The following is a 243,793-nucleotide window of genomic DNA, read 5'->3' on the forward strand; positions in this document are numbered from 1 at the left end:
CATATGAATCGTCTGCTGAATTTAAAGCCAGTTAAAAAAATGGATGATATTAAAACATTACGTAACTTATATGATAGCTTAGAAATTGAAATTAGAAGCCTTGATTCCCTTAACGTTACTTGGAATTCTTACAGCTATTTGTTATGCCCACTGTTAATGAGGATACTTCCTAGCGAATTGGTTTTAGAGTTTAATCGATCTTTAACCCCTGACACAGAAACCACAGTAACTAACATTTTGGAATTTCTGAAGAAGGAAGTTGAAAGCAGAGAGCGTACGTTTTTCCAAACATCGCCAAACTATTCCGAGTTTAACATTAGAACCGAACAACATAAACATCAATCGCGAGACCTTATTAAAAGTGAGAAATATCATACTGCCTTCAAAAACAAACATTTTGTTCCAGCAGTTGCGTCGTTGAATATGAATACATCAACAGCCGATTGTATATTTTGTGGGAAGATAGAAAATGAATCTTTGAAACATTCTACTTCAAATTGCGCAATTCCAATTGAGGAAAAAAGAAAAAATCTAAAATTGGCTAACAGATGCTATTTATGCTTTCGTAAGTCTCATACATCTGCCCGTTGCAGCTCGAATATACGCTGTGATTTATGTTCATTAAGGCATAATACTATTTTACATGATAATAAATTTGAAAATAAACGGGAAAGTAAAGGTGAGCTTAAAACAGACACAGTGGTGGCGTCAATTTCGGAAAGAGATAACAAAAATAGGGTTTATTTACAAACTGCAAATGCAATAGCTTTAGGTCAGAACAGAAGAAAAAATGTAAGACTCATTTTCGATTCTGCCTCTCATAAATATTTCATCCTGACAGAAGTATCAAAACAATTAAAATTAAGTGTTGTGGGGGAAGAAGAACTTCAGATTTACATCTTCGGCTCTACTGAGCCTACAGTTAAAAGGCTAAAAAAGGTTAAGGTTTATTCTTAAAGATATATGTGGACCTGGGAAAATAATAATTGAAGCTCTTGAAACTCCAGAAATTAATCGAGCTCTTATTGGTACACCAGGAAAGGAAATACTTAATTATTGTAAGGAAAATTCGATAAGACTTGTTGATGCTACAGATATAGGTGTCCATAACTCTCAAATATCAGTATTAATTGGTAATGATTATTACTGGAAAATAGTCACTGGGAAGGTTAAAAGATTATCAAAGGGTCTTGTTGCCTCTGAAACCTTATTTGGTTACACTATAAGCGGAACTGAAGCATTAAGTGATGTTTCTACACTTCATTCCGGAATTACGGTAATGAATGTTGTTGAGAATACTTCACATCCACATGATTTGGAAATTAGTGCAGCTCTAAAAAGGCTATGGGATTTAGATGCAATTGGAATACATGACTATTCAGCAAATGAAAATGACACTGAAGTTATGCGTAGATTTGAAGAAACTATTGAATATAAAACCAATCGTTATGAAGTTTCATTACCTTGGAAGGACAATATGAACAAAATGGGTAGTAATTATAACATCGCCTTAAACAGATGGAACAGTTTACTTAGAAGGTTTAAGAAAAATCCTGAAATTTATGACAAGTATTCAAGGGTAATTGAAGATTATCTAAATAAAGGAATAGCTGAAAAGGCTCCGAAGAATTCTGAAGAAAACATCTATTATTTGCCACACCATTGTGTAATCAGAGAAGATCACGATTCTACGAAATTAAGGGTCGTATTTGATGCTTCCTCGCATACTCATGACAGTCTATCTTTAAATGATTGCTTACATTCAGGACCAAATTTAAACCCTGAATTATTAGATTTGCTAATTAAATTTCGTCAACACAAAATAGCATTTGCTGCAGATATCGAAGCTGCTTTTCTACAAATTCTGTTGAAGCCTGAGGACAGAAATGCAGTAAGATTTCTTTGGACTTCAAAGGAAAAGGAGCAACCGACGAGTTTAAGAATGGCGCGTGTAATATTCGGAGCAACCTGTAGCCCCTTTTTACTAGCAGCAACTATAAAGCATCACGCAAGAAAGTTGAAAGCACAATATTCGAAGATCTGTCAGCTTCTTGAAGAAAGTTTTTACGTAGATGATTTGATTCATGGTACAGATGATGAAGAAGAAGCTGCAGAAATTTATGAAGACGTGAAAAGAATTATGATGCTTGCTAGTTTCAATATGAGAAAGTGGAGGAGCAATAACGCCCAATTACATGCGATTTGGAATGCAGCTGAAAATACGAAGTTTAATGGAGACGGAATGAATAGCACTTTGTTAGGATATATTTGGAATCATGAAGCAGATAAACTGAAATTTCGAATCAAAGATGAATTACTCAAGGATCCGACTGAGGAAATAACAAAACGGAAGATTCTTCAAGTTGCGGGCGAACTATACGATCCTATCGGTTTCATATCTCCCTTTGTTGTTGCAGCTAAAATGATGATGCAAGAATGTTGGCAAAGAGGTTACCAATGGGATGCACCACTTGATCAAGAATTTCAGAATCGATTAAAAACCTGGTATAATGAAATTCCTAAATTAAAAAATGTTGAAATTCCAAGACATTATTTCAACAATCTGTCAAAGGAAAATCTGTCGAATATTCAATTGCACTGTTTTACAGATAGTAGCCAAAAGGGATATGGTGCCGTTGTATATTTGAGATACAATGAAAATGAGTTAACAAAAACATCATTTGTTATGTCCAAAGCAAGAGTTGCTCCCATAAAAAGGGTTACGTTACCTCGACTGGAGCTTTTAGGAGCAGTCATAGGAGCTCGACTCATCACATACATCCGACATTCGTTGAAAAACATAGAAATGAAGATTTATATGTGGACAGATTCAGAAATTGTATTACATTGGGTCAAGGCTGATCCGACAAAATGGAAACAATTTGTACGAAATAGGTGTCTAGAAATACAAGAGAAAACTGATCCAGATTGGTGGAATTATTGTCCCAGCCATGAGAATCCTTCGGACTTATTGACGAGAGGACAGAAGGTAGAAACCCTTTCAAAAAATGAGCCGTGGTGGTATGGCCCACCTTGGCTTGTCAAAGATAACAGCGTTTGGCCCAGATCTTCGAGAAATTTTAAGGAAGATGATAAAATAACAAATTCTGAGAAACGAAAAGGAAAGAAGCAAGAAATTTTAACAGCAAACTGTATTGTTGAAAATATCATTCCTATCGAGAACTTTAGTGACATAATAAAGGTATATAGAATAACATCTTATGTTTTCAGATTTATCAATAATTTGAAAAACCCAAAACTAAGAAGAATTGGACCTGTTAAGGCTGAAGAGATGAATGAAGCAGAGAATTTCTGGATCAAGAAAACTCAGGAAGAAAATTTTAGAGAAGAAATAAGGAAATTAAAGATGAAACAAAGCATACATAGTTCGAAAATATTTACATTAAATCCATTTGTAGACTCAAATGGAATACTCAGAGTAGGAGGAAGGCTTCAAAATGCTGGGTTAAGCTATAATCAAACATACCCAGCAATACTACCTGAGAAGTCTCATTTCACAGATCATATCATTAAAGATTGTCACGAAATGCAAGCACACGCTGGTGTAGCTGAAACTTTAACTCAAATTAGGGAAAATTTTTGGATACTTAAGGGTCGACAGCGTGTAAAGAGTAATATTAACAAATGTGTGATTTGCTACAGATTTAAAGCTAAGCCACTAAGTCAGGATATCGCTCCTTTACCAATCGAAAGAATAACAGAGGCAAATCCCTTCGAAGTTGTAGGACTTGATTTTGCTGGCCCTATGAGTACAAAGGATGAAGAGCTGGAAACAGTTTTAATTGAAATTGAGGCGATATTGAATTCGCGTCCACTGACTTATGTTTATAGTGAAGTTAGAGAACCAGAACCGCTGACGCCAGCTCATTTTCTAGTTGGACGAAGACTGACATCCTTACCATCTGGCAAAATTCTTGAACCTGATTCAACTAAAGAAAATTTAACGAGGCGCTATAACTACCGGCTAAGGTTATTAGAAGAGTTTTGGAAAAGATGGAAAAGAGAATACTTACTTGAAATTAGAAACGTAAAACAAATTCAGAGAGGTAATGCCGTAACATATCTTTTGAAAGGCTCTGTAGTTCTAGTACATGAAGAAAAATTACCAAGATTATTATGGAAGATGGGAGTTGTACAGGAGTGTCATCCAGGATGAGATGGGAAAATAAGGGCTTGCACTGTCCGTTTAGCTAATGGAACTCATCTTCGTCGTCCTGTGCAGTTATTGTACCCATTAGAAATGACTTGAACTCTTTGAACTGAATACAATGAACTTAAATTGCGAACACTGCATCTATGAACATTTAAACTTGTAGAACATTAAAAACATTTAGTGTTTAAGATAACTTCAGAATCCAATCCTTTGATGAACCAAGAGTTCATCGAGGGGGAGGATGTTACAGTTTATGTAGCTGGCCACGAGAGGGCGCAGTGTTTTTTACTTTTAGCTTGTTATATTTTTCTTACCGCATTGCGGATTTTTGAGATAGATGTAGTGGCAACCAGAAAACCATGATGAATGTTCTAATGTAAGCATACAATTCTTGTACATAGCTGTAAATAAAGCTTCTGTGTGATAAAAATGAAAAGGAATTTCAAGCGTTCCTGTGGATATTTATTAAGAAAGGTAAGCAAAATTTCACTTATCGATGTTGTTAAAATGTAAATAATAAGAATAAGAAAAAAGATCATAAGTTGCAACAGCACACTTACAGATATATAGACGATTTTATTACATTTAATAATTTTAATAAGATTGAAAACTTCGAGATTTAACCAGAATGCCTTATACTTAATAAAACTAATCATTCGCAAAATAACATTGACTATCTTGATCTTCAAATAATTAAGTACAAAAAATTTTACTGCTTGACAAAACAAGAAACTTCAATTTCAGTACTAACAAATTAATAAATTGGCTTTCAAACATCTTCAAAAAAGTTATTAGTAATACAATATTAAATGAAATACAACGTATTAAAAATATTTGCACAGATACGATAGATCTACAACGCGAAATTATGCTCCTTATTAAAATTCTCACAAATAATCTAATACCTAATCGATTTATTAACCAATGTCTTAAAAGGGCAAGCGTTAAATAATCACTCTTAATCATTTAACTGATAGGGATATGATAATTTGTTCCTAAACCTGAAAAGGCGGTATAAGTTGCATGACTATCAGTTGGAGGATTTGTACATAGCGGAATTACAAAATTGTATATAATGTGAAAAATCATTGTTTTCAGACTTTTCTTATGCTGTTACTAAAAAAAATGGGCCTATTTCATAATCTTTAGTCTATCAAATAGCTCGTTGACAATAAAAATTACTTTTTTTTTTCTTCTTTTCTTGCTCGTTCCGACACGGCAATTAGTCAGAAATTAATTAATTTCCATTCACTAGTTAGTATATTCAAATTTTTAACACACGTTTTCACTCACATAAGAACTCCGCAACAAACCCCCCTCAAACATTCCTAGTTCCCCCACGTACCAAAAGTAGCTTCTCAAAGGTTCACCGCCTGTAATAATTCAAAGTATCCCCACTGCCGATAACGAGATTTCGGACACACACCCCTTCTAAGTAAGACACAGAACAAAACACTATACCGACATCCCACTAGAAAGAACTTAAGTTAATTAATGCATTTTCTGGCCTTTCATATTTCATGTACATTTCACATTTTACATTTCATTATTTCTAATTATATACATTTCAATTTTTCAACTTTTATTTGATTTGTTTTTGCAAAGATAACATAGTTATGTTTCTTATGTTTCTCATGTTTATTTGAATTACTCTGAGTTCTATTTCATAATTCCAGTTAAGATTACTACTGTTTATTATGTTTATTTTATAAAAATAGTCTTGAATTAACATGCATAAAACCGAAGGTGTCGGGAGACATTTACTCAAGTATCTTGTAAATTTTACTATATAAATTGGCTTTTCACTAAAAATTTCTAAACTTGTATTAGCGAAAATGCTTCATCCAGAATGAGTTCTTTGTTACTCTACCTTGGTTATAAATCCCATCACTTCATGGAACTACAATTTTGGCCTAACTTAATTTGCCAGATTGGCATCAACATTCCTACTTGAATAAAAGACGAAACACCTTTGCATTTATTAATTATTGTTCATTGAACGGGAGTTGATTTGTTCCCCTTGAAAAGTCAACTAATTTCCAATCATTAGCTATAATTACTTGTTTTTTTTTTTTTTTTAATTTTTTAATTTCTTTTTCAAAGTTTGAAATTTTGTTATTCATGATTTAACTTCAAGTCCCCTTAAAATGATTTTTCATGATTTACATTCAAGTTCCTTTAAAAAACAATTTTCGGAATTAAACTTCCTACTTATAGGTTTCCTCATTTTGCTACATTCTACTAAATTTATATTATTTCTTAATATAAATTTAGTAGATTTATAAATTTAGTATTTCCATTGAAATATAATACCCAAAATGTTTCCGATTACAATACTTCCTTTACTTCGGACAAGGAAATAAAAAATAAAATAAAGATTTATGTTATTTATAAATGCATTTCTTATTTCTAAATCACTTACTTTGTTAATCAATAGCAGACCAATTAAATTTGAAAGATATACTATTACAGTTTGCCGAATAGTAACATTTTGAAAAACGGACATTGCATAAGGTCACGTGAGAGATAAATTAAAGGTTTTAAATTTCGTACAGTTGCAATGTTGCAACTCATAAATAGTTAGAAATTCCCCACCCTGGAACGCAGTCAATGTCAAAGTCAGTGGCAGTATACTGACAAATTTTCTGAATAAAATAACAAAAATTCCTTTGAAATACACCGAAGCATTTATTCCAATCTTTTTAAAATCTTTGATGCTTCTATTTCTGGTAACTCATTCGCATTCAGGTAATTTGTTTAGTATAAATGAAATGCTAAAAGGTACTTCACAGTCGTCACTTACGAGCAATGTACAATTATCACCATACACTGCGATCACCTATTTACATCGCAAATACGCATTTGCTTCTAAAGTGCGTGAAAACTGTGGCAAGACCGCTGAATACTGGCATTCGATCCTGGTTCAAATTTCGGCGAATGGGCTAATGCATAGGAGTTTTCATGGTTTTTCCCGAGTACCGCGTGAATGCAAGCCAGTTTTCTTTAAAAATATCACAAAGGCATCCATCCCCATAAACAGATAGCCTTCGCGTGACTTGCCATAAACTAAGTTACCTAATTCACAAGAGGCATCCCTCCCTTTAGGCAGATAGCCCTCGTGTGCTTTGCCATAATTAAATACACCAACACCAACACCTAATTCACAAGTGTGAGTCGGGAGTAATCATTTTTGGTGGATCGCAAAAAAATTTTGAAATACTCTTTTTCTTATAACATGATTATACTCACATATATCTTTAAATACGAATTAAGGTATAATAATGAATTAATTGTCAATATTTGTATATGATTATTAATTATTACTTCATTATTTCATCTCGGATTTTCGTCTAGAATTCATTATTATATTTCGACTCCTTTTTCCCTCTCCCCATCATTTTTTGAGAGTAACTATATGCATGTGAGTCACAAGGCTAAAAAGTTGTGAAAATATTCCTCTAAAGAATCAAATTTAAAGTAAGGTCAGATGTATCATAAATGCCGGGGGCAAAGTAATAGCCGAATGTATAAAAACATTGAATATTGGTAGTTCGGCTATAAAATCAACTGCGGAGACTTTTCTTATTTCTCCTAATGTATAACAAAAATACGAAATAGATTACTTTGATAACTGAAAGTACGCAAGAACTATTTGTCTAAAGAGAAAAATATTTGTTGGAGGACTGTCTAAGGGAAACTGACTCATATTCATGTTATACATGAGCACGACGGCGAAAAATGGGAGACGTCAAAAAGGTCCAGCCTACCAGCGTGTTTGCCGGGTTTTGAATCCAGGTTGAGCGAGCTACCATTGTTAAGCGATCTTATTCACTCCGCCGCTGTTGGGCCACATGAATATGAACCAGGTTCGTTTGCGGACTTTACGGCTAAGGCCGTATCGTCCGCATAGCACCCAAGAAAGTGATTTCTGTCAATGTGAGCCCATGAACGTAAAATAAATACAGGACAGGCCCTAAAATGAACCCCTGTGGGACGCCTGCGTTCATGGTGCGTAAACTGGAGAAGTCCTTTCCAATAGCCACCGTGAATTTCCTATTAGTGATGAAAGACATAGTTAGCTGAATCAGCTCTCTATCCATAGGGAGATTTATAAGTTTATAAATAAAGCCCCTCATGTCAGACGCGGTCGAATGCCTTCGCCTCGTCTAGCATGAGTAAGGCGACATTTTGTTTCTTGTGGAGCGCATCCCCACAAAACTCGACGAGTCGAACCAGCTGCTTCGTAGTTGAAACTTTCTCCGGAAACCAAATTGTTCCAGAAGCAGTAATTCCACATAGTTCTTCAATCTGCTGTAGATTATTCTCTCAAAGATCTTTCCTAGTCCCGGAAGCAAGCTAATGGGTCTGTACCCATCTGGCTTAGTGTTGTCCTTGCCGAGCTTAGGCAATAAAATAACTTTTGCGATTTTCCACTTTGTGGGAAAACAGCATTGACTAAGACACGCTTTGATAATGCTCGTGAATTTTGTCAAAACATTGCAGAGCAGATTTCTAAGTGCGTGATTATTAATACCGTCTATGCCAGGGGCCTTTTTAACTTTAATCTTCTTTGTGATTTCTTTGATCTCACTGGGAGTAGCAGTGACCATGTATCTCTTAGCATTGTGGGCATTAAGCCAATCCTTAACAAAGTAGCATGCGTCATAGACAAAATTCATGTCCCTGGGCGTCATGTTAGGTCTGAACTGCTCTTTTAAATGGTCCGCAAGGACCGTCGATTTGTCTTTATTATTGAGAGCAACAGTGTTTTCAGTACAAATTGGCTTGTTGCTTGTACGCTGCCTTTTCAAACGTGTCTAGATGCATTTTCATTGGCATTATTGATTGAATCAGTGAGGGTATCAACCGTATCATCTATATCTTTCCGCGAGTTCAGAATATCGAAGATGGGCGGATTCTCACTGAGAAACTTCTAGATCATTTCATTTTCGGCCTCTTTAATAGTGCCTAGGTAAGCAATGACCGGTATATGGTCATAGCTCAATTCGTGCTTTACTTCAGTATAAATAGGGATTGAAGGATTTGTCAGAAGAATATCAAAAAGGTCTGCATTTCTTGGGTTCTGGGGTCTATACGTATACTCCTCAGTAACATGCAGGGCAACTGGGTGATTGTTTTTAAATTAATAGAGCATCTTACCATTTTGGTTAGTTTTACGGCACCTCCACTCGGAGAGCTTTGCGTTAAGATCACCCGTTACGACATACTTATTGGTGTCAGATAGAACTTTGAAAAGAATCCTTTCCGTCAGTAGGTTCCTGGGCGGATTATAAAATGAAATGAAATTCAAATTACCATAATGCGGTAAGTGCACTGAATGTGCGGTAATTAGGCGAATTTATACGCACGCATGGCGTGGCAAAAGTCTCTGTGACAAGGGCAATGTCAATATTTTGATTGTTAATAAACAGCTTGTTTATTCTGAATTTCTTTTATTTCTGAAGCATGAGAAAACGGTGTTTCTTTTAAGAAGCAGAACCAAACCAAAATACTTTGAAATAGTCGATGAAGTGCCAAACTTGGCAACCATTCCCAACAATGTTTTCGCGCCTCTTCGTTGCCGTTTCTTTGCTTATGATGACGTCATACGCGGAAGGAAGACGCCCTAGGCAGGAGAAACCAATGATCAAATAGAAGATACTAATAATCTGTTTCATTAGTTCTGTTTACTCGTATCCTTATTTTACTTTAAGGAACGGAATAAAACGTTTCGTAAAACAGCTGAATTTTTCCCTCGTTTGTGCAGCATTAGGTCCGAAATTTCTAAAGACTTATATATATCTATTCTAAAAGTCTCTCGCATATCTAATACCTTCAAATACATTTTATTTTATTGATTCATGACTGACTTATTCTTTCTCAAAAGCGAAGCAATCGTGAAATTCAAGCTATATGATAGTCATAATTTTTAAGTACGAGTATAATAGAAAAAGCCAAATGGAGCGCATATTATCAATTACTTTAATTAATATTTTACGCACAAGAAATTACGCTGAATGCTTAAAAATTCATTGAAATAATACAAACTAGTCTGTGTTTTTCGTTTGTAAAAGAGTAAAAAAAAAAAATCATATTTTATAAGATACGGAAAAATAAATTAAACGGCTTAGAAACATGAATAATAGAAATGTATTTTTCCATCTCAATAATAATCCAATTTCTTGAGAAATTACTAGATGTAGATTTCGCACTGCAAAAGGTTCAGTACATCTAAGTATACTAACTGAATTTGGTTCATCAACACAAAAGATTAGGCAATTGAACAGTTACAGAAGTATATTACATGCGAGCGTTTTCGTTAGTTTTTATCTCCTGTTAAAAGCTTATTTGCTTCTTAGAAATTTTCCCTAGTGAAATAAATTAGGTTTTTTCTTTGTTGTCGTTATTTTGTTCTGTCTTAATTATGTAAGAAAAGTATGGTATTTTGCACCAATAAAATTCACTAAAAATGTAAGTAAATAACAAATTTCTTTCCCTGTACTCTTCTTTCTTAAAAATGAATAAGTCACAAAAACTGAGATTTTGAATTAATTTCCTGAAAGTGTGTTAATAACGTGCATTTTTCTGCGATACGTTCTAGAATAGCGGTCGCCAACCGATGGCCCACGGACCACTAGTGGTTCGTGAAAACATTTTGATGGTCTGCAGAAAAATTGGGACATTATTTAATATTTTTATGAAGATTCAGTTTAAAAAATGACGAGTAACAGAACCTAATATGGAATATGCATTACACTTTTTTATTTTAATTTTAGCGATGTTTTTTAAGTTTTAGCGAAATTCCTTCTGAATTTAGCGACGTTTTAGCTACTTTTGCAGGTGTATCTAGCGACATTTGAAAGTGAGAGTTGGCATCCATAGATATGCTACTGTTATCAATAATAACGCGAACTGGAATTCTCTTTCCTTTTGAATTACAAACATATGCTATTGTAGTCGTTAATAACACAGTTTTTCTCCCTGTCAATAGGCAACTTAATAGATTTTTATGAGAATCTTGTTTGCATTCTTGTTTATAATTGTATCACTGGAAGTTTTTGTTTTGTCTAACTGTTGATCGATGGCACCATTGCTGGGTAAGCGATGATTATTATGTTTACAATAATTAAAATTGGCGGCATAACACTGTCAGTTTATTGAATTTGCTTTGCGTTTGCCGGTTTCTTCTTGCTTTTCGCGAAGTTCCTTTTCAGTGATAAGGAAATGTGAAGCATTCTGTACAAGAAGGTAAGATTTTTGTACCTGTCATATATTTTTTCAATGCGAACGAAATATGTGTATCAGTGAGATGTTAATAGTGTTTTAATTGTCACTCATAATCAGAGGCGTAGCCTGATTTAATTGTTACTCATAATCCGGCATGGTGCTGAACACCAAATGTTTCGAAAATTATATTAAAAAATTAAAATTAGAGTTACATGTATTGGAACGTTGAATATTGTTTTTGCATATTAATATGTTGTTTTTAAGGTCTGATTTAAGGTTTTTTTTTTCTTCATATCAGTGGTCTGCCAAATATAAAATTATATATGTAGTGGTCCATGAAGTTCTAAGGGTTGACGACCGCTGTTCTAGAATACATGCTGTTTTTAAGTCGAAAATGTACTTAATTACCTAGTAATACAAAATATTTTTTATATAATGATCGTTGGTTTTCTTGCAGTGAGTTTTACTTGTCGTCTCATTCTTTCCCAATTTGTTAATGTTCGATATACCGCAATCTATTTTACTATTACTAATATATAATAACTCGTATGTTACATACATGAATGGTTACTGTACACAATACATCGGTGAAGCAAATTCTTCCAGAGATTTTAAATAGTTTGCGGTAGGATGGGAAAGGTAATGCATAGTCTATGTAAAATTTTGTACGAGGACAGGCTATAACAGGATTTACAGGACAGGATAATACAATATATAGGATTTTTAACCAGCGCAAGATAAGCGAAATGTAATTGTGTAAGATGAAGGACTGCTCAAGAACTGAAAAGTAGCGCAAAATTATTTTTTAAACTTCAGACTTTATGGAACTAATGTTAAAAATCCTCAGTCTGCGTTTTCAACTGCGGGTGTTAGAGAATGAAATAAAATTTTGTTACTGTAAAACTTTCAGTGCGATTACGGAATATATTCAGCTTCTTTTCTCCACCGGCAGAAGAGTTACAGCTTTAAAAAAAGGGATGGAGGGGGAGAAAGAAGGAAAATTCTGCTGCATGTCATCCAAATATAATTCACTTTGGTAGCCTGAGTAACTTCTCTTTTTTCAGTCTCTGGAGAACTCAAAGCATACGTTGAAGCATTTAAAAATAATATATTCCGAAATGCTATACAGCAGAAATGAGTTGGTGCCCGTAAGTCGGATTTTCCGGCTGTTTACGGGAAGCCTGTCATGTTAACTAATCCAGTCTAAATGTGGAGGAACTGTTTTCCATCAATTTTAATAGCGTAAGTATGAAGCACAAAAGATGTGCTATCCCTGGCATTTTTAACCCGACTTTTTTTTAATATAGGAGATAGCTAATTTGCTTCTGTATTAACTTGTTCCACGTCTTTTGATTGTTTTCATAATAACATTAAATATTATGTATATGTATTTACAATGTTGCATATTTAGTGTACATGTTGTATATATTGAGCATAGGTTTCTACTGTATTACAATTTTTCCCGCCTGTATCACCCAAAAATGTTTTGTATGCTCATATTTTTGTGTACATTACCAAGCAAAAATGCTACTTTGTAAAAGAATTTCAATATTCAGAAAACGCCCGTTTGGCTTGTCAACCCCAGCATTTTCTCCGGGGTTGCTAGTTAGTGGATTAGCGTAGAATGGCAATTTTGGCTGAAAGTGCAAACAGATGAGCTGTTATTCTTATGGAATTTATATTATATATAGAATAGTCATAAAACTTCCCTTTATATGAACCTTGGCGGCCTCTCCGTTCAACTAAACGAAGTGAAATTTCAGATATTGTTATTTGTTGATATGCTCTCGAGATTGTGATGATTTAACCCTTTGACCACTAACGGGACGTATATGTCCCACTAAAAGTTTAAAAATTAATGCTGGGTTAAAAAGTACTTCGAATTTCCTGAATGTTAGGGATCATCTTCCACGAGTTGGAAAATCAAGACGCCCCTATGCTCGTTGTACTATTCATTGAAATAATGCAAACGAGTCTGTGTTTTTCGTTTGTAATAAAGTAAAAAAAATCATATTGTACACAAATGAACGCAGAGAAAAGAACATAAATGAGGTGCCCAATGTGTAATGTTGGATTATGAAAAGAATGCTTTACCTTGTACCATCCGATGTAAAATCTTTTTCATACAGTAAAATTTTCCAGAATGATAGGTGTGCTTTTAGTAAATCGATCGTTACGTGTGGGACATTTGTATCTCACCATTAACTACGTCTGGGACATATGTATCCCAGTATTTGGCTTGAAAAACTGTTTGCCAAAAAAATCCCAAATAATTTACCTTATTTTATGACATATTTTGTTCACTTGGATAGAAAACGGGTAATTTTTTTTAAAATTCGTAGCCAAAGTTTAAAGTAGGGCTCGACAAACTACGACCCGAGCGCCAAATACGGCCCGCCTTTTATTTTAATCCTGCCCGAGGGATGATATTGTCATTTACATGAAAAATAAATCAAATTACTCACTAATGCAACGCCGGAGAATAATGACCATAAATGGCGTTACTGTGGCATTCTGTCTTTTGTCATTGTTTTTCAGAGCACTCCCAACAAGCGAATGTTTGTGCACTGTGCGTAGTAGCATGAGCGTGATGGCAGTTTCGCTATAGCGGTGCGCGTGGCGTCTGTGAAGGTATTCTGCGATATTTTGTTCTTTTTATTTTATTTTATTCATTATCTACCGTTACCATGTCACTCTCATACTCAAATTAGAAGAGAAAAGTAGACCTCAAATGTTGTGCTTTTAAAGCAGAATAGAGAGCCAATTATTTTGTCAAAGAAACCAAAGTTTTATGATTAATATACAGTGACATAATAGCTATGTGAAAAGAATGCAATATATATCGTCATTACCAAACTGAGCACGCGACACGGTATTCAAGCCTCACAGAAAATGAACAATCATTGAAACTGGAAAGTTTAAAACAGAATGCGTCCATCACAACGCAATTTATTCAAAAAAATAAAATATGATAATGAAGTAGGAACTAAAATTAGCTTTCGAATAGTTCATTTATTAGCCATCATAGGAAAAACCATTTATCGATAGTAAACTAATTAAATCATGTTTTCTTGTGGCAGCCGAAGAAATGTGCCCAGAAAAAATACATATGTTTCGATCTGTCAGTCTTTCGGCAAGAACAACCATTAAAAAACTTGAGGACATCAAGAGTCAATAATTAAAAGATAAGGCAAAAAAATTCAAGTGATTTTCGTTGGCTCTTTGATGAGTCGAAAGATATTACAGATACTGCCCGATTGCTGGTGTTTATTTGAGGGATCAATGCTGAATTTGAGGTGACTGATAAGTTAGTTTTTATGAATATTCTGCGTGCAACAACTACAGGTGAAGATACCTTCAAGAAAATCAAGAAAACGCTAACACATCCATTGCAAATTGTATTCCATCACATCCGACACATTTTAGTGTGATGGTTTAACAATGTGTGTTTTTTCGGCGGGCTGATCAATGTGCGCAGTAAAACCGTGAGTGTTGCCATTCGGAAAATTTTGAAATGTTTTCACTGAAACTATAACCGTGTGAGATCTATTGTTTTAAATATTCATAATCTCCAGCGCATACTTTCAAATTACAATATCTGAAATTTCATTTAGAACGGATAGCTCGATAGGATATCTCTATCTCGAAAGTGGTGTTTTTTTTTTTTTTATTTTTTTAAATGACCGCTTTTTGTATATATGTAATATGATAACTTGTAAGCTGCAACGGACCGATATGATGTGATATGAGAGGAGCAGCCCGACCTTCCTGGCAGACTTTACGTCACCTTATGGCCTTTTTGCGGGCTGCGCCAAAGCAAGCCAGAAACTACAACAGCTTCAACAAAACATAAGATATGAAGATAGTTAATAAAAGGAAACGGTACTTTTCCGTTTTGCCGGCGCAAACGATAAAGTCGCCAATAATGGTTTAACTGATGCCAGACGGAATATCTTCGCTGGTAACCTTTTACGCCTCAGTTTCAAAACAGGTTGAAGCCATTTCTTATCAGATTGTTTCTTTCAATACTGGCATACAATAATATAGAATTTTTACACGATATTTAAATTTTATCCCCTAAGACAATTCACGGTAATTAAGTCAATTAGAACGCAATTACACCGCTCATCCGAAGGCGAAATCAAGCGTTAAATTCATCAATTCTAATGAGAATGCACTAGTCAAGTCAAGCACTGCGGTTTTACATAATTTCTGAGTAAGCTATTCGTACGAATTGAAATAATTCTTGCATTTAAACTTGTATTCCAAATTAAGATTTAACTTGAAATTAATGTAGATAATTACTGAGCGAATTAGATTTTAGTAGCGTAGTTTACGTGAGATGAGATCACTTGGGGTCACGTGATACGAACCGGCGAATCAGGATTTTGAACCATGAAATCATAGTAAATTCTTAAATTAATGTCTTTTTACAAATTTATTGTCTTTATTTATTGGATTTTTACAAAATTTTAAACCATATTAAAATGTTTATGCCTTCAAAATAAAAAAAAATTCTTAGAATTAACATTTTTTATGTGTATACTGTATGTTGTCGCCAACAAAGTCTGCTTGGCGAGATTTGCGCCGGCGAAACGGAAAAGTACCAAGGAAGGTAACCAAACAAAATAATGCAAATACATTCGGCAATATATACTATAATAATCTTTTCTTATTTTCCGAATTAACAGCGCAGCAGGAAAGAGAAGAGAAAATAAAAAGAACCAAGGCTAAAAATAACGAAGATAAATTATAAACCAACTCAAGAAAAGAAAAGTTACGTAAAACTACCACCATGCAACATACACTGACATACATACGCAAAAGAAAAAAATTAATTAAAATCCCCACTGCAAGCTTATCATGATTAATCTCCATTATTTTCCTGGCAAATTTTTTCAGTCTTTTAAAATCATTTAAAACATCATATATATATTAAACACACCATTTTTCTTGAACTCATCCTAATATCAGTAAAATATTTACATTTTTATACATAATGATCCGCAGTGCTCGGTTCTTTACAGATATCACAGAGATCAGGCTCTTGTAATTTAAACCTTTTAAAATAGAGAGGAAAACGGCCATGACCTGTTATGATTTGATTAACGTGGATGTCTGAAAAAAATAAACCTTTTCTAAGTTTAACAAATTTCATGTAACCTTTATTTTTATCAGACCTTTCCCACTTTTCTCTCCATTCACCATAAATAGGATTTTTCATAATAGTCACAGCTTTCCTTGTTGATCCCCGTACATTAATATCACGCGCATTAACATCGGTAGTTGCCTCCTTGGCCAGTGCGTCCGTCCTCTCATTTCCAAAATGTCCAACGTGTGCCTTCACCCAATAAATGTTGTCATTGCTCGCTTTGAAATCCTTGAGTTTGTTAATCAAAAATTCGTTAAAGTTTTAGAAAATATGAAATCGATAATAAGATAAAACAAATTCCAAATTTCAAATTTGGTCTTCCACATGCCCATATTCGTAGGAGGATTACGTCATTCAAAATTCGATAGCTCTATGTACCGTTGTTTGCGAGAAATATGCATACATTTATGCAGATATTTCATTATTTAATTTCTTCAAATATATTGCAGGACTCTAACATTTGGTGACAACAGTTTGAAAAGTGAAACGGACGGTCTAAAAAAAAATATACAATCTGAAATTCTGTTTTGCATTCCTTTTACACATAGTTATAAAAACTAAAACTGCGAAGAGTCACTGTCGGCCCACCGTACCGTATTTAATGCCCTGAAATAGAACCTTTCAAATGACATTTTAAAGGCGCATAAATGATGTCCGAATGTCATGAAAATTAATTGAATGGAATGTTTTAAATGTTCGATGCTTATGCGCCCTCAGAATTTAGAAATGTTTCACACAGTCCAAGCGGCTGAAAAATTGTACATAAATATGACAGCAGGATGTAATAGGCAAGTAAATTTAAATTCATAAGTTTTTGCTTGATTATTGTTTGGAAATAATGTAAATATGCAAATATAATCATTATTACCAATTTTGCATTCTAACTTACTTTTAAATTTCATTGAAATTTTAAACATGATAATTTTATCTTTATATTATGAAAACTAAAGTTTAATTAATATATTAATTCAGCTGAATTTTATGTATACATAAAAATCATAATATTTCACCAAAAATTACATTTTATAATAATTATTTTTCCATGTTAGCATCAACTGCAACAACGCGCTCGGACGGGAGCGAAGAGGTTGACTGTGATGAAGACGATGAATATGGGCGACGACTTGCAAGATGTAGCAGACGAACGCAGACAGCAATTCCAGCAGCACTGAGTGATGTGAGATCTAGAAAGTAGCAGTGGACAATAAACAAGAATGAGCAAGATTCACCTTACAAAGAAGTACACAGAAGAAGAAGAAATGAAGACACCTTCTTAGACACTGTAATGTTAATATTACTTTTCTTACGAATTTTGTATGTGTAACGTGTATACAAGCCAGTTTCCCGTAGAAAGTCCTCCACGAAGGCATCCCTCCCTTTAGGCAGATAGCCCTCGTGTGCTTTGCCATGATTGAATAATCCGGTCCAATTTTACGAATTTTGTACTTAGATAAGTAAAATTGTTATATTTTTCTGTCTAATATAGTGCGAGACAAATTTTAAGAGAAAGGTATGTCATAAAAGTATGAGTACAGGGGTAAGTGCATTTAACACTGAGTAAATGGGTACCTCGGTAATGTGGCGAAATATCACCAAGCTGACAACGGTCGTGGTGACTTATATTGCCGCCAAATTTGGCGACATTTTGGTCCGGGCCTGTGTCACCGTAAAATGTACTGAAATTGAATAAATGTAATTGACCGATATGTTATCTGTAACCGTAATTCCACTCTCGTATTCCTTTCCAGTAATTTCGAGAATCAGAAAGTACTAGAAATATCTCGCGGCTGAGTAAAAACTATTTAAAGCCCAAGAGAGAGCATCTACTTCTCAGTTGCTTAGTTACTGTTGTTGAGAGTTGTTTAGTTCCGCGTAAACTGAGATATGCGAGTTAATTCCTTTTTAGATGCGCTTTGCATTGCGTTTTTGCATAATGTTGTATGTAATTGCATAACGTTCTTAGTAGTTTGAAGTGTAACTACTGATTATACTGTGTGATATTGAGTACATTTGTAGGAATATTTCTGTGAAAAATTCCAGAGTTCTGAAATATTCCTTTTGTTAAAAATATTTATTAACCCGTTATCGGACTTGTGCATTCAATCTATTACAATCCCGTGCAAACGTAACACTATGTATTTTTATTGGAATGTAGGTTTCTTTTAAGGAAATAATATTGTGATAGTTACCAGTAATTTCAAAGACTACTTTTAATTTGATATGTTCTTTCTATAATCAAGTGCTTTGGAACATATAATACTCGCATAATTTTCCCTTATTTTCGGAAAAATACACGAGGAAACATACGGTAATTTATATCATTAAAATTGTTTTGAGCTTTTTAAAATTGCTGACATAAGATTGTTTTTTAATGTGAAGTTGTGCTTAAGAATTCGAAAACATTCAACATCTCCAGGATATGGGCGATGAAGGATACGGTAATGAAAAGATTATGAGCGGAAGGAAATTAACTTCGAAATTCGTATTGAAATGTAAATCCTTTAATATTTTTATCCTGTGTTCTGCTTATATTTTAAATTTATTAACAAATGACGCACCAAAAGTCCATGGAGACCCAATTCTTTTTTTTTTTTTTTTTTTTAAATCGATGTTTTAGACACTTCTTTTGCAGTTTATATTAAATTTAATATTGCGTCAGCCACTAGATTTGGGAAAATAAAATGCAAGCAGTTTCACATCGATGGTATCATGTGAGAGAAAATTATGATACACTGTATGAAGTTATAGATTATGGCAATCTCGGTAAATATCATATAGATCATGAAGAAAAACAAATTGCATTAAAATAACAGATTTTATATTTACATATTATTCGGTAATTTAATTATTTATTTATATCATAATGGATAAGATAAAGATAAATTATGAATATTAAACTTGTTTTGCAATCTATTGAAATGTAAAAACATTTTATTAGAATGCAAAATAGACTCAAACTACGAAATGTGTTTGAAATTAGAGTATAAAAATAAATAGCGAGGAAGAATCAAAATCTAAGCCTGCAGCTGAAATTCGATGAAGAATAAACCAATATAATTTCAATAAAAGCAAAATGAAAAATTACCATAAATGGTGTGGATGAGCTTAGACAACTCAAATCAAACTAATCTGTCTCATGGGTGAAATTCTGAACATCTAGAAAAATTCATGAACAAAAGCAATATTGTCGAAAAATTCACATAACTTTTTTAATTTAATTTGTTAACAAAACATACAACTGTAAAATAAGTCATTCAAACTATTTAGAAATATTTTATACTACAGCCGATAAATGTGCTCTTAGCATGTGATACATTTTCAAACAAGCCTTTTTAAATAAATATAAAATACTACGGCAAGTTCGATAATCCGGAATTTAATGGTTCGACACATCCGATAAATTTATAATACAGCCATTTAATGTTGGATTATCCACACTCACATACATATACCGGGAATACCTCTGAAGTATTATTTTAAATGTGATTTTTTTTGGCAAATAAATGGACCAAGCAGTGTAAACATTTATTAATACTTGTTTCATCGCATCACATATGATGTAGGATCACAGAAAAAATAAACTCATTGCAGTAATGTTGTGCAGAATAATGGATCCAATACTGTATTTTCTGGAACTTAACCACTGTAGGAATCACAAAAGTCTTTGACTAGGATAATCATAAGAGATCCTGCTGTAGCAGTATCATCATCATTGGATATCAATCATACTCGGATCCGATAGTGATACTCAGGTCATTTCCAATGATTAATGTTTTGTGGTACCAACGATTGGTATCCAGGACAACTGAAAGATAAAATAAAGATACAATACAATGCAATAAAGGAAACACTGTTTTATATTTTAGATATAGACAATTTACATTTGCACTGAGAACCTTCTCTAAGACAACCATCAACGATTCCAGATCAGTTTGGTCTCTACGGAGGTGATCGTCTTAGAAAAGCAATGTTCAGTACTGATATTTATTTATGTTACAGAAATAACGATCACTTTTAGAGATGTCTGAAAGAGGCACTCCATTATTTGTATAACAATTAAAACTTTAATCTGTTGGTATTTACGCATTATCGTAACCACCTTAGTATTAGAAATCTTCAAAGTTTCAGAATACACCAAACTGTAGTAAACAATATTATTCAGGCAATCAATGTGCATGACAAATATTCAGTTTCCAACTTTGTCATTTTCGTGTACGTTCTTTTTGTTGTGTTCCAAATTCCAACAGCTTTTGTAGAAAAAATAATGATTACCTTTTTTTTTTTTCTGTCTTTGATTTTAAAATTTATGCTTGTAGGATTTTCCTATAATAGAAGAAAGACTTCTGCAGGAATTGAATTATTTTGCCGAAAAATCGCTAAAGCTTCGAATTCTTTCTCAAAGCGATCGCTGCGAAATTTTCAACAACACAACAAAAACTAAAGCCCGTTTGTAACTAGGTTTGCTATTGTCTTTTTGAATAAATATATATTTGAAACATAGAATATTTACGCAATAATATGTATATATGTAATATAATTTTTTATAATAAAAGTAATTGATTTTTTTCTTTCCGTAAAATTCGCCAAACTGCGCCAAGGTGGTTGCGATAGTACGTAAGTACTAATCTATACTACATTAAAAAACGACAACACAAGTTTATTGTAGGTATTATATTTCTCCCTTTCATTTATTTTTCCAGCCAGTGAAATTACATGTATTTTCAGAATGTCTTAAAAAATATATATGTCAGCAAGAATAAGGCGTTATTAAAACTTACAAAACTATATAATAAGATATTAGAGCTCTATTGCCTATTAAAGATAATTTTATTAGCATGGACTGCTTGTAAAATACACTTTTAATTTGCTGATAATTAGGCCTATGAAACCTAATATTTCCCCTCGATTCAGCAGGAGTTACAAAAGTTGTGTAAATGAAACCAAGAATATATTAAGCTCGACACCTCCAAAAGGATTATGACTTTTATGCTGTCAGCTAATTTTCGTTAAGCTCAAACATGTTATCACTGTTGCTAAGAAATCAAATTAAAAGCCTTTAACATTTTTAAGTAATTGCAGTGTTTAATTAACAGAAGTCAATTTAACTGGTAAGACAAATTAAAAAAAAATTTTAATCTTCTATGAACGAATAGGGAATCTGTTTTATCATAAACAGCTTTTATTGAATTTATTTCATAATTTAAAATTTAGCTCTTAATTTTTTCCAGAACTGTAAGAAAATTAAATTTCAAGAATTACTAAAAGATTCGTGAATTATTAAAGTAAATACAGGAATTACTTTAAAAAAATTAATAATAGAATCCTAACTTTCTTCCATTCTTAATCATTTAGTTGATAATAATTAACAAAAGAGTTAAGGAATAAAATATTAGTAAATAGACAGATCTCGGCATCTCGCGTTTTATGGAAAAAGTGATGGTAAAATTATTTGAAGGACACTTACTGACTTCTCCTGGTCTGACTTCCGTCTCTATTGTTCTGCACTCATTGTAACATTCTGGAACGGGCTCAAGAGTCCATAACTTGGTACCTTTAATCTGAGCTTGCCATGAAGGATTATTAACGTGATCAATCTGCAACGTAAAACTCATTACTGTATCATTTTTAATATTGTTTTTAAATATCAGTGAGATCATCATCTTATATTATTACCATTATAATTATAATTATTATCACTAGATATATTTTTGTAAGTGTTGCATGTAGAATAGCACAACAATATGCCGATGAAAAAATGTGGCAGCTTTCTCGTAAAAATCAGCGATTTTACATTAAAGAATGCAGTGAAAATACAGTCGAACTTGAGTGAAACGTACATTTAGAGAAAGAAATTATGTCTATAAGACCAAACAGTGTGTATCGATTTCGATTGGAATCAAAGAAAATAGTAATTATATCTCTAAAAAGCCTATGTATCCTTATATTCCATACTCTCAGTAAAGGCTTCGTATCTCTTTCCAAGTGACCTCCGGGTCTCGGAGAGATTAGCAGAGGGTTTTTGCCAGATTTGACGGGGTCTCGGAAGTAACAGCCAATCGTACAGCTTCAGAGTTTTCATTTTCATCTTGGCATTATCATCATAAGTGTCAACTTCTAGGGATTCAAACGGGTTATTTGTTGAAGTTTTAGGAACAAGTAGCCTGGACTGAAGTCTCTTGGCAAATTTTGTGAGAGTAATCCAATCTTTGTCTAAGATAGTTTGCCGTTGAGCAGTTTTAGAGTAATTTTTGCTAGTGATAGGCAATTTAACCTATTTCTTCAATATACCCCATTTCTTGAATTTTTTATTTTACTTCACGGATTTGGGAAGGATCAGCTTCCAGTGCCGTCTTCTTGAAACTATTTGGTTTGTTAGGATCTCTAAAATCATTATAGCGTCAATAACTTCAGCTTGTATAAACTTTAGAAAGTCCATTCCTAGCTTTCGTAGTATTGCAGTGACAGGGTTTCCAGTACACTTCTTTTATTGTGAGTCCTATCCTTACGCAAAGATAAGGTTTTAGCATTTCTTTCAGCTTCATTATCATCTTCACCATAACCCATATGATTAAGAACATTTTTCGCATGGGCGATATTAATAGGAAAGAGAATAGCATTCTTAATCCAGAAAAGAGAACATGTGAAAACACGATCCATAAACTTCACAAATAACATTGGCAGTATGCTCAGCAAATCTAAAAACACACTAAGCAATTTAATGCAGGCGATCGTATTTGAAACGGGAGCAAGACAGTGCATTCACCGTCGACGCCCTCTCCAAGCTGTCTTTTTATTTATTCAATCAATCAATACATGTATTGCCGGGCTATCGCTAATATGTGCGATTTTGCCGGCTCAGTGATAAATTTGCCATATAGGCACATGACATAACAGTCAGACGGAGTAAGAGAAGGTCTGAGGTGAAGATTTATTTACTTTTATTTCCACAAAAATTTATCTCATACGGAATTAAAAACCGTAGTAGTTATTAGAGAAATCTTTGTGTTGTGAATATTTTTTCCAAGTGTGTTGGATATTGCATTCTGTTTTGTATAATTTATTAGGAGTGAAGTTAAAAAAAAAGTTCTGATACATGCGCATTAATTTCTGTGAAGAAACTCGAACAGCGCAGACGTTTTAAAAATTAAGAAATTTTGTTTAGTATTGTTGCAATGGCGTTTACGCACCTGAACCTAACAGCTTGTGAAAATTGTTTGGGAAAAGTAGTATTGCCATCTAGTAACCTTTTTCACAACTAATACGGGCTATACGAAAAAGGTCTTGAAGAAATTAGTGCTGCCATCTAGTGACTCTTTTCAGAACCATATGCAGTGAGCAAGATATAAAAATGCAATTTTAAGAGAATAGTGCTACCATGTAACAGCACAGTTTGTATGTAAGCAAAGTGAAATGAATATTCTAGTTTTAAGCACATTATTTAAACATAAACAATCCAATTTTTGTGTATTTCGTAAAGTTATATCCATTTTGGTATTCAGACAAACAGAACGTTAAACACTAAGTGCTGTGTTTTTTGGTATGGGTTTTATTTTGCTTCCATTAAGAATGGCAGCATTGATTTTTAAATCTAAGTGTGCTTCAAGAAAAAAGTGTTCTTTAAAAATGCATAAACTGCAACGAAACAGAATTAATTTTAAGTTTTAATTTAATTCAGCAAATATAAACTATTTCAGAAATATGTATATTTATATACATTTTCGAGTTTAAAGACAGCACCAGGTTTTGTTATTCGATTACAGAAAACCACGGGATAACTGCTTAAGAGGAGGAATGATTTCATGGAGGGCTTTCTAAGAGGAACTGGCTCTTATCGACGTTACACCAAGAAAACGTTTATGCAGCCAGCCCGTTCGCATGGAATTGAACCCGAGACGGACACCCAGTATGTAGCGACATTATCGCTCGGCCATTCAATGCCCAAGAAGGAACTCTTCGCAAATGAATACAGTTAAGATGGACAATTAATTATGGGAAAATAAGACTGAGAAACTTAAATAGAAAGTATTTCAAAGACCAACTATTTTGTATATTTATGTTGCAATTAAAGAAGACCGAAAAAATATCGTCTGAGCCACTATTTCTCCTGTGAAACGAATTTAGCACTACTGAAATTAAATCATTTCATTCTTATAGGTTGCTCTAGTTATATCAACCCCATATCTTAATTCATTTACATTTAAAAATGCTCATAAAATTTTATCGTAAAAATAGAAGTAGCCTTTGTTTTAAGTAAACTTATAAATAATATAAATTAAAATTTGTTATTTACAGTACAATACAGCTTCACCATTTATGCATTAAACCAACGGCTGTCATATTTTTGTGTAAGAACATAAAAATGTGTAATTTAAAATCTGTGGAAAAATTCGACGTTAAATGAAAATTACTTAGGTATTGGAATTCAGCATTAAAAGTTCCGTTTCATCAGGGAACGTTTAATAAGGAGGGCGTTTGGGGACGTTGGTGAGGGGGAGGACGTTTAATTTCCTTTCTCAATATTGTCTAAAGGATTTAATATAATTATTAATTGTTCATGTAGGAGTACTATTATATAATTTATACTTGATTAGTTACAACATTTTATTACACAAGAATAGAAGGTACTTTTCCGTTTTGCCGGCGCAAGCGATAAAGTCGCCAATAATGGTACAACCGATGCCAAACGGAATATTCTCGCTGGTAACCTTTTACGCCTCATTCAGATAGTTCAGTTTTATGTCTAAGGCCATTTTCGGCAATTAAATCAATTAGGATGCAATCAGAGCGCTTACCCGGAGCCGAAAATATAGAAAAGGTAAAGTCAAGGGTTAAATTCATCAATTCTAATGAAAATGCATTAGCGAAGTAAAGCACTGCAGTTTTACATAATTTCTGAGTAAGTTATTCGTACGAATTGAAGTATTTCTTGCATTTAAACTTGTGTTCCAAATTAAGATTTAACTTGAAATTAATGTAGATAATTACTGAGAGCATTATATTTTTGTAGAGTAGTATACGTGAGATGAGATCGCTTGGGGTCACGTGATATGAACCGGCGAAACAGGATGTTGAACCATGAAAGCATAGTAAATTCTTAAATTGATGTCTTTTTATACATTTATTGTCTTTATTTATTGGCTTTTTATAAAATTTTAAGAGATATTAAAATGTTTATGCCTTCAAAAAAAAAAGAATTCTTAGGACTAACATTTTTTAAATATTTTTTGTGTGTATAATGTATGTTGTCGCCAATAAAGTCTGCTTGGCGAGATTTGCGCCGGCGAAAGGGAAAAGTACCGAATAGGTATAGTAAATTGCAGTTCAATAAATTGCAGTTCCTTAAATTCTCAGTTAATATTCCTGAAAATGCAAAAACATACTGGTTTCGCATTACTTACAGAAAATAAATAAAAAACTGGTATCTTTAGGAAATATTAAGATTACCGTAAAAAATGTTTTATTAACAATTGACATTGTAACAGACGATTTTTTTTCCAGCCTATGAACACACTGAAGATAAAAGTGAAATATGCTGAAGTTCTAAGACAGGAGCAGATATCCCTAAAAGGGGAAACAAAATATAGCGAACAATTTCTAAGAAGATTCCAAGCGGTTTTGTCTTACGTAATATGGTCATCTTAGAGAAAAGTTCGATAGAGATTTTATATAAAAGCTATGCAAAAATAAGTTCCCTTCTCCCTCTATTTTACGGCCAACCAGCGGCCGAGCGGTAAAATCGCTGAACACTGGTAGTTCGGTCCAAGTTTCGAATTCCGCGAACGGGCTGGCTGCATGGCCGTTTTCGTGGTTTTACCCATGTGTGTATACGAGCCAGTTTCCCTTAGAAAGTCCTCCACTAAGGCATCCCTCCCTTTAGACAAATAGCCCTCGAGGCTTTGCTATAATCACATACACACCCTCTATTTTACATTTCATACTAGCTTTGTCTGTTCCATATTCTTTGAATTTTCTCAAACCTCTACGCATGGTTCTAGTCAGATTTTAGACTTCCATGGAGACAATCGCCTTAGAGAGATAAAATTCACTACTGATGTCTTTTTATGTTTTATGAAAAACAGAGGCAGGTGGACTATATTATCGGATTCGTCATAAATATACGCTTATACAATACTTACGTGCATATGCGCGCCATAGCCTGGTGTGCCCATAAATATCCAATCAATATTCGTACTTTCTGACTGCAGAGGAAGAAAATAAGGTCTACGATAATGTTTCCTCAGTATGCTTCCGATTTTGCTATCACAGTTACTCCTGTGAAAAAGAAACAGATAAATGTTTTTTTAATTCCAAAATAAATAGTATAGTTATATGAAAATAATAATTTGGTAGTGAAAGAAATATGTTGTGACCTATTTGCAAAGACAGCGTTGGTAATTCAAGCTCTCAACAAAATTAAAGTTGGTAATTCAAGCTCTCAACTTCTAAATTCACAGTTTAAGATATTATTCTAACTTTTAACAATTACTTTTAGTTTTTAATATTATGATTTTTGACTATCATTTACATTTTATCATTAATTTCAGACGGGAATGATATCACAAGATTTTTTATTCTAATTTTTTATAGACAATTTTACTTTTCAAAATTCTGTAGCATACTGTAACATCATGAATGTGAGAAGACATTCTTACTTCCATGATAAACATTAACTGAGATACAAAAAACGATTCTGCAAAAGAACAAACGAGAGAAAGGAAAATGTATATTGATGGTGCTGCCATCTATCTGTTGTTCTCAACATAATTTAATACGACTTTCCCAAGAGATAAATTTTATTTAAAATATTCATATGTGCATCCCTAAATATTATTACAAAATAATAATAATAAATATGTTATGGTGTTTATTTTGCGATATAGTCCATTTTTATTTAGGGAAAATATTGCAGTTTAGAATAAATGGCCTCCCCCCCGTGAGTAAGTAAGCAGCATTGTTTGCCCAAAAAATTACTCTTAAGTAAAATACTAATATTTCAGCAAAATCAGTTAAACCTAGTTAAATCACTGATTTAACTACTGTTAACAAAACACTGATTTTTTCTATTAATTTTTTCATAATTTTTCGTTAGTTGCATTAACTGTAAAATGCATCGAGCATTGATTTAAAACATTGATAACATATTTAGCATTCCTCGCAACATAAAAAACTGGTAAATTAATGGGAAAAAAATAATGTAATTATTATGCATCAATAATTTTAAAAGAATTCATTACATTCAATAATTTTAAAATCACATAATTTTAAAAGAATTCATTACATTCAGAAAACGAATAAATTGTTCTGAATGATTATTAGCATATATTCAAATGTTCTTTACAAAACTTACAAAAGTAAAAATATTTAGAATTTGGTTCATTTCTGACCAAACACTGATTAAAGTAATTTCTTAATTTATATTACTTAAATTTATGATATTAAATATGATTAAAGGAAATTACTGCTTGTTATCATTGAAAGAATTCTCTCAATGATTATCTGATTACAGCAAAACACCAGTAAGGCTATGTGGATAAATTACAGGGTATCTTCTTAGACGACTTTCTAAAGGAATCTCGCGCGCATTGAAGTTACGCACGAAAGAAAACCACAAAACCCTCTTCATAGCCAACCCGTTCATTAAAGATCTGAACCCGGGTTGAACTACCAATGTTTTAATCCACTTTTACTTGTAAACTGCCATGTCCTCATTCTGTCAAAGGAAAAACGTTTCCATACAGTATTAGAGGAGGAAACGATACTATGAACAAATTGCTGACATTACGTACGTTGAAAAAAAGTCATTCGTAAAAACTTTAAAAAATGTGCTTATTAAGGTCATTTACAACTTAAACCAGCATCAAAATGCGCGTTGATTTCGCTTTTGAGGAGCACTCTGCATGCTGCTTTTACATTTCTTTCAAACTATTTGGTAAAGGATTTTATTTTATTTTTTTGCAGCAGAAGAAAATTCTGCACTGATGTTTAAAACAGCCAAGAATATATTAACAGTTTTATTTCATGATATTTTTCCCAAAAACTTTAATCGCGAAAACTATAACTCTACCTTCATCGGTACATGATGCTCAGTTCAACCATCACTTGATGAGTCTCAACTAGTGTTGGACCATCTGCTCCGGAACTGATTCAAAGAATAGATTTCACTTTACTGAGTGAAATTTGCTTCAATTCGAGAAAATGGAGTTGCAGCTATTTTACAGTTCACGAAGTATTCTTGTTGGATGAGTACCGGAAATAGAAATTTGCTATTCGTTCACAAACTGATTCACTTTACTGAGCAAGCTTACGCCTGATTGGCGAAAAATGGATAGAACTCTTGTTAGAGTGTCCCAGAAATGTTCGAATTCCGTTTTAGAGGAGAAAAGAATATTTATTCAAAAGAATATTATTTCAAATGTGAATTTAATTTTATAATTTTCCAACATTAAAAAAAAATGTTGTAGAGGTTTTTGTTAGTTTTGTGTAAAAAGAAGGTTTATAGGGACTCTGAAACTATAGCTTAAAGAAATCAGTTGAAGAAGTTAGCGTTTCATTGAGTCAATTCTTCCAGTCACACTTCGTTCGCTTTTTATCGCTCTTCGTTCCAACCTCGCTAATCGATCTCGATCCTACTGCTTATTCGATTCTTTGCGCTCTTCATTCCATCATCACTAACCGCTCTTGATTCACTCGTTGTTCCGGCTCTTTTTCATCAAAGTTATTGTTAGTGAGTGGTGAGTCGTAAAAAAAGAATTAATTTCTATCAGTGAGTGAACCATCCTGATCCCATAAAAGAGAGGTTTTGCCCATTTCAACCAGTTCCACTCTAACGCCAATAAAGTCATATTCAGCTTTGCTGTAGAAGAAGACTAGTTTTATATCAATTACGGTTTACCGTCGCATGCAATATCAAATAATGATTAAATTATTATTTATGATTTTATGTTAAATTAATACTTTGTATTAATTTTAAAATGAAAAAATTTGTATTAACATGATTTAATTAAGTAAAAGTTATATATTTTTGGATATATGGAACGTAAATATTCATTCATTTCATTATATAATGGCTTCGTTTTGCCTTGATTTGATTTATGTAGGTACTACAGGAACGCTAAACTAACATAACATTTACTTACGTTTTTATGCCAGGCAAAAATTGAGTACATGACTATTGTTTATCAAAACATTTCTCAGTCATAAATAGGAAGACCTGAGCAAAATACGTATTAATTGCATATGTGAGGAAGAAAATTTTAGCATTTCGGCTGTTCTGGTTTACTTTAACAAAGAATATACAGTTAAAAAGAATAAAATAAAGTGATCCTCACTCATTATTTCTGATTATTTGAGTCTACATATGAGATGGTCTTCCGAGAAAGATAATGTTCAATACCTATATTTATTTATGTTCTCAGCAATGAAAGTCACCTTTGGTGGTAGTCCTTTTCGTCAAAAGATCACTACGAAAGTGTTCATTGTATTTTTATTTTCTTTAACCAAAGTGAAAAACACACTTATTTAGACAAAACTGAATCATGGAATTATTTTTATTAGTCTACATTAGTTCTTATTAGTCAGTCTAGATGAAAAATAAGACAGTGAAATTAACTTTTACTTACATAGACCCTGAAACTAAACTCAAAATTAATTTTTCTCCAACAGAAAAATGATAGAGATATGATATGTATTTGGTCATATGATATTTGGTCTATTTTTTTAATTATTTCTATTTTTTATTTTCTATAACTAGTGCTTATTATAGTGAAATATTAATAATTGCAAAGGAAAAACGGATTGCGTGCTCATTTTCCAAATCTTACAAGCTATGCATTTACCAACTAATATGTGATAGCATGTTAATAATTTATTGTGATGATAGAATATTGAATTAAATTAGAGAGATATGCATGATTTCTTATATGTATAATTTATTAATCTTATGGTGTAATAATTTATATGTATTACACCGAAAGCTCCTTGTGAAGATAGTCATCATAGAAAATGTCCTGTTTAATACGATTATTTGACTATTTTCTTAGACGAACTGGTCGTAGTCTTAGGAGGTCAACCAGCAGCCGAACAGTAAAGTCGCTGAACACCGGTAGTTCTGTCCGAGGTTCGAATTACACGAACGGGCTGGCTGCATGGACGTTTTCGTAGTTTTCCTCATGTGTAACGTGTATACGAGCCAGTTTCCTTCAGAAAATCCTCCACGAAAGCATTCCTCCCTTTAGGCAGATAGCCCTAGTGTGCTTTGTTATAATTAAATAAACTAAAGCAAACTATATTCTTAGGAATGAGAGATTTTACTGGATTTCTTATTGCAAACCAATAAATACACAAACATCTGAACTAATTTTATAAGCAATAAATATGTCATAAGTATTCATTTCAATTATGTTGATAACTAATTAAAATTATATACATTCTGTTGTTTCATGTTTTTACATTATTTAAATCAGTAATGATCAGTTTCTGGATATATAAGGCCAGCTTAAGATGAGTGTTGTCTCTGCAGCCCACACAATATATTTCCGCTTACAAATATTTAGAATTAAAGCTTGAAAAGATATTTATTACACACATATTATTTATACGTATAAAAACCGACTCTCTCTACGTAAAACTACCCGGCAATTTTTTTTTTTTTTTTTTTTCCCGGCAGGGAAAGAAACAAAAATGAAATGGCATTATCAGAAATCGTCGGTAAACATTAAATTGCCAACCATAGGGTAACCTTAAATACAGTGAAACTTCACATAGCAACCAATTCCTATGATAACTGTCTCTAAAAATGAACGATATTTCTGAGGACATAAAAACATTAAAAAAAAAAAAAAAAAAATCTGAAAGGTTTCAGATTTTAAATTACGTCGAAAGGGGCGTTTTTTAAACATTTTGTCTGTTACCTTTATTTATTAAATATCACGTTCACGAATTTTATTGTTTTTAAACAATAAAATTCAGTTCAACAGCAATTTCGTAAAACAGTTTTAAATTGAGCCTATCTTTAGAATTTCCGATACAGAGTCTCGTGCGCTGGAGATAAAAACGTTTATTTCTGTACAATGTTGCCACTGCTCGCTTTAAAATCGTTGAGTTTGTTAATCAAAAATTCGTTAAAGTTTTACAAAATATGACATCGATAATAAAACAAATTCCAAATTTCAAATTTGGGCTTCCACATGCCCATATTCGCAGGAGGATTACGTCATTCAAAATTCGATGGCTCTATGTACCGTTGTTTTATCACAATGCGAGAAATATACACACACTTATGCAGATTTTTCATTATTTCATTTCTTCAAATATAATGCAGGACTCTAACATTTGGTGGCAACAGTTTGAAAAGTGAAACGGACATTTATAGTAAACCAACGCAAAATCGCAAAACGAAAGCAATAGTCCTTCAGGGACAAAGACCCTTTGGATTATTAAACTCTGGCGTTCAATGTCACCACTCCACAGAAGGCCAATATCATGTGAAACCGTAGGTGGTCATCTTGAAGAGAATTTATTATATTTCAAAGTAATAATAAAACATTTAATATTGGATTGGCGAGAAAGTGATTTCATTTTGCACAAATAGAAAATGATATGTTCGTTTGCTCTTCTTCTGTCAATCATATATATTTTTTTTCTTTTGAGATTTGGCAGCTGGCACTTTTAGGTTTGGAAATTGATTCCGTGTAGTTTTTTTTTACAACTGTTAGTTTACTTTCAGTTTTAACATATAGTGCAAAATTAAACATTTTCGACACATTTTACTTTTTTATTTTCATAAAGACAAGAAAGCAGCTGAGCCTCGTAAAGAGATATGTGAAGTTTATGGTGTTGATTGCTTAACACCATAAACATGTGTCAGAACTGATTTAAAAAATTTCGTTCTTCTTATAACGAATCGTAATATAAAACTGTGCGAGAGACTGTAAAAACGTTAAAAGCATTACACACAGCAATTGAAAATCACGTAAGATATCTTGAACTCGTAAAGAAGCTCAATGTTTCGTTATAGAAAGAAATTCACTTAACACTACCTATCAATTCTTGTGATACGCATTTCATACGTAATGCAGTCGACCCTTTTTTTAAACGAATCATCGCTGATGATGAAAAATGGATCATCTACTACAATAACATGAATCGAAAGAGATCTTGTCCAAGCATGATAATCAGCGCAAATCAAATCAAAAGCTCAATTGCATCAGAGAAAGATTATGCTGTCAATTTGGTGGTATTATAAAGGAGTTGTGTGTTTTAAGCTGCTTCCAAGTAACCAAACGATGAACTCAGATGTTTATTGCCGACAACTTATGAAATTGGTGGAAGCTATAAAAAAGAAAAGGACAAAAGGACAGAATTGACAAATCGCAAAGGAATCGTGTTCCACCACGACAATGCGAAAGGCCTCACACATCTTTAGCAACACGTAGAAATCACTGGAGCTTGGTTGGGAAATGATGTCGTATCACCATATAGCTCCGACCTTGAACCATTGGATAATCATTTATATCAAAACTTCTTAAATGGTAAAAATTTCAGTAATAACCATGACCTCTTATCGCACTTGGTTGAGTTTTTTGCTGATAAAAACCAGAAGTTTCACAAGCGCGGAATCATGAAGTTACTAGAAAGATAGCTAAAAGTAACCGAACAGAATGGAAGAATTTTGAAAAATTAAGTTCCATTTTATATGGAAACAAAATGAGTTTTATTTCTCACTGAGGAACTGAAGTTACTTTCTTGCCAAACCGATTATAATATGAGATATTTACTAATAATGCTTGGATAATTTTTCATGGTAAAAAGAATATTAATAAAGAGTGAATAGCTTAACAATAGTTTCATTTTAATTTATAAACATGAATATAGTATTTCTTCTGGTTTCTCAGAGAAGTTTCGTATAAAAATAAAGGTAGAAACGCTATGAAGGAACAGATTTGCTTGCTCAGAAAATTATTATTACTTATAACACAAACATTCATTAATTACTTCAAAGAGAAATGATGGAGATCTACTTATCAGATATTATATGTTTGCTTCTCCCGTAACAAACGTATTTCAAAACGATAATCACTTTCATGCCACGCATGTTGTAACTGCAGAAGAGTTTTGGAATGCACTATTCCGACAATTAGAAGTGAAATTACTTACAAAGTAGCGAGTTACGGTAACATTAATACGGATAGTCAATTTTGTTATTCTTGCTGTGTCCTGTAAAAAAATAACATCGCAAACTACTCTTTGGCCGCTAGTGATTTAAATCAATGAAAATTTGAAAATGCGTAAATAACCATTTCAATAAATAATTTAAATTCGAAAGCACATAAAAAGCTTAGAAAAATTTCCATTTCAACCTTTAGGTGCTTTTAAGTTCAAAAATCCACTACTGGATAAGCGTTCAGCAGAGAAACTTATAACTCTACCAATACCCTGAGTAACTGCAAATCCCTTATGAAAATTTAGAGAAATGGGTAATTTGATCAACAAGAAACTTCCGATAACAGTTAAAGCAGCTTAACAGTTGTCGCGCAAATCCGAAACACAAACGTATTTACTGAGGCATGCACAACCACTGATAACAAACGCCACATTTCTCCGTAGAATTCAACGGGAATTGTTTCGCTAAGTTATAAGCTTCTTACAGGACTGTTACTTCTGGAGATTAAACTCTCAATACTGTACTTTGCGGTCCGTCGAAAGAATAAATATTTTTCGTCTGGATACGGCATTCAGAACGGGCATTTAATAGTTGAGTAGATTAGCACAGCTAAATCGTAATACAATAGAATCGAGAAGTTGGAATTTATGTGTCCTTTGCGCCATTAATCGATACTGGTAAGGAATTCTCTAGATAAACTGTATAAGTATCATATGAAATCAAACAATTTGCTCCGAATAAATATAATGCCCCTCTCTGAGACGACCTCCCACGGTTCTAGACAAAATTGGCCCGCTGTATCAGAGATCATCAAACACCGATGCTAAACCGACTTTTAAAACTGAAGTTTATTTACGTTCTCAGAAATACTGGTAATTTTAATCGGTGATCGCCTTAATGAGGGAAATTCCAGGACAGAGTCAGTGTATTTCTTTTTATGGCTTTTTCCGGTCTTAAAATCACGTTTCTTGCGCGACTTAGTAATTGGAAATTTCTAAAATTTGTGTATTGATATGTTCTATTTATGTAATTACATATTATATTAATTTGTTTCTGACTACTCTGCTTTTGAAACTGTTTATCTTTTTAGTCACCTTAAAATTCCAAAAATGTCTCTTATAGCATTTTTATTTATTTTATCACAGTGTTAATCATTTATACTTTTTATTCCACAACCTAAACCTAAATAAAAACTCCACATAAAAAGTGAGTTTTTCTTCACAGTGCATTTACTCATATTACCTTTATTTACTGACCGTCTCCTTCTGCAGTTTTCCTTGTAGAATCGATTTATTATTATCCTGATATAGAATCTTGAACACTGGTAGTTAGTCCCATGATTGGTGAACAAGCTAGTTGCAGAGGCTCTTTCGTAGTTTTCGTTCATGTGTAATGTCACCAAGATTCATATCAGATTTCTCCACGAATTCCTTCCTTCCCTTACCCAAAAGTCACGGTTTTCTTTGTCATAATTAAATAAATCCAAATCTCTTCTTTTACGCATCTTCAACTGTAGAATTATTATTATTATTATTATTTTATTATTATTTGAAATGGAAACCGGAAAAATTACCCTTGCTAAGAAACTGAACCCAAGACACTGAAACTTTTAAATGGACCCGCTGACCGCTACACTAACAACCATATATAAGAAATAAATACTTTTAATAGTTTATACCCTAGGTCTTTTTTTTATTTGAGGTATCGATTCTTCATAAAATAGGCCTAGAAATGAAATTTTATCTTCATCCAGTCGAAAGTTTTACTTCAAAGAGCTGTAAAATTTATGAAAATTACCTTAATAAAAATTACGATTGTTTGCTATGTTGCTCATTAATGAAAATTTATTTTTATGACGTACGTTGACAAGTTTCTCAATTTTAGATAGATATTTGGAAGCCAGAGGCCTAGTGGGCAAATAATTTTACTTTTTAAATTTAAAAAATTTATTTGTGCTAATTTTTCCATTGAATGTCTACATTTGTTTACTAGCTCTACAGTTGTTCAGGCTAGAGTATTACAATTTCCTTCTATACTCTTTATCTTTGTATGCGATAACTTAACTGCTATTAAAATAATACAAATAATAAAATTGTACATTTATTGTTTAAATAAAATTTATACATTTCTTATTTATTATTTAAATAAATTCCTGTTTTATGTATTATTTAAATAAAACTTGCAGAAATGTTAGCTATTTTTGGATCAGAAAACATTAGAAATCAATAATACTGCGCTGAGATTTGAGCCACAGATCTTATTTTTCGTTAGCCAAAAGTACTACCATTTACAGCACGCAAGGGGAAAGGTAACAGTTTCTTATATTCTTTCCCATTTAAGGAAGTGAGGAACAAGACCCAGTAGCTCAAATCCAGATGGCAACGAATTATCGTCCACAACATTTTAGGCGAGTGGCCACTGTAGAGATATTAGGTATGTTCACAACAATAAACATGAGAAATGAATTATACCTTCGCAACGATTCGAACCATGGATCTTTGGAATTCTAGTCCATTGTGCTATCAATTGCAATATTATAGCAAGCACGGGGAAAGGCAGTAATTTCTCATAAACTGAAATATTGTTTAAATAATCTTTAAAATTTCTTTAAACAAAATTTCATAATAAAATAAAATTTGTAACTGCTTATTTAAATAAAAATATAATAAAAATAATTCTTATTTATTTGCTCATATTTCTCCTCTAAAATAAGCCACATATAATTTTACAATTAAGCTGTTCAGAATTCAGATATACTCACCCATAATACACAAACGTAAAAGAACTAAAAGTATTTAAAATTTTTTTAAACAGTGAGACTAATATTCCCGTTTTTAATGCTTGCGTTGGAGAAAAATGAAATTAGAAAATCTAGCATAGTTTAATACCTACAAAAATGAAAAGCAAATTTTTCATCTTTTTTAGAAAATTCATGTTTCCTAATTTTATAGGTCTCCTCTTTATGATCCCAGATAAATTAAGATACTATTCTTTAGGAGCCTGTATGACTGCTGAGAAATTATAAAGTGCTTCATTTAAAGATAGATAGCTTTTACAGAAGCCTTTTTCAAAGAAACTAATCTATCAGCGACCGACCGTAAGACTGCTAAACACTGGTCGTTCGATCCAGGTTCAAATCCCTGCAAACGGCTGGCTGCGTGGGAGTTTGGTTTTTTTTTTTCAAGTGGAACATAAAATTGGCAAGTTTCTCATAAAAAACCCTCTACGACATGCTTCCTCCTTACTTAGGCAAACCTCGTGTACTATAGTTCAAATAATCCAATCCAAAGACAATTAATTTTAATTTAAGTATGAATATGGCGATAAAAAACAGCCTGCATTTAATCGAACGCGGAAAACCATGAACGAGTTGTCTGCTTAAGAGAAGGTTATTTCCATGAAGGACTTTCTAAGGAATACTAACCCGTTTTTAGGTTATACATGGGGAAAACTACGGAAAAGCTATGCAGCCATTTTTCTTGAGGTATTCGAACCAGTCTCAAAATGCTTCTGTTTAAGGTATTAACCACTCGCTTATTAATGGATCTAGTTTTGCTGTTAACCTTATCATAGTTCACAGTATAAGTTTTAGCTGTTAACTGGGCTTGACTATTTTGCTGCTCTTTCATCAAAAGTAGGCAGGAGACTTTCACTAATTATCAGCTGACATATTATACTCATAGACACAAAATTGAAAGAATAAACACTTAAAATTCGAAAACTTAAAATATCAATTTTTATTTCTTGCAACGTTTAAATAATAAAAGCCGAATGCATTTTGCGAAACAATACCCCCAACAGGCCTGGCACCATTACTTTCGCATTCTAGGCGATTGATGCCTTTGGCATCAACCATAACATACTTCTGTTTATTTGATTAAAAACAATATTTTTAATATTTAGCATCTCTTATTTCCTATTATAAATCTATATGTCTTTTGTAAAGTGATGAGTCAAAAAACTTTCCCACTTTTTTTTTTTTTTTTTTTTTAAATCGAACTGACTACAAGATTTCAGTGAGAATATTCAAAACTTTTGTCCATGGATCCCATGTTTAACGAAATAATACATTATTTTAGAGTTTTAAACTTGTCACTTCAACGTGGGATCATCCCCCTTGATAGCAATTTGGCTGCGCCCTCCGAAAATCAGCGTTTTAGGGGGTTTTCGAAGTCGCCTATGCTTGGAACCGGGCCTGAGTGTGAAATTCATTTGCCACGAGAAAAAATTCTGCTCACTGACATTAAGTTGAAACTAAATTTTCTCGTAAGATAAATAGAAGCTTAATCTATAGGGACATTAAAAAATAACTAACTGGATTTTAGATGAATATCATTTATTTTATGTTAGAAATGCAGTCGTATCCTCGTATGCGATGATTCATTAACGGAGCTTATATTATTAGTAGTTTATCACACTTTAATTATTTTTTTCCTTTTGAAAATTAAAGAATGAAATCTTTATACACTTTAAAATTCACACCGAGTGTTTGTTTATTTGAACAACACAAGCGGCTGACCACAGAAAGCAGATGAGATCTATCTGACTGTCGGCTTGATGGTATAGATACCTTTACCTTCCTTCTTCCGATGCCTGCAGTACGTTTTAGGGAAAACTGTTTCATATTTGCATTACACATAAGAAAAAACATGCAATTACACAAGGAGCAAGTTTTACCCATCCTGCCATCGGTGTGCCCCAATGGTAAGTTAAGTACAGCCCCAATGGTAAGTTAAGTACAGCCCCAATAGTAAGAAAGTGAAATCTAATATAGCATACGTTCCCAGATTGTTCTCTATCAGCAATCAACACAAATACACGAGCGCGATTCAGACTATAAAAGTATATGATACTATATATATAACAATAACTGCATTTTTCTTCGTTTTATCATCTTTTGATGAAAAGGATAGAACATTTCCTGATTAACAGAGAAAGAGAATGGATCGTATTGGCATAATATAGCTCGCAGTAAACATTTTTGTTACTTTATTTAATTTTTGTAATTTTACTCCGCAAAATTTATTAATGAAATTTTACTGCATTTGTATGTTACACAGTTATCGCGTTATGTTGAACGTTCGCTTTTATTGCCGACATACTCTCCACGAATACTGCATATTAATTGAATATAAATCAAATGAAAAGGAAGTTTTAGAAGGTCACCAAAATATTACGGTAGAACGTTACTTTTATTTTACGAAACACATGTTTAGTCCTTTGATCACGCTAGATGAGTTGTATATCCAATGAACTTGTGTTCTTCAGCTGTCCTTCTAGGTCAGCGGATCTTCTACACCGTATAAATTTTCCTTCGGGGTATGTTAAAGATGCTGTGTTTGTGCGACCTTTGCCCCCAAATATACGTAATCTCAAAAGCGGCATTGGTATTTCTATAGTGACAGTAACAAAGAGATACACTGAAGAAAGTACGATAGAATTTGAATACCACATTAATTCGCGTTCTCCTCCTCCATGTCATTTTAAGCGTATGATTTAGAAAGTTTTAGTCGAATAATCAGCCGCACAATTTCTGAAATCTCTCCGACTGGTATTGCATTTAGAGTGCGTTCATTCAATTTTCAGGTTCCGAAACGAGATTATTATTTTCCTCCCAATGGTGATAAAATGATAAATGGAGCTTTAAACGGTAGTATTTTGCGAAATGAACATCTGAGCAAAAATAAGTCCTAACCGTCTAGTGGATTAGACGGCAAACAAACAACAGTATAATACTGCATTCTGTAGAACGACTGGAAAAATAAATCATTCGGTCGGAATTAAAAAGGGAATTGATATAAAAATCAAGAACATTACTCTTTAGAGATTCAGTCTTCAGGATGCGTTCATAAAGACGGAATTAAAAAATGGATTTTATATTCCGTTGGAGTAGACACATCTTTCCGAAAAGGCAAGACAGTTGCAAAAGAGAAATGCTACTTCAATTGCCTTTTCCCTGAAGTTCATTTCTTCCTTCTAGATATACTCTACAGTTACTTCGGCATTCACGTCTCAAGTGTACATTTGCCAAAATATTACTGTCACTTCAAGTGCGTCAGTTTAATTTCAAACCTTTTGAAACCATGCAATACAAGAGTATAGGGCGTAATTATATCACAGAATTTAAATTGCTAAATGCTAAAATATGCTAGAATGAATGGTATTAATGTCAAGGAAAGAGAGTATTGAATTGAATCAAATCTTAACTAAGCAGAGAAAAAAAAATTACAAGCAACAATGATTTTAAAAAAGATAAATTTTAGGGAACCCGAAACGGGAAATAATACAAAAATTCTTCACGAAATGTTTAATTATGTAACATTGTAAAATATAAGAAATAAAAAAATAGCATAAAACTACTTTTTAAGAACAATAATTAATAATAAAACTGTTAATACACAATCTTAATTATATAAATTTTCTTTTCCCGTCACTAGTAAAACTATATGCACCTTGTAATTTTCACCTTCCAATTTTCAGGCTGCGAAATCAATATATTAAAGGGGCAATACTGGAGTAAATACGATACATTCGAAAAGTACTTCCTGTGACTAGGAAATCAAGCATGAACATTCTTTAGCAAAATATTTTTAAACAATTTTCTTCTTACTTCATGTATTACCGGTCACGTTCTGTTTCTATATTTAAATAAATAAACTACTTTTAAATCCTATTAATCATTTTTAGTGCCCTGAATCTAAATTTATAATAATTTTTGGATACAGAGAAATCTCTCATGGCGATTATCACTGTAGACTGCCGTCTCTTAAATTGACCAGTTTTTCCAAAAACATTATTAAGTATTGGTATTGAACATCATTTCTTGAACATGATTCCCTCTATTGATCAAAATAGTCTGGAACCGGATTGTCATCTTGCACAGTCATCTTGTATTAGCAGTATTAAAATATGAAATCTAGCAAATGCAGTTATCACTCTCACTTTAATACTAATTTATAATATATAAACAACTAGCCGTTGAGAAATACATGTGCAAACAAAATTCAACGATCTCCCTCTAACAAAAATCTTAGAAATACCGATAACGTTCATAAATGGTCGTGTTAGAGAGATGATCATCACGAAAAGTTTAAGCATATTTACTTTATTTCCCTAAGTATTGAATACTTCTGTCTACCTAATTCGAAGTAAGGTTTCCGAAGATGCACAAATTAATATTAGGAATTAAAATTACGCTTTATAATGAAACATTACAGAATATCTTTTTTTTTTTTTTTTTTTTTTTTAAATCGAGGTGCAAACTGCAGTAAATATCCAGTGACCTACTTATGGAAACATTTGCTGTCAATGCAACTACGAAGAGATGACTGTAATATTCCAGCGTGCTATGCTTCAGCCGAGGCCAAGGACTTGTCAATCTGCAGACAGCAGTTTCTCCATGCACGTGCTTCTCATTCTGAAGTCAAAGAGTAGCTTTCATTGTTATATCTTCCTTTCAAATCAACAGAATAGGAAATAAGGACTCAACTTCAAAACACTCTTGAAGTATACGTTTCTGTATTGTGATCACGTTTCCTGCATAACATCAGAAATCAAGTCAGCAATCTTTTTCTGAGGTGACATAGACTTCAACCTTTGAATTCCATAAAATTTTATTTACATGATAAGAACTTTTACCTCACAATAAAAAATAATGCAATTCCTGAGCCAGGTAATAATCACGTCATTATTTTATTTTATTTCAATGTATTGAAATTTTCAAGATAAAAGCCCAGAATCAATTAATAATCTTCGGCTTGATGTAACTTTTAAAAATAGAACAAATATTTTTCTAGCAATGAAACGTTTACAGTGTCTGAGTCCGAAGATTTCATACCAATGAAAGTTTTAACGTCCCTTACAGGCATATAAATCTGTACAGTAAAACCTTCTAAATACACGGACTCTATGGAAATACAGCCATGATGGGTGTTCATGAAATCCAAACAAATGATAGATCGCTTTTCTTCTGTAGGTCAAAAATATTCTTTTATGCATTTTACGGAATTTTACGGAATTTCGTTCATTGCACTTTATTTTAGCAAACATCAAATTTTTTTTTTATTTTCCTGAATGGAAATACTAAACACTCTTTCTTCAATAAAATGAAAATTAAAAAATGAAGTTATTTTTATTTGAATGTAGACAACACACTTCTATTTAAACTGAAAATAATGAAATTGTTATTTACGTAAACCCAGAAACGTAACACATAATATCGTTTTGATTTTTAGCCGAAAAAGGCTATTAGTCTCGAAATGGGATTTTGTGCCGAATCATTATAAATGCATCGCTTTACTTTTCATTCGAGTCTGTTGCCATTCGGCAAAATGTAAGATATTTATCTTTCAAAATGAATCTGTCTATTGTGGATTAACAAACTAAGTTATTTGAAAGCAATAGATGCAGTTTTTAAGAATATTTGTTTCTTGCTTTTAAATCGGATTAATTTAAATAATAAAAACGCATTTAATTCATTATCTATCCAATTAAAATAGTAATTACTTTGACAGAATGTCGTTATATATCTTCTTCGTTATTTCTGTATTTCATATTTTATAAAATTTGAATGAATTTTTGATTAACATACTCAACGATTTGAATCGAGCGATGGCAAAGCTACACAGAAGACCACATTTTTATATTTAGTGCGCGACAGTGTTTATTGCAAATTCTAAAGATATGCTATTTTTAAATACTTTGGGATTTTCCTGAATTGAATTGAATTTTATGTGGCGTAAATGCAAAGAACAACATATTTAATAAATAAAGTTAACACACGTAACGTTAATAACAAAAAGGAAAAAAAAGCGTTTTATAACTTACTAAAAGAACTGGACATCGATATGATTAACTTAGGAAAGACTGAAAAAAATAGAGAAATGTATGCCAACACTTTAACCCTGGATCGAGAAGTCAAAGTATATGCTGCTGTTAAAATTTTTGTGATTTTACTATTGAAGGGCGTTAAGTGCATAGAAAACTACTTTAACAATAAAAGTAAAAAAAAGGGTGTTGAGCAGGAGTGAGTGCAATAGCAGACTGGTAGACTGCGAGCTCAGCGAAAGCATAAAAAATCTTTTTGGGCGACCTTTAAAATCTGAAACCATGTAGAATGGCCATGACACGGTAAGAATACATGATGAAACTGTTTTAATATTTTACAAGCTTATCATTTGTTTCGTCTCGTACCATGATGTAGAACGCCTACAATTAGCGCATGAAAAGGTTTTACTAGGCTAAAATATGTAATTAAGCCAAACACATGAGAGTTTATATATTTTGACTAAGGTCTTTATACAGGGTTTTTGAAATACGCCTGAATGAATACATGAAACTCTTATGACACTGATCTTTTTATGTGATATCGAAACAACGTAAGCATCTTAATGGCTCAGTCTACTTTGGCTTTGGTAGGCACATTAACGTAAAAAAAGAACATTTAACACATATCTTATTTAACACATGAAATATAAGATTTATTTTACTCATAGAATGGAATAATAATGCCATTCTCTTACCATCCAATATACCACGGTTTACTAGCTCTTTCCGTGCTCATCGAAAGGACTTCAGCCAAACTGTCGAATTCTGTTTGATAGGGAAAAAACTGACATTCTCTCTCAGTTTCCCAATAAATTTCCTCTTCATCCTTTCCTAGGTATAGGTTTCGAAAGAATTCAAAGCTGAATACGTCCAGCGCGGTCCAGTTCTTTGTTCCGTCGCTTACAATCACAGGAACAGCTGAATAAGCGAATCTAAAAAATGAATAAGATTACTGATTCAAAATATTTCCATAAAACCAATTAACAAACTGAAAAATAAGATTGCAACTTTTCGTTCATTTTCTGGTAAAATCAACAGGAATGCGGCCCAAAATCACAATATTTAGAATCAATAGCTTCTGTAGTCAGCACATAACCAAGACAGCAACTCATAAGCTGTTTTCCGTTCCACACAAGTAATCTAAAAACAATAATTTAATCAAATTGCTAGCTCTTAATTATGAGTTGCTTATAATTATAAATCATGTCTACGATATCCTAATGCCAGTTACATGCCATTGTCGATCGCTGTCTATTGCAATTGTTGATAATATGCAGTGTTTGTCTTACACACCAATAATGATTCTATGAGGTGTCACTTTACGGGTTTAGGACCTACGAGGAGTCGATCTAATGCATATGACGACTCTGGGCAGGCGACAAATGGGTGTTAATACTTTTCTTATTATTACAATAATATTCAAAATTCTTTGTTATCGTCTCCGTTGCGTGCCATGTCGACTGTACGCCTTGTCAACGTTATGCTGCGGCACTCCTACGCAGTATTAATCCAATGAACATAAGCTGCATCAATGAGCTCTAATAATGCGGGTTGGGATCGCCTGCTTTAGAGAATATCCAACAATATTTTTGAAATATTAGGCATCTTCTACGAGAAAGATATGGATGAAATAAGATACCTATTTGTACTGATAATACCGGCAACAGAAATCAGAAGTCAATGCCTAAAATAGTAACAACGCCTGTGTTTTATGTATATCGAATTTTTATTATGCCGCAGAAGGGCTAAATTTTTTCTAGTATTACGAATATCAATGGCTTCAAAAATGAACGTTACACCCATGTAAAGCACATTTTTGTCGCCCTTTTTCGAAGGCTTACTTAAAAAATATACTATTAAAAATAATGAACTTAAAAAACGGAAATATTAAAATAAAAAGCTGCAAGGACTAAATAAAAGCTTCAAGTTTTGAATTGTTACGCTTTGTTTCTATTGTCTCGACACACCCATTACACAATAGGGTGTGTTCGGTAATTTGCAAAGAATTCTAGATCAGAAATGAAAAATGTTAAGATCAATATATTGAAGTAGTTATGAAGTCCTGAAATACAACGTGCAGGCATGCCTAGCCGCGCCCTGTCTACAGTTATTCCAAGAAAGTTCGGCCACACAAGTTCCAGATCACCCCACCATTAAAAGGACATCAACCGTAGACAATTCATGGAAATCATATATATCAGACTGTGAGCATGTGAAATATAGAGTAAAAAATCAAATATTTTTGTTTACGAGAGTGTTTAAAGTAGTAATTTAAATCTAACTTCAGCATCGAATAATCTGGAATTTTCGCATTGAAGACTGGTTTATCTTTTGGTTTTCTTTCTACAAAATAGTTTTAGGAATTTATAAGTGGGAATAGAAATCCTTTCTTGCTCTTTTTTGGTGAAAAAAATTCTTGTTTTAAACAAAGAAAAAGGTTTTGTTATTATCAACTTGAGTATATTACAAATTAAATGTATTTTAAATTATATTAGTTAGATGTAATACTATAAAAATACAATTTTTTTTAATTATATGTTAAGAACTTCGTTATTTCTTTTTCAATTGCTTAGTTTATTAAGCCGTTATAAACTCAAAGATTACCTTGCTTTCTTCAAATGTCAGCCCCCTGAAATATGACTTCTTGAATGGCCGAAGATTTTATGACTTTCCCAGTGCCAACTTTGCCAAGCTGTATATCTGATAAACGTATTATAGCGCAAAGTAACGTAAGAGACAAAAAAATTTGAAAAGACTTTTTTAAAGCCATTTAAGTTAAAAAATAATCTGGTTACAGAAATGATATGTTGTTTCATATTGAGTGCGCACACAAATATTCTGGCAAAACTCATCGAAATTCTGAAATTCATCCGATTGCAGAAAGATACTTAAGATACTAATTTGAGAATTATAACGAAACTGAAGTACGCATATCAAATGAAAATCAACTCTAATGATAGTTTGTTTTTGTAAAAATATATATAAGTAATAATAAGCAAAGATTAATCCAAATAAAGTGTAAACTACTTGATGATTTCTCTCGAAAGTGTATATTGCAAATTTAGTGATATGTTAAGTACATTTTCAATAAAGCAGCGAAATTATTTGAAATTATTAGGATATTATAAATTGCATCAATAATCAAGCAAAGCAAGGGAAAAACTGCAATCCATTCTGTTCATTTAGAAGTATACAATGTTAAAAAAAATTCTGAAAAACCTGTGTAAACTGATTGCTAAAATTTTGTAATAAATTTAACTATATTTGACGATGACGTTTAAAAACTTCTGAAATCACAAAATGCTGCCAAATTTCGTCTTCAAATTTCAAAAACTTCATATTTAATGAATTTTTTGTATTACCTATAGATATTCAACAGGTAATGTAAATTAATATCGTTTCTTTTTTAATAATAACAATCAATGGCATGTTTTTCAAACCACCATGGTTTGCAAACGTGCCTTATGAAAAAACTACATCGATATTTGCGTTAAAAATCATGATAATTCCAATATTCTTATACAAACTATATACAGTGTTTATTTTATGCTGTCAATAGGTAATTTTATGGTGTCAAAAGTGATATGTTTAATTTGTGCTATGATGAAGAAACCTTCACTTGCGAGTATCTTTCTGATTTAGTCTTTTCATTACATTATATATAAAATTCAAAATATTCATTACATTATATATAAAATCATTATTAGTTGAATAATTTTATCTTTTTTGTAGCTCTTGAAGTTCTCTGCACTCTAAAGTTTTTTCTTTTCATTCGTCGGAATTCTTCCAGATGACTTACCCTTTTGCTGTGTAATATAAGCGGTTATCCTGATGTTTTAGGTTTAACTGTTTTGAATTTTGTTCAAGATGAGGTACAAGTTAGCCTTCAAAATTCTCATAATAAAGTCCTCTTGACTATTAAATTGAGAATCTCAACATCTTGTGAAAGTTTAAACACTTTTCTCATTTATATTTTATCATTTCAGAACCATTAGTAAAACGAGGCGCACAAACCACAGAACAACTGGGTTCTTTGATGGGGACTGAATAGGCTAACTATAGGTTTCCATGGTTTTCTTCCTGTTAACCTAAAACACAAGACCAGTTAAAGGGAAACTTATCCGTATTCTTAAATTAAATTACCAAAAAGCATTTCACTCCATAGGTTTCCAAGAGTATCGCAGGTGTCTCAAGCGTGTTCAGTTATGAATGAATAAGTCTGTTTACTTCACTGATTCAGTATTTGTCTTGCTTTTGAACTACTGAATTTTTGATTCTTTGTGGATCTCGATTTCAAACATATTTTTAATAAAAATATTTGAAATTGCGTGAATATAAGGGAAAGAAAGTACTGCAAATCTGTTGAAAACACGATAAAGTTGCTATTGATTTACAAACATTTTGTTCTTAAATAAAACATCTGCATGTATACCGTATATAAATTTGATTGAACATGGATCATATGCACTATAATATCGACTCGCATTACTACAGTCTTTCAGAATAATATGCAAAAGCTTCAGACTCACCAGCGGCCAAGCGAAAAAGTCGCTAAACAGTGTCAGGAACGAACCGGCTGGCTATATGATGTGGAGGTAGGAAAGTAAGTCCTTTCTTACTCCAGTGATAAATAGACTACCGCTTTTCCATGGAGGTAAGAAAGTCGTCGCTTTCCTCATATCATTATACAAGCTAGCTCCTCGTAGAAAGTCCTCTGACGGCATCCCTTCCTTTAGGCAGATAGCTCTTAATGTGCTCTGCCGTATCAAATAGCCTAACTTAATCTAAGAGGTAAAAGCTTCACGATGCGATTTAGATGCATGCTTCATTATCGCAGGTATTCCTTAAAGGCTTTTATCTAAAGGGCAAACAATTTATAAGAAACCTACATTCCAGACAGAGGAACCCACATACCTTTGTAAACTTACCTACTAAGAGAAGCAAATTATTTTAGCATCAAAATGGGAAGTTATAATATTAAATTTTAAAATAATTAAGTTCAGAAAGAGGCAATTATGCTTCGAAGATATGTTAGACATGTTATGATATGTTAGACTTATCCAAAGCCTTCAGAAATTCTATTTTTGTTATTTTCAGATTAAAGAGAGTTACATTCCTTTGTTTACTATTTCTTTGATTTTTCTAATCAGTTCTTCCCATTCTTCAGCAACAAGGAGAAAAAAAAAAAGAAAAAAAAAAAAAATATTAGCATAATGAGCATGACTTCAACGAACTTTTAATGCACTTTTCATCGCAGATGACTGAAATATTTATCAGAATGAAAATACTGTGCATACTGCTGCACAAGTGGAAGATATGATTGGAAGATTTAAAAAAAAATCATTCGAAAATAATACGCATCATTTAAGGACTGAAATGCCCTAAAATACGCGATTTTTATCGAAATTATTAAAACTTATATATCGGAGAAAGTAGAAAAAAGCAATAGCTAAAGTAAAATACTGATAAGACAATTTTTCAGACATTGAGGTCTCATCATTTATTTAGATTACACGTTTAGATACGAACAGACAAAGTAAGAATGGCAATAATAGCAAGTTTTTAACTTATGTTTTCATTACCAAAAATTGTTTAAAGAGAAGCCGATTTGTTGGCCTACAAAATTGAATTTCGCTGATTAGTAGTTTAGTTGCCCTTGGAAAATATAAGCAGATTTCAAAATATTTACACAAAAATTAAACATTTTTATTTTCAGATTAAAGAATTGAATGATTCTGGAATGATGTAACGGGTCAACAAGTCGTAGGCGCTTTCACGTTTTTGTGATTCAGTGGCAACAGTGTACTTCCTTGTACGAAGTAAAAAGAAAGTATTGTAATCGCGAAAAGTTCCAGGCAGCATATTTCAACGAAAATATCCATTTTGACCGCTATCGAATGCAATTTAACGATGTTTTTGCGTGATATATGTACGTAAGGACATAATAAAATACTCTTTTCCTTCAAAAAAATTATATAACTGCTTTAAAATTAATTTTGAAGAGAATTTTTCGTGGCGTCTGTACGAACGTATGTACGTACGTGCGTACGTACGTATCTCGCATAACTCAAAAGCGAGTAGCCTCAGAACATTGAAATTTTGTATATAGGACTGCTATAACATTTAGATGTGCACCTCGTATTTTGGTTGCAATCGGCCGCACCAAACGCATATAAATATATTTATATATATATCCACTCTGTTACCCGGCTCAGTGATCTCAGTTTCTTTACTCATTCATGTTTGTAAATTGTACATTTTTTGCCTTAAAAATGATTGAATTATATTGTTCTTATCTTCCGGTTAAGGTTTTTATGCCTTTAGTAAATCTATATGCAATAACTTTAAAGTTGTTTAAGTTGTTTAAGTGCCGCTAAGCCTAATAATTTTTTTTGATGGCGGCCATTGCTTGTTTACATTTGAAACAGCAAGATAGTGGATTTGTTGCCAATCTAGAGAAACTCAGCTTCGCAACAACAAAGATAACGCCTTCATTTATTATTGCCAATCAAATCATGCTTAATCCTTTCTGGAATTTTTCCGAGGAAACAAGTGTTTAAGATTTACTTCGTAATTTTTAATACAGATATTTTCAGTTTTTATGTATTTTTGCCTTGTCGCGAAGTGAGAACTGAATTAATTGAATGAGAAATACTCAATCGTCTGTGAAAAACTGTTTCTTTTTTTTTTGTTTGCTTAATTTCTTTTATACATCGTTCTATATTTATTATAGTATTTGAATAGAACATGTGGCAACGATTAGATAATTCTTTAAATGATATAAATTTTGTGCATTCTGAGTTATAATATGACTTCCTGAAAACTCAGGAATACAACTCCTAACATCCGTCAACGCCCAAAACATCCGTCAAAATGCCACTAATACAGTATCATATGAAACTAATTCTGACCAGCATATTCAATAAGTCAGATTCGCTTAAACTTTGTTATTGGAATGCTGCTGGCATTGTTAACAAAATTGATGAACTTTCAGACTTTTTTTATAGAATATAACATAGATATTAGCATGATTTCTGAAATCTATCTTATCCGCAATAAACTTTTAAATAAAGATTTAAAACTTGAGACGATTCCAGATTACATCAGAAGATCTAATGAAAAATTCTTCAGCAAATCTGTGTGATGTGACTTTGTTAATTACTCCCAAGTCTTTAATTATGAAATAATCGAATACAATCGATATCGAATATAATCGAATATAATCGATGAATATAATCGAATAATAATCGATTTAATTATATCTTCGAAGATAGAAGCGTCAGACCACTTGCAGCTCACACCTTCATGGGAGGAGACGACAACTTTTTCACTTAGCTCCTCAATTGGTAGCTGTTTATACTTCCAATGCATCTGATTTTGATTGAATTTTTTCTGTAGCTTGAATATTATTCTTGGAGATTTATAAAACTAATGCTGTGAGATTTTTCGCATTGTGATGTAGTAGTGTTGTAAATAGGTTGCTTAGGTTGTTGTTGAGTTGTTGTAGTGTATTGCGTTGACTAGTTGTATTAAAATTGTGTTGTGTAGTTGTATTGTATTGCGTTGTATTTAGCACTATTGATTGAGGTTGTTTAGTTGTATTTGAATTTGCCATTGGAACTATTGCTGTAGTGTATCTTCTCATATTGTTGTCATTGATTTGCATTGCCTTGGGTCCTCCTTGAAAGCTATGATCACTCGTCACGTTTTGCGAACTCGTCCGATTGGATTGTCTTGCTGCTTTTGGTACTTCTCTTCTTCCCCTTTTCTCCGTTTTCTCATCTGAGATTTTCTCCATGTCCGGATTTCTTTATGTGAAGTGCCCTTGGGCTTTATTTCTGGAACCGGCAACATTGCTCTTCGCAATAGCTCGGTCAATTATAGAGTCCTAAGTCTTATAATATGAACGAAATATAATACTGTTAAGTGAACCTAGCGCCAGAGTGTCGCTATGGTAAACAAATAGAGTGAATTTTAAAGAATGCATTTATTCTATTGTGGTTTATGCGTTGTCGGCGAAGTAGATTTAATTCAATCCAATAAGTTTAAATGAAATGCAAGAAAAAATGCGTATAATTTAATATTCCGTACAAGGAAGTCATGTGGTGTACACATCAGATTTTTTTCTTAAGACTTAAAGTATTTAATCAACTAACTAGTCAAGGAGCCAGTTTGGGGGATTTTGGATAATTGATGGTGATGGAATGTTGTATGATGATGCTTAATTGAATGTTATTGTTTTGTATATCTGTTGCAATGTTTTCTTAAAAGTAATACTCCCTATGTTCCATAATATTAGTAACAGCTGATTAATTTAATTTGTCCCATAATGATATTAGCCCAAAAAAAATACATATAGAACGCAACATTTAGTATAAAAATTAGATTAAATTAAACAATAAAAATATTACTGGTATTTTATTTTGAATGTTCAGACAGTTTCTGAATTTTTCAATAATTTCATTACTGCATTTTAAACTTGTAGGAAGGATACCCTGGAAGCAAAACTTTGTTTTCTTATATGTGTGAGCTTAAAATTATTAAAGCGATCATTGTTCATTGCTTCCAGTATTAGTTGTTGAAGTGACAGAAATATATTATTCAATGTTTGGGGAGAAATATTATCAAAGGCTATGTGGTGCTTCTTCTGCTAAAAGAAAATGCCTAATGTTTTTAAGTTTTCCTTCTAAATCTTTGCATTTACTTCCACAGTTTTGCTTTTGTAAGAATCAACTTTAACCTAAGATGCATCTTGACAATTATTTTCGAAAGCACGTTAATGTAACATAGGAACGAGAAGGTAGGTTAGATGTAAAGAACCATCTGATGAATAGAGCTAAGAATGCTAGAGGTAAAGAACCATCTAATGCTGTGTTTTACAGAATAGGTCGCCTTGTTTTAATGCTGTTCTTAAACACGTTTCCAGATTCTTGATATGGTATTCTATTGCATGTAAATTGATTTGCAGCTAACGTAATTGCACCTTTCTGCAACTTTTCGTTTTTCTTTTGATGATGCATCTGGACAATTGAGACTCGATCTTCGCTTGAAAACTGTTTGTCTTTTCTTTTTCATCTTTTACAATGGGTTGATATTCAACTGAAGCAAAACAAAACAAAAGATTTCGATCAGCGAATGAAATCAGAGAAATAGTTAGAAGTCATAATAATTAGATTAACCTAAAATTGAAAGATGTGCCAAAACAAATGACAGATATCATGAAACATTGATTTGGATTGAAGGCTTCACAATTTTGCGCTACAACATATAGCTGTATTCGCCAATAATTCCCATTTTAATATACACTTGCTACTATTATTATGCGGCCAGAGGGAGTAATTTTTATGCTCTCTTTTTTTTCCTTCTCTTTTCTTTCAAAATAAAAAGTCTTTTGTTTTATAATGCTGTCATATCTTTGGAGTAATAACGCAGCAAAATAAAAATTCAGAATATAGTTTGTCTCTAATATCCGAAGTATGTGTGATTCATCTTCATATAAATCCATTCAAATTTGCAATTTACACGACCTCTGCCTCTTCTTGTCTGTTGGAATCTCTAACGCCGTAGTATAGAAGATAATAAGGTGTTTCCCCCGCCTTCTTAGCATGTCTCCGTGGTGTAGTGGTCAGCACACTCGGCGCATGTTCGAGAGGTCTATGGTTCGAGTCCCGGCATGGTCATTGCTCATTTATCATCTCTCCTGCTTTCGAAAAAATATCTAATGACTCTACAGTGGCGCCCAACAAATAAAGGTGGTGGATGATGTTTCTTCACCACCAGGATTTAGCGATTAAGTCCCCTAATCCCCAGTCGCCTTTTAAAGGGGGGGAATATAAAAGGCATTTCTCCCACCTTCTTAGCATATCTTCGTGATGCAGTAGTCAGCACACTCGGCGCGTATTCAGAGAGGTCCGTCGTTCGAGTCCCGGCGAGGGTATTGTTCATTTTTCATTACTTCTGCTTTTCAAAAAATACCTAATGTCCCTACAAAGTACTCGATTTTTGTTCGGTTTAAATATAAAGACATACCACATTAGCGTAAGTTTATTTATTTATTATTTTATTATTTTTAGGGGGTATGAGGTACTTTTGTGATTAAATTTTCATCAACAAATATCACTGCACTATTAATAAGCGAAAATCTGCAAATTTAAATCCCTTAAGAGAAGCGTTTTTCAGAGCTGAGAGCTCATGGCTGGACAGCAATTTACCCTCTGTTGCAAGCAAACAAATGCAGTATAATCTTAATTTTCTCATTCTGTTGTTATTGTGTGATATTAAAAGTGTCACCTATCCTTGAAATTTTGAACTAAAACGAACTCGACCTCTGTGATAAATGCAAACTGCACTTCGATGCAGCAAACTGCTGATTTTACACGATTGAAAATGTGATGAGATTTAAGGAACACCCGTATATTTTGTAAAGACTTCAGTTCATGTTCAACGATTAAAAAAAAAAAAAAAAATGCATGTCTGGCGGCCAAGATTCCCTTTATTCATTGGCACGTTTCAAATGATGCGAGTAGGAAAAATACATTTATGTCTGTTTAGCTTTCTTACTGCCCTTTTCCAGCTTTAATTGACTTATAATTAAATTTTAAATCTGACCACCCTGACTGTTATTACTATAACTGCAAGCTGAATGACCCTTAGAAATAAATTACTGAACTCCCAGTATGAGACTATCCACCTTCAAAGTAGAACTCAACGAATTGCTTAGTTGTAAAGATGACGTTCCAAAGTCACGCTTTCCTTTCATCAAAATATGCACATTTATCTTAATATATTAACGAAAAGGGTGGTAATACGAGAAAAAGAGAACTAAAACTAACAGGAACTCTTAACTTTCCAACAGACCACATCCTCATTATTGTTGACATGAAATGAATGTAGAACACGAGAGACACAAAAGTGCTTAAAATCATTTCGGGCGTAATCCCAAATCAAGGAACTTTTAAGAAATATTCGAACTGGACGATTACAAAAGAATCCGTTCTGGGGTCAACTTCAACAATGCGTGACTCAGTCTTAATGTGTGGGCAGGGGCGTTCGGTCGCCTCGTCTGACTCTCTGCGAGCAAGAAATAACTTCTAGAAGAGCTTCAGCGTTTAGTTATTTTTTATTAATCGCAGATCCTCGTTTATTTCTTTCCTCTTCACGGGTATGCCATCAAAATCGTGTTTCTAAGATCCCATCTCGAAACAATGGAGAATTGTAGACCCTTAACTTGAGGAAGTCGAGAGATATGGAACATTTTATTGTGGTCTGATCCATTCCATGTACTTAGCGATGGTGCGGATTTTATTCTTTTAGAGTTGATCTTATCCGCACTGTTCGTATTATGGGATGTAGATTAAAATACTTTTGAGTTTGTGCTGACGGCAACAAAGCGATTTTCGAATAGCTGATGTAACGATTACATTAATCGTAATATTAAAAAAAAATCATTTATTTTCTTTGAAAAATGAAGCGATCATTTCGGTTATTTCAAAGTATTGACGACATCTAGTGTAATGTTCATGGTACCTGCAAATAAGGAACTTTATTTTCTTATGCCAGGGTACTAATATTTTTTTTTTTAATGTACAAAATTCTGTAGATACTTTTATGTTACTACTGTTAATACTTTAATGTTTATACATTGATTTCGGTTATTAATCTAGATGACTTATTATATAAATGCCAGACACAGAATTAAAACAGTTGAACATTGACTTCGGAAAACATGCATTGTTTCTTATTGACTATTTCTAAGACTATTGTTTCTTAGGATTCTCTTGCGTGTCAGCAGGGAAATTACAGAGATCTCATAATTTAATTTAACTACGAGATTTAATATAAGTTTTGTAGAGACATTAGGTTATTTTGGAAGCAGATGAGATGAAAAATGAGCAACGCCTTCGCCGGAAATCGAACCGCGGACCTCTGGAATACGCGCCCAGCGTGCAGACCACCACACCACGAAGGCATGCTAAGAAGGTGGGAGAAATTTACCTTATAGTTTTTCCAATCGTATTGAAATCATAAAACATCAAAATCATTTACTGAAAAACTGTAATTCATTTGTATTCAGGTATGAACAGGCATTGATCAGTTGCACATTACTTATTGATTGCAATGAGAATACCTTAAGCGTTTTTTTTTTTTTTTTTTTTTTTTTTTTGTGTGTGTGTGTGTGTGTGTGTGTGTGTGTGTGTGTTATCACCTGCCATGTAATATGCTTATTCCAGTGCCCAAGAAGCTTCTTAATTTTAAAAGAATGAAGGTCATTTGACTGCCTGTTGGCACTGCTTGCATAGCTCCAATAACCTGCTCAACAGAATTGCGGTTCATTTTCAGTTCTCATCCGGGTTTCTTTAAAAGACTTACACTAATTACGCACTCTAGACGAGGGATAGACAAAAGCCGGCTCGCGTGCCAAATGTGGTTTTGTAATTGCTTACAGAAGTTACGAGGGCGCACCTATTGTTAGAATGTATGTGTGCATATATACGCATGATTATACTAGCGATTAACTTAAGCTGAGAAAGCTACACTGTGTTAGAAATATGCATCCGCCAAAGAATATATCCTTCTAACAGTTTTAATTTAGAATTTAAGGAATTAAATATGAATATTGTTGAGATAAAATGATTGATCGGAAGCGCAGTTCAGGAAAAGAATTTTTTTTTTTTAAATTAAAAACACTAAGGATTCCCCGCGCACCACAAAGTGTCCCATGGGGCTTTCAGCACAATACACAAGAATAAACAGTAAAGGAAATTTTTTTTAACAAATTATGAAGGGTTACAATAATTTACAAAAATATCAAAGGCACTTCTGTCAGACATAAATTGATGGAAATCTGGAGAAGAGTTAATATTAATATTTTTAAGGGGCATTTAAAATCTTTCTTTCACTGTCAAATTTGGAACGCAGAAGAAGCATATGTCCAACTTAAATATGCTCAGATAACTTTTAAAGTTTCCATGGCCAGGAAGGAATTGGGTCATTTTATAACTTGTAAGAAAATGACGACATGATAATCTCATTTTGATGGAAGCGAAAAATCTCTTAGCTAAGCTCCTTTCAAACTAATGTATTCTTGATTTCATACCCCTACATACTTTCATTCATAACCTTCTTATAAAAGGAATATGGGCATTGACAAAAATGCCAGTCTCGAGCTTGGTGGCAATCTTTGCAAGAAAATCGGCCCGCTCAGTTCCCAGCGACACCCGTATGTCCACGAACAAATGCAAAAGAAAAAAAAAATTCTGTCTTTTAGGTTTCTAAGTTATTTGAATCTCGCCGATTATGAGATTAGAAGAAGAAATACATTTTAGGGTTTGATGAAAGGGGATCGTTATGAATGAGATACTCTGAAACAGCACTATCTTGTTCAGTGATCCATTTGATGGCAAAGTTCAAACACAAAAGTTCAGCTATAAAAATTGTGCATTCGTCTCGAATTCTGAATTGAAAGTGCTCGAATTCAAGACTATTTCTGAACACAAAAATGCGAAAAAAACTTTGCCATCAATTTTACTCCAATCAGAATAGCAAGTCACACGGAAATCATCTGAGATTTTATTGGTAAATTTAATAATATTAACAGTATTTCTTTCTGACGGGTGAGCAAGGACAGATGGATGCAAAAAGCAGTCAACTAGACATAGAAGAAACAAAGAGATTTTTTCCTATATTATGAAGAATGGCACTGTAGATTGGAGGAAAACCAGAAATTGTATAAACAGACATATAACTTATGGTACGATATCCACAAATGACCGGCTGAAGAATCCGCCTTTGAATGCGTCGCAGATATTTAAAATTTATCTTCCTGTTAAGCGCTATAACCCAAATTCTAGAGCCATGCATTATGAAGGGTTCAGTTCCTTGCTTAACATCTAACCCTTAAACTTTTATTTAAAAAATATTAAACAATACACAAGTCAATCATTTATTTATGGCATATTTGTAATTAAAAATAAAAAAAATAAAAAAAAATTGTAATTTTTTTTAATTTCTGAGAATTTTTGAAAAGGGGGTGTTCCTTCCAAAATCGCGTTCTGCAAACATTAAAGGCATCACAAAAAGATCGACATGGACTTTCCAGCATAGTTATGCCAAAATCTCAGAAGAAATAACACTTTCGTTAATCAAAAATCTGATCATGGTTAGATGAGGAACATTGCTGTGAACCTCCTGCTCTGATATATTGATTATAAATTGGAAAGAGGAACAAGCACTCCTGAAAAGTTCAAGCATACATGTATTGCTCAATGAGTCACAGTTACGGTAAAATCTTTAAAGAATAGAGCATGAAAAGTCCTATTAATATTTGATCGCCTTTCCTGTTTTTCTAAAATGAATTAAATAACATGCGAAGTTTTGCAACTTAGAAGCTATACAGAACATCTGTTTCTTTATGAATTTTGTAAAATTGTAAAGGATGTAGCCGCCAGCTAATGAAACTTTTTTCTCTTACCTTGCGTAAAACAAATTAATTTTATTTAAAATGCCATTTAGCGATTTAGATTAGCAAAATAAACAGTACGATCAGAAAATCAACTACTCGCATGCAAATCAAACACTACAAATCTAATCGTTTGAGCTGATAGCATTAATTAAAAAAAATAATTAATAGAATAATATTACCTGGTTAGTACGTTATATTTCTCAAAACGTTTCTCTGTGTGCTACGCAGTTTGCGTTTTTAGGTCTCATAGAAAAAAATATTTGTTTTAATTTTCGCATGATTCTCTTTGGAAAGCAAACACATTTGGCATTATCTTAGATACATAATGCACGCTTGTAGCGGAAATCAATGTTTGATTTTGATGTTTCCTTTAGGTGAGCTAACAAGGGACGTTACTCATTTTCCTCTAAACAACTAACTGCTTTTTTACGTGAAACCCACATGCTGCTGAAATCTCCCGAATGAAACATAAAGGCATATTTGTCATTTTGGTAATTCTTATTCAAGATAGATAAACCTCTCGCGAACAAATAACATTTTTAAGATCGGAAAAGTACCCATAGAAGCAAACGATATTTCCTATTTTCACCTCTAAAAGAGACAAGTTTTCCTATTTTTACTGTGAAAACTCCCTCTATGCTGACGAGATTCGAATATCAGTGCTTAGTCTACTTCGCATACTAAAAGAAATCAGTTAGTTATAAAGAGACGGTGTGCTATTACAATGCAAATGCTCTTCCTTGTCTGTAAATAGACGGTCATATATAATGTAGTGTTGAAACAAATAAGAAAATTAAACACTATTACTCTGTCAAAAATACATAATGTTAAAGAATTAAGCGGATGTATGACAGCGTTGAGCCGATAGTATTGACAGATAAAGTCAAAAACAGTAAACTCTTTGCCATTTTATGTTGACGAGAACACAGTTATTACTTATTCTATTCTTCTGTTGGCTGTAGCGAATACCTAATGAAGTTGAAACGACCTATTCTTCCCTCATTCTCTGCCACGAAGCATAAGAGGGTGGTGATAAATTTAACGATATTATTTCCGATACACAACCATTGCTTAATCCTCTGTTTTGTTAGCTGTTTCGAAATGCTTGATAGGTAATGAAGCTCAAAGTGACCTTTTGCTTTGTCATTCTCTCCCAAAGCGCACAAGAGATGAGGGTACCTTAATGATGTTTATTATTGTTTCAAAGAAAGCGACATTAATTAGTCAAATTTTTATGGACTGTCAACCGATAGGGGCAAATCTGTATCAAGATTTTTCCCAGTCATGTCATGACAAAAATCCCCAGTACCGCATGCAGAGGTAAAAATTAATATCCAACTACCATCTTGGTGATTAAATACGATTCTTAGTGAAGTTGTGAAGCTGGTGAATTTTTTAATGCCTTCAAGATGGAGAATTTCAAAGGAAATACATATGTATAAAGAGACTGGAAGTTTTATTCCATTTTCCACTTTCATATAGAAGCAAGAAACTCGCTGGTTGTAAAATGTTTACTAGTCTATCAAACTTGGTCCAAGTTTTGATGGAGAAATATTTCTAAACTTTCTAGGCCTTTGTGTTTTAATAAACCATCGTCCAAAGGCAATCACTTTCTCAAAACACTACTGAATATATCCTCTCTTTACCACCTCCACAGAAAACCAAAATCATTTTGAAACGTCGGTTGCTAGAGAGTATTCACATTATTTTTCATTCATGCGATTTGGCAAGTATTACTAGCGTATGATAAGTAGGATCTATAATTTAGTCCAGCGGCATTGAAAACAGCCGGTTTCCAGATTATTTGCTTTTGATGTGACAAAAGATTTTCAATTTATCACTCAGATTATAATTATTAACAACTGAATTTAGTGATTTAAAAGAAATAAGAAGGCTTTTTTGTAATTTAAATGTTTATTTTATTTTTTAATAACCTTTCTAGTATAATTTTGAAAATATTTCATGCATAATAATGCAAACTGATAATCAAGAATATCTGAAGTATTATCACAGACAATAAAAATGCTTTTAACGCCATATAGTACAAACCTCTATATAAACTCAATCCCTCACAAAAACTATTATTTACAATATTTTTATACTACTTACTACTAGATCTAAGTATTTATAAACTTACTAAATATTTTTTTAGAAACGACTAACTTAAATCTGGCCCATCAGAATGATTCCTAAACCATCTTCAAAATTTCAAACAAAACTGAACAGCTGATTAAAAAAATATAAGTTTGGGAAACGTACATTAGAAAATTTTATGCAACTATTGAAGCTTTGAACTTTTGTATTTGAAACTTTATGAAAATTTTCAGTCTGAGAACAAGTTACAGCTGTCTCAGGTGATCAGTGAGAAAATAACTTTAAGTTCGAAAGCGTTAAAATCATCTTCTCATAAATAATTCTAGAGACTTGGAGAAAAGAAACACCCCACCGCACATCCTTTCAAGAAAAAACTTATAGTTGCTAAATTATAAATCAAATTAAAGCAGAAATTTTATAGAACTTTAGAGGAATATTCTCACAAAAGCCGAATTCGAGAAGACTGCCTTATTAATTTTTGGACAAATATTAAGTAATAGAGCTTTCTGATAAGGCTTTGAATTCTACCTTTATTCTCAACCAATGCGGAACTAGTAGAAACAGCTTTTTTTTCTTTTTTTTTTATTAGAAATAAATACCGCAGCAAGCTAAATGCAGTTCCAGAATCAAACCTGTATATCTCATATCAGATGAACCTAATTTTCCAAAGAAATTTGTGTTTCAAGACAACTTCAAGCAGTTCACGTTTACTGTGCATAAAATATTTATTGCGTGTTTCGTAAACGCTATTTAAAAATAATTTTTCAACGACTTTCAGCATTTTAAATTTTCCATTCCAGTTTATAATTTCAAAAATATATTAAACATTTTAAGTTATTGACTATACATTGTCCCAGATGAGTTTGAATCTCTGTGGAGGCGGTCATCCTAAAAAGGTGATGGTTAATATCGAGGGTTACTCACGTTCTTAAAAATACTAGTCTTTTTCAAAGATGGCCTCTTAAAAAGATAGTTGTTTCGTGGTAGTTCTCTCCAAGAAGACTATCTGCGGTTTTAAATGGTTTTGGTCTTCTGTGGTCATCTTAGATCGATGATGTTTAATATGGGCATTTACTTGAGGTGTCAGAAAAACTAATCATTTTCTCAAATGGTCTCCTTGCAGAAACGCTCATCACAACAGGGTTTTCAGTATAATGTAATGCTTAATGTAATGAAGATTTTTATGTGATCTATAATGCATTTTCTTCAAACTATTTTATCTTTTCATTTTTAAATGAAAAGTGCATATACGGTATATTCATCTTATTATTTCACTCCCATTTTACATTCCATTTTAAAAATATATATTTGCTACTATAAAATATAAATCTGAAATAACAGTAACTGTATTAATTACAAACATAAGTTTAATATGAGTATTGTAGTCTATTCAAGAGTTTCCCAAAAGTTGAAAAGTTTTTGAGGCAGATTTCGACGTATTAGATTGTGGCAAAGCACACTACAGCTATCAATCTACAAACAGAGATGCCTTATTGGAGCATTTTCTATGGAAAGCTGGCTCGTGCTCTTGTTACACATGGTGAGAACTCCGAAATGCTCATGCAACCTGTTCGTTCTCCAAGAATCGAAACCGAGTCGAACTACCAGTTCTCCGCTCGGCCGCTGAAAAACGTTTGGGAGCTACCAATGTAAAATGGCCTTTCCTTGAAAAAATACTTAAACCAACGTGCCAATGCTTATCTGAATATTCATTTAAAAATATTTAAGAATCTCATTAACTTCATAGACAAATCTTTCTATTAATCATTTTCTAGTTAGCAGTAATTTGCCCTGTAATAAAACCGCGCCGTGATGAATCTAAGAATAAAACAATCTGATGTGGACCCCACATGATTTCCTTGTATGCGAATTAAACTACGAATATTATTTCATTTGGTTACAGCCGAAAACATCACGGACGAAAACGTCGCGGAGAAAACAACGCAAGGCGAAAACGTCGTGCTACAAAACATCGTGGGAGAAAACATCGCAAAGAGAAAATATCGCACTCCTAAAACATCGTCTTCGAAAATAAAGCGGTTCAAAAACTTCGCAGTTTAAAAACATCGTCGTCGAAAATAAAGTATCTAAAAATAAAGTATCTGCAAATCATCACATGACGATAACATCACAGACATGCTTTTTTCAGACGTGCTTTTCGCAGACATGCTTTAATAACTGTAAATGAGTATTCCCATAATGATTTGTGAGTGCAAGATGGAAAGAAGGATAATTTTTACTTCCATATTTTTTATTAACTAATAAATTTTTGCTGAGAAAATAAGAAGGAAACTTAAGCATAGAAAATTAATGCAACTTATAGCACTTAATAGAATTTTAAAATGACATAGTTAACTAACAAAGGCCATTAATAAATAATTTTTTATAAAGTTTTTACTGGAAATTTTTCATGAAAAGTATAATCTATAAGTTGCATTTAATTTTCTATGCTTAAGTTTCCTTCTTACTTTTTCAGCAAATATTTATTAGTTAATAAAAAATGTGAAAGTAAAAATTATCCTTCTTTACATCTTGCACTCACAAATCATTATGGTGTAAGGATCTTAAGTTTTACTAACGTTTATTTTATGTTAAATCTTTACTATCACTTCTTATTTTCTACTTCCGGCCAGAATTAAAAGCTTTTAACTTATTTATGCAAATTTGTCTTGCTAACGCCAAGTACTTAAGTTGTGGCTTTTTGCCAAGCAAGAGAGAGGAAGGAGCTATTAGAAGCAGGCCGCTTGCCATAGTAGTTTTACTCGGTTGCTGGTTGCCTTCAAGGCCAGAGGTTTAATCCTCTTGATAATTTTAAACGTATCGTAGTGTTAGCAGTTCTCTGTACTACATACGACTTTTTGTTAATATACGGCCAATCTTGGAGTTAGGCACTTGTTTGATTAATCCAAAGTTAGTTTAGTTAGAGTTTAGTTAATATTTTTATATTCTTACGTTCAGACCACAAATGGTTGGTCTCTGTATTCCGAAGTCCGGAAATCATTGTAAAGAGAGAAAAATAAAGGGTTTCGTATACCCTTCCTGTGTGTATTGTCTACTTCCCAAATTTATTGAACATAGCTTTAGTAAGCTCCCTGTTCCGAGTCAGGACATTTAATGTTTCCAAAGCAAGTAAGGGGGAACACAGAACCTGATAATGGGAATATCCATTTACAATTAATAAAACCTGAAAAAAGCATGTCTGCGATGTTACCGTCATGTGATGATTTGTAGATACTTTATTTTTTACCACGATATTTTCGACGACGATGTTTTTAAACTGCGAAGTTTTTGAACCGCTTTATTTTCGACGACGATGTTTTGTACCACGATGTCTTAGAACTGCGATGTTTTCTCCCACGATGTTTGTAGCACGACGTTTTCGCCTTGCGTTGTTTTCTCCGCGACGTTTTCGTCCGCGATGTTTTTGTCGCGATGTTATCGGCGGACACCATTTCATTTAAACTTATTTTCTCGAATTATTTTAACTTAATTAACCGATCTCTCGAGGCAAGTCGAAAATGACATCAAAAACTCCAAATTTTGAATTAAATTACCCCGCTCAATTTTTGTTGTACGGGAATAAAACTTCTACTTTTATTTTTCCATAGCGAGTATAAAACTTTCCCATATATAAGTATCGGGAAACCACATTAAAAAATAGATTTCGCTATTTGTCCAAAATTATTTTTTTTTTAATTTGACATTTTTTGATTTGACATAATTTGACTTTTTTTAAATTTGACATTGACAGAATGTTTCCGTCATTTAAAAAAACTTATATGACTACGACCAACGATTTCGAAAATAAAAGGCCGGTTAAGAGGGGTAGGTATGTATGTATACATTCCTGTTCAAAAATGGCAAAACGCAGAATAAAAAAAAATTATTTAATAAGAATATGCGCGAAATTGATGTAAGAGTTTGGTGTGGCATGATTAGACCATATAGAAAACAATGGAGCAAAGGCATTAAAAAAACACATGTATTACGACATCACAATGCGAAAGACCAAATGGGTAAGAAGAATGTGCAATGGAAACATCGCGCTTAATGTAAGCACTCTTGTAATGTGACACGGAATGTAATCTGGTATAAAAGGTCTTTACTGAGCAATCTCGCTCTCTTTTTCTTCCGACTCTACTTCCTTTTTAATCACCTTGTTCGCTGTTTTTGGTCGATTTCCTTTTCCGCTAGCCACCCAGAATTTTCTTTCCGCTTCGTCCATTGTCTAAAGATATACGCTGTACAAAATTGTGGGGTGCATGACGCACCCATAAATGATGCTTACGAATCTATTTATGCGTATAAGGGCTTGTACTATTATTAAATTAAAATCATGTGTTGAAATCATCTGCCACGTCTGAAAGCTTTTCTTTCCCGTTCTCTTAAGTATCCATGCAACTGCTTTTCGAATCCTTAAGCAATTTATCTAAATCATTACACACGCACATGCATATGTATATACTTTACTGCGTTTGTTGGAAACTGCGTAATTTAACATCCGATACTTTTAATTTCCGATAGTCATAATGGATGAGTGGAAAGGCAGAAAGAAGACGTTGACAAAACCAAGTTCGGGGAATCACCATCTTTATTTCTAGCACATCTAAATCATTTCTGTATAGGCAATACACTTTTTGATCATAATCAATTACAATAATTTTTATAGCATAGCATTTTTATAGCATAGCATTTTTATAGCATAGCAGTGCATAAATGATTACAGAAATGTAAGGAAAGCGTAAGCGATAAGTGTGGCAGCAATGCAGAGGAAGAAGAGGAGGGAGTCAAAAGTTTCAGTTTCGGGTTAAAAAAGTTTTGGTTTATAATTATTTGATTGGGCAAGAGGTAGCTCTACATTAAGCGTTACGTAGGATCGCATGATTAATTTGAATGACGCAGTTTAGACTTATGGCGTTATTTTTACGACAGAGAGAGTAAGTTCCCAAATTACATAAAATATAAAAGAGGTCAAAGCCACTTAAAATTAGAAGTCTTCTCTCATATCTTTTTTATCTTACACATCCCCCTCTCCTTTAAAGCGAAAAAGGCGAAGCGATAAAGAAGTCTTTTTGAGAGAAAAAGCATTACAGCAGCAAAATTAGAGATATAATTTTGAAAATACAAAACATAAAATTAACATTTGAACAATTAAAACATATAAGTCGTAAAATTTTGAATTCAAGTATAGTTTTAAGCACTATGTTCTTTTAAAATAATTGCACATTTTTAGAGTCTTATTAAGATTTGAGTCCAATCTGTAAACGATTTTTGTTTCTGGAGTATTCACATCACAATTTTGATACTTCAAAAAAGGATTTCCAAAAGTTTTTACCCCAATATCACAATTATAAAAATTTTATATAACCCATTAATTATTACGAATAATCATAAGTTTTAAATTTTACACCGTACTAATTTTCACATTTATAAGTAATATTTTATCATTTGTAATAGCATTATTGAAATTATGCTTTTTACTTTTATTATTACATTTTACATTTTTTTTATTTTACACAAACTGGAAGACCCTACATTAAATAAAAAATAAAAGAGGTCATAGCCACTTAAAACTAGAATTCTACTTTCATATCTATTTTATCTTACATATAGACTCATGTCCATAAATTAAGGATAATTCGGATTTGCGCGGAAATCGAACTCTAAAATAAATATATCACCTGTAAAATCACTACACACATCTTCAAGAACCATATGCAAATTTCAGGAAGTAACCAGATGACACCGATGGTACGTCACAATGACGAGCGTGTAAGAGAGTGATATATAAGGAATACAGGCAAAGAAGTAAAATTGTTCGCAGATGCTTTATAAGCATTTCAATGCAATAACCGAATAGTTATGATCCAAAGGACGCATTTGGATGATTTTTCACGTGGTAGAATTATCGGCCGTCTGGAATGTGGGCGTACCCAACTGGAAGTATCAGACGAACTTGGAATTACCCAGAGTGTCATCTCCAGGCTTTGGCAACGATTCCAAGATAATGGTAATGCGAGTAGACGTTACAGCACAGGTAGCCCCAGAGTTACAACGCCGAATTCAAGGCAGACCGTGTACAGACGCTTAGGGCAGATTGGTCTATATCCCCGTAGACCTATCAGATGCGTTCCACTTACTGCAACTTACTATCGCCTGCGGTTAGCCAGGAGTAGAGAGCATGCATTGTGGACACCGCAACAGAGATGGAGAGCTCCAGATACCCGTTACCACCAAGAAAACATCATTGAACGACACCGTTACGGTGGTGCAGGAATGCTCGTTTGGAGTGGAATTATTCTGGGTTCCAGAACTGACCTGCTTGTTCAAATTGGAATCATGAGAAGCCAAATCCATCGGGACGTCATTCTGGAACAACATGTACGTTTGTTTCGGGGCGCCATGGGCGCACAATTTGTGTTTATGGATGACAACGCCCGTCCTCACCGTGTAAACATCGTAAGCGAATGCCTTCAATCGGAGGATATCACCCGTATGGACTGACCAGCATTCTCACCGGACTTGAATCCAGTAGAGCACGTGTGGGACATGCTTGGCCGACGAGTTGCAGCCCGTCAACCTCCTCCTACATGTCTACCGGAACTTTGGAGAGCATTGCTTTTTGAGTGGTGTAATATCCCCCAAGATGAGATCGATAATTTGATACTCAGCATGCCTAGGCGTTGTACGGACTGTCTTGCATCGTCTGGGAGACATACAATGTATTAACAATCATACCAAACATGTAATATTGGTTTTTTTCTAAATAGGTTTTTTTTTTAATTTGCTCCAGGGAGAAAAAATCGCTAATGTTTTTAATAATATCAAACATATAGCATTTTTTTTTTTTTTTTTTTTGCTCTTTATCTTTTGTTTAATAAATAAGCTTTACAAATAAGTCAAATTTGTTTTGCTTCTAACTCTTCCTTTGCCTAATTTTGCATTATCCTTAATTTATGGACATAAGTGTTTATGTATATATACTTTTGGTAGTGCTGTTTTCAACAAAAACGGGAGCTGCACAACTAGATGTTATAATAGTTCCAAACATACACAAACTTTCAACATTCTATGACTTATCGTTTTTGAGTTATGTCAAATACATACATGACGTCACGAAAAAAATCCATTTTGAATCCATTTTACAATTCTGTTTGGAGTAAAGAGTCCTTTATTCTGCCTGTACGTACAGATGTCACGTAAAAAAATTTCAAAACCGATGTTTCCGTTGACATCTGAAATCCAAAACTTTTCGCCGTTACAATGTTTCCTTTACTTCAAGGAAACAAAAACGTTAAATGTAAATATTGGAAACAGTTAAATCTTTTATCAAGTGATGTTAAATATTGTTACTTCTTAAATCCCAATTTATAACAAAATTATAATTTTATCCTTCTCGCGTTAAAGGGCACGTATAAGAGACAAAACTCGAAACAACACATGACGTTCACAACTCTGGCATGCGGTAAGAATTAAAGCCTGCATAAGTTAAAACACTTTTTTTTTTCTTTAATAAAATTTCCGTTGCTTGAATATGAATTGATAAAGCTGGAGGAGGGGCGAAACTTTTCTTATGAAAGCAGTTGTAGAATGAATAACAAATGATATCACAGCATGAGTCCAAACATTTAAATTTCGTCCAGTTTTCATCCAAGGACATAATCCGGATTGAAAATGGGTCAGTTAAAAGTGAAGAGGTTATTCGACAAACAAAAGTCTCCTCTTTTGATAAACTTTCATTTGAATTTCGTTACTATAACACAATTACCGCTTTGCTTTCACGGAAAAGCCATGGTAGCACTTACAAACAACATATTATAATTGCGGATGACATAAGTGCAACTTGTTAGTTTTGTTCCTTTTAAACTGCGAGATTGCATTTATTTAATGCAGAAAAGGATATTTTGATTACAGTATTTTAAATTAAGTTTCAGTTCCGCAAAACGGGGCAAAATAGGTCAAAATTTAAAACTCAATTGCACAAGCAATAGAATTCCAAGGACCCGTATTCTAAGGAACCAATAAAGATCACAGTCAATCAGCATGTTTAAAAAATCCAGACATTTGAGTTGATTGGTTATCTGCATGAGAAAGAGATTACCTCTGTACACGAATTTCATATTTATGTTACACAATGGGCTAGCTCAATAGCCGAGATTTGAATTTAGTTCGAATCACCAATGTTTAGCGGTCTTGTTCATTCAGTTATGAACCACTGGCCAGCGGTAGGCTGATAATTGAATTGTCTTTCGTCTGTAGGCCAAATATGTATTTACAAAAATAGAAGGAATTAATTTTTATCGTATTTTATCCGATTAAGATTATGTGCTGAAAAAAAATTTACTTTTTTATTGGGTACTTTTATAATTTTCTTTTATTATTAAGAAACAAAATCATGCCTAAAAATATGCATGATATCTGCCAAAATTACATTAAATAGGGTAAAACAAAAATTTATCGTATGGAGAGGTGACTGATGTAATGTCACCGCATTTGCTTAGTCTGCTTTTGAAAGTACACTTATTACGGGTGAACCGCAACAAATGCAACTTTTTTAAAAATATAGAGCAATTGAAAAACCAGTTGGCTTATTTACAGCGGGTAAATTGTTTTCGATTTACTGTTTACAGTCCCTAGATTTCCGAAAACTGTAGGCCGATCTACATTTTCAGAAAATGTTTATAATAGCTTTTCAAAGAACACGTATACTGTATGATATGATATGATATGAGGGACGCAGCCCGACCCTCCTGGCAGACTTTACGTCGCCCTATGGCCTTTTAGCGGGCTGCGCCAGAGCAAGCCAGAAGCAGCACCTTCAACAGACATAAAGAACATAACTAAAAAACAAAATTCAGATTAAAATCCCTACTGCAACGTATACTGTATTTGTAATTTAAATTAAAGAGAAAATTAATTATACGCAAATAAATTAAAAACAAGCTTAATTTTATTTAGCGTAGAAAGAAGTAAAGCGAACCAATTGGTTGGATTGCAGAATAACGTGTCAAGATATCTGATTTCTATTGTGTATAACAAATGAAGCCATTAGAAAGATCCACGCTGTTTATAGCATAGCAATAATGTTTTTGAAGAATAGAGGCACTCAAAATTTGCCAATTCCAAAGTAAGCATGACGGTGTGTTTGTTCTGGAATCCCTGTCCAGGTCGTTCTGGATCAAATCTGGAATGGAATTTATGTAATCTGCATGTGCTGTTTCGGAATTCAGTAATGTAATTCAATTGAATAAGTAAAAAAAAAAAACATTTTTATTAAATTTTTATCATTTATCATTTCATCCATATACGTATCCTTCTAAGAGTTTTTAATTTTACATATTGTTTTAACATTCAAGTGCAGAATTTTCATAATGCAGCTGATTTCTACCTTATATATATACAAAATATTAAAAAATGTAATAAAATAAAATAACGGAAATTTACTCCTGTTAAATTAAATAATAGTTGAATTTATATTCAAAAGATCAACAAAGAACGTTGAGCAAAGCAATAATTAATATATTACAAAAATAAAGGAATGATCATTAACATTTTTTTCAAGGAAAGCTTAATAAAAAAAAAGATTAAAAAGATGCAAGCGAGTTGCAGTGTGATATAATATATATGTAAATTTTTCAGTATTGTGAAGCTCTGAACATTTCCCTTTACATATGCTATATTGCAAAGTTAGTGAGTGAATACTTATTTGTAAAATCTCGAAATTAGTCAAGATCTTAACTACATAATAAAATGCATAATGCTAACGCCTCAGAACATAGCACAAAATACAAAACTAAGAGCGATACGGGAAAACCTTTCATTTCCTTAAAATACTCTTTATTTAAATACACCCTAGAAAGATCATTTTTGCATAAGGTTGAAGAAATTAATACCTTATGCAAAAATCCTACTTAATCTTACTTATAGATCCTACTTCTTTCGAATCCAAAACAATGAAAAACTATTCAAGGAAGTTCATATACTCTCATTAAGATCTTTATTATCAGAATTCTCATTAACATTCAACTTTTAATTTCCCTGACTTTCCCTGTTTTTCCGTGAGCAAACGAAAAAATTTCCCTTATCAAACATAATGAAGTAATTATCAAATTAAGTATGAATAACTGAATAATTTTATACGTTTATGAACTAAAAATATTATGAATAAATAACTAAAAATATTATGGAAATATAATTAATGCTACTTATTATGAGTCAACAAATGAAAGAAATGTACACGGGAAATATGCTTTTAAACCAGAGATTATCAATACACCAGATGTTTTCCCATTTCCTTACAATGACCTCTTTTAAAAGAAAAGTTTTCTTCATCGACCCCCTTACATTTTTCTCAATAATTCACAGCATGCAACATAATCATAATATAAGTACTTGCACATAAATAAATTAAAGACAACAATTAAACTAAATATGAACAAAAGCTCTGAAAAAAAGGTTTTAAAATATTTATGTTTTATTATTTTTTTGTATTATTATTATCTTCAATTTTACAAATACAAATAAGATTTCAGAAAAAAATCACAAATCTTAATTGCGCAAAAAATTGATTTTAATTAACAAGAGGGCTACGCTTGATGTACGATTGATAAGTATTTTAGTATTCGGGAAAAAAAAAATTGCTTAACTTAATTTTCAAATCCCCGTTCAAAAGTATTCAACCCCTTTCTAGTTTTCCGCAGTAAATTATTGACTTAAAAGCCTGTTTCTAATAGGTAAGAAAAGGAAACTGTCAATAATATTAGTTCGGTAACAACTTTTATAATGGGATATTTCTCTGGGACGAATTTTAAATGGTGCATTTAATTATGGCAAAGCACACTAGGGCTATCTGCTTAAGGGGAGGGATGCCGTCGTGGAGGACTTTCTAAGGAAAACTGGCTCGTATGCACGTTACACATGGGGAAAACCACGAAAACGCCCATGCAGCCAGCCCGTTCGCGGGATTCGAACCTCGGACCGAACTACCAGTGTTCAGCGACTTTACCGCTCGGCCGCTGGTGGGCGACGAATTTTAAAATCCGAAACTTAAAGAGTACCCACGTATTTTAACTAAGGCATGTGGCTGAATATCTTCATCCAATGGATTTAACTCTTCTTTTATCATAATATAAAGATAACTGCATTGCAGTTCAACAGTTGTATGAGCCATGCTGGTGCATTCAAATTTTCAATGTCTTGGAAACAAACATTAAAATCTTCTTTTAAATTTTGCAAGGGGCTTCAGCATAATGGTATATCTTCTGAAGAAGTTTTGCGTTCTTCGTATTTTCCCCCTTTTGTTGTGGGTCTTTTCTTGTTTTCCTGCATTTTACTTTTTTATATTTTATTTATTGCATAAAAATTTATACATAAAAAAATATTATTGATTTTTAAATTATATTAAAAAAACCTGTGTGTATATTTTTCCTTTACATTTATTTTATACGATTTTTCCTTACTACGTCATGTAGCCTTATATTAATAATTATCATTTTGACTACTAATTTTTTATAATCAATGGGATATTAATTACGCTGATCAATAGCCAGTCCATATTCAGCTATCTATCCTCACTCAACCTCTTAATTATCATTGACCGTCGATAAAATATTCGTCGAAGCCCAAGGGGTCAATATCGACCCCGTTGGGAGCCCCTGATTTAAACTATTCAAAAAATAGCTAGACCTTTAGGGAAAGAAAATTAAATTCTGGAAGAAATTGCTCCTTTTGAAGAAAAATTACAGCATAGCACAATTCATAATAAATACTACTCCTTTGGTGTATTAAAATAAAACGTATTTTAACGTAAGCCACACAATGTATACACTCTTCGCCATTAAAAAATTGTTGTTATTTATACTTCTGTAGAGAAAGAACAGTTGCATATTTAAAGCGAAAAGAGAACATCTTACTAACAGGTAAGAAAGAGCATTATGTGTTGATAAAATTAAATCACATTAAGATAGGTAAGACAGTTTTGGCTCATTGTTTGCTATTTATTTATAATTTGAACATTTTATTGTATGGCAGGATTGTTCCACACATTTTAGCTTCCCCAACTGTTAGGAAAAGTTTCTATTTTCTTTATATTCCTGACTAAAATTTACCCTGACTTCCCATGACCCTTTTTCATTTCTCTGACTTCGCATAATTTTCTAGGGTTTTCTATGCGAGTAGGGTCCAGTGGCCGAGGGGTAGGATTGCCTGATACTAGCAGTAAGGCCCGGTTTCAAGTTCCGATGAACAGACTGGCTGCACTAGCGTTTTTATTGCTGCCCCATATGTTGCGTCAGTATGAGTCTATTTTCCTTCAATAACCTTCCCGAATTCATCCCTTTCCTTAGGCAGACAGCATTAGTGTGCTTCGAAATCAAATGATCCAACTGAATCAAATCCAACTGAATGGGAATCATAATTAAGATCGTGATCAATAAGCTTTTTCATATACGTAAATGAAAATCGCATTGTCTTTATAGGACTTTCACAGATCATTAAATCAAATAGATCCAAGAATTATTAACAAATATTTCAACAACAAACCAAAAAAAAAAAAAAAAAAAAAAAAAAAGAGAGAGAGAGAGAAAAGAAAGGGGTATGATTATGGATATCACGAATTTCCAGTCCTTTTTTTTTAGCCCTACATCACGTTTTGAAAATGAAACTCTACTGAGGTTAGAATATTGTTGTTTCTTACGATACGCACTGGAAACTTCAGCTTTCAATATGGAACACGTTAATGATGCCATTACCAAAAAAAATAAAACTTCAATTATTGATGTTCTTTTTTATTCACACCTGCATAGGAATGAAAGCAAAAGGGTGGGGAGAACCATACTGAAAGTTTTCTAATCAATAAAAACAGAAACTGTTACGATGTGAAACCTACTACGGAAACTATTAAAGGACCTGTGAAATCAATGAACATCAAAAAACACTTTGCATACTACATCATAGAAAGAACGAGCAATGGCCTGCTATTTCTCGTTAAAAAATTGCTTAAGTACGTTTACGATATTAAATACAATTTTAAGATATTTTATAAACATTAAGAAAAACATTGAGAAAATTTCAAAAATCCGTTTTCTCATTCATTCTTATCTGTTATTTTGTCCTGAACTGAGTAAGTATATGTCTGAAACGAGCTGACGAAATAAGAATGCATATTTTTCAGATCAGAGAGATAGTATTATGTAGATTTTGAGCTTGCATAAATGATCTCTTCGCAATTCGAAAAGTTATGCGTTTGGGAAATCCTGCAGATATGTTTAAGACTTTCATACTTTCTCCCAAATTCTGAGGAAAGAGGATTTTTTTATTTTATTTTTGATAGATTTTTGTAAAACATGAACTTAAATGTGATAATTTGTATTTAAAAATCAGTTATAAACATAATTTAAACATTTAAAGACATAATTTAAAAATTACCAAACTCATTGTTTACGGAATTAAATATCTGACATTCTCTTCTTATGCCCTAAAATCATATCCATTTATATTATCTCCTATTCTAGGACACATCTTTTGCTTATATAAAAGTCGCTGAAGGTGGTGCATCTTAAAACTGCAGATTTTTTCCGACTTCTCATGTTCTAGAATCAAAACCATATAACCGCATTTCTTCTTCTCTATGACTTATTTTTTTCACAAACGTAGCCGAAAGTGCTTCTTAAAATGGAAGGCATCTTAAAAACTCAGATTTTTCCAAATTACTAATTATTCTGAAGCGATTACATTTTTCTTAATTGCTATTTTAAATACATATATTACTGTTGTTAAAATTAAAATCCATTCAAAAATTATTTGCGTGACCTCTTTTAGAGTTGAATTGTATTATATTTTATTTTCTTAGAATTAAAGGCCTTTTCTCCTGTTGGTTGTACCGAATTTAAAGGAAGAGTCCTAAACTACCAGACCGGGCAATACTTTCCCTTAGCATCCCGTCGAAAGCCATTTTTTTTCAAAATCTTTGCTTTTGAGGGGAATTTTAAGTAGGTACGTTAGGTCGTTACATCGTGTGATTCTTCTTTCCATCCGACTGGTCATCTCCGTGAAACAGTGCATCGAATGGAATCTTTACGCCCTCATCTTCGTGGCTAGAAACCTGCCATTCAAATAAATTCTGCGGGAACATGTTTCTTGAGAAAATTGCTTATTGGGTTTCATGTTTGTAAACATGATAACATTTTTACTATCGAAAAAGTATCATAGTGATGCGTTTTTATAATATTTATAATTCATTTCTAAAGGTTCCAGAACATAAAGAGAGTGAAAAAGGTTTTAGCTATATATAACCTTTCTACTTGGAATTTAAGCAAAAAACCTGCAAACGTATTCCAATAAAAATAACACTATCCAGCCCTAAATGACAGTTTGAATAACCTTTAAAGAAGATCAAAAACTCATTTTGTACTTCAATCAAATACTAGCATAGCAATAGAAAGCATAGAAACTGCATACTGCTAGCCTTTACACTCGCTATGTAGTACTCCAGACACCCAGCTTTAACTGGAACCGCAGCCAAAGCGTTATTAAAGAAATTCAGACAGCTAAGAGAAGACGGATAATAAAAGAATTTCGGAAGCCAAAATGCTATTATTTCCTTCTGTTAGCAAATATTACTTAATGCAATGAAAATTAGGAAATTTTATTTTTTCTTGTTAATTATATTTTATTACATTACAATTACACGTTTAAAAAGTAAAACATTTTTATGTCGGGAAACATTGTAAAAAAAGTGTTTTAAACGAACTTTAAATAACGAAGTTATTTTTTTTATTTGCATAAACACATAACCTGTTGCCATTTCAATTAAAATATAATAATGCAATTAATTTTTATTTAAAGGACTCAAAGCTAATACATATTACTTAGAAAACACAGAAATCACACTTTATTTGGAAGAAATAAAAAGTATTACTAAATTTCTGTCTAACTAAATAATTTTTGGGTGTAAAATAGTAAAATCAAAAATATATTCGCATTATTGAGTTTTTGTCTTATATTATTTTGAATATTCAAAGAATATCGTCTGTATTGTTCGAGAAGTTTGTAATCTTATTCGCCAATTTACACATTGTGCACATTAATCTTAATTCAACGATCTTTTTCAAATATTCGAATAGTACTGCATTATCATTTCATATTAATTACAACAAAGAAAATTTAAGAGCAATTAAGAAAATTATCAACAAATTTTATTTGGATTAAAAACAAATTATCTATGTCACTGAAATTCCGAATATTTGAAATTCGTACGGTTAGTGCTCTAATATAAGAATTGCACACAATGTGTATGCCTATAAAACGAAGTATATATTTACAGCAATGAGTTAATGTAGTAAAATTTCTCATCAGGCATGAGAAGAATGGAATCCAAATTCTTAAAGTGTTGATGTAGGTGTATAGAGAATCTATGACGCAACAATCAGCATCATTAATTGGATTAAACATTTTCAAGAGTAGTGAGAAAACGTCATTGACGACGTGAGAGGATGAAAGACTTCAATTTCGCTCGTCGACAAAAACATCGCTCATGTATTTGTCTCGTATTCAAAATGGTCGATGATTAACGTATTCAGAATGGTCTCTTCTCCTATTCATAATGATTCTTGTATTCAGTATGATTCTCGTATTCAAAGTGGTCTCTTCTCCTATTCAGAATGATTCTCGTATTCAGCAAGATTCTCGTATTCAAAATGGTCGATGATTCTCGTATTCAAAATGGTCGATGATTCTTGTATTCAAAATGGTCGATGATTAACGTATTCATAATGGTCTCTTCTCCTATTCATAATGATTCTTGTATTCAGTATAATTCTCATATTCAAAGTGGTCGATGAAGATGATAAGTGGTCTCTTCTGCTATTCAGAATGATTCTCGTATTCAGCAAGATTCTCGTATTCAAAATTTTTGATGATTCTCGTATTCAAAATGGTCGATGATTAACGTATTCAGTATGGTCTCTTCTCCTATTCAGAATGATTCTCGCATTCTGTATGATTCTCTTATTCAGAATGATCTCTTCTCCTATTCAGAATGAATCTCGTATTCAATATGATTCTCGTATTCAAAATGATAATGATTAACGTATTCAGAATAGTCTCTTCTCCTATTCAGAATGATTCTCGTATTAAGAATGGTCAATGAATAACTATTAAAGTTTTAAATTTAGGGAAAGGCACTGTTCATACGAGTTTAATCGAAAAACTGGGAATAAGAAATTTATATATGAATTTTGTACGAAATTTATCCCCAAAACTTCTAAGCCAAAATAAACCTGAAACAAAAGGAATACAATATTGTTTGGCCAAATCATGATTTTCATTGATTAGAAGATTAAAGGTGATAAATGTAAATACGAATTAGCATCGATATCGCAGAATGGAAGACGAAAGAACTCCGAACAAAAAATTCTCAAAGAAGCAAATCCCAAATCAGAATCATGTCCCTAGTTTATTCCAACATTTATAGAATTTGCCCTAGAAAGGCAACACATAAACTGAAATTTATAATTACTTACAGCAAGAATACCTCGAGGTGCATGCGAAATCGTTTATGAAGTGTGCGACCACAGTTTTTGGAAAGAAGCAGATGGATTTTTCATCACAACAATGTACAATTTTAGCTTTTCAGAGTGTTAACTATTCGTATCTAATTAAATAACTAATTAACCCATAATTCAGCTACCATGCTCAAATATGTTCTCCATTCCGATGAATTGGTGCTCAGTGTTTTCTTTTTTCTATTTCTAAAAATCAAATGGGAAGTGTGAAAAGCATTAGGACCTAAGTAAAGAAGCAGTGAAGAATCTATCAGAAATAAACTAGCAGACTAGCTTCGAATAATGGAGAAGGGACTATTTTGAAAGTGTCTATGCTGATAATACCTCAGTAAAGTCAAATACCAGTTTTACGTTTTTTATCCAAGAGCTCTCTTGACGCACTACGTATATTTTGGTTCCTTGTGCTGCCCATTCGTGAAAGTCTTGAATTCAGTATTTAAAGCTTCTTATGTCTAGAAGAAGAATTTTTTTAAATTGCTAATACAAAATTCAGTACATGTAATTTTAATTAGGCGACCTCAAGACACACAGGGTATTTACACGTTTCTAGAATAATTTCAGAGCCGTTTAATTAACATTTAAAATGCAAAAAAAAAAAGAATTTTTTTAAATTGTTCGATCTGATAGCCTTTTCCTTGGACTATAGTATGCACCATTATTTCTCGATCGAAGGGCTTTTCATAAAATGTCCAGGGTTACCGATTTCCATTTCTCTTCCACTACTTTCCAGAGTCCATCAGTCGTGGTAAGTTTGCGTTTAGAAAGAGCTCTTTTCGAGCGACCAGATGTACAATAGTCCATGGGTGAAACGTCAGAAGACTTCGAAGGAATATTTAAAAAAGTTTATATGCAATACCTGTATCACTCCTCATTTTTTCAAGGAATGCAGTAGTACTTTTCGAAGTATGACTTGCTGTTTTGTTTTGCTGTTAAGTTTTACTCTTTGAAAGTGACTGAGATAATATCCTCTTGATAGAACGATAAACATTTTTTCCCGCTGTTCTTATTTTTAATTTCCCATTGAGACTTTTGCGACAAATATAGAATCCGTACTGAAAAGTTCTTAGCATTGACAATAGCAGATTTGTACATTTTTTTTCTCGATAATAAATAGACCTTTTTCTGTTGCAGTCATTTATGTAAACCCATGCTTCATCAAGAGTCTCAATAAATTTCCATTTTTCTCCTGCTAAACAGTTTTGATACAGGTTTTAGAAATTGTTCTACGTTCAGCCAGATGCCTCGATAAAAGCTGGTAAAATTATGTTTTTAGCTTTTCTAAGATGTAAATCTTGGTTTATTATTTTATTTATTGTTTCTAGAGATGCATTAAAAATTCTGCAACTAATTTTTCCGTTGGGGGATTTTCTTTTGTAAATATCAGTTTAACATTAGAAATATTAGAAAGAGTATGTACCTTTTCCATGTATTCGTTTGGAGTCTTCTTTTCGTGTAGAAGTAATGATTGACGGTTTTTCCCTTTCCAGTTAATAATGTTGCTTATTCTTTTCTTAGAAATTTTAATACCATGCATTTTACAATGTTTTCTATTATGGAATAGAAATATTTCTCTTTGAAAACCCAAAAATATACAGGTACAGCTTGTTTACATACGACATTTTGAATGAAGAATAAGTAAATATTACAAAAAAAGACAATAAAAAAAATCTGAAAGCCTTCAGATTATACATTACGTCCAAAGGGGCGTTTTTTTCATGTTTTGTGTGTTACCTTTATTTATTAAATATCATGTTCTTCGCACTTGGATCATAAAATTCAACTGCAAAAGCGCAAAAAAATTTTAAAGATGAGCCTACCTTTATCATTTCCGATACACAGTTTCGCGCGCTGGAGATAAAAATGTTTTTCTTTTTCATACAGTGTTGCCATTGCTCACTTTGAAATTGTTGATATTGTTAATAAAAAATTCGTTAAAGTGTTACAAAATATGAAATCGATAATAAAACAAATTTCAGATTCCAAATTCGGGTTTCCAGATGCCCATATTCGGGTCTGGACGTACGTTATTCAAAATTTGATGGCTCTAGATACCGTTGTTTTATCACAGTGCGAGAAACATACATACATTTATGCAGATTCTTCATTATTTAATTTCTTTAAATATAACACAGGGCTCTAATATTTGGTGGCAACAGTTTGAAAAGTGAACCGACATTTAGAGTGAACTAATGTAAAATGCTAAAACGAAATTAATACGCCCTTCTGGAGTAACGCCCCTTGGGATAAAAATTATATGGATTCCTTAAATATCCGGAAAGGCTGCACTCCCATTTAGTCAGACTATTTAAAATGCTATTGTTATTAAAATTTTTGTAATGTTGTTATATGTTTTAAGGCTGTTTATCTCTTATCTGCTGTCTTCAGTTTTAGGCCGCATATTGTGGAAAAAACAATATTTAAAGATGTAGAAGAAGCAGGTCAACTTAGACTTTAAAACTGGGCAAAACCTAATTTAAATTGATTTCAATTTTAGGCAAGTGCATTTCGAGAGAATTTGACATAGGTTTCTCTTCTTCAAAAGTCTAAGATTAACACCAATCTAATTTTGTCTAATTAAAAAAAAATCTTGAAATTATCTGATCAGAAAAATATATTTATCTGCAACATCTTATTATTTCCATTCATATCTTTAAAATTCTCAAGAATCAAAAGCCTATATTGTTAAGAATTTCGTATTTAGTTAGACATTTCTACTAGAATTATAATTAAAATTGTTTTATTTCCCCGTGCAATGCAGAGTGTGACAAATTTTAAGAGAAACGCCGGAAAAGTAAAAATACGAGAACACGTGCATTTAACATTGAATAAAAGTTTATCCCTGTAACTGATTTTAATTTGAATAAATGTAATTGACTACTATGTTGGCTTAAACCGTAATTCTACTCTTTTTGCTTTCCAGAAATTGCTAGAACTGTCTCGAGCGGCCGATTTAAAAAAGCTATAAAAGCCGGAGAGAAACATCTCAGCTTCAGTTGTTTAGATCAGCGGTTCCCAACCGCTGTTCCGCGGCACACCAGTGTGCCGTCTGAAGCACCGTGGTGTGCCGCCGGGTCTGGGTGTCACGGTGCTGTTCGCCCGCTATAACTCCTCCCGTCACTCCCCCCGCCAGTGTCATAGGTGGTCACGGCGCTGTGCAGTGCTATAACTCCTCCCCCTGCCAATCTTGACAAGTGTCCGCCGTGTCCCCGCCCCCATGAGACGCAGGCAGACGCCTCACACAGTGTCAGAGAGACAACGGCTGCTGTGAGGAGAGAGACACTGATACTGCAGTGATGGACAAGTTTTTGAAAAGGAAAGAACTGGACTCTGAACAAAATCTGGAGCCAGATGAGAGCCCGAGTATGAGTGGGGGTCAAAAGAAAGCAAAGATGGTTAAATTCTCTGGCGCAAGGCAATATAGCGTTGTTGTTGGCATGGGTTTTTCTATTTTTTTTTCCCCAGGTTTTTCTCAGTTCATCCTAGCAGTGTTCAGTTTTCTTAGTAAAGTGGCTAACAAAACACATTTTTGTCTTTTTATTATTAACGTTTTATTAAGCAAATAATTTTAACTTTATTTATTAAATATCCCGTTCTTCTCACTTGCGCCATATAAAATTCAATTCAACAGGAAAATCACAAAATATTAAAAAAGATCATAACTTTAGAATTCCCAATACCCAATTCCTCGCGTGCGGGAGATAATGTTTTTTCCTGTGCAGTGTTGTCACTGCTCGCTTTCAAATCGTTCAGTTCGCAAATAAAAAAATTCATTAAAGTTTTATAAAACACCAAAAAAAAAAAAAAAAAAAAAAAAAAAACTGAAAGCTTTCAGATTTTATATTACGCTCAAAGAGGAGTTTTTTCCCCTTTACAACCACATACGCGTTTCGAGAACATTTAGGCCAATGTCCCTTTGGTCTAAAAATATTTAAAATTAGCACATCTTTCGAATTTCCGATAGACAGTCTCGCGGCTGGAGATAATTCCACCCCCCGGACAGTGTTGCCATTGCTCGCTTTGAATTCGTTGAGTCTGTTAATCAAAAATTAGTTATTTTATAAAATATGAAATAGACAATAAAACAAATTCTAAATTCAAAATTCGGGCTTCTAGGTATCCATATTTGGGTGGAGGACTATGCTCTTCCAAATTTAATGGTTCTAGATACCTTTGTTTTTTTCCACAATGCGAGAAACATACATACACACATTCATGCAGATTCTTCATTATTTAATTTCTTTAAATATAATACAGGGCGATAATATTTGGTGGCAACAATCTGAAAAGTGTAACGAGCATTTATAATGAACCGACCCAAAAAGACGTTTCCAGGCTAATAACATCTTCTGGGTTAATGGCTCTTTGGAATAATAAATAATAAAAAATATATAACGCCATTTTATGAAAATGTTGAGTATTTTTAATTAGATAGATAATGAATTAAATGCATTTTTATTACTTAGAAGAAGTTTTAATTAAAAACTTATTTAAAACAATCCGATTCAAAAGTAAGAAATGAATATTCTTACTAACTATTGCTTCATCTATTGCTTTCAAACAGCTTAGTTTGTTAATCCACAACAGACAGCTTTAATTTAAAAGATAAATATTGTACATTTTACCGAATGCTAGACTCGAATTCAAAAGTAAAACAACGCATTTATAGAGATTCGGCGCAAAATCTCATTACGAGACTAATAGCCTCTTTTGGGCTAAAAATATGTAATTTTTAATTATTTTATTTTTGTATATTTCACTAATGGTGTTAGTTTTAAAATATTAATTCATTGAATGCAATAGTACTTAAAGAGTTTTAGCAAATAATGTTATTATTAAAATACTTCTTACAGAAAATAAAGATACATTCAAAAATAAAACTGTAAGGTTTGAATAATAAAACAATAATAAACCCAGAAATAAAACATCGGATAAATCGAGATAGATTTAACAGTAGAGTACGTGGTATTTTGACATATTTAAAGCGTAAAAGTACAAGAACTGGACTTAACATTTAATGAATTAAGTGTATAAAATCTGATATAAATGAGGTGATATTAAAAAGAAAAATATGATGCCTACAATTTATCTATTCATTAAGATAGATTACGTGTTAGAGACCAAGCATACAAAACTAAACATGACATCATGTTTATTAATTTTTATTTCCTTGTAAGAAGTAAAAAGGCAGTATTGTAATCGCGAAAAGTTTCAGGCAGCATATTTTAACGAAAATATACATTTTGACCGCTTTTGAATGCAATTTAACGATGTATCTGCGTGATATCTGTACGTAAGGACAGAATAAAAGACTCTTTTCCTCCAAAAAAATTATAAAACTGCTTTAAAATGAGTTCTGAAGAGAATTTTTCGTGGCGTCTGTACTAACGCATGTACGTATGTATCTCGCATAACTCAAAAAAAGAGTAGCCTCAGAACGATGAAATTTTGCATATAGGACTACTACAACATGTAGATGTGCACCTCGTATTTTGGTTGCAATCGGCTGCACCAAAAAGCCTATAAATATATTTATATATATATCCAATCTGTTACCCGGCTCAGTGATCTCAGTTTCTTTACTCTTATATGTTTGTAAATTGTACATTTTTTGCTCTAAAAATGATTGAATTATGTTGTTCTTATCTTCCAGTTAAGGTTTTTATGCGTTTAGTAAATCTGTATACAATATTTTTAGAATTATCAACAATTTTAAAGTTGTTTAAGTGTCGCTAAGTCTAATAATTTTTTTGATGGCGGCCATTGCTTGTTTACATTTGAAACAGCAGAGTAGTGGATTTGTTGCCAATCTAGAGAAACGTAGCTTCGCAACAACAAAGATAACGCCTTCATTTATTATTGCGAATTAAATCATGCTTAATCCTTTCTGGAATTTTTTCGAGGAAATAAGTGTTCAAGATTTACTTAATTTTTAATAATTAGTAATTTAATTTTTAATAATTAGTTATTTTTAATACAGATATTTTGAGTTTTTATGCCTTTTTGCCTTGTCGCGAAGTGAGAACGGAATTAATTGAATGAGAAATACTCAATCGTCTGTGAAAAAAGTTTCGTTTTTGTTTTGTTTGCTTAATTTCTTTTATACATCGTTCTAGCTTTATTATAGTATTTGAATAGAACATGTGGCAACGATTAGATAATTCTTTAAATGATATAAATTTTATATCGATTTTCTTCTCTAGCAATTAGAGTTGTGTTTCAATATGCAAAAACCAATGCTCTTGCTAGATTCTGCGTGCTTTATCTCCTAACTTGTCAACATCTCCACAGTGTACCTATAAGGGTTTATTTGATCTGGTAAAAATTAATTGGTCCAAACCCCTCGACAGACGTGAAGCATATTATCGTTATGTCTGAAAGTAACTGCAATATCAGACAAAGGTTTAAAAAAGCCTCTTATTTAAAAAGAACAAAATCAAATACAGCTCATGGTGACATAATTAAACAAGAAGAGTCAAATTCAAACTAAAAATGTGGTCTAGTGGTCAAAGATTATACAATTTGGCCCTCTAAGCGGCAAGGCCGTATATATACGGCCTAGAATATTTTTTGCGACATCTGTAAGAATGTATATATACGTGCATATTAAAATATGTCAAAGAAATTGAGGCAATATATCACAAAAATCCAGATATGTACACAAATCCAGATATGTAATACCAGGAGAATTTTTGCATTAAAATCAAAAACATAATTTGTTCTCATAGTAGTTTTGGGAAATTTGTGCTTTCTTAGCGAAAACCTGACCGCTCAGAGGGTTGGCTCAGTAACTCTATCATATGAGGAAATAGAAATGGGAAATTATAGTAAAGGCTGAAATCATAAATAATTGGGTAATTTATATAAATTGCACATATCTTTGAAGAATAATTTTCTTTATGTATTTAGTTTCTTTCTTCAACACGTTTCCTTTTCATTTTAGAATTTTTTGATTTAATTAAGGATTTCGGTTATTCTAAGAAAACATTAAATGCATTTAGAATGTACAGAAAAAGCGGCTAATTTTATTTCTTTAGTAATAAGAATATTCAGAAGAAATATGAAATATATATGGTAAAGGCCAGTTACAGAGCTGATGTGGCCGAATTTTTAAAATTGAATGACACACCGACAACAAAATCTATAAATGGCAAAACTTTTAGAATTTAGAGCTGGCATTGGATGCATTTAGAAAGGCACTAGGCAACAGAATTTATGATCCACAGATATTGCATCAAGTGGGAAAATGCCTAGTGCCAATGGGTATGAGTATGGTGCATTAAGACATATTAATCTTTTAAATTGTAAGTCTTCAATTTCTTTATTAATAAAAAAATTCCGTTCTATAATGCCTGCCCATGTGATAAGGTTACAAGCATTTTTGATATTCTCCATGCTTGTGTCTAGTGAAAAGTAGAGAAAATAAAGGGAAGATAAACATGATAAGATTCTAGTATCAGAAGTAAAACATTCAAATATTATGTTTTCATTGTTCTTCCAGGCGTTCTCCAAAAAGTAAGAAATTCATTGCAAACTTTCTGTAAAATACATCAATTACGTGTTGATACCATGGAGACATTTTTCATTTTGTCACATATTTCTCGAATCTACTAGAATCGTGGCTCTATAAATCTTGCTTTCAAATCTTTCTAAACTTTCCAAGCTGCAATGTCTAAAATCCTAAAAAAAAAAAATATTCCCTACCAATTTTGTAACAGCAAAAGGCCAGAAATAGTTTGGAAAAAAAAGGGAGGGAAAAAGTGTAAAATTAATTTTATAGAGAAAAACTGATGCATATTCTAAGAATTCTAAATACTACGAGACAATTACATGGAAAAAAACACTTACTATGAAAAAATTAAAAAGAAGACATTTTTAATTAATTACATAGCTAATTTTGTTTTTGCTGAGAGCTGTTTCGTAAATTGTGCTTTATAGTATCATACCTTGTTTATTTTCAGATTCAAAATATTGTATAATAAGTTGTCAAAATTAAACTTTATAATATGACAGCGAAAAAATAAAAATATTTTTCTTAATGTTATTTTTTAAATATAATTTCAATATATTACCATTATTTTAATGAAATTTCTCAATGTTACGATGTTTTAAAAAAAGTCGTCGAAAAATTCTCAGATCTCGGAATTAAAAATTTTCTATAGAAGCTGATCTTAAAATCGCCAAAATGTTGATAAGTCGCCAAATTTAGAACCGTTTAATAAAATAATTCACATCCCCAAAAGCGAAAAGTCGTTTAAGGGCTCTTTATTAGGAAAAAACGAATTTTGCTATGCTTATGTTTCAGTTCTTGCTTAGAAACTCGAGTATCCCATCACTTATATTAGAAATAGAAAAAAATTATAACCCATGAACCCATTCAAAAGATACGTCAGTGAATCGCCAAAAATATTCCTCCAAAATGCTAATTCACACTCAAAATGGCAGTCGTAAAAACAGACAGAAATTTCAGATGATTAAAATTAAGGACCGTCTGCTGATTTTGGCAAAAATTAAGGATTTTTAAGTACCAAAAATCGATTCCAAAAAATCTAAGGACTTTTAAGGACTCTTAAGGACCGTACGAACCCTGTAATTCTGTTAAGTGAACCTATGCCAGAGTGTCGCTATGGTAAACAAATAGAGTGAATTTTAAAGAATGCATTTACTCTATAGTGGTTTATGCGCTGTCGGCGAAGTAGGTTTAATTTAATCCAATAAGTTTAAACGAAATGCAAGAAAAAATGCGCATAATTTAATATTCCGTACAATGTCATGTGGTGTACACATCAGATTTTTATTATTATACTTTTAGAAACAAAACTCTAAAACAATTGTGAGAGATCTGAACGTCAATGATTTAAAATAAAACTAATTTAATTATTTCTGAAACAGAATCATTTTTCGGGAAAATGACCTAAAAGAAGAAACATTTCAAAGAATTCTTACACATTACACAAGAAAATTATGTTTAAGTTAGACTGGAGTCAAAGACTGGAGTACTGTTACTGCATACTGGAGACTTGTATACTCTAAACTAGAGCATCTTAAACTGTGGGTCGCGAACCCAATTGGGGTCGCGGGACCTGTAACAAGGGTCGCCAAAAATTGTAGTATAATTTTGTTATTTCTTTAACTTATTATAATAATTTTACAATTGCCAAATATTTTTATATAATGTATCTGAAAATAGATAAAGATAAGACCATGTAGAGTCATTAGATTATTTTGAAAGCAGGAAATGCGAAAAATGAGCAACGCCCTCGCCGGGACTCGAACCACGGGCCTCTCGAATACGCGCCGAGCGTGCTAACAACTACACTACGAAGGCATGCTAAGATGGAGGAAGAAATACCTTATAACCATACAGACAAAGAAAAAACGAAAACATTTCGACGCATTTTTTTATAATAGAAACGTTTACTTTACTTTAAAAATTATAGTTACTGACCTAAAACTGCAATAGTATATATATTACAGTAGAAGAGAAGAAACTGACAGTTTCACTCCCGTGTGCGTCGGATTTGCGCAATGCTTATGGAATTCCATAAAATTTTCGTAAATATTATGGGGTCCTCACACCAAAAAGTTTAAGAAATCCTGCTCTAAACAATTAAAATGCTCTGCACTCTTTCTAAAGTGACAACCCACGGTCGCTTTGGGTCTTCTGTTGACGTGGTCGTTTTAGAGTGGTCGTGCATAATGCCGATATTTATTTATGTTCTCCAAAATAATGTTCATCTTCGAAAGTGGTTATTCCAAGGGTTTTCTCGGTAATTAATTCGCCATTTAATTTACATTAATTTTTTATCAAGCTGTTATACTTTTTATTTTAGTACAGTAAAAATAACAAATTATTTGATTCCGACAAAACTTAGGGCAATCTTTCTCGGGAAAATTGGTTGCCTAAGCGCAAAACACATGAGAATTATGAACCTAAGAGAAGGGATGCCATCATGGAGGATTTACTGCAAGTTGACATCACATATGGGCAAAATCATGGTAACCCTTATTGTTATTTCATTCAGCTGATAACAGATCTAAAAAAATAAGAATTTTTTGCGAAACTTTCGATATTGTAACATTTTACTTACATTTATGGGAATTCTCGAATCTCAAATTTTGATAGAAATCGCTAAAACAAAACGGAAGCAACACTAACTAGATTGACTGAATTATTGCATGAATTTCTGAAGCATGTCACGCTTTGTATTTTTAATATTTAATCAAATATTATCGCGCAACTGAAAATGGAAAAATTTATAAAGGAGAATAAGTATAAAAATATGCTTTAAAAAGTAACCATTTCCTTCATTTATATATTTATTTAAATCGATCTTTCTCATTGATTTTCATTCGGCATATGCTCATTATTAAATCGTCGAACGAACTGATGGGCGAATTAAAATGAGCATAAAGTTGCAGCTAACAATGGTGCACGTACAGTCCTTGAAAGGACACAACTGAGAGTTAATGCATTTCGCATATTATAATGTTCTTGCGCAAGTTGCGAAAGATGTTAACGATTTCAGACTATCTCAAATTCCACCTAGACAAAAAAAAAAAAAAAAAAAAAAATCAGGCGATGTGGCCTGAATTCTACTGGGAATTTATTTTATTTTAATTTTTAAATCGTTGTTCTCTTTTCGCTGCTCCTTTTGTTCATTTTTATTGTATCATTTTTCACCAGGCGCTGGACCTGTTTAATCAAAATGCAGTTTTCGCAGGCTGTGGTTTTCTTTGCATCGTTCACTCAGTTAAAATGCTTGTGGAAGCCCAAGCAATATGTGCAATTCTCATTCTCACTTCTTATTAAGTCCAAAAATGATTATTAACACCCGAGCTGATCCCCACGAGTGCGTTTTTATTGAAACACTATCCCGTTCATTCATATCTGCTTCAGTTATTTCTGGAAATAGCTCCTAAACAATAGCTACAATGTGCGGGTCACTGAGGTCTCCTAGATATGCAATCTAAATATATTCAGTCGTGAATTTCCGCTCTAAACTTTTATTCAAACCTTATCAGCTATTCAACAGTCTTGTGTGTAAATGAATTTCTAAAGCATCTCAATGCTCATTAGTATGGTAATACCTACTGGAAATTTTTGATTAAAAGTTCGTTGATCTGACATCTGATTAACAGCTCCAGTTTTCTTTTTTTTTTTTTCCCTAACTATCACAGAAATGAATTTTGTTGGAAAGATTTTCTATCTTTTTAATATTTACATTTCCACTGAATATGAACGCCAAATCACTTTCATGTCACTATCAAGGAATGCGCCAGTCACTAACATGTTCGGTTCTAGGACCGATTTCGTCAAAACCGCTCATTCATTTTGTTTGACCTTTCTTTTATCAAAATCGTTCATCAGATTTCCGATCATGTGTTCCAGTTCAGCCGGCTTCTGCGAGACTCCAGCATTGTAATTAACCTTTACCGCAACATAAGAATCAAATTTCTTATTAATCCCATTGTCATGTCTCCCACACGCTTTAGCTCTGGGAAAAAATTTTATTCGTAATTAAAATTTGTTTTCCTTTAATTGAAAACATAACATAATAAATGGTATTCGACATAAATTATATCCAAGTGTTCTTTAAAGCCTAGAATTTCAGAAATTATTTGCCATCACTCAATTTATTAGAACAGATTAATTTTAGACATTAGTATGTTCACTAAACAAAGAATTTTAGAATATAAAAGACTAAAGGTATTGATTTTGACAGAAACATTAATACAGAAAGTTATACCAATGTTCTTGAAGCATTAATCATTAGTTAAAAGAGAGGCAACAGTTATAAATGTACATTAAAATGTTCTGCAAAAAATCATTTAATTTAAATCGCCGGAAGTACAGAATTAGGATATAAGATTAGGATGAAGGATAATTAAACTGTACGGGCATTATTAGTTTATTAGAATTGATATATTTTTATCGCCTAGTTTAAGCAAAGAATATCTAGAAGATATGTATAAATTAGATGTTTTTAAAGAATAATTTACAGACTTTAGTTACTAAAATAAACAATTCAGTATACGCATTACGTAACAAATCTTTTACGCAATTTTGTTTTCTTTGCTTCAGATTAAAAATGAAAATATATTTTGATCAGCAACATTTTTATATGAATATTAAATATCGACTACTTACATTAGTTTGCAAATAATATTTTTAATTACATCTAGACATAACAAGCAAATCAGAAGCAGGAAAAAGGGAAACAAATTCTCATTTTTATCCGAGTTATTTATTCTCATTTTGTTCAGACGAATGCAGCGAAACTAATTCTAAGAACATATTATAAGGTATTTCTCCTGCCTTCATAGCGTGCCTTCGTGGTAGAACTTATTTCTTCTGCATGTATTTCATTGGTCCGTGGTTCGATTCCCGATGAAGGCATTGTTAATTTTTCATCTTGCCTGCTTCCAAAAATAACTAATGTCACTACAGTGGCGCCCGAACTAAAAGGATGGTGGATGATGATTCTCCACACCCAGGATTTGGCGACTGGGTCCCCTAAAAACTCCAGTCACCCTTTAAAAGGGGGAGTATATAAGGTATTTCGCCCGTCTTTTTAGTGTGCCTTCGTGGTGTGTGGGGGGGGTCTGCACGCTGGGCGCCTATCCAGAGGTCGGTGGTTCGACTCCCGGCGAAGGCATTGCTCATTTTTCATGACTCCTGCTTCCAAATAACCTAATGTCTTATCATTATCATAAGAAATAGGCATATAAATCGTTATTTTTGTACTGAGACTGAGGATTAGTGCCGTTCTGCAAGTAAAATTCGACATAATGCAGAATCGGGAAACTATTCCGGATATCCATGGCCAGGTATGTTTTGTTTTAAAATATATCCATAAATTCTTTCATTATACGATTTTAGTTATAAAAAATTTAAAAAAATACATTTTTGAGCTGTCGTAATTTTCTTGGTCATATATAACTAAAAATAAAATTCTGGCGTTGCCGTTAGAACATTAATAAAATTTCAAAGAAAAATAAAAAAGAAATACTCTCTCTCTCACTACTTTTGAAATTTTTCTGATGAATTACATATGGCGTAAAGACGAAGAAAACGATGCTTAATAATAACACTAAACACACACACACAAAGAAAAAAATGTGAGGAGGGGGTTAGCTGAAGGGACGTAAGAGCAAACTGCTAGGCTGCGAGCTCAACAAGAGCGTAAAAAATCCTAACAACCGTTTTGGGAACTTTTAAAATCTGAAATCTTTCAGATATGTTTTGCTTATTTTTTAGATAATTGCATATATAACAATTATAACAATATATATAACAATTCTTTTGAAAAAAAAAAAAACACAAACATGCCTAGATTTTCGCGCATTAAGCTGCAAATAAATTATCATTAAAGCCATAAAGTAAGAAATTTAGAACTAATATTTTACAAAGACCAGAAATTGAAATTCATAATTAATATATATATATCATATATTGATTACATTCATATCACTTAAATTCTATTTGAGAATTTTAATTTTAAATCTGTCATAGCTGCCTGAATATCGACACTTTCATTACCGATTAAAAAAGAACTTTTAGATAACATGATTTATTTCATGCAGGAAAAATTAAAAAGCAATTTTAACTATAATAATATTCTTGGTTACGTGACTAAAAACAAAAGCGTGCAGTTTCTAACAACAGAAAATTTTAAATTAAAATTTTCAAAGAAAATTTTAAGTAAACTGAACCGAATCATTCTTCATAATTCGCTTTCTTATATTATTACTAAAATTATTCCTTGGAGTTCTGTTAATTTATAAACACGTGGATTGGATTTCCACGATTTGTTTTTAATCAAATATTACGGAAAATTTTGTGAGTGTTAAAATTATTTTCGATATGTTTAATTAAATAAAAATCAAAATATTTAGATGATAGATTTCACCTTAATAAGGATTTGAGAGAAAATTTTAAAATAAATTTAAAAAAATATCTGCGCCAACTTTAAAAAACAATTATTGTAGAATATTGTTAGTCATCCTAAACGCATAAATGTGCGAAATTTCAAGGAAACTGGTTTGGTAGGAAGGAGCCAAAAATTTATTTCAAGATTGCACTGAAACAAACAAACCGAGAAATCAAGTTAATAGCCTTAAAAAATGAAACAGTTCGTTTCTGCATGCATTATTTTAAACAATAACGCTATTTTTAAATGCATTTTGCATAAAATTCAGTCATTTTTTTTTCAAATGTATCCAAAATATTTCCTTTTTTATTTTCATTTAAATTTTATGATGAAAATAATATGCATCTCTAGCATCGATTATTATCACTCTCCTTAAAAAGATCTTAGCTTTTATTTGCTAGTATCGCTTTTAAGATATTAAATAAACGTTCCAGAACGCTCCAGTTGAAAAAATACATGATGAAATTCTATAACATTGGTAGATCAAATGTATGAACGTTTACCACTATCACATAAGAAATGGCGCTTTTGACATAAAAAAATTTCTGAATAATTTTTCATGTTTCAGAAATCTTCTGGAATAGTCTCACTAACAGTGGTAGTTTACTTCCCGATTCCCTCATAAAGGGCAAAAATTTTGCTTGGGACATACTGCAAAATTTAATTAATTTATTGAAATTGCTGACTTTCTCGTTTTTATTAGTTTATTCAGTTTAAGGAAACTGCTTTATGTGATTATGGCAAACCCACCAGGGCAATCTGCCTAAGAGCAGGAATGCCTTCGTGGAGGGTTCTTTAAGGAAAATTGGATCGTACAGACGTTACACATGCGGAAAACCACGAAAACGCCCATGCAGCCAGTCCGTTCGCGGGATTTCGAAGCTCGAACCGAACTATTAGTGTTCAGCGACTTTGGCCGTTACGCTCGGCCGTTGGTGGGCCCTCAATTTCAGGAAGCTCTTTAAAAAACAATTTAAACATTAATTACTTGAAAGTCATCATTTCTTAGACAGAGATTTCACTACGCGATTTTTATATAAAATACACTGAGATTTTTATTCGTTACAAAACATGCAGTTATATCTAAATAAAAAAAGTGATTTGAAATGTTAAAGATAGTTGTTTTCAGATTTGGTGATTCAATTTTTTTTCCTAGCATTATCTCAATTTAAAGTTAAAAGAAGCTTTGCAATACTGCGATTAGGTCTTTTTTCAGCTTTACTGTAGCTATGCTTGTTCAATGAATAAAGGAATACAGTTCCCCATCCCCCGCTTTTCGAAAGCGCAGCATTCCTATAAAACTTCTCGAAGCCAAAATAGCGTAGAAACAAATAGATATTTATTTATTTGGAAAATTGTTTCTAGCTTTCTAAGCCAACAAAATAACATGATAGATCATACTAAATAATACTTATATGTAGTAAAAAGAGCAAATAACATAAATATAACTCATATAAAGTACTGCTTATATAAATTATACGAGGAGAGAAAGATGATCACTTATTAATATCATCGTTGTCTGAACAGCAAGTAACCAACTTCTAAAATTTTTTTATACCTGTCCAAGAATCGAGTTTTGTCACCTCTTGGGGTAACATGAAAATCTTCAATTTCGGCAGCATGCTTGATTTGTGAAAATTAATTTCAGATGTTAATTATTCTTTAAATTATTCATTCACTTTTCGTTAAGAATTTTCTTTTGAGTAAGTCAAATAATTTCTTCTTCGAGAAAAAATACAAACTTTATTTACAGAGGTCAAAACGAATTATAAAATAGGCAAAATATTTAACAGGCATCATCTTTTTCTTCCTTAAAGATAATCATCATTATCATAATTTATCTTCATTCATACTTTGCCAAAGCGTAATCGAGATATTATCGTAAAACGATTCTGAAATCTCCATAGTTGCCAGTTATTCTAAGTAAAATCATAAAATAATTTTCATAAACGTTGAATAAATATTCATCGCATTTCTTCCATCATTAACTCAGAACATGACTGCTTAAACATTTTCTGCATTTCTTGTTATAATTTATTTCTACGCGCAGACGCAGCACCCTAAAAATTTAATTAATTTAATATAATTTTAAGTATGGTTTGAAAATTGATGTCAAATTTTACTGCAGTAATTTCACAAAACAAAAGTTGAAAGTTTTTTCAGAGGCAGTGATAAAAAATGAAAATTCTCATATTATCTTTGGAACCCTTACGGTCAGCGAAAATAGGTATTAATTCATATCTTTCCTAAAAAAGTGGGAAAAGCAGACTTTTCTCAAAGTTCGCTATAGTTGTCTTTGATCTCGAGCCAACAGCTTTCTTTGGTTAATCGAGTATCGTTAATGTCATACATATTATTTTCAAAGAAGAGTAAATCGAAAAGAATTTATTTTTTGAATTTAGACTTTTAATGATCAGGCAGTAAATCACTAATATCAACAAATTTATGTTCAATTACCTAATATTTAAGTTGTTTTCAAATTCTCTTTCTAAGTTACGGTAATTCAACTCATTCATGGATTTGATCATACATTTCTCAATCAGACAGCAACAATTTTCAACTTCATAATAGAAATTTTTTTCTCAACTATTTAAGGCGGCATTCCTATTAAGTTTTTGTAAATATGTTTTTAATCAGAGTTATCCTAAAATTTTCACTTGATCTTCGGATGTCTTACATCTAAAATTTCTTCTTTTATCAGCATTTTCAGTCAAATGTTTAGTCTATGGAAGCTTTCTAATTATTCTTTTTCTCCTACAGAACTTTAGGGTTCATAACGCACCTCTACTTGGCAAAATAGTCCCTTCTACAAATGAAGCACTTTCTTTCTGTACTGAAAATGCATTCTTAGCCAATTGGACATTTATTTATTGGATAAATTTTTCTAGCTTTCCAAAGCATTCAAAATAACAAGGCAAATCATACTAAATAATACTTAACTGTAGTAAAAGAGCAAATGATATGATGCTCATTTAAAGCACAGCTTACATAAAGTTATATTTTAGTTAAATTTCATTTCCCAGAACCGAAAAGATAGTGAGTTCCAAGTGCCTTACTGTAAGCTATTATATATGATATTTACAGTGATAATATGTGGATGAAATTCTCTACGCATCTTACTGTTTACAACTGGATGACCATTTATATTGAAAACTGGTCTGGGACTTTTTTAAGTGTAAATGATTCTGCATACACTCATAGATACATCAATCACATCATGGGATTGATAACACTGTCTGTGGATGTGCTAAAATTTCCCACAAATTCACTCTGCTCTTTTAGGTAAGAATCGGCTTTAATATTTTCTTGTTCTTGTATCGGATAAATTTTGCATCTTCAAAGTAATTTCTACAATATTTTCGTTGATTTCTTTCTCTCTGACATTTATAATCTTAATCTGTTTGCAGTCAATACGTAAAAATATGGAATTCTTATCTGTTTCCAGCTACTTTTCGGTAATTATTGGATGTTTTCAGATGAATACGATCTTCATGCATCGGCCTTCACCTTAGCTTCGCGCTTTTCTTCATAAGCCTTTTTAGAATTCAGACCTCAAATGAAGGTCAGTTGACCTCAGTATTCAAAATCATCACGAGTAATTTTCTTTCCTTCTTCCTTTTCAATAAAGGCAGCATGCAATCGTTTAATTCTTCATTAAAAAAAAAAAAAGGAAAAGAAAAGAAAAGAAAAAGAAGAAGAAGAAAAAAAAAAAAAAGAAAAAAGAAAAAAAAGAGGAAAAATTCATCATCTTTTATTTTACCACTAAAAGTTCTTATTAACTGTTCGGACGTCTTATTTCAAAGATGCTCAAATGCATTAATCTTTATTCAATTTTGGCTAAATTCCCCCCCCCCCCTTAGCTTTATCAACCCAAAAAGAGTATTAGTATCAAAATATAATTTTGAGTTAAATCATTATAAATAAGCCATTTCACGTCTCATTCGAATCTGTTGCCATTTGGCAAAATGCAAGATATTTATCTTCCAGACTGAATCTGTCCGTTGTGGATTAACAAACTAAGCTATATGAAAGGAATGTAGTCCATTAGAATATTCGTTTCTTACTTTTGAATCGGATTGATTTAAAGAATAAAAATGCATTTAATTCATGATCTATATAATTAAAAATATTCAGTATTTTCATAGAATGACGTTGTATATTTTTAGCCCAAAAGGGATGTTAGTTCAGAATGTGATATTAGTCTCGAAACTGCATTTTGCGTTGAATCACTGTAAACGGTGCTTCACTTTTCACGTTGTTGCCACCAAATATATCGCCCTATATCATGTTTAAAGAAATTAAATAATGAATAATTTGCCGGAATATATACCTGTTTTTCGCTTTGTGAAAAAAGAACGGTATCTAGAGCCATCGAATTTTGAATAACGCAGTCCTTTACCCGAATATGGGCACCTGAAATCCAGAATGTTAAATTTCGAATTTGTTTTATTACCTATTTTATATTTTGTAAAACTTTAAGAAATTTTTGATTAACAAACTCAACTTCAGAACGAGCAGTGGCAACATTGTTAAAAAAAAAAAAAAGAGAGAGAGAGAGAGAGAGAAAGAAAGAAAAAAAAAATATTCCTATCTCCAGCGCGCCAGACAATCTATCGGAAATTCTTAATACATGCTGTTTTTAAATATAGTTTGTGATTTTGCTGTTGAATCGAATTTTATGTGGCTTAAGCAAGGTGGTTAGAATAGATGAAGTAAGCATGACGTCACAAAAGTGAAGCCAAGATGTCAACAAACTGATGTCACGAGTTATCAAGACCGCCATACAACATACAGATAAGACTTTGAAACATATTGTTAAATAAAAGTACACTGACTTTGAGAGCAAAATATGTTCGTAGGCTCAGAAAAGTGTCTTTAGGCCTAATTTGCACAAAATACCTTTGAAACTTTCTTGGTTTTCCAGACTTTACCATTTGCAACAAAAAAAAAAAAAAAAAAAAAAAAAAAAAAAGATAATTTTCCCGCCTTTGTTACTGGTTTTATATTTTGCGAATTGCGCACTAGAAATGCGCGCTATGATCGCAATACCTGTTCATTTGCCTTGAAACTTTGATCATTTGCATGTTCGATCAAGATGTTTTCGCATACCAAATTTCGTCACGATCGCAAAAGCCCTTCTTGGTGCTTCGATTTTTTTGCAAAAGAGTGTATTTTTATTTTAACAAAGATTGTGTAGTTAATAAAGTGTTCTAAACGAAGCAATAAAAACTGTCTCATTTTCATTCAAATACTCACAATGAATCCTCTCCTGACGACTAACTTATCAAGATGGCCATCTCTAAAAGTGACCACTACTTCTAAAATCATAAGTTAAGACTGACATTGAGCATCACCCACTTAAGATGAGCCAAATCTTCTGGACTCCTGGGTGATCATCTTAGAAAGGGCTCACTATATTTAGTTTAAGAAGAAAAAACAAGTGATATATCGAGATTTTTTGAATATCAAATGAAATATGATCTTAACTGATGTGAATCAGTACTGATTTGTTATTATGATAACACAAAAAAATGCACAAACTTTCTCCATAAATAAATATACATAAACACTCTGTAAATAATATTACAAGTAAATCGCCTGTAGTTCAACCTACCGTGGAAGTAAAAGAAGAAATGCAAATTAAAAAGGTGTAAAATCTGATTTATATTTCGAGACAACATATTCGCTATGTTCAAGGTCTAAACACCTAACATCACTCTGAGCGTGGGGCGTTCTTTTTGGGGCGTTGGCTCATTTTCCTTCAGAATAATCGTGATTTTTGCTAAGTTCTGCAACTGAGCAGAATAATAAGACAATGAATACTCTAGGAGTCTGCTACGGAACATTTTTTTTTAAATACTAATGAGTTATTGTAGCTGAAGAAAAGTTAATAGCCATGTTTTGAACATTATACTTCATTAACTCGGCGACGAACAGCAACCTAGAAAGCATTCATATAGATGGTTGGTTTAATAATTATGTGACTTAATAAATGCAATTTACGACTGGTCAACCATCGCTAAACCTTCACATTTTGTTGTCACCGGTCTGGCGGGACACAAGACGGAGTTAAAAAAACCCAAAAAGACAGAAACAGTTTTAGTAAAAGCCTGCAGTTGAGTATACATTACTTAAAACACGATTTAATATACATTTCTAAGCTAAACGGAACGAAGAAAAGTAGCAAATTAATTTTTTGTCAAACGTAGTTGCTTTTAAACAGTGGAGAAAGTAACACCGAATCTATGAATCCGAAATCTAGCCATTTTCGATATTTTTTCTCTTTTAAATCAGACTTCTTAATTGCTTCATTCTTTAGAGGTAAATAAATATATATCCATAATGAAAACAAGATCCCCCAGAATATCCTATGAAAAGACACTAGACTGTGATATCTCTGCCCAAGTGATACTATCTACTTCATTAATGGGTTCTCTCCAGTTTCCTTTGTAAAAAGAATTCATTGAAAGTCAAAAAATTACCGTAAACCAAAAGGTTACTTAAGTAACTAGTGTTAAAGTAAAAGAGCAAAAATTACCAAAGTAAAATGTGTTATAGTAAAAGAGCATTATTTAAATATTTAAATTATTAAATAATAACCAATATTAAAATACTTTAAACTTAAAATTAAATAAAATTTAAATATTTTAATTTATAAACTATCTGTAAATTTTTCAATCATCTGAAAAAAAAATTCTGTAGTGTAAGAATGAAAGGAGGTTTATTGCTATTTTATCGAAAAAGTAACTAAATGTAAAGAAAAGCGCTTTACAGAATGCTGAAAGTGTTATAGTAATATTTCATCTGAATTTTAACCACAACATATTTTAAAATTACAATGAAATCTCTTGTATTGACCGACTACCTAAGACCTCTACGAAAGTAACTATTTTTCATGATTTATTTTGACGATAAACATTTGCACTGAACATCATTTTTCTGAGTAATCACTTCCACGTAAGATAAAAGGTCATTCATATAAAACCATTGGTGGTGGTCTTAGAGATGTTTCCCGGTACTTTTAAATTCTAACACATCAAATATATTATCATGTGTGAATTCCGTGAAACGTTCTAAAGCAGTTCAGATATCTCACATCAAAATCCTATCAGGGAGACATCAAATGCTCATTGAAGAAATTTAAATTAAGTAACCTTATTGTAACTTTATTTAAATTAAAAGTGAGCTTACCAACTACGATTCCAGATGGTTTAGAACTTCTGTGTTTGTTTAAGAAAAAACAGTATTCACTTCCAAAATTTGTTGCTATTATCAGAATTACTATTAACTTTCAGATGTTCATTAGAAAGTTCACTGAATGTGTTTACAATTGAAGCTAAAATTTAATTCATTTCATTACTACTACAGTATTAGCAGTTAGTATAATCAATTTTATATTACGCAATTTCAGTTTTATCTTAATCATTATGAAGCACAAATGAATTATACCTCCACATCTAAAAATCTTTGGGTGAAAAAAAAATCAGAATCCTGAAGAGTAACTGCAGTTGTTCCGATGAAAACAATCATTGTATATATAAGGGATTTCTCCCTTCTTTCTGCATGTCTTCGTCGTGTAACTAGAAGCACAATCAACGCGTATTCGGGAGGTCCGGCGTTCCTTCCCGGCGAGAGCATTGCACATTTTTCAACGTTTCAGCGTTGATTTAACCTAATGACTCTACAAAGGGAAAGTAAATATTTTTGAATTTCTTCAACATCATAGACAGGTTTGCTGAGTAGACAACTCAATAATTTTATCCATTATTTTCATCCTGTTTAGTAAAATGACTTTGTTTACAATACTTACGCAAGTATGGAACTTTGCAAAAGAATTTCAAATAATAATAAATCCTGTAGTCTGGAAGATGAGATGCAGTAAGTCGATGATACGAATACACTAAGCTAGAACTGTTTCAAGTTCTAGTTTAGATCATCAAAGGTGCCTTAAATTGCTGCATGGCAGTTCATCAAATAATCGAAACCGAACTCGTATTTGGTAGTCATAAATACTCTCGCGCATAATATGTAAACTTAATAGGAGTTGAAAAGATCCCGAATTCTTCTAAATGAACTCTATTGAAATAAGAGCCATCGAGAAATCATACAATATTTCACTTATTGCAATTCAATAAAAACGAGTTTTACCGTTTAAATAAAATTTTAAGTTGAATGGGATGAATGAACTATACGACTGAAATATATATCTCGTTATAGAAGTTTATTTTTATAATTAAGCTTTAGCAAATACAAATAACTTATATGGGCTCATAGTTTTCAGACACTCGTATTTTTGAAATTTTTTTGGCACAGATTTTGTACAAAATATTGAAACATAGACTCCAAATGTTTTTAAGTCTATTATTTTTCTCTATTTTAAGATTTGCTTGTTAAGAAAAAATATCCTCAAAATATTCCTTATGGCAGAATTATTTATTCAAAACGTATTAATCGGTAACTCACATAATAATTCGGACACCTGCAACTTCTATTGAAATGTTTCGGCAGCTGAAGATTATTGTCATAATTTTTTGTTTTAAATGAAAGTACATCACAATTATCGTCTGCATTTGGAAATTACTACTTCTTTAACAAAAAATATTAAGAGTTTCATATCTGAAGTGAACATGGCATGCCGCTACAGCCTAACAACAAGTTTTTTTAGAAATTTAATTGTTCTTCACTTTAAAGATGATAAAAGCATTTTAAAAATCCAAAACATTCTTGAGCAACTATCTTTTATGTTAAAAAATGATGGAAATTATGTGAAACTGTTGAAAATGCACTGAAGTCTGGACCACATTCCAAGCTAATACTTAGAAGTCAGAGATTTATACTACGAAAAAATATCAAACAAAACCCACACATTAATGCTATAAAACTTACAGAAGATTCATCTTCTAAATCGACTTCGTGCAGTTTGCAATAAAAGTTAATCCTGAATTTGCTAGTACAAGATACAGTGCGTGATCAGCAAGAAGGAAATTCTTCGTCAACAAAAAAACAAGATAAGTACTTCTGGCGTTCGCAAAATCTTAAGCAAAGATATATAATATTAAAACAATGTTATATTTTCAAACAGGTCACAGTTTAGGTTCGATGGACGAATTGCTGTGGACTGAAAGCGGAATAAACAATTGAATCCAAACAAAATTATTACCTACTGTTAAAAATGAGTGAAGGCATAACGGTTTGGGAATGTTTCTGCGCCTTTCGGGTGGGAAAGATAGTTTTTTATAGAAAATAATGTGGATAAGTATAAATATGTTAATATTCTTAGTGAAAATCTGAAAGTAAATACAAGAAAACTCGGAATGGAAAATACATTCAAGTTCTATCAGGCTAAAGACCTTAAACACACAGCCATAACTTACAGATTATCATACGACTGCTCTAAAATTGTCTCTTCGGACTTAAATCCTATACGGTGTAATTTGTAGAAAGAATAGGAAAATATGATTTCTCCGAAAACTCTATTTTAAGCAATTCTCACAGGGAGAATAGCACAAAATAGAACATCTTTATACGAAAAAATTAATCGAATCTCTGCCGAAGTACTTCAAAAGTGTAATTTTAGTTAAAGGCTATCCAAAAAGATATTGAATGTCCCGTTATTTTCCTGCTTTTATCAAACATAAATTGTTTGTTCAAAGCGTCCGAATAAGTACGCGAGTTCATTTTCAGAATTTTTTAAACTAAAACCCCTTTGAATAACTATGTTCCAAAACAAGCAGGCTTTAAGAAATGTGAATAAAAACGTACGTGAAAATATTTTATATTTAAGTTATGTCACTGGTATTTAGCAGCTGATACTTGCAAATAAAAATAGAAGACAGAAGTGTCCAAAAACAAATGCGAGCCACTCTAAACAGAATTTTTATGGTGGAAAATAGTCATAATATATGATATTAAAAATGTCCTCTATTAATCACATTAATGTTTCCATTAATTAAATAAATGTTAATTTAATTTGTTGCTATTCATTAACATTAAATTAATAGTAAGAAGTTTAGAATAGCTTAAAATTGTCTCTTTTTTGACAACGAGAAACAGTGCTCATTCATAATTTAGAAGATAAAAGAAAGATCACAGCATAGCAAAAGAACTAGAATAACTTAAACCTTCTTTTTTCGCACGTGGTTTGATCAAAGTAAAAACAATTAAAAAATTTTGTCGAAGATTAATAAAAGTAAACTTGAATAAAATATGAAACTAATATTTAAAAACTATTTTCGCGTTTTAAAATTATTACATAATTCTTACCTGTTCTCGAAATCTTCCGGTGATATATTCGTCACTCTTTCTACTTCTGTTAGATTTCGGCACATAGAGCAATCAACAGGCGGCATGAACATATTCTGAACTTCGGGTGGCATGTTTAGAACGCATAACTCATTTTCTATATCGAAACCGCGGAAGTAAAACCATGCTTTTGCGATGACAATCGCAATCGGTTCGGATCCAAACGAAACTACAAACGCAGCGACGAGAACTAACGCCGCAACAAGCCAAAATGCGACTTGTTTTGCCCAACATGCTTTTTTAGCCCTCAACTTTTTGACAGAAGGTAATTTTGAAAATTCCTCCGGGGTAATGCCAAGTTTTTCGCACTTACAGAAAATTTCTCGAAATAAGTCTTCCGGCTGCTTTCCCTTCAGTTTCTCTGCCATGCCTCACAAACCGGAAAAGCGAACGCGACTCTCTTTCCTCCATATTTGAAAGATCCGGCTTTTTTAAAGTTACTTCGATTTTCTGATTGCGGCGCCACCTATCGAATACCTTCCCAATTAAACAATGCGCGAGCTTTACGTACTTCAACATAAATCGCCATTTATTGGTTATACAGAAATTTGCCAATTTTCTTAACTTCCTCTAAAGAATGAAAATTATTTGGAATTGGGATTCAACCGAACTGAGTGCAAATTCTCAAGCGTTTCTTTTTCTATTCTTTCTTTAATCATAATTTCACTTTTTCATTATGTTATAAGTTAGAGGTGCTTAATTAATTCGCAATAAAAAGTCCAAATAAATCGTGCTTTTAACATATTTTAAAACAAATACTGACAAAAATGATTCATTTTATTCGTGGTTCTAATTGGTATGGATAAGTTATTTTTCTTTAAAAGTTACCAATAATTTGTATTTTTTGTAGTATTTGAATAGCAAATGAATAATTCAAATTTCCATTCCTTAAATACTTACTTAAATTTTAAATTTGTTAAGTTTGTACTTATTTAATAGTAAGGCAACAGGAATAGAAAACCGAACTGTTACTTCCTAGATTGCGACAATTGTAGCATTTTTCATATTTCACTAGCATAGGTTTGTCAAACAAACTCGAAACCCATGCAGATAGTTGAGAAAGGAAAGGAAGCTGCGCAAATAATAAGGCAAGAGAGAAACTTGTCATATGGCGAAGGAGTCTTACAAGAAAGAGAACAAAATTTAAAAAAAAAAAAAAAAAAACCGAGAAAATCTGAAAGGTTTCAGATTTTAAATTACGTCCAAAGGGGCGTTTTTTTTTTTAACATTTTGTGTGTTACCTTTATTTATTAAATATCATGTTCTTCGCACCTAAGCCATAAAATTCAGTTCAATATCGCAAAATAATTTTAAATTGAGCATATCTTTAGAATTTCCCATGCACTATCTCACGCGCTGGAGATAAAAATGTTTTTTCTGTACAACGTTGGGCAACAGTTTGAAAAGTGATTACAGCCTTTTAAATATTTCAACGCAAAATGCCAAAACGAAAACAATAGCCCCTCAGGGACAAAGCCACTTTGGACTAATAAATTAATGATTTTATAATCATTAACGAACAAAATATTAAAAAACACAATACAGAGGCTCGATTTTGAGACTTATGACTCAGGTATTAAAGTTTGCCAATAAGGCAATGGTTCGGACAAATCAAACTGGAATTAACCCGTTCCGGCACGCTGCCTTTTAAAGTCGGAGTTTTGATTTAAAAAAAAAAAAAAAAAAAGATAGGCAGTCTAGTTAGATGCAGCTTGATCTGGGCACACCTAGGGTTCGCCGTTTGATTTTAGACAAGGTTTCAAGGTAAAAATTTAAAACTAATATAGAATAAGAAGATTAGCATACAGCCAAAAAAATAACAGAAATTTCTTTTCAAACAATTCCTTTTATACCCTAAAAAAATCTGGAAGATTTCTTTGAAAAATGAGGGTCTTAAAAAACTAAACATGGCTAAAATATATGGACTGGTTTGTGTTGAGCTGCCATCTATTATAAATAAAGAAGTTTCAGAGTAACCTATAAATCCTTTTTCATTCAATTTTTCTGTGCGTACAGAAGGAAATTTTTAGGTGTGTCCAGACCGGACACATTGTGCCGCAAAGGGTTAATGAGTTAACGTTGTATAAGGAATTTATATGTGAACATATTTTATTTATTTTTTTTTTTCCTTAACTAAAACATACTTTGAAGTGATTTTCGTGGACGGCATTGGTTAGTGGAGGCTGACTGCTTGCTTAAAACCAAGCATAAAGTTTCCACTCCCGCGTAAGGCTCGTCTATGTGTGCCTTCTTTTCGGTGTAATATCGGTGCCCCTCAGTAGTCAAACAGCTGAATAACCGATGAATTCATCCATTTCTGATGATGTTTAAGATGCTGGTTGTTCAAGAAAATTAGGGAATCAAACGTTTTACGACCTAATACTTCAATTTCAAATTACAGAACTTAAGTAGGAACATTTCCCACTCATTGAATAATTTAGTACCAAAGCACTGCTGGACATCGGAAATGGTTATAAATGCAAATCCATTTTCTTACCATTATTAGCCGATTGCGCAGCTTTCCGCTTTAAACAGGTATAAAAATTCTGATTTGGCCAGCACATGACTTCCTTGTACGGCCTATTAAATTATATACATTTCTGTTGTACTGCATTTGAACTTACTTCTTCGAATTATTGTAACTTAATGGAACCGATCCGGCAAGGCAAGTTGAAAATGACATAAAAAATTGCAAATTTTGAAATTTATTATGCTCGTCAGTTTTTGTCTTACGGGAGTCAAATTTCTTATAATTTTATTTTTTCATAACGAGTATAAAACTTTCCCAAATACAAATACAGGAACCGGGATACTGCATCAAAAGTTAGATTTCGTTATTTGGCGAAAATAACTTTTTTTTAAAATTTCACATTTCCAAAACATGAATATTTTCGTCATTTAAAACACTTCTGTAACTAGAAACATGCAGCTACGACCAGCGAAAATAAAGGCCGGGTAAGGGAATGGGCATATATATATTTCCCCCTTCACCATCTTCTATCCTGTTCACCTGGACTTAACTGTGCTGCGCTCATTCTACTTGAAGGACCTTTCTATGGGATACGAAGTTCTGACAGCCGGAACACAGCACGAACTTTTCATGCTAATTTCGGCATACAGCGGAAGTTGGAATTAACTTGTTGCAATCGTTTGCGAGGTTGAGACCTTGCGAACTAAAGATTTGCAGTTGAGTGTTTACCAAGTCTGATCTCGAATTAACACTCGAACGCCAAGTTTTCGGTTTTATCCGTTTTGTGCACTCTCTGTAAGTTTTTCACTAAACTGAAACTTTTAGTCTCAATCATTCGCTCTCCCAACACCGTTTTAAATTCAGATTGGAATTCTAATATTCCTATTTTCTGCCTCTCAGAGTGGAAAACGACTCTATGTTTTATGGTAATTATTGCTCATTTGGATGGGTACTATCAACCCTCTTAATTTGTAAAAACAATTTAGAATCACCCTGTATATTGTCATATATACCGGGTGAGCCAAAGTTCGTTAAAACTTTAAAAATTCATAAATAGGAAGAAATTAAGATAAAAAAGAGTGAGGTTTGCCAAAAAAAAAAAAAAAAAAAAAAAAAAAAAAAAAAAAAAAGGATCACGAGGAAGTCTGATTATTTTTAGCAGCAGAAAAAAAAATTGTTTCAAATGTCACCGGTAAAGGGCGCTGACGACCCGAGATACAATGAACAGGACAACAGGTATAGGTAGAAGCTAGGTCAGCACCTCTGTAGTACCACAGGTAATTGAGGTATTGCTGAACCTAGCTAACTGTTAAGCTTTCCACCTCAATTTTGAGGAAGAACACCCCGGGGGGTGGTCTGAGGTTCTCCCGCCCCTCCTTTTTTTTTTTCCGTCAACCACTTGAAAGGACTTCCTGAGATAACTGACTTCTGGTATTAATAGTGTACACAAATCATACTGAGAAAAGTCTGTCCTTGAAAAGTTCAACAACTGATGCTTCCAATAGTCTAAATGTTTGAACAAATGTCTTTTCTAAGGCGGAAGATGTAATAAGCAAGTCTTTGGAGCTTCCGTCCATCAGCATTGCGTAGAAAAATGAAATTGTTGGAACATTAAAATAAAAAAATAGACAAATATATTTTAGTAACATATGGAGATGAATAAGCATTAGATATGACAAATATCCAGTCCGAGTCTTTGGATATGTATAAGAAAGTCTCTAATTTTGGCCCTAAGGTGTCTGTCCTTTATTGCGTACTTCTTAAATGGTATTTGATTGTTGTTAGGCTTAATCAGATGTTTGCCGTCTGTTAGATTACAGTCAAAAATGTAAAGATCAGGGTCACCCCTTTCGCCCACATATGCAGAGATCTATGGGGCACATGTCTCTGTCATGGAAGTAGGTGGGGAAAGGACCGTGCCCTGTGATATACTGATTCAGAACATGGTCATAGTGTAGTGCCTCTTTGTCAGTTTTTGAGAAAAAAATGTGGACTCTTCTGCCTTGCAAAGATGAATTCCACTCTTCTTGCCACTTTGAGTCGACAATTGCATTTAGTGTAAATTTTAAATGGGACTTGGGCCACGGGACATGAATTACCTCACTGTTGATGTTAGTCGTTGCATCCTTTGCAAGAAGGTCAGCTGCCTCGTTGCCGTCGTTTCCATTGTGGGCTTTCACCCCATTGAGGAAAAACTGGATTTCTGGGTGGGCACTGACTGCATTTTGAATACCTTGAACCAGTTGGTTCTTATTGTTTCTGTCCTTCAGGGCATATAATGCAGATTGACTGTCTGAATAAATAGCTATTGTCCTGAAATTATTTGATATAGCTTTATTTACTGCATATTTATTTACTATTTGAATTGCTGACAGCTCAGCTTGATAAACAGAATTTTCCTGGAGATAATTTTCCTTGCTATATTGTTGGAATAGAGGAAGATGAACATTGACACTGAGCCCACTTCTCCATGAATTTTAGAGCCGTCTATAAATGCTCTTGGACATTTTTCTTGACTATTGATTTTTGATGCGTCCGTATTGATTATTAAATTACAATACTTTGCAGGATGGTAAGTCAATGGTATGGCTGGAGACTCATACTTTGAGGCATAAAAGGTGGTGCCGTTCAGGTAAGCATCTTCTTTCAACTGGAGTACTTTAACTTTTATTACACTCATTTCCATAAATTAAGGATAATTCGGAGTCACGCGGAAATCGAACTCTAAAATAAATATATCACCTGTAAAATCACTACACACATCTTCAAGAATCATATGCAAATTTCAGAAAGTAACCAGATGACACCGATAGTACGTCACAATGACGAGAGTGTAAGAGAGTGATATATAAGGAATACAGGCAAAGAAGTAAAATTGTTCGCAGGCGCTTTATAAGCATTTCAGTGCAATAACTGAATAGTTATGACACAAGTTATGACAAAGGACGCATTTGGATAACGTTTTACGTGGTAGAATTATCGGCCGTCTGTAATGTGGTGTGGTGTGGTGTATTTAATTATGGCAAAGCACACGAGGGCTATCTGCCTAAGGGGAGGAATGCCTTCGTGGAGGACTTTCTAAGGGAAACTGGCTCGTATACACGTTACAAATGGGGAAAACCACGAAAACACCCATGCAGCCAGCCCGTTCGCGGGATTCGAACCTCGGACCGAACTACCAGTGTTCAGCGACTTTACCGCTCGGCCGCTGGTTGGGCCGTCTGGAATGTGGGCGTACCCAACTGGAAGTATCAGACGAACTTGGAATTGCCCAGAGTTTCATCTCCAGGCTTTGGCATTTTTTGATTCCAAGATGATGGTAATGTGAGTAGACGTTACAGCACAGGTTGCCCCAGAGTTACAACGCCGAATGAGAATCGGTATTTGGCAGTTACTGCCGAAAGAAACAGGCGGAGCACAGCCTCAGACCTATCTCGTCAGCTCTCTTCAGCCACTGGTACGACAATTTCAAGGCAGACCGTGCACAGACGCTTAGGGTAGATTGGTCTATATGCCTGTAGACCTGTCAGATGCGTTCCACTTACTGCAACTCACTGTCGCCTGCTGTTAGCCTGGAGTAGAGAGCATGCATTGTGAACACCGCAACAGTGGGCTTGTATGATGTTTTCCGACGAGTCCAGGTTTAGCTTGCAGTCTGATTCTCGCCGGACATTCACATGGAGAGTTCCAGGTACCCGTTACCACCAAGAAAACATCATTGAACGACACCGTTACGGTGGTGCAGGAGTACTCGTTTGGGGTGGAATTATTCTGGGTTCCAGAACTGACCTGCATGTTCAAATTGGAACCATGACAAGTCAAATCTATCGGGACGTCATTCTGGAACAACATGTACGTTTGTTTCGGTGCGCCATGGACGCACAATTTGTGTTTATGGATGACAACGCCCGTCCTCACCGTGCAAACATCGTAAGAGAATGCCTTCAATCGGAGGATATCACCCGCATGCACTGGCCAGCATTCTCACCCGACTTGAATCCAGTAGAGCACGCGTGGGACATGCTTGCCCGACGAGTTGCAGCCAGTCAACCTCCTCCTACATATCTACAGGAACTTCGGAGAGCATTGATTTTTGAGTGGTCTAATATCCCTCAAGATCAGATCGATAATTTGATACTCAGCATGCCTAGGCGTTGTACGGCGGACTGTATTGCATCGTCTGGGAGACATACAATGTATTAAAAATCATGCCAACCATGTAATATTGGTTTTTTGTAAATAGGTTTTTTTTTTTTGCAATTTGCTCCAGGGAGAAAAAATCGCTAATTTTTTTAATAATATCAAACATATAGCATCTTTTTTGCTCTTTTCCTTTTGTTTAATAAATAAGCTTTACAAATAAGTCAAATTTGTTTTGCTTCTAACTCTTCCTTTGCCTGAGTTTGCATTATCCTTAATTTATGGACATGAGTGTAAAACCTTCGTCGCAATTAAATGAAGGTTAGGAATCCCAGTGAGAATGCATAGAGAATATAGGCTTTGCAGATGCTCAGGAGAAAAGGTCTCTGTATGGCGAAAAGTTTCCTTTTCTGTCATAGTCTCCGCCCAGATTGCAGCCCCATAATTAACTATACTTGAAATTACTGTTGTAAATAAAATTTTTTGAATGTGAGGACGAAGTCCCTAGTTACTGCCTTGCATTTTTTTGAAATTATTAGCGATTTCATTTGTCTTTTTCTGAGTCTCCGTGAGATGGTACATAAAATTAAGTTGGTTATCTTCAGAACTTTGGTAATCTTACAGGATGAAGGTGGGCTTTCTTAAGAGCTTTTGGCCTTAACACAACTAAGGCGATTCACAGCGCTTTTATAGCGGAATGCAACATGCTCAAATAAATTGCGAAAACCTTACGACAGACAGAATTTTTGAGTTTGGTCGATGTTGAAGAAGATGAACGATACACAAGTGATTTCAAATAGCCCCACAACTAGAAGACAACCGGAGTGGTCGGGTGAGCGTGGAAGTCATACGACCTCGACTGATCACTCTGTTTTCACAAAAGGTACTTAATAGGAATAGTTTTATTGGATTGGCAAAGTGTGGCGGTGCGCCATACTGCATAAAGCTTGTTACAGATAGCATGCCTCTTTGATTTAATGAGAAAACTATTATGTCACGCAAAAGAGTGAGATAATGCTCAGCAGTTTCCAAATATGGGACACGGTTCACCAAAAAAGATTGGTCTGACAATGAAAGATGAGGTGAAGCCACACCAGACTGTCAACTTGGCTGGATGTAGGGACTTCGTGGTGTATTCACGAGGATTTGACGTCGCCCATATACGACTGTCCAGGGTACTGACATCCCCGTGTAGTGTGAAGTGCGTCTCATCCATTCAGAAAACGTTGAACAACCACTAAGGGTCGCTTTCAATTCTTGCCATAGCCCACTAGGCAAATGGATCATAGCTGTGTCTCCCAGTTGTAACTTGATTGCAATTAATAGGAATAGAGATGCAATATTCCATAGAGGATACGCCGAATCGATGAGTGAGGCAGGTCCAGTATCCTACTCATCCTACTGCGAGAACTGCTACTTCTTAATTCGCTAATTCATTCATAGTGGTTTAAAAAGCAGTAATTTGGCCCTTCGCCAACGAGGGTCTTTCACTTCGTGGCCGATCCTCCAAAGGGCCAGTTTTTTCGAACCGTTTGACTAGCTTTAGTATTCCAGAACACGGTATGGGGCCATTCTTTGTCTTTAGTCGTTCCGCCGTGAGAAAATTTCGCAACGCAATAACTGCTGACTCTCCGTTCAAATAGAACAACTTCACCAACAACGCCCGTTTGGGTGATGATAATATTCTCAAAGCAAATGAGAAATCCTCGTGTATCACGGTTTTTTATTGCAAGATTAATCTGCATATTTCTACTGACTCTCTCGCATGTCAGCGCACTCTCTCTACCTGCGACATTTTTAACTAAAAAAAATTTTTTTTTTTTTTTTTTTTCTTTTAAAACAAATCCGACTTCCTTGTGAGTCCTTTTTTGCAAACGACATTTCTTTATCATAATTTCTACATTTTTATGAATTTTTAAAGTTTCAACGAACTTTGGCTAACCCTGTATATATAAGAATGTGTATGTATATGTTAATAGTTTTGTTCGTACGTCGTTTGTCGATCGAAATTGGTAAAGAGCTGGTTAGCTGGCTAGAGAAGATGAAATCAATCACTTTTTTAGTCACATATAGCTTGAAGCTACTGCGTAGTAGATGAAATGATAGAGCTGCAGACAGATGTGCAGAATTTAACATATAATTTATTTCTGGATACGCTTGAAATATCTTTTCAATTACATCTTAACTTCTTGTGAATATCCTTGATTGGTACGGCATAATGAATGCAAACTGCACTCCACAGTTTATAAAAATGCGTTTACATTTTTGAATAATGGAGAAGTACAGCGAAGCGAAAGACATGACATTGTTAAGGTAGCATGCAGGCAAAAAACTGAAACGTATTAAGCAGTTGGAGTTATTTATAATCTTGGTTCCTTTGTTTGAGTTCTGTACAGCGACTGGGCAAAAGTTTACACCAATGTAGAGAAACTGCAGGGAAAGAGTGACGTATATGATGGAGTATAGATCGCTAAAGGGACTTGCATTACGATTAAAGTTAGGACTTAAAAGAAGACTATTACCCGTTTGTTCCGATTAAGTTTAATTTGTTAATAAATTTATGTCATAATTTTATGACATACATACATATATAGTATATATGTGTGTAATAATGACTTTGAGTAAGCTGCAACGATTGACGATGGTTCTCAGTATTATAACTTGGAGAGACTGCTGCATAATTAGAAATATGACACTCGGTTAGGTTAGGTTAGGTTATTTAATTACGGCAAAGCCTCGAGGGCTATCTGCCTAAGGGGAGGGATGCCTTCGCGGAGGACTTTCTAAGGGAAACTGGCTCGTATACACGTTACACATGGGGAAAACCATGAAAACACCCATGCAGCCAGCCCGTTCGCGGGATTCGAACCTCAGACCGAACTACCAGTGTTCAGCGACTTTACCGCTCGGCCGCTGGTGGGCCCTAAATATGACACTCGAAGGAGAGACTTGTAGACAGTAGCGACTTGTAGACGAACTGAACATAATCTTTAATGCTGGACACGAACTAATTATAGACACTATTTTTTTATCACACATGACCATGAACGCAATACCCACACCACAATTTTATATTGAGTATCATATTTTAAATAACGAAGTAGTTAGCAGCGCGTCAAAGCACAGCGAAAATGAAATAGTGTTCAAGAGGCAACACAGCTGCAAGCTAACTGTGCATTTATCCAATCTAGCAGTCTGTTAGAGAAATGTTTTGATTTAAATTCGAAAGGTTTCAGTTCTCAGAGTTTAGGTTCCGAGATAACTACGTCATCAGCGTTGCGCAGGCCATGCAAGGTGGATTGATCTAGAAATGACGCAATCTAGAGAAGCTATTACGATTTTTAGATAGAGAGGGAGAATTAAAGGGTTACCGTTAGTTTAAATTATAATTTTCATTTACACAGTTTTATACATATACTTTTGGTACTGCCGATTGAGTTATGTCAGTTAAAACACACGCTAGAAAAAAAATCGATTTTTAAACCTATTTTACAATCCATTTTGAGGAAAAAAGTCCTTTATTTTGTTCATATGTACAGATATCACGAGAAAAAAAAAGTTCAAAGTCCAAGTGGACATTTCTGTTGAAATATAATATACGAAACGTTCTTCGATAACACTTCCTTTACTTCGTACAGAAAAATGAAAAGAAACAAAAAAGGTATAGTGATTTTAATGAGTGCGGTTAGTGTAATTTCACGGATGCATCTAACATTTCGCAGGTCCAATTAGAATTAACAATAAGAGAAATGAAATACTATGCTTATTGCTCTTAAATCACTTTGCTTTTTAATCAACAACAAGCAGATTAAACGCTTTGCCGGATGCCAACACACTCCCGTGTGAGAGATAAAAATATTTCATTTTGAGCAGAGACAATACAAAATGGAAATGCACAAATTCGTAGAGCACATGTTCGGGAAGACAACTATGTCTGTTCAAAATCTAATGGTACTAGGTGTTGCTGTTTTTCCGTTATGTAAGAATGATACATACATACATCCAGATTCTTCATTATTTAATGACACAGGTGACTATTATTATTTTCAGATGCAATTTGATAGTCAAGAAGTGTAAATAATACAGCTTATATTATTTGTAAATGCTTGTAGTACGTAAACAATACACAAAACATAAAAACAAAAGCCTGGCTTTTAAGTTATAAAACATGATGAAACACTTGGAAAAGATTCAAGGCTTAGGCGACGGGGTCGCTTAGAAGCACGTAACTAGACAGATAGTCTCATCCGGTGTATAAAAAGTAAGCAGTTACGTAGCGTTTAAATGTCCATATCATCAATGTTAAGATGAGGCATGAAAAAAATATTTTTCTCAAGTTGCCGTGAGAAGCCTTTACATTTTCAAACGAGTTAGTTATACCGAAAAATATACAATCTGTGTAGCTGGCGAACTGCTGTCAGAAACGGAGCTACTAGCTGCTGCTGCGGAGGAGAAGATGAAACGTCAGGAATAGGTGAGTGGAGCGGTGGAGCGTTGTAATTGTTTTCCAGTTAATCCTTGAATGTTAATTGGAATACAGAAAAAAAAAAAAAAAAAAAAAAAAAAAAAAAACAAGGCACATAACCAAATTTAGAGGTGGAGGAATACTTTTAGAAAGATAGAGTCACATATGTAGGGAAGGGAAGCAAGATACTAGGAGCAGAAAACGGGTAAATATTAGATTAGCACATTTAAAAAAATGAACTTCAGTACGTGAAAATACAAATGAAACAATATATTAACTGAAAATGTGAGAGAAAAGTAAGATTAAGAAAATTTAAACATACGTGTTAAGATTTAAATTGTACATATCACTTGCTAACATCGTTAATTTCGTTCATGATTTCTGAAAAATTTATCGTAAAAATTATCGCATTCATTTAGCTTGGAAAAAAATATTTTAGCTTTGAATAGTTTTTAAACATATGTGGAGTCATTAGGTTATATCGATTGTCAGGACTAAAACTAGTGTAAACAGTCGTCCGTCTGCGTATGCATTTCTCCCATTGACGCTACGCGCTAATGGAAACGGGGCTTTACACATCAAATAATTTCCTTTAGCGGCCAGCAGTTTGAATTTGGTTATTTCGCGTTCTTTTTCTTCTCGCTTAATTATATCCTGCCTTTCTTCTTCTTCCATCCTAATTCAATCCTATCTCTCTTCTTCTTCCCTTCTAATTCTAATCCTGCCTCTAATCTTCTCTCCTATTTCTAACCTTCCTCTCTTCTTCTTCCCTCCTAATTCTATCCTGTTTCTAATCTTCTTCCTTCCTAATTATATTCTTCTTCTCGTTTCTCCTCAAGCCTCAGTCAAGTGACATAAAAATGTTTTTTCTGTACAACTTTGCCATTGCTCGCTTTGAAATCGTAGAGATTTTCTGCTTCATAAGACCTGTAATCAGCTGTCTTAGATCTATTATTCTAACCCCGACCTTTTGCCCTATTTTTATTTCAGAAGGATTGGTATTGGTATTATTCAATTATGCCAAAGCACACGAGGGCTATCTGCCTAAAGGGAGGGATGCCTTCGTGGAGGACTTTCTAAGGGAAACTGGCTCGTATACACGTTACACATGGGGAAAACCACGAAAACGCCCATGCAGCCAGCCCTTTCGCAGGATTCGAACTTCGGACAGAACTACCAGCGTTAACCGTCTTTACCACTGAGCCGCTGGTAGGCTTATTGCAGAAGAAAATCATCTCTACAGACGCACGAATGCGTCTTTCCATTTAGGCCTCTCAAAGCATTCTAATTTAGCTTCTTTAACGAGTAATAGAAACACAGCAAGGAACAAGTCCAATCTCCTTTCTTTTTCCTTCCGCTCAGACAAACTGCCCCACCGAGAACGAAAAAAGAGCTTTGTCCCTGAAAGGACTGTTGTTTTCGTTTTGCGATTTTACGTTGAATCACTATAAATGTCTGTTTCACTTTTCAAATTGTTGCCACCAAATGTTAAGAGTACTGCCTTATATTTTAAGAAATTAAATAATGAAAAGTCTGCATAAATGTATGTATATTTCTCGCATTGTGATAAAAAAACGGTACATAGGCCATCGAATTTTGAATGACGTAATCCTACTGAAAATATGGGCATGTGGAAGCCCAAATTTGGAATTTGTTTATTATGGATTTCCTATTTTGTAAATCTTTAACGAATTTCTTAAAATCAAGGATTTCAAAGCGAGCCATGGCAACGTTGTACAGAAAAAATATTTTTATCTCCAGCGCATGAGACTGCGTATCGGAAATTCAAAAGATAGGCTCAATTTAAAACTATTTTGCGATATTGCTGTTGAACTGAATTTTATGGTTTAAGTGCGAAGAACATGATATTTAATAAATAAAGGTAAAAGACAAAATGTTAAAAAAATGCCTCTTTGGGGGTAATTTAAAATTTGGAACCTTTCAGATTTTATTTATTATTATTATTATTATTATTATTATTATTTTGTAGTAATTTTTTTCTCCTTATGAGAATACGAAGATGTTGTTAGCACTTATCACAACACTGAAACTGCAGAAATGTTCGACTGTAATGGTTCACAAAACTTAAAGCTGCCGCTGATCTTTTTTCGCACTGAAAGTTGAAACCCTGATAAAAAAAAAAAAAAAAAAAAAAAGTACTATTATCCTTAATCCATTTATTTTTCTAAAAGACTGCACAAAATTGCTAACCAGCTGTCCCATCTCAATTGCCGTGCTGTATAAAAATTCTACAAGGGTTATGATGGAACAGGGATAAAGGAGTAAGACACTTAAGCGATATACTATTAGTAATTTTAAATAACACTATGCTTTCCATGTGTTGAATTTTAATTTTTTTTTAAAGCTTGGATTTGAAAGACTCGACAAAAACACCTGAAGATTTGAATATTCGAAACTTGAATATTTTTGTTAAGATTCGCGAGATTCGAGAATTTCAGTTTCTCATCCCTAATTATTATTCCAATGTTATTAATTTCACTCATTAGTTTTACTAGCGATATTGCTTACTTTTGGTTAAAAAAATTATACATTTTGAACTGATATTTTTTATAGTTTTAATTTTAGATTTATAATAACGCTATGTGTTAATTTTGAAGTAGATTTTCATGGAACAATTGTTTTAAGCAGGGAAGACGTTTACAGGACTTTAGCCTAATCTTTTAATGGATTAGCATAATCTAGCGATTGATGTAATCAGATTAACGTAATATTCCAATCATAATTAATTAATAACTAACTACTATTAGTTACAAAAATTATTTTCATCATTATTTATTCTAAATATTTTTTATTAAATTATAACGAATATGTAACATAAGAAGTAAGCTTATATTTTAATTTTTTTTTACTAAAAAAAGCACTCGCTGATGTAGAAATTAAATAAATTATTGATTAAAATTATTATACTGTGTAAGCAACAGTCAGCAATCATTCTTTTAAAAATTTCAAAAAATTATTAATTTGCAGCAGAGAAAAAAAATTAAAAACATTGTAGAGGGAACTAGCGTTCCTAGTTCTTCCCTCTAGTCAACTGATCAGTGCGCGCAAAATTTTGCTATTGCACGCTTCGGCAAAATACCTAGGGCTGGTTGTGATTATGGCAAAACAGGTGAAGGCATTGTATAGTCATTGTTTAAATGTTTGTTTAAAAAAAATAGCTAGCTTTGCTATAAAAAAGTAGTTTATTGGACAAGGTATATTAATATTATATTATGAAGATTACGAACATAGAATATTACAGCATAAAAAAATTTCATAATAAAAATCTGCAGATTTTAAAAATAATCAATCACATAACGATTTTGACGCAATTAGGTACTTGAATGTTTTTACATAATGTCGTATCATTGATTCATAAAAGTCGTTCGTAAAATCTTCACTTCATTATAAAACTTCATTCAACTGTCGTTTCACTTCCAAATAGGGTTTGTATGCATTTAATTCCACTGAGAAACGCATATAAATGTATCCATGTACACGTACACATATTCTAATTTTCCAGTGCCACTAAACGTATCTCATTCCGTCTGCATCCACTCTCAGTAGAGCACCATTTTTATCATCGTGTAGAAGCTGAAGCATAGCTTTGGCAACTTCTTCTGGCCTGTAACAATAACGATATACTTTAAAAAGCAAAATTGATAATCGAAACAAGACTACATTTGCTCGTTCATTTTCATAAGATAGTAAAATGTATATTATGGAATTTGTATCAAACAGAGTCATCTTGCCTGTAACAATGATGATACACTTTAGAAAGCGAGATTAATAATCAAAACAAGACATTTTTTCATTCATTTGCATAAAGATAATAAAAGAAACTTATATGAAATAGAAAGTCATTAGGCCTGTAACAACGATCATGTACTTTAGAAAGCAAGACTGATAATCGGAACAAGACAGCATTTATTCATTCATTTGCATAAAGATAACAAAAGATACTGTATGGAATTTGCATCAAACAGAAAGTCGTTCAGTTCACTGGTCAAAAAATGTACAAATGCAAATGAAATCATTCCTAAGTACATAGAATGGCTATATAGATTGCACTACTAAGATAAACCAGATCTATGACCTGAATTGAAGATATACTGCAATTTTGTAAGACAGCCGGCATCGGCCAAAACCATGAGTATGCGGTTTCGCTGTTTTTCATTATATAAATAATTTTACGTCGGTTTTCGATGTTTTAAACTACGTTAAGAAAGGTAGATGCATAATTATGCAAAAGCTATAAGCAGATTTTTCTGAAAACTGAATATGTTCTTGTCAAAACAAGGGCTTAAATTCAGAGGAACCCACCAAAACCTGGTTCCCGAAATTCTTAATTTTTAAATGAAAACTTTATTCAATCGGAAGCCTTGTATTTTAATTTATTATATAATTATTTGTCATTAATTCAATTCAATTCATTAAATTTTATCTTGTTATTCAATTCTAAAAACTCACTATTCTAATAAAATATTTTTAGACGGCCTTCTGTAGAGCTCTGGCATTTCTGATTTTAGAAGTTAGTCCCTGAAAACTAAGATTTTATAGATAAGTAATTTTGGCACAATGTCGATAATATATATGACAGTAATATTTTTTTTCCTTTGAGAACATACAGACTCCCCGTGCACCACATATGTACAACACGGGGCTTGCAGAAGTAAGTTAACTAGAACATTAAAGGTTACATGTATAAATAAACATTAAAATTTTACATGCATAAATAAAGCGAACAAAAGCAGAGAACAGCAGTCTGGACTTCACGAAAACAGATAAGTTCACTGGCCAAGTCACTCGGAACATTTTCAAATCGCTCTGTAAGCATAATCTAGGGCCATCAAATGTAGGGCACGAGAAAATCAAATGTTCCACATCCTGAGGAACTCTTTTTGAACATTCACATAAATTGTTTGATCGTAGATTAAAACGAAACAGATAACTTGCAAATTTACCGTGACCAGATAAAAACTGAGACACTTTAAAATTTAACGAGAGGAAAGACTCGGAATTCAGTCTATGGTAAATAGAAGGAAGGAACTTTTTGGTGACTTCCGCATTACAAGATGAAATGTATTCCTCATTCCACATAGCTAAAAGCTTTTTATAATGAAAGGACTTCCAATAACTCTTCGGAATGCTAATGTTAATATCAATGGGTAAATTTAAGGCATCTTTAGCTAAGAAATCAGCTCTTTCATTTCCGTAGAAACCATGATGAGCACGCACATAAGCAAAGCAGATATCAATACCTCTAATTCTAAGTGAACTAACAGTTACTAGGGTTTCGATAACTAATTTATCGCAGCTGGTAATACTGTTCAAAAGTCTTGATGTAATAAAATAACCTTAATGACATAAATTTTTGTTTTAGTAGAAGCACTTTCAGAGACTCAACACTATCGCTTTTTTCAGCTGCAACTTAATGATTTTAGTTGCGTATCATTCTTTCCCATTTTACACAATAAAATTTAATTAAAAACCTGATGATATTTAGATTTTGAGCAGAAATTTTGATCAGATAGCAGATTTTTCAAATCGTCCCCTCAGCGATTTTCGAATCTTTAAAACAAATATGTAAAGACACGATCGCGTAGCTATGCATTCATGACATAATCATTGGGGGGAGGGGTAATGTATTCTCCTACAGAGTAACCATATTGAGAAACGATAGGTACAAGTATAAGTGGAGTGGGACAGTGCGCCACGAACTGAACTTCCGACCTAAGGATTCCTATCAGAATAATATTCAGCCCGCGGAGAAATCTACTACCAGCAATCCACCGCCTCAGGAGAGGCCAGCAGATCATGCGAAAGGGATTTAGTTTAGCTACGAGAAAAGCTCAGTTTAGAGTATTAATTGCAAACATTTTAGGAGTAACGATTGTAAACAATTAGCAAGTTTTTTCAATCTAACATAAACTTTTATATAACAGACATTTGTAACTTTAATTCAGTTTTCACTATAGCATACATATTTATGTAAAGTATAATGCTCTTACTTTATTGGCTTCACACGCTTATTGTGTTCTTCTGCAACTTCTTCGTCCACACTCATTGCAGGAAACTCATGAAATAATTCGGTATCAACAGGTCCAGGACACACAGAACTTACAGTAACTCCAGTCTTTTTAAAATGATAATCGGTCTATGAAAGAATATAAGAATGCATACAAAATTTTCTGAACATATTCAATATATTGCAGTTCCCATCTAAAAGTGAAATAATCATAAAATTATTTTGCCTGGCCATGGAAGAATTTGATAACTTTTCTCGTACAAAAATAATAATAAAAGTTATCTTTCCTAACTTTAGCCCTTATTCTTATTTTTAGCACGTTAAAGCTTTGGATAGTAAACCAAAGGCACAAACTTTTAAAGCTAAGGCAAGTTGCATTTATTTTAAACTTCAGCTGAGTTTTACAGACTAAAAGAAAACAAAATTTACAGCATGTAATCAAACAATAAATTGTAAATTTTCAACTAAATCTAACTGCAAATATCAATTAATAATTAATAAGCAATGCACTCCTTGCTACCTGGTTTTATTTTAAGTGGCCGTATTCAACAAGCACTTTTCTAAGCAAGCAAATTTACTATCCTTTTCTAAGAAAACGTATAGTGCGAAGCCTCAGGCCATGTGTTATTTCGTCAAGAAAGTGAAGTTGTATAAAATCACGGCTGATCCTAGTTCAAAAGGGTCTTGAGCTTACGCTTGTTATTGTTATTATCTGCGTTTTTTTAAATCTTAATTGCTTTGATAGTCAGTTCAGTTAATCAGTTCAGAGTCGTGCGTGCGAGTTATGGAGAATATTTAACCTACCATATGAACCGTTATTAATTTCAGTACTGTATTTACTGTATGGACTGTCATTAATTCCTTTCTGTTCGCATGGAGCAGTTATTAAAAATATCTCCATGAAACTGCAGCATGCAGCACTATTCAAAGTCATTGATTACTGACTGGAAGACAACGGGCTGTACGTGGCCATTGAGATCCCTTCCTGTGGCATGTAGCAAGGTCAGCAAAATTTGTTATTATTATTAACCTTCCTCATGTATATATGTTTTTCTGAGAATGTACATTGAGCGTGCAGAATAATATTTAAAAACAGACTGTTGAAGTTTTTACTTTTCATGAGTGAACAGAGTATTCTCATTAACTTGCATTATTTTTTAATTTTCAGCAACTTATGTTGTCTTAAATATTAATATGTTGCATATTTTAATGTTCTCAATAAATTGTATAATCATTAAATTTTAAGGTCATCATCACTTTACTAGAAAATGTATTTCAAACTGCGTTTTTAATTATGTAAATTTACATTTGGGCTCGGCTATTTATCTGAAAATCGCTTACAGAGGTAACTCGAAGCAAATGTAAATATTAAATATGAAATAGCTGTTATGCAAAAATTGGTTGCTAAATAAATATTGATTGTATAAAACACAATGTGTGCGGCCTGCTGCCCCATTACACATCTGAAGATCCTGACCTAGAAACAAACTTTGCTGATCACTTGCCCCCCCCCCCGAAAAAAAAAAGAGCGGGGTGATTTAAAAGAAGTTCTTTTTACTGAATGACACTGTGATGCATTTTCGATTGACAGAATTTTTCGGAAAGTAATATTTTTTTATCATGTGCTCCATCATTACGCACTACACGGAAAGGAAGGGATTCACCGTGGAGGTCTTCTTAAGGGAGCCGGCTGTATCCGGCTGCTACAAGCGCAAAAGGACGCAGTATTAAATATAGTGTGTCAGTAAAGTCATGGTGCACTTTTGATCGGTCACAGGAAGGCAATAAAAGAAGATAGAAATGTGAAATCTTCACCAAACAAAAGGAAAACTCTCCAAGTTTCCGTAGTATGATGTACAAGCATGTGCGCACACAAGTGATGACGCAACACCGCAAACTATGAAGCAGTAGATCTGCCCATGCCAATCAAGATGTGGACCGTACAGAGGAAAGTTCAGGGTGTTCAGTTGCTTCTCAAATTCGAATCAGTGACCAAAGTGTAACTTGAATATCGTCGCGTGTACAACGAACCGCCACCGCATAGGAATAACATTAATCTGTGGGATAAGCAGTTGAAGGATACCACCAGTTTGTTGAACAAACCCCGTTTTGGCAGGCCATCGGTCAGTGACGAGTTTGTACAGGCTATATGGCAGAGTTACCTAAGAAGCCCTTACAAACTGCAGCTGTTGTACGCTATCAAACCGACGGATAGACCTAAACGATTCACGTTTGCTACAGATATGCTTCATGAGATCGACAATGATAACCGATTTCTGCAGAAGATTGTGTTTAGCGATGAGGCGAAATTCCACGTTAGTGGACATGTTCATCGCCATAACATCCGAATATGGGCTGAAGAAAATCCTCATGCCAACGTAGAGTACGAACGTGACAGCCCTAAAGTGAACGTGTAATGTGGCCTGATGCATGATAAAGAGATAGGACCATTTTGCTTTGAAGAGTAGACTGTGACGGCATGTATGGAGACCACATCGAACTGCACTGAATAGGTATGAAAGTGGTTTAAGAGAGTTTGGTGAAGATTTCACATTTCTATCTTATTTTGTTGCTTTCCTGTGACCGATCAAAAGTGCACCATGACTTTACGGACGCAATGTATAAATGTCAAGGTTTTTTAAAAGAAAGGGGGGGGGAGAAAGAATGAATAAAGCAAGCATCGTATTTCCTTCCGTTACTTCTTGTTGTAAGCGTAAATTATAAACTATGTATAATTAAACTAAATTGAAAGTTATACAGACTTATCGAATAAGGTGAGCCTGATTTAAAGTCACTATATCATATTATGCTTATTCTTAAATCAATATTCTTAACTTTCACACTAAATAATTAGAAAACGCCCAGATTTTGACTTTAAAGCCATATCAAGTAACCTTCACATATATAAGAGCTTTGTTCAGTAGTAAATTATCACTTTAACCAATCAGTTCGCATGACGACCATGCAACAAAAAGGCATAGCGTTGTGGTACCCAGAACTTTTATTATCATTGTTGAAACGTCGTGCCTCATTAACCAATAGACAACTAAAGCAAATGTATAGGGGCCGTAATTCGAAGGTGGACTGGCTTCAGCACAAATAATAATAAGAATAAATAAATAAAAAGTTTTAAACAATCAATTTTAAAGATTTTTACAGAATATAAAAGTTATTATTTTTAAATAATACAAAGAAATGTCATCATAATAATTGATAAAAATCATATTCGGTGCTACATAGTACACATGGGTGATCTATGCGTACATGATAATTCAAAATTGTATGTGTATATTCACTATTCTTCCGTTTTCAATTATAGTTGCAAATTAAAAACAATGAAAATATTAATTCTACACTTTATTAGGCCAAAGGGGCGGTAGCCCAGAAGGGCTATTAGTTTCGAACCAGTATTTGCGTTGTTTCACTGCAAATGTCCGTTTCACTTTTTCAAATTGTTACCACCAAATATTATCGCCCTGTATTATATTTAGAAAAGATAAATAAAGAAGAATCTGCATGAATGTATGTATGTTTCTCCACTATGAAAAAACGACAGTACCTAGAGCCATCAAATTATAAATAACGTAATTTGATGGCTCTAGGTACCGTCGTTTCCTCCACCCGAACATGAGCACCTGGACGCCCGAATTTTGAATCCCGACTTTGTTTTATTATCTACTTCATATTTTGTAAAACTCTAACAAATTTCTGATTAATAAAGTCTCAAAGCGAGCAATAGCAACACAGTACGGCAAATAACATTTTTATCTCCAGCGAGCGAGACTGTCTATCGGAAATTCTAAAGATGTGCTGATTTTAAATATTTTGTGATATTGCGGTTGAACTGAATTTTATGAGTTTTAAGTGCGAAGAACATGATATTTAGTAAGTAAAGGTAAAGCCCAAAACGTTAAAGAATATAAAATCCGAAAGCTTTCAGAATGCCTCAAATACTCTTCCTAATAGAACTGTTTAAAATCAGGTCCATCTTTTTCAACGATCTTATATTATCCGTCATGAAGTGACAAAAAAAAAAGTTAGTTTAAAAAATTTACTTACGCCATAGTTTCTTGTTAAACCAATAACGCCATGCTTACATCCACTGTAAACAGGTGCCAAAGGAATAGGTTCAAATGCTATAATGAAAAACGGTACAGGATTTTAAAATCGTCCTACAGGGCATCAGATACCAACATTAAATTAAAGAATTACTTTAACGATTACTTTAAACCTTTTATTGTAAGAACAGAATTACATTGTTCTACTTGAACCCAAGATTCAAGAACATTGTACTGTCGAACCCAAGACTCAGAAGCCTTCAAATTAGAATTATATTGCTAATTTATTACTTAAATATTATTGCAAGTCATGCAAATAAACTTTGCTTGTATTAAATATTTAAAACATATTTATTTTACTAACATAAATAGTACAACATATACCACAAATACCTCCCCTTAATAATATCTAAAATGCTATACCTCATAGGTTTTAAAGAAAAATTAGAATGATAAAAAAGATGTCCATCTGGAATAAGGAAAATTTAATTTAAATTAGATTAAATTTAATATTAACCATTAATTAATGTTAACATTAACCACCGAACATCAAAAACAGTCCTTTATTCTGTTCGTACGTACAGATGTCACGCAAAAACTGCGTTCAAATGGATTCGAGAACGGTCAAAATGGATATTTTCGTTGAATTATGATATACGAAATTTTTCGCGTTTACAATACTTCCTTTACTTTACAAGGAAGTAAAAAATCCCTTTTGAATCCGTTTTGGAAAAACGAGACATTTATTATGTTCTTCCGTACAGACTTCAAGAAAAAATTCGTCCAAATCGATTCGAAACGGTTAAAATGGATATTTCTGTTGAAATATGATACCCGAAATTTTTCATGATTACAATGTTTCCTTTGCTTCGTACAAGGAAGTAAAAAATTAAGCACGATATAAGCAGATACGAATTTTTCATGTAATTTTACCAGAGTCGTACGAAGTGGGGTGGACGTCATAGAGGAAGTTGTCTTTCATGAAAAATATCGGGTAATTGTCTTTTTAAGATATTTTCTTATATCTTTTGGTAGTCATCGTTTAGTCACATTGCTTAGTGGTCACTCGACTCCTTTGAAATTTGCTAGTTTCCGTTTCACTTGAAATTTGTCAAATGTGATTTGTAGCTGCCTACATTTTAAAATGTTTCTAAAGTAAGAACATCACATGATCATTATAAATGATAATGCTACAGTTTGCTCCTGCTTTGTCAGGTACCCTTACGTGAAACTTTTCATCTTGCCCCATTTTCACAAATTTCGCAGATCAGAGAAGTAGATCTTTTCTTCTTTCCTCTTCCCATGGAAGGACTTTCTCCACAATCATCCTTTTTTGGGGGAGGGAGGGAGGCTGCTCCTGAAATTATTGAGTTCTTTTCTACTGAACTCATTTTATGGTCCTCTAGTAACTCTTCTGTGTCTCCATTTGCTATCTTTCAGAAACAAAATATCATAAATAACAAAAAAGGCTTTCAGTATCAAAGTCTTCAAAATTCCTACCTGCAACATAATCTGGTCGTAATTTCCTCCAGGATGAATTCTGTTCCTGTAAGTCACTTGCTACCACAGATAAACAACAGAAAATGTTAAAATAATATTTCTAGAAGACTCTGAGGGTTAATTCAGCGTTCGAGACTGCTTCGGAATACCTTTAAAAATCATTTATTGCCGACTTGAGTGTTCGTAATTCGACATACCATTCGTAATCTGAGGCGTTTTTTATTTTTTGTCAACTGATGCTCGTGATGACAGGCGTTCGTGATCCTAAGTTCTACTTTGTATTAACCTATGTTCATATTAAATTTCATTAAAATCTGTTCACCTGTTCTGGATATAATAGGTCAAATGTGAAAATTCTCTTAATTTTAAACGTGGAATTAATAACGTGGAATAATTAGTAACGTAGAATTGCAGTGTAGAAAAGTCGGTCTGCAGTTAGTCAAAACATTTTAAAATGCATGAAACACTGCATGCCACTGTGCTGTGTTTCGTTCCACACGGAAATGTGACCGTGGTAAACGGCATTTATAATCGGATACAAGGGAGGTTGTTCAAGTGAAGCAGTTGTCTGCCACCTTTCGTTCGGAAACCCGAGAGAAAGAAGGCAAAACTTTTCTTCGGGTATTCTTGTTCTTTAATAATAAATTATCAAAATAAAATTTATCTTAATGGGTCTCATTAATTACATTATTGAAACAAAAATTCCACAAGTTTCTAACCGTATCTTAGAAGTGAATAAACAAACAATTTTATTTCCATTAGAAATTAGGTATTACCTGCATTGGATCCAGTATTAATGACGGTACCGCCAGATCCTCCCTTATCGATGCCCATATATTCAAAAGCTAAATAAATACCATTAATAACTCCTACCTATATAACAGAAAGAAAAACAAATATGTAGTTATATAAAATAAAGAAAAACAAATATGACTCATAAATTTAGTCAACTCAAGAATGTTAGTTGCTTGTATTATGTATTCGAGGAGAACTTCAACAAGTGCGAACAAAAGAGATCCACATTTTGTTAAGCTTTTTATGTGAAAAAATTCTTTTACTTTCGAACAAATTATGGCAGTTGATGTTAAAGATGATATAAGATTTTTAAAAATGATCGTAGAAATGTTTCTGACATAATAAAGATACGCTGAAGTAGTTAGCAAACAGTCAGCTACGGAAGAGAGTTTCGTAATAATAAAAATAAACTGAAAACATAAAAGTTGGTTTGAGAAACGAAATATTTATTAAGCTGTTCTGTTTAAAAACAGAAGAAAACTTAAAAACTATTATAGGTGTGCCAGACTGCAATTCCTATGTTAAAGTCATTAAGAAAATTAACTGTCATTATTTTATGGCTGAGATGGAAAATTAATAAAGATCTATGTAGATGCCTAGGTCAGCCTTAATGATACTAAAAAATGTCATAATGGCATTAAACTATTATTTACTGTTAGTTGAAAAGGAAGTTGAATTAATTGAAAAAGGAGTTAATGGAGACGGAAGCGATGTAAAATCCACTTTCGATGAGGAGTTGCGTATAATTAACAAAGAAATTTTAAAATTATAGCAGATAACAGCAAATCAAAGTGTTGGCAGGTCACTTATTAAACAAGCCCAGGCCTCTTTTCCTAACCACCAATAAAACTGTTACCATACAACTTAAGATCATCTGGGATATCACAGTATGCCAACCTAAAATTTGATCTCTGAATGAAAGGCATACATTTATCAAAGCATCTCAGATGACAAGCAAAGGGAATCTGACTACATTCTTCGGATCAAGCGACAGTACGTTAGTACGTTGCAGTCAGGTACCCGCGCGTGAAGCGCTACCCTAGTATATCTGACTAAACGATTTTCGATCAAATACAGTTCCTAATTTGGAGCAGGTATGATCATACGTGAAGATGGCATAATCTGGTGAAGATCCCAAGAGACTGGCCACCGCGGTGGCTAACACGCCCCATCGGGCGAGGGCAAGTGCGGAGTAAGAAAAAGAGACGCCTTTTGCAACCAAGTCCAGAGAGTTCAGTGTGACACACATATTTTACAACACACAAAATTATAAGCATAGCGAGAAATTGAGTACATACAGGCAGAAATGAAAAAAAAAATAGTATAATATAATAAACATGGTGGTAATTTGTGAATTTAAATATTTACAATTACAAATCAGAAATATTGTACATAAAGAAAACATTAGTTGGAAACAACAGGTTATATAAGATGTCTCAGTACGGCCCGAGGGCCTTTTTTTGAAGGCCTGGCTGTTATAATTATAATTCAATACAGGGATGGTGGGATTACAGACAGTGGGTTTTTTTGATAAAATCTGACGGCCAGAGTGGCCATATATTCTTTTACATAAGGTATGTTAAATTCGCGGTGGATTGCCGCGTTTCTAATAAACCACGGACAACCCGCCGCTTGTCTTAGCACAATATTCTGTAACACTTGCAGTTTTTGTATATGAGTGTCATATGTATACCCCCAGACAGGGCAGGCATAAGTGATGATGGAACGTCACATGGCTTTATAAATGAGTTATTTGTTATCAATAGAGAGAACGCTGTTCCGGGCAATTAAGGGGGCAAGTGTAGCTTTACGAACCCGGAACTTTGCAAGAAGTTTTGTAATGTGAGGGGTCCATGTGAGAGTTTGGTCTAATGTGACACCTAGGTATTGGGCCAGCTTGGTCCAGGGGATGGGCGTGCCATACATTTTAATGTGGATGTCATAATCTATGTTTTTTTTTCCTCGTGAAGAGGATGGCATCTGACTTTTCCACATTGATACTAATTTTCCATGCCGTTAGCCAGGACTCCAGTGTGTGAATGTGGTTTTGTAGCTGTTGTATGACTGAGCCGTGAGATGCGTTTTGTGATAGAATTGCCGTATTGCTAGGGTGGTGTGAGTGGGATATCGTTCGTGTAAATATTGAAGTAGAGCGGGCCCAAAATGGACCCCTGTGGGACCCCAGCCCTGATAGGCCTGGGGGTAGAGATGGTGTTGTTAACACGAACGACAAAGTGTCGACCCATAAGGTAAGTGTGTGATGTGTGTGATGTAATCTGGGAAGCCCAGGTTAATGATTTTGTATATGAGGCCCTCCAGCCAGACTCTGTCAAAGGCCTTGGAAACATCAAGAAAAATAGCTCCTGTGATCGACTTGTCCTGCAGGCCTTGAGACACCAGTTCAGTAACTCTGTAGAGTTGGTGTGTCGTAGAGTGCAGCTTCCTGAAGCCATGCTGTTCATTGATGATTAGATTATTTTCATTTAGGTGCTGTAGCAACCGTTGCTGGATGAAGAATTCAGCAACTTTGCTTGTAGATGATAACAAACTGATGGACCTGTATGACACAGGGTCTGTGACAGGTTTTCCAGACTTATGAATTGGTGATATGACAGCAGTCTTCCATGGCGAAGGAAAGTGCCCCAGGTGTAACATGCTGTTGATGATTTTGGTCAGTTTGAGGATCATTAGGGTGCCCATATTTTTTAGCATCTTGTTGCTCACAGAGTCGAGTCCAGGACTTTTCTTGGTCTTGAGTTTTGTGATGTATTCAAAGACCTCTGAAGGCCTGACAGGAGGAGTGTTGGTTGTGCGTGGTTTTGAGAGGAACTTTGTTAGTGTTTGTGATACAAGGTGTTCTGTTTGAGAGTGGGATATGTTGTTAGTGCAGAACTGAGTAGCATAGTGATCAGCGAGTGACTCAGCTTTCTCAGTATCGGTGTAGGCAATTCCTTGAGGGCCAGTAAGGGGCGGAATGTTTGTGTGGCATCTCAGAAGCTGGTTGGTAGCTTTCCAAATATTATCTTCATCCGGGGAGAGTGAAGGAAGGTAAACGGCCCAGTCGTGGTCTGTTTGTTTACGTGTAAGGGCCCTGACCTGGCGGTTAAGCTGGTTGAGTAGTGCTCTATCGGGAGGGTATCTTGATCGCTGCCACTCTCTCCTTGCAGCATTCCTTCTTTGAATAAGTCGTTTGATTTCGTTGTTTGGTTTGATTTTATTACTATCACATATAGGTTTGCTATTGTCTTTCAGGGCATTCTGAAGCTGAGTGGTGAAGTCACTGACTATAGCATCTAACTCATCGCCTGTTTGTGCTGTTGGAATGTGTATTGTGGTGTTGTTTAAGGCTTTGGTATATCCAGACCAATTAGTAATAAAGGCCTTTTTGTGTGGTGTGTTACAGACGGTAAGGTCAAGATCGATTAGAACTGGATTATGGTCCGATGACAATTCATTCAAACTGTCAACGGATTTAAAAGTACAGCCCTTGAGCAAAAAAAAGTCAAGGATCGAGGCAGACCTTTCGTCGTAACGTGTTGGGGTTTGTGGAGCTGCAATAGTGATACCGGCCTTAGTAGCGAAGCGGTGTATCACGTTTCCAAGGAATGTGTTGTGAGTGCAGTTCCACGCACGGTGTTTTGCATTAAAATCTCCACCTATGATGACTTTACTGTTGAGTTTAGTAAGTGCGTCAAAATCTTGCACAATGTTTACATGTGATCTTTTGTTAGAAGGGACATAGGCAGAGATAAAAGTGACTGGTCGTGTGGTGAGTGGTGTGACTGTGCTAGCTAGGGCTTCCAGGCCTGAAAGCTGTGGCAGTGTTGTTTGGTAGTGGGCAATGGAGCGCTTAATTAGGATAATTAACCCCCCTCCAGGGTGACGGTTGATTCTCCTGCGATCAAGACGATAGAGCACATAGTTGACAATTTCAAATTCTTCAGACAATTCCAGGGCAGAAGAGAGAAAGCTAAAGCAAAGAAGCTCCTTGAACAGAGATTCACTTGAGGTATTTCCTTATGAAGAAAGTATAAGCTCGGAAGTCATAGCAAATTCCGGCGAGTGAATCTTGACGAAAACACTGTATAACAGTAACAGTTCTAGAGGAATTAGGTAGAAAATTTGAATCTTCAGTCGGAAGTGTAATCATTCGAATGCGTAAAAACAATTGAATACAAAGCTGGAGTTGTGACAAAGTGGATTATCACAAGTTTAGGGTCTTGTAACTCAAGAACAAATACACATAAAAACCATCATTAACATACACACACACACACACTATAGATAACTTGCAGAAGTGGCTGAAACAACCAAATAAAGTGCTGAGATTGAGGCCCAGAGGATAATTTGAAAACTGAGTGTCCGCTAGTTATTAAAAAGAACGTGAAAAATCACAGATTTCAACCTGGAAATGAAATACAGATGTAGGGATTGTACCTGCAACTAAGTGTAACATGTGGCAAATCCTTAAATAGACGTGTAGGCGACTTTCGCTATATCTAAGATGAAACAAGACTTAAGAAGGGTTTAAAAGACCCTTTTATTAAGAACTCAAAAGAATTCAACAGATGGCACTTCTTGTGCTTTCAAAACCAGCCAGCATCTATGGCGTAACTCAAAAAGTAACGAATTCAGATTTAAAACTAAATCTTAAGTTAGCCAAAGGCTACATAGAAATGAATAACAAGCAAATTGGTTCAAATCTATATATCGGTAAGACAAGCACTAGAAGAATCACGCAAAGCCAAAAGTAGAATTGTAGTAATGTGGCCTTCAGCAGGCGGAACACGTTCTGACTAAACAATCTAAATCCTTCCTTTAAATACTATCTCTTTCTACCTCATTTGAATACACGCAAACTAAAAATTAGCATTCTGGCATAAAAACGGTAAGGGAGAACGGCAGTAAAGATACTTAACATAAACTGACTGTTAAATAAAAATAAATAAATCTTTACACAGAATATGGTTTATCAAAGAAATACTGCACATAAATCCCAGGCGCTTTCAAAAACAGGAAACGTGCATAACTAACCTTGTTGAAGAAATAATAATAATAATAAAAAAAAAAAAAAAAAACATTTTTAATGGTTAGTTTCTACTAAAACTTTTCCAGGTCAAGAAGCTCACTTGCTCACTCACAATTATTTGTATGATAGGTGAACCATTAAAAAAAAAAAAATAAAAATAAAACAAAAGGAAGATAACTAAAAACTCAATTTTGAAATCGATAAGGGATGATGGGAAAAAGATAATGAAAAGAAGCAGGCAAGTGGAAGTTAGAGTCACTACCAAGACCAAGTCCCCAAGTATTCTTAAAACATTTTACAATAGTTCTGTTTATGGTCATTTATTGCAAAAATGGCCCATCATAAAGTAAAGATTTTATCTTTTGTAAGATAAGACCATAGCAGTGAAATCGAAAAGTGATACAAATTCTGTGTAAGGATGAAGAGGAAGCGAACACATTATTGAAGCATCCTGCGAAAGAATTACTTCCTTTGTTATCGACCAGTATTTTTTGATTATTGATAGCAAGAATTTTTTTCCGGTTGTAATGAATTATTTGTTGTTGAGAATTAGTAAATGGTCAAGAGATAAACCCATTCCTCATCAAAAAATTTCGCTATCACCTAATATGCATGAACAAATATTTTCAAATATTAATTGTTTTCCATACATAAATATAAAAGTTCTATGAGAATACTTTGCCTGATTAAATAACAAAAAAAAAAAAAAAAAGGCTCACTGTTGTTTTGTATCTAATTTTAAATTTAAAGAAATAACTAAAGTCACATATCCCCCGAAAAAAAAACTGCATTGCATTGTACTTATTTAAAATTCTTTTACCACCCAAATGAGCCTTGGATATAATAAACATACTATATTAATTTAGAATTCAGACAACAAAAATCAGCGTTATATTTGCAAATTTTCACAGGACTAGTTTCGATGGTTTTACCGAACCATCATCCTCAGCTGTCAAAGCGCAATCTAACGAGATAAGCTATACTGATTATATTTGCTTTACTTCAAGTTTGCTCCTCCAAATTGGATCTTCATCATGAGCTAAATTACTTAAAAGCAGTAGTTATTGACAAGAGCTTTTCCCCCAACATTATTAATCAAGCAGTTAAAAAATTATCATCTCAACACACCAAAAGACACACTCTTGTTTTAGAAGATTATAAGAATTATGTTGTCATTCCTTTCTTTCCATCAATTAGCTATAAAATTGCACGTATTTTACAGAAATTTAACTTTCCGGTCGTTTATTCTCTTATCAATAAATTTCCGAGTTCCATACTCAAGGACCCCATTCCGGATATGAATTCCTGGGGTATTTACAGGATTCATTGCCAGTATGATTTAATTTACATTGTCCAGACTAAGAGAGCTTTAAAATTTTGCGTTAAGGAACATGAGGCATATGTTAGAAAAAAGAAAACACGAAAGTCCTCTGTTGCCCAGCATTGTTGGTCCGAAAATCACACTTTCAATTTTTCAATGGCCAAAATTATTCAAAAAACATCTTCCATTGGTAAATTAGATTTTCTGGAGGCGTTTCACATTCAAAAAAAATCTTTCTGTTCTAGTTAACGACCCTAATTCCAATCAATCTTTGCCTTCAGCCCTTAAGGAAATTATGTTTTAGTTCTCGTTTCATCAATAAATGGCGCCAGTAGCTTAACTCCTCTCTAGCCATTCTTATCTTATCTTATATAATCAGTATATTTTATCTCATTCATTTGCGCTTTGGCAGCGGAGGATGATGGTTCGGTAAAACCAACGAAACGAGTCCTGTGAAAATTTGCAAATATAACGCTGATTTTTGTTGTTTGAATTCTAAATTAATACTTGTTCGGCGTGTTATTTTATCTAATACTAAATTAAGACATATTCGTCACAACTAATAAAAATATACGCATAGAAAAACTAAATACCTCTTTCGACGCGGTATTCTATATAAACTGAGCTTGAATACAAAATTTCAAAGCTATTCCACAGCATATTAAATAAAACTGAATGCATATATTAATACCTGCCCGCAGATGGCTAGCATATACCAGATATTGATTATGATACATTATAAATTCATTAGTTTGCGATTTACACTAATACTGCATCATACTGTAATCGATCTGTGCTTGGCATAAATTCCCAGCTTACAAATCAATAGCTTACATTAGGGGTCTTCAACCTTTCCCGCCCGAGAGCCACATCATAAATTGACAAAGATCCTCGGGCCATGTCTGTCAAAAAATAGTGTAATCAAGAAATTTATATAAAAAAGGGAGAGTTGTTTTGAAAGACTACAACTGATTCTAAGCGAGGCGGTTGTGTTACAGATTTGTATATATATGGGTTGGTTCCAAAAGTCAAATTGAAATCGAATTAAAATGTTTTGCAACTTTTTTTAACTATGAAAAAAAGTATAAAGATGATTGTACAGAACGTTATTATAAATGCATTTACAATAAAATAAAATTAAATTAAAAAAAAAAAAAAACTTACATTACTGGCGGAAGATAGTAGTTACTTTAGTTTTAATGTGAAATTGGACATTGTTTTTTGCTTGATTAAAGCTTTAATATCCGGTTTAATCCGTTTTATTGCAATTCGCAAAGTTTCCTCCAAATGTCTGTCTGTCAGCCGTGTTTTTGTTTATGATTTTAGGATTTTCATTTTACTAAAAAGCTGTTCACATATGTAATTACTGCCAAAGATAGAAGACATGAAGAGTGCATGTTTACAAATTCCTGGATACTTGTCTTCGGTCACGTACTTGGAATAAAAATCAATTAATGCAGGATTTTCAAGAAACTAGCATTTTACTGCAGAGTCACACTGTAAACTATAAATTTTAATTGAAGTTCACGTGGAACACTTCGAACGTCTACTGAAAATGGCGAGGAGAACGTTCTCATAAAAATTTCATTTTCACGAAATCTGCTGCTTTTGAATTCATCTTTCAAATTTGAAATGCATAGTACATAATTATTTGAATTCCATGTTTGAGTTCTTCACACCATCAATTTTGGAAAAATGAGTGGAATTCTTATTTAGCAACTGACTTTACCAAAGGATTAATTTTGTCTCAAAAGCTTTCACCAAATAATAAAGATTATGAACAAGTAGATCTTTTCTCAGTAAGCGGTAGTTCAAATCATGGAGATGACCTGTAATATCGACAAGAAATGCACTTTCTACCATTTCTCTTCACTGAACACGTGAATAGATTTATCTTTAGATTCCATGAATTGTTGAACTTCGCTCTTTAAAGAAAACAGGGGCTGAAAGCATCTTTCCTCGTCTCAACCAACGTACTTCCGCGTAATACACAACACCACCATATTCAGCTTCCAAATCGCTCAAGAACTGTTGAAATTGCCTGTGATTGGACCGAATGAAATTAAACAATTTTACAACAACATTCATCATATGTTCAAAGTTTGAGAAGGACTTCTTGCACAAATTTTCTTGGTGGATGATGCAAGAAAGTTATCATAGTATTATTTCCACTTGCCTTCACATCAAATTTGAGTAATGTTGTTACTCCTATTTTCTCTCCAGTCATAGATTTAGCACCATCCATAGTTACAGCAGATATATTGCTGAAGTCTAACTCAAATTTATCCAAAGTTTGTGTCAGACTCGAATACAAATCTGTTCCTCGTGTTGTACCTTTAAGTGCAACGACACTGGCTAATTCCTTTATAATTGTGAAGTCTCTATCAACGCCACGAATAAAAATGGCTACTTGTGCAGTACCTGTTGCATTTGTTGATTCATCCATCGTTACAGAATAAAATTTTTTGCATTTGGATTTTAATTTACTGAATATATCTGTTGCGAGATCCACTATGCACCTCGCTACTGTCACACCAGATACGTTAATATTCGATATGACTAGAGCCTGTGATGGAAAAAGCACATCAACTGCCCTCTGAAGACATTCTTTTGCAAATTCTCCAAAAGCAAGTGTATTCTGAGCAAAGTGTTTTCCCTGCTTAGCAATTTTTTTCTGCTATTATGTATCTAACACGAACACTATTTTCAAATTTTTTATTCGCTGTGGTGAAGAAAGACTGCTGAAAATTCAGTTTTGATTTTAATTCACTCACCTTATCACTTCGAAAATGAACTTCAAATACACAATATTTCTCACTATGCTTAGTATCATAATGTCTCTTAATGTTGTATTCCTTCATCACAGATACACTGTCGTTGCAAATAAGGCAAAATGCCTTACCCTTATGCACAACAAAAAATAAAGATCTGACCCTTTTTCTTGAAATAATTGCACTTTTTCTTCAACTTTTCTTTACTTACTATCACGGCTTGCCATTGTGTACTCATTCAAAAACCATAAACGCTTCTGAATTTTAGAATGTGGGATGAGCGTGAGTAACCTAGTTTAAAATCAACTGTAGAAAATCTACTCATCATCAAATCAAATAGGATGTTTACGATCACCGTTTCCTTTCACAACTGACTACAACATTAGGAGAAATAGAATTCTGTTAATTTATTCCTGCTCCTCTAAAATAGCTACACGCTTCACCTTCGGCGAGGTATTGACCAAAGATGGACATCTGTTGCAAACCTGTTAGAAATAAGAATCTAACTTCTTTTATTGAATTGAGATTTTGTGCGTCGTCAACTTTTTTTATTTTTAAAACTACATAAGAAAAAGTGAAGTTTTTGAAAAATTCATCATTTTCAGAAAATTTTATCTCAAATAATATCAGGCATGTCAATAAAATGTTTTAAATATCCCGAATAAGAGGAAAAAAAGTTTTTTTTTTTTTTACGACATAAAGCTGATAAGGCAATTTTTATTGAAATCAAAATTTCTTAAAAATTCTTCAATTTTTCTTCAATTTCAAATGTGGCGCCACTAAAATGCCTTCAGCAGGCCACGGGTTGAAGACCTCTAGCTTACATGAATGATAGAAGCTAAAAAAAAATGGATTTCTGGTACCTTCGTTGATTAACGGTTGTAAAACTGAATGACTGCAAGATTATATATTTGTTTTTGTCAAGTAATGGGCAAATAAAGGCCGATTTCCATAGAAAATCTTAAAACGGTAGTCCTAAAGCTGAGTCGTTAGTATTCTCGAAGCAGGAAATATGGAATATCAGCAATACCATCGCCGAGATTCGAATTGCGAACCTCCTGTTTATTAATCGGACATGCTTCCAGTTACATCTTAAAGGCACACAGTAAAGGAGGAGAATATTTCTGACATCCTCCCCCATACTTAAAGGGCTATAAGGCAGAACAAGATTCAGTCTTGAAATCCGAGTGAAAACAATTAACGTCTCCTGCATTATAGTTCGCGCACAACCTTTGGAGTCAATAGGTTTTTCCAAGCAGGAAAATAAAAAATCAGCAATTCTAACCCCCCACGTCCTGATTATCAGTTAGATGTGCTTCCAATTACATCAAGGCCCGCTACAAGTATGGAGAAGATTTCTTACTCGGTTAACTAATTAATAAATTCAGAGCCTATTTGATCATTAAAAGTACAGAAACTTTACAGGCAGCCAGAAACACTGATTTCAGATATAATGAAAAGTGAATAATACTGTGTTTATTACGATTGCGTGTATCGACAACAGTATTGTGTTTCCTAAGAATTCCTTCTTTATGAAAGTTATAAGTTCCTTCTTTATAAAAGCGAAAAGATAAATAAGCGCTAGTATTAAATAGTACCTCTCTAAGATAACCACGAATGCAAATCAAAATTAGCTGGAGCGATGGGCTGTCGTCTTCCAGAGGATACGTCGCATATTAAATACTGTGTTCCTCCAGAAATAAAACCTAATGGAAAATAAGTCCTACGATGATATTTCAAGATGCTTGTAATATAAGTTCTACCTCAATAAGAACGAGTTAAGAGATCGTTAGCCTTACGGACGCCAGATTTATTACCGAATAATCAATCGGACTGCACACACAACACACGTGCGCACTTGATTAAGAACAGAAGTGATTGTTTGACTACTGAGATTTCCATAATTGTCGTGTGTTGCAACGGACGCTCTTAATCAGTGCGCTCGTGTGAAATAAAGAAGCTTTTTCTGATGTAATTTTTTCGTCACTTATTAAATGATTATTAATAATTAAAAATTATTAATAAATATGAAGAGATGAACACAAGTAACCAGTAGTAATTAATTCAATAATATCTACATTCAATAAAAAAATCCGAAAACCTTCAGATTTTATATAACGTCCAAAGGGGCATATTTTTAAAAATATTTTGTGTACTACTTTTATTTGTTAAATATCATGTTCTTCGCAATTACCATAAAATTAAATTCAACAGCAATATCACAAAATATTTAAAAGAGCATATCTTTAGAATTTCCGATAACACAGTCTCACGCGCTGAAGATAATTTTTTTTCATACAGTGTTGCCATTGCTCGCTTTGAAATCGTTGAATTTTTTAATCAAAATCACATAAATGCTTTACGAAATATGAAATACATAATAAAACAAATTCCAAATTTGGGCTTCCAGACGCCCATATTTGGGTGGAGACGTACGTTATTCAAAATTGGATGAGTCTAGGTACCGTTGTTTTATCACAATGCGAGAAACATACATACATTTATGCAGATTCTTCATTATTTATTTGCTTTAAATATAATGCAGAGCTCTAATATTTGGTGGCAACAGTTTAAAAAGTGATTCGCCGTTTATAGTGAAACAACGCAAAATGCCAAAGCGAAATTAATAGCTCTTCTGGGCTAACGCCCTTTGTGCTAATAAGAAAACAAATTCCAAATCCGGGTTTCCAGATGCCCATATTCGAGTGGAGGACTACGTTATTCAAAATTTGATATATCTAGGTATCGCTGCTTTTCACAATGCGAGAAACATACATACATTCATGCAGATTCTTTAATTATAATGCATGGCTCTAATATTTGGTGGCCACAATTCGAAAAGTGAAACGCCGTTTATAGTATATCATTGCAAAATGCCAAAACAAAATTTTAATAGCCCATCTTCGTAAATTGCCCTTTTGGGCTAATAATTGAATGATATCACGAAGTAATTAATTCAATAATATCTTGCATATTTTAATATAATGCAACAAAAAGTATATGCCTTCCAAATTATCAACTATTCATATTCAAAATAAAAAAATTTATATTTTATTCATTGCCCCATTATAATAGCGTCATAAGTTTTATACTAACGTTATTAAAGCTCCGTTGGTATCATCATCTCTACAGTTGAGACCAGGGGCGTAGCTAGAGGGGGCATCTGTCCCCGGCGCAGAATCCAAGGGGCGCCAAACTGATGTTACGACATTTTAGAATTAAATGTTTTCCGTCCTTGGCAAGCAGTAAGGGGCACGAAATCTTCAGTTGTCCCTGGGCGCTGAAAACCCTAGCTACGAGTCTGGTTGAGATGATGGCTCTTATTCTCTGTCCCAAGACTTTGCTATCTGTCCAAGTTTTTGGTTGCTATGATCACCAACAGAGGGCGCCACCTCTATGATCAGACCATTCTTTCTAATTTTCAGGCCACAAATATTGGGCTTTTATTTTATTTTACTGCTTGTGAAAACCTCTCGCTTCTGAATTCAGTTAGGGAAGATTTCAACACAAGATCTAATGTGAAAGTACATCAGGTTACTCGCAGGTACTACCGTAGGCAGTACAAACTCTGTACAACAGGTCCGCAAGGAAATTTCTACCATCGCTCTTAGTCACTAGATGGCGGAACATGCTTCCGTGTTTCTGATTTCTGTTTAGATTTGAAAAGCGCTCGCGTTTTTTTTTTTTTTTTTTTTTTTTCCAATTACTGCCTAAAGGCCTTCGCTCATACTATTTTACAAGTAAAAACCCTAGAGGTTGTACGTATGTCCTACCATCAAATAACAGTTAAGATATTCTCCATTTTAGGTTTTTCGGTGCTAGTAACAGGGCAAAAATATTTTTCACTAATGAATGAAAGTATCGTAGTTTATATCGTTATAACGAAAGTATCGTAGTTATCGTATAATATCTTTACATTATCAAAGAACTAAATCCTACGATAATATTTGATGTGTAAAATTTGTTCAAAAATTCATGGAAAACAAATTTACCAGGAGGAAAAAATGTGATTTAATGTGAAATGCAAGCAATTACTACTGCTATGTAATTCAAACATTTTAAATTTTCTAATTAAGTTTAAATTATTTTCAGTTCTTTGATTTAAAGTTAAACAATAATACTTCCTATTTCTTCTCAACGTTTAGAGAAAGAAATAAAAGACTTCTTGGTTCAGGTTTATAGCGGTAGGTTTGGTTTGGTTTATTGAGATAACAGCAATAGCGCTATCTGCCTAAGAGGAGGAATGCCTTCCTGGAGGACTTACTAAATGAAACTAGCTCGCTTACACGTTACACATGGAGAAAATCACAAAAACGCCCATGCAGCTAGACCGTGCGTCTGAAATCGAACCCACGTCGGAACTACCTGTGTCAACTACTTACCGCAGTAACACCGAATGTTTTGAGCTACCATAAAAACACCATTTTAAGACAGTCAATTTACAAAGATTATTTAAAATTTGAAAATATTACGGGAAATACAGAAAAAACTATTTCTATTTAGTGCAATCATTGAGGTAATTAGAAATACACAATACATCTTATTTACCGAAATATGGCGCCACCATGCCATGGTTAAACTAAAGATCGGAACGGATTATAAATATAAATATTTTAATTTAAAATAACACCTGAGAAATGTAAAAAAAAAAAAAAAAAAAAAAAAAAAAATCTGATGTGTACACCACATGACTTTCTTGTACGGAATATTAAATTATACGCAATTTTTCTTGCATTTCATTTAAACTTATTGGATTGAATTAAATCTACTTCGCCGACAGCGCATAAACCACAATAGAATAAATGCATTCTTTAAAATTCACTCTAGTATTTGTTTACCATAGCGACACTCTGGCGCTAGATTCACTTAACAATATTAATAATTATATAACAGTTAACTTATATAATAATTTTATAACGGAAACTAAGTTAACTGTTATATAATCCAATAATTATATAACAGTTAACTTATATATTTCGTTCATATTATAACTCATAATGCACAAAATTTATATCATTTAAAGAATAGAATTATCTAATCGTTGCCACATGTTCTATTCAAATACTATAATAAAGCTAGAATAATGTATAAAAGAAATTAAGCAAACAAAACAAAAAAGAAACAGTTTTTCACAGACGATTGAGTATTTCTCATTTAATTAATTCAGTTCTCCCTTCGCGAGAAGGCAAAAATACATAAAAACTTAAAATATCTGTTTTAAAAATTACGAAGTAAATCTTAAACGCTTATTTCCTCGAAATATTCCAGAAAGGATTAAGCATGATTTAAATAATAAATGAAGGCGTTATCCTTGTTGTTGCGAAGCTAAGTTTCTCTAGATTGGCAACAAATCCACTAGTCTCCTGTTTCAAATGTAAACATCAATGGCCGCCATTAAAAAAGGCTTAGCGGCAATTAAACAACTTTAAAATTGCTGATAATTCTAAAAATATTGCACACTGATTTACTAAAGGCATAAAGTCCTTAACCGGAAGATAAAAACAACATAATTCAAACATCTTTAAAGTCAGCAATGAATCCGAAGGATCACCCGCCGCTTCCTCCGCCCGAGGTTGTGAACGTTATTAAGAAAATCTCTCTGGTTTACCCGAGGAGATATGTGCGTATGCAGACAAGGTGTTAGGAAAAGGATGGAGTCAGCTATTAAACAAGGATTTTTACGATGCGAAGGATTATCAACTCGTGCTTCAGCAAGTTCTGCTTCTGAATGTTCCAGTTCCTGTAGATGAGCAGTTAACGGAAGATGATCTCAATACATTATCCAGTGAGGAGGATAAGCAAAAACGACTGGATATACACCAAAAAAGGAGTGGAATAGCCAAAAGACTGGCTTTGTTATTTCAGGGTAAGTGCGACGTTTTTAGTGCCCAAAATCCTAGTATTGTAAATTTATCACGTGATAAGTTGAATGTGAATGTTGTTAAGCATGTCCCTAAGATGCAGGTTATATCTACTGTTAATTCTGTTAACTGTAATGATACTGTATCAAGTGTAAAAAATGTTAGTGATAAATCTGGTGTAATTGCACAAACTCCTAGCGGAGAAAAAACAAAAATTTTGCTTAAACGGCCTTCGAAAATAGGAAAAAGATGTGTGAGCGAAATTCAGGATTCAGAAGGCTTTACACAGCCGCGTAATACGGCTCGGCCTACTAAATTAGTCAAAGCTAATGCAGAAATTAATGTTAGGAATAAATTTGATAAGCTAGGGGAAAATGCTAATGCCGATAATACTGCCACTAATAATGATATGGAAGTTAGTGAAGAGATTGAGGCTATTGAAATGCAACAACCGAAGGTGAAACCGATAATGGTGAAGCCTCCAATTAAATTTTTGTATTTCTTTAAAAAATTGAGGGCTGAAACTAATTTAGACTTTGCAGCTAAAGTTACTGGCGAGTTTTTAAAAGTTTTTCCGAAAACGCAAAATGATCACCGTCAGGTAACAAAATATTTGGATGAAAAAAGTGTAGATCATTATTTAATTACCAGGAAGATGGATATGCCCATCAAAATAGTTATAAGAGGTTTACCTATCGATTGCCCCTCAGATGACATTTTTGAGGAGCTGGTTGATTTAAAGTATAAACCTCGAAAAGTTAGCCAAATGCACAGAACCAAATCTAAGGCTCCTATGCCTTTGTTTCAGTTTCACTTAAAGAATGTACCAGGGGTGCAATCTATTTATGATGTTAAAAAACTGCTATGTTTCTTTGTTGAAATACATCCTTATAAAGTGCGCGGAAATGTTATGCAGTGTCACAACTGCCAACACTTTCACCACAGTAGTGAAAATTGCAAATTACAACCAAGATGTGTGAAATGTGCGGGTGCACATCGTACTGATAAATGTAATGTTAAAAAATTAGACTCTCCTATTTGTCGTAATTGCCTGCAAGAAGGACACACCGCCAATTATCGCGGATGTCCGAAATTCCCCCGACGCATAGTCGGAAATAAAACTGTGAATAAGAGTGCAAACTCAGAAAATGTAAATAATAATGTAAATAATGGTGTTAAAATGCCTAGTACTTCTAATGCAAATTTGAGTTATTCTGCTGTTGCCTCCGGGCGCAGTTATGCTAGTGTAGCCAAGGGTGACGTTCAAAGATCCTAAGAGAGCCTTAAAATTTCGCGTCAAAGAACATGAGGCATATGTTAGAAAAAAGGAAACACAGAGGTCTTCTGTTGCTCAACATTGTTGGTCCGAAAATCACACTTTCAATTTTTCTGCTGCCAAAATTATTCAAAAAACATCTTCCATTGGAGAACTGGATTTTCTAGAGGCATTTCACATTCATAAAAGTCTTTCTGTTCTAGTTAACGATCCTAATTCCAATCCAAATTTGCCTTCGGCTTTTAGAGAAATTATGTTTTAGTTCTGGTTTCGCCAACAGATGGCGCCACTTGCTTATTCTTGTCCAGGCTTTCTTATCTTATCTAATCATTATTTCCTATCTTGTTCATTTGCGGTTTTGCAGCTGAAGATGATGGTTCGGTAAAACCATCGAAACTAGTCCTGTGAAAATTTTGTAGGTATAACGCTGATTTTTGTTGTTTGACTTCTGAATTAGTATTTATTCGGCGTGTTATTGTGTCTTAATCTGTAAATACTGTTAATAATTTTAATGTTGATATGCATAAACAGACTGTCAGCAGTGGTGGTGCTGCTAGTGCTACTGTTGGTTCGGGTATGTTTATGGACTTTCTCAAAATAATCAAAGAGGTGTGTGATGTTTTTAAAGGCACCACAGTTATGAATGTTTTTCAAAAAATCTCGGCAGCCATGCCTGAATTGCGGGCTGCGGAGCACTCAATCGATAAGTTGTTTATATTATTTAATGTTTTTGACAGTGTTTTTTCTAGTGTTGAATAATTATGTATAGTGCAAACAATAGGTACTTATGTATTATTACTTGGAACGCAAATGGTTTGTTCCGTAAGATTAATGAATTACGGGATTTTGCAAGTGAGCACAGTCCTGACTTATTTTTCCTACAAGAACACAAGCTTGACCCTAAAATATCATTGTGTGTGGCAAATTACTATACCTACAAGTCGCACAGAAGTACTACTGCTCCTCGCCCACGTGGAGGTGGCACTGCACTTCTTGTCAAACGCTGCATTCCCCATTATCACGTGAACATTCCACAGTTCTCAGCCGTAGAGGCCAAAGCTATCTGCATCACAACAGACACTAACACTCAATACACTTTTGTCTCCACCAACATTCCTCCCATGAGACCTGTGGCTGTCGTTCAGGCAGACCTTGAAATTCTACTCACACTTGGTACACATGTTATTATTGGTGGAGACTTGAACGCAAGACACCGCGCATGGAACTGCTACACTTCTAATGCAACAGGAACTGATTTATTCCTTGGCCGCGTCGGCACGGTTTAAATTGGCAGTTCCAAGTACCCCAACACGGTATGCTGCTGGGTCCACCGCAATTATTGATTTTTTCCTGTTGCGGAACACCAGTTCTCCACTGGATATTTCTGTACTGGACGAACTTTCAAGTGATCACAATCCTGTTAGGATTATTCTGGACCTCAACAGATATACTACATCAGACACCAGGGCCTTTCGTACAGACTGGCAGGTCTTTGCCAAAGCCCTCTCTAACACACAGTACACTTTACCCACGATACACAAGGGGAGTGACATTGATAGTTTGTCAAGGACCTCACAGAAAATATACAAAATGCTTATGAGAAAGCACAAATTGAAGTTAAACCTGGTATGAAACACAAGCCTCAAGAGCTCAGATTATTGATTAAAGAGAGAAATGCTGCAAGACGATCGTATCAACGTACTAGACACCGTGATGATAAAAGGAACTTCAATCACCTGTGCGAAGCGGTCAAGTTTCTTACAAGTAAACTCTCACAAGATCGCTGAACTAACTACCTCAGATCTCTTTCTGCAGAGGATAACTCCTTGTGGAAAGCAGTGAAGAGGTACAAAAAATGCTATAACGCCATTCCGCCCCTTCACGGCCCTCAACGGATCCATTACACCGGAACTGAGGAAGCAGAACTTTTAGCTCAGCATCTGGAATCTCAGTTCTGCATTAACAACATTTCAGACTCAGACACTGAACAGCTTATTGCTGACCTTCCACTCCAATTTTACAACACAGCCATGCACAGACAACATTATCTCAGCCATGCCATCGGAGGTCTGTCTCTATATCATGCGAATTACAAAAAGGAAGAGCCCTGGAGTAGACGGGGTCACAAATGAGATGATCAAGCACTTCCCTGTCAAGATAATACTCTACTTCACCAAGTTAGTGAATATCATACTACGATGGCAATACTTCCCAACCTGTTGGAAAACTGCCAAGATTGTCCCTCTGCTAAAGCCTAACAAGCCTGCGACTGCTCCTGAGAGTTACCGACCAATCAGTTTGCTAAGCTCAATTAGCAAAATTGTGGAAGCAGTTATTCTCCATAGACTAAACATCTTCCTGGAAGAGCAGAAGATCCTCATACCCTATCAGTTTGGGTTCAGGCGGAAGCACTCGACAACGCATCAACTCTACAGTGTTGTTGAGTTAATAAGCAGTGGGATGCAACAACATTGTGTCACTGGTGGACTTTTCTTAGATGTCGCCAAGGCCTTCGATACAGTATGGCTGGATGCCCTCATATACAAATTACACAACCTGGGACTCCCAGGCTACATCACAAATATAATTAAATCCTACCTAACCGGTAGACACTTTGTCGTTCATGTTTCTGGTTCATTATCCACAAACCGGCCTATACGGGCTGGTGTTCCACAGGGATCCCTTCTGAGCCCTACCCTATTCAATATTTACGTGAACGACATCCCCACTACACACAACACAACACTAGCCATGTATGCAGACGACACAGCGATCCTTACGCATTTGTTAGTTCAGCAATACAACAGCTACAACACCACATCCACTCGCTAGAGACTTGGCTGACCAAATGGAAAGTCAAAGTGAATGTCGACATGACACATGCCATACTGTTTACTACTAAGAAGAATTTCCCGACTCACCTGCAAATGTATGGTGTGGACATTCCCTGGGTCAAGCAGGTCCCTTATCTTGGGGTTATCCTCAGTAAATCTCTTACATGGAACCCACACGTTACACATATTCTCAGGAAGTTTCGAGCTAGTAAATCTTCACTCTTCCCCTTAATTACTCGAAACAGTGTTCTCTCTATTGATAATAAGTTGCTCATTTACAAAACCATGTTGCGTCCAATTTTTAGTTATGCATGCCCCGTCTGGGCATACTCGTGCAAAAGTTTGAGAAGGTAGTTACAAGCTGCCCAAAACGGGGTATAGAGTATGATATGTAATGCCCCCTGGTACATTCGGAATAGCCAAATTCGTAAAGAGTTAAGAATAGAGGATCTTTGTGATTTTTATTGCAGCCTATCTAGGGCATTTTATGATAAACAGGAACTTCTGGACAATCCTGTGGTTGTTAACTATTGTTATGATACTAGGTACCCCAATTTCAGTAAACGCCCAAGGGCGATCCTACATGTTAGTAATATGTAATTTTGTATATGTGTTATGCAAATTGTTGCTCAGATTCTTTATTGTATATTGTTCTTTTTTCCTCCTGATTGCATTTTGTTTTTACTAGTGGCACTAAGGCGTCGCACTTCGTATTTTGTTTCTCTTGTGTGTACATGTATTCTTCTGTGAAATAGTTGTTAAAAAAAATAGTTAATTATGTATGGATTAGTAATTAGGTACTTAAGGAAAAAATATTTATTTAAGTATTAGCAATTATGAATTTAAACTCTTACTCATTTAATTATTTAGCACTTTCAGTTATATTTCTCATAATTTGAAACTTTTATCATGTTATTCGATGAGGGGTAGGGCTATGGCGCCCAGGCACCCTGGTGGTTAAGCACCGCAGTTCAATATATGTTGAAACGTTGCACACGTTAAAAAACTTGTAATTCCAATAAAAGCGTTTCCCTCCTTCTTGTGTTGTCACTGGTCCTTTGAAATGCTCGTCTTTATAAATGCTTTACGCCGGCAAATTTCGTCATACGTGTATCGTTCCAGCGCCATTCAAGGTTTTTCAATGCGCTGATCAATTTGCGCAGGGAAAAAGTGAGTACTGCTATTCGAAATTATTTCAATGTAATCGTATTTCACTGTACTCGTAACCGTGAGAGCTCGATTGTTTTAAATTATCACAATCTCAATCGCATGCTTTCAAATAATAATACCTGAAATTTCATTTCGATTGGTTAAGCAGATAAGCCGCTAGGGGTTCATATATTAAAGAAGACCTTTTTATGATCACTCTCTTTCTATATATATATACATATATATGCATATAAAATAAGCCGCTAGGTTGTCTGTTGCTCAGTGCAATATCTGCGGTTACTAAATTCTGCACACGGATATTTTTTTATACGGCAGAAATTTTGCCGCGTAGTTCGAAGCGGACATTTCAGCCCCACACTTCGATTCCGCCATTTCACCCATTAAGTACAATGAAACCTCGGTTCGCGAAATTCATTCGTTTTTAATTCGCCACCCGAAATGTTCATAGACAGAAATTTTCCCCATAGAATTTAATGAAAAATGGGTTTATCTGTTTTGTTTCTGGGTACATGATCACTTATTTAAAATTTACAACAGTACTTGGTAAACACAATATTAAACAGATAAATTAGATGAACTTTTCATTTAATTCTACTGTACAATTACGAAAGAGACTGGACAGCATACATGGAAAGTGATGAGAAAAAGATTGTTTGATTGAAATGTCCTCTTCCATAAAGATGTCAGACAATAATTAAGACACAATAACACGCCGAACAATTCAGAACTAATTCAGAAGTCAAACAACAAAAATCAGCGTTATATTTTCAAATTTTCACATTCTGAATTAGTACGTCAGACAATAGTATTTCTGAGGCAAAACGCACTGGGCTTCTACAGGGTGCGGCAAGGAAACTATCTTATTTTTAAAATGAATAACACAAATAGTATAAGCGATATTAGTTTATTTATTTTTTTCCCAAAATATAGAGACACACTTAAAGTTTTTTTTATTATTATTATTACGGTTTAAAAATAATATCATTAAGGTGGTCTCCATTCTGGTCAGTGCATTGAGATAGTCGAGTTTTGAAGTTTCTTTCCACTTTTACAGCATATCAACGGGTATGTTGTCGATAGCAACTTGAATATTGTTCTTCAGTTGAGCCAGGGTCTTTGGACGTTAGAGATTTCAGATAGCCCCACAAAAAGAAATCACACGGGGCTAAATCAGGCGAGCGCGCTGGCCACTGGCAATCGCCTCGTAAGGAGATAAGGCATCCACGGAAATGTTCTCCGAAAAATCATGGCCCAATGATGCCTATTCTGGACACCAAACAGTCACACATCGAAAAACATAATTACACGCAAATTCATTATCAGCCCCATGAGAAAATATCTGCAGTTTTTTTACTGTACTGAACCCACACCTAGAAAATGCAGAAAGACCGGATTAAGCCTTTTTAATTTGCGGTGTCGAAATGTCATGAACCGCACATCGGTTGCACTGGTTCTGGAAAGAAATAAAAGATTTGAATCTACTTAGCATAATATGATTAGAAAATTCTTGTCCTTTTTTTTAATGCCTTGACGACTTTTAAGATGTTTACCCTTTTCAGTTCACGGGTTTCCGTGCCCTAGCAAACAAAAAGTATCATTACCACTTGACGAAAGTATTTGTTTCTACTTTGTGCGCAAACGATTCACAATAATGAATCCACAGCTACGTTTTCAATAATTAAATCTTTTCTTCATTAAATAAGTACACATATATCTTCAAGCGGCGTTTTTACAAGTGAAATAATACTAGAGCAATTTCTTTTACTAGGATTTCGCCATTGTAGGCACTGACACTGAAGCGCTTTTCATTAGGGTTTCGTCATTCTATGTCGCTCATTTTAAATACTATAAAACATTTTTTTTTAAATTTCTATGGAGTTAATTATTAAATGAGTTGTCTATGTCACTGTTTCCCTAAAATTATTTCACGTGTTAAAAATCTGCATTGGAAGATCAGATCGCAGCTTCTTTTTTTAATTTTATGAGTTTATTAGATTTAAATTTTTTAAACACTAAAAGAAGGCAGAAGCAAGAAATCTAGTAGAAAAAAACGCACAGTTACATACACACACAGTGAATAATTCAAATTTTTCTTTATATAATAAATGCACAAGTCACCAAACGCTTTTGATGTATGATGGAATAATACGACGGCAAGTATCTTTCTCCTCCTATATCGTTAGACGTTGCTATTTTCAACAGCTCATTCTTAACACTTCAAATCTTTATTTCCCCTCTGTTTTAAATAACGTATAAGAATTAACGCATTCCCCGTGAGTTCTTGTTGATGCCAGTGGTACACATCCAGCTACCACAGGTAAATACGTGGTTAAATCCCGGCGAGGAGAGAGATAATGGTACCATTTTTGTGCTTTCTGCACTGAAAACAACTAATGTCTTTATAATGATGCAAAAAATAAAGTATGGTGGACTATATTTCGTTATCACCTAGATCTGGTTGATTGGGTTGCCCTTTCAGTGCGGAAGAATATAAAGAATTATACGCACTTTTTTTATGTAAGTGATAGCAACAGAAGATGCGTGGTTTGAATCTCGGCGAAGTCTCCCGTTTCTCACCTAATTGTATCTGGAAACTGATAACCAGACTTAACTCTATTTCGAAATGTATGTAGCCGACACAAATTAAAATACATTTAACTTATGCAACATCTAACTGATAATTTTTTATAATTAATAAAAGATACTTCTAACGCCATACGTTATGTAACTGGTACAGAACTTCATTTTAAAGTAATGCTTTATATTTTTAAAATTTGTAGAGACCATAGGTTATTTTTTTGGGGGGAAGGGAAGCAGCCAAGATGAAAAATATGCAACGTCTTCGCCGGGAATCGAACCGCGAACCTCTCAATTACTCTCTGAGCATGCAGACCACTACACCACAAAGGCTCGCTAAGAAGGCGGGAGAAATGCCTTATATACTCCCCCTTTAAAAGGGCGACTGGGACTTTTAGGGTACCCAGTCGCCAAATCCTGGGTGAGGAGAATCTTCATCCAACACCCTTTTTTTTAGTTCGGGCGTCACTGTAGAGACAATAGGTATTTTTTGGAAGCAGGCAAGATGAAAAATTAGCAACGCCTTCGCCGGGAATCGAACCAAGGACTTCTTAATTACGCGCTGAGCGCGCAGACCACTACAACACGAAAGCTCGCTAAGAAGGCGGAATAAATACCTTGTAAGTTTTTTAAACTTATAAGTTTGAAATTTTCATAGTAAACTTTTTAGGTGTTGCAACAGAAATCTGAAATTTTCGTGAAGTTTGGAACTTTTTGTTCCCCCTCTTCCCATAAGAGAAAAATCCTCCTGAAGTTTCTTTGATTTAAAATAATAATAATAATAAACGAGAGTGGCTGTACTCAATTTCGAATCAAGATGGATAGCTGCACTCATTTTCGAAATTAAAATAATTTAGTAAGTATGTTAATCTATCACACTGCTTTTAAAAAAGTGATAGACTAACATGATATTTAGTAATTTCGAATTATTTAATTTCTTCATTAATAACTACTTATTATTATCCGACGTATTCGATAATTACATCAAGTAATACATAGATGTAACAATAAAATAAATAAGTATGCATTAAATATCTGAAAGTGCATTACTGAAATTCCTAAAAGCTAGTTTATAGCAAATACATCAAGCTTCACGATATAATTTGCCTCACAATTCAATTTCCGTCATCTCAAAATGTTAATAAACTTGAGTTTGGTAACATTCTTTCGTCACCTGGTATCTGCTTTCACTTATCCGAAATTTCTTCATCGGATATAAATCCACACTTATCCCAGAATTAAAACGGCTCAACGAAGCCATAAATTCTGCTTGATTGAGAACACATGTTTTTTTCTTAACAACAGCTAAATGTTTATACGACGTTGATTGACGCATTAAAAGCATGTTCTGTTTAAACGAAATAAAAAGTTAATGCTATCACGACCTTATTTGGTTTGTCAGTTTCCTCCGCATTTATTTCACCTAAGTATGTCGCTATTTGATAAATATAGTGAATCCCATGGGTGAATCCTAATTAGACGACCACTTACATTCCAGACAATTTTGTGTTGTGATGAGATGTGATGTTGAATGGCGATATTTGTTTATAGAGATACTGGTCCCTTTACGAGATGGAGTTCTTTGAAAGGTAGTTGCCACAAAAAGGATAAGTATAAAGATGCCGCTATGCCATCTGCATTATTTTCCTCTAGTTTAACGAAATAATGTTTATACTTCTCATGCCCAATGGCCATAAATACAGTCAATTTCGATAAAAATTTTTCAGGCAACGATACTGAACTTATTCTGCTATATGAAACACTAGCTATAATGAAAATAAAATCAAAGGTTATTTAAAAATACGGCGAAGTGTGAAAGATAATTCAGTAAAATAATGCTTAACAATTTTCATTTAAGTATATTTATTTATAAATACAAATGGTGTGTGGTGTATATAATTATGGCAAAGCACACTAGGGCTATCTGCCTAAGAGGAGGGTTGCCTTCGTGGCGGACTTTCTAAGATAAACTGGCTCATATACACGTTACACTTGGGGAAAACCACGAAAACGCCCTGCAGCCAGCCCGTTCGCGGGATTCGAACCTCGGACCGAACTACCAGTGTTCAGTGACTTTACCGCTCGGCCGCTAGTGGGCCTTATTTATAAATAGAATTGTTTTAATATACTAGGTTTCCATATCTTTTTCCTGCAACACAAGCTACAGTCCTTCTCCCGTCTACTTTTCTGTTACAATTTCTTTCATACTCATGTATTTTGAAATAATTCTTGTATGAAATTCCCAACTGCCGTAAGAAAAACATTACTTGGAACATTTATTTGGAACATTATTTATTATTTGGAAAAATATTATAGTTTCTTTCACAATCTTCATGTATTTTCAAATAATTCTTGTATGACGTTCCCAAATGCCATGAGAAAAATATTAGTTCTATCATTTAAAAAGTGATTTACTGCTTAAACAATTAAATAAATGAAATCCTTGAGCATTTCATCTCTTTCTCAACTGATTAAACAACGAGTTATAAAAACATTTCAGATTACCCTTACATTAAAATAAATGCCAGTTAGATTTCTTGGTCCATGAAAAGCTTCCCGGACAAAAAGTATTGCTTTAAATAAAACCCGGAGTACGGAAAATTTAGAAAGTTGAAATAGCCGAAAACTAAATAATAAAATGGATTATTAGAGCAGTATATCAACTCCAATTTAAAATGAAACCAATGCCTACAGGGCTTTGGGGAGCGGACCTTTCTGGGAATTTGTGTATATACGAGAAGCTGAAAGAATACCAATGAAAAGGGTTATCATATTTTAGGAAAGGTATTCCTGGACATTTTATGAAAAATTTAACTGTAGTGTTAAAAATGCCTGCGACTGGTAAATTTAAAGCCTTTCTGTACACGCAGCTCACAGAGCGGGAACAATTAGAGTACTTTCTGCCCCTAGCATCAAGTCAAAAACATATTTTCGTATCGATGGATTTGTGTGTGAGTGGATGTTGATGCAATAACGTGTTATATAATCTATTTGTGAATCCCTCAATTTAACTAAAAGTGTCACTGATATAATTATTTTTCTCTCACTGCTCTTCCCTCCTCGGTAAATTTTTATGTGGAAGCCCTTGCTGCTCCCTACTTGACAAGCAAAAGCTGATATGAAAAAATGGAAGGAAATGATATTGCAAGAAACTCTATCAACAAGATATCGAATGTTATATTTTATAACAAGGCTGTTTTGAAGATATATATAGATAATGCAAAGGCGTGTTAACATAATTATTCATCAAGATCCCAAAAATTACCTCACCCCTCATTCTTTTATGTATTAATTATTTCTTCTTCATCTTTTAAACCTCGTTCAAAAATATTGGACATTTTTCAATTCAAGACCTTAAGTTTTATTATTCTGGTGGCTAATTTCGTTACACATTGGTAGCATCATCATTTTCACTATAAGCCTAATGTAGAAAACACATAATCTACATTTCAGTATTTTGAATATTTTGTAAATCGAATTCCTCGTTTTATATATATATTTTTTCCTTTACATAAAGTTTCCTTTGTGATGCAAATTACACGCTGCAGGATTTCTGACTACTGAAATAAATTTATTTGGAAATGTTTTGGATTTCCCTATTCTATGAAAACTACTTCAACATAATACCAAAATTTTATAGAGAAGGTTTTCTATACATGGATGTTGCGGTAATTGCAGTTCTTGCAGTTCGCAGCATGTGTCAATAGAAAGCTGATAAATTTGAAAACACTGTGTTAAACTATAAAAGTTCGATATTTAACTGAGACCAAGTTAATTTTTGTTTCGGAAATTGCAGCAATCGATCCCATTCATTTCGAAATTAATAGTTCAGTGTATATTAGAATGCAATTTTTTAATCTCCTTAAATCTTTCAGTAACCTTAGATCAGAGGTTCCCAATCTTTTCTGGACTTTTTATTAACGAGCAGGGGGGGGGTCATCCAAAATCAATTATAACAAAGCAAAGATTTTAAAAATAAATCAAATAAGGTAGATTTTTCAGACTGTATGTAGTGGTCATGGATTTTGGTCATGTTTAAACTTTTCAATAAAATCGTAGACCCATGGTTCCAAAGTAAAAAATAAATAGATTTTTAGATTGCAACGGTTTTGATATTTTCAAGCATTTTAAAATGATTATACAAAACTTATATTTTTTACAATGCCTCCGGCGGGGGAAAAGTGAAAAATATTTTCAGTATGATCAAAACTTCCGCAGGTATATTATTTTGGGTGGATTTATAGTCAAATAATTCTAGAATATATTCACGCATGTTAATAAAGACATCTATTTCATGGTAAGCTTTAAAATACGAATTTCAAAACGATAAATTTTATGCCACAAAAAAATAGTAATAATTTTTCAAATCAAATTCAATCAAATTTCCCTTCGGAGAGGTACATAAATTCCAAAATTTTTATCTGACAAAATTTAATAGTTATGTTACCGTTACAATCCACCTTTTCATCGAAACATAGCAGTTTTAGTCTAAGCAAGTCACATAATTTCGATAACTTTTTTTCGAACCCATTCTACATATTACAAAACTTTATACTTCCTCCCCCCCCGAAAAAAAGACTTTCGTGTTTTAGATTTGTCCTAATAAAACTTTCATTTATTTAAGTAACAAGTAACGTAACAATAAATATAAAATGGGCATGCTAACCTGAATAATTGACGAAATTCAAATTTAATTGCAGTTAATTTAAATGCAAGAGGGGCAATTCAGTTTACTGCAGTTAATATTAAATAAAAATCTGAGGTTTAAAATAATATATTCAATCATAGTTTTGTGCCGATTTAAATTAAATCTTATAAAAACTCACAGTTTAATTTAGCAGAATGGACTACTAGAATACTACTGTGAGTGTAAAAACTATTCCAAATGGTGTTCCTAGAAGAAGAGGGTGTAACGAATTATCGCACTCTCCCCGTGTGTGCTCTCATGATACAATGATTAGCGCATTCAGTTAGAAATTAGAAGATTAGTGATTTGAATCCTGGTGAGGACACAGTTGATTCTCTGGCTTCGATAAGCCTAACATTGCCTACAAGAGAATCGTAAATTTAAGTTTTCATGTCCTAGAGTTATTTATTATTTTTTTAGCCAAAAGAAGTTAGCCCAGAAGGGCTATTAGCATTTTGTGGCGTTTCACTATAAACGACAAATCACTTTAAATTGTTGCTACCAAATATTATCACCTTGTATTACATTTAAAGAAATTAAATAATGAAAAATCTGTATGAATGTATGTATGTCACTCGCATTGTGAAAAAGCGATGGTATCTAGAGCAATCAAATTTTGAATAACGCAATCCTCTATCCGAACATGGCCACCTGGAAGCCCAAATTTTGAATTTCGAAATTGTTTTATTATCTATTTCATATTTTGTAAAACTCTAATGAATTTCTGATTAACAAACTCAACGATTTCAAAGTAAGCAATGGCAACACCGTACGGGGGGGCACCATTTTTATCTCCAGCAATTTTCGGAAATTCCAGACATGTGCTGTGTGCTGTTTTTTTTAAATATTTTGTGGTACTGCTGTTGAATTGAATTTTACGTGGGTTAATTGCGAAGAATTATAAAGGCTTTATTTATTTAATTTTAAGATATTTAATAAATAAAGGTTAACACATAAAACGTCAAAAAATCCCTTTGGACATAATATAAAAACTGAAAGCTTTCATATTTAAAAAAAAAATTTAATTTAATAAAAATTTAAAAGCGGTGATTTGCTTCGAATAAATTATGAAGGTTTAATGAAAGCCTTCAAACTATTCAGACTGTTAAAAATATGGGTTTATTTTATTTATCATTTCTAATGCTATGTGATAGGATTTTGTAATCAGCAACACCTGAACTCGTTTAACCGAATTTGGAGATGACAAAATTTAGAATTCTTTTAAATTAGGGCATAAAGAGATTTTATCTTTAAATTAATGAAGGAATTAGTTCAGTTTTTAACACACACTTTTTTGTATCCGTTTTGCTGAATTTTCTTCTGTTCGAATTTGTTCGTGCGCAAATGTGGATTCTTTAAAAAGTAGCTTTTCAGAATAAAAATTTTTTTTTTAATGATACTTTTTTTATTCATCTTAAAAATCACATAAATAGCATTTGCTTCTAATTGCAACTTAATTGTTTACAAATATCTCAAGTATGACATCAGAATAAAACTTTGGCGTAATCCAATTAAATTTCATTTTAAAAACCTAAGCTACTCCAATGAAAGTTATAACATACGTTTGCTAGCTGTAAATAAAGCAAATAAATTAAACGTTAATATAAACATACGTAACTGCTTTACATAAATGTCAACTATCTGCGTTACTAACTAATGGATTCCAGATGTGGTTTATAATTTATTTGCTCAGTTTCTCAGAATAACCGAAAAGTTGCACGTGCAAATAAATTGAACAAGAAGGTCAAAATACGACTATAGTTAATACTCTTCTCGTTTAGGGAAATATTCTTAGAGATGAAATGTTCAGTTTGGTATGCAAAATGTATCTGCTGGCTGAAAAAACAAGCATTTTTGCAGTATAACGTAGCACAAAATCAGCGGAAAATTATCATTACATTGTGATCCGACCCCCCTCTTAGCCTCATAAAATAACGTCCTTATTTTTTTTATTCACCTCCACTTTTGTTTTGGAAGGACACTGTTAGCAAGAACATTTTCGCTAATGTGCCCCTGTAGTTGCTTGCAACGTTCCTTTTTATAACAATTTAAACGGCAAAACAAAAGCGTGAATCAATTTTTTCGTATTATAACATCTTTATTATTCTTTGTAGCGCCCGATAAAATTCTTGTTGGTTTTTGTTGTAATAACACTTCAAGCTAAGCGATAGATGAAGTGAAAGTAGTAGGTATTATCTAGTAGAAGCTGTAGCTATTATGACTAATAATAATTGTTGCCTGTCTCCAACTTCAAAAAATGATCATACATCTCTGCCAAGTAAGCATACATATGTGCCAAGTCAGCAACTAGAACAACCTACAATATCAACAAGCTGTGGAAGACTAAAACTTCCTGTTCGTTTCAATGACGCTATTAACTCTTCTTGAAATTATAACTCTTTCATATTAATTTAGAACTTAACTATATTTGTATGCATAATTTGAATTTATATAGATATTTGTATCTTTTCGCCCACCATGTTTTCAGAATAACGTAACATTGTTACTTTTAAACAAATTTAAACTCTTAACAAATACGTATAAAAGTAAAAAAGCAAATTTAAATTCTAAAAAAAAAAAAAAGAAAAAAGAAAAAAGTACAAACATGTAAAAGATTTAATTCTCGAACTAATCTACAATAGCATTTAAATTCAGAAGCATAAGCAAATCAAGTTGCAAAATCTATCCATGAAATATATCTACTAATTTAATAAATTAAAATTAAATTAAACAATTTTTTAAAAAATGCATATGTGAATGACCGTTGAGTAGGCAGGAGACAGACTTATCAAGGGAAAGTTGCCTCCAAACCTAACTCTCCAATCATTCAATTCGTGTTTCGTCATTCATGCAGGCAAGGGTAAAAGTCAAAACCAAAACTAATTCCAATAAAGTGGTACCCTTAGAAATTAACATTTAAGTATTAACATTTAAGAATTAAAGTTCAAAAAGGAAAATACTAATGAAGTCTTTTGAGAAACAAGCAAGTAAAGTCAGGAATTAAACTTTTTCTTAAAAAATTAATTTTTTTGAGAAACAAGCAAGTAAAGTCAGGAATTAAACTTTTTCTTAAAAAATTAATTTTTTATAAAATAATAAAATCTAGAAACCATTGTATTTTAGAAACCCTTGTCTACAGAAACTTCCCCTACACGAATATGCGTATCAATAAAAAGAAACTATAAAAGAACTATACATAATCCATATAAACCAATAAGAAACAAAAAGAACTAATTCACAATTTTTAAAAAACAATGAATTTCATATTTAGAAAATACTTAGATACTATATAAAAAAATACTTAAAGCAAGTAAATAGTAAGTTTTAATTCTAACTTACCTACTATATGAGTGTTGGGGTCTGCAAAAGTGTTGTGAAAGAGAAGTAAGTGTGTTCTTCAAATTACATAGATGGCGCTTAGGTAGGTAAAGTTGAGTGTCAATGCTAACTTTGTTATAGTAAAAAAATTTTTTGTAAACATTAATATTAAAAATTAAATTAAATTAAATTAAAAATCCTAAAGGTAGTAATATCAATTATTTAGGGAGTTAAGTAACTAAGCCAATCAAGAGATGTAAGTTTGCTTGAAGGAAATTAAAGTGAAGTGGTATGTGAAAAAAATGTAAACTGTTTGTAATTTGAATCTTTCACTTAATTTTTTTAACAATTTTCACAATTTTTCAACAGAACACACATTTCAAATTACAAACAGTTTACATTTTTTTCACATACCATTTCACTTTAATTTCCTTCAAGCAAACTTACATCTCTTGATTGGCTTAGTTACTTAACTCCCTAAATAATTGATATTACTACCTTTAGGATTTTTAATTTAATTTAATTTAATTTTTAATATTAATGTTTACAAAAAAATTTTTTTACTATAACAAAGTTAGCATTGACACTCAACTTTACCTACATAAGCGCCATCTATATAATTTGAAGAACAACACTTACTTCTCTTTCACAACACTTTTGCAGACCCCAACACTCATATAGTAGGTAAGTTAGAATTAAAACTTACTATTTACTTGCTTTAAGTATTTTTTATATATATATAGTATTTAAGTATTTTCTAAATATGAAATTATATTTTTAAATATATATTTGTTTTTTAAAAATTGTGAATTAGTTCTTTTTGTTTCTTATTGGTTTATATGGATTATGTATAGTTCTTTTATAGTTTCTTTTTATTGATATGCATATTCGTGTAGGGGTAGTTTCTGTAGACAAGGGTTTCTAAAATAAAATGGTTTCTAGATTTTATTATTTTATAAAAAATTAATTTTTTAAAAAATTTAATTTTTAAAATTAATTTTTTAAAAAATTTAATTTTTTAAGAAAAAGTTTAATTCTTGACTTTATTTGCTTGTTTCTCAAAAGACTTCATTAGTATTTTCCTTTTTGAACTTTAATTCTTAAATGTTAATACTTAAATGTTAATTTCTAAGGGTACCACTTTATTGGAATTACTTTTGGTTTTGACTTTTACCCTTGCCTGCATGAATGACGAAACACGAATTGAATGATTGGAGAGTTAGGTTTGGAGGCAACTTCCCCTTGATAAGTCTGTCTCCTGCCTACTCAACGGTATGCATTTTTTAAAAAATTGTTTAATTTAATTTTAATTTATTAAATTAGTAGATTTATTTTCATGGATAGATTTTGCACTTGATTTGCTTATGCTTCTGAATTTAAATGATATTGTAGATTAGTTCGAGAATTAAATCTTTTACATGTTTGCACATTTTTTTTAAAAATTATTTTGGCTTTTTTTTTTCTTTTTTTTAGAATTTAAATTTGCTTTTTTACTTTTATACGTATTTGTTAAGAATTTAAATTTGTTTAAATTTAAATTTCATTCCTTGCAGCAATGGCGCAAAGAATATTTAATTAAAAATGTATTTAAATTTAATTTTTTTAATTAAATTCAATTTAGTCTTATGTAACATTGTTACTGGTATTATTGGTTATAATAACTACAACTACTTCTACTAAATAATAACTACTACTTTTAGCTTGAAGTGTTGTCATGACAAAAGTCAACAAGGATTTTATGAGCGCCACAAAGAATAATAAAGATGTTATAATACGAAAAAATTGATTCTTGCTTTTGTTTTGCCGTTTAAATTATTATAAAAAAGAACGTAGCAAGCGACTACACCCCTACGGTGGTAATTTACATGACACTAAAGCTTCTGCTAGAGTACGGTCACAGCACCTTCTACCCTACACGGGACTGATCAAGACTTACTTATTGTCAGGTGACCTTAAGAGATATAATCTTTAAGAGTGGGAACATGTCAAGTAAGACTCGATATCTCGGCAAATGGTAGTAGCTGGAGTTGCCACTGAAAATGTTTTCAGGGTTGACGTTTCTGGCATTTTCGTCATAAGACTTGCTAGTTATTACGGCCGAATTTACGTATAAGCTACACAAGCAATAGCTTAGCCCCCCCAAATTAAAATATAGTATAAAAAGTATTAAAATATATTATAACAGACTTATAAAGGGCCTCATATCTCAAATAGCTTAGGGCCTTATCAAGTCTAAATCTGGCTCTGCTAGCTATGTCTATAATTTCATTACGTAAACAGTAAAGTTCATAAATATTCCATGAAGGCCTTAGGAGATTGGGCATCTAAAATAATCCCCCCCCCCTCCTTAACGACCACTCTAGCTCAAAACTTAAAAAGATGTTATTTCTCTTCAAAGTACCGAAGTAAGAATCAAACCCATCTTATATGCACTATCTAATACTTTCTTTTTATTATTATTAAAATAATTTTTCGCTTATCTCTCCCCTTCTATATTTAAAGAACAAGGTGTGACACACACACACACACAAAGGAAAAAAAAAAAAAAAGAGACTGTTGCAATAAATCATTGTACTTACAAAATCAGTTCTCCATGACATTATCAACTTCAAAGTAGTTCCCTTCAGCATTTACACACTTCTGCATTCAGTGCTCCCTTACTGGTAACAGTTCTGAAACGAGGTTTTTGAAAGGCCCTTCAGGAGATTCTCCGTTTTTGCCTGAACCTCTTCGCCTGAGGTAAAATGGGTTCCCTTTAAGTAAGATTTAACTTTAGGAAATAAAAAAGCCGCATGGAGTCAAATCAGGAGAATAAGGAGGATGCCCCATTACAGTAATGCTTTTGCTGGTCAGAAACTGTTTGATAGACAGGGCCGTGTGAGCGGGTGCACTGTCCTGGTGCAACAGACATCCATCACTCTACAACTGTGTCTCCCCCCCCCCCAATTTTTTCACGAAGTTTCATTAAGTCTTTTTAGTACTTCAATGTAGTAGTAGTACAGTCTGACCACTGGGAACACATTCATATCTTGATGAACATGGTTCATCATGTTTCACAATGCCCTTTTTCCCTGAACCGCTTATGCCATTGAAACACATGTGCATGAGACAATGCTTCCTCTCCATAAGCCTAGGTTAACACTTGAAATGTTTGCTCCATGGCTGATTTCTTAAGTTTCACAAGAAACTTGATGTTGATTCGCTGTTCGGTTTTTACATTAGACATTTTTTCGGAAGAATCCAGTTGCACGTGTTCACTCAATGACGCAGTACTCCCTACCCAAGCAGCACCGGAACGTTCCGAAAACGTTCAGAGTCCGTGTCATACCGTTCTATAACGGTGTTAGGTGTATTTAGAACGTTCTACATAACGTGCTAAAGTGGTGCGTGTAACAACCGTGTATTTAATACGTACATTTCGACGTACAACAATCGTGTTTTTTGAAACGTTCCCAGATTGAGTTATAAAATACGTTCGACATAACGTGCTAAAGTTGTTTATGTTAGAACCGTGTTCTTAGGACGTACATTTCAACGTAAAATACTGGTACTTTCCGAAACGTTCTCAACATGTGCTAGAAAATACGTTCTAAACGACGTGCTAAAGCGGTGCGTATTATAACCGTGTTCTTAGGACGTATATTTCAACGTACAACACTAGTACTTTTCGAAACGTTCTCAACATGTGCTAGAAAATACGTTCTAAACGACGTGCTAAAGCGGTGCGTATTATAACCGTGTTATTAAAATGAACATTTCAACGTACAATCCTGGTACATTTCGAAACGTTCTCAACATGTACTGGGAAAAACGTTCTAAATTACGTGCTAAAACGGTGCGTATTATAACCGTGTTCTTAAGACGTATATTTCAACGTACAACACTGGTACTTTTCGAAACGTTCTCAACATGAGCTAGAAAATACGTTCTAAACGACGTGCTAAAGCGGTGCGTATTATAGCCGTCTTATTAAAACGCACATTTCAACGTACAATCCTGGTACATTTCGAAACGTTCTCAACATGTACTGGGAAAAACGTTCTAAATTACGTGCTAAAACGATGCGTATTATAACTGTGTTTTTAGGATGTATATTTCAACGTACATTCTGGTACTTTTCGAAACGTTCTCAACATGTGCTATGAAAAACGTTCTAAACGACGTGCTAAAGAGGTGCGTATTATAACAGTGTTCTCAGAACACATATTTCAACGTACAACACTTATACTTTTTGGAACGTTCTGATCATGTGCTAAAGTACGTTCTACAGGACGCGGTAAAGCTGTGCGTATTATAACCGTGTTCTTCGGACATGCATTTTAAAGTACAACACTAGTTTTTTCGAAACGTTCCCAGACATACTATAAAGTACGTTCTGAATGATGTGCTGAAGAAGTGTGTGTTACAACTATATTCTTATAAAGTACATTTAGACATACAATACTGGTATTTTTCAAAACGTTCTCAGCATGTGCTATAGGCCCCCAGCGGCCGAGTGGTAAACTCGCTGGATACTGGTAGTTCGGTTCGAGGTTCGATTCCCGCGAACGGGCTGGCTGCATGGGCGCTTACGTGGTTTTCCCCATGTGTAACGTGTATACGAGCCAATTTCCCTTAGGAAGCCCTCCAGGAAGGCATCTCCCTTCCGTGTAGTGCCTAAGATCGAAGCACGTTAATTTAAAAAAAATGTGGTATAAATTATTTTATACATGACACGCTAAAGCTAATTACACCGTGTTTCTTAAGATGTTCTTTTCAGAGCATCCATTGGTAATTTTCGGATGGCTCATTGCATGCTATCAAGCGCATTCTATATGACGTGCTTGTTACACCTGTATTTTTCTGTACATTTTAATATATAAAACTGCCGTGTTGTACCATGTTCTTCGTTAAAACATTTGGAGCGTGTGCTATAAAGTACATGCTACTCACATTACAATTATACTAATTACCTAGGTTTCAGGCAACCGTCAAATTATTCATTTTCCATAAATACTTCAATATCTTTTATTTTGCCGCAGTATTAGTTATAGAAAACATTTTCATTAAATATGTATTGTAAAGACAGTTCGTAAGGCTTGTATTTCAAAAATAGATAAAATAATGTTACTTAAAAACTGTATTCTGCTTATTAAATGTAAGTTATTTAGAATTTCAAAAAAATATTTGAAAGTTCCTGCATATTTTTCAGATGAAATTATGTCGATTTTTTTTTTTTTTTTTTTCGCATTAATTATTTGTGTTTGCAGTACATTCATGAAACGTGTCATGAACTTTCTACTAGAACAACCATGTGAATAGTATGTAGCTTTCTATGTGCAATATTGGTATCTTCCATAACATTTGGACATGGGCTAAAAAAACTACATGTTATTCGCGTTACAAATGCGATTGTACATATTTAGAATAGCAACAGAATTATGATGATGTTAGGACACGTTTGCGAGCGTGCTAATTTTTTTCCCTAAAATGCACGAATTATTCGTATTGTAGGTGTTAAATGTCGTTGGTGATGAACTGTTTCTTTCAAGTGAAAGAACAGAAAAGTCACTTAATGATTTTTATTTAAGAAAATTGTTTTATAAATTTTATTAATTTTACAAACATGTAAACACGGATACAATAATAATAATAATAATAAAGGATACAAATTTGGGGCGACATAATCCGCTTTTTTGCTTGAACTTTTTCCATGTTTCTCACCGCCTAAAACAGGCGTCATAAAGAGGATATTTGTCAGGCACACAGACCAAAATCTCTCGCGAACCCCCACCTTCACATATTGCAACAATCTATGATATTGTACAAGATTTATAATAAAGCAGAGTGATACTATAGAAAATTTAGGATAAAAATGACTCAATGGAAAATCAAACTTATTTTCGAGCGCATGTAAAATAATTAACTACACATGGACCCGAACTCTTTAATTAATTACTTAAGGGGCCTCGAGGGCCCTAAGTAATTGATATGCGCGTTACCGAATATCAGTTATAGTGAGAACTGAAAAGTGCATGACATCAGTATTAGACTACTAGATAACAAGCATTAGTAAATGCCAATAATCTTATCTAGTAATACGTTAATGCTTAATTGCTTTTCTTTGGAAGAAATGAAAAGGCCTTGGGATTATTGCAAGATTCGGATACCTAAATACGCCACAAATGGAATCCCTTCTGAGTGATCACCAAATGAGTCATTTGTCCCCTATTACGTTTTTATAGAAAAATTAAAAATTGAAAATTAGGCAGCATAAGAAATTTATGAATTCAAAATATCTTGATATTTTACACTTGTTATCCATTTTCATAGACATGAAAAAAGAAGAGTATGAAAAAAATAGTTTTTTCAACAGCATTTTAATTTCATACTCTATATATTTGTTGCTTTAATTTTTTTCCCTGTTTAAAAACTCTGCGAATTGAGAAAATTTAATCCTGTTATTTTTCGCAAATTTAAATAATTTAATCATTATTCGGAAGATCACATATATGAAGCTGAAATTTATCAATGATTTTTTAATCACATGCGAGAAATTTATGTATATCTGCATCGAAACTGTTACGAATATTATTAAGCTGTAGATTTTCAAATGAATTTATATAGTTCCTTTTATATAAATTTGTCCTTTATTCATATCAACTTTTAACTTAGAATTTGATTTCCTGTATGAAAATCATGTCGTCCAATTAACTAGAAGCTATTTACATATTATTTCTGATATTTAGCAAAATATTCGTTGTTTTAATGAAAAGCAAATTTTATTTGCATTGCTGATCTATTGACAATAACATGTAAACAAAGTATTCTTGAAAACGCTTAACTTCTTGAACAATCGTGCGTGCAAAGCTTATGCACATTCGGTAAACATGGAAAATAATATTTTACTTTACTTCCAAAAGTTTTTTCGCAGAAGTCTATGAGCAAATGTTTTTGATTTCCTTAAAATTTTTACCCTGTGACTATGACTCATTCTCGAGGATTCAAAGTTTTACACCGAACTTGGATGAAAGGCCTCAGGTTCCCGCTGCTTTTGACCATTCTCAAACTAGCTTTCAAGACATCGTGGGGCGCCAAGTGCCTCGCCTGTGGCCACGTCTGTTAACAATAAAACTGATCTTTCTGGTTACCGACCGCATTATTTCCTTTTCACGGGATACAATAATGTTTACGTCCATTCCCAAAATGCCAATATAAAACAGCAATTGGAACGTTTCAAGATATTCGATGATTAAGAACTTTAGGCTTTCGTTATAACACTGTGAAGTTCATCAATTCCAGATTTCTACAACTTTTCAATTAAATCTAAAAGTGCATTTTATTTCCCTTTATAACTATATCCTTTCAGTACTTACTCTTATTATTATTATCATCATCAAAGAACCGTTTTTTGTATACTGTTTATAAGGAACAGAAAATGTTTTACATTTCACTTAGCACTGTTATCTCTGATGAAACAAAACTTGGTATGTACAAAATTTATTCACTTGTAGAGCAATAATCACATTTAGCCTACAAATAAAAGATTTAAAGAACTACCCAGATTTTTCAATTCAGAATTTAATATCTAGTACCAAGTACTTTAGAACTCTGACTATTTGGAGTTATAAAATACTTGTTTCGTATCCGTAATTAGTTCAACAATGTAAATAAATATTTTCTACATGCGCTAATCCAAACGTTAATTATGAAACAGAATATGCTCTTATTCAAGAATAATTTTATTTTAAATATGTGCATACTGCTCTACTTAGCGATGAAAATTTCAAATGAAGCGAGTTTCAAATGAAGCAACACAAAGCGAGTTATGTGTTTCTTCAACAAAAGAAAAATAGCTTTCTGGCAACATGGTGGTTAAAAAGAAGATTTTTCTCTAATAAAACTGGCTAAAATAACGCTGATTATTGTTTAGAAACCAAACCTATATGTTCAAATATTTGATTACTATTATATAAATGTTCACGTAGAATTAATTAAAATTTACCATAAAATATTTTAAGAATATTTATTGTTAAAATATCCACATAAAATTATCGCCCCCCCCAAAAAAAAAGAAAGAAAGAAAAGAGAAGAAAAACTTAACTTAAATGGTGCAGTGTAATAAAATCTATAAAGACTTTATATTTTTAATAAGCGTGCATATATAAAATTTCAAATACACTCAAAAAATCCTTTTGCGACTACAGTATTTTAAATTGTTGCATACGATACGTCTGCATGCATATAACAGCATTCGAAACCTGTTAAAAATTTGTATATCTTCTTTTGTAATAAAAAAATTATGAGATTTTCATAAAAATTGCAATCTGATCCTGCAATATCCAACTTAATAGCTAATATGAGTTTAAACTGAAGGCATTCTGTACCATTTAAATTATACATGGCCATAAAAATTTTAGCTTAAATGACATACGGTGCATTTAAATGATGTGTATAAGCATAAAAACTTTTTATTAACAGGGAAATTTATTATTTTCATAGTTATATGAAGCTAATGATCGTTATAACGTCATTTCGCATCCTTAGAAAATGTCTTTGAGTATCAACGGTATATGAAATATAAACCAAATAATTCAATTGAAAATAAAATTCAAAATAAAAATTGCACAATGTTATGGAAATAATGTTTAAAAAATATTATTCGTTTGTTCTATATTGCACGCTAGACGTAATTAACGTCAAAAAAAGTTGAATGTGATTTTAAGAGTGATGATGTGCGTTCTACATTCTAGCATTATTTCGATATTTTGAAACTGTTACGTATCATGGAAAAATGTTCGCTGAATTACAATTTTATTTATTACCTGATCTTTGGATACCTTGCAGATTGCCGTTTAGAGTCATATATGATGATGGAAAACATGGAAGGTAAAACATAGTCGGACAGATGCATGAATATTTCAGGAAAACACAGAAACTCGTTATATCTTGTTATGCTCATAGCAGGAATGAATTGCACTATTTATTTATTCGTAAAAGCAGGGATATTTTATTTTCTGCATCTATGTAGCGCGAAAAATTCTGATAGTCATGTACAATTCACGCTGAAAACAATTTGCGAAACTAGTTGAGAAATGAGAACTGAAAGCTGTAGTCTCAAATTCCGGGCATTCGTAACTTAATACATTCTTAGGAATGGCCAGTCTTCATCAGTTATTTAGCCATTCCATCACCGAGAACTTTACTGTGAGTGCGACCGATCTTCTGCCGTGAGAAAGGGAAAAGTTTCGTCGCAGTTTTGATGGAGAACACTCCGAGGGACTCTCACCTCTCTTTCCTAGCCAGCAAAACACTCGAGAAGACTTCCGACTCGTCAGTCTTATAAATGCTTCTTTAGAACTGGTAAGTAAGAACTTAAAAATATAATATATATGTAGTATCCGTAAGTGCGACACAACCACCAGAGGGCCTCACCGATGCGCCAGCAGCGAGGTGAAAGATGAGTATGACATAGACAGAGAGACTCTTGTGCTATCCCACGCGAAGGTGGTGAGCTGCACGTGAAGGTGTAGAATAAGGAACTGTAGTTTTCCACGCGAAGGTGGTAAATTGGACTGTACTGTTTAATACATCAGCAAATGCGAGTAGGCACTAATCGGTTATGTGATAAGACTGGTAAAAGCTATCATAATCCTCTTTGTATCAAACGGCACTTGTATTTAATCTAATTTGTACCTTTTCTGATTATCTTTATTAAATGTTCTGTGGTGTGGAAAACAAAGTTGGAACTGTTATTTAGCATCTTCAACTCCCCTACTACATATATTTTAAAATATTTTAAGGAAAATTTTAAAAGAATTTCCATATGTTTCTGTGAGACATCTAGTTAAATAAATTGCTGTGTTTAGATTTTATTTATCTCTTACGATCTGGTCTAATACTTATTTTCATTGCAATAAAGTTAATAAAATAATTCAGCAGAAAGGTTTGCAATTAGAAATCGCAATTTACAGGAAGAAAGTGCCGCATATGAAGAGTTCTTTTACTATGCTTCTATTCTATTTGGCTATGGAAAACAACGTAATTTTGAAAATTGTTGATGCACAAAATATATTTCATAAGTAACTTCAATTTTTAATTTCAGAATAATAGGGTGAAGGGTAATAAATTAGGTGATAATCTAAACATACTATAGAAATTGCAATTTAAAAGGAAACCCCGTTAAGGGGCCCTATGATCCAGCTTGCGAGGACTACCAAAATTACTTAAACCGACCCTAACGATACGATATGTTTTACCTAATTGTGGAGAACAGTTTTTCCTGCTATTCTGTTTACATTATACGATTTTTTCGCCCTTCTTTCCGCATACCATCGTAGTGTAACTGCAAGCACGCTAATACGTATTCGGAGGATTCGGAATTCGAATCCTGGTGAGAGTACTGCGGATTTCTTGTTTCGTGAGTTCTAAAAAGCTTTACAAGGGGCGTCCGAAATAAAAGATGGTAGACAACAATTCGTCACTACCAGGATTTTTCGACTGAGCCACCTCATACTAATAAGTCACCCTAAAAGAGAAAGTATATAAGACTTCGTTTCCTCACGTGTTTCATGTTTCCTGGATCGATTTAACCTAATGATGCTACGATATCGTAACTGATCCTGCTATTCTGTAACTTATATAATCGACTCAAAAATAGTAACCAATGACACAAATAACAGGATCATGTTCCGAAATGTAAAGCAGACGTTATTCACGGTAGTGTCAGTAACGTTTTACAAGAACGTTCTGAATTATGCCTATCTGTTACACCTTTTATCCGTATAATCGCACGTCAATTACCGGTAATAACAGTTTCCATTACATGTAAAGACAGTATAAAAGTGTCTCATAGACGGTAAAGTGGTTAGGGAAGCCTACTACGATACCGAAGGTCCCGGGTTCGAATCTCGGAATTTACAACGAAGACATGAACGTTTGTAAATATATAGTGTTGGTGCGGCATGGCGGCACTCTAAATATGCGGCGACCCGAAAGTCATTTCGTGGGGATTTGTGGAAGGGGAGAGGAGTGGGATATCCCCGGGATGCTCTCTCTCAAAATTTGGGGTGGAAAATAGAAGTCCAACCTCTCTTCGGAATAAGCTCTGGCAACCATTGTTCCATGTAATATGGACACGACAACAACAACAAAGTATAAAAGTTTACGTAGTAGAGCACATTAAAACGTGTCACATGGACAGTGTATGTTCATGAAGTGTATCTTTTTTATAAGTTTAAGTATGATATTCATAAATGTCTCTTAAGAATAGTTTAATATACATAAATCAAATACGTATGTGCATTTATGGATTCTTTGAAATACTAATTTTAGTTTAAATATCATTATGATGTAATAAATAAAGATGTATGCTTTTTAATATTTCACAATGCATTTAAAAAGAAAGCTAAGAAAAAGGATGCTTTCTCGTTAAGCATTCAGATGCAGAATTCAAAAACACACACGAACATGCCCAATAAATAAATAAATTAAATTAAATTCGGAAAAGGACACTCTAATATTTCTGTGTTAATGGATTTAAATTTCCTACTACCTTCCAATCGTGAAGATCAGCTTAATTTCCAGATATATTGGACAAATTTCAAAATATTCGAATATACTTTTTAACCAACTTTTGTTTACTATCAGATATAAAATATTTCATCATAGTCGTACTATGGTACGTTGATTTTTCTATGATAATTTTTCTAAAATTATAAAAACATTTGTTGATGTCGACGAGAATACGAAAATATGTTGGTTTTCTGCCATAATTATCTGAGTAAATTTTGAAATTAAAGTAACTTTTGCAATGTGTGGAACTTACATCACTTGCAAGGAAAGCTGCTAGTTAAATTCTCGACTTAATGAAAAATTTTAAAATTAACGCCTCCGTTTTTGATTAACTATTAAACTATTACCGTATAAAAACACTATAAAAGCCAAAACGTCTCTGCAGTGAATGTGTTGTAAATTGTAAAGTGCCTAGTAAAACATTTTTAATTTTTGGTCGATGGATTAATCAAAACAAAATGTTTTTTGTACGTTTACTTTTTTATCATCTCACTTGACTTATGGATCTGCACACAGTAGACTTTAGGCTGGAGCTCTTTCCGCTTCTCCATATGTTGTCCCACAGCACTATTTCTCTCAAGGACGAAATCACTTTTTTTCCCTCAAAGTACTCTCCCTCAAAGTACTCTCCGTCAAAGTATGCCCTGCGGTCCAAAAAACGTATGTAACCAATCAAATCCTGAAATTACTGACGTCCGGCTGACTCTGACCTCAGTCATTCTTAAAGAAGAAGGATTCGAAAGACCGGGGTTTGAGGTCATCAAGAACACCGTTAAAATTATTCCAGATCGAAGGGAAGTATTGATGTCTTTGTTTTATCCGCTCTACTAAAAGTGTAAGTATGCATATTTTCACATTTTTAATCGTATTTTTAATAATGAAAGTTTGCTAAAATTGTTTTGTATATGTCTAAAATCTTCCAAATGCTATAATCATGTTGATCTCAAACTTATCATAGCTCCTAACTCAAGTTTTCAACTCAGTCTCAGTTTTTCATCACATCTCAAGGTAAATTACCGAATCTCGAGATTTTAAAGTCTCGAAATTTAAATCTTTACTAAAGAAAATTTTTCCCAGAAAAAAAAAAAAAAAAAACCAAATTTATCAAAATAATGAAATTTTTAATTAGGCGAATTGTATTCGTCCACCTGTAATGATTTTCATAATAATTTTTCTTGTTAAACTTTATTTCACAAAACTGTATTTTTTATTAATTTTATTGACCTTAATAAATTTTTCTTATCGGATTTCGTTTAATCTGAGTTGTTTTAATCTGCTGTAGACATCAGTAGATTTTTATGTGAAGATTTAGGCAATGTTTAATTAGTTAATTTTCGTGTTTAATTTTGTTTACTTTAGTACCTGGCATATTACTAATTTTATCTAGTGTTATTATGTATGTTAATTATTAATTTCACATGCATCGTATATTTAAAAATACTTTGATAAATAAAAGCTTTGCTTCACTACTGAAGATTTCCTCAGCATAAAAAAGCGAGGAAATAAAAAAAAATGAAATTAGTAAAGAGCATAAATTTTAGACTATCTAATAAAATGCTAATGCATCTTACATCAAAATTGAATTACAAGTACTATAGTAACCTGAACCATCATGCATCATAAACTGAATCAAAGCGAGTTTGGAATTTCTTTGAAATGGTATAACCTCGCAGAGTGAAAAACCTTTCATTTTTCTAGAGCAAACCCGTCTTTAAAGAAAATCTCCCGTCTTTTAAGATTTTCCAAGGCTGGAAACTATAATCTGCATGCATATACGATTGTGTTTATGGCTTTAGAAATACAATTTTTATACTATTCAAATGTAGTACTGGTATTTTATGCACGTACTGTTTTCATTAAATTGTAAAGAAAAATTAAAACACTAAGAGAATTAGATATCTTATATTTACACAAGCAATGAAATAGACATTTTTTATTATTTAGAGTTAAAAACTGAAATTTTGGCTAGTTTTTTTAACTTTTTGATAACTCTTTTAGAGCAGTTTAAGTTCTCCAGCTAAAGCGGCAATAAATAAATAAACAAATAAATAAGTAAAAATTTTAACTGTCAATAAATCACTGGAACTGCACTGGAGCGATGTAAATGAAATATCTTCATCTCACATTGGTCTAAGACATTACGTACCAAGCGAATTTAGTCGTAAACCTAGAATGCTTTAAGAAATACAGAGTTGGAAGGCAACAAAGTTTCATTTATTTCTTTTACACACTAGGCCTGTTGTTATGAATTCAATTTTACCATCTGCTATGTACAACAACTTTCTTTTACTACATGTGGAAATTTTTATTTTAATAAAGCCTTCAGATATTGCTTTCTCTAATGATGCATTTGCAGAAAATGATTTAAGAGCTTTTGTTAAACACAGTATTCGATTACATGGGAAAATATTTATTTAATAATTTATTTAATAATGTATAATGTTCTATCTTTGATTCATTTAATAAATGATGTTCAAATATTTGGGCCTCTTGACACTTTTTGTTGAAAACATTTGAACTTTTTGGGGGAACTGAAAAATATGCTTTGTGCTCTTTCAAAACCTTTGCAGCAGCTTGCACGCAGATATGCTTAACAACACGTTTTGACGAAGAAAAGGAATCAATAAGCGAAATTAGCAAAATATATCGTTTCAACTCTCAGAATTTAAGATATCTGCTGACACTGGTGATAATTGTTGTTTATTTATAGACAAATCAGTTATAATAATCAAATATCTGTTAGAAAATTCATCGGAAAAAGAAATTGTTTTTTTACAGATTTAATAAACAAAAAGAATTTTAGTCATCCTTTCAGTTCTCTAAATTTAGGTGTCATTATAATTTCAGAACTATCAATAAATTTAGAATCTACATCAGTGGAATCTGTTAACTGTATATACATGCTACTGGCATATAGGGATTATTATGTTTGTTATCCATTATGTTTTTAATCAGGTGTACTAACAGAGTTTCCCTCAATTAGAAAATTTTAGACTGCCATGGAAAATACAAAATATATTCAGAAAGTCAGGGAGGAATTTTTCCAGAATGTCAGGAAGGTTGAGTTCGTATAAGACAAGCTTTTCAATGTTGATAATTAACTACATATAAAGTAAGATTGCTTCAATTCAGTCTCAGAACATTTACGGATTTATTTCATTACATTCACAGAAAATGGCATTTAGCGTTGTACATTTGCTAATGACCGATGAAGTGGCTGTAGTCTAAGCAAATGAGTGTCAGATGATAAAAAGGGACATGTAACTGGCCTTCGTATAAAGAAAGAAGTCACATGAAAAGAGCAATTCTGGAACACAGAGAACCAGATACATCCTGAGAGAATTTTTATATTGTTGTCGTGGGAGAATATTGTAAGTATTCTACAAATGATTTTTACGTCTGTTTTCCCATATTAATTTAATTGGTAGGAAGTTTTTCGAGAGCATAAAATTGAAATAATTTGTTTTCTGAATTGAAACATTGAAATTTTAAAAAAATGTTTTGATGCGTAGGAAAATGTATTAAGCTTACTTTAATTTTTCTAAACAAATATTATTTATCCTTATTCTCTCTAATTAATTGTGCTCATATTATATCAGCTTATGTTTTAATAGTTTCGCTCCGAAATAAATCATATCTACATTCTTAATTATGGTTCATAGTAAGACTCTAATATTAATATACTTTGCTAGTTTGTGAATTTTAAAACAACCTCTTTAAAAACTTATCCATATATAAAATAATGGATGCTCAAAGGAAGACTGAACGAGAGATTTTAGCCTGTGGATCCATATAAATGTCAAATTCAATTCCATTGAGTGAAGTCATGAATCAGGCTCCAGAATGTTAACACTGTGTTTAAATTTAATTAAAAAACGCCTATCTATATATTTTATTTACAAATCTGAATAAAAATATAATTTTCAATAATAAGATTTGAGTTTTCTATAAGAAATGTTAAAGTGATTAACGATTCTAAACAATAAATATGCTGTTGAGTTGAAAGATGAGACTGTATCTAATGAAAAATGTATGCATTTTTGTAGCTAATTATGCTACAGTTGAATTTAAGTCCAAAACCGGCTTTAAAGACATTGAATTTTAGATTCAGGTTCAGACTTTGAAACACCAAAACAGAAGCGAAAGAGGCCATTAACATTCTGATATCAGAATGTTAATTCTTCGGATGATAAATTAAATACAAAAAGAAACAAAACAGAATTACCTCCTACTAAATTAAATTATAGCTAAATAAAAAGAAATCCCTTTTACTTTTTCCTCATGCGGTAGTAAATTAAATTTTACTACACTTTCTTAAGATTCTTTACTTAGTTATATTAATTACAGTAGTAGAAGATGTTTTTAATCATTTATTTCAGTTTTTATTTTTTTTATAATTAAATCGAAATTATATGTTTAATTCCATTATAATAATTTTGCTTGCTGATTATTTTTTCCTTTATCAAAATTAAATTTTATTTTGAAATTTTGCATTTTAACAATTTCACATTATGAACGTTTGTCTATTATAAGATTTTTGAATTCTACATTTTTCTTTTTCTTGGTGGCTTGTGCTTTATGTCACTGTACTTTGTCAAGTTCTTTTTATAAAAAGTTTGTACTTTAGTAGTACTTTTATAGTACATTTTATATAAAAGTTTCTAACTTTCAAATTAACAAAATTTGCTCTTTTCAAAAAAGTGTTGACTTTTTCATATTTTTATATATTTGGTAACTAATTTTGAATCACGTCAAAAATTAACTAGCTATTTAGTCATTTACTTTTATTTTTCAAGAATGTTCATTTCAGAGACACTTAGCGCTATGTTTAATTCCTCAGCATTAACTTTGCTTATTAGCTATTTTTTCACGATCTAAATTAATGAATCTTTTTTTTAATTTCATAAGTTTACTAAGTCCATATTTTCAAAATTTGGCCAGCTTTGCCTTCTCTGCGGTTTTGAATTCCGCATGTGTCTTTTTTTTTTTTTTTTTTTTTCGTGTACATTATGTCATTCCTATTTTCCAAGTTATTAATTTTTAAAAACTTTTTAATTTAAAATTAATAAATATGCTTTCACTTATTCTTCAAAATCTTCTAAAGAAGGCGCGTTAAAAAATACTTCAAAAGGCGAGTCCAGTCTATTTTGTCATTTATGTATTCGATTTTGAGTCACGTCGGAGCAAGTGATATCGTGATAAATACTGATTTCAGATACTTGCAATTTTTATCATTATTTTAATTTGCCTCATCGGTTGCTAAATGTATAACACTAGCGAAGACTGGGAGTTCATCTTGGCTTCTATTCCAGACGAACGGTTTTGTTGCGTAGTTGGTTTTCGTGGTTTTCCCATGAGTAGCATGAATACGAGCCAGTTTTCCTTAGAAATTCCTCCACGAATTCATTCCCTCCCTTAGGCAGATATCACTTGTACACTTCGTTATATTCGAGTATCCTTAAATAATCATTAAATAATTTTTAAACAGTTTTAAATTTTTTGAAAAATTTTAATTTTGAATTAAGGTTTTGGGCTTTTAATTCAAAGGACTCTTTGATTACTTGTACAATTCATCCAGATATAATTTGATTTCTCTGTTTCTAATTCTATTTTCTTTCGGCTGCTCTTTGACAAAGACCGAAGATATTTTTTAATTCTTTAAATTTCATGCGAACTTTGTTTTATTTATGTATTGATTTAATTTTGCTCCAATTTTGTTTTCCATGTTTTTGATTCATTCTTTTGATTTGTGACTTATTGTTACAGAGTTCATCATTTTAGGTTTATATTAACTCCATTTGTTTGAATTCACATGTCTCTCTGTATGTATATATATATGCAAGGAAGAGGAAAGTTCAAAAGCGATTGCTTAAAAGTACATTTGGAAATTAAAATTTTAAAATCAAAAAGTACCCTCCCTTCCAATATTTCACTTAAATGATCTTTGAGACTAAATCGCGATTTCAAAATACATAAAAATCATATTCTAACCATATTCTAATCATATTCAAAAAAATTTCAATGACTTTTTTCAAGGATTGTATATTTTTCTTCAAGTGAATTTAACTAAATTCAAATAGTGACATTACAGAGCGTGTTAATTTTCTATTTCAATCTCGAAAATGATTGCTTTAAACGGCGACCATTTCGAGAGCATTTTGACATAACTGACGATATATGAAATTGAAGCGCAATTTGTTGGCGACGTTTGGTGCTAAAAACAATTCTTGACCAATAATCTTCTACAAAATTAATTTTAGTAAGTGTTATAATTTGTTTGCTATTTCACTTTTAAACTTTGAAAAACCGTCAGTCATTTCTAGGATTAACCCATATTGATTTTTACTTTATATTTATTAATTATATACATATGTATAGATTTATATATATCCGTCGATCTGTTTTTTTATATGTGTTAACTTTTCACATATCACATCGATAAGATTAGTTTTTAGTGCATTCACACGTTTTCCAACATTAATTCTAACAGTTTTATTTCGCGTGTAGGCTGTTTTTTCACCTTTCCATGTTAATATTTTTTTTAAAATTACTTCCATGTTAATATTTTTTTTAAAATTACTTCCATGTTAATATTTTAAAAAATACTGCGTTGAACTATTTTATGGAGCCACAGCTTCTGGTAACTTTTTAGCAAGCTCACTAGAATATTTATTCCTATTATTTCATATTTTTGCAGCATTTTGCCCAAAAAAATTTTTAAGAACAAATACGTCTTACGTCAAATTACTTGTTAGCTTTTCAATATGAGAATCAGTTCTTTGAGTAACAACTATTCGCGGAAATATTTGGCCTGACTAGAATTGCCGGTTTGGCTTTAATTTATAACTCGAGTAAAGACGAAACACTTTCATATTTACGTATTTCTATCAATTATTGATCATTGAACGGGAGTTGGTTTGTTCCCCTTGAAAAGTCAACTAATTTCCGATCAATGACAATAATTACATGTTTTAATTTTTACTTTTACAATTGTAATATTATTCTTCGTGATGATTTAACTCCAGTCTCCGTTAAAACATTATTAACATTTTGCTTTCAAATTACTTCAAAACATCTTTCAAAATATAACTTACCAGTATGGATGCACACTTTTAAAATAATTCTACTTTAATTAAACTTAGGAGATAATATAATCAATTAATCAATACCGTTTAGGAAATAAATTATTATTAACTAACTTTGCAGCAATTGCGCAAGTAATAATAACTTGTATTCGCACTAAATGGATTTAAGTTCATACAACATTTGATATGCTAAATAGCAGCTATTAGCGCTATTTATCTCTTACCTAATGTACCCACTTTATATATTATCTCCAACCTTTTTAAGTTTTAAAGTTCTTATACAAAAACTTTACTGTATTGAAGGTTAGCAGCCTCCTTACTTTTATATCTTGCTAGTTTAACTCATATTGAAATCACTAAATGTCATTCCACTAGATGACAAACTTGAAAATTTAACGCCATGCCTGCTACAGGTAAACCCAAAAAACAATTTCTATGAAAAACATTTAATTGTATTTACATGATTACATGCGGTACTTGACATATTAAATATATAGGACAGACTAAAAACAATCTTAACTTTTGAATCAATAACCATAGAGCTCAAATCAAAAAATTCAACGCACAAAAAAATAACATTAAAATAAGTACACCATCACAACTTAATACAGCAGAATTAGAACACTTTAAACACCATGACTTCAACTCTATTCAACTTCAGATACTAGATATAATACCCAATCACAAAACACGAATTTTTCAGGAATCTCTCTATATACTAAAACAGCGTTCACTTTATCCATATGGACTTAACACTTATATACATAGTCATAGAGATACTTCTAAGAAGTCTATTTTCAGCCAATTTAAACTCTACAGCATCAAAACGCAGAGAGGAAAAAGAGGAAGCAAAATAAAAAATAATGCGAGATTTTTATCCACTTTGGATGCACTTGCATTGAAAAAACAATTGAAATGTTTTTTTGACTCAGACTGTTTTCCCAAGAAACTTCTCAACTGGTTACACTCCTGTACTAATAAATTCCTTATCAAACTAAAAAAATTCATTCAAGAAAGCTACGACGACATACAAATCATTAAAGACATGATTCTTGATTTTAGTCTTTTCAGACTCTCTAATAGTCTCACTCAACGCAAAATTTATTTTAAAGTCAATTTTCTGCATCCGCAGTTTGACAATATTCATTTCTCAAGAATCATCAGAGATTGTAAAGATTACTTCCCCGCAGTTGACACTATACCAATGATTGCATTTAAATATCAAAGGACCTTAAGCAACTTGCTTACTAACCACCATGAAATAGATGAAACTGCAGAATGACATTGTAAGACACCAATTTACAGCAATTACGTAGATTCTCATCACCAGCACATAATTACTGGCAACCTGAATATCATACAAAACCATCAACTAAAAACACTAATGAGTTATGGTACAAAATTTAGACCAGTCAGAAACATGACTACAAATTACTGTTACAAGACTTTCGAAAACAACATCAACGAATTTATAGTTAAAGCAAGCTATCAACTGAATTTTCCCATAGGTACCTTCTTAAAATGGAAAGCTAAAATTCTTCAACGCATATCCACAGAAATCAGTCACCTCAAATTTAAAAGTACACTGAACTGGTCGCAACTTACATCTGATATTAGTAAATTAAAACAGCTTTTTACTATTACAAAAATAGATAAAGCAACTAATAACTTTAGCATTATATGAAAACAATTCTACACTGAGATTATTCATAAAGAACTTCTCAACGCAACTACTTATCAATCAGCCAACCTTACAGAAACATCTATAATAAACAGGATTAAAACTTTTCATAAGAAACTCAATATTACTTTCAATGCAAACTACAACAGATTTACTAATCTTTATGCGATTCCCAAATTCCATAAAACACCATTAAAATTTAGATTTATAGCTAATGGAACTAATAATTACAAGAAAAATATAGACTATTATTTTTCAATTCAACTTAATAAAATCTGTAAATTTATTTTCAATGATTGTAACACTAATCATAACTATTGCTGGATCATTCATAATAACACTCCTGTCATTAATACCATTCATACCATTAACATCCAAAACATTAACTGCTATGATTTTGAAAACTTATATACCTCACTTCCTCTAGAAGAAATCTATACCAGTCTACTTGATCTACCAAAACTTTTCCCTAATATACTCAATATCATGACTCTTGACAAATGGAAAACCTACCTAAAATGCACACTTTTTCATAACTACATCAAGTTTCAAAATCAACTTTTTAAACAAGTCAGAGGATTGCCAATGGGCTTACATTCCAGCACCTCGATCTGTAATATCTTTTTATTTGTCAAAGAATTTAACTTCCAAAAAAATCTACAACCACAAGAGTTAAATTACTACAAACACACCTACAGATTTATTGATGACCTTATTACAATTAATAATTTTGGTAAAATTGAAAACTCCGACATTTATCCGAATTGTCTTAAACTTAATAAAACTAATAATTCACAAAATAGCATAGACTTTCTAGATCTTCAAATCATTAACTACAAAAAAATTTTACTTTTTGACAAAACAAGAAACTTCAATTTCAATACTAACAAATTAATAAATTGGAACTCCAACATATCCAAAAAAGTAATTAACAATACTATAATTAATCAAATACAACGAATTAAAACTATATGCACAGATACAATAGATTTACAACGCGAAATTTTGATCCTTATCAAAATTCTCAAAAATAATCTAATTCCCTTTCAATTTATCAACCATTGCCTTAAAAGAGCAGGCGTTAAATACTCACTCTAAATCATTTAACTGATAGGGATATGATAATTTATTCCTAAACCTGAGAAGGCGGTATAAGTTGGATGACTGTCAGTTGAAAGATTTGTATATAGTGTAATTACTCAATTGTATATATTGTAAAAAGCTAATTGTCTTCAGACATATACTGTTACTATACTGTTACTAAAAAAATGGGCCTATTTCCTGCCTTTAGACTGTCTACTAGCTCTTGGATAGCGAAAATGCCTTTTTCCTTTCTTAAATTCTTAATCATTGCGACACGACAATTAGCCAGAAATTAATTAATTTCCATTCACTAGTATTTTTAAAAAAATCTTAACAGACGGTCTCTCTCAGATAAGAACTCCACAAAATACATCCCTCAAGAATTCCAAGTCCCACCCACTACCATAAATTTCTTCACCCAAGTCTTGCCGACTGATATTATTCAAAGCCCCTACTGCCGCTGAGAATTTTCGGACACCCTACACTTCTGAGTCAGACACGAAGAGAACACACTGCCAACTCCCCCACTAGAAAGAATGTAAGTTACTTAATACCTTTCTGGCCTTTATATCTTCATGTACATTCACTGATCTTATTTATATTATTTTCTATTTTATTTTTATATTATTTTTATATTATTTTTATGTTCTCTTTGATTTGTTTTTGCAAAGTTTGCATTATTTATCTTTTTTATAATCTTCTATATTTATTTCAACTTTACTTTGATTTCGATTTCATAATGACAATTTCCAATGTTTAATTTCTACAAATAATATAGTACTCAAATACATAAAGATGATAGTGTCGGGGACGATTACTCGAGTTTTACAAGATTTCTCTACAGTAATTGATTTTTTACTCCAAATTGAATTGACTAAAATGCTTCATGAGAATCAGTTCTTTGAGTAACAACTATTCGCGGAAATATTTGGCCTGACTAGAATTGCCGGTTTGGCTTTAATTTATAACTCGAGTAAAGACGAAACACTTTCATATTTACGTATTTCTATCAATTATTGATCACTGAACGGGAGTTGGTTTGTTCCCCTTGAAAAGTCAACTAATTTCCGATCAATGACAATAATTACATGTTTTAATTTTTACTTTTACAATTGTAATATTATTCTTCGTGATGATTTAACTCCAGTCCCCGTTAAAACATTATTAACATTTTGCTTTCAAATTACTTCAAAACATCTTTCAAAATATAACTTACCAGTATGGATGCACACTTTTAAAACAATTCTACTTTAATTAAACTTAGGAGATAATATAATCAATTAATCAATACGGTTTAGGAAATAAATTATTATTAACTAACTTTGCAGCAATTGCGCAAGTAATAATAACTTGTATTCGCACTAAATGGATTTAAGTTCATACAACATTATATATATATATATATATATATATATTAATATATATGGCATTGCTTATTAAAAGTTTTTTGTGGTTAAAATGTATCAGATCTATTTTAGTAGAATCTAATGAGTAAGTATTATGTTGCGCTTCTTGTAGTTGTTCTCCATCACAGGTTTAAAATCATAAGCACTCATTAAATGAATCATGAAATAGCTTTAGCACTACTGTTATATTAATAGATGTAATTGTTGCCCCAAAATTTCGCTACTCGGCTTTCCTGAAGTCTATTGCTCTAAAAAAAGAAAAGTCTATAGTAAAATGCTTTATTCAATTTAAAACAAGGGTGCCAAAATTCCTAAATACATATTTGTAGGAATGAATAGAATTGCAAATTAAACGTTTTTCTCACTTACACATTTCTGCATTTACGTTGACAAATTTTCATGACTAAATACTACTTCACTTTTTGTTAAGATTATTTCACGTTTAATTAGATACCTGCGCAAATTTAATAAAAATAAAGCACATTTAACAACATATAATGACACAATTCTAACTAATCAATGCACTAATCTCTAATATTAAATTGAATTTACATTGTAATTTGATTTTAAATTAATTATAAATCTCTCATATTAAATTTAATTTTAATTTGAATGAAACACTAGGATAAAAAGTTATTCTGATTACTGAAATGTATTCATATATGCAAAATGTAAATAGCAAATAACATTTCAAATCAAATTTCTCAATTTTATATTTATACTTATTATATGTATAATAAATTTAAAAATATTTAAGGAGTCATTGTAAGATATTTTTGCTTGTGAGTCAAAGTTCTATTTAATTTCCTTAACATTCGTATTAAAATACATATATAGTGTGTACATACATCATACACACACATATATATATAATAATTTATTTCCTAAACAATATTGATTAATTGATTATATTATCTAAGTTTAATTAAAGTAGAATTATTTTAAAAGAGTATATATATATATGTAAAACATTTATCTTTACATGCATATATGCACATGTAGTTAAATTTTTTATCATAGTTGCACTGTATTCTGTAATATTAATATAAGCATTTCAAGGTGACAGTTTCCATGCTCTTTATTTTCGTTCGTAACATATATGTTGCCATCCTTTCAATGAAATAATTTTTTCTACTCCATGACTGTAACTCATATGAACCTTTTAGTGCGGTGCCGAAATAAAAGGAAAATAGGAAAAACGAATCTCCAGAATCGAAAATCTTTTGCAGCACATGTTACCCTTGTTTACTAGAGAAACTAAATGGGGAAATAGCTACTTGAAAGAAACACAATTCGACATTTTTTGTTTGTAATATTTCATAATTTTATGAAGATTTCATTCTTTTCAAATATTTTAACTAGACCAGCATTTCATGATTTAAATAATCATTTTCGTTTCTTTTCTGGCAAGGAAACAAATTTCATTTTTTTATTGTTTATAATGCTATCTGAGAATGTCAAAAAATGAGGTATTTGTATTGCAAACCTCAAAATCTTTAACAAAAAATATCTGTTAAAAAATCCTTTTTCTTAATTCCATTACATTTTTAGTTCCCGTTTTCTAAATAACAGTTCAATTTGCAATTATCTAATTTTTGAAAAATTGAAATTTATCTAAAATTTTGATTTTTTTTAAATCAACTCTAACGGCGAAATCTCAAATTGAAGCATTATTCAATAGTACTATTTCAAGATAACATAATTTTACATTAAACCGACCACATAGGATGAAACAGCATCGCTTCTATTAAAGTTTGAGAAAAATTATTATTTCTTGATTATTTAGTTTAAAAAATATATATTTTTTTATTCTTTTAGGTGCTTTCAAAGAAAATCGGGCCACCAGAGAGGTACCTTGCAATATTATTGAAAATATTATAAAAGACTGGTTGAAAAGTGTTTCATTTAGAGTAAAATATCATAAACAAAAAGGAAAATGTACAACAGAAGGAAGTTTGTAAACAATGGAATAAAAAATTTGTGTATTAGCTTGTACGAAAATACTGTAATTAAAGTTATTAATTGTTTGTTCACTTTGTTTCCTAACTTTCATGAAGACTTGGATTAGTAGAGGATACTTAGCTTAAGCAAATATTATATCTTATACATTGTATTACTGAATATGAAAATAATTAGTTCATTGAATTTGAATGTTTGATTCTAGAAGAGAAATTTATTACATGAATATGCAATATGGAAATTAATTTCATTACATTTCCTTTAATACTTTTAATTTTGCTTTAAAATTTTATGAAATAATATAAAACTATCAGTTTATAGATTTTATGAATTTAATGCATTCCTAGTAGCTAAATTAAATTAAAACCTTTTGCAATAAATGCTTCAAATTTTAAATTATGACAATAATTATATTTTAACTGAAAATTGCTTGTTAAGAACCTTATCCATTGACTGGACCATCCACTGAACTAATTTTGTAAATCAAATTTATGGCAAAATAATGAATTTGTGAAAGATATATGTCATTTTATTTGTTTATTAACTTTCAAAATACGCCTTCTAACTTTATAAAAAATTACATGGACAGAAGTAATTTTAACAGAGAACTGTTTAGTACAGTTAAATTGCTTGTAAACAGAACACAGGAAAAAATATTTATTATTTTTAAAATTTGCATACATTTAAATGCAAACTTTTAAATTTATTTTAATGACAAGAAATATCCAAGCATGCACTTTAAATTCCCATCATCCTGATGCTTTTAGTCTACTGCAATGACAAAAACTCTAGACAGCAGTAGTCTCATATAAAGTTTAAGTACAGTTATTAAACTGGCATATCAGTGTGTGTATTGAGAATACGGCAAAGCACACTAGGGCTATCTGCCTAAGGGAAGGGATGCCTTCGTGGAGTACTTTCTAAGGGAAACTGGCTCGTATCCACGTTACACATGGGGAAAACCACGAAAACGCCCATGCAGCCAGCCCGTTCGCGGGATTCGAACCTCGGACCGAACTACCAGTGTTCAGCGATTTTACCGCTCGGCCGCTGGTGGGTCTGGCATATCAGAGCTTATTAGTGTTGAAAGAAAACAATTTGTTTTTAATTTACTGCACAAAAGTACCGAGGATTATATTTAATAAGAAACAATTATTTCGTCCAGAATATAATACAGTCTCCCATTAAAATAGTTTGGTGTATATGATCACATGAATAAGGTTTCAGAATTTTGAAAATTGCAATGATTCTGGCCATATATTAAAAATCGTGATTTGCAGTCTGATTCCTTTTCCTTCCAGTGAGAACAATAACTTAATTTCTTGGTTAATTTATTAAACTTAAAATACATTTCTATCATTAGAACTGTAACAAATCTTGTTTTTATATGTAGTTAATAAGAATGGTGTGTAAAACTTCTATGGGAATATAAGGTCTAGATAATATTGCATTTAAGGAATTGCATGTAAATGTAGAGAAAAAGTGTAAAGTTTCATTAATAAATGGCATGTATGTAATGAACTAAGAAAATAGAAAAAAAAATAGAATTTGAATTTTGATGCACATATAAAGCATAACATATATTTGTAAATGTAACATTTCAGGCTCAACTCTTCAAACAGATAATGTCTTTTCCAGAAAATTGCAGTGTTCTCTTCCGTTAAAGAAATGTAAATTATTATATGAATTCACTATTTGGAAACTAAGTTTCGCATTAGACGCAAATATTACAAACACAAATATTTCATGTACTGTTGTCCTTCAGAGTCTGTACATGTAAACCGGATTCAGAACGTTCTAGTTAGACGTAACTCAAAACGTTCTAGTTAAACGTGATTCGGAACGTTCTTTGCATGTTATACAGAAGTGTTAACAGTACAACTATTTGACGTGGTATTGCTCGTCATAAACCTGTAATCTATAGACGACATTCAGAACGCCTGCCCAAACGTTAAGAGAACGTTCTGCTAGCACGTTATAGAAACTTTCAAAGAACGTTCTAGGAACGTTATATAAAATTATTATTAGTACCACATTTTGACGTTCTATTGTCCATTAATGAACTACATCTTACAGACGTAATTCAGAACGTTTTGCCTGAACGTTAAAGAAACGTTCTGCTAGAACGTTGAAGGAACGTTCTGTTAGAAGGTAACGGAGCTTTCATATAACGTTCAAGGGACGTTTTATAAAATTGTTAGTAACACCATTTTTTGACGTTCTACTACCCGTTATTGAACTGTAACATACTGACGTGATTCACCACGTTCTGCCTGAACGTTAAAGGAACGTTCTGTTAGAACGTTAGAAGAACATTCATAGAACGTTATAAAAAAGTGATAGTAGTACCACTATTGACGTACTACTGTCCGTTATTGAACTGCAATACATAGACGTGGTTCAGAACGTTCAGGTAAAACGTGCCAAAAACGTTGTACTAGAACGTTAATGACACGTTGCATGAAAGTGTTACAAACACAAGTATTTGACGTGTTATTGCCCGTCTTAGAACTGTAACATGTAGACGGCATTTTGAACGTTCTGCTTGAACGTTCCCGACACGTTTGTGAAGCACTTGCTCTGAACGTTCTTGTGCTAGTTGGGTACTGGCGTGGTCAGTTAAGTCGAAACTGGCCGCATGGATAGAGGAGGTGTGTGACATGACGTCACCAAAGCTCACATAAATATATGCTCACATGGAAATAAGTTTACTGATAAACAAAATACGTAGGAATATCCTTACGTGAAGCAATCAGTAATTAATCGATTTGAACATCGCACACCTACTTGAATTTTTTAAAGAAAAATTATTTGATCATTTAAAAAATTTATTGGACAAATGCTCACATTAACCTTCAGGGGTGGTATATAAAAGAATGAAAACTAGAGTAAAATTTTGCATTTACTGCAATATTTTACACCACTGCCCCCTGTACGACATTTTTTTTTTCCTGTAAATGCCAATAGTTTATTTTTGTGTTTTTATTCTATTTTTGCATACTTTTGATGTGTATCTATAGAACTTTATGTTTGAATGCAGTTATTTAAGTTTGGAGCCAAAAGGTTCTGACCACAGTTTCCAATCGAAGTGAGGAATCATTATGAAGCAGCCCCTTCTGCGTTCCACTTACTGCAAATCACTGTCGCCTGCGGTTAGCCTGGAGTAGAGAGCATGCATTGTGGACACAGCAACAGTGGGCTTGTGTGATGTTTTCCGACGAGTCCAGGTTTAGCTTGCAGTCTGATTCTCGCCGGACTTTCATATGGAGAGCTCTAGGTACCCGTTACCACCAAGAAAACATCATTGAACGACACCGTTACGGTGGTGCTGGAGTGCTCGTTTGGGTTGGAATTATTCTGGGTTCCAGAACTGACTTGCATGTTCAAATTGGAACCATGACAAGCCAAATCTATCGGGACGTCATTCTGGAACAACATGTACGTTTGTTTCGGGGCGCCATGGGCGCACAATTTGTGTTTATGGATGACAACGCCCGTCCTCACCGTGCAAACATCGTAAGTGAATGCCTTCAATCGGAGGATATCACCCGTATGGACTGGCCAGCATTCTCACCGGACTTGAATCCAGTAGAGCACGTGCGGGACATGCTTGGCCGACGAGTTGCAGCCCGTCAACCTCCTTTTACATGTCTACCGGAACTTCGGAGAGCATTGCCTTTTGAGTGGTGTAATATCCCCCAAGATCAGATCGATAATTTGATACTCAGCATGCCTAGGCGTTGTATATCCCAGACTGTATTGCATCGTCTGGGAGACATACAATGTATTAACAATCATACCAACCATGTAATATTGTTTTTTTTTGTAAATAGGTTTTGTTTTTGTAATTTGCTCCAGGGAGAAAAAATCGCTAATTTTTTTAATAATATCAAACATATAGCATCTTTTTTTGCTCTTTACTTTTTGTTTAATAAATAAGCTTTAAAAAATAAAATAAGTCAAATTTGTTTTGCTTCTAACTCTTCCTTTGCCTGATTTTGCATTATCCTTAATTTATGGACATGAGTGTAAATAATTTTTCTTTCAAAATTCAAGTAGGTGTTCGATGTTCAAATCGATTAATTATTGATTGCTTAATGTAAGGATATTCCTACGTATTTTGTTTATCAGTGGGCTTATTTCCATGTGAACATATATTTATGTGAGCTTCTTTCCGTGTGAGCATATTTCTAAGTGAGCATTTTTCCATGTGAGCTTTTTCCTATGTGGACATATTTTTATGTGGGCTTTTTTCCTGTGAGCATTTATACCTGTGAGCATTATTCTGTGAGCATTTTTCCTGTGGGCATTTTTCCGGTCACCGTCTTTCAATACATATTGCTTCGACATTTAGATTTAGGAATTTTATTATTTGTGAACTACTAATCCTAGTAGCTGAGAGGTGAAACAGATTTAGATTTTTAATTATTTTACCAAAATTACACATTAATAAACTACACAGTATACTATTTTTGTTGGTCCAGATAAATTTACATGATTCTCAATTTAAAATTCCTAGTTCAACTTGCTTAGAAATATCACACGAAGACCTAACTCCTTTCAGACAAACAGCCTTGTCGTAGCATAATAAAATACCCCAACTTTCTTTTCATCTCACATACGTATCAAAACACATGCAGCAAAAAAATACGGAATTTTTATCTGTTTATTTTGTCATTCGTTTACTTGTACTCACATTTTTGTATTATTTTTAAAATACGTAATATTACGCATATTGAGTAAAACTGGAATTGCATCACCAAGAAATACTTTTTTCTGAAATTTATGAACATCAGTACTTAGGCAAGACTGCATGTTTTTTTTAATAAAAAATGTTATTTGTTTGAAGAATTACATAACTCTCCATGCTGGTACGAAGTATCTCTGCATTTTTTAGCGATGTATTTCGTTACCTGTCTTGGTACTGAAGCATATAAAGGCCACACAGTGGAACCCAGCTAATTTGCTTTTCGATATTTCGCTATTCCATGTAATTCGACGATCATTTTTCCCTCCCTAAATAATTTCTGCTGGTCAAGCAGAACATTACCTTTGAAATAATTTGGTGATCTATTTATAGCAGACTGTAATAATTGCTATCCCCCAGGGGGTTGACTCAGGCGAACGCCTGGGAAGTACTGGCTAAGATCTGTACCTAGACAGCTCAACCACGGGGTATATAATCACTCTTCACAGAAGGCCTGAGGGGTCTCTGGACAGGGTAAGGCTCGGCAGGGACCGTACTGGTACTGCCTTGTCTGCCCTTATTCTGTGGGGTCGAAACATTGTAGATTGATCCGTGGGTGGGGTGGCACTAATCCCGTTTGACAATAGTCCTCAGGTCGGGAGCCCGCTACTCCAAGCGTTGTAATAATTTCTAGCATTGCCTATGCGGTGCAAATAGGTACATTCTAATTATTGTCAATACAGTACATATTTATGCAAATAAATGCCTAAGCTTTCTGTTTTGTTCAAAGATTTGTTATTTTATAACATTTTTCTAAAATTTTTGTTCCTTTTCCTTTATGACACTATAGTATAACGCATTTAGTGATAGGTTTTGTTCTTTTTGTGGAAATTTTCCAATCTACCCCATTCTCCGTTCGCATTAACAAAGTGGCTGAAGTAAATCAGATAGCAGCTGTCAGTCACCACTCATATTCCTCTCTGCTGCTAGCCGTTAATAGAGTTGCCTGAGATTTATAATCATACCTTATTGTAAGTTAAACTGTCAATTCATTTTGGGTACAGTTTCTGATTTTACATGCAAACTTAGAAGCGCTGTGCTGTATTGTCTGTGCACGTAAAAATGTCGAACGAGAAGAAAAGAAAACAAATGAGCGTGACAGGTGGGAAAGATATTTAATATCTTAAAGAGACTCGATAAAGGAGAAGTATTAATAAATTGCCATAGGTTTAGGTGTTGGACAGTTTACTATAATAAAATGAAAATAAAGGGGGAAGCCCGAAATCGAGTCTTGGTCATTAGTTGAAAGGTGACGAATATGAATATGAGGCACATGATTTGTAATGAGCCTGGTCTGAATGATCGAATGCTGCATTCGAATAGACTTGCATTCAGATAAAGAAAATCAGCTCCAAGCTATAAAGACAAGTACCTATAAAAGACATAAGGTTGTTTAAAACTCTGGCATGCAGGCGGCCATAACCTCAAACTAATGCTCGTGTGCAAATGAAAAATTTCCGAGGGTTTAAAAAACTTCCAAAAGGCATTACTCGGACAACTCAGAAAAGGCATTAATCTCTCTGGTACAAAAATCAGTCAAATGCATGGATGAATGGAGCCATTTTTAAGGACTGGTTTCATCATTCATTCATTTTTAAAGGATTGGTGAAACAGAAACGAGATGAAGACATAAGAGCCATGTTTCTCCCTCCTAACGTAACATTAGTACGTCAAATGAACAGACAAGCTCCTTTTGGAAGCTCATTTGAATTCATTTCATTTCTTGTTTTAGCCATGGAAAAAGCATCTGACATGACTGACAAAGAAAACAGACATGTTAGATGTAGTAGGATGGCTATCTGAATCTTGAAATGAAATCAAGCATATAAGCTTCGTTCATTTCTAGAAAAATTTTCCAGACCATTTAGAAACCGAGTGTCAAAAAAGCAGAGAAGATATAGAAAACTGTTAAATAACAGAAGTATTGAAGAAAATTTCAGGCTGCGAAGAAGTTACTGATGGTGATTCTTGGATAATGGATGGAACAGAACGAAAATTTGAACTTTTATGAGATACTAAAATAATTGTACGAGTGAAAGATTATGAGGCTAAAAAGGAGGATGAGTTCAAATGACGAAGAGAGGAAAAACCGCAGAATATTTAAAAATGTGACTCACAGTGAAGGACTGAAGACCACTGCAGGAATACTTCTTCATTACTTCGACGAATAAGGTGCTATGGACAGTTTGTTTCTCCTTTTGTCTACGTGATGAAACTGCACGAAATCAAAATGAATGTGAAAGACCGTCTGTTTATTGGGATATATATTTTTTTTTTTTCAAACAGCTGCTAGTCCTTTCTTCAGTTTTGTATGTAAGTTACTTTGTAGAGTCATTAGGTTAATTGGATGCAGAAAAGATGAAAAATATGCTACCGCCTTCGCCGGGAATTGAACCACGGACCTCTGGAATACCGGTCCAGCGTGCTACCGTTACATCACGAATGTCTTTATGCGAAGATAAACGATGACGTTTTGGAAGTGTTCCCAAACGCAGGACGTTTTTTCCTGCATGGATGGCCCCATTTGATTAACTGCGTCTCTAACGTCTCTAACGGTGATTTCGTAACCGGAAGATTTTTCTCTATTGCCAGATTGGGTGTACTCCAGCTGCGCTGATGAAAATCCCCCCCCCCTCGTCCTGAGATAGTCCAACTGCGCCGATCAAAATTTCTTTCCCCCGTTGGCCACAGGGTTACAATTTTATTTTTCGAAGCCAACTCTAGCCAAGAGGAAAATAAAAATAAAGAAATATATTTTTTATAAATGAATAGTGGATTTGTTGCCATCTAGAGAAACTAAGCTTCGGCAACAACAAAGATAACGCCTTCTTTTATTATTATTGCGAATTAAGTCATGCTTAATCCTTTCTGGAATTTATTCCAGGAAATAAGTGTTTAAGATTTCTAGAGTAAATTTCTTAGGGGTTGAAATTTAAAAAATACAGCAGAAATGAGAAGAGAATTTAGATCTCTTTCATATCATAAGTTTATTAAGCATTATATATCCTACACGGAGCAAGCATTCCTTGAAACTGAAATACGGACATAGCGGCACAGAAAAATATTTTTTGAAAAGAACTATGTAGTAATGCATAAATGAAAGAAATTAAATAAAAACTATCAAAGAAAATATATAATTATTATTACATCAAACACTCTCTTGACCGCAAGTGATAGAATTTTGTTTTCTCGCTTATCTTTCAGCAAAGCTTATACAATTAAATAATGACTTTCATTCGCGTAAAATTATAAATAAATGTAAATTATTATAGAAAACGCATAAAGTTAAACACTACAGTGTGAAAGGAAAATTCTGGAATAAAAATGTTAAGAAAATTAGATGAGAAATAATCCATAATTTATTGATATCCATATAAACTCAATGCTTTTGGAAAAAGTTACACATAATTTGCACTGAGGTATCAATCACCGAAACCAAGTTAATTTCTTTCCTTATTTTTTCTTATCAGAGGGATTTGTAAAAAGACATGCTAAGGTGAAAAATTTTGCAATATTTTTAAAGAATAAATTTTAAAAGTATTTTTACTTCATGAACTGAAATTTTTACTATACATTTTTACACAGTAAATAAGTACAAAAAAAGAAAGAGTTAGGGGATCACTGGGACTAGAAACTCGGGTCGAACTACCAATGCTTAGTGACTTTTCCGCTTGATCATAAGACCTTTTGAAATTAGGCTGAACAGTATATTAAAGAAAATAGAAGATACAGCACACGTAAGAGCAAAAGTGGGCTGAATTAGAGATTTACATGTTTAATGAATAAGTTAAACTTACCTGTATGCCATTATGAAATATTAGGAAGTAGCATAAAAGCATGAGTGAAGAAGGCAATGGCAACTAAATCATTGTAATCTAAATGTATAACATTATCAGTATCTGCTATTAATTTCAATACTGCTGAAAAAATTATAAATGAATTATATTATAAATCGTATGAACTCGTTGCATTATAAATTACAACAGTTAGAAATATTATTAGCGTGATTTAGCGACCATCTTTGTTAACAAATAACTTCAAGTAACTAATTTTACAAATAAGTCAGCCTGAAACTAGGTTAAAAAATAAGCTACATGCTGAAGGTTAAGCTTTGCCAAGGTGTTAGAAACATCTTCTGTTAACTAGAGTTATAAAGCGAGAATTTGTAAAAATTATCATTTAAATATAAATTGGCATAAATACAATACAAATTATATAAATTTTACATACATGAAAACTTGAGTACAGTGCAACAATATGTGAAAAAGGAATGGATTAAAAGGGAGACTGAAAATCCCAGGATATGAATATAAGGGAGTTTAAATTTTTTTTTTTTGTTTTGTTTTTTGTTAATTATAAAAATTTTGATGACGCTCATAATTATCAATTTATTAATTAAATGTGTATTAGAAATTAAATGTATGCCAAAGTACATCAGGTGGAAAACAGAATAAGTATTTTCTAGTATTAGAATATGGAATTTGTTAAAAGTTCGTTTCTAGTATTAAATATAATAAAGTTCGTTTCTAGTATTAAAATATGGAATTTGTAACAAAGTTAAATAACCTTAAAATAACTTCAATGATTGAAAACGGAAAGCTTAATACGGGAATATATTGCAATAATATTAGTGTGAATTTAGAACGACATAAGAAGTCCAATTTTTAGATTTAATAAAGATAATTTTTATAATTAAATTAGAAATGTTTACCTAAAATGGTAAATTTGAAAGTTAAAACCATTCTGCTGTCTAAGAAGATTTGTTAATATTTATCTAGACAAGAAACTTATTTAAGGTGAGCTACAAATCCGATATTTGATACGTTGATTATGTATCAGTTTTGTGTATGTCATTAATCTATCAATTTTACTATTCAAAACTGATATATATATATCAGCGACTAAAATCTACAATTTGGAAAGTTTTTAATTCTTACAGAGAATAAAAAAGATCTGGCTCATCATTCCTTTAAGCATCATAAAACTTTAAAATGAGTGTAAAAGAAATTTATTTTTTAGCACACGCCAGACTTTAAATTAATATTTGTTTTACATGCACAATTTTTACAATATTGATAAACGAAAATAAAGGCTTGCAGTCTCTAGAATGTCCCATTAATGGCGATAAACGACTTCTTGTAGCACCCAATCTTCTTGGAAAGAAATGGGGGACAGGAAACGTCGCGCAGTTCGTGGATTAAAAAAGAGGGGGACGGGGATTTTCGATCAAATTTGGCGCAGTTCGTACCCTGCCGCCAGATTAAACTTATTGCTTCAGAATTAATTCGTTTCAGCTTAATAAATCAATTACATAATTTGTACTATGTTATTCTTTTTGTCCCATTCATTATGAAGCATCCTGTAATAATTATTGAAGTTCAGAATTAAAAAAGTTTTTTTCAAAAATGTAGGAAATCTTAAAAAATATTTCTAAAACAGAAAGCTTCTAAAACAGAACTTCTAAATTTTTACAATTACGGGTATATTTGTTTTAATTTTTGGAAGACTTGAAAAAATGTGCATCACCATGTGCCATTTGTAACTTGATATTTTGGATTGTAAAACATTCAGACCTTTGAAATGAATCAAAGTTTTTTTTTTTTTTTTGAATTAATGTTACTTCATCAAAAGCGTTATCCATATTCAAATCCAGCTTTTCCTTTAGCTACGAATCTCCAGTAACTTTTGTAAATTTCTGGCATATTGGAAATAAATTATCTAACAGACTTAGCATTGACAATCGCTAAATGTAAAATTTTTAACAAAGTGTTCTCTAAAAAAAAAAAATTTTAATTTTTTTTTTAATTTAATAAAGATAATTTTTATAATTAAATTTAATAAAGATTTAATAAAGATAATTTTTATAATTAAATTAGAAATGTTTACCTAAAATGGTAAATTTGAAAGTTAAAACCATTCTGCTGTCTAAGAAGATTTGTTAATATTTATCTAGACAAGAAACTTATTTAAGGTGAGCTACAAATCCGATATTTGATACGTTGATTATGTATCAGTTTTGTGTATGTCATTAATCTTTTTCATCAATAATCTTTTGAAATTCTGCCTATCTATTTTTTTTTTAAATGTGGATGAATTTGATATCTAAAAAATTCTTCATGATATGGATATTTATGCTTATTTCTTAAGTTGGTCAAAACACTGAGAGCCATGTTCACCACAAGTTTCATTCTTCTCTTATTCTTTGACAACTAAGCTGAATATCGGCATTAAATGTTGCGAGAACAATAAATATATATTAATAATTGACGAAATGTCTACAGAGTTATCATCAGTTAAAAGCAGTATGAATAATTATTCAGAATAATCAATTCGTCTGCTTAACAAATAAGAACTTGCATGGATTTCCACGAAATTAAAATTCTTTCAATGCATGGCTTCAAAGAAAGCAACCTAGTATGACATAGCTGCGAATTTCGCAGAATTCTGTTCCGACAAATTAATGAAACGATTTAAGCGTTCCACGTCTTTTTGTTGATACTAAAAAAATGGCAATAGATTTTTAGGGCAATATTTTCTACATTCAAGTTTCCTATAACATATTTTGCTGTATTATGTACAGTCAAAAGTCGTTAATTCGGACACCCATAATCCGGAATGATCTATAATCCGGACCTCAAAGCTACAAACTTTCTGCACATGCGTCGCGTTGACGCATGCGCGTAAGACGTTTACGGCTGCGAATTTGTGTGTGCAAAATACGTTTACGAATGCGCGTTTAATGTATAACGGACGGGATAAGCTAAGCTAAAATTATCTAATTATCTATTTCAGTTAATGCTGCAGATTGCGTTGTTCCTTAACCTTCGAATTGGATCCGGCTTATTATTTTTTGCAGACTGTTAGAGCAATTTTATAAAAGTAAGCTTGAACTTTCGATTATTTCAAATAGAATTTCCGAAATATATTTACTCATATGTAAAGGATATACAAAGCGAAAATATCTTTCGGAGTCCATTAAACAAAAAGTGGAATTGCTGCAAAAAATGGATACAGGGATATCCTTTTGTTTATCTAAACTTTAACGTTTGTTTATCTAAACTTTGTTTATCTTTAACGCGGCGGAGCGCAATGAATTGGAAGTTGATCTGTCAACACTATCCTTATCTTAAGGGCAGATGTTTTTATTTTATTTGGCTTATAATTGCTTACTAAATGTGGTATTTCCTCTCGATGTACTCCGTCTTTGATATGATTTAAATCAAATGCCTCGTCATTATAATTCGCTTCCGATAGCGAAGAAAGTGACAGAGGTTATTGAAAACGAAAAAATTTCGATTGACAAATTAGTCGTTATTCTCGACACAGCAATTATAGGACTTGAACAGCGGAACTTTGTAACTGAACAAGAAATTATGTCTGTTTATGGAATTAAAGAGAATGTATTATCACATAAAAAACGAAGCAACTTAAACAACTTACATTGAAAGAAATGTTTAATAAAGTAAACAAATAAATATTAAGCTTTTTTTTTGTTTTTTTTTTTTTGTAAATTTTGATACCCTTTAGATCATAATTGTTCTTTATTTCGTAAATTACGGTTTCATATTTTTAATTTTATAATTTCTGCATGCCATTTTACCAGATTTAAACTGATGATCTATAATCCGGAAAAATCGATAATCCGGAATCGCCGAAGTCCCGACGAGTCCGGATTAACGACTTTTGACTGTATAATGTGAACACTGCAATTAGCTTCATTTTAATGTAAAGATGTTTGTATACAAGAAATCCCTTATTCCAAAATTACAATTTGCATTATATGCATTAAAACAAATTCTTGTTCATGCTAACTGGAAATTTTTTATTGCATTTTTTAAACATTGAAACTGTCCAACTCCTATTTCATCTAAATTGTCAAAAAATCAATCATATAATTCACTTTGCCGAATTCCATATTAAAATAATGAACGTACACCAAGCAGTTTCAAGACAAAAATTTAGAGGTGGATCATTGTTTTTACAAATCGTTTAAAATTAATTAACCCTTTTTACCAAGCATGTTTATGACAACTGTTTCAAATTTTGTTCTACCACAAGATATTTTTGCAGCTACTTTGGAATCTTAGTAAATTCCTGGATTTATTTCCAAACTGCAGTCGAAAGACTGCTTGGTATGTTGAGCTATCTCCGAAGCAACTATTAAATCTTCTTCTTTATAATATGCTTTTATGTTAAAATTATCGGTAAAAGTATTGGATGACAACGCACTGCTTTTATTTTTTGACAATCTGATTATTTATTTGTCTTATTGCTAAAACACCCATACATCCAATTTAAAAAATAGTTTGACATATAAGTACACTTTGCTTCTCGAGAACTAAAGAGTGCGCTAACCATTCCTACTTTTTTCCCAAATTTTTGTGATACGAACATTATCATTTAGTCTTTTTTCTTGTCGGTTCTAGAATTTATTAATGGAGATGACAGCGCTAATAAAATGGGACTGATGAAACCAAAAAGTATGTGGATAACAATTGTAACTAGCACGACAAAAAACAATCAATAAATTAAAAGAGTGAATATGATATGTAGCCAGATGAATTAGATGTATTAGAACGAACGAAAAAAAATGGAAGTAAAGCAAACAAATAATTTTTTTGGCTGCTATAAGCAGAACCAGATTTAGACTTGATAAAGACCTAAGCTATTTGCGATATAGGGCCCTTTATAAGTCTGTTATAATATAATTAAATTCAATTTATTCTTATGAAACAATATTTTAATACTATTTATACTATAATTTAATTTTATGATGACCCCTAAGAAAGAGGGGGCCCTAAGCTATAGCTTGTGTAGCTTATACGTAAATCCGGCCCTAGCTATAAGCTATCGAAAATTCAGTACTCCCTTTCACCAACTTTTCAAATTACAACGCTAAATGCCTCATTCACCGCAATATAGTTAGTTATAATTTCGAAATTGATGCCATTTGGCATTTCTTCTAAGCTGAAAAAAGAACAGGAAAACTGATTTAAATACTGGTCAAACTTTAAACTTAATTACCCGGAACAGAGTTTTATCTGTAGACAATCTCTTTACTATTGACTTCTGGCATTCTTAATAACCTAATGTAGATTGTTTTGTCATTTACGTAATTATCTGACATTTATCTTTCTATACTAATGCATTTTTCGGTTGCCTATTCTGATCCCAATTACCTTACGTGCCTATTAAAAAAAAAAAAAAAAAAAAAAAAAAAAAAGAACATTTGGTAATCCTAGTTGTATCAGCTATGAGAATGGCGAGAAGTAGTCTGATATCAAAATTAAAAAATAAAAACCAGCAAAATCTGGTTTTATTTTTTAATTTTGATAGTTTCTTCCATTTTGAGTTTCGCTGTTTACAGTTGTATCCATCACTTTTAAAAAGAGAAGGGAAAAACTTTTCGCAAGAAATTATCATCAGCAAGGGTTTCATTAGTTTGATGATTTATGCAAACTGTTAATTATATTTTATGCATTTTCCTTCATTCTGAGTCAGATACTAAGTATCGAAAATATTATGCTGGATATATTACAGTTTAAAACAGATGTGCTCATGTAAATTTAGTAAACTAAAATAAATATGCACGTTCTGATTACCTGTACCTCGGTTCCAATATTCGGTTGAACTTTTTGTTTTTGTATGTGTGTGTTATACCGTCTGGGCGGCCAAATAAAGAGATTATTCTTAGCGCAAAAATTCGTAACACATTTATTTTTTCTCAACTTTAATAAAATCTGTATCTTCAAATCTTTGAATACAATTTATCACTTTGTAAATTAGTTAGTTCCATTTACAGATTTTCTGATGCGTTATTTAAGTTTTTAACGGTGATGAAAATATTCTAAACTTGAACTTCAAATAATTAAAATCTTAAATCATTGTATTTGCAAGTTCATAATTGAAATATTGGGTCATATAAAATGCCTCCGCGCTTTTTTTTTTTTTTTTTTTTTTTGCCACTAGATAGTGTTGATGTCTATATATCCGGCAATACTCACCCGAACATGTGCTTAAAGGGTGACATTCAGCTTCCTTTGTTTGTAAAAATAGTTTTTTAATTCGTTGCTTATGTAAAAAGTTATATTGATTTGAAAATGAGTGAAATATCTGAAGAAATAAGTTACGTGATGCTTTTTTTACTATAAAAAAGTTAAAAAGGCTGCAAAAACATGACGAAAAATTTGTAAAGTGAATCACTGAAAAAGTCGATGAAATTTTGCGACTGGTGGAGCAAGACCGGCACGTAAGCTGTCAGGAAATAACAGAGGCACTACACATCAACCACATGACAGTTTAGAATCATTTGAAAAGAGCAGGTTACAAAAAGAAACTCAATGTTTGGGTGCCACATAAACTGCAACCTGGCGAAACCATTAATTCGGCCGTGTACTATGCACGACTCGACCGTTTGAATGAAGCAATACAGAAAGAGAGAAATCTGCCAAAAGAAAGAGAGTTATGTTCCATTATGACAATACGCGGGCACACACATCTTTCATGACTTGAAACAAATTGACGGAACTCGGTTGGGAAGAAGTTTTGATACATTCACCATATCGCCCGAACCTTGCACTCTCTAACTACCATTTTCTTCGGTCTCTAGAAAACTCTCTTGAAGGTAAAAAATTGGCCGACCGAAGAGCCAGTGAAAATTACTTGCCCAAGTTTATCGACGATAAACCACAGAAGTTCTACACCGATGGAGTTATTAAGCTACTCGAAAAATGGCAAAAGATCATAGATAATAATCGCCAATATGATTAAAATTGATTTTCTATAAAGAAAATTTTTGTTAAAAAATGTACCAAAAAAGCGCGAAGACATTTTATATGACCCAATATCATCGCAGACCGCATAACATTGCTTCGGGGACAACATACGGCTCACGAACCGCCAGACTGAGACCACTGTTTTAATATATGTGAATTTGCCCTTTTTATATTTAACTATCCAGTATCTATCGGCAGTAAAAACATAAATATCTATTATATCGGTTATTTAAATATCAGTTATTTTTCCCATATTTTTTTTCCTCTTTTCAGATACTTTTTCATTATTTATGAACAAAATAAAACTTACGAAACCGAAAGACAACCAAACAAAAATTTGTCACCTACGCACAAAATCGACAATGATTCGAAAACTTTTCATGGAAGAGCGAATAATCAGAAAGTGTCAATAAAGGTATCACAATTATCTACATTTTTGTAAGCTAGAATTTTGCTTAAAATTATTTTAATTTTTTAACATACGCGTATACTATATGGAATAACATAAATGTTACCGACAATTTAAGTTTTCTTATTTATTATTAATCAAATTGTTAGCATTGTATACCTTTTTAATTTTTTCGGTAATTTTAACATAGAGTTACGCCATTAAAAATATTATAGCGTCATTTGTGCTCAGATTTGAAACAATAATGTATATTTTGAACACTTAAATAACAATTACGGTACTTTCTCGTTTAAGTCAGGTTTTATTGATGCAGCATTATCTATTATTATTATTATTATTTTATCTATGAGCAGAACAGTGTTAAAGGTGGATAACGAAATTTAACTTAACGAGAATTTACAGAGTGAATTCACAGTGTGCTATATCGCAATCTGCAGCGCCTCTGAGGAACGAATAGTTTAACAGTTACTGAACCTGGCAACATACACTTTTCACCGCCATCGTGCTGCATGTTTACAAATGAGAGTGTGAGGTGGGTTCGTGTTTTTTGAGCTAGTAAAACCAAAATTTCGCTTTGTGTAATTTGTGGAACTTTCTATTACAAACTTTATCATTTGAATATTACTACATTTAGCAGAAAACTCGTCGTTTTGATTATTCAGCAATAAAATTAACCCCGCGAAAGTTTAGGAAAAATTACGTTACATCGTCGTAATTATGGATATATATATTATATAGTGAAAGGCTGTACAATAAATTGATTACTAGAATGGCTGATCGTTTGTCGCAACTGCAAGATGCCGTAAATGCTCAGGCTGAAAATATTTGCAACAGCATTGGAGTTCTACAGCAGTGTGCTACTCCCAGTAGTTTCCCGGAATTTGATAAAACAGGTCCTAAACCACCTCAGCCACCTGATGATTATTGTCAAACATTTGCTACTCTAATTGCTAAAACTGCCAAAGACATAGATGTTTTGATTGATAGTTTGCCTAGTGAAGATTCTTATCCAGAATTACAAGAAGCAAGTATAAAACGTTTAGATGAAGAAAATAAAGAAGCTGCAAGAAGGCTAGAAGAAGTTGTTCTTAAAGGAGAATTCTTGCTAGAACAAATCAGGCAAGCTTTACATGATATTGCACAGTCACAACAAGAAATGCAGAGATTGAGTGGTTGTCAAGCTAAATAACTAATGCTCATGCTGAATGCACAATTAAAAACAGTTGGCCTCATAAGTATGATGTATTGGCAATAAGCAAATAGCCATGCTTTGGTGTATTCTTGTTGAGGTTGCTACATATAATCTGTGATTCATTTTACGTAATCTATGCTCAATGGAACTTGTAAAATTGTTTTATTTGTTATACCTGCTTTCAATAATATTTGTTTTATTTGTATTTACAGAAAAATATGCTCAATGAAAAAAATTTTTCAAGAGAATATATCGTATTTTAATTTTATGTATACAGACTTTTTAGTGATTTTGATTGAATGGCAAGTTATTTTTAACAGCCTTTCAACCAAATAATATAATAATGTTATCTTCAACTACATTAATCTTTTTTGCAGGTCGACTGCATATTTGATACTTTTATGAAGGTAATGAATATGTAAGATTTTTCTATTCAGAAGTATGGTATTCTTTCGAATATAAGATGCATTTTCTATGGTTCAAAAACCTGCAGTTATCTCTAATATGTTCTGAATACAGTTTTTTAACACTTATTTCTTGTACACAGTATAAAATAAGTATAATTTAGCTTTATCTCATGGGTATGCTTTTTTTTTGGGGGGGGACCCCTTGTAGTACACTTTAATAGTAATTCATGTGTGTAATCCAAGCTTATATTACCAAGCCTGATTTTCATTGAAAAAACCAACACAGTAATTTCATATTTGAATCAGTATGACATACAAGACATTATTGCTTAAAAACAATATTAAAAAAATCAAAAACAAATATATCTTGTGCCAAATGAATTAGCTTAAATATACATTATGTTCAAATAACTATTTAAAGGCTGGTTATAGATTGCAATATCTTTATAAATGTTCCAACTGATTTGGATTAAAATTTTTGGTAATTGTCGATCAGTATGTAAGATGAAAAATATTAAATGATACTTGAAGTTATAAAATTATTTTTTTCTTAAATAACGAAAGAGGCAATACCATTTTTATATATAACTAGCAGCTTCGCTGCTAGCCTTCGTCTTGTTTTTAAATGTACCGGAAAAATGGCTGAAGGGACCAAACGTTAAATTTAAAAACTGTGTAGAATTTCTCTCTCTCTCTCAGAAAACTCTGAATAACAACTTCATAAAAAAAAAGTTATTAGGTATAACAAAATTACAACAAAATAAGCAATATATCTTAATTATCCTAATAAATAAATTAAGCAACTTCCCTTTACAAAATCTTAAGAACTCAAATGGTGTAAAGGAGGTTAAGAACTTTGTTTCCTAAAGAAATCACTCAAAACTTTTCAATATCTTAAAAACAGTGAAATGAGCAATAAATAACATTAAAAAATACAAAAAACAAAAAATTCTGAAAAGCAAAGTATAATTAATGATATTTTATCTCATATTTTCAAGAGGAAAAAAATACAATGAAATAAGCTATATCCCTTAATACAAATATTAACAAACTTTGCGTTGAAGAAAAAAAATCATGCAAAACTTTTCAATATCTTACAGTGAAATAAGCATAAAATAACATGAAAGAAACTCGAAAAACAAAAAATTCCGTGCACAATTTTACTCTGCAGAACAACTTTATCAAAAAAAAATCAATGAAAATGTATTATATATATATATATATATATATATATAAATTTCAATGAAATATGCCAATCTCTTAAAAACAGTGACACAAGAAATATGATGAAAAATTGTTGCCAAACCCATATTTCTAAAAGAATGAAACTATTCAAAATGATGCGATTTCATCAAAAATCTATCAACAACAATAAGAAAGGAAAATTGTTGCCAAAATCACATTTTTAAAGATGTGAGAAGTGTACTCGGAAGCTTCATTTAAAAAATTCTTTAAAAATACAAAATATTATAATTTTTCCAAAATTATTTTCATAAAAGCAGTCGCAAGGATGAAAGTTTAACGTGTCCAAAAATCAAAGAAAAATAAACTTTTTTAGAAAAAATCCCGTTGAAAAGGTGTTAAGCTCACTTTGTTACATAAATTCGTATTTAATCGATTTATTGAAACATGAAATTTATTTTAAGTTCGTAAAATAGCTAAGTACCTACATGACGATGTGAAAATGGAGTGTGTAGAGTAAAATCTCGCTCTCCTATAGCCCAATATGTCTCAAAATGACACGATTTCGTCACAAAACATAAAATAAAAAAAAATTCAAATTTCGAAAAAATCGCTTCGAGGTGCACCTATGTACCAAATTTTGTAGCAGTGGGTCTATTAGCTTACGGGCTGCACGAACGAAAGACACACACACACAGACAGACTCTTTGTTTCATTAGATGTAGAGATTAATAAATTGCTATGGGTGATTTAATAAAGAATTTTGATATGTATATCACTTGATAAAATATTTATAAATATTCTGACTAATTTGGATTGAAAAATTGCAATAATCTTTTTATCACAATCCAAAATAATTTATCCTCAACTTAAATAGACATATTTAAACTTTTTGGAGGTTGGGAGATTAATATGCCTTTTGAATATTACTCAACAGTATTACAGCAAAGTCTTGCACCATAAATGCATTATTCGAAAGTACAGTAGTTTGAGCTAATTTGCTCCCCTTAAACTGTCGACAATTTGATTGCATAGATCATCAGCTTTGTTATGTATCAAAATATCTTTTTTATTTCTTCTGTTTTTTTAGTAAAAAATGTAATAAATGAATACATACATTTATAACATGCTCCTAAAACTAGCGTTACTTCATTAGCAACCTAATATAATTGAAATCAAAATAATTATCTGATACTTTTTTAAAACCTTAGGAATGTGAAGTTTTCTTGACTGTGATTATTGTATTTAGCCCTCTGAGTGGCCCGGGTTTTTGGATCTGTAATGAAGACCTGTATTTAAAGAGCCTTTATTAGCTAAATATGTATATTTACCTATTTTTGTCTATTTCCATAAACTTACATTCATCAAGATGACATTTATATTATTAATGAAAGTAAGAAAGCAAAATATCTTATTATAAGCTAATATGTAACAAGTAACAAAAAAATCTCATGACCGGATAAAGCCGGTCATGGTGCTCAGAGGATTAAGTGAGTTATAATATACAGTATGCTTTTTTGAGCATATTCAAATTAAAATTATGATAAAAATGAAATCAATAATTAAACTGTTAAAATAATTATAAATAATAAAATTTTTTAACATGTTACTCAATATACAGATTGAGACCACAAGCGGTAAAGACGCTGAACACTGGTAGTTCGGTCCGAGGTTCAAATCCCGCAAACGGACTGGCTGCATGGGCATTTTCGTGGTTTTTCCCATGTGTATATAGCCAGTTTCCCTTAGAAAGTCCTACACGAAGGCATCCCTCCCTTTAGGCAGACAGCCCTCGTGTGCTTTGCCGTAATTGAATAATACAATATACAGATTGTGACATATATTATCATGCTATGTGCCTTAATCTGAGTATTGAACTTTTCTTTTACTAATTTAAAATTTCATTTCCTTAGCTCTGAGCAGTTTTCAAGTGTATAACTTCATCTTATGCCATTGTATAGAATAAATCTAATGTTCCATTTGTTAAGAAAAAACAGCTTTCAGATAGTATCAATTTTACTTTTGTATTTTCTTTTTTATGATTTTTTTTTAATCATCATAACTCTCCTTTTGATGCAGTATCTTTTATAATAGGCATGAACTTGTATGAAAGTACTAGTAACCTGTTTCATCACTACTAAACACATATGATTGTTGAAAGGGGAAAAGTCCAGAATCACCCACTGCTTGGCGCGTTTTCAAGAATTGCACAAAGTCTGTATCCATGTGCACATCGACCTATTTTCACTTAAAAAAAAATCCAGAATTTCACAAAACTCCCTTAACTTTATACATGTACACATCAACTGATTTTTCACTTAAAAAGTGAAAGAAAATTGACACAAATCCAATTCTTCTTACTCTTGTAAAAAGCGCCAAACAAATAAATAGGCGATTCTGCACTTTACCTGTTGAAAGACATAACAAGTATAAGAATATTAAAATATTATTTTTTATCCTTCACAATTTCCAATAGTTAAGATATCCAAAAATGTGAAAAAAATTAATGTTTTTTTTAAATGATATATATTACAAGTCATATCACATTCAGTACTTTTTTCTTTAATAATTGAGCAAAATTAACAGTTCTGCTAGTTATGTTCAAAGAAACGATGAATATTGCAGGAGCTTGGCAATCTACCTATTAATGATTAGAAATGTAGCAACAATGTGTTTTCAAATGAAATTATGTCATAGTGAGTAAATTCAACAAGATAGACAATTTCTATTTGAACCTGGTAACACTGGTAATAATTTTTATATTTGCTTAAAAAATTAAGGGAAAAAAATCAAAATTTATCACATTTAAAAAAGTGATTAATTTATATTATTCTATTCTAACTTCTGACCTGCACTGAAATTAAAAGAACAAATGTAATTAATTTGCAGAATTAAATCATTTTAAGTAATAGCAATGCAGAATGTAATATATGTAATCATAGTCCACGATAAAATATTACTATATTTATTTAAATATAACTCCCTCCGTACATTTATGATAAATAAATAAAAATATAGTTGAGTATTTGTCTTATAGTAGTTTTGAGAAAGAGAATCTTAGTTTTTTTTTTTTTTTTCCCCTCTTCCTTGAAATACCAGTACCTTTAGCTGTGGCCCAATGACATCGTTAATCACACATTACAGTCAAAAGTCGTTAATTCGGACACCCATAATCCGGAATGATCTATAATCTGGACCTCAAAGCTAAAAACTTTCTGCGCATGCGCCGTTTTGACGCATGTGCATAGGCGTTTATGCGTGCGCGTAAGACCTTTACGACTGCGCATACGGGTGTGCGCAAGCGCAGGATACGTTTTCGTGTGCTCGTTTAATGTATAACAGGCGGTATAAGCTAAAATTATCTAATTAGCTATTTCAGTTAATGTTGATGATTGCGTTGTTCCTTAATCTTCAAATTGGATCCGGCTTATTATTTTTTGCAGACTGTAAGAGCAATTTTATAAAAGTAAGCTTGAATTTTCGATTATGTCAAATAGAATTTTCGATGCTGGAGCTCCCAAAGGATCTACAAAACAAAAGACTGTCAATTTTCTAATTTCGGCTATGTGTAATGTATGCTTTACACATGCGCGCGTTGAAAGAAATGTTTAATAAAGTAAACAAATAAATATTAAGCTTTTTTTTTTTGTAAATTTTGATACCCTTTAGATCATAATTGCTTATTATTTTATAAATTACGGTTTCATATTTTTAATTTTATAATTTCTGCATGCCATCTTACCAGATTTAAACTGATGATCTATAAACCGGAATTGCCGAAGTCCCGACGAGTCCGGAGTTAAAGATGTTTGACTGTATTTGTTTTCCGGCATACAAGTAACCAGTACAGTGGGTGTAAGCATAAATTGAAATCGCTCACTGAGATACAATTATTACAATTAATAATAGTTTTGCATACAGGGTGGTCATAAAATCTTCCCCGATATATAAACCTTGTTGTCTGTCCCCTACCTGATCAAAATAAAATTTCAAATATTGGTTTTGAAGTCGTGAGCTCAAGACTGTGATGGTTTAAAACTAGAGCTATTACAATTATGGTTACAATGAAAACGTTTTGAATTTTCAAATGGCAATGCCCACCACTTTTTTCCTGCACAAACTGATCAGTGCATTTAAAAACTGAATGACATTGGAACGATACACATACAACAAAAATTGATGTAAATCATTTACAAAAGAGCATTGTAAAGGGCCAACGACAACACAAGATGGGAAGGGGGAAACTTTTATTGGAATTACAAGTTTTCAGCTTGCAGACTTCGCCGACTGTAACGCATTGCCTGTGGGACATTTTGACAATGATGGCAAATATAACATCGACAAAAGGAAACGATAACTTCACATTTTATGGCATCTTTCAATTCTGATAAATCTTGTAAATTTCATGTGTGCACGTTTTCAAATAACCTCAGAACCAGAAATCCGGAGTATCATGGTAGCCACAAAACTACAAAGTTATAGGAGATCTGGTTTTGGGGTTATATGAATGCATCACATCTGTAAGATTTGTCAGAAGTGAAAGATGTTATAAAATATGAAGTTATGCAGAGTCCTCCTGCAATGTTATGTTTGTCACTGTTGTCAACAATCTCTCACATGCACTGCATTATCATCTGCAAAGGCGGCCACTTTGAAAACTTGCAATTCCTGTAAGAGTCCCCCCTTCTCCTCTCTTATATAGTTATTGGTTCTTCACAATCATTTTACACTGGCAGTTCTTGTCATACATGTATCGTTCCAATGCCATATTTTTCAGTCCACTGATCAATTTGTGCAGAAAAATAGTGGGTGCCTATTGAAAATTTCGAATTTTTTCACTGTAACTGTGTGAGCGCTATTGTTATAAATCAGGGGTTCTTAAACTTTACAAGTTTTATACCACATTAATATGAAACAAATATACGTACCACCATAAAAGCATTTCGTATTAAAAATCAATGCAGTGTATATAATTAAAGACTTTAAATTTATATTATTTAATTATATTCGTAAACATTACACTAAATATAAATTACAATTTTTACATTACAATAAAATATAAATAAGTATACTGATCATAAAGTTCTGAAGCTCTTGGAAAAGTCGTCATTTCAACATTAGAGTTGTAAAAGTAAAAAATTTGAAAAATATATGTGTTTCTGAATAATAAAGATTAAAACAAAATGTTAAAAGGGGTGCAATTTTACATTCATTTAATTTTTTCCTGTTAAAATTGTACCACTAAAAATATTGTAATGTACCACAATTTGAGAACTGGTGTTATAAATCATCACAATGTTGAGGGGATATCTTCAAGTAACAATAGCGAAATTTCATTTTGATTGGTTGAGCAGATAAGCTGCAAGGAGTTTATATATATCAGAGAAATGTTTTTATGATAAACCTGTTTACGGTAATCACCAAAGCGATTTATATAAATAGTGTAATTATTCTATACAGTGATAACTAAATCCCTTCTTTCATTCTGCTATTCTTCAAATAACAATAGCGAAATTTCATTTCAATTGATTGAGCAGATAGGCTGTGAGGAGTTTATATATCAGGTAAATTCTTTTATGATAACTTTGTATACAGTAATCACCAGAGAGGTTTATATAAATAGTGTAATTATTCCATACAGTGTGATAACTGAATTCCTTTCATTCTACTATTTTATTTATGAAAATCCTGTTTATAAGACTACCAAATTTTTAAGCAGAGAATAGGAGTGTTGGATTTATATTCAGATAAATATTACTGTATTTAATTTGAATAATTTATGGTGTCCATTCTGTTAATAATGTTTCTTCTACCTACTTAAACATCTGAATAATAAAAAGACAAAATATAGCATGGATAATATTTGTAGTTGAATTGATGTATTTTACAACGGAAGAGTAAAATTATTATAAGGATATATTTAATTATACTCGGAGTAATATATTTTACATCAGAAGAATAAAATAAATACATCTGAATTAAACAATATTTTAAAATTTCTTGATAACATAAAGAAATCATGACCAGTAAAATTTCTTTCAAATTTCTAGACATATCCAACATTTGCATTTATTGATTTTGTTACATATATCTCCGATAAATGTTTGTAGTGAACAAAACATGTATTATAAAATATTTTGATAGGTTGTATTAAAAACAATACATATGAAGTTTTAAAGTACTTACAAAATTCACATCGATTACTCTTTTCCATTCATGTTCATTGAGTATGCCAGCATTATTTATGAGTAAATCAATCCTTCCAAAAGTCTTTATAGTTTTATCAAATGCAGCTAAGTGGAATTTGACAAATGAGTAATTTGCACTTAATATTATATAGTATTTCATTAAGTAATAAATAAAACTTGAAAAAGCTGTCATTTTATGCTAATATTTAAGTGTAAAAGAACCTAATAAAGAACCAGATCTGCTTAAGTAATGTTAATTTTTAAGGAGGAAAAAGTTGGGATTTAAAAATACTGTGCACTATATGTGAAAAATAAATAGTATAATTGATTTGGTCACTGTAATCTAAGTATATGACTTGGACTCATTCATGAAGAGCACTATATTAAGTATATGACTTGGGCCTGTTGCATTCTTTTTAATAATATAAGGGACTTAAATCATATTTTAAGCTATACAGACCATGAGAACTCAGCAATTAAAACAGCATCTCAGTTACTGAATCCAGATTACCAGCTGATTAAAAGTTGTTTCTAATTTAACTGTTAAACCACTTGAAGACTTTACCACAGCAATCACAGTTATAAATAAATCTAAAACGAAGAATATCTAAAACATTACAAAATGTAAGTGACATCATATGTGTAACATGAATTATTCTGTTAAATGGCATTCATGCTAACTAAAGCTAAATCTCTTATCCAACAGTGATATATCTACCATTGCATATAACTGCCTGAAAGTGTTTCTAGCAACTGTGGCCATGAATATATATTAATACTGTATTAAAAAAGCAGGAATATAATGTTATGTAATGGATTAGTTGGATATGGAGCTCACAACACTTCAAAATCAGCATACCAGTCAATGTATTAACACACAATCCAGACTTTGTATACTTATTCTTCTGGATCTTCGTAAGGAAATGATCTATTTTGAGGAAGCAAATAAATGTTTAATTTCTACACGTATATGAGTAAAAGTATTTGACAATTTCTCTTACATAGTAAATGAATTTTAACAACTGGCATCATTGTTCTTCCACCCATGTTATTTTCACAACCAAATCAGTATACTCAGGAAGATAATTACATACCAGTGAATCAGTGGTATATCTTCAATATCTGCACTAAATACAGGCACACTTAATCTGTAGGTCTGAAAATAATCTTGTCTGTATTGAAAGAGATATAAAAACATATTTACAGTGAACATTTCCTGGGCTAAGTATTCTGTGTTACTTGTTCTCAATAAATAAAATTTTACTTCGATAAAATGACCTTCATCATGCAGAAACATTCAGATTTCATTTTGTACCAGAATGCTATGGATAAAAATTCTTTTTACCTTGCATGGAAAAAAATATAATTGATCATCAAATTGTAATCAGTTATCAGAATTTATATATTGTTTCAATTTGGATTTCTTTACATGGATGGATTTCAACCTTTTTTTTTGGGGGGGGGCTAACAGTCTTTCTAAAGAAGTCTTAACCATTATGGAACCCTCTAAGCACTTACATACATACAGGATAGTCATAAGTAACGTGATCTATGTAAACCCTATTCTAGAAGACTTAATTCATTGAAACTTTATATACATTATAAGGGCTATGGGAAAAAGAAAGCTAAACTGAAAAAAATTAAAGTTCAAATTTCCACTTCTAGGTGAAAATGTGGTGCATAAAGAACAAGAAATACAAAACTGGAAATCTAAAACTTTGTTTAATCATTGCATTTGTTCAATGTGCATTCTGTTTGTATTGGTGGCATATTCAATAGCAGTACAAAGGGTTTCTTGAGCACTGCAATAAAACAGTATGTTGTGTTTGCTTTCCTTTTATGCTTCCTTGACAGACACAATCTTTCAGGAATCTTAACAATCATAGGGATTCAAGTGTGGAGAACGAGGAAGCTAGGTACTTGAAAACTTCTGAATAAACTCAGTAATCTTCAAAATCAACTCAAAGCAGATGATTTATTTGTTGGTCAGTATATGGTGTTGCTCTACTCGCATAAAGACAGTAATCTTTAAGCATTCTCATTCTCGTAAGATAGGATTGACTTGCTGCAAACACTGCTCCATCTGACCACAAAATGTTCCAAGACCATGCACTGTCAATGCCTACGTTCACCAAAAACTGGTAAGCAATATCAGTACATTGATGCTTTGAAAGAGCAGCTTTTGCACAATGGTGATCTTTTATTTATAGCCTAAGGGATGAGCAAATCATGTGACAATACATGAGTACTCATTGAAGGATATTGAGAACAGGAAGTTCTATCAACCACAGCAATAGCTACTTCTTCCACAGTTTCATTTGAAATCTGTTTCTATCCTCTTCCTTGCAGCATACTTAAACTGCCAAATCTTTTTAAATTTAGTAATCATCCTTTTTAAACCATTCCTTGACATAGGCTCTTTTTGCAAGTTCAGTGTTGATACTCTCGCAATGCAGTTAAACTATGAGGCCAATTCGGAAACTAACCGTTATTATAGTGTGGCACTAGTAGTAGTGGACACAGTGCAACCATTGTGACATTAAGCAATCTCTGATTCAGTAAGCTTCCTGTTGTCATAGTGAGAGTGTCATACTGCCATGCATATACTGGTTAAAACGTCACAAAATGTGTGCTGCTATTGAAAATTCTGCCAAATGAGAGGTAGTAATATGATCTCTTTGGGAAAAAAACTGTCAGTGGCAGAAATTCATTGTGAATTGTGAGTCATATATGGCCCAAACATTATGAGTGAAGTTGCGTTTCATCAATGGGTGAGACTTTTAAAGGAAGGAAGAACAAACATTCATGATCAATCAAGGAGTAAGAAACCATATGTAGTGAATGATGATCTCGTCAAACAAATTGACGACGAAATCCGTCAGAACCATCGATTCACAATCTTGGAACTGTTATAACAATTTGTAAACATTTCTCAGACCATGTTGTACTAGGTAATCACCGAAAAATTAGGTTACAGGAAGTTCTGTGCTCGATGGGTAATCGAAAATTCTCACAGAGATCCACAAAACCAATCGAAATGTCATTATTGCCTCAGAACTTTCTTTACCAGTACCACACTGAAGGAGAAGAGTTTTTGAAAGAATAGTGACTGGTGACGAGACTTTAGTAGCATATGTGAATGCTAAGACAAAACAACAGTCATGGTCATGGTCACATTTATTCTCTGATTTCCCGGCTGTGGAAAGCCGTTGAACTTTGTCAGTAAGGAAGATTATAATTCCCATGTTTTTGGATGTTAATGGAATCTTGGTTTTCGAATTCATGAAGTATAAGTATAACAATCAATTCTGAAGTGTACTGTGACATTTTGAGAAAACTGAAATCAGCCACCCAGAACAAACATCACTGCCTGCAAACATCTGGGGTTCTGTTCTTACACGGTAACGCTTGGCCTCATAGTGCTCAGTGAACACATCTTTTGCACCAATTCAAATGGGATGTGTTTCAACATATCCCCTGCAGCCTTGACTTGGCTCCTTCTGATTACCATCTGTTCCCTGCAATGAAGAAGTTCTGATAAACTAGTAAAGCTATTTTTTTTTCCCTCCTAAAATGGTAAAGAATGATTTCACAGCACTGACTACCGGCATTTCAAACAGTTCCTAATTTGTGTAACATCTTTCTTCATTGAATGAAATGAGCCATCTAGTATTAATTTAATTTTAAGATATTTTAATTTATTATTTACATCCTTATCATTAACTTCAATTATTAATTGCTTTTGCCCCTTTATCCTTTATTTAATTTTAATTATTTATTATTTATCTAGTAGTACATTTCTGAACTATTTTTTATTGCACTTTTCTTTTCCCCATGGTCTGTATAAAATGAGTTCTCAAATATTATAGCATTACCTGCTATTACATTTGTTATCTCACACATTTTTCTTTTTCCATATTTTCTGTTGACAATTTGGTTTTTATGCTGATGGCAAGTGTGTGTGTCCATTGTCTTAAAGCATGTGGCTAATACCTATAAATTTAAAATTAAGGAAAGGAAATTATTATATTTTAACTGTAAAAAAAAATCCATATTATTTCCTTTAACCATTTCTGGCACGCTACCTTTTAAAGTCGGAGTTTTGATTTTTAAAAAAAGTAGGCAGTCTAATTAGGCCTAGAGGAGTACAAATTAAATGGAGTAATTAAATGGAGTATCTTTTCTAGAAATCTGAAGCATGATTAAAAATTAAACAGATGGGCTTTTACAGGACTTAATTCAACAGACATTTAGTTTACATTTTTCTAAAAAGAAAATTATTTAAAATTGATAAACTTAAATGATATATGCAATAAAGATAAAAAGCTGGAGACATTTGCAAACTATATAAAGTACGAAAATTAGTTAGTTAATAGTTTATAATAAACATTTTTCTTTGGCATAATCAATTGCTTGATACTGCAAAAATAAGTGCATCTTCTAATAATAGATTTAGAAATTTCAGTGTGTGATTAATATCTGTCTTAAGATATGAAAAATCTTTCTGTAATCAAGACTTAAATTCAGCTAGAATCTGGCTCCAACTTTTCTCAATGTTTGAGTGAAATCTCAATGTCGACCATAGAACAACAGAGCTCCAAATCAGATTATCTTGAGTGCTCTGAGCAAAATAATCACAATATTAGAAAATTCTGTTTTTAATGCAAGAAATTTTTTTAGCAGTTAGCAAAACAGATATTGATACTAGATACTGAATGAATACTTCACTTTCCCAGTAAGAGCAAATTAGGATAATTTAATTAATTAATTTAATTTTAAGATATTTTAATTTATTATTTACGTCCTTATCATTAACTTCAATTATTAATGGCTTTTGTCCCTTTATCCTTTATTTAATTTTAATTATTTATTCTTTCATCTACTATTATTTCATTTATTATCGTTCATTGTTCTTGACAACCTACCATAAAAGTGTGACTGTATATATTTCTGTGTGTGATAATTCACAGCAGAACTGTCACATAAACCAATCTTAGGTTGGCATATTATAATTTCAAGAGCTTACAATATCCATTTTACATATCTTTATGTAGGAAACTCAAGATTATGGGATGATTTTGAACCCCACTGAAATCTGAGGTTGTAACCTTGCAACCCTTAAACCTAGGTGGTAATCAACAGCCATAACAGGATTTTGAGACCTGAAGCCAATCTCTGCAAGCAAAACCAAATGATTTTGGTATTCTGTAAAAGTGTGATAAAACCAGTTAATCTTTGGATTATGGTAACTTGGCGATTTTTGGCGAAAATGTGGTGACCAACCCTGCTACAGTAACCTGCTAGTTTTGTTTTGGATGCCATTTTGTTTTCACGAAGTAAAGCCTTTTTTTTTTCCTCAACATTTTTTCCAGCAATCTGCTAGCCGAATTACGTTTATGCTAGAACTTTTATGGAACAAAAGTGCTTAATCATGACGAAGATTAGGTGTGAAATTGTTAGAAAGTGCAGAATCGTCCACTGCTTGCCATGTTTTTAAGAATTGCACATACACGGTAGCCATGTACACGTCGACCTATTTTCACTTAAAAAAAATCCCAGAATTGCACAAAAATGGCATTGCGCACATTCTTGACTTTATCCATGTACACTGCTAAAGTCCTAGCTAGTAACCTTTATCGCCTTACCAAATTTCGCCAAACTACCTGTTACCATATTCCAAAGATTAGCCATAAAACCTTATGCCACACTTTCACAGAGAGATCAGTTTCAATGCTAATATTTGTTTACATTCAGAAATACTGGTCGTTTTCATATGTGAATGCCATAAGAGGATTTACTGCATTTAAATTATTATATTTTAATTTTGCATTCCCTTTTTTAATCGAAGAGATGTGCCTCATTGAGGCTACTTTTGGCATTGCTCGAATGTCAACTTAATGGTTGAATGCACTTGTGATAAGAAATTTTCAACAGTATAGTTTTTGACATAACTATTAACTAAAGGCGCAATTATCATTTCAGTATGCATGATGCAAATTCACTTTTGCTTTATTGTTTTACATAAATTTGATATTTCTGAGGAATTTAACTCTGTTACTTATATTAACAAAACTAGACTGAAACATACCTCTGAATTCACTTTCAGATGAAACATCACATTTACAAAATATGACTTTACTTTTCTGGCCTTCAAGAATATCTTCATGAAAATTTTTACCAACATTTTCATTAATATCACAGATACTGACCTATATTATCATTTTAAAAATAAAAAAAGTAAATTAAAACTATCGAAAAATGTCTTTAAAATTATATTTTCAAAAAAAAAAATTTTTTTTTTAGCCTGTATGGTGTTAACTTAAATTCTGATAAAATTCAATTGGTTAATTTTGTTTTATAGAAGTATTCTCAGTATTTTAAAGCTATAACCATGTTTTTTTGAAGAAGAGGGAATTTATACATATCTCTCTCAAAATGAATACTATAGCCTTTTTGAAAAACCAATTACAATCAAAGGTTAAATTTTACTAATTTTAAAACTCCAGCCATGAATTACAATTCTTTAAGAATAAAATTAGGTAGAAGCACACTAAAGCAAAAGAGAAAAAAAATATATATAATATAATCCAAATTACCAGAAATCATATTTAAAATATAATGAAATATATTTATATAAATTTATAATATTGACAATTTTCAAATAACATATTTCACTTGCATAGAGCATTTCACCTAAATGATGAAGAGAAAGGAAAAATGAGATGTTGATTCAAACATACACAGGTAACTTCTTTTTGTTAACTACCAGCAAAAATGTTTTAGCAAGATGCTGTGTGTGTGGGGGGGAAGAAATATTATAATCATAGTTATAACCAGTGGAAAGGGACTCAAAAATTTCTTTCATAAAAATTATTACTATAATTGCAATGAACTAAACCTATGTTCTGATAATCACTAAATTAAAAATTATTAATTATTAGAACCATAATCAAGAAATATTTGTGATCACAATTAAATTTGATCATAGTTCAAAATAGGCATTTGTTTAAACTTGATCACATACCTAAAGCTTTAAGTTTCTATTGTATTTCCATTATTTAGCAAAGTTACCTTATGTGTAAGATCAACTAATTTTTTTTATGATTCTTATTTACAGTATATTGTTGTTTAAGTGCAGACTATGCAAACTAAAGTAATAATTTGCTAAAATTAAAAAAAATTTAAAAAAAAAAAAAAAAGAATCTATGAATGAAGTAGAAATCAAATCCCTTTACTTCTTACTTTCATTCCTTCATTCAACAGAGCATTACAAAATGCCTTTCCTATACCTTTTGCGCCACCTGTTACCATTCCAACTTTTCCATTTAATTTCATATTAAAAGTAAATATTAAACCTTAAACCTATCTGATATGCTTATTTTTTCAATATTCAACTTTAATCCTCCACTGAAAGCGTCTGCTATATCGTACATGTTGCCACATATTTTGTTGTCTTTTAAATAGGAGTATGAAAGAAACTTGCATAAAATTTAATCTTTTAGTATTTAAAACGTATCATAAAAATTGTAAAGTAAAGAAAAAGATCCCACATTGCTTGCTACTAACACATCTAAATTGTTAAAGAATGATATGAGGCTTTTGGAAAATATTTTCTGTTCTATTTTGTTACGTACGACATGCGCAGAAACCTACAGTCATTGACAAGTTCTTCAATATAATCCGCGAGAGCAGACGAACTGCTCACATTTTGTTCTGCCGGCAGCAGGATGCAGTCTGCGAAGCTAGTGGTATTCGATCTAGGTAAGTTTGTGCGGCTTGGACATTCATGAAGTTCAGTGGATTTTTTATTAAATGAATAGTCCACTCTACAGACATTTAATTCTATTGAAAGCTGAATTAATTGACTGTTGAAACAATAGTTATATCCATTGTTACATGTAAAAATATAGTTGTAATGTTTGTTTGTTTCTGTGCATGTAGTTAATGAAAGAAGTTGTAAATGTATTAAATATTTGTATTTTCATCTTAATATGAACATACTTCTGATTATCTGGTACACCATGTTTTATAATTAATATGTTATTTGGTTGTAAAAATTTTGAATTTTGTTAATACTGCTTTATAAAATGAAGTGTAAGTAGGAAAACTTACACTTCATTTATGTTATGAATGTTCATTTATGTTATTATGTTATGAAACTAGACATTATTTGCCCATTTCCAAACCATTATTCTGTACACCAGAGATAAATTAGAGCTTCTATTTTCGTAATTTTCTTAATTTAGAATAATTCATATTGAAAAGGATGATTTGGAAAACAAAAATGTTAATTTTGCATAAGTGTGTAATTTTTATAGATTATTATAGAGAAAGGATTCATTTTGCACCAGTGTGTAATTTTTATAGATTATTATTATATATATAACTTGATTCTGATTTCTTATAATAAAAAACTGCAATGCAAAGATAAGTAAAATTGAACATCAGATTGCATTTCTCTTCCATATGCAATGTATTAAAAAATAAATGCGATATATCTTTAATTTTTGAAATGTAAACTTAGTGGTCAATATAATTCATTTTTCGAAAACGTGCTAGTTAAGCGTGAATACAGTTTTATTTAGAAATCTTAATATTTGTTTTAAAAAACTCCTTTTAATCGTTCTTGAATTTCCTTTTAAAGTCCTTTGTGCATTAAATATTATGTATATCATTGCATATCCTGGAACTAATAGACAGAATTGATTTCTCTTTCCTTAATCATTTTGTCCAAACTGCAACTGGAGATTCAATATTGAATTAAGTTTCACACATTTTTCATCATATGAGCAATACTTTCACTATTATTTATTTATGCCTGTCAATATAGTTATCAAAATTTATGCAAATCATTTTGATAATTATTGGGAATATGTCTATGTTGTTCTGATTATGTCTCTGTGCTAATTGCAATATAACTTTATTTATTTATTTACTTTTTGCCTGTAATTAATTTTTCACAGTATTTGTTTATCATGTTGAATTCAATATTTTGTATTTCTACATTACGTAAATGCTTTGCACAAAGTAAAAGCTTAACTATCTGGAATGCTAAGGAAATACCAGATTTCAGAATTGTGAAATTTTTCGATAATTGAGTGTTTAAAAATTCCTGTTCATGGTAGAAAAGCCATGTGAATGGAGAATGAAATTCTGTCTATAAAATTGGTTAATCTTCAGATTATGGTAACTTGGCGACTTTTTGGCGAAAATTTGGAGACCAACCTTACTATAGCAACCTGCAAGTTTTTTTTTTTTTTGGACGCCATTTTGTTTTCACGAAGTAAAGTTTTTTTTTTTTTTTTTACTGAACATTTTTTTTCCAACAATCTGCTAGCCGAATTACGCTTATGCTAGAACTTTTATGGGACAAAAGTGCTTAATCATGACGAAGATTAGGTGCGAAACTGGGAGAAAGTGCAGAATCGCCTACTGCTTGCTGCATTTTTAAGAATTGCACGTACACGGTATCAGCCATGTACATGTCGACCTATTTTCACTTAAAAAAACATCCCAGAATTGCACAAGAATGGCATTGCGCACACTCCTGACTTTGTCCATGTACACTGCTAAAGCTAAAACGCATCAAGCAGTGGGTGTGGGTGATTCTGCACTTTCTCCTTCAATTCTACAACTGAAATTATGCCTAAATATTGAATTTTGTAGAGTTTGCTGAGAAGCTTCCCAAGAAATTTATAAATGCCTTTTCTTCGTAAAAATAAAATGGCGTCCAAAAAAAAAAAAAAAAAACACCAGCAGGTTGCTGTAACAGGGTTGGTCGGCAAAAAATCGCCAAGTTACTATATAATCCGAAGATTAACCAAATTTGGCACTTTGGCATCAATTGAGTCGTAGAATCAATATTAAAAAAAAAAAAAAAAAAACGCATGTAATTTCAGAAGAACTCCAATTTTGTGTCGAAATACATGTCAGAGCAACGGTATATAAAATCTAATACAGTCAAAAGTCGTTAATTTGGACACCCATAATCCGGAATGATCTATAATCCAGACCTCAAAGCTACAAACTTCATGCGCATGTTTCGTAATGGCCTTTACGGCTGCGAATATGCGTGTGCACATGAGCATAATATGATTACGCATGCGCGTTTAAATGCATAACGGACTGTATAAGCTAAGCTAAAATTATCAAATTCAGTTCATGTTGCAGATTGTGTTGTTCCTTAATCTTCAAATTGGATCCGGCTTATTATTTTTTGCAGACTGTTAGAGCAATTTTATAAAAGTAAGCTTGAACGTTCGATTATGTCGAATAGAATTTCCGATATATATTTACTAATATGTAAAGTATCTACAAAGCGAAAGTATGTTTCGAAGTCCATTAAACAAAAAGTGGAATTGCTGCAAAAATGGATAAAGGCCATATTCTTTGTTTTTCTAACCATTCCGAAATCTGTTTACGCTGCTTTGTGGGATGGAGGGGGGGTGGAACATCGTGGCGCGCAATGAACTGGAAGTTAATCTGTCAGCACTATCCTTATCTTCAGGGCAGATGTTTTTATTTTAATTGGCTTATAATTCCTTACTAAATATAGTATTTCATCTCGATGTACTAAGTCTTTGATATGATTTAAGTCAAATTCCTCGTCATTATAATTCGATTCCAATAGTGAAGAGGTTATTGAAAACGAAAAAGTTTCGATTGACAAGTTATTCGGTATTCTCTGCACAGCAATTATAGGACTTGAACAGCGGAATTTTGTTACTGAACAAGAAATTATGTCTGTTTATAGAATTAAAGAGAAACTATTAGCACATAAAACGAAGCTACTTAAACAACTTGCATTAAAAGAAATGTTTAATAAAGTAAACAAATAAATATTAAGTTTTTTTTTTATAAATTTTGATACCCTTTAGATCATAATTGCTCTTTATTTCATAAATTACGATTTTATATTTTTAATAATTTCTGCATGCCATCTCACCAGATTTAAACTGATGATCTATAATCCGGAATTGCCGAAGTTCCGACGAGTCCGGATTAACGACTTGTGACTGTATATATCTCAAGTCATGATATCAGACATGAAAAACATGCAATTTGAATATTCATCAATCGGTCGAGTAGAAGGGAGATACAGATCTGTTCTCCACTTTTTTTTTTTTTTTTTTTTTTTGTGCAAAATGTACCTATTTTTTTTTAATATTTAATGATGCAAGTATTCCTATTTTTTTAGAAATTAAGAAAAAAATATTCTGAAACCACAATACTAAGGCACAACCCATTTTCGGTACATTTGTGTGTGGGAATATTTTTATATGAAGAAGCACGATATGTTAATCTATACATTTACATTCTGTTATGAGTGTTGGTATTATAATTGCAATCAGCATCACAATTATTAGGAAAAATAATAGTTTTAGCAATAATTAATGCAAAAGTAAAATTAAAAATGGTAAAATTTAAATTTTGGAATAAAGAAAAAGGGATGGAATAATTTGCAACATTTATTACTGATAATCCACCTGTGGCTATGTTGTGACAGCTGATTGCTGGTAGTTTGACATGGGTTTGTGTCTTAGCTACCAATCTGACGGCATAAACATTTTCTAAGGCCCCATTCAGACAAGTGCATAAAGGGCATAAGTGGTTAAAGCCGAGCTCCGTTGCTAAGGCAACCAGTCACTGCTATGTCACAGAATCTGGTTTAGGGCTCGTGGCATAGGGTTCCAAGTTTTCAAGTTTACACCAAGTTTGGGATAAGCGTCGACCAATCAGAGCGAAGCTAAAACAAAGCGGCTTTCTTTAGATGATTTCACTGTCACATCGAAGGCGATGTTTTTTTTAATATGCACCACGTCGTATCCGAACGAAATAAAGAGATGATCTTGCAAGAAATCTACGATGATGACATGCATTTTTTAATGAGTTTTTCAATTTATATTGAAAAATATGGATGAAACTCGTAAAGCGAAATTTAAACTAAGGATTATGCACGCTGTGTATGATCCTGTAGATGATTGATCCCATCCAATATTTTTCATTTTATTATGAAAATTCTTTAAAAAATGCATGCTTGCAAAAATTTTATTTTTTCTGTGTAAATTATTATTATTGCTTTCTTTCTGTCTATAATTTTTTAAAAATTATTACTGTAATTTTTTCCTGTTTAATTATTTTTGTATTTAAGAATAAATTTATTTAAAAAAAGCTGGAAATATTGTATTGGTATTTGCTTCAAATGCTGATTTTCTTTCCAAACAAACTTCATGAATTAATTTTACTAAAACATCAAATCAATATCAAGAATCTGCTGTTTTTTCAACAGTAAAAATATTACTTAAAAAAAATATTTTCACTTATTTAAGAGTAGTCACAATAGTCAATTCAATGGTGTAAGCTTTGCATAAGTAATAAAAGATTAATCTTTTGAGAAAAATGATCTTATGAACTACAAGAAAGAAAAAATGTAGTGAAATATCCTTAAAACAACAGTCTCCTGTTGAAGTCCAGTTTTGTCTGTTCTGTTTTTTAATTACGTTCCTTTTTAATACGTTAATGAAAGGAATTTACTTTTGATGAAACTAAATAGCAAACATAATTCATAACATGGACTATAATTTAATATTGTTATTATCCACTCTTTATTACTATCATTTGAATGGAGTTTGGTCATTAAATTCATGCTATTTCTCTGGTAGAAATTCCTGGATAAGGTATGAATGTTTATAATTTTGATGTATTTGAAGACTTGGGTATCTAAAATTTGTCAACGTGAACTTACTTTTGAGATTTGGTCGTAAATAGAAATGACAGCGTATCTTGAAATTAAATTCAGGGGTGTGGCTTATACATGCAAATTATTAAAAATAGATGTATACAAACAGCTGGCAAGACAGCAAAATGTATTTAATGAATGAGCGTAAAATACATTGTTGGGTGAAGTTTCCTAGTATTGTACTAGTTGTGTTTGCTGGTCATTGTGACCAGTTGTGGAATACTAGTACAAGTGATAATTGATACTGGTAGTGCAGCAAACTACTATAGTGATCGACAGGGACAGTGAATAAGGAGTGCTAAGCACACATTTTTCACTGTCACAGAAACATGTTCCTTTTGATTGAAAATTTAAAAAAAAAAAAAATAATGTATGTTGAAAATTAAAAAAAAAATAATGTATGGTAAGTAGTACTGTTTTTAGCTTAACTGCTTTCACACCTGCAAAATGGAAAAATATATACAGGCTATCTGTTAGTTATCCTCAAGATTTTTTTTTTAATTAGGCATATTTTGAATGTCGCATTTCTCTTAAGACAAATTATATATAAAAATTGAAGAAGGTTTTATATAAATATGCATGTTTATAGTATAGATAGTACTACAGTACAATGCAGAAATATTCCATACTGTTATGTACAGAAAGATATGTGCCAACCAAGTATTGGTCTTTCAAAAAAATATCTCTAGACCATTTCATTATTTTTCTTTTTCTACCTTCTTCCGTTGCCTCTTGGCTAATGAGAAGGGCAGATAAAAGATCATTCTGTTGAGCCAGTAAAACTTTGTGGCGAGCTGAAAAACCCATGACACAACAAAAAAAACAAGCAGAGCGAACGCGGGAAATCAATCGAGCGGGAGAACAGCGCGGGAAAGTTGTAGACATTCCACGCATGGCGCAAATTTAGCTTCTCTCATTGGCCATGGCTTACAACTTGTTCTCGCAGGTGTGAACGGGTCTCCCTTATTTTATGCCCTTATGACTATGCCTCTATGCGCTTTACGCCCACGTCTGAAAGCACCTTAAAGGTCCTTTGTAAAAGCATATCTCCCTTTAGAAAGATGGTTTTATGTACTTTGCTATAAACAAATCTTACCCCACCCTCCGAGTGTGATCTTTTGCTAGTAAAATAAAAAAATATCATATTGCTGTCTATTATTATATTAAATTTATGCTCATTTAATATTTGAGTTTAACTTCTAAAGTTTTGTTGGTAGTATTAGCCATTAATAAAAAAAGATTCACAGATCCAAATTGTTCTGAAATAGATTCTGATTACTGTGCACTGTCAGTAGTTCAAATACTTGGCTTTGAAACAATCTTTAGTTTCCAAAACTGTGTATGACCAAATTAAAACCGGCTTGATTCACTTTGTACTGAAAATATGTAGAAGTACTTGTGTATTATCCTGTCGAAAATGAAAATTAGTTACCATCGAACCATAAAAGGGGAGGAGATTCTGCCAAACTTATATCAGTTGTACCTTGTGAATTCTGAAGGAATTGATGCAACTTTATTTAATAAGCAATCGGTATTTGAACACACATTGTACTATTTTATAGGCCATGTTCAGCTCATCATATTGTACTAAATACACGCTTTTTTTTAAAGTAGGATCTCATAACTTGAAAAATAATCTACTGTCCCAAATTTTTAAGCTTTTTTTTTTTCCAAAGTGAAAGGATAAAATAAACAATTGCAGTTAATTTATATCCTTTTTTATAAGCACAAAAGAGATGGCTAATCAATAATCAGTCTGGGTAATTTCGTATAAAACGCAGATGTTACAAGTGAGTTTTTACATTAAGCTTGCAAAAGTGTCAGTCAATGGGATAATAGGTAACTTCACATAAAATACAGAAGTGAGTTTACATCAAGCTTGCAAAAGTTTCAGTCAATGGGATAATACGTAAGTATTTAAAGAGATTATGTTTTGTGAGAAAGAAGCGCAGTTTTCCACTTTCATTAATATCAGAATTGTGCAATGAAGTTTATATACTTTTTTAAGCCAACATAAATTTAACTAATTAAAAGAAGTAAAAATGTCCTCTCTCCCAGTAATAATTACATTTTAAGAATTCATTGGCCACATGTAATAGTTCTATTATCCTGTCACTACTGTATTAACACTAAGTTACTTTGTGGGTAAGAAAATGTTATTTCTGTTTGTATTGCAAGGGTGGCCAACCATTTTCGGAAGAATGTCGCTATCTGGAAAAAAAAAAAAAGTTGCATGCCCCTTCCAACTTTTCCCAACATTCTAAAAACTATAAAAAGTTGATAAAAGTGGTACATATAGGCTGATTATGGGGTTATACTGCCAGTCAGTTTTAAAAATAAATTAGTAGCACTTGCATAATGGAAATCTTTTCTTTTTTTCGTAAATATCAAACTGAAGCAGGATGCAGCGAAATTTAACTGTTGCTGTGACTAGAATAATTCTTTATTTTTAAAAGAACAAGAAATATTTACATTAATTAAATTTTAATTATAATTGTATGAAGGTTTCAGAGAGTTTAATTACAAACTATTAAGTATACTAAAAAGCCAAAATAACTTAAATGACTAACTGAACTATGATTAGTATCGTATATTTCCATTAATGCACATTGTTTCATTATTCATTATTTTTTAACACAAAAAAAATTTTTTTTTTTTATAGATTACACATTATGGCCATTTTGGGTTGATACTAATTTAACAAGTCCTTTTAAGAAAGAAAAGTAAGATTTTTTATATTTATTGAAAAATTTCAGTTAAAAGGAATAGAACAAGATAAGCAAAAAATATTACTTTTATATGTTTTGTAAACTGAAAATTTCAGTATTTAAATAAAATATAGTTGAGGCCAGATATTTAATAATTTGCTTGTAGTAGAAATTACTTGGAATATCTGAATTAATAAAAAATGTTAAAAAACATGAATCACATGAAGAAGGTGTACATTCTATCAAAGTGTAGAATTTTAATCATATCAGTGTTACATAAAAATTTTGATATATTAATTAACCATAGAACTCTGACAATGGTGTGGTATCAGTGGATTCCAGGGCCCTTAATATTTTATGTATTAGCACTTTAAAGCATATTTTTAAAAAGCATTGAAAGGAACATAATTTTACTTCTTTTGAAATCACGCAACATTCAAGTCATGTTTTGGCAGAAATGGGAGCAGCTTGAGTGTTACTGGCTTTATGCTAGGAAAGACTAGCTGGCTTTCACCTGTTTCCCTAACTGCTTGGAGAATATGTCATTAACTACTGGCAGTAGGTTGTAAAAAATTAAAATTTTCTCATGATTCTTGTAAGTGAAATTAGTGTAACTTTTAATGTTGTATCTTAGTTCATCTTTATGAAAATGTTCTTACAGTACATGGAATAATGTGAAATAAAATAGATTGATGCATTAATTCCCAATTTAAACTATGAAGGGAAGCAGTATGAAGAGCTAATGTTAAATCACTTTGGAGCACGCACACAGTTTTAATGCCATTTCATGACACTTTACTCATTAGCTGTCGGTATGACAACTGTCTGACCTCAAGTACTTGCCTATTTAATGTGTTTTGTGCTAATATATTTCCAATAAGCACAAAAATGATAAAAGGTAGGTCTACTCCACATGTTTTCATTTGTACGATGAAACATTAAACTCTTTATTCCAAAGTGAAATATGATATAATTTGAAAATGATTAATGATATGCAAAATAAAAAGTAATGGTACTATTCTGTTTTGTGGACCGTAAAAAAAAGTGCTGCGAAAATGTATGCGCAAAAGCGGCAAATCTAGCAAACACTCCCATTTAACAGCGTGCAAAATCTAACGTAAGCACTGATTTCAGATTGTGTAAGTTTATGTAGTTCTATATTTCTTAAGACGGCATTAAAATACTAGTTTAATTTTTAAATGCTTTTTTGATATCCTATGGATTTCACAATTTGAGAATTGCCGATGACGAAAAGTCTGCAATAGAATTATGGGTAAAGTGCAGAATCCACCCACTGCTTGACGCATTTTTAAGAATTGCACATACTTGGTATCCATGTACACATCGATCTATTTTCACTTTTAAAAAAAAATCCAGAATTGCACAAAAATGGCATTGTGCACACACCCTTGACTTTATCTATGTACACATCGACCTATTTTCACTTGAAAAATAAAATAAAATTGACAAAATGCAATTGTTTTTACCCTTGTAAAAAGCGGCAAACAAATAAGTGGGCAGTTCTGCACTTTACAGAGAATTTTTTCAAAGAAAAGGCATCAATCATTGTAGAAAATTATGTTTTAATAACCAGCGAGATGGAAATTATGCTTTAATGGTAACTCAGTAGTGAAATAGGTATGCAGGCATCCATTTAGTTATGTTTAGCAATTTTTATATAAATTATAATAATGATCTGAAATAATTACTCTTATGCTTCCATTCAATCATCTTTAGCCTTTTTTATATAAAGTATAATAATAAAAAAAGTATTATATGATGTTAACCTTTCATCTAAATTAAAACAATAATCTTTAGATAGTTATTTACTACTGTACTTCCTTTCTTGCGTTAGGGTTGCCGCAATTATTTTTGGCAGCACTGTCGTCAACAATAGATTGGCGATTTTTTACGGTCCTCAAAACCGAATAGTACCAAATTTGCATATGGTAAAGAGAGAAAAGTGCTTCCTACTTATTGTTTGGTTAAAGGTTCTATTCAAATATTTAAAGAGAGAAAAGTGCTTCCTACTTATTGTTTGGTTAAAAGTTCTATTCAAATATTTAGATTGTATATGTAAGGGGGGAAAAATCTGTTTTCATACCAGGAAAGGAAAAAAAAATCAGTTTTGATATCAGGACAAAACTTCTATGTATTTTATTGAAATGTTTCTTTTGTTCACTTTTTAGGCATGAGAACCCTAATGTAATTAATTGGATAGTAAGCCTAGTTTAAGAATCAAAATTTTTGTTTTTGTTAGAATAGTTGTAAGGATTCTAAGTTTTACTAACATTTATTTTTATTTTAAAACTATGCTATCACTTCTTATTTTCTACTATCGGCCAGAATTAAATGCTTTAACTTGGCTATGCAAATTGTCTTGCTAATGCCCAAGTATTTGTGTCTTTTTGCCAAGAGGGAGAGAGAGAAGGAGATTTAGGAAGTGAGCCGCTTGCCACTGCAGTCTTACGAGTTTTTCACTCGGTTGCTGTTTGCCTTTAAGACCAGAAATTTAGCCCTCTTGATATTTGAAAACGTATTGTAGTTTCAGCAGCATGGCATACTACATACGTACCCTTTTAAATAAAGGTCAGTCTTAGTGCTAGGCATTTGTATACTAATTCAAAGTTAGCTTTTAGTTAGAGTTTTACTTAGTAGTTTTATATTTTTTACGTTCAGACCACAATTTAAGAAGGTATCCCGAATCTGTATCCCAAAGTTCGGGAGTACATGTAAAGTAATAGAGAATAAAGAGTTTCGTATATCCTTCCTGCTTGTGTCGTCTATTCCACACAATCTGAAACAGAGCTTCAGTAAGTTAACTGTTCTTATTCAGGATATAGTATGTTCCCGAAACAAGTGAAGAGACTTGCATCTCCTGAGATAGTCTTTTCATTTTCATTAAACACATAAATCTTCGTGCTTATTTTTGCTATAATCTTAATTAACTATACTCATATGAATGAGTTCTGCTATATATAAAACTCAATCCTTACCATTATTTTTAGCCTCTGCAGCATACAGTAGCCCCCTTCTTTTTTATTACAAATTCCAGATGTTTGTAGTACACGTACAAAGTTCTAGGACTGAAGTTTTTTCGATTAGTAGCGACCATAGTACAGAAGCTGGCAAACAATCACAACTAGTATGAGTACTTTAGTCTTAGATAACATGTTTTCATTAAAATATCATTCATGTTTAAAAAGAACTGAATGTAATTTTGGCCATATTTTTTCAATCAGTATATTTGATGTTACGGACTCAGAAACTGAGTAGCCAAGAAAGTTTTGTTCCGTTAATCCAGCACATGTGTTGTTATGCAGTTTATTTCTTAATAATAGATTAAGTTTAACTGTTCGTAATCATCTCTTCTATTTACCTACAACATTTAATACCTGTTAACTATTAAATTATAACTTAATCACTGCCTTTTGAATAAAAATGAAGTCTCTCAGAGATGATTAATTTTCATTTTTTTCTCTTTTTATATAAGGCTTCGTTCAAATATGATAAAAAACAAGCTGATATAGGCAACCAGACCTTGCTATGTCACAAAAATTAGTATATTCCTCAAGCCAAGTTAGTTTTAAGAACTGACCAATCATAGAGAAGCAAACATGAAACTACATTCAATCAGCAGTTTTTCTGCACATTATGAATGCACAATTTTATCTTCACTGACTGGCTATAGACTTGATGACTTTTAGCCTTAATCCTATGGTAATAAAGACAACAGTACCATAGTTTGAATGGTTCCTGATGAAGGAATAACTATATGAAGATCAGTTATAATATTTTATTTTGAAATTATGATATATATTTTGAATTTGTATTATTATAACCAGTTATTTATTTTGAAATTATGATGTATATTTTGAATTCGAATTATTATAAACTATTTATTATCATTTAGCAATAGTGTTATTGATGGTTGTGGGAAAAAAATCAAATATTACCCTGAAGTGCCTGAAGTTTTAGAGAAGTTGAAACAAGAGGGTTATATCCTTGGTGTAGCATCTAGGTCTGTATTTAAGTCTCCACATTATTGGACTTAAAATTTATACTAGTTTATTTTTTAGATAGTTTTAACAAATTTATTAATTTTTGGAAATTGTTAAAAGTATGTTTACAACTAATGTATTACTTTGTTTAAAAAATAATGCCTTTAATTTATACTTCAATTAATGGTTGTTAACTGTGACTGAATTTTGCATCAAAATAAGAACTGAAAATTTTAAAGATCCAGATTATTAATTTTTTAGCTTAAAATACATGATTAATAAATTTTCTTATTCAACAAGAACACATATTTTTTAATCTGAACTACAAGTAAATGTAAGTTTAGATTAAGTGTGCATTTATTTATTCATCTTTGATAGAAGTTGATAAACTTGGAGTCTATTGTACAGTACAAAGTCCGAAATCCTGACGTCCATTATCAGGAATGATCTAAAATCCAGACCTCAAAACCACTACCAACACTTTTCTCGCAGGCTTTACGCATGTGCATTTGATTCCCCCTCCATGCATAATAAAACATCTGGAGAGCCCCGATTATTAATTTCACTTCGACACTAAATAAAATACCTTGTAATTGAAGAAACAATCATTTTAGCAGAAATTTTTACGGTCACTAATTTGGCTCCATTGCTGCGTATCTGCTTTGGCCACACATTTCAAACCGAAACATTCCACATAGATACATCGTTGATCTGGTGCCAACCGGGTGAATCTTTATTTATTATACTTTCCTTTCATCACTGTATGTTTATTAAAACATGACAGCTTGAGTAATGACTCATGTAGCAATGCATAAACACCTATTTTTATGTAAGTAATTGAATAATAAAGGAGTATGGTAACATTTTATGTTGACATTATGCTTGGCGATGATTACAGATTTAAGTTAAATGCACTAAAAATGTTGATGAGGAAAAATTTACCAAAAATTTCTTTACATATGCTAAAAAAAATTTTGTTGATGATACTCATAGACCCAAAGATTACATTTAGGGCTATTTGAATTAAGAATAACTGATTTGTTATTCACATAAACCAGAACCAGCACCAGGGCCCATAGGTCACAAGGAGTCCTAGAATTTAGGACCCACAGAGACTGCATCAGGCAAGAAGATATCTAGCGCGGGCCCTCAATAAGGCTTAAGTATTTGTGGAAATTTATTTATTCGGAACCCTGATAAGCCTTAAGCATGTGCAAGAAGTAGACATAATTATAATAAATAACTAAACTAATAAAATTCAGGCTTAATTGTCTCAGTGTGCGATAGAAACAAGATAAAATTTAACAGAACAACTTGTCATTAGTCGCCAAGCTCATGATGCCCAGCCAAAAATGTAGTGAAGGAAAGCTAAATTTGATGACGATAGCCGCTAATTTTAAAGGTTTTCGGATATCGCAAAACAACGGTGAAATTTTCCAATTAATGGATTTTGTAAAGAAATATGGAGAAGAGGTAATAAATGAAGATGCTATAAAAGAAGTTTTTCATTGTGATGACAATGCTTCTCAATCATCAATCAAATAATGAATGGCAAAATCTAGATGCAGAAAATAGTGCTAACGATAGTGAAGAAAGTGACAGAGAAGTTACTGAAAATGAGAAAATTTCGATTTACAAGTTAATCGGAATTCTTGAAACAGCAGTTACAGGACTTCAACAAAGTAACTAAACAAGAGATTATGTCTGTCTACAGAGAATTAAAGAGAAAGTGTTAGTGCAAAAAAAAGCAACTTAAATTGAAAGAAATGTTTAATAAGATTATATCTGTCTACAGAATTAATGAGAAAGTGTTAGTGCAAAAAATGAAGTAACTTAAACAACTTATTAATAAGATTATATCTGTCTACAGAATTAAAGAGAAAGTGTTAGTGCAAAAAATGAAGCAACTTAAACAACTTATATTGAAAGAAATGTTTAATAAGGTAAACAAATAAATATTAAGCTTTTTTTATTGTAAATTTTGATACCCTGTAGATCATTAATACTTTTATTTCATAAATCATGATTTCATATTTTTAATTTTATAATTACTACATACCATCTTACTAGATTTAAACTAATGGTCATTACTTTTCCGTTTTGCCGGCGCAAACGATAAAAGTCGCCAATAATAATACAACTGATGCCAAACGGAATATCTTAGCTGTTAACTTTTAAGCCTCATTTTCAAAACAAGTCGCAGCCATTTCTTATCCGATTGATTGTTTTTTTCAATACTGGCATACAATTATGTAGAATTTTTGCAAGGTAGTTAAATTTTATGCCTTGATTGTTTTTTTCAATACTGGCATACAATTATGTAGAATTATGCAAATTTTATGCCCTAAGACAATTCGCGGTAATTAAGTCAATTAGAATGCAATCACACTGCTCACCCGAAGGCGAAAATATAGGAAAGGCAAAATCAAATGTTAAATTAGAATTAGAATTTTAATGAGAATGCACTAGCGAAGTAAAGCACTGCGGTTTTACATAATTTCTGAGTAAGCTATTTGTACGAATTGAAATAACTTGCATTTAAACTTGTATTCCAAATTAAGATTTAACTTGAAATTAATGTAGATAATTACTGAGAGAATTAGAATTTTTGTAGCGTAGTTTACGTGAGATGAGGTCACTTGGGGTCACGTGATACGAACCGCCGAATCAGGATGTTGAACCATGATAGCGTAGTAAATTCTTAAATTAATGTCTTTTTACAAATTTATTGGCTTTTTACAAAATTTTAAACCATATTAAAATGTTTATGCCTTCAAAATAACAAATTCTTAGAATTAACATTTGTTAACTTTTTTTTATGAGTATACTGTATGTTGTCACGAACAAAGTCTGCTTGGTTTTTTTGCCGGCGAAACGGAAAAGTACCTAATGGTGTAATAGCTGGAAAAATCCCAAATCCGGAATCAAAGTCCCAACGAGTCCGGAATTTATAATGTATACCAAAAGTAGTTGTTCTTTGTTCTAAGCAAATTTCAATTATTGAGTAAGATAAAAGTATGGGATGTAGACAAATGATTGCAAAAAAATCAGAACAGTTAATAAGCATTCTAAGAGTGAATATTTAAAAAGTGGATCGTATATGTTTATGAAAATATATTACTTTAAGCAATATTAAATATAAATTTTAAAATTTACAATCCAACTGCTTTGTTTACAAAGCTGTTGGGCTACAGTTTTGAAAAACCCGACTGTAATCCTAGTGAGAATTGCATTACTGTATACATTACAAAGTCCAATACTTGGACTTTGGTGATTCCAGATTTGAAATTTTTCAGGATATTAGAGCATTAGTTTAAATCTAATAAGATAACATGTAGCAATTATAAAATTTAAAATATGAAATAATGAAGCATTTATGACGGGGAATCAAAATTTACAAGCGCCCCCAAAAATGGTAAATATTTTTTCTTTCCTTTATTAAGTTTCAAATTGAAAGAATTTGACAAATTTTTTAAATAAAATTAAAAACATTATCAAGATTTTTGCTACCAACATAATCTTGAGTGTCTTTTTATTTTCTTGAATATGAAAAGCAGCTTCCTATTTTCATGATTTCTATCTTTCCTGTGACCTTCTCATTATTGTACCTTCAAAATCATATTTAATTTCTAGCCAAAGATTTCTGTTTTTGTAGTGATTAAAAAAGAGATCAATATTTTAATCTATAGTGGTGCATTGTTACAAAATTTAATGATCTGCAAAGTTTGATGTGAAGGATATATAGTAGGGATATAATTCTATTTCAAATACTGTATGTTTCTGTAGCTATTTTGAAATCATATTTAATTATACTTAAATGTTTATTTTTTGTGCAATGTGGAGTGTAAATGAAACGTTTGTTTGTTATCAGTTTTTCCTCTTATTTAATTAAATGGTTATCAGAAAACTAATATTAGAACACCTTAATAGATTTTTGTATATGTTGAATAACTTTTCAAAAGAAATGGTTATCAGAAAACTAATATTAGAACACCTTAATAGATTTTTGTATATGTTGAATAACTTTTCAAAAGAGTTAATATTTTTGATAGTTTGATTATTATATATCAGTAATTTTTAGTAATATTGTTTATGAAAAAAATTGTTTTATAATGAATGTATTTCAGGACTGATTGGCCTGAAGGAGCCAGGAAATTATTAAAGTTATTTGACTGGAATAAGTATTTTACATATACAGAAATTTATCCTGGCAGGAAAACAACACATTTTCGAAGGTAAGTTATTTTTGATTTCTTTAAAAATTGAACTAAAACAAATCTTTTAAAAGTCCATTGGTTTTTCTGGGAACTTTTTTTTTTCTACCAAGCCATTGCTTTTTCTTTTCTTGTGTGTTATGCGAATAAGAGAATTACCAGGCTTAATAATTATATTGACATTTTTTCTAAACTAGGATTTGTTTTCAGATAAATGAAGTTCTGTCATCTCTTAGCAATGTTGCTTAAATTCCAAATAATGATCTTAAAATAGCTTATGTCTGAATAGTAAATTTCATTAATAAAATAATAATCTTGAACTGATAGTGTAATAAAATTGTTAATTATAATTTTCATTAGCATGAATGTTGGCAGAAGACAGGTTCTTCTTTATATGGTCAATTGCTCTTATTCTTTGTATGAAAGAAATTGTCTAGTTATAAAATATTTTTCATTATTTCTGTTAGTCATTCGTAGAGGTAGGATCCGTAATTATAACTTTAATATAGTTAAGATATTTTTCCCATCTTTAAATTATGTGCAATATTAAGCAAAAGTAATATATAATTTAACTTCAGTAAATGTGCTTTTTATGTTATAATTTTCATGAACTTAATAATAAACATAATTTTATACAACTTAAATACATTTTATGCACAAGAATTAAATGAAAGTAAAGTAATGTACCAATTAAAACAAATCTGATATAATTAATAAAGCTCTTACCTCGTTCTTGATCTCCAGGGCTTCTAAAAAGAGTAACTGGAAATTACTTGGCTTTTAATCCTTTATTGACACATTATAATGAGGACAATTCACTTGATAAAACACATCTTGCACATCTAGCTACATTCTAAAGATAAAAGTAAATAAATCAGTTTTAAATTCAAGGGTTCACTATCGCCCCCTTTTGGCTGAGTTTGCAACAGTTCGTCAGGAGATGCAAATGTTCATTAAATGTTGACTTGAGAGTTCCAGAGGACATAGTTGCACAGGTCTCCCAATGAGAGTTCCATTCGAAAGTCTCATGGTGCATGCATGGACATGACCATCACATCCAGAATGTAATTTTGTCACAATACCCATTCACTATACAAGTCTAGGTGCACTGTCATCTTTTATCAAAACCACAGTGTTCTCTTGGAAGTTCTGTGGGCCGGTTTACTGATTATGATTGGTGAACTAACGTCTTCCATCTTTTACAAATTCGATTAAGTACATTTTCTTGGTATCTTCTCATCTTCAAAAGTTGAGATTCAGAGGAAGGAATTCTTTTAATTCCATTAATCGCTTGAGGGAAAGTTAATCAGCGTGCAATTAAGAAATGGGGTTCTGGTTCATTTGGTTTGCTGAAAACATAAGTGAGAGGCTTAGAGTTGATAACAGCCTCTGTCTCTATCAATATAATTTCCAGTTCTTGAAATTAAACTGATGTTCTTCCTAAGATTCTCTTCAGAGACATCTTAACTGACCTTACTAAGCGTTCCCAAAAACCACCCCACCAGGCGGCTCTTTCGAAAATAAATTTCCATGTGATAGATAACTTCCCAAATTTGCACTTCTTCCCCTCTCATGATTTTCTACAGCAGATTCAGTTCTCAGTTTGCCTTGTGGAGTGAATGTCTTTGGATTATCACTATAGATCACACTTCCAACAAATTTTCTAAAGGCTTGTAGAAATGACTGAGATGTTAAGTCAAGAGTCAGTTTCAAATCTACCGCTCTAGTTATGGTGCAGGTAAAGAGCAGTACATAGGTCTTCATAATATCTCGATCTTTAATATATAATGGTCCTAAGTAATCTAGTTCAGTTGTTTCAAGCCCACCAGCGGCCGAGCGGTAAAGTTGTTGAACACTGGTAGTTCGATCCGAGGTTCAAATCCCGTGATCCAGCTTCTCCTAAAACAAACTTCACTTGCCAATGTACTTCAAAGGCAGTTTCTTGCAAACTATGGATAAGGTCATCAACATATAATTTGTTACTTAGGATTTGGAACACAATTGGGCAGTCTTTTTCATACTTACTTACGTGATGTTTCAATTTGCACCTGGCAAAAATGGACTTGACGGCCTTAGTCCAAAATAACCCATGTCATTCTCAGCACTTCTGGTTCCATGTTCGTATCATCTTTAATCCACAGAAATCTGACACATCTCTGTCTTCCAGTGCTAATGCTATCACTTTCAATATCAGCTGTCAAGGTGATCCTGTTCAATCTGATTTGCAGAAATAAGACCAACAAATCTGGCTGTCGTTAAGGGAAATGGTGTTTATTACACTAGAAAATGCATCAAAAACAATTCTCATTTTTTTAGTTAATTTATCTTTATGAACTACTGCTTGGTGAGGTATATAAACTTTAATTTTACTTTCAGACATACTGGAAACAACTTTTTGACTATTCCTTCTACAACATGCTTCAAAATGATTTCCTTGTACTCATTAAGAAAGAATTTATCTTAAATTTATTAACTAATTATTCAAAACATCCTTTGGCAATGGCATAGTTATCGAATAAAAATTGAACATTTCCATTCCATGGAAGACTGAATTAATAGCGACCATTAACACATTTTTATAGAGCTTTCAAATTTCCTTAAAACCTCACCATCTTTCAAATTATTATTGCACGTGATTCCCAAACTTTCTAAATCAAATATCTTCTTTAAAATCTATGTTTATTCTACTTTTTTATTTTGAACAAAAGTTTTCAATACTCTGACTTCCCTGGAGTCCGATCTGATTGAGGCATTAGATCCGTTGAACACATATCCAAGTTTCGTTTCCATTCTTACTAATGATCCTGGCATTTGTTTTATTTTCCCAGTAATGATAGTCCCAAAAAAGTGTAAACCAATTAGCAAAGATATTCTTAAATTTTTGAAATTTAATTCATCAGCCATTTGTATTTTCATCTGCTTAAAATAATCACTAATCTCTCTACCTGGTGCTTTAACTATAGCTTTGGAAATACACAGAGTTTCGATAGCTTCTAAAGTTATTACTTCCTTCAAGTTATAGCACTTCTCAAGTTACCTTCACATGATTACTCAGTATTGTTTTTCTGCTTTTGAACCAAAAACAAAAGTACTTAAATGTTCCTGACATATCACTTCCAACTTTAATTTATAATATATCTGTTTAGCAATAAAAGTTCTTTCACTTCCTGTATCGAATAAACATTTAATTTTCACTTCCTGTTTTTCTTTAGTTAGCATACCCATGGTTGTTTGCAAATATATGTTGCAACCCTCTCGAGTTGAAACAGAATAATTTGATGTATGATTTATATTGCCGTCATCTATCTTTATTTTGTTTATTTCATTTCCCGATAAGCCTTTCGTCACTGATCCCTTCTCACAATATAATGGCTATGTTTTTTTTTACCACACTTCTTGTACCGTATTCGATTGTGGCAAAATCTAGAAACATGAGATTTTTTAAAGAACTAAAACAATATCCAAGACTTAATAAAGTAGCCTTCCATTCACTTGTAGGTAAAGGACATTTATCGATTGTATGTTCATCAGTAGAACAAAATACACATGCATTTTTAATTGTAGTAGTATTTAATGCCGCTGCTGTGGGTAGACATTTAGAATTCTCATATTTCCTGAATTGCAAAATTTTCATTTTATCGGCTTCATCTGTCTTGCAAAATCAAAATGTTTTCTCACCTGTTTCTATTTCCCTTTTAAGAAACTGGAGTAATTTTGAACAATTTCAAGAGTCTTCTTCGTTAACAGAAAAATTATATTCTAATACGATATCTTCAGGAATTAATTTTACTAAAATGGCAAATAGAATTCTATTGCAATTATTTAATTCTATTCCATATGCTTCGAGACTTTGAATGGTCATTGTCTCAGTTTCTTTAAGTTCGAACATGATTTCACAGGAGTTAAGCCCAAAAGTTTGTTTACATGTGAATGTACAATAATATCGGTTTTACCAAATCGCTCTTTTAACAGTTCAACAGCTAAATCGTAATTATTTTACATTAATGTCAATCCTTGTGACCATTTTAATGCAGAAACCTTTAAGAAAGATTTTAAATAGTTAAATTTATCAATTTTGATAATTGTGTATTCTCATGAATTGCACCTTCAGACTGTCTCAAATCCCTGCCATTTTCCATATTTGCCATTGAAAGGTTCAATTTTTAATTTTGGTAATTTGACATTAGGATAATTAATAGTTACCCTTGCACAGGACCAGCAGAAGCGGGCCTGCAAGGATTTCTTTGCAGGCGGATGTCGAGCAAGAGAGGGGCGCCGACCAGCCAGCGGCACAGAGTTTTTTTTGTGTTTTTTTTTTTTTTAAATGCAAAAGAATGTATATTTACCGGGAAAGAAAAATAAATATACCTTGAATGCTACACAGGACAGGGACCATGGATGTTTGCGCCCCTCACCTTTCCTCTCCAGCCTACACAAATACTTTGCCACCCAACCATCAGTCCTTAAGTACAGTGTCACACAAAGAAGTTCTAAAAGCCGTAGGAATTCAAGCTGTGAGCAAGTTTAATCTAATACCATACACTGACTACACCCGCAGACATTGTGCACTACTTAAAATATACCTTCTGAGCACCTAGTACCATATAATGGTCATTTTCCATGTGTCTAGAAAGCCACGTGTTATGTAATATCTGCAAATTCCTTCTGCATATTTACGAGGGTAAGTTGAAAAATAAGTTTCCTCTGTCGACTGTGGTCAGAGTTGTGTATGAAAGTCAAAAAATAGAATGAGACATTAAAGATATGACATACCTTTATTTTTCCACATAGGTACCAAGTACATTGAGACATTTGTCATATCGCTTGATAAGCTTCAAAAAGCCCTCCAGGAAAAGCCCTCCTCCTCCTTTTTCAATTAATTATTAATCAATTTTATTATACAGTACAAAGTCCATAATCTGGATGTCCATTATCTGGAATGATCTATAATTCGGACCTCAAAGCCACAAACTTTACGCATGCGTGCAGAGAATGCACAAACATTACACGCGTGTGCATTACTCATGCGCACATTGATTGAAAGATATGTTTAATGAAGTAAACAAACATTAAGCTTTCTTTTTGTAAAATTTGATACCCTTTAGATCATAATTGCTTTTTATTTCATAAATTACGGTTTCGTATTTTTAATAGTATAATTTCTGCATGCCATCTTACCAGATTTAAATTTATGATCTATAATCCGGAAAAACTCCTAATCTGGAATTGCCAAAGTCCCGACGAATCCAGATTATGGACTTTGTACTGTAATTTTATTTAAAATGTGTGCAGTGAAATACTGCTTTTTTTTCCCTGGAAAATTTTTCTGAGTTTGGGAAGGAGGGAGATAGATTAGCCTTTTCTATGGGGGGACAAATTTGTTATTTCCTCATATGTATGAATGAACACAAGTGCCAACTTCTTATTTTCTTCACGGGAGTTGTAGAGGAGGGCAAGATTTGCATTAACGAAAATTCAAAGTCTTATAGAGGATTTATTTTCCTCTTTCATGTGGAAGCGAGTAGCATCAGTCTAAGTCCAAATTCTCAACGTTTATATAATTTGTTTAATGACCAGACGACTCTCAATTAAGAATCTTGGTGTGTTCGTGCACATGTTTGTAAAAGAGCAAAAGGGATGTAAAAAGCCGCTTGAGGAGCTTACCCATTAGACCCGTAAGCAGGGGCAAGACCTTGTCCTTCTCGTTAATGGTTGAAATTTCAAAATTTGATTAGTTTCTTCGAGCTAAGAACAGAATTGTCTACATTGATCATTTAAGCTTGGGTTTACAACACCCAGTAGAATGCATGCCAATTGTAAACATATATTTTTTTGTATATTAGTAAAACATTTTGCACTTTCATCCTCTGAAATTTTCCGATTACATTCCTGGTACGCATTGTCCCCCCTCCCTCTCGTTTTTTGGAGAAAATCTGAAATGGGTCAAACCTTTCCTTATCGTGTGTTAGAAAGATGCTAATTCTTCACCAGGTGCTCGAAAAAGTTATGACAAAAGTTATTTTTTTTAGTATTTCATTGTCTTCAACTTTTTTTTTTTTTTTTTACTTTTCATCTCTATTCTATGTTTAGCAGATGTCATGGCTTATTTTAAAAGAAAGAGTAGATATTTAATATTTAAAATTGAATTTTGAAATTTAAATTTGAGTGTAAAATTTTGATAATATAAAAACAAAGAAGAAACCATCCCATGCGCAGAATCATAAACGCAAAGCTGAGAAAGATACTGACCTTCAGAAGCAGGTAGACGCAATGTCTCATTTCATGAAGAAGATGAAGACTACTTCGCATGTAAACGCATTACACATTGAATCAGTATCCAAATCAATTACAAAAGAATAGACATCATCCAGCCAAAGAACATCACCCACATTGGCTGAAGTTATTGAAAGGACTGATGAAACTCCAAAGGAAGGGAATGATGATCCAAGCATGAAATTAAATGAATTGGAAGTTAAAGATTACCCAGATAATTCGATAGAAGAGACTGGCTGGCATAAATGAAAACTCCTTTCCTCATATTGATTTTGATGATCCTGCAAGGTGGCCAACTCTAAGCGACAAAGTGAGAATATCTGAAATGGGGGCCTATTCAAAAATGGCTGGCGTAAATGAAAACTCCTTTCCTCGTATTGACTTTGATGATCCTGCAAGGTGGCCAACTCTAAGCGACAAAGTGAGAATGACTTTGTCTGAAATGGGGGCTTATTAAAAAAAATCTGAAAAGTAATAATGGACTTAAATTTAGTGATACATATTACAACAGAAAAAATGGAAACTGAGATTTAGTTCTCCGTGCATGGCTATTATACTTATATTCCATAAGTAACAATTCTGTTACAAAATATTTTCACCGATTGATAGTAGTAGCCTCGTAAAAAGGCTTTAATGATTAGATAAATATATCTAAAGCCTTACATAGGCATGAGACTAGTAGAGCATATATGAAATATTTCTTAAAATGGAAAGAGCTTGAGAAAAACTTGAAAAATAAAACATTTGATTCCCAAACGCAAGAGGTGTATAAAAATGAAACAAAAACATTGGTCATTTGTATTTAGGAAGACTGAATGAGATCACAAAATTTTTTGGCAGCCAGAATTTAGCCTTTTGAGGTTCATGTGTTGAGCTGTACCAAAAATAAAACTGAAACGTCTTAGAATTAATGGAATTATTTGCAAAGTTCAACCCAGTTATTGAATTTCACATAGAATATTATGACCTAAAGGTAGCAGCAGGAAAGTCATTATCTAAAAAAAAAGAGTCAAAATGAAATGCTGCAAATTATTGGCAGTAGTATAAAAGAGAAAATCTTACTATCTCTTCGAAAAGCCAAATATTATTATATAATTTTAGATTGTACTCCCGATGTTAGCAAAACTGAACATGTAAATGTCATCATATGTTTTGTCATCAGAAATCAAGGAGCATTTTTTAGGCTTTATTAAAGTTGAAAATTCAACTGGTAACGGCCTAAACAGTAACGGAAATGTTGAAAATGTGGAACATTCCCCTTGATGATATGAGAGGCCAGGGATATGATAACAGCGCAAAGATGAAAGGGGAAAAAAAAATATCTTCAACATGTGAGGGCATTTCTAAAAGTAAAGATACAATGGCTCGCATTCCTTAAAAAAAAAGTTTATTTAGAAAACATCAGTTACATCTTATTAACTGGATTATTTATTATTTTTCGACATAATCAACCCCGTTATCCAAACATTTGTTAAGTCGCTGCACAAGCTTTTGTATCCCACAGTCAGAAGGTTGCCGCCTGTTGGAACCCAGCGCGCACACAATTTCGTGTACCCTAACTTGACAATCACAACTTCATAAAGAGTTGTCATTGACACTTTCAGTATGATCTGATGCAATTCTTTCAATCTGACACATCTATTCCTACGAATTGCTTCCTCTGTTCTCTAAAGAAGGGCATCAGACTGACCTGTTCTTTGTTCGTCATGAACATCAGTCCTACCTTCAGAGAAATGACAACACCATTTCATTACATTTTGTCGATTCATAATGTTCCCATAAACAGAAACAATTTCTTTGTGAATATCCCATGGTCGCTTGACCTTTTACTTGAAGAAAACGTATGACGGAGCGCACTTCGCATTTGGCGGGTATGACGGAGTGCTCTTTGCATTTGGTGGGATTTTGAATTGGCGCAGTTATTTTAAACATGACCTACTCCAACCAGAATCAACGTTGAAATGCCGAATGACCGTGAGGAGAAAGCTAACGGCTCAATGTTAACACCTGTGTTGCCAAATTGCTCATCAAAACTTTTCTTTTCCTCTGGCGTACGGTGTATCTTTACATTTCGAAATGCCCTCGTAATATCTTAAAAATAAATCCCCGCACATTTTGTGTTCCTTGTTGCGATCATAGTTTAAATATAATGATTAACGATGCAGCAAAGGTGAATGCAGATACAGTTAGGTTGGTTTTATTATTATTATTTAATTCAATGGTCAGTTCTTTTGAAAAGCATTTCCTGTTTAACCTTAAAACCCCTCTCAAACACTCGATAGGAAAGCAAAATTGAAACCATTTGACCTTTAAGATATCAAGTAGGAGTAATCAATGGTGCTCCAAAGGTGAATGCTTTTCAGAAGAAGTGCAAAATGAAGCACGAAGTCTGTGTGCCAAAATCAAAGATTATAAATTGATTTGTTCCTCAGTACTTTGGCATGATTTGCTTAACATAATAAATCCTTCAGCAAAGGACTGCAAGAAAAGCGTTTGCATGTTACACTAGCCTTAAAGACAATAAGTAACTTAAAAACATTAATTGAAAAATATAGAAGTGACATCAATTACAAAAGTATTCTTAAGAAAGATAAAGAACTTAGTGAAAAAGTGGATGTAGAGCCGCAGTTTAAAACTTTTGAAGTCTGATGAAGGAAAAAGAAATGTCATTTTGATTACGAACATGCTGACAAATTCCCTCAATCTCCAGAAGAGAAGTTTACGGCAAATATCTTTTTGGAATTTTGGATATTGCTTGGACATCATTAAATGAAAGATGCAATGAAAAATCACTGTGATAATTTGTTTTCTGGGTAATTTATCAGAAATCGATAATGCTAATTTGAAAATAAAATACAGTAAATTAGAAAAATTGTAACAGTGGGATGACAATAAAGATATTAACACAGAACACCTGTATGACAAAACAGTAGCTTCAAAAGACATTTTTACAGCCAGTATGAGTGACCCTTTCGAAACTCTGAACTTAATTGTGTCAAACAATCCCGAACTTGAAGATCATACTGAGAATACTACTTAGTATTTCTGTTAGTGTTGCTAGTAGCAAAACATCATTCTCCAAATTAAAATTGATCAAGAAATATTTACAGCCAAATATATCGCAGGAAAGACTCATAAATCTAGCGTTATTTGCCATTGAAAATTAAATCTGTCAAGAGATAGATGCAAAAGATATTTTCAAAAATTTGTAAATATGAAACGCAGAAAAATAAATTATTCTCGATAAACTATTAAAAAAATCAACAAATGCTTTTTTCAAAACTTAATTTTCCTATAAAAATTCTTTTGAAAGGGAGGGAGGCATGTCTTTAGCTATTTTGCAGGTGGGCGCCAGATAACCTTGTGCCAGCACTGACCCTTCATCAGAAATTCTAGAGGAATCATTGTGTGCAACAATTTTACTTTCATTTTCACATTTACGCTTAAAGTACATTTCTAGTTTCGTTCTGCAACTTGTAATTTTTTTGTGGTATTCCTGGCTAGTTAGAACATCAGCTTCAAGCATTTCTAAATCACTTATAATGCTTTCTATGATAGAATCTAGCTGATATATTTGATTAGCTTTTTCTTCTAATTGCTATTTTAAATCGTCCAAATCTTCATAATGAATATTGTCCCCTTTAATGTGTCATTTATTTTATATACAATTTTAGTTAAAGAAGTTTGAATAGATTTATTTTACTTTTTAACTTCTCTAATTCAGTAGGCTGTGCCATTTTAAATTACTACAGCTCCCGTGTTTCGACACCATAAAACAAATTGGATATAAATAATAGCTCTTACCTGGTTCTTGATCTTCTGAGCTTCTAAAGAAAGTAACTGAAAATTACTTAGCCTTTTTTAATCCTTTATTGACATATTATAACGAGGACAATACACTTGATAAGACACATCGTACACATTCAGCTACATTCTAAAGACAGCTGGCCAACAATATCTAAGATAGCTTGCCTGTCCATAAGAAACAATTTTCTCGTTAGTACAGGAATTCACTCAGCCGTTCGCTGTGAAAGGAAGTGTTCCTGTCCTCTACAGCGTCACTCTGTCTACGATTTGTAAACAAAGCTTATGGGGTTGTCAAATAGTCAAAATAATGGATGACTATTTTACTGTAAATTTCTGCTTATAGCTACAGCTACAATTTTGAACTTAGCTACTGCTGTGGATGCTAGAGACTCTGATTTTATCGTACACTAGTGAGCAGTGAACACCAGTTCTAAAATCATGTCAGAGAACATGACCGATTTTTGTTGCATGCGCAGATCCTTAAAATTGTTGCTTTACCAGAAAGTCAGCCGAGAAAATCGCTTTGTGTAGACGGGCCTTATAGATAAAAGTAAATAAATCAGTTTTAAATTCAAGGGCTCGCTATCGTCCCCTGTCGGCTGAGTTTGCAACACTAAATAAAATGGAAAAAATATATATTGTAATTTCAAATGCATGGAAACCGTATTTGTATTTGCCCCTCCTTACCTTTTAGTAATTGTTTTATTTATGATCAAAACCTAAAATATATGTACAAATATACATGGTTTAATAAAAAGGAATGTTATTTGAAATTAATAACTTTAACTGTCTTCACTGAAATGTAGAATGCGGTAAATTAACTGCATGGATTTTTGTGTGCTTTCTAAATATGCCATTTTCTCCATTTAAAGCTTCTCCTCAAAAATGTTATCACTCCAATTTTTCCTTTTTCCATCTGCAAGAGGAAAAATTAGTAAAATAAGTAAGTAGACATGTTAGTAAATACAGCATTTATTAGTTGAAAGAAACTTCTTGCAGATGTGAAGACGATAACTTTTAAAGTAGGCAGAATTCAACTGTATATTGATACTGTTTTTTTAGTTAAAGCCATTGCGAATTCAAAGTAGTATTATGTCTTATTTTAAAATGTGGCCTTTTTGATATTAAAAATAAATTTTAAAAAATAAAGAAAGGTGAGGGTATTTTTGCAAAGTATCACAATTTCAATTAAAATAAGCAGCAGTTTACAAATCAGTTATGTTTTATTTCTGAGGAGAGGCATTTATTATTTTTTTATCATTTTTAGAATTCAACTTTAAATTCTAAAAGGACATAAGTAAAATTGATTCCGTGTAAGTTTGAATTTTGTTTTTCCTTCAGACGGTTCCATAGGAAGGAATCCAAAGGTGATAGATAGATACCTCATCGCTCGTGTTTTGTCGACCGAACTTGAAACCTTCTGCAGCATTGACTGTCCTCTATAGTAAGCAATGGGCAGAGGAAAAAATTATTTCATTTTGAGTTTGTGATTCTAAATGCGATTCTAAAATCGATGAATCATTGCATAATTACAGATTAAATGCAGTTAATAAGGATTTTGCGATGAGAACAAGTTAAAACACAATAATCCTTTTTTCTTTCAATTTTGTGTTATGGGCTTGAGGCACATGTGATGCATGCACTGAAACAATAGCTCTGATTCAAATAGTAACACTTTTGTGTAAATAAGCATACTTTTATATTATAAAAAGAATTTGAAACATACTTCTTACTTATCTAATATCAGTTTGGATATATCTGTTATGAACCTAGGATATAATTGGTGAAAAATATATTGTCATCTCTGTAGCTTCCGTGTCAGGGAAGAAAGTTGCAACCAGAAAGAAGTGTCAAACCGAAATGCTATTTGAAAAGAAGTTACTGGTCACCACTGATAATGATTAAAAATGAGAACAGTATACAAACATTTAATACACAGCTGTTAAAAACACTGTAACTTTCAATAAGTCATTGGGTCTAATGCATTCTGCCTCACGTCCCTGCATTAGCTCATCCAATTCAGGTTAAACTCTGTCCTATTGTTCTTGCTGATTTTTGTGATACAAGGAAGGTCTTGATAGAACAACTTCTAGTAGCTGAAGAGGTTTTCTTTTTATTCACTAGAGACAGGTCTAACAATGCAGCTGGCCAAGGCAGAGAGCATTAGCAAACCTATGAAATGATAGTAAAATAAGTTTGTTCTGTTGGAACAGAGCACTGGTATGGGCATTCATAAATGGCAAGTCAACCGATTGGTCGAGGAATTTCATCAATGCAACATTGTATTATCAGATTCCTTGTGATGAAGATTGAGCATTATATAAAATCACACCCTGTATTATGACACTCATCGATCTGGATTGGCGACACTTGAACAATGAAACATTAATTATAGTGCTGATCACCTTGCTTCCATATATGGATGCAGTGTCATCTGCACCAAAACAAAAAAAGATCCATTACTAATGATTATCCATTGCCGTTCAGTATGGCTTCATGATGTTTTTTCGCAGCACCATTGCAATCTGTTTTGATGTTGATATGATGTGAAATGATAATTGTAACGATCAGTATGCCTGTAATTTAGTAGCATGCAGCTACTTGCTAATGATACTTGGACTTGAAGAATGCTACAGAGAGGAATCATTACTTATTGGATGTTTAAAATCATGATATAGTGGTTCAGGTTTATTGCAAGTACATGCATGCCCAAATTTATCATCTGTGAATATCTTCCAAAGTCGGAATGTCATGAGTGTATAGCCTCTAAATCCAGTGCCACTTCAGTGCACAGTAAAAACAGTGTGCATCAGTGACTTTTACATGACCAGTATTAGTGCAGCAGGATGAAATAGTGTGCTAAGGTGTGATCTTCCTTGAATGCACTGAATTCTTCAAGTTGCCGAATTCTTCTCAAAGGTGAACACTAAATCAATAGTTTCAGAACAATACCATCAGTTAAGATAAAAATAGTCATTAGGATGACCTAGTGTGAGGAGAGAATAGCCTTGCCTTTGATGACATTGTTTATACAGATAAACATGAAATATGAATCATACTTGAGTCATCACGTGAAATCAAGGATGTAGTGATGAATCTACATGTGCTTGATTTCATTCAAGTATACTGCTTTTTTGTTAGCCCAAGAGGGCTTTATTCTTGAAACAGAATTTTGCATTGTTTCATTTTAATGTGTTGTCATTTAAGTCTGTTGCCATTCAGAAAAATAAATTATTTATCTTTAAAATGTGATCTGTCTGCTATTGATGAGTAAACTAAGCTATTTAAAAGTAGTAAATGCAGTTCTTGAGAATATTATTTTTTTACTTTTGAATCTGATTCAGTTAAATATAAATGCAATTAATTCATAATATAGCTAATAAAAACATTAAATATTTTTATAGAATTACATTACATTTCCTCCCCTTTTCAAACAGACAAGATACGTAATGTTCTCGTGCTTGTCTAAATGTCTATTCATTTAAATCATCCAGTATTCTCTAAAATGTTTCGCTAATTCAACTTGGGCCATCTCTATTGATAAGCCATATTAAAACTTTAAAAATTGATTTTGGGCAAATGTTGAAGTCTAAACCCTTTAACCTTTTATTATTTGTATCATGGGTGCATATCAGTATGTCACATAAAAAGATATATATCGACAAAAATATATAAGTTGTATACATGAATGCCAATGTGAGAGTTAATCTGAAAAATTGTTACAGATATTTTAGAATTGTTCTAACATTTTTTGCTAGTTTCGTAAAATGTTTGATTAAATATTTATTCTTTTAAAGTCTTAAAATTCTTGTGATATGTTTGTTTTAATTGTAGAATGCATGAAGAATCTGGCATTCCGTATTCTGAAATGCTTTTCTTTGATGATGAGCAGAGAAATATATTGGATTTGAAGGCAATTGGTAAATACATATTGCAAGCAGAATTTTTGTATTTCTCTGTTTTACTAATAGATAAAAATGTAATTCTCGCTTTCTCTGTCTTTTTATATATAGGTGTAAAAAGTATACTTGTAAATGATGGAGTCAATCTGAAAATTGTTGAAGATGCTTTAAAATCCTTTAAGACATCATAATGTTAAAAGTATTTGTAAATATAAACTGCATTTTATTTCCATTTTAACACTAATTATATTTCCATGCAGTATTTTTTTATTTTGCAGCAGGTATATGAAAGTCTGTTAAGTATTTTATCAAATTCTCATTACATATTCAGCACATATATTATTTTTCTTTTGTAATTTTGTTGTAGTAATACAGAAATATTGGTATACTGGTAAGCAAGTTCATATTATTAGATCAAGTTAAAGCTATCAAAAAGTATCCATTTTTTATTACGTGTTTGTAAGCTAAAATATCTTTAAATTGTCTAAAAATTATCGAAAATAGCAAATTGCAATTTAAAGTTGTGTATAGAAAAATGATAATGTACTCCAAAAGTTTTCTATAAATGATGAAAAATCTCAAATTTGTTAATTTAAAGAATTTGTAAATGCGATAAATAAAAAAAGAAACCAATATGAAAGTAGCAAAAATCAATATTAAAATTTGTTTTTGTGTATCGTTTCAATTGAAATTGCATCCAACTTAAAATCAAAATGTAATTGATCATTGTTGTCACTTAGTATAGTACACAGAAATAATAACATTGAAGTACACTAGTACATTGAAATAATAATTTACACAGAAAAGTTCTGAATAGAGTTTTGCAAGAATCTAATAAAATCTGTTGTTTGGTAATTTTCATGTTTTCTTCTTCATCTGAAATTTACTCTTCTGTTTAATTGAATGAATAGGAATAAATTTATAATTACTTGCTCTTTTTGAATTCAAAATTATAAAATTAATTATTTTTTCTTGCTTTTAAAACTTTTAAAAAAGTAGAATTACGAGTTTTGGTTCAATATTTTAATCTGTTATAACACAATTAAAAAAAATATATGAATCTATTATCTTTGATTTTTTAAAAAATTTTTGTAAAATTTCTTTTATAGTATTCCTTTGTGTAATATTATATGCGATTCATCAACAAATAATTTCTATGTGGAATATGAATCAAGGTATTGAAGAACACTAGGAATTATTGTGTGCTATGAAAATATAATAATATGGAGCAAATTCCAGTTAATCATGGAAACAGAGTAATGCTTTAGCTTTTTAATTTTTATGGGTGAATTTTTTTATTTCATGTATAAAAATAAATTCACCTCTACCCAAAGGAAAAATTGCAAATCACTTTACTTTCCTTTCTAGTATAGTTTCTAGTTTTTTTTTTTCTTTGCAGAAGCACATGTTGCAGTAAGTTTTTAAACAATTTTAAATTTCAAAGTAAATTATAGTAATTTTTAATTCCAATTCTGTGAAAGCATTTATAAAGAACTGTTTCACATGAACAGCACTAATTGAAGTTTGTAAAAGCAGGCAATTTACGTTGTGAAAGGTAACACAGAATATGTCATATAAGCTCTGTATAGAAATTTCATATTGTTGTTATAGCTGTCTGTATACATGTATATGTATCATTTGCATTACATGTACTTAAAAAAAGGTCTTATTACATTTGCTTAAAAGTAACTATAATATTCGTTATAATGATTATTGATATCTTGTATGAAGATTTTCCTTCTATGTTGTTTATATTTTTTGTCTGCTGTTATTTCTATATAAAAGTTATGTGCTTCTAATGTTTTGAATTGCTAAATATAATATAATAACTAACTTAGATGTGTTTTTATTTGATATATCTAATAATAATAATCTGTTATCATTGTAGTAAAAAATAGTTAAATATTTTTAGTATTAAAATAAGTGATGATTATTCGTACATTTAAAATTATTTTAATTGCCATTGTACTTGTGCTTTTTTTATAGAAGTGAAATAAAGTATTTATTTTTATGACAGTAGTATTGCTTTTTAAATCGTATATGATGCAAGTAATGAAATACTAAAAATAAAACAAAATAAGTTTTATGCATACTCTGATATAGTATAAAGTCCGGATATTAGATCATCAGTTTAAATCTAGTCAGATGGCATGTAGAAATTATAAAATTAAAAATATGAAATTGTGATTTATGAAATAAGGAAGTATTTATGAACTAAAGGGTATCAAAATTTATTTAAAAAAAAAGGCTAAAATATTTATTTGTTTACCTTATTAAACATTTCTTTCAATG

The 243,793-nt window shown here is 32.5% G+C and overlaps 4 protein-coding genes across 5 annotated transcripts; 2 read left to right on the forward strand and 2 right to left on the reverse strand.

The window, feature by feature from the left end:
- Positions 1 to 20,057: 20,057 nt before the first annotated feature.
- LOC118180934 (bifunctional arginine demethylase and lysyl-hydroxylase JMJD6-like) lies at positions 20,058 to 100,299 on the reverse strand. Its single transcript, XM_035350015.2, has 5 exons — positions 99,852 to 100,299; positions 43,236 to 43,472; positions 26,690 to 26,825; positions 22,018 to 22,147; positions 20,058 to 20,358 (listed from the first exon to the last, which is right to left on the reverse strand). Exons 1-5 carry the CDS (start codon positions 100,256 to 100,258, stop codon positions 20,273 to 20,275), a joined length of 996 nt encoding a protein of 331 aa, XP_035205906.1. The 5' UTR covers positions 100,259 to 100,299; the 3' UTR covers positions 20,058 to 20,272.
- A 13,856-nt stretch (positions 100,300 to 114,155) lies between these two features.
- LOC118180937 (15-hydroxyprostaglandin dehydrogenase [NAD(+)]-like) lies at positions 114,156 to 211,334 on the reverse strand. Of its 2 annotated transcripts, XM_085822160.1 has the most exons (7): positions 211,100 to 211,330; positions 209,946 to 210,066; positions 203,856 to 203,962; positions 123,328 to 123,424; positions 121,053 to 121,129; positions 116,977 to 117,122; positions 114,156 to 114,590 (listed from the first exon to the last, which is right to left on the reverse strand). In XM_085822160.1, exons 1-7 carry the CDS (start codon positions 211,190 to 211,192, stop codon positions 114,494 to 114,496), a joined length of 738 nt encoding a protein of 245 aa, XP_085678286.1. In that variant the 5' UTR covers positions 211,193 to 211,330; the 3' UTR covers positions 114,156 to 114,493. The 2 variants fall into 2 exon arrangements, with proteins under 2 accessions (XP_085678286.1, XP_085678287.1); XM_085822161.1 differs by lacking the exon at positions 209,946 to 210,066 and having other exon boundaries at positions 211,093 to 211,334.
- LOC118194548 (mediator of RNA polymerase II transcription subunit 21-like) lies at positions 195,370 to 196,328 on the forward strand. Its single transcript, XM_035365688.1, has one exon. It carries the CDS (start codon positions 195,658 to 195,660, stop codon positions 196,075 to 196,077), a length of 420 nt encoding a protein of 139 aa, XP_035221579.1. The 5' UTR covers positions 195,370 to 195,657; the 3' UTR covers positions 196,078 to 196,328.
- Positions 211,335 to 211,435: 101 nt separating the features above from the next.
- LOC118194549 (magnesium-dependent phosphatase 1-like) lies at positions 211,436 to 243,520 on the forward strand. The gene is made up of 6 exons (XM_035365689.2): positions 211,436 to 211,618; positions 219,259 to 219,319; positions 223,218 to 223,325; positions 227,433 to 227,540; positions 241,434 to 241,519; positions 241,613 to 243,520. The coding sequence occupies exons 1-6, from the start codon at positions 211,585 to 211,587 to the stop codon at positions 241,690 to 241,692; spliced, it is 477 nt and encodes a 158-aa protein (XP_035221580.2). The 5' UTR covers positions 211,436 to 211,584; the 3' UTR covers positions 241,693 to 243,520.
- The last annotated feature ends 273 nt before the right edge of the window (positions 243,521 to 243,793 follow it).

Source organism: Stegodyphus dumicola, chromosome 8 (assembly GCF_044657685.1).
Source record: "Stegodyphus dumicola isolate Sdum_Otavi_A_Nest chromosome 8, ASM4465768v1".
NCBI lineage: Eukaryota > Metazoa > Arthropoda > Arachnida > Araneae > Eresidae > Stegodyphus > Stegodyphus dumicola.

Excerpts from the sequence above, each read along its gene's own strand:
- LOC118194549 (XM_035365689.2), top strand. The coding sequence starts at position 211,585 with ATGCAGTCTGCGAAGCTAGTGGTATTCGATCTAG. Across the intron at positions 211,619-219,258 it reads GCTAGTGGTATTCGATCTAG|ATTACACATTATGGCCATTT; the intron begins GTAAGTTTGTGC and ends TTTTTTTTATAG. Across the intron at positions 219,320-223,217 it reads AGTCCTTTTAAGAAAGAAAA|CAATAGTGTTATTGATGGTT; the intron begins GTAAGATTTTTT and ends ATTATCATTTAG.
- LOC118194548 (XM_035365688.1), top strand. The coding sequence starts at position 195,658 with ATGGCTGATCGTTTGTCGCAACTGCAAGATGCCGTAAATGCTCAGGCT.
- LOC118180937 (XM_085822160.1), bottom strand. The coding sequence starts at position 211,192 with ATGAAATTAAATGGAAAAGTTGGAATGGTAACAGGTGGCGCAAAAGGT. Across the intron at positions 203,963-209,945 it reads ATCTGAAAGTGAATTCAGAG|CTGCATTTGATAAAACTATA; the intron begins GTATGTTTCAGT and ends AATTCCACTTAG. Across the intron at positions 114,591-116,976 it reads AAGCGTGTGAAGCCAATAAA|GCCAGAAGAAGTTGCCAAAG; the intron begins GTAAGAGCATTA and ends TTATTGTTACAG.
- LOC118180934 (XM_035350015.2), bottom strand. The coding sequence starts at position 100,258 with ATGGCAGAGAAACTGAAGGGAAAGCAGCCGGAAGACTTATTTCGAGAA. Across the intron at positions 43,473-99,851 it reads CCGGAAGATTTCGAGAACAG|ATTCGCTTATTCAGCTGTTC; the intron begins GTAAGAATTATG and ends TTCATTTTTTAG. Across the intron at positions 22,148-26,689 it reads GCTATGGCGCGCATATGCAC|ATTGATCACGTTAATAATCC; the intron begins GTAAGTATTGTA and ends TTTACGTTGCAG.